Below are 230000 nucleotides of genomic sequence, written 5' to 3'. Positions count from 1 at the left end.
AATTACCCAGAAACCAGCGCACCGTCTCCCAGCACCGATTCTAAGAGAGGAGGCCGTCTCTAACGGCTTCCTCTGAGCTTCAGGTACTTTCCTGCACGGACCTGAGCAGGGCTCTCACACTGACACTCCTTGCAGAGCTTTTCAAGAGCGATGTTGTTTACCCATGGTTGAGGTTGGTCGGAGGTGGGGACTGAATATGTCTCCGTCTCGGAATAACTGTCAGTGAGTCCAGGACTAGAACACCATGGATCCTAACCCACGGGCTAACCTGAGAGGCAGCTGGGCAGCCTGCTTCACAAGCAAGAGTTACCATTGCAAATCCAGGCAATGAGATTACAGGTAACATTACATGCTCTGAGAGGCATAAAATGCTATCACAATGCAAGGTCTCGGGGCAAGGCAACCACTATCAAGACAGAAAAGTTAAAAAGGAAAATCACCACAGCCTTTATGCACGGATCTGGGAGTGAAGTGTGGTTTCTTCGCCCATTTAAATCCATACCTTTAAGCACAAATGCAAACTATACACTGTACATGACAAGAAATCCAAACACAGTGGACACTCCACTGTTGAGTAAAAACAGAGCCAATCTCCCCACTGAAGCCTGTGCATCCAGACCACTCAGGGGGTGGGTTTGCCTGAGATGGCAAACCTTGAACCCGTGGGCTCAGGAGCCACTGACTCTCCGTGCTGTGGCCCACCCAGCCTCATTTGCCTAAGTGGCTACCAACTGACTATTCGGCCACAGACCTCTGTCTTTACGGCAGCTTCTGTCTGAGAAAAATGAATTATGGTCAATGGCAACTGCAGTGGCTTCACCACAAAAAAGGAATTTTTTAATAGCCTATCTCCTTAAAAAGTGATATTTTACAATTGACTTTCATACTTCAAATTTAACAAACTGTATTCATATTCTGCTCCACTGAAAGGATCAGAGCCACTACAATTTATTTCCACACAAGTGAAGATGAGGAAAACAGCCGGCCTTTCTTTTTTTTTTTTTTTTTTTTTGGTTCTTTTTTTCGGAGCTGGGGACCGAACCCAGGGCCTGAGCTTCCTAGGCAAGCGCTCTACCACTGAGCTAAATCCCCAACCCCACAGCCGGCCTTTCTAAGGCCGCAGGCTGCATAGAGCCACAACTATAAATCTTTACGCAGTTCCACACTGTCGCATCCACAGCTATGAGGAAACAGAGCAGGCCCACCACGAAGCTGTTAGGTCAGGGCCTGTCAGAATCGGAGAAAATCTCAGTACATCTCGCCGGCCTCCTTCCTCTGAAATGTCATAGGGGCAAGCACCGTGGCATTCTGCCGCATTCAGAGCCACTGCTGCTAACTACAGCCACTATGCTGTGGTCAGACAACTGCTGTTCCAACCTCAACTCTATAGTGCTCAGATGACTGCTGTTTTCAGATGCTTTCATCAGGCCCTGACATTTCAACCTTTGAGGAACAAGGTAAAAATGGGTAAAACTTCAACACTATCTGTGCATAACAGAGAAAAAGCCTCTCTTCACCCAGAGGCATGGCTTGGGGGTAAGTGCTTTCCTGGAACGTGTAAGATCTGAAGTTTGATTCTCAATTCTGCACAAGTTTCTCTGTCTCACAACAAATACAATCAAGTAATAAGTCAGTGAGCCACCTGCATGGGAGAGCAACACACAGCACAACCTGCTCAGGGCCTGGCTGACAAGCCAAGCTGTGATTTGCACACGAGGGGCGGGGGTGCTCATCCCAGAGAGAACTCCCTAGCCTGAGGCTACTTAGCCTGGAAACGTCTCTTTCTACCATTCTGTCCTCCAGCCTTAGTCCTAGAAAGCAGAACACACTGCTGCCTCTGCGTGCTGCCTCAAGGGTTCTTTTCTCTGTCTCAGTTAGGGTTTCTACTGCGGTGATGAAAATCCATGACCAAGATGCAATTTGGGAAGGAAAGAAAGGGTTGACTCGGCCTACACTTCCACATCACAGTCCACCACTAAAGCAAGTCAGGGCAGGCACTCACACAGGACAGGAGCCTGAGGCAGAGCTAAGGCAGAGCTGACGCAGAGGCCATGGAGGGCGCTGCTTCTTCAGTCTGCTTTCTTTTTCTGTTTGTTTTTTGAGACAGGATTTCTCTTTGTGGCCCTGGACATCCTGCAACTCACACTGTAGACTGGGCAGGCCACGAACATAGAGTGCCTGCCTCTCCTTCCCAAAGGCGTGCAACCACCATCAATCACTGCCTGGGTACAGCCTGTGTTCGTACAGCACCCAGGACCAGCAGCCCAGTGGTGGGTGGCATCCCCCACAATGAGCTGGGTCCTCTCCCATCTATCACATGATGCACCAGAGATTTGCCCAATCTGCTGGGGACATTTTCTCAATTGAGTTCTCTCTTTTAAATGACTCTATCTGGTGTTGACATAAGACCCTACTCAACCTGCCTCCCCAGGGCTTGAACTTGTTAAACTACGGTCTCAGAGAGCCACCCACTCCAGAAGACCAGCATCTTTCCTGTTCCCACCCTCACCAGTTACCTCTGGCTCATCTCGCCAGTCCACATTCAGCTCCTGATCGAAGCCCTGCAGTGTCAGGCCCAAACCACGTCGACCTTTCTGATTGGAGGTCTCCACGATGTCCTTCCGACCCTGGCTGTACTTACCCAACCCCTCGCCTTCCCTGAAGCCCATTTTGGCCTGAAAAAAAGAACAAAGCAGAATTAATTCAGTCTCCGTCACAGGCCACACATGGTGATAAACCCTGAGATATATCGATGACTGAGGCCTAGGGTCTGCCTGCCCGTTAGCCTAAGGAGGGTAAGAAACATACCTAACTCACTGTGGGCCAGTGTCTGTTCTGCAGAGTCTGGGGCAACCCCGGGGTTAGATAAATCACTGTAGTGCTGTATTTAAAAGCACCAAGAATACTTAATGAATCTCACTGGACGTTTGCAGCCATTTTGTCTGATTAAGTCAACAGGAGATCCTGAGCAGAGCTCACAGAGAACCTAACTTAGCACACAGCAGCGTCAAACTGTAGCTTCTCTCTTACCCTTTGCCCAGGCCTGTGGCACTCAGGCTAGGACAGTGCAGGCTCAGAGGAATCCAGTCAGTTAGGAGAGTAACTTGAAAGTTCACTTCATATAAAACAGAGTGATGACACGTTAAGGTCCTGGCACAGAAATGCCTTTTTAATGGCATTTTAAAGGCATACATATGTACACACTAGACAAAGGTAAGACCTCAATAACCAGGGACCCAAATCCCTTGAGTCTTACCCAACTGAGGAACTCCAATGCTGAGCACTAACCCCTCCTGGGGGAGGGGTCTCCATTCTGTTTGAAAGTTGCCATTGAAGCTTAGGCAGGAACGGGCAGACTCTGTAGCAGTCACAACCCTTTTCCAGGATCTGTCACAAGCTTTCCCATATTCTACCTACCCAAAGCTTACAGGCTTCAGGTTAGAACCCTGACCTATGACTTCAGCAGAGCCCGCCTCGTTCTTAATCTGATCCGACAAAATTACAGGAGCCAACCATGACACTGGTGAAGCTGGACAGAGCGAACGTGGACATCTCTAAACGCTTCACAGACACTGCATTTTATGGAGGAAAGTGAGTGGGTACGAGAGCTGAAAAAGAGAGTTGGGCCTTACATGGAAAGAGACCGGGCTGCCTGCTTTTCAGCATCTCAGAATCAAAAGGCATGAAGCCCTTTCCTTTGAGAGTATTCACTAGAGCAAAGGCAGCATGAAGCCTCCCCAATGCTGCCACACACCCACGTCTGGGGAAGCATATCTACACATCCTTAGGATGGTCATGGAGTAGTGAGGGCATTGAACTGCGGTCCAGTTCTGCAGGACAGCACATACTGGTACTTTTCATGGGATGATTCCAACATGACAGACAGACATGTTATTGAAGGAGACTGCTCTTTCTCTACTAAATTTCAACAGCCAAACACTGAGTGGTGGTGGTACACACCTTCAATCTCAGCATTTAGGAGGCAGAGGCAGGCAGATCTTTGTAAGTTTGAGGCCAGCCTGGACTAAAGAGTGAGCTAGTTCCAGGATAGCCAGGGCTATACAGAGAAACCTTGTCTTGAAAAATCAAAATAGATAAACAAACAGCCAGAAAGAGAAAAAATATTCACAACCTAGCTTGGGCCAACTTGTGCCCCACCCTAAACCCCAACACAAGTACACCCTGGCCCTCTTTCTCTCCCTCCTCTGGTCAGGTCTAGAAATCCATTCCAAGCAATGGCCTACCATAAGCTTCTGGGAAACACTGTTATACATGGAATAGCGAGAAGATGTTCCCTCCACAAGGGAGTCTGCTTTGAAGGCATCTTTGAAACCATCAGAGCAGGGCTGCTTCCCCTCTGTCTCACTGTCAGATCCGCTGAGGCTTGTAGTAGATGCTGGGAACGAAAAGGGCAAGCATTAGACAGGTCTGGATCACAGGACTGCCTCATACACCCACACTCCACTCACTCTGCCTATGTCTAGCATGGGTCCTGCACTCAATGGAGGTCACACAGTGATGTCTCTACTCTGGCCAGCTGTATACTCGGAGGTCACCAATGTGCCTAATGGCATGAACCAGGCCCCAGAGCAGGAATGCACACATGACCATTTCCTTACCTCACTTCCAGTCCTAGCTATTATCAAACTGAGATGATAAAACCAGCCTCAAGAGGCTGCTTAAAAACTAAATGACACGAAAGAAAGCACGCAATCACTGTAATGTATACAGGGATGGTGCTGGTATTTTCCAGTAATTAACATCTACTTTTCTTTTTTTAAAGATTTATTTATTATATATGAGTACACTGTAGCTGTCTTCAGACACACCAGAAGAGGGCATCTGATCCCATTACAGATGGTTGTGAGCCACCATGTGGTTGCTGGGATTTGAACTCAGGACCTCTGGTAGAAAAGCCAGGGCTCTTAACCACTGAGCCATCTCTCCAGTCCAACATCTATTTCTTTTAAAAACTATCTTTTTGCTTTTATCCCACTTATCCATCTGTCTGTCTGGGTAAGTTCCTGGAGAGTGACTGTGCAGAGTCAGAGAGAAGCCTGTGCGAGTCGGTTCACTCTTTCCACTGAGTAGGTCAGAAGCACCTTTTCCTGCTGAGCCATCTTTTCCAGCCCAAATTCCTCAAATCTGATTGCTTAACCTCCTAGTTAGTTCTCTCTGCATTCAGTCCCTCAAACTTAGACAAGAGTCTTCTCTGAAGCTGACTACAGGAAGAGAAAAAGAGGAAAGAGAAAGGGATGAGGAGACATGTAGAAAGGCAGTTTTGGAAGAAGAGGGAAGGCGGGCTAGGGATGAAGGTGACTCCCACAGGACCCTGGCTGCGCAGACAGCAGAGGAGACAGGGAACGCTTCCTCTCAATGCTCTCCAGATCGGGCGCCCCCTTGGGTGCGTACATACCCTCTGTCATGTGCCTGATAACCCTATTTACCTGAGGGCTACTCCATCCAAAGCAGTTTCTAGCCAGTTCTACTGTGACAGACACTATGGCCAAGACTACCTGCCTAGGATGGGACCACCCAGCTGTGCTGAGTCCTCCTGCATTAACCATTAGTCAAGAAAATGACTGGGCTGGGGATTTAGCTCAGTGGTAGAGCGCTTGCCTAGAAAGCGCAAGGCCCTGGGTTCAGTCCCCAGCTCCGGAAAAAAAGAACCAAAAAAAAAAAAAAAAAAAAAAATGACCCAGGCCAATGTGACAGAGGCGCTTTCTCAGCTGGGGTCTTTCTCTACATCACCCTAGCTCGTCACAACTTAGCTAGCACAACTGAGCACTTGTCAGTTTGACACACGACATATCACCACTCAACTTGTCTTTGTTTTCTCATCGTCCCTAAAATGTAGTGTAAATATTAATATCACAATAGAAAACATAATACAACTTTAAAACTTTCAAAGTCGGGCTGGGGATTTAGCTCAGTGGTAGAGCGCTTACCTAGGAAGCGCAAGGCCCTGGGTTCGGTCCTCAGCTCCGAAAAAAAGAACCAAAAAAAAGAAAAAAAGAACCAAAAAAAAAAAAAAAACTTTCAAAGTCTTAAAAAATTTTAACATTTTAAATATTCAGTCCCGGGGCTGGAGAGATGGCTCAGAGGTTAAGAGCACTGACTACTCTCCCAGAGGTCCTGAGTTCAAATCCCAGCAACCACATGGTGGCTCACAACCACCTGTTATGGGATCTGATGCCCTCTTCTGGTGTGTCTGAAGACAGCTACAGTGTACTCACACAAAATAAATAAAAAAAATAATTTCAATTCGGGCCCAGCACGGTGGCACACACCTCTGATCCCAGCACTCAGGAAGCAGAGGCAGGCAGATCTCTGTGAGTCTGAGGCCAGCTACAGAGCTGGTTCCAGGACAGTCAGGGCTACAAGGCTACACAGAGAAAACCTGTCCCCCCACCTTTACTGCCTGGGACCCGCTCATGATCCTCTGGGTTCCAAAGGTCTAGACGTCTAGCTCTATCTCTCCAGCTGTCATTCACAGCACACACAGCATGTCTCAGAGGCCCGGGAGCAGAGCGGCTGCTGACCTTGGTGGTCATTCCATCATACTGCTGTATCCAGTGGCCGCTCCTGGCCTCTCACAGTGCCAAGCCTCTGCTGCTCTCTATGACCCCTTCATGCCTTTAAAACCAGGACCAGGGGCTGGAGAGGTGGCTCAGTGGTCAAGGGCATTGACTGCTCTTCCAGAGGACCCAGGTTCAAATCCCAGCAACCACATGGCAGCTTGCAGGCAAAATACCAATACACATAAAATGGAAAAACAACAATAACAAGAAAACAGGATCACATGGGAGAAAACTTATACATTATCAAAGCCAAGATGAACTGTAGCCTCAGCCACAGCCTTTGTGTGCTCACCCTGAGGAAATAACTCCCAGAAGATTTTCCCTCGGTGATGCTGGTCTCCTGCTAATCCCAGATGGTTCTCAGCTCCAATTACTCAGCGTCAACTGTCCCAAGTAAAGCACTTTGGCTCTAGCGGGGCTCACCCCTTCTTCTTCATAGCTGATTATCAGTCACATCTGACACAACCACAGACTCTTAATTCAAATTCCATAAAACTATCCAATTCCTCAGAGTTTCTAAGGAACTCTCCATCTTCTCTCTGGAGCTTCTGAGGCCGGGTCTCCGGCATCGGCACTGCTCTCAGCATCATCCTCCAAGATCTCACAACAGCTCAGTGAGCTCTCAACACGAAGTAGTGTTTCCTGCCCTATGTTCCCAAGGCCTTCCACAATCCCCCCCCAAGACAACATGGCCAGGTCAGTTACAGCAACACCCGGAGATCCCGGTACCAAGTTCTGGTCTAGTCTGCTTTTCTGCTGCCGTGATACAGTCACCAAAAGCAGCTCGGGCAGATCTCTGAGTTTGAGGCCAGCCAGGGCTACAGAGAAACCCTTTCTTGAAAGAAAAAACGAAACGCACTGCACGTGTGAGCACACGTGCCCATACGAGCGCAGGGCTCTCAGAGGGCAGAGGAGGAGCGAGCCTGAGCAATGTCTCCTGCCCTCAGCTTCTCGTATCTTTCAGAGTATAAGAACCACACAGATATATTACTACTTATCAAAATACAAGCCATGTTAAATTAGCCTAGCAATGTGGCATAACTGCCTTTAGGAAAAATGAAAGTTGCTGGGCCAAAGCTGGTACAGTGGCATGCGCCGTGATCCTGACATCCTGGAGGCTAAGGCTGAGCCCAAGCTGCATAAGGAGAGCCTGTCTCCCTGGGAGGCTGGGGGAGGGGAGACTGGTGCTGTGGGAAGTCCGAAAACAAACGCCCCATTACACAGCTCTGTACTGAACCAAGGGGGTCACTGCTCAGGCTACAACTGAAGCTTACTTACATCATGATTCTCAAGCTTACCAATGTCACCCGTCTGCGGCTGAGACTCATACCTGCATCTTCCCCACTATGCCTTCCTGGCTCTCCTGTCCACTGAGCCCAGTACTAAGTCACCCCACCATCAGCAGAGCACCCACTATGGGAGTTAAAGCCACTTACTTGCCACATGCTATACAAGGGTCAGAATTACTCATACAGAGCAGGAACTCTGTCACAGCCAACGCTGTATTCCCAACACTCAGGGTGAGGCTTCATTTAGTAGAAATGACTTAAATCAGCCGGCTACTGTCTTTTCTGAGGCACTACTAAGTATATGTGTGATGGTTTGCATATGCTTGGCCCAGATGTGGCACTATTAGGAGGTGTGGCCTTGTTGGAGTAGGTGTGTCACTGTGGGTGTGGGCTTTAAGACCCTCATCCTAGCCACCTGGAAGCCAGTCTTCTCCTAGCAGCCTTCAGGTGAAGATGTAGAACTCTCAGCTCCTCCTGCACCATGCCTGCCTGGATGCTGCCATGTTCCCACCTTGATGATAACGGACTGAACCCTGAACCTGTAAGCCAGCTCCAATTAACTGTTGTCCTCAGAGAGTTGCCTTGGCTACGGTGCCTGTGCACAGCAGTGACACCCTAAGACAATATGCCTCAAGTTATTTCCTGGTACAAGAAGTCTCAGGTGTTCAAATCTCAAAAGACAAGGACAGGACACACTGTACAAGAACGTGGCCTTCCTCCAGCCATGTCTAACCCCAATTTCACCACCACAAGTCTAAAATAAGACAGATACATCAGAGGCCCATAAGACGGCTCAGCAAGTGAGGTGTTTGCCATGGAGCCTGAGGGCCCGAGTTCTAACACTACAGCCCCAGCAGGAGGGGAGGATCGTAGTCCACTAACTGTCCTTTGCCCTCCACATGCCATTAGCCAAGTCTCCAACTGACACACCACCACACAACAAAAAACAAATAATTGTAAAAGGTAATTATGAAGAAATTTAATTTAAAAACTAGGCCACCAGGTAGGGGTCCATGTCTTTAATCCCAGCACTCAGGAGGCAGAGGTAGGTGGGTCTCTTGAGTTCGAGGCCAGCCTGGTCTACAGATCAAGTTCCAGGACAGCCGGGACTACACAGAGAAACCCTGTCTCGAGAAGGGGAACCCTAGAGGAAATGAGAGACATTAGAATTCACAATGCTGATCTTGTTCACTGTATCAGACAACTGGGGCTGCTAATACAGCATGGTGTTATCACGCTGCTCACTACGTACAAGGGCCTCGATTGGATCCTTAGTGCTTACTTAAAAACAAAATATTGTGGGGCTGGGGATTTAGCTCAGTGGTAGAGCGCTTACCTAGGAAGCGCAAGGCCCTGGGTTCGGTCCCCAGCTCCGAAAAAAAGAACCAAAAAAAAAAAAATATTGCTTACTTAGATCAGACAACGCTTTTGTTTCAGAACCTGTTCTATGAGAGATCTAAAGAATATTAACATTTTGCAAAAGAAAGAAAAGGCCAGAGATGGAGAGATGGCTCAGCGGTTAAGAGAACTGACTGCTCTTCCAGAGGTCCTGAGTTCAATTCCCAGCAACCACATGGTGGCTCACAGCCATCTGTAATGGGATCTGATGTCCTCTTCTGCTGTGTCTGAAGACAGCAACAAACATAAAGCAAACAGACAAATCTTTAAAAAAAGAAAGAAAAGGCCAGTAAATTCACGGACCAAAAAAAAATAAAAAATAAAAAAACCCACAACATTCACAGTGCATTCAAAATATAATATACTCAAGACTGTGTTTCTATACCAACCCCATAATAAGGAGAAATTCTGGTGTAAGAGTCATGAAATCTGCCCTTTCCTACTAAGATGGCTGCCTAATTTTCTTTTCTTTTTTTTTTTTAATAAATCTTTTTTTTTAATTTCATTTATTTATTATATATGAGTACATTGTAGCTGTCTTCAGACACACCAGAAGAGGGCATCAGATCTCATTACAGATGGTTGTGAGCCACCATGTGGTTGCTGGGATTTGAACTCAGGACCTCGGGAAGAACAGTCGGTGCTCTTAACCACTGAGCCATCTCTCCAGCCCCTAATTTTTTTTTTTTTTAAGATTTATTTATTTATTTTGTATATGAGTACACTGTAGCTGTCTTCAGACACACCAGAAGAGGGCATCGGATTCCATTATGGGTGGCTGTGAGCCACCATGTGGTTGCTGGGATTTGAACTCAGGACCTCTGGAAGAGCAGTCAGTGCTCTTAACCACCTCTCCAGCCCCCTAATTTTCTTAATAAGGAAGTATCTCGCTTATCTCTACCAATGTAGCACAAGTCACAGTGGCAGAGAGTGCTACTCAGGAGGAGAAAGGGCCAGAACATTAACAATAAGTAACCATGGAAACAGAGAGAGGTGATAGTTATTTTCCATTTTATACTGTCCTGCAAAAATCAGGGTGAAAAAGCCCACAGGACTCTAAGGATTACCATGCTGAGCTCTGAGAAGAGATCGGCTCCTTTCCAGAGGACTCATCATGAGGCAGCTCCGAGAGCGAGCAAGGCCTCCTGAGAGGTGAGAGGTTCTAGGCTCCCTGGGCTGCAATCCATCACCGCCGTAGCCGTATGGATGAGGGAGCTCCACGGCAGAGCACCCAATGCTCAGGAGTGCTGCTGCAGCAACCGGCAAGTTCTCCTCCCAGCTGCCCGCCCTCCTCTACCGGGCACTGCTCGCTACTGACAGCTGGCTGGGGAACGTGCCCCATGGCACTACTGCGAAGTCGCCTGCTATGGAGCATTAGAATCTGCAATGTTGACGCAGCTCTTAATCCTTTACTAGCCTTGTGGACATGCTCAGGCCTGTGCTGAACTTTAGAAGCCTAGATAGAACCCTGTGTCCTCTGTCCAGCTCAAGCGAGGCCTCCAGCTATTAGCTTCCTGAGGACCTAACGGCGACAGTGTTGTGGCACACACACTGCCAGATGGGCAGGCCCTAGCCACCCTTAGTTCACGAAGGCAAAGTCGTGTTTTCTTTTCCTTTCATAACATTTTTGGGCAAAATAATGATGGGAAAAGTCAAATTTGGGTGGGAAACTTACTAGGCACAGAGCTCCTGCATGAGACTGGCCCAGAGATCTTTGCACTGCACGCCTCCTGCCATGCTCTAACTATGGCACGGACATCACATCAGACTCAGAGAGGACACTGGCAGCTGAGAGTCCTGCAATTCCTTGTGAGACAAGGATCTGAAAAGGGTGATAAGCCTCATGTCCCCTTACTCATGTACATAAAGCCAGCTCCTCGCCTGACATGACTTAGGGGAACGAATGTCCAAAGACTGCAGCAGCTACTACTTAAACTGTGATCCCCTGGCCTCCGGGGCTACTCTTTTCAGAGGAGTCAGAGAACTGTCACGGCTGCAGGAGAACTGAAGGGCAGGCTTTGTTTCCTAAGACCAGCAAGACTGTAGTGAACACCGAGAGAATTTAGTAATGAGGCTCTACATTAGCAGGGCTAATAAGGCCAGTCTATTAAAACCACTAGTTTCATTAAGAACTTGCCAAAGCTGGGTGACAAACCTTTTTACATCCCAAGGAGCATGCCTTCTGAGATCTACGAGAAAGCCCCAAGCATTACTTAGGATTTTCATCTAGGATTTCTGCCTTACCTGATAGAAAGCATTCCTAAGTCATTTTAAAGGCTGACTTTATAATAGGTTCCCAGCTATTGGCAAAATCATGTACATGCTGTAGAACAGTAGGAGTGCCTGCCAAAGTTAAAAATTAAAGTGATACCGCAGGACAGCGCTCCCACCAATCCTGGCCAGGTGAGCAGCACGCACATCCAGAATAAATTATGAATTTTAATAAAACATCACATCGTACCTAACAACTGCTGGGGAATACACTCATTCTTGCTTAAAGATGTCATTTCTCTTTCAAGCCAAACAAACAGTAACTCATTAGAGCAATTGAAACAGATACCGAAGGGAGTTTTTGATTAAGGTCATGAATCTGGACTGACAGGAAAGCAATGGTGTCTCAGGGCAAAAGCCTATTTAGGGAAGAATTAGACCTGGTGAGGGAGCTTTGCAGATTCTGAACCAACCTGCTCCAAAAGGATCGTGAGCCACACTGCAACACACAGCTACAAAGAAAGGGAAACTGTCCTAGGACCTAGACCAATTTTCCTGTAAGAAACAACTAACGAGAGGAAAATGCCCTCAGCTACCTCTTTTTACTTCAAAAAGACTATTTGACTACAAGCTCCTGCGAGTTTATTTCTATGTGAAAATGCTTTAAAACTCCCCCGAGAGAGCATGATGCCAAGGTGCCCACAATTAACATCTCTCTCCTTTTCCCTGGATGAATGCCAAGCTGCTGGCCGGCAATGCATCTACCTACCGTGTGAATGACATCAAACAAACTGATGGGACAGTTCTGCCAACGAACCATCACCTCAACCGGCCACAGGGGGAGACACAGGACCAGACTGGAAGTCACTACTGCTCTTCTATTTCCTGATTGTCTCCAGAGGGCATTTCTCAGTCATCTAGCTGAACAGTGTGTGAGGTAGGGCAGCCGGGCAAGTGGAAACTCTGCTGCAGTTCAACAGCGTGAAGAAGAAAGCTGCAAGTGCCGCGCGGGAGACAGAGCTTCTGACAAGATGGCAAACTTGTCTGAGCACACTGTCACACACAGGACACACCTAAGAGGACGCAGCCGACAAGATGGAGGAGGGGTGGGCAAAGAAAGACATGAAGCATTTTAAGATTCTTAGGAGGTTGACACTGTGACCTTTTCTCAATCCTGTCCAATAATTATATAGTAAGCATTTTCTCCACTGCGGTCACGGAAGAGTGAGCAGGGCCGCTGAGTAGTCAGGCCGACTCTTGTCCTGTTTTCATGTCCCTGTGAGGCTGCCTTCTTCCTATGGTAAATTAACCTGCAAATATGTACCTCTAAGGGTTTGCCTCTGCCTCTGATTCATTTCAGCAACTGAAAGAAACCACCTGTTCTATTGTCAGACACATGAGGAACTGGCCAGCTCCAAGTCGCCACTCCTTACACACGACAGCCACAGCCAATCCTAACTGAGTCATGAAGCTACTTCCAGAAAAGGCTAAAGCTATTTTATAAAATTAACGGATTGTGCTAGGATGGTAATCCCACTTCACAGTCACAGTTTTGTTTTGTTTTGTTTTTTTCTTCTTTTCGGAGCTGGGGACTGAACCCAGGGCCTTGCGGTTGCTAGGCAAGCGCTCTACCGCTGAGCTAAATCCCCAACCCCCACAGTCACAGTTTTAAGTTTAAACTGTCAGCTGGGTACAACACCTTTACCAGCATTTGCAAGGTAGAGGCAAGCAGATCTCTGCAAGTTCAAGGCCAGCCTAGGCTATACAGAGAAACCCTGTTTTCTTTTTTTTTTTCTTTTTTTTCGGAGCTGGGGACCGAACTTGCCTTGCGCTTGCTAGGCAAGTGCTCTACCACTGAGCTAAATCCCCAACCCCAGAAACCCTGTTTTGAAAAAAGAAAAAAAACAAAAAATGAGAAGTTTAAAATGTCAAACAGACTAGTTTCCTAAAAGGAGCCTTACCATCCTCACCCGGGACCTATTCTCTCGTCTTTTCAAAAATGTCACCAGCAGGATATGTCCAAAGATCCACATAGCACGAGGCACTTACTCCCAGACGCACTCACTCTTGCCCCTCACAGGCCTCTCTCCACAACCAAGAGGACCTATGTACCAGCATGGTTTTCCTTTCCCTTTCCATTTAGTGACCCTGGTCACGTACAGACTTTCTCTTCTACCCTGAAATCCAGTCAGAGTTTTTACGACAGTTTTTGGACAGGTCCCACTACCAGTTCAGGCTTGTCTCAGGCTCAAGTGATCTCTGCGGCGTCAACCTCCCACCCAGCCAGGAACCAGGCATACATGACGGTGCTCAACACCACTGAGAACTTAAAGGCAGCCATACCTCTACACAAGGTCACTGTCTCTGTCCATCCTAGACCACAGCTCCACCAAAACTGCCTGTCAGGCTTTCTCCACCTATCCTCACTGGATCAGCTAACGTGTAACTTGTCCTCCCGTGAGTCTACCACTAGTAAGTGAACTTCACTTCCTAATACCCACAAAGGAAGCACCCCATCCTTTTAGTCAACAACCTGTTACAAAGTTTCATTCCAGTTTACTGCTGACCTCCAGGGCATGCAAAGTGCTAGTGAGCTAGTGTACAGAGTTGAAAACAGCATCCTCCTCCAAATTCCTGTCACTATAAACCAGGGAAGAATTTTATTTGGAAACATAGTCTTTGCAGATATAATCAAGTTCAAACATGATAACACTAAAGAGGCATAAGTCCTAATCCAATGACTGACATCCTAATAGGAAAATGTTATCACAGATACAGGAAAGCAGCAGCAGAAACCAGAGGCAAACCAGAGGCGTGCAGTACCAAGGACAGTCATCGAGCCACCAGACATTACGGAAGCAAGAGGGGAAAGGGAGTCCTTCCCAAGAGCCTGTACAGAGAGCATGCAGCCCTGCTCACAACCTGGCTGAGAGCACTAGTCTCCAGATGTGTGAGAGAATAGTGTTCTACTGTACGCAGCGCAGGGTGACAGAGCTCGTTCCAAAGAGCAGCTCTCAGAAATGAATGGAAACTGAGTACAGTGGTGTATGTGTTTAATGCCAGCACTCAGGAGGCCAAAGCACGTGGATCTCTGTGAGTTCCAGGACAACCAGAGACACATAGTGAGACCCGTCCCAAAACAAACAACAAACGAAAGAAAGAAGGAAGAAAGGAAAAAGGAAGGATGGATAGAAGGGAGGGAGGGAGTGAGGGAGGAAGGAAGGAAGGAAGGAAGGAAGGAAGGAAGGAAGGAAGGAAAAAGGCAGGATGGATAGAAGGAAGGAAAAAGAGAGGATGGATAGAAAGAAGGGAGGGAGGAAGGAAAGTAGGAAGGAAGGAAAGAAAGAAGAGAGGGAGGGAAGAAGGAAAAAGGATGGATAGAAGGAAGGAAGGGAGGAAGAAAGGAAAAAGGAAGGATGGATAGAAGGAAGGAAGGAGGGAGGGAGGAAGGAAAGAAAGAAGAAAGGGAGGGAGGAAGGAAGGAGGGAGGAAAGAAGAAAGGGAGGGAGGAATAGAGCTGGTTTGTCAGAGTTAATGTGAACGGAGTACTCCTAACTGTCTGGTATATAGGGTGAATTCCGAAACTGTGAATGTCCACAATGGTCAAACAGGAAAAGCGAAGCTTCTTTCCACCGAATCTTTGAGCTGGAGATAAACAGCAAGCAGCACAGACACTCCACCATAGCTGGGTATTTCTGATTACAACCGCTGAAGGAACTGAGAAAACCGTATGCAAGGACCTGAGTCAGACCAGGCAGCTGCAACCCATCTCTCCAGAGATGCTCCCAATTATTAATAGCTGTTAAAAACACAGCATTCAATGCTCGACACTTCTACCTGATTTAAGGCGGTGAGAAGGTCACCTGCTGAAGGACCAGGAACAGATCAAAGGCACTTCTGGATCCACCCCACCTTTTAAAATTTAAAACAAGTTTCCCTACTCTTAGTGGGAGAACAGCAGCAGAATGGAAGAGTCTAGATAGCTTCCATCCTTCTGTCACAGTTTTCTAATTTTGCCCAAGGGGCAGTGAACTACATTCCGCTCAATCCAAGCACTAAGGATTCAAACAACCTGATGGCCAGTAGCCTCAGACAGGCCAGTGTACCTTTTGCCGCATGACTGACAGAGGAGAGAGGTTCATCATCAGATGTGGAGCTGAGGTGCCGGGCAAGCTCCCCAATTCGCTTCTGTTTCTTGAGGGGGGCAGTGCACTCTGGGTCAGTTCTCCTCTTCATTGTTACTGCAACCATAAATCCCGTCAGTCAGCTCTTGAGTTAGAACTACTGGGAATGAGGCAAGGACCCCAAGTGACCACTGCACACATCTCCGAGTGCTAACACTTGAGCGGGCTCTTCCTCCCAGAGAGGCCCAGGAAGGAGGCTAGCCAAGCTCTGTTTTTCAGTAACAATAGTTAGTTTCCCTAGGAAACAAGTCGATCTCAGAATCAGAGACCTCGGTGCTATTGGTATCAGATATCAAATGTTACATTAACTCAGAAAGACACGGGGGTGGAGGGGCATGGGGGAGTGAGTACTTGTTACTCTATAACTTTTGAGACAGTACTGGTTATTTATAATAATGTATACTGAAAGCAAATTATGAACCCTACTAAGTGACAGCTACCAGTATTTCCAAGGACCATCAGAGAAGGATTGTTTCCCATCATTTTCTTGCCAGAACAATTAAGATATTATTATATATGACAAAAATGGTGGGATCTGGCTTGTTTCCTGACTTGAAATAGGAAAGAACAGTGTAAGGCAGGGAAGTACTAGTTGAGTGGCAACCAAGAGGGATGAGAGAATCAATGGATAGCTGCAGTAGTGAGATACAACGGCTTTTTTTCCCCTTTAAAAATATTCTTTGACATCAATTTTTAAGAATACAAATACAGTAAGGAGTGGAGCGCTGAGTATGTTTGGCATCTGCCTCTGTCTTAACACTCCGGAGTCTGAGGAAATCTGTAGAGAACCTGGAGCAAAATACCAAGGGCTTGAGGAGTGGATCTCTCAGGGAGCCCTGCCCTGTACATGCAAGATCCTGGGTTCCAGCCCAGCTCTGCACAGGGGAAAAAATGGAAGAATGGGGAGCAAGCTTCCCATGATGGCCAGGAGCTGGTTTCTGAGAAACAAAACAGAAAGGATGGGGAGCTGGAGACGTGTATATGTCTGAAATTCAATTTCCAGCACCCACACTGGACAACCCACAATTGCCTATAACTCTAGTTCCAGGGAAACAGACACCTCCGGCCTATGCAGGAACCTGCATGCCTACTCAAAATAGTCAAAATACTTTTCATAGGAGAAAAACATCTGAATTTTACTTTGTAATGATATGGGGCATCCTTTTTTTTTTCAAAATATTTATAAGTGGATGGGATGAAGTAATTACAAAATCTTCAGGAAAAGCAGTATATTCGGAGAAAAAGGAAAGAGAAAAGTTTGGAGGTACGCTGATATCTTTGGGGAATAGGGACATAGGGATACAAGAATGGACTTCCCTGGCGCTTGAGTCAGACATATGGTGGGGTTTTAAGACCATGTTTTCACCGTGAATTGACTACTCAATGCTGTCATATGAAAATCAAAGACAGTTCAACTTGTTTCAAAATAACTTGGAGAGGGGAGAATAAGCATCAGCAGTCGAGGCAAGAAAGTAATAGAACTTGAAGGGTTAATAGCGATCCCTCCCCCAGAAATCTAGCAAAATGCTGGATCACGTTTCTGTACTAACAGCCCAAGGATGAACCAGTGGACCCAATGTACAATCATCCCAATTTCTTAAGTGACACTGGCAGCGCCTGTCAGAGGAAAACAGGAAGGCCAGGGGACTGATCCAAGAGAAAGCAAGGCTCCACAGAGCCTCATTTTCACTTGATATCATAGATCTCCCGAAAAGGCCCCCAGGCGAGCCTGATAAGCTCACCGCTGAGGCTTCGCCTGGCCACAGCACGTTAAAAGGATCTCCTTTAATTCTTAAGTCGTCCCGCGGTGTGGGTGTGTGTGTAGGGGGATCACTGGGAACTCAGTATGGTCTCCGATGGGTGTGTGTTGGGGGTGGGGTGGAGGGGAATCACTGGGAACTCAGTATGGTCTAAGATGGGGCAGGTGCGAGTACAGGAAACAGCTTTGTAGAGGGCAAGGCGGCAGATACGAACGTCCCCCTCCACCACAGCGCCTTCGATTGGGGCCTCGCAGGGAATCCAAGCCAATCCTCTCATTTCCTCGGCAAGGGGAAGGCCAAAGGGCTATCGAGTGACCTACAATGGCAGACGCGCTGTGACCAGGCACTTCCAAGCGCGGCTACCCGTATGCAGAGGGGAAAGAAGGGAACGCCATCTCCCCGGCTGAGCTTCTCGTTTGGAAATCTCAGGTGTTGAGACTGTGTGAGCAGCGACCAGCAGCAGCGGCAACCTCGGCTCGGAGAGGTTGCTGGGGAGAGGAGAGGGGAGCAGGAGCGGAGAGTGGCTACCAGAAGGCGGGCAGAGTGGCCGCCACCGGGGAAGGATGCTGTGCCCGCGCGCCCGCCCGCTCGCACCCCCCGGGCCGCGCGCCGGCACTCACACTGAGGGCATGGGGCGAACTGCCGGCGAGCGGAAACGAGGGATCAGGCCGCCACTGTCCAGTGTCGCCGCTGGCCTTGTAACCTCCTCCTCTCTCACTTTCGTTTCCTCGCAGGGCCGGCTGGCTACGCGGTCGCGCTCGGATCCCGCCCTGCGGGCGGCGCCGCTTGATAACGTCACGAGCCGTCAGCCCCGCCCCCTCTGGGTTCAAGCTCGGCCCCTGGGAACTGCCCAGGTCACACAGCGCTCAGGACTCGAGGCGCTTGCGCGGAAGGGCGACCTCGAAAGAATGGGGGGTGTGGCGGGGGATGGGGCGGGGGAGCCATTCCGAAAGTAACCCGTGTCTACTCCCGCTCCAAGGAGGAGAAATCAATACTCCACTTCAGTTTATTCATCTTGTTATGGCGTACCTGAAGAGGAAAAACTCCCAAGATGTCTTAATAAATCATATGGAGTCTTTATTATTTATTACCACCAGCTGGACTGTCTCAGGCAAGAGTAGCGGGAAGCACCCTCGGACCTCCAGTTTGTTCGGTATTTTAAAGACAAGGACCACAACTGTGATGCATACAGAAAGACAGTTCCAGACATGTACAGCAAACAAGCATTGCTTTTTTTTTTTTTTTTTTTTTTTTTTAAGAAACAGAGAGACCGCAATGAAATGGTCAGGCAGTAAACCTTTAGCCTCAGAATCTCAGTCACATGCTATAGGAATTTATGGCTGGTATAAGTAACCAGAGACCAGTTTTTTCCCAAGATAGTTTTAGCAATTTAAGTGTTCTTAGGAGCTGAGTGGTGGTGACGTTGGTGGTGGTGGTGGTGGCGGAGGCAGCGTTCGCCTTTAATGCCAGCACTCAGAAAGCAGAGACAGGCAGATCTCTGTGAGTTCGAGGCCAGCCTGGTCTACATTGCTAGTTCCAGGGCAGCCAGGGCTACATCGTGAGACTCTGATTTGGAAACCAAAAAAAAAAAAAAAAAAAAAAAACAGTATTCCTAGGAAGGATTTCACAGCATGGTATAACAGTAGCTCACTACAGTCTCATTGTTATAATATAGATTTTTTTTTCTTTTCTTTTTTTCAGAGCTGGGGACCGAACCCAGGGCCTTGCGCTTGCTAGGCAAGCGCTCTACCACTGAGCTAAATCCTCAACCCCTATAATATAGATTTAAGAACACAGTCAGAGACACAAGTAAGCTGGCCAAGGTCTGTTCCTGTTCCATAGGGCACATTTAACAAGGACAGTGGACTAGGCATGGCTCAGTGTCAAGACGGTTTGCCCGGTACACACCAGGTCCTAGGTTCGATTCCCAATGCCTCCGACAAAAAGAAGTAATGCCATCTGTGGCATTTGACCACATGGACTAATTCCTCTTCGCACTTCCAGACGAATATAACCTTGCTGGACATTCTCAGCTGCGTCTGTCTCTTAAAACCCCAAGAATTGGGGCTGGGGATTTAGCTCAGTGGTAGAGTGCTTACCTAGGAAGCGCAAGGCCCTGGGTTCGGTCCCCAGCTCCGGAAAAAAAAAAAAGAACCAAAAAAAAAAAAAAAAAAAACCCAAGAATTCAAATGTCAACATATGTTCTCCCACAATGCTGCTTTTTAAAAAAGGATTTTATTTTTATGTGTATGCGTGTCCTGCGTGCACATATACATGTGTGCCACATGCATGGTACTCATGTGTGTCAGAAGACAGCATCAGGGGCTGGAGAGATGGCTCAGTGGTTAAGAGCACCGACTGCTCTTCCAGAGGTCCTGAGTTCAATTCCCAGCAACCACATGGTGGCTCACAACCATCCGTAATGGGATCTGATGTCCCCTTCTGGTGTGTCTGAAGACAGCTACAGTGTACTCATATACAAAATAAATAAATAAATCTTAAAAAAAAAAAAAAAAAAAAAGAAGACAGCATCAGATCCCCTGGAACTGGAATTAAAGATAGTCGTGGGTGCTGTACTGAACCCAGGTCTGGAAGAGCGTTAAGTGCTCTTTTTTTTTTTTTTTTTTTTTTTGGTTCTTTTTTTTCGGAGCTGGGGACCGAACCCAGGGCCTTGCGCTTCCTAGGTAAGCGCTCTACCACTGAGCTAAATCCCCAGCCCCACGTTAAGTGCTCTTAACCCCTGAACGACCTCGCCAGCCCTTTCCCAGGTGACTGGCACTGTATGATTTATCTGTTTATTCAAGTCCGGAGATCTAATGAGTTTATCTTTTCTTCATTTCCCTGAAGCCAGCTATTCATTCGAGACTTGAGTTCAAGTTTACCTTCTACTTGTCTGGTAAACATCCCCTATCACACTTCTCCTTCTCCCTCCCACTCCTCCTCTCCCTCTCTCCTTCCTTCTCCCTCTTTCCCCCCCTCCTGCCAAGGCTTTTGCAGTAATTTCCAAATCATGATGCCTGTCTCCCGGCACCTCTGTTTGGAACTAAAGTGTTGTGGGTTTTTTATTGTTGATTTGGTTGTATTAACATGAGTGATCCTCTAGCAACCCATCAGTGATTCGAACCTGCCATTGACTTCCCACTGCTCTTAGGATGACAGCGATGTCTTCTAGGAGGTCTCAAAGACCTCCAGCCTTGCCCTACCAGCCCCTCACTTCTCACCCTCCCGGTCCGTCTTTCTCAAATACAGTGTCCCGAAGGATTCCTCTCCCTGCTTTCTCTCAATGGTCCATCCTTTCCCTGGAAGATGCTAATGTCTGTTTACCCCTCAGGTTTGAGTGTAGTGGTGGTATTAAAATCTGCATTTTAGACATGTGAAAATAGCTTAGTCGGGATCCCCACTATTCCCAAGGCTGCCCCAGACAACCAGAACCCAGTGACATCACTCACTTAAGATAACCAGACAGTCCTAGAACCCCATGACTGATGGACACTGGATGGTACGCAAGCAGCCACTGAGAGCAGTGCTCTGCTCTGCACGTCTGGAGAGACAACACCATGATCTGCCCCGTGGCTGAAGAGTCTCCCTAAGGATTCTCACCCTCAAATCAGAGACTTCCGTTACAGACTAGACCTGACCCTCAGCTAGGACATGTTCAACAGGTGAGCAGCCTTGGGGAGATAATCTTGGAACCAGAGTTAGGAATTTAGAGCGTAAACCTTGTGTGATGACCCTCCTCATAGTAAAATAGAATTCTTGTTATATATGTGTATCTATTCCACGTCCTTATATTCTCATTTGAAACACTGAGCTTGCCACTCCCTCCTCTGGAAACCTTTCCGGAGCTCACAAGAGTAATTACCATCACCCTCGGTTTGGAAAACTGGCAGGCACCGCCTCCCGCCTCCCACCGCACCCATGTAAAAAGAGTCTCAGGTTATGAGGCTTGGCAGCAAAACCTTTAGATTCTAAGCCCCTGAAGAATCTTAAACTATATAAAGTCACTGTCAGCGGAGAGACAGAAAATGTAAAAAATAAGTGACTGAGAAATTAATCAATTGGAAAACACGGTATAACTGCTGGGTGGGGCAGCGGCGGATCTCTGAGTTTGAGTCTAGCCTGTTTCTACACAGTTGAATTCCAAGCCAACCAGGGATACCCTGTCTCAAAAACCAAGAGAGGAAGGAAGGGAGGAAGCGGGGAGTGAGAGAGGAAGTGGGGGAGGCAGGATCAAAGACTATTTCACAAGATGGGCTCAATAGCATAACGGTAGGAGAGTCAGTCACAAAACTTGAAGACTCTAGAAGAGTGAGGAATTAAATTTAACAAAGTCTGGGCAATAAAAGTCTCTAGCTGGGTGGTGGTGGCTTACAACTCTAATCCCAGCTCTTGGGAAACAGGCAGACCTCTCATGGGGTACACTGAGAACCCCTGTCTCGAAAAACCATGAGAGAGAGAGACAGAGACAGACACACACACAAAGACAGAGAGAGACAGACACAAAGTGACTAAGAGACAGAGGCAGACAGAGAGAGAGAGAGAGAGAGAGAGAGAGAGAGAGAGAGAGAGAGAGAGAGAGAGAAAGAGAGAGAAGGTTCTATAGTGAGACAGTGTTCCAGGCTGAAGATGTTTCCATCAACAGCAGGAGAGCTGTACCAGTCACCTGACAGTCAAGAACTGGAACGCTAGATTCATCATTCGTCCTGTATCCAAACTTTACACTGGCTTGTTTTGAAACCTCCAGGCTGTGATTGGCTGAAATTCAGTTTCTTGGTTACTTTGGCAGGTTTCATTACATTTCTTTACACATCAAGATAGTTTACAATTCAATATGCACGGAGCAGACCTAGGCCAGATATGATGACCCAAATACAAAGTCAAGTTGAGGGTCAATTTGATTAAGTTTAATGGTATCCAAGTTCAACCACGTGGGGGTGGGGGTGGGCTAGAGTCTCAGAAAACAAAACCAGAAGATTTAACAGAGTCACAGAAGAAAAAGAGAAAGAAAAAAAAATTGATGCAGAAAAAAATATTTTTAACTCAGGGTCTTGTCCTTGGGTTGCTGCAAGTCTAAGGCAGCGCTGTGCTACTGTAGTGGCTATTCCTGGCTCTCATTTTGACTATAAATGGAATGAAAGATAATCCAGAATTGGAGGGCTCACCTTTGAGCCTGATCTTGAGGCTGGGAGATAAAAGTTTCTGACCTGGATCTTCGTATGGAGATCTTGAGGCAAAGTGGCTATGAATCCCGTGAGCTTAAGGCAAGGAGAGGTCTGAGTTCAAGGTCACCTGGGACAAAGCAAGACCCAGACCCAGGCTAGGTGGTACACACCTTTAATCTGGGGCTCTGCTGGAGATTTACATAAGGACATTGGAAGAAGGAAGAGTCTCTCTCTCTCTCTCTCTCTCTCTCTCTCTCTCTCTCTCTCTCTCTCTCTTTGACTGCCTCTTGGGACTGAGCCACCGACTTCCATTCACAGCTGCTGCTAGAGATTTACATAAGCACATTGGGAGAAGAAAGATTCTCTCTTCTCTGCCTGCCTGCCTGCCTGCCTGCCTGCCTGCCTGCCTGCCTGCCTGCCTGCCTGCCTGCCTGCCTTGTGGGACTGAGCCACTCCTAGGTCCTTGGACTTCCATTCATAGCTGCTGCTGACCATTGTTGGGGAGTTGGACTACAGATTGTAAGTCATCAACCAATTCCTTTACTATATAGAGACTACCCATAAGTTCTGTGACTCTAGAGAACCCTGACTAAGATAGCTACACATTGACATATTAAGTTCCAGGCTAGCCTAGGCTACAAAATGAAAATCTGCCTAAAGAGAGAGGAGTGGCACACGCCCTTAATCCCAGAACTCTGAGGGCAGAGGTGAAAGAATCTGTGAATTCAAGGCCAGTCTGGTCAACATCTTAAATTCAAGGTCAGCCAGAGTTACATTATGAGACAATAATAAATTTTATTATATCATTTAATAATTTTATTATATTCATTATATTTATCAAATATGTTATGTTATGTTATTTACTATTTTGTTATATTATTTAATAATTAATAATAATTTAATAATTAATCATTTTAAACCATAAATACTCCAACTAGGTAAACATACCGTGGGTTGTTTTTCTTACTTTCATGGTGGCTCACAACCATCTGTAGTGGGATCCGATAGATGCCTTCTCATGCTCATGAAGACAGCGACAGTGTACTCATATACATAAAATAAATAAATAATTCTTTAAATATTTTTTTATTTAAAAGGAAATGTTTAGTCATCTGAGCACACAGCTGTAATCCACATACTTGCGAGGCAGAAGAAGAAGGATGGAGATTTCAAACAAGTCCCATCAGCAAATTTCAGACCACCCTAGGCTACATGAAACCCTGCTGAACAAAAAGCTGGTTCTTTGACAAGATCAGTAAATTTGCTACATTTCTCTCCAGATTATCAGACAGCAACAAAAGGTTACAAGTTACCAATAACAGGATGAAACAGGGGGCATCTTACAGATGTTAAATAGTAACGCAAATGTTAAGACTTTCATAAAGACATTCTGCGAGCCTCTATCCACCAACCGATTTGGGCCAATTCCTTAACAGCTACAAATTCCTGGAATTTACCCAAGACAAAATACAGAAGTGACTAGTCCTGTAACTACTAAAGAAATTGCATTCATAGTGGTTTTCTTCTTAAGCAGCCTTTAAAAGCTTGAAGTCCAAATGATGCTTTAGTTTCATTTCTGTGGCTGAGATAAAACAACCTAGCAACAAAAGAACTTAGGGGAGAAAGGGCTCACTTTAGCTACAATGGTTGCAATCCTTCATCAAAAGGAAGTCAAGGCATCAGGAACAGCTGACCACATCACACCCATTGTCAGGAGCAGGGAGAAATGTATCTAGGCAAGCATACTTGTAATGCTCAGCTTGCCCTGCACACTTAACAGCCCAGGACCACCAGCCTAGAGAATGGTGCCACCCACAGTGGGCTGGGTCTTCCCACATCAATGAACTATCAAGACAATCCCTCAAAGTCATATGCATAGTTTACATAAAGCTCAAGAGCAACCCAAGGGACTCTTGATGCCAGGGCAGTGGTTGGTTCTGAGGCAAAGAAAAATGTACTGACCACAAGCTTGAGCAGACCCGGAAACTGGGAACATGTTCTATATTGATTGATGTGGTGATGGCGGAAGTAGATTCACAGTCAAAAGTCACTCAACTGTTATTCCCTGAAGACTGGTGATTCTACTCCTGTAACTTTACCTCAGCAAAACAAAGTTAACACGTACGTGAGTGAAAACAGTGAGCAGGCTGTGGCTGGGACCGGTGAGAGGGCTCAGTCTTGCAACCCCGAGTTCGACTCCCAGGAACCCAGGGGACGGAAAGGCAGAACTGACTTCTCCAAGTTGTCCTCTGGCCTCCACATGTGAATGGTGACTTGTGTACATGTGCACAGAAAATAAGAAATTTTAATTGTAAGGTTATTTTTGGCATGCGTGTTTTGTGGACTTCAATATTTTTTTTAAAGATTATGTTATGGGTATTTTTGACTGAATGCATGTCTGTGTACCTTGTGCTTGAGTGGTATCCATGGAGACCAGAAGAATGCACGGGATCTGCAAAAGCAGCCACTATTATGGTGCCAGCTTTTCAGCCCATTTATTTATTAATTATTTTATTTTATTTTATTTTATCTTGAGACAGGGTCTCACTATGTAGCTTTGGCTGTCCTAGAACTCTCTGTAGACCAGGCTGACCTTGAACTTAGAGATCCACCTGCCTCTGCCTTTCCGAGTGCTGGGATCAAAGGTGTATACTACCACGACCTAGTAATGTATTTAATTTTTAAAATGTCCTATATTTATTTATGTTTGTTTGTGTGTGCATATGTGTGCATGTGTGTGCCTAAGTATGGCCACATGTGAGCACAGGTGATCACAATGGCCAGAAGGAAATGTCAGGCCCACTGAAGGTGAAGTCACAGGCAGTTGTGAGCAGCCCAACACGGGTGGCAGAGGACCAAACTTTAGTGCTCTAAGAGTGGCAAGTGTCCTTAACAACTGGGCCACCTCTCTAAGCCTGACATTTAATTTTTTTTTTAAAGATTTATTTATTTATTATGAGTACACTGTAGCTGTCTTCAGACACACCAGAAGAGGGCATCAGATCTAATCACAGATGGTTGTGAGCCACCATGTGGTTGCTGGGAATTGAACTCAGGACCTCTGGAAGAGCAGTCAGTGCTCTTAACCGCTGAGCCATCTCTCCAGCCCCCTGACATTTAATTTTTAATTTGTTTCAGTGGTCACAAATGGGGAGATTTTCATGGCTAAGGCTAAAAATTAGAAATTTAAACTTCCAGGTTTTTCTTTGTTTAAATCAAAGCAAGAATAATCTGCTCTGAAGAAATACAATAGTTCTCCAGGATTTTCTGTAGGTCAGTTGTATTTCTTTTCTCTGAAGATTAAGAATTCACCATCCCTTCAGTCAATATCTTTAAGAATTTTGAATCACTTTATGTAATGTAAGAAAGAAATGGATTGTGTAACTATGACTCAACTTAGTGGAAACAGCTTTGAAAGAATTCTGAAGTATTCCAGAATTTTCTTTTCAAAGAAAATAACCAGAATTGTACATTAAAAAGGCATGTCCTCCAGCTTCTTCCGTATCGACCACTTGGCCGAGAATGTTCTAATATTTTTTTAGTAGCATCTATAATCCTGACTTCCTAACCCCAAATTGAAAGGTTAGACTCATTCTTGTGGTTAAAAGAATCTTCCAGGCAAGCCACTACATCAATAAAATTCCTTTTTAATAATATCGGTGGAGTGAGTTTTCTTTTTTTCCCCCCCATTCTTTTTTATTTCAGTTAAAGTAAATATTTCTGCCTTTAGCTCAGAAAAACACTTCAAGACATATTTTCATGATGGGCAGCTGCAGACTTCTGCGAGGTATAAAAGCAATTCGTGTTTTCGTCTAGCATCTTTCAAAAAACTGTTTAAATGTGTTTGCTTGACTCAGGAACCCGCTTTGCTCGTGACATTTAAGGCTGTTGACAAAACTTCTTTTACAGGCTTGTAAGAAGAACCTTTGTGGTGCACGTCCATGAAGATATATATATATATATATATATATATATATATATATATATATACATATATGTGAATAAATTTTATATATAAAGATAATAATGCCAACGTGTAGGCAGCTTTCATTAAATCAGCCTGGCTGGATACATTGCCATCCCCTCTGTGCACAGTGCACAGTGGCAAGGGTTCATCTCCAAAATTTATTTGGCAGAGGGGGGAAAAATTCCTTTTTACTCTTTCCAAAATGTTCAAAGCCTTCGTAGTTTGCAAAAGGATGCATAACACAGGAATTCTTTGATGGCTTTAGTGTGCACACAAGAAAGGAGAGAGCTGACTACATGAGATGTCTGTTGGACGCACGGCTTACTGAGATATCCTTTCAAGTTGGGGAGAAGTGACATGCACATTCAGTTTGGCTGGTATCACACTTCAATTAAAATTAATTTGTGTGTATGTGTGCGCACACACACACACACACACACACACACACACACACACACACACCTCTGCCCATTCCCCTCTCCCCCCACCTCTCTCTCTCTCTCTCTCTCTCTCTCTCTCTCTCTCTCTCTCTCTCTCTCTCTCTCTCTCGGTTTCTCTCTGTAGCCCTGGCTGCCCTGAAATCTGCTATATAGACCAGGTTGGTCTCAAACACAGAAATCTGCCCACCTCTGCCTCCAGAGTGCTGGGATAAATGGCTTCAGGTTTCACTAAACCTGGCTGGGAAGCTTTTCTCTCAAGTCAAAACTAAAAATGAAACAGTATAAAGCATGATTTTTATCATTCTTCTTTTCATTGATTTTTTTATTTAAATTGAAGTAATAAAAAACAAAACAAAATAAAAGTCCACCAAAAAAAAAAAAAAACCAAAAAACCAAAACAAAACAAAAAAAAAAACAAAACTAAGCCTTAAATCCTGGGATTCAGGAGACAAAGGAAGGTAGATCTCAGTGAGTTTGAGGACAGCCTGATCTACATAGAGTTCAAGCTCGGGGCTTGAGACATTGTCTCAAAAAAGCAAAACAAGGGCTGGTTAGATACTCAGTAGTTAGGAACACTGGCTGCTCTTCCAGAGGTCCTGAGTTCAAATCCCAGCAACCACATGGTGGCTCACAACCATCTGTAATGAGATCTGATGCCCCCTTCTGGTGCCTGAAGACAGTGACAGTGTACTCATATACATAAAATAAATAAGTAAATAAATCCTTTAAAAATTGTTTTCCATTTTGAAATTATTTCAGTTAAGAGAAAAGGTTAAGAATAATACAAATTATTGCCACAAACATACCATTTCATTGTTATTGTTTTGTTTTGTTTAACAGGGTTTCACTATGTGGGCCTGGTGGCCTAGAACTCACTCTGTCCATCAGGCTGGCCTTGAACTCACAGAGATTTACCTGCTTCTGCTTCCCAAGTGCTAGGCTTAAAGGGATGTGCCACCATGCCTCATTACCCTTTTCTTTTTACACATAGTCATACCAATCTCTTATTGTTTTCTGTATTATTATATGTTCCTTTTTCTAAGTGAGCATATATATTATTTTTATAAATAATTTGAGATTGTGGGCAAAATGCCTTTTTATGCCAAAACACTAGTTTTTATATCATAAAAATAAGGATAGTCTGCTACTTACCCTTGATTATTAAAATAAGCAAGTTAAGATTATTAATATGACCCAGTAATCCATAAACCTTATTTATGCCTTACCGGTTGTCTCATAATGTCCTTTGAAGAAAATAATCTCTTTCCCCCAGTCCTGGGACCAATCCACATGTGATACCTAATACAAATAGGTCTTAAAACTAAAACTAAAACTAAAACTAAAACTAAAACTAAAACTAAAAGAAAATGGCTGCACAGGATAGCCTAGAGCAAAGAACTGAGACAAGACTGGACCAGACTGTATGTACTAGAAATGAATCCTGAGTATATTAAGTAAAGAGATATTCTATCATCAAAAGGATTAAAATAATGTAGAGGAGAGAGAAGGCGAGGGGGAGGGGAGAGGAGAGAAGGAGGAAGGGGAAGAGGAGGGGGAGGGGGAGAAAGGAAAAGACAAAGAAAAAAGAAAGAGAAAGGGCTCAGCAGCTATGCAGGCGGGGACAATCCTCCAAACCAAATAGACTAGATCTGAAGTCACCACCTCTGGCACCAGGGCACCTGCATCAAAGTTTGAATGGCAAACATCCTTGACCGTGGGCAATGCCATGAATATCATAGCTATGGATGTCTCTAGAAACTAGACAATCAGCCCTCATCCTCACCTAACCCTGAGCCTGGTGGTGGTGTGTACCAATTTCCTCCTATATAATACTGGCCAGTTGACAGTCCATCCTTAAGGAAGCTCCTTAAACACAGGAAGTTGACACAAAGGCCTCAGGAAGTCCCTGAAACTGAGCAGATTCAATAGTTCCACCTGGCCTTTCCCCTAACCATTACATATTCGTGGACAAGACCAACTGCCCAAGAGGCTCAGACCAACTAAGATACCTGGAAAGTACAGTCTCTAACCTGTTGATCTGCCTCTAAGTTACGAAGTTTGCTCCAGGTTCCAGCTTTCATGATTTGTCACCATGCTAGGGTGGGCTTTGAGTAATTTCTGCTCCTATAAGTAACCTCTTACCCACATTTCTGTAATTAGTCCTGATACAATCATTGATTCACCAAATTGGATTTTGGTCTCTTAAGTAAGCATTTGTTCACACACACACCCTCCAGCCCTCCACAGCCCCCCAGGAACTGTCACACAACAGCTGGCCCTGGCTTCTGTGTATCACAAGTTTCCACTGCATAGCTTGAGGGAGGCTAGATAAAAGATCATTATCAGGTATACTGCTCTAGCTGTGAGACCTGCTGGGGAAGTACCCCGCTTCTTAGTGTTGTGGGATGAAGGTAGTCTTTGCTCCATAGAGGACGAGACAAACATAAAATGTTTAGGATTTCCAGAAAGAACAAAAACATGTTGGATAGTTTCTGGACCTCGTTCTCATGCAGAGAGCCCACACTCATCCCAGCCATAGAGCTGGGAAAAGGCCAGTGAGTGCTAAGGTGGTGGTTCCTACACCTCTTGGCCAAGTGTGAGTAAGGGGTGGATGCAGTGTGGCCTGCAGGCCTCATCCGCCTGGATTCTGAGAAATGTAAAGAAATAATCTACGCTGTAAGTTAGTTCTGCAGGAAGCCTGTGGGATGATCAGACCTCTGAGACTTGCCTTTGATCTATGAACCCTGTGTTAGAATGCCTTGTCATCCTACCATTACCATAACAAATTGAAGGGTTTGTGCACCCTGGAGTTTTTAGGAATTCAGTAATTAGCGCCTTTAATCCCAGCACTCAGGAGGTAGAGGCAGGTGGATCTCATGTGAGTTTGAGGTCAGTCTGGTCTACAGAGGAACTCTGGACTGGAAAAACCAAATAAAGAATCCAGTAACTATGGAGGAGTGGCTTACTGCTCTTACAGAAGATCTAGGCTCCGTCCCAGCACCCACATGGCAGTTAACCACCGCCCGTAACTCCAGTTCCAGGGGCTCGGACCCTCTTCTGACCTCGGGCTCCTGCAAGTAGGTGGTATATATAAACTTGTCATGTGTGCACAGTTTAACTGTGACTGGATTGGACTTATCGGAAGGCCATTGTATAAAAACAACAGCAAACAAAAGACCAGTTTTGGGTGGAAACTGGGCTGAACTTTGTGGAGACTCCTTGAGCTCAGGTTAGCCCATCGTGGAGGGGATGGCCTGCAGGTTCTGTCAACAGTGAAACTACAATATCTGAGCGTTTGCTGAGCGTCTGCCAGAAGCCTGGCCTGTTGCTACACTACAGTTAATGGCCCGAATAAGACGGTTCATTATTTCTCATCCCCCAAGGCCATCCCTTCCTCAGAGAAGCCACCCACTCCTACTGCAACTCCCACTTGCAAAATAAATAAAAAGAAAACTCAGCCACATCAGGTTTTTTTTTTTTTTCTCTGAATGAAGCTTAACAGTGTTCAGAACAAGGCCTTGCTTGGCCTGCTGTTGTCAATGGCAACATCCCACTCAGATCGGGCCCCACATCTCCTCTAACACGAGTAATAGACACGAGGGAGTCCCAGGGTCTTCTCTTCTTCCTGGGTTCTTATTAGATGAAGACCACAGTGGAAGTCAGCGACCCTCTTAGTTTCTGTGTCAAATGCTAATCTTGGCATCCATCAGAGGCCTTCTAGAATGGATGTCATCTAAGCACAGCTGGGGCTCCCTGTCCTCTGGCTGATGGGGGATGGACGGTCTCCTTGCACAGTAAGGTTATGAAAGGAAACGGGCAGTTGGCTCGAGCTGCCCAGTCTAAGCACTCCCGTGGTTACCGTGACTCCTGAGTCTTGGGGACTGCACTTAAGTGATTGATGGTCACACACAGAGAAAAGGGTGAAGAGAAATGCTCCATAACAGGGGCTTCCAATCAGAAACACAGACGATAGACTTCCAGCATCCAGCCCATGGAGGGAAATGTCTCATGCCGCAACAATCTGCGGGATGAGGCAAGGGTAGGGTGAGCCTTTTCGAGACTCCTGTAACCAGGTGGCTAGGGGGCACCTGCCACTCACTGCAAAGCCCCTCAGAGAGAGCTGGCTGCATTCCTCTGCTTACTTCACTGGGATTTTGAGCACCTCCCCTGGTGTGGTTTAACTTGAGGAAGACTGAACAGCAGCTGGCTCTGCTGCCCCATGTTCGTGCTACAGGGTGGAAGAGCTAGCCTGTCTCTTTGTAGGGAAGAGAGATGTTTGGCATCTCGAAGCTCAGAGGGAAACACATGGAAGTCAGGGTTAATCTTTGTGTCTTTTAAAAACAGAATATTCTGCTGGGCATAGTGGCACACACCTTTGATCACAGCACTCGGGAGGCAGCGGCAGGAGGATCTCCTGTGAGTTCAAGGTTAGCCTGGTCTACGTGGTGAGTTCCAGGACAGCCAGGGCTACACACGGAGACCCGATTTCAAGAAATAAACCAAAATACAACAAGCCAACCAAACCAAACCGTGTGCACACACACATGGATCAGGCTGGCTGGGCTCTTTCTGAGGGAGGTTTCGCCTGCTGTGAACCCAGAAACTTAACAGATTATTATGAACAGTGCTTAGCTAGTTTGGTCAGCTGGTCTCCAATGGGAGGTTAGCAGAAGGCCTCAGTCTCAGCTGCCATTTCCCAAGCTCGCCAGGGGGAAAACACTGCCATTCCCATGAGCCTCAGGATTTTGGGATCCCTGACAGGGCCGTGCTCCTATCCACAGCACACATGCCCTCTGGGCTTCCTCTGCTCACAATGGTTCTCTTCTTCAACTGGGGCACGCTGAAGGGATGTGGTGTTCAGACAAAGCATTGCGGTGAATGGCCAACCTATGAGACTGGTTGGTGGCCTCTGTAGATGGGATTCCAGCTCCAGCCTGTTGGCGGATAGTTTTGTACACTGTATTCAGATGTTGATTTCTTTTTTTTTTTTTTTTTTTTTGGTTCTTTTTTTCGGAGCTGGGGACCAAACCCAGGGCCTTGTGCTTCCTAGGTAAGCGCTCTACCACTGAGCTAAATCCCCAGCCCTCAGATGTTGATTTCTATGCCCACACCTCCGTTGGCACTGCAGAAGCTGGCAGGCTAGACGTTGGCATGCTTGTGCATCTCTGGTCTCAATGTTATGTGAAAATCAGTTTTCTATCACCTCTGATTGGTTAATAAAGGGCTCATCAGACAGTAACTGAGCAGGAGACAAGAGAATAGGGCAGGACTTCCAACCCCAGTCTAGGTGGGGCTGAGAAAGAAAGCAGAGAGGAGAGGAGAGGCCACATGGATGGACCAGGAGGATTTGCCATCTGGACTGAGGAAGTCGGACGTCTGAAACTGAGAAGAAACCAGGCATGTGCCTGAACTCAGGAGAAATGGGAAAGTTAAGTGAGAGTTAGGGAACCAGCCCAGTGTATGGCCTAAGCATTTATTCGTAAATGAGCCTCCGAATCTGTATTTGGGAACTGGGGTGCAGGTGGACAAGCCTGTGATTACACAGCCAAGGTGTTGAAGGATCTTTCCTCTGAGGATACATGCAAAGGTGTTAACAGGTTTGAGAGAGGGAGGTTTGGGGTTGGAGAGAGGGCTCAGTGGTTCACAGCACTCTGTTTCTTCATGACCCGGTCATTATTTTCACACATGGCAACACACGATCGCCCATAAACTCCAGTTCCAGGGCATCTGGCAACCTCTTTTGGCTTCTGTGGGGTCCTGCATATACATGACTACATATACACACTCGGGCACATGCACACACCCACAAAAATACTTTGACAAAAAGTCTGAGGCAACCTGGATTTCTATCAGTCACAGAGAGGAGCTGGGTCTGGTGGTACACCTCATAAAATACATCTGTGCTCTCGAAAGAGAATTACCATGTGCAAACTTTTAAAAGGCAAACTGCAGAGGCTGATTGCTCAGTGGTTAGAGCACTGCTGCTCTTGCAGAAGACCTGGCTTCAGGTCCCAGGAGCCACGTGGCAGCTCACAATCGTCTGTAACTCCAGTTCTAGAGGATCCACAGGCTTCTGTGGGTGCACTACAAAGAGAAGGGTTGCAATCAGAGCTCGGTCCACCAAATGGTTGCCATGCAAGCTTGAAGACCTGAGTCCCATCCCTAGAAATCAATCCCTTTCTTGCACGTTGGTGCATAGCTGAAGTCCTAGCACTTGAGAGGCAGAGGCGAGAAGACCTCTGGGATTCACTGGCAGCCAGGCCTATTTAGGAAGCTCCAGGCTAATGAGACCCTATCTCAAAAAACAGTGTGGAGGTTGGGGAGGGGGAGGGAAGGAAGGTAGGAGTGGGCCAACCCTTTAATCTCTCTGAATTCAAGGCTAGCCAGGGCTACATAGTTGTTTCCAGAACAGCCAGTGTGGAGAAACCTTGTCTCAAAACAAATAAAAAAACAGAACAAGGCGGGCAACTGGAACAACTTAGGTTGACCCTTTAACATTGCTCCCATGTGTAAGCTCTGAGCAGAGGGGTCCAGGCCGCTGTGTGATGTCACAGTTTTGTGTCACCACTACATGAACAGGATGCCCCTTGCTCTCACTACAGTTAACACTGGTGACACCCAAACTGGCACAGTTGTAACCCCAGCACCCAGGAGGGAAAGGTGGGAGGACACAAAGGGCAAGGTCTCCCTCAGTTACACAGTTGGGGATCATGTAGCCTGGGCTACACGAAATGGTGTGGTAGAGACTTGCAAAGAGCCAGCTACATCACAACGTGTGGGACAAGATGGCAGGCAAAAAAATAGCTTTTAAATAAAGAAGAGTGGGGTGTTGGGTGCTCATTAAATCATTGCTTTTGCATGAGACTGGGCAGGCGAAAGGAAAAACTCCCCGGAATGAAAACAGGGTACCAAGAGCCCACCGGGTGCGGCCGTGTTGAGCTCTCGCTGAGGCCTGCTGGCAGTCTGTCAGGTACACTCACTCTCCTGACCGCAGGCTGAGAGCTGCCGCTGTTTACCTGGGGACTGTCAGGGAGCGGGAGGCAAAGGAAGGAAAATACACTGAAGCCCAGCTGAGCAACTGGCGGGTTTTATATATTTATTTCCAAGAAATGACATCTTGTTTTCATTAAAAGGTAAACCAGACTCTCAAAATGCAGGCCACCTTCCATGCAGCCATAGGGCGCACCCAAGTGTCCAAGGCGATGTCAACAGGGTGCATGAGGTATCAAAAACAATCAACAAATGAAGAAACACAGAACTCAACTCATTTAACACGTAGTGAGGCAGTCACTCCAAGTGGGTGTCCCAGCAGCACTGTAGACGGTGATGTCAGCAGCAGGGCCAGCAGACAGAAGGCCAGTGACACAGACTTCCTAAGTCTCTGCAGCACACGGCTTCCGATGATGTCCAGAGCAGCCAAAGGGAATCCTCTAGAACGCGCCAAGCTGCCATCCTCCTAGTCTCTCACATGTCCTTGGAGCATGACCTTCATAACAGTCTCTTTGCTTTAAAAAGAAAGACAGATATGTGAAGGAGGAGCCTGTGTTTCACCCCCTCACATTCCTGTCCACCTTGGTCCTGGTGGAGGCTGGGTTGTGGGCTGATGGTATTGCCCCAGCAGCAAGAGGATCCCACTTGAGCCAGTGGGCAAGTCTTCGCTCTGAAGCAGGGCAGGCTCGGGAGTCACCGTCCCCCGCATTAGGCCGTGCACCGTCTACACTTACACGTGAGCTGACCTATATTCAAGGCCATCCCACGGCCCTTAATTGAACACTGGTTCTCCTGACTGTCTAGGGACGGAAGAGGGTGACGGCACTTGGGGAGGCTGATCTTCTCAGCAGGGAAAGCTCTCCTTCGTGCTTCCGAGCAGATGGCAGCTTCTGCTGACACGGCAAAGACCTCTCACCATAGGTCACTGCGTCAGGGACAGCCCTTGTACCTCTGTGCACAAGGCAGCTTCTGCAATCTCAAGGGCTGCAGACTCAAAGAAGTCTGAGGTGTGGGTGCTTTCTGGGCCATGAGTTCATACTGTCCACGGAGCCCCAGAGCCGACCACCACAAGACAGCCCATTCTCCGACAGTTCCCGAGATGCTACTGTCTTACTGCGGACGGAAGCACGCACTCCCATGGGTGGGTCAGTCTGCAGGGAGACAGGTCTGTGCGTGGGAGACAGTGGAGGCCGTCAACCTTAGGTGTCTCTCCTCAGCTGTCCACCTGGTTCTCTGAGACAGTCCTTCTCTCACCACAGCCTGAGGCCCACTGAGGAGGCTCCCAGCAAGCCTCAAGGACACCCCTGTCTCCACCACCCCAACGCTGGGATATTAAGCGCCACCAGGCCCAGTATCTTGAATGGCTCTGGGAGTCACACTTGGGTCCACACTTGTGAGCACTTTGTCATCCCCCAGCCTTCTTGTTATCTCAAAATGTATTTTGAGTTATTGATTAAGGATGAAGAGAGAAACAAACTAGAGGACAACTCGTATTTTAACAATGAGGAAAAGAACAAAGAAACACAGAAAGGGAAGGGGAGCAACAATGAGGAAACCAGAACAAAGTGTCTAGTAACGTCTGTTAACCCTTACGCAGCAATAGTTTTGCAAAGCATAAATTTTTTTAAAAAATCAAAAACTTACAGCTGGGCATGGTGGCACTAGGGAAGGCTGAAGCAGGTGGATCTCCTGAGTTTGAGCTTAGCATGGTCCGTACAGCAGACCCTACCTCAACGGACAGACAATCCAGGGTGGTGCTACACAGTCCTGGAATCTTGACAGCTACTAACCCTCCAGGCAACCCCTTCGAGGCTGGCTTCCAAGAAAGGAGGTGGGCAACATCAGAGCCTTCCAGGGAGCAGACAGAGCTGTTCCGAGTCCCAGGCCCCTGCCATTTCTCTACCTTCCTCTTAGCTAATGGAGGCAGCTGACGGTCTCAGGCACACAATGCCTTCTCCCCACACACACCCATCAGGAGCTTCTTCGATTTAGTGCTACAACAGCAAGGGGACTGTCGGGAGAGCGCAGTCTGTGGGAGCCAGAGCTAAGAAAAAAACAGTTGAACTCCAGATCTTTTGGTTTCCTCTGCTGTCACCTCCCCTCACCTCCCGTCCAGTGCTGGGCGAGGACCCCGCCCTCCGGCTGTCTCCAATCCCTGCTTCTCTTGTTTCCAAACTCAGGGGAGTTGAGCACAGTGCCTCAAGCCTAAGATACCAACACTGGGGAGGCCCAGAGGGAGGACAGCTGTGATGTTCAGGCTGCCTACAGAGTGAGATTCTCAAACCCATCCCACAACCACCACAAACCCAGGAGGAAAAGGGAGGAGGAGGAACTGCTGAGAAAACAGTGTGAACACACTTGCTAACTAGTTAATTTAAGGGGAGCAGAAGAAATGGGGGTGGGGGGTCTGACAGAAGGAATGGCCCTCCCCTTACCATCTCCTGACAGGGAGTTTCAAACCTTCTCCCTCAGAAGGTGCTGCTACACTATTACACAGCCACAATGACCCCTGGTACAAACGTCTCATTTGACTATGTTGTTTATGGGGAGAGATGGCTCAATGGTCTTCAGACACACACGAGAAGAGGGCATCGGATCCCATTACAGATGGTTGTGTGTGGGATGATACAGGTGAGGCAGGTACAAGACAGAATGAGGACTGTCACTGGACGAGAAGGAAGGATGGGCGAGAGAAAAGATTGAGGGAAGAGGAGGAGACTGGAACGGAAAGGAAGGGAGACTGGAGGAGACAGCAAGTGAAGATGTGGAGAGAACATGGAGGCGGACGTTAAGATTTCACGCTGTACCTTTACAGGTTGTTATGAATGTTCTTAAGGGATGGATGTGTACTGGGCTTTGTATGTTTAGGTGGGCAATTATATCTTATCAATTGGATCAGAGGTTATTGTGTAAGAGCACAGGACGTCTATCTGCACGAGAACCAACCAAACGCTTGCCAGTTTCCAGAGCCTGTGTCCTTTGTTTATTCCATTTGTTTTATTTATGTGCATGGGTGTTTTATGCTATGTGCACTCTTGGTGCCTGAAGCAGGCAAAAGGTGTCAGATCCCTCTGGACTGGAGGTAAGGCAGTTGTGGGTGCTGGGGATTGAACACGGGTCTCTGGAAGAGCAGAAAGAGCTCTTGAGCACTGACCCCTCTCTTCAATCCCAGATCCTAAGCTCTTTTTTAAAATTCCCATTCACTAAGGAATAAACCAGCTTTCAAACAGCACTAGAACACCCAGAACGCTGGCATTTCAATTTAAAATGTTCCTAACCCCATGCTGCAGCCCACAAAGCCGCTGACGGCTCTGGCACATCTTCCCCTGAATCGAGTCTCAGAGCCTCCTGTGCCGAGGGAAACCCTGAGAGCTGCAGAGAACAGAGCTGGCTGCCAGACGGCTGTGAGCAGTGTACACAACAGGGAGCTGTTTTCTGAACAGCCGCTCCTCCTGCCAGAGAGGCCCAGGAGTAGCCTATTCAGCCTCTGCAGAGAAGGGAGGGGGACTGGGATCCTTAGTCTATGCAGGTGACTCTCCATTAGAGGACAGAGGTGGACTTGGGACCTGGGCTCCCCAGGCATCAGCTGTGATGGATGAAGAAGATCGGCACGCGCTGGGCGAAGGGCCTCTCATAGGCGTCCCCGTCTGACCCAGGCAACACACTTCAGCTCAAATCATAACCTGATCCTTGTCTAATCTGGCTCTCAGGACAACAAAAGCAAGGCCCCTCGTCCACTGGCAGGTCTGGCTGTTCTGCAAGTCATGTGCCATGTGACTCGGTTTGGAAAACAAGCATCCAGAAAGCCACAGGCTTGGCTTAAACATGGCTTCCTCCACAGGATGCCCTCTCATCTCCACCTGCCCAGACCAGCAAAGGGTCCTTCCTCTGAGGCTGCACAGCACCTCCCACTCCCGGGGCTGTGTGACGTTCCTATGGGAGTACAAGGAGCAGATAGATGGAGGGCACTGGGGTTCTGCCAGACCCAAGCGCAGAGGGGAAACTTGTGTCGGAGACTCTAAACCGAGCACCAAGTAACAAGCACGCACTTCCTTTCAAGGGTCAGATCACACTCCTGGACAGGAACTGGCTAAGCACACTGCCTGCTCCGCGCCCACACCACCCGGTCCTGTGTGAGCCTGCTGCCTGCCCCGCTTCACATTGCGGCTGCGTATGAATCAGCAACAGACCCGGCCCTGTGGAAAAGCCGATACCTGTAGGAGGGCTGGGAGGCAAGAAAGCCACGAACGGGACAGCATCTCTCAGCTCAGGAGTACAACCAGGCCACTACCCTGTGGCACGTGCCGGCATCATGGACAGCAGCTGAGTTAATTACCAATTCCCAGAAGGCAGGGGCAGAGCGGGACAGCCACGGGCACCCTGTCTTTTGTGCAGTGGCTCTCTATGCCAGCCCTGCCAACCCAGCAGCTTCCTTGTTTTGTGCTGAGTCTTCTGCTGCAGCATGAAGGGGCGGCTTTCTGCAGCCCTGAACACAGCAAGCCCCACGCGTGACATCACCACTTAAACCAGTGGCCCTCAGCCCGTGGGTCACCACCCTCAAAGACCATCAGAAACACATTTACATTGCGATTCATAACAGTAGCAAACATAGAGATGGTTATGAAGTAGTAACAAAATAATTTTACGGCTGGAGGTCACCACAACAAGAGGGACTATTTTAAAGGGTTGCAGCATTAGGGATGCTGAGAACCACTGACTTAAAGATCAGCGACTCTCGCCATCCCTTCCCCAATGTCTTTACCTCAAGTTCCCTGATGGGGGGAGAAAGGGGGGAGGGGGAGAGGGAGAGGGGGAGGGGGAGAGGGAGGGGAGAGGGGGGGAGAGAGAGAGAGAGAGAGAGAGAGAGAGAGAGAAAGTGTGTGTGGTGTGTGTGTGTGTGTGTGTGTGTGTGTGTGTGTGTGTGAGGGAATAGTGCTAGGGACTGATATTAGTCAAGTACCTTACAGAGCAGTCCCTTACAGAGCAGCCAATGAATGCATTTGCTTCCCTAGGCGAACGTCCCGGGCACACCGCCTGCCATCGCTAGCTGCCTTCAGCAGCAGCACCACCTGGTGTGCAGACAGCAAACCGACGACTGTTCTGGTCCCAGCTTCCCACTGCCCTCCATTCTTCCTTTTTTTTTTCTTCCCCTTCTTCTTTTTTTCGGAGCTGGGGACCGAACCCAGGGCCTTGCGCTTCCTAGGCAAGCGCTCTGCCACTGAGCTAAATCCCCAACCCCAATTCCCTTCTTCCTAAGCGGGCTATCTGAACTCCGTATACTCCCATTTCCCCTGCCTGTACTTCATTCAACAACTATTCACTAAACTCCAATCTCCAACCTCGCCCCGTAAGAATACCTGAGGTAGTTAAATACAAACATCCCTGTTAGGGAGCAGGCGTTGTCAAAGCTCCTCACCTCTTCGTTCCCTAATGAGGACGCTTCTCCTCTCCTTCACGTCTGAGCTCAGGCGTTCCACCATCTTACTGATGCAGTTGTCCAGAACCAGCGAGTTGGTTCTGGACTCAATGTCCTTCCGACAGATGGGACACTCCACTTTCCGCTTCATCCACTCACTGATGCAGAAGGAGCAGAAACTGTGGGCACAGTTCAGGGTGACAGCCTGCAATGTGAAAGGGACATTCTGACTTTCTCAAAGCACAACAGAGCATGAAGGCCCCCAGGGAAGCTCACCGCACCCCACCTCACAAAGGCGCTCTGCCCTGGGTCGGGAGGCTCGCCACCTGCTTCCGTCTCCCTGTCCCGCCTCCCCTAAGAGCAACGCTAAATCTCTCCACAGACCAGAGACTAAGCAGGAAACAAAGACCTATAGCCAGAGTGACTCCAGTCAGCTGGCCTTCCCTCAGGAGGCTGACACACCCAACGCGCATCTGACTTCCCGAAGGTAAACAAACAAACCCTCCCGCTATTCAACTGCAAAAGCGGAACACTCTTAGCATAAGATGAACTGGTTACAAATGGTAGGAAATTTATGGTTGGGGATTTAGCTCAGTGGTAGAGCGCTTGCCTAGCAAGCTCAAGGCCCTGGGTTCAGTCCCCAGCTCCGAAAAAAAGAACCAAAAACAAAAACAAAAAACAGCTGGTATAATAATATGGCAAAGTAACAATAGGAGACAGGTGTTTGCTTTTCAAAAGGACCCTCAAAGCCATGAAATATATTCATTCTGGCGCCCGATGCCCACAGTGACCACCATCAATGGCATTCACTACCCTGCTCCAAGGCCAAACTACAAGTTCACACGCAGCACAGTGCCCGTCCGGGGTAGCACAGTGCCCGTCCGGGGCAGCACAGTGCCCGTCCGGGGTAGCACAGTGCGTCCGGGGTAAGGGAGCAGCAGTGGGCAGGTCCGTTCCAGTACTTCAAACCCTAATGCAAGTCAACGTCTAAGAAGGAAACAGCACAGTGAAGACTGCATGACGTAGTAATAAGTAGCAGCTCTCTCGTCTCTTCAGAATGACCCCCCCCACCCCACCCCCGTGCTAGAGGCTGGTGCACTGCGGTGGGTGGGGGTGGGGGTGGGGGTGGGGGGACGTGGGTGAGCCACCGCTCGTACTTAACTCGATGAAGTACTCTGAGCAGATGATGCACTGGAGCTCGTTCTCCAGCACGTCGTTCATGTGGCTGAGAACTTCCTCCTTCTGTGCTTGGACCTTGTCCTTTTCTTCCTGCAAAGACACAAGACCGCCTGTCACGGGAAACCACCAGAATGCGGGACAGGCCGGGAGCAAGGTTAGCCGAGCACGGCAGTCTCGGCACCTGTGCAAGAATGAAACTCTCCCTGTGGGTCGCCCTTGCCCAAGAGCCGCCTCCTCACAGCTCACCAGCAGTGTGACAGCGTCAGGATGAAGTCCTGAGGTGCTAGGAGGGTGGGCAGACAGGACTAGCAGCCTAGAACAAAGGCTGCATGAACTGGTTCTTCTCTTCCCCCGTGAAGACATAGTGGGAAATATCATCTATGAACCAAAATCATGTCCTTGCCAGACTCCATCCACATCTGCCAGTACCTTCAGGACTCCCAGCCTGCAGAGCTTTGAAAGATACATTCTGGGGCTCACCAGCTACCTGGTTTATCGTACTTGAGCTGCAGCAGCCCGGGTGAACTAAAACCCCACCTTCTCCGTGTCTGCTCCCTATGTGATTTTTGTTCCTTTTCCCAAACAGCCAGGGTGGGTCACAACCTGAGTGATAAAAACTTTCCCTCGAAACTATAATTTCAGGGGCTGGGGATTTAGCTCAGTGGTAGAGCGCTTACCTAGGAAGCGCAAGGCCCTGGGTTCGGTCCCCAGCTCCGAAAAAAAAAAAGAACAAAAAAAAAAAAAAAAAAAAAAAAGAACAAAAAAAAAAAAGAAACTATAATTTCACAGGACAAGAGATAAAGAGCACTCCGGGGGCAGGGGCCTGAGTGTGTAGTTAGTAGCTGTCTTTGAGGACAGAAGAATAAATACTTATCCTGTGATCCCGAGGCTTGGCTGGAAAGAAGTCCTCTTGGGCTCCAACCCTCCAATGTTTGCTTCTGTTCCCGTCTATCCCCGAGGTCAGAGCACCTTGGGACTTACTGTTGGGAAGGACCCTAGCTATGCTCTTTTAAGATGAAAATTGGTGGGGTTGGGGATTTAGCTCAGTGGTAGAGCGCTTGCCTAGCAAGCGGAAGGCCATGGGTTCGGTCCCCAGCTCCGAAAAAAAAAAAAAAAAAAAAAAAGAAAATTGGTTATGTCCTCAACCCCCAAAAGGAAGCAACGGAAGTCCAAGAGAGGGAGGAAAAGCCACTCTGGGCAGTGGGATCATTTTGTCTTCTTCTTTTCTAATCAAAGCAGACCCTTAAGTCACGTAGGGAAGAAGATCCAGACTACAGTCATGTTCTCAGACTGTTTTCTTTTTTCTTTAGATTTACTTCTGTTTTATGTATATGGGTGTTTTGTCTACAAGCATGACTGTGTACACGTACATGCACTGGTGGAGGTTGGATCCCCAGATTTCCTGAAAGCAGAGTTATAGATAGCTGTGAGCCACCATGTGTGGTGCTGGGACTTGAGTCTCTGGGAAAGCAACAAGTATTCTTAACCACTGAGCCATCTCTCCAGCCCACCATAAAACATTTAAGTTCCTTAGTTTTAAAATATGTGTTAAAGCAAAATGATAGCAACTTGGGAGTTGGAAACAGGATTAAGAGTTTGAAATGGGGGGCTGGGGATTTAGCTCAGTGGTAGAGCGCTTACCTAGGAAGCGCAAGGCCCCGGGTTCGGTCCCCAGCTCCGGAAAAAAAAGAACCAAAAAAAAAAAAAAAAAAAAAAAAAGAGTTTGAAATGGGGCTGAAATGGGTCCAGGCCTCTTTCCCAGCATTTAGCTTCTCAACAAGGAAGAAGATGGACGCTGCCTCACAGTGAGCATGTTATGGGGTGAGTAACTTAATAGATTAGCTCCCTGAGGTAAGGAACAACTTTCTGTTTTTGCCACAGCAACTGCGCCCTCTAGAGAATGCCAAGCAGAGCCGCACGCACTGAGTTTAAGCCTCTGTCCTCCGTCCCATACCTTGGTCCGCTCCAATTCTTTGTTCTTGGCTTGAATGATTTTCTCAAAGTCCTTCTTGCTGCGATCTAGTTCTTCCATTAGAGCGCGATGCTACAGAAACAGCAGGTAAGCCATTAGGACAAGCAGTGCAACCACTCTGTCAGCCACACACCTTCGCTTCCTCCCTCTGCTCAGCGACTTTGGTTTAGGGACCAGTGAGGACAATTTCAAACACAGCCTTCTCTCATCCAGGATGGACAAGTCAGGACAGGAGAGAGAGGGGAGCAGATCTGTCAGGCCTTCGGGGCCAGCCCGGCCAGCATCGTCTACAGCTGCCACGCCCAAGTGCCACCAGCTCTGTCACTGTGACTCTAGGTTCTACCAGTCTGAACAAGAACATCTTCCGAGGGATCAGCCACGGCTGTTCAAGCATGACGACACGTCAGACTGATGCATGACGGTGGCATGACTTCATGACTAAGCCTTCGATGCGTGTTAGAGCAGGCGCGGTGACGGGGCTACAAGGGAGCAGAAAACCCCAGGCCTCCCCCGCAGCGGGGCAAAGCCTGACTCTCTGGCCACTTTCAAAACCTCTGCGCATTAGTTTAAAAACACTCAGGAGGCCAGTGCGCTGGCTCACCGGGAAAGGCGTTTGCTGTGCAGCCTGCAGACCTGAGTTTGACTTCTGGGGTCCACATGGAGGACGGAACCCACTCCCAAAAGCTCCCTTCACACACACTGTGGTCCACAAGCGCACATGGTCACACACAATGATTTTATTTACTGAGTGTGTGTGAGTATGAGGCACATGTGTCCACGTGCCCTGGGAGGCACAAGATGGTGTCCAGTCTCCTGAAGCTGGAATTAAAGGGGCTGTGAGCCGTCTAAGAGTGTTCCAGCCCCACGTGAACGCTTGTGTACACACACACACACACACACACACACACACACACACGTGTGCGCGCACGCACAGTAAAATAAGCATATATTTAAACACTCAAATGGGAACAATGCCTACCCTTTCACGCTATCAAGTAGATAAGCTCAAAAAATAAAATCCAAATACAATTTTCACCTAATTATTTCCGAAGCCATTTATACATCTGCCCACAAGAAAATCTAGGCAGGTTCCCTCTCACATAACTGTTAGTACGGCTAAGGCTGAGGCACAGGTCTGTAATAAACAAATGGAAATAACGCTGAACAAATTGCACGCCAGCTGCTCACTGTGCTGGGTGAGGCTGTACCCACCTCACTGACTGACACAATCACTGTGCTGGGTGAGGCTGTACCCACCTCACTGACTGATCACAATCACTGTGCTGGGTGAGGCTGTACCCACCTCACTGACTGACATAATCACTGTGCTGGGTGAGGCTGTACCCACCTCACTGACTGATCACAATCACTGTGCTGGGTGAGGCTGTACCCACCTCACTGACTGACATAATCACTGTGCTGGGTGAGGCTGTACCCACCTCACTGACTGACACAATCACTGTGCTGGGTGAGGCTGTACCCACCTCACTGACTGACACAATCACTGTGCTGGGTGAGGCTGTACCCACCTCACTGACTGATCACAATCACTGTGCTCAGTGAGGCTGTACCCACCTTGCCGACTGATCACAATCAAAGCTCAGAGATGAAGCAAGCGTTTGCTGCTGTTTTTTGAGACAGGGTCTCATGATGCAGACCAGGCTGGCCTTAAACTCGAGATGTACCTGCCTCTGCCTCCCGAGTGCGGAGGTTAAAGGTGTGTGCTGCATCTCCAGCTGAGGCAAGTTTTAAAGGTATAAGGAGCACCTAAGAGGCAGTAAAGAAGCCCCAGGAGTCAATGGAATAAATCCCAGGCGGTCCGTCTGCTGCAGGACTTCATGCCACAGGCAGGACTGTTTAAACGGGTGCTTTTAGACAAGAACACTCTTGGATGGTTTCTGGATGCCACAGTGTAGGAAGGATGAGGTACAAAGGTTCTTACGGGCCCCCTGGCCCAGGCGTAGCTAACCTCTGCCCGCCGCTGCCCTCGCTATTCTGAAGTAGAGCCCCTATCCCGAGATCGTCTCCAGGCTGCTCTGTCATCACCAGGGCGCCTTCTGCTTGATGGAGACATACGCTTCCACGCCTGAGATCTGGTGCGTATCTGTGAGGCTCCAAATCTCCAGCCGGATGGTGTGAGCATCTGGCACCTGTTCTGTTTGCAGACTGGAGACAACACAGAGGAGTGGGCTAAGAGGCAGAGGCAGCTAGTGGCCATGTGGTGCTTGGCTGTTCCCCACTCACAACTACCACAGCCGCGGGAAGTGGGAGAGATTACGTTACCTCCTGCAGAGCCTGCAGCAGCTGTTGCTTCAGATCACACTCTCCTTGCTCTTTCTCCAAACCCTGAAAAGCCAAAACGAAGTGGATGGAAGGTTTTTGCAGTCAAGGGGGAAAGAGAACAAAACCCTAGGAGCAGTCATGACAAGAACTCGGGGCAGGAAGCGGGCACGAAGACCCGGGTTTACTTCAAGCTGCATGCCCTCCTCAGGACAGGGCTTCAGGCCGCACGCGGAGCGGCTCTGAAACACCACAGAGCAGTAGTCAGAATTTCTTTTATTGCCACATACTCAAATGGATGGAGTCTGAGAACTGAGGCACAAACATCTACGCTCAAATACATCCCCAAGGCCGGCCCCACAATGCTTCCGTCTTGTCCCTCTGCATGGACCTCCCTCTCCAAGGCACTCTCTGCCCTTTCTGCCCGCAGCCAGCAGACCAGCGCTCAACTATGGCCAGCTTCTTCCCTGCAGTTTGTGCTCTTGCTGCCTTAGGGATTACCTACAGGGTGGGGGATTTCCACTCACTTGTAATTAATGTGCCAACCATTCTTCCAATGTGTTGATAGGGGCATATCTTGTTTCTACAAGATAAATTACTTAATGATTTTTAAAAATTGGGCATTTCAATACCAAGCAGAATTCCAAACACGATGTCAGGCCAGGCTATCGTGAGGGCCAATGCAGCTAACACACAGCTTTCGGCACGCTGCTCAACAAGGCACTTCGGCCTTTAACCTTCTGCCCCAGAAAAGACTTTGCAGCTGTCTCTTCAGCACAGAATCGCCACAGATACTAATCACAGGAATACCCTCATCTCTGAACACACTGTCCTTTAAAGAGAATTCTGCTCAGTGAAGGTGTGATACCCCAAACAGCAGATACCACCCTCTGCTAACTTACAGCGGTCTGGGCTTGACAAGGGGAGCAGAAGCTATGTACACCCACCATGCGCGCCCTCCTGAGGCACTGCTGTAATCCATGGCTTTTGCTAGCCCTACGAGCTCAAGGAGATAGCAGAGGTGAGAAAGAAAAGGATAAACTCTTCAGAAACAAGCCAACACCACTACAGGCTGTTCCTTGCCCAGAGAGACTCAAGCAAGATAAAAAACCACCTCTGCACTTCAGCTGTGACTGGCCCTTTTTGGTTTTAAGTCAACAATAGGGAATTCTTGACATTCGCCATTACCTGAACAGCTGGGGTGGGAATGGCATGGTTCCTGCCCTGGGGAACTGACATTTTAAGCAGGAACAGATCAGCCCCTGCCTGAAGCTTTATGCAAGAGCTTGTCACCTAAGCGAATGGTCTGGAGTTGAGAACACATTTGCTCCAACATCTGTACCTCTCAGATACTTCTTTTAACTTCTGGTGGAGGATAGTGGCTTATCATTCCGCCAGTTGTGTGCCTCCCCATGGCATTCTGGTTGATCAAGACAGGAACAAAACCACTCTGTGCTGCCAGCCCCCACCCCCGAAATGAGCTAATCACACAGACAACCCACTGTTGTGTACACAAAGGCAGGGCACCTAGCTGACCTGCACCTGCTCGGAAAGCAAAGAGCAGAGAAGCCTTGAGGACATGGTTTGCTGCATCCTAACCTTTACCCAACCTCTCCCTGACTTGACCTCGGATCTGAAGCCCGTTTCCAAGCAGAGACCAGTTGTCTCCAGGCTGGCTGCTGCCGTCACCTTGCTCAACTGGGTACCCTGCCTGGCTTCTGACCTCACCAGTATGCTGAAACCCCAACCCTTCCCACCTCCTCCATTTCAGTTTCCCATTCTGTGTACTGTGCTTAGTTATTAGCACTGAGTCCCTGCTCCAGAGACAACTCTAGGCAGGAGCCCACTAAGCGCCTGCCCACCTGAGGCCCCGCCCACCTGAGGCCCCGCCCCCGCCTCTGTGGTACCTGGAGGTGCTGCTCCTCCTCCTGGAACGTCTTCTCCAGCTGCTCCACTCTTGCCTGCTGCTGAGCCTGCTCTGCGTACAGCTGGGACTGTAGGTCTCGCAGCTCCTTCTCCATCCTCACGACTTTCTTTGAGCTCCCCTTCCGGGCCTGCCTCTTGACGTTCAGGACAGCAATCTGCTTTTCTTGCATCTGGGTTTTCAGCTTGAGCATCCTGGACATGGTCATCTTAAACAGTTCTAAGCTGCTCTGAGATGCTGATGGGCTGCAGGCCTTCTGCTTCTTAGGATAGAGTTCGAGGACCTTAGGAAGAGTAGAGCAAGCATGAGGCCCCGCGGTCCTCTCACTCGCCTCAAGAGACGCCAAGGTAGGGCACAAACATCCCAAGGGCTGACTTGCCGCTTCACCTTTGCCGTGTAACTTCTCTGGCTCAGCGGGTTTACTGGAGCCTTTAGCCAGTGGGCACCTGAGATCTGAGGGGCCCTCGGCTGGAAGACTCTCTACCCCATCCGAACTGAACTTCCTCTTAGTTCTCAAGCCTTTATGTTTTTCCGTTGTGTGGTCATTCTTGGGGGCAAGGCAGGGAGCCAGACTCTCCCGGTCTTCTTCGATAACTTCGTATTCGTACTCCGCATGCTCCTTGCTTTCCAGAGGCACTCCGAGCTGGATGTGGTCTCCCTTACGGATGCAGTAACCCTGTAACGGCGCCAGACGCTCTCTGTTCAGCCAAACACCATTCAGACTCTGGGGAGAAAGACGGAAAAACAAAATAAGCTCATGATTTTCCCCCTCTTAACGGAATTTCTCTCTTGCTGCTACAAAACCTTCTGCCTTTTCAGAAGGAAAGCCCTTGAGGACAGACAGAGATGAAAGGTTCATAAAGCACCATCTTTGGAAAGAGCATTGTACGCACAGTGCTCTGGCTTTCTACCTATATGTCACATTCATAACTCCACAGAGAACCGCCCGTCTAACAGGCAAAAACCTCCCTCCTAAAGCACGGCAGCGCACTGAACGACGCTCAGACCCAATCACTCCCATTGACCTAAACTCTGGGCAATGAGTCAAGCTGGAGAAAGCGCTCCTAGGAGGGAAGCATTACCACAGCGAGCCCTAGCCAGGCTTGGGCAGGAGTCACCCAGGCTCTGCACCTCCCTCTCAGGGTACAAAGGCTATGGGGACAATGCCAATGCTCTGTCCTGGGGTGGGGTGGGGGGTGGGGACGGACTCAGGAACACCAGCGGCTGTGTACATGAGGCATAGTGGGCGAGCAGAGCCAGAGCTCCTACTGGAGCTCTCAGGCCAACACTTGGGGGTGTTCGCCGCATACGTTAGCAATGTCTCTTCTCTGTGTACTTTGTCTATAAAATGAGGAAGTCTGGTATCTACCCCACACTGCAATGCTTAGCACAGCACTCCAAAACCATAAATCTTTGCCCCCGAACTTCTTGTTTTAGTGAAATTACATTGTTAGGAGCATGGATCAGGAGGGGTTGAGCTCTGGGGTAAAAGCACACTAAGACCTGGCTCAAACCCCAACACTGGAGTCTTGCATTAGACTGCCTGCATTTCCAATGTGTCTATCATCTGAGAGCCGATGACACCCGGTAGACTTCCTGCTTGTTTTCTGGGTTGGTACAGTGGTTTGAATAGGAAAGGCCCCCATAGACTCATCATGTGTTTGAATGCTTGGCTATAGAGAGTGACACTATTAGGAGGTGTAGCCTTGTTGGGGGAAGTGTCACTGAGGAGGCAGGCTTTGAGCTCTCTTACACTCAAGCTACATTCAGTGTGACACAGACTCTCCCTGCTACCTGCGGATCAAGATGTAGATAGAACTCTAGGCTCCTCCGGCACCATGCCTGCCTGCCTGCCGCCATGCTCCCCACTAAGCCTGAAACTATAAACCAGCCCTAATCAGGTGTTTTCTTTTATAAGAGTTGCTGTGGTCATGGTGTCTCTTCATACAATAGAAACTCCAAGTAAGACAGCAGGTAAAGACACCAAGGACAAGTTAGATATAAAAGAGCTTTCAGCATATTTTTGGGGACAAAAGTATGGAATCCTATGGCATAGCAAAGTGTCCCATGTGGAAGTGGGTTAGCTAAATGGAGGTGACAAGTCCTAAAATAGACTTCAGAGCTAACAAAGGGCTCTTAACTTTGGAGGAGAGGCCAGAGATTAAACTCACTGCTGAAATGAGACAAAGGCTGACACTTACACTGTAGTTTTTAGGTTAGAAATCTGTTAAAAGTATCAATCAATATTCTAAATGTCTTTAACAAAGCACAGTATGCAATGTAGATGGATAACTCATAAATGTACATTTAGATGAAAAATCACAAAGTCAACCACCTCAGCGCTATCTACAATGTGGCTTTAAAAGCACATCACGGGCTAGAGAGATGGCTCAGTGGTTAAGAATGCTGACTATTCTTCCAGAGGTCCTGAGTTCAATTCCCAGCAACCATATGGTGGCTCACAACCATCTGTAATGGGATCTGATGCCCTCCTCTGGTGTGTCTGAAGACAGTTACAGTGTACTCATATACAGGAAATAAATAAATCTTTTTAAATAAATAAATAAATAAATAAATAAATAAATAAATAAAAGCACATCACAGCATCCAAGGAACCTGTCTCTCCTTCCCTCACAAGGAGACTAGTATGCTGGCATAATGGCTTCACCTAGTTCTAAACACCATATAAGTCATACCCCCTTCTGTGGTCAGTTGCGCACACATGTGTATGAGGCCAGAGCAGCACTGGGTGTTTTCCTCAGGTGCTCTTTGCTTTGTATGTATGTATGTATGTTTTGTGTATATGTATGTCTGTGTACCACGTGTATACCTGGTGCCCATGGAGGTCAGAAGAGAGCATCAGACACCCTAAACCCAGAGCTGTGGACAGTGGTGAGCCACCATGTGCATGCTGGGAATTGTGTCCTCTGCAAGAGCAGTAGGCGCTCTTAACCAGAGTCATCTCTGCAGTACCACTCCCCCTTACTATTTTTATTTTGCTGTTTGCTTTTGTTTTCCAGGACAGGGTTTCTCTGTGTAGCCCTAGCTGTTCTGGAACTCACTCTGTAGACAAGGCTGGACTCAAACTCACAGATCTTCCTGTCTCTGCTTCCTGAGTCCTGGGACTAAAGGTGTTTGCCTCTGAGGCCCCCAACCCCCGCTTTGTTTTTTGTTTGTTTGTTTGTTTGTTTGTTTTGTTTTGTTTTTTTGAGACAGGATCTCACTGTGTAGTTCTGGCTGGCCTGAAAATTGCTTTGTAGACCAGGCTAGCCCAAAATTCACAAAGACCTGCCTGCTTCTACGTCCCCAGTGCCAGAATCAGCATGTACCACCACACCTGGCTACCTCATTTTTAAAAGATTTTATTTATTTAAACTGTGCATGTGTGTGCATTTGGGTGCAAATGCCCACAGAGGTTCCTCGGTGCTGGGATTACAGGCGGTTGTGAAGGGCCTGAGAGGGGTGCTGGGCACTGAACTCAGGCCTTCTGAGATGAAGAGCAAGGTCTCCCACTGCTGGAGCTCAGCAATCAGGCTGACTGACAGACAGTGAGTTCTGGAACTCCATCTCTCCCCAGCTCCCCAGCTCCCCTGCCCCACCCCCCAGCTCTGGGACTGCAGGCAAATATTAGCCAGCTGCAGAGACTTTTCAGTCAATGTTATGATTCTAAGACTTCCCCATGATCAGCACAGTAGGGTGCCCTGCAGAAACATTTATACATTCTACGTGGGTGGGCATCACAAATGTTAGAAACCGCTACACACACACACACACACACACACACACACACCCCAGATGAGTCACAGACAGTCACAATACTTGTGCCTACTGACCTTCCCTGTGAAGGAGAAAGTGTCCCTGTCCCTCATCCTAGCCAGTACTCAGCATCACCCGTCTTTCCTTTTAGAATTCGTGATGGATTCCCTTGTGGTTTTGATTTGAATTTCCCTGAGCACCAATTTAAGCAACTCAAGGGTAGTGAGAATTCAGTATGCTCTTTGTGATGTCCCCATCTTTTCATTCATTTTAGAAACTGGGTTCTGTCTGTCTTCTGGGAAAGCCTGACTTGGAATTCTATGCACACAAGCTGACGTCATCAGCTATGTGGATATAGAGCCGTCACTTCCACCTCGAGCTCATCTTTTTCTTAACGGCGTCTTTTGAAGGACAGAAATCCTTAATTTTATCATACTATATCAAATATTAAGCCCCTGCCCCTGGTATGAGACAGGGAGGGTGTCACAGCTGCTGCTCTAGGGATTCTTCCCTGCCTCCCGTTCTGGGGTCGGAGCACAGAGATAGCACAGGGGACAGCTCATGGCTTTAATCTGGTCCTGGGGAGACAAACCCAGCTCTTCCTGCTGAGTGCTTGTGTGCCAGGGGCTTTACCTCCTGAGCATGGCCTCGGCCTATATCCAAATCCTTCAGAAGTGTGCCAGGGCTGGAGAGGTAGCTCAGTTCGTACACTGCGGCTCTGGCAGAGGACCCAGGTTCAAGTCCCAACACCCGTAAGGTGGCTCCCAAGCATCTGTAATTGCAATTTGTGGGACTCTGCTTCCCTCTTCTGGCTCCCACAGGCACTGCCGGCATGTACTGCATATGGCACCCGTGCATGTAAAACATGCATGTCTGATAAAGGCTAAAGGAGCAATCGGAGTCAGGGCCACGGCTGCTGGCGATGCTAGCGGACAGAGCTGGACTATCCAGCCAGGGAGACTTCGCCTCTGACAACTCACAGGGCCAGACTCGACCACACAAAGGTAGACCCAACAAGCAGATCAACCTGTACTAACCTGGTCTACAGAACAAGACACCCCACCCCCATCTTTAAAACAGCCCCCTATCCCATGACCATTTCCATTATCCCCTGGGCACTTGTACGTTTGCACTTTAGGGGCTTCCTAGTTCCAGGGCGCTGTAAATGTCCAACCAAACCAGCAGCTTAGAGGTTTATCTAAAGGGAACTGAAGAGATGGCTCAGCAGTTCTCGGCACAATGCTTGCCCCCTTTCCAGAGAACCCTGGGCCCTCTGGGAATTTCCAACCCCCACGTGGGACATCTCACAACTGTCTGTAACCCCAGCTCAGGAGAACCGAACCTGTCTTCTAGCCTCAGGCACCTGTCTACAAATGTGCATACAAGACACACAGAAATAGTACAATAAAAAGATCTTTTATTCATAGTAAAATATTTCTGAGAAAAGGTGCATGCCTTTAGCCCCAGCACTTGAGAGGCAGAGGCAGCAGATCGCTGTGAGTTAGAGGCCAGCCTGGTCTACAGAGCTAGTTCCAGGACAGCCAGGGCTACACGGAGAAACCCTGTCTTGGAAACTTTTAAATCTATAATAGGTCTGGAGATGGCTCAGTGGTTAAGAGCATCACATGCATCCTGTCAGTTCCCAGAACCCAGAGTGGCCCACGACTTCAACTCCACCTCAGAGGGATCCGGCAACAGTATCCTGGGCTGGCACATGCACTCACATTCACACACCGCCCCTCCCCCCAAAGCACACATACAGTAAAATAATATACAATTTTTAGAAATAAACACAACTCAACAGAAGCCATTAGGCTCGAGTGAGCTCTTGTACCTTATTGTCCATAATCGTCCATTGTCCCTCAGGATTCTGCTTCAGAACGCAGTGGTTTCGAGAAATCATCAGAGGGCACACCTTTGAGATCAGCTGGTACGTGACACTGAATCCCCGTCCTATGGTCACCTGGAAGACAAGGGCAACTTAGGACATTCAGTCACTCTGCTAACAGGGGAGGTTCCTTACAGTCTTACCAACCAGCGGCAAACACGAGTCCTGACTTACGAAACCAGACACCTGTGGACCCTAAACTGTTCATCTGCTGTCCTCTCCCCCTCTTCCTCCTCCCTCTCCTCCTCCTCCACCTCCCTGCCACAGGGAGCCACCACAAAGACCAAAGCAAGACGTTGTGATAAGAGAACACTTAAGAGTTAACAGTAACCAAAAGGGGAGGAAAAAAAGCCAGCCAGCACATCTTTAGTCCCAGCACTGGGGAGGCAGAGGCAGCAGAGGCAGGCAGAGGCAGGCGATCTCTGTGAGTTCAAGGCCAGCCTGATCTACAGAGTGAGTTCCAGGACAGTCAGGGCTACACAGAGAAACCCTGTCTCAAATACCAAACATAAACAACAAGAAGAGTTAACCATGGAGGGCTGTGACACAGCTCAGTAGTTAAGCGCATTGGCTGCTCTTCCCCAAGACCAGGTTTATTTTCCCAACAGCCACAAGGTGGCTTGGAACCATCCGTAATTCTAGCTACAGCAGATCTGACGCCCTCCTCTGCCCATACCCCCACCCCAGGTACGTGTGTGTATAACACACATGCAGTCAAAACAATCACAGCCATAAAATAATTAAAAAATAAAAACAAAAAAGAGCCAATATAAACACTCAGGCTCGTACAACCCTGACAGGTCATTTATTTCTACCATCAATGACAAGGGAGACACACTGCCATCGACTCATCTTGAGCACTGCCTTTATGCATATGCCAGGCCTTGGGGTTTTCTCAGTAAACTGTTTTCAGTTGACCCTGGTTCTGCCCTAGGTTCACCAGGAACTCTCCAATCCCCTTCTACAGCTGTGAAGCGTCTCCCGGGTCACCGTTCTCCCCCTGTACTCCCAGGGTCTGAGTTCGAGTGTATCTTCTCAAGAGGACTCCTGGTTTACTGTATAGCTGTTGTGCTTAGAGAAACAAACGTAAGTTCTTAGGGGTGTTGGAAAGCAGCGACACAGCTCGAAGTCAAAGGGTGGGTTACAAGCGGGAGGCTTATGCTCTGCTGGAGATGGCCTTCCAGACTGCCCTCTCCATGTTCTGCTCGCTCTCCTGCTTCTACGAGGCCAAGTCATGGATCAGCTTCCCAGTTCTAGGCATGGTTACCTGCACATGTGTGGCACCAGCTGTCACGGCGCTCTAGTACATTGCCAAGTTATCCTTGGCCAGAGAAACAACATTTTTTTTTAAAATTTTTAAATGTTATTGCCCTTATTATATGTGCATTGGTGTTTTGCCTGCATGTGTGCGTATGTGAGAGTGTCAGATCTTGGAGTTACAGTTGTAAGCTGCCACGTGGGTGCTAGAATTCCAACCCCAGTCTCTGAAGAGCACTGCCCTTAAGCACTGAGCCATCCATCTCTCCTGCCCCATGACTACAGTTCTTGATCCTCCTCTCCAAGGTTATCATGGTGTGTCTCTTTCCGTACGTGACTAGCTGGCAGATGTGCATTCAAATGCAGGACCTGAAGCTGCCTTCGTTCCCTGTCATCTTGTTAGTTCAGCCTGTCACAGACATAATGCTCCTTCTAGCTTTAGATTCCCGTGAAACGGACATGGCACTTGACGCTGTACCTTCAGTCAAGGCATATGAAACATAAAGTCAGTGTGGATTGGAGCGGTGCTCAGTGGGTAAGAGCTCATAACTCCATGCCCTCTTCTGGCCCCTGCAGGCACCTGTACACACATGGGGTACGCACTCTGCAAAGTCTAGTTTGTAGTCTACAACTAAATCCCTTGAGCCCTGGGCCTGCGCTTACCCACGAGAACAGTTGGAGTTTCTGTAGAAGACAGAAACAAAGCTCAGATTCCACCTATCAAACTTCCTGGTGCACTTGTCCAATCACAGCTACGTGAGGGAAGGAAATGAGGCTCTTCTGAGACCCAGGCCTTAGTTTCTTAGTTGTTTTCTGTGCTTATGTGATCTTTTGACAGAGCTACGGTGACTGTAGCAGAAAACAGCCAAGGTTACGGTTTTCTCCTCTCCTATTTCCGAACACTCTCTGTAGACCATGATGGCCTGGAACACAGAGATTCTCCTGCCTCTGCCTCCTGAGTGCTGGGATTAAAGGCGTGCACGGTCTGTGGTTTTCTACAACATGCATTCATTCCTCCTTTTGTAAATCGTTCAGAAGCGTATCTTCGAGCTCCTTAAAGACCAGTGACAGCGCGGGCCTAGTTTACTAGTTGCTTGTAACTAACCTGACCATCAAGTTAGACCTCAGCTGAGAACACAGAAGCCACCTTTGATTGTGAGTCCTTCATTCCCACACCCTAACTGTACCTAATCCTATCCTGCGGTCATTTCTGCCCTGGGAATCTTCACTGCCACCTCCAGTCCACCTAGTCCTGGGCTTTCAGCTCCTTTCTGAGTCTTTCTCTTCCCACAGTAGCTACAGAGCGGATAGAGAAAAGGTCAGATCACCTCTCGTCTTCAAACCCCACTTAACCTAAAGCTATCCACACTCCAGTCGACCGAGGGCCTTTTCATATACACTGGGCTCTGCTTAAAATGCTTTCCTCAGAACCGTAAACTCCTCTTCCCAGACTCACCCGCTCAGGGCCCACACTAATTACACTCACCTACAAGTGGTGAGACACAGTTCACGAAGTTCACGTTACCAGCATACACTTAGCACAGCCCTAAAGTCCCTCCTACCTGTCCATCCTGCCCTCACTGCTTCCTAGAGTGCACATCTCATCCCCACTGCTTTCTGACCCACTACACAGCAGATACTTGACAACACAGGGGTGTTGCCTGAACCCTGTGTGGTAGGTGTGCCCAGAACCCTAGCAGTAGGAAGTGGGGATGGGAGAGGACGCCCGCCTGCCTATAGGATAGGCCCAGATTCCAAAACGGGCGATATTTGAGTGTTGTTTTATGTCAGAAGTTGGAAACTGGGGGGGCAGACCCCGAGATAGCTCAGTGGGTAAAGGCACTTGCTACCAACCCTGACAGCCTGAGTTCAACATCTTGGCCCACTCGGTAGGAGAGAACGGACAGACTCGTTGTCCTCTGACCTTACACATACACTGCAGCATGCAGATAACTACCCTCATACATATCATACATACACACATACACACACACACATACATACATACACACACACACACACACACATACATACATACACATTTTTTTCACATGAAGACTGCCCAGGTCCAAGGACTAGCATGGCGATGCGGTGTCTAGGGATCGTCTGCCATCCCGTCCGTGTTCACCAACAATTCCCGTCTCTGGTAACTGTTTTATAGGAAGCATTCCATATCCATTTGACGCGATGGGAGACAGCCTGACTGCCATCAGGGAGAGAAGCACCTTGCTCTGAAATGGACTTAGAATCCAGAGAGGGGAAATGTCCTTGTCCTCCCTCCGCTTCGCTGTCCTGGGCTTCACAATGGTTCCACGTCAGCACCGCTCCCCATGACAGCTGCTCCACCTCCAGTCCTTTAGACGCCCTTGTTTTCTCAACCACTTTCACCAGCCCGATCCTCCTGTGCAGGGCTCTGATGCTGAGAGAACCAGTACACTCTCGGGAGCTATCCCACCCCTTTCCCTTTCCAGCTCACTCAGGGTAGAGTCAAGGGAACCAAACACAAGAGAAGCAAGCGGGCGGCGGAAGGCGATGTTCCCTGCAGGCCTGCAAGGGGCTCACCTGTGATCAACACCCCCCCACCCCCCGGTCATTTGTACTTAGACAAAACTATCCCGATTGGTTCAGGAAGCTTAAAGGCAGATAATTTGCTCCTGTGTGATACGGAGATCTCTAGTGTTTTTAGATTTTTATCTGCACAGTGAAGCTCTGAGGGAAACTGGAAAGGCAGGAACTAACCGGCTTTAGCTGTTAGGATTGGCCGATGCCAGGCGCACCTCTCAGAACCTTCCGCAAACCCACCTGTACCAGCACCTGAGAGCCACAGTCAGAGCTCATCCAGGGTTTGACTCCGACTCCACACGCTCTGCAGACTACGCTCCACATGCTGCCAACAACCGGACTTTGCAAGTCACTGGGCGGGCTTCCCTTACACACAGGCCGCCAAGGTGAGTCAATCCTAGATTCAGCTTTCTCCTGGTTTGTCTGGGCCTTGCCCCATAGATGTAATTCCACACAGATCGGTGACACTGCGTAGACACGCCCAGTAGTGTTTGTGCCCTGTTACTCTGAGTCTGAGGAGCAGTTCGGGAGTAATGGATTAGCCCAAGGGACGGAGTCTCAGAGACTAAGTCAGTACTTAATGGATCAAGTTCCCCTACAGGTTTGTGAGGGACTAGTAAATGCTCACGGATCAGATTAAGTAATAAAGATGAAAAGAAAAAGAAAAAACCTCATATGTAAAAAAAATAAGCAGCCCTCTGATGCCTAACTTAAAGCAGGACCTGCTCTAGAATATTCCTAAATAACCCAAGACCCTGGCCAACCCAGATGGTCTCAGGCTCCTTCGCTGTGAAAATACTTTTTCCCTGGTTCAAGTCACAAATCCCTATGTTTGTCTCTCAACTGAGAATTATACAGCTTATCAGAAATTCTAACCTTACCAATTCACTGAATGTAACTTAGATGATCTCTTAGGGTTACTATTCTTGCCAAGGAAACACCATAACCAAAAAAGCAAGTTGGGGAGGAAAGAGTTTATTCAGCTTACAGTTCTGAATTGAAGAACATCATCAAAGGAACTTAGGGCAGGAACCTGGAGACAGGAGCTGATGCAGAGGCCATGGAGGGTGCTGTTTACTGGTTTTCTCAGCCTGCTTTCTTATAGAACCCAGGACCACCAGCCCAGGGATGGCACCACCACTATCCATCATTAATTAAAATGCCTTACAGACAGATCTTATGGGGGCATTTTCTCAATTAAGTTTCCCTCGTTTCAGATGACTCTAATTTCCGTGCCAACTTGACATAAGACCAGTCAGCACACAGGACCAAACATTCAGTACTGCACCCCAAGGGTTTCTACATTGCAAGCTCGTCCCTGACCCAGTTCCCTTTCCAGAACTGATTACAAGGACGCAGTCCGCCCCAGCACCTCCCTCCCGCCTATAAACTGTGCCTCCCCTTTTGGCCTTTGTTTTTAATTTTGCATGTATGGAGCTGAAGATACATTTGGTAGAGTGCCTGCCTTCCAAGTACGAGACCCTGGGTTCGGGATACAGCACCAGCCCCTAAAGTTTGCATTATCAAATATTGTGAGCAGTTTCTGGAGAGAAGGCTAACCCACTTCGGGACTCTGGGAATGCAACCGTGGTCCACGCCGGCTCGCCAATTACCCTCGGAGATGGAGTGGAAGACTTTATTTATTTACATATTTTACATTACAGTTCGAGGGTTTTAAGCAAGCTACCCTTAAACTCGCGATCGCACTTAAAATCAACTCCGAGAGTCTACGCAGTCCATCTTCAGACTCCCTGGGCAGGCTCCCCATCCTTTGGAGTCAGTGGGGACGCCTCTGCCTCAGTTTCCCCGTCTCAGCTGGGTCACCGCAAGACTCTAAGAGACCCTTAACGGGGACCGTGCCTGTTCTCGACCCCATCCTTCTCCTCGCTGGCAGGCCCGCGTCCGTTACAGCGGCTCCCGCACGGGCCCCGCTCCCGCGCAGCCGCCCTCCAGCCCCGACCTCAAGCCGCGGCCTCGCCTGGCCTCGCGGCCGGGTCCCTCCAAGCCCTGAGGTGGCCTGGAGCCCGCTGAGGCCTCGGCGCCTCCGGGCAGGCCGGATCGGATGTGCGCGGCGCCGCTCCTCAGCCTTCCCGCTCCCGTAGCCTGCCAGGCCGCTCGCTCTCACCTCACTCCCAGCCTCCAGCTGTAGCCACTCGCGGTCCATCCCCAGCCGCCGCAAGCACCAGCTCCGGCGGGCCGCGAGCTGCCCCGAGACCAAGGGGTCGGGCTCGCCCATAGCCCGCTCGGCACCGGGGCAACTTTCAGTAACCAGCCAAACTCCAGCCTGGGCTCCGATCGCTTCCGAGGCGCCTCTCGCGCACCATACCTAAACACCAGACAGAAGCAATCGCCCGGAGATCGGTGGCGCGGCGAGCGCGGGCCCGCCCCTGGGCTAGGAAGGCAGGCATTGCGCGTGCGCAGCGGGAGGGCGACGGCGGCGGAGGGCGGGGAGAGCGCAGGTATTGAGTCCGAAAGGGCGGGCTTAAAGTCTTCTGCTGACCTACCTCAGCCAGGGCCTCCGAGTGAGGTTGTGTCTCCCAACCCCCAAAACCGTAAAATGTAAATCATAGGGCTTGGAGGATGGCTCAACGAGTAAAGTTGCTTGTTGCCAAGCGTCGAGTCAAGAGTCCGATGCTCAGGCTTCACCTACGTGGTGGCAGGGGGAAACTGACTCTTCAAATTGGCCTCTTGACCTCCACATGCGCGCCTAGCGGGTTTGTGTGCCCACACGAATAAACACCTAAATTATAAAATCGTAGTAAATGACAAGAGGCACTGTCTTTCCTTGGGTTTGTGAATATAATGACTTTCCCAATATCTTCCTCCCCCGAGCTCTCCAAAGCTATTACTACCCCAGAAGCTGCATCAATGAACTGGAACCTCTGATTTCCACCCCACCACCCCCTTTTTTCTTTGGCAGGGTGTGATGGAGGACGAGGAATTCAAGGGCATCCACCGCTATGCAATGAGTTAAGAGGCCAGCCTGGGATATGAGACCGTGTCACCAAAGCAAAAATTGCTTCATAACTACATTTTGATGGTGGCCATAACTATTTTATTTGATTTATAAAACTCTGATCATTTTAAAGTTGATTTGGTCTAGTTACTATTTAGCCTCTCTCTCTCTCTCTCTCTCTCTCTCTCTCTCTCTCTCTCTCTCTCTCTCTCTCTCTCCATGACCTCATTTTGTTAATGAATTTTAAAAAATTATACCAGGCAAATCTGTAGAGATGGATCACATTACCTGGGGCTCATGGGGGGGGGGGGTAGAGAATGAATGGGAATGGCCTTGAAGGGGCTGGGGAGAGGATACTCTCCCTCATCTCTCCACCCAGGAGTTTGGTTGTTGTTGTTTAATGTCTGCATTATAGGTGTTTTGCCTGCGTGTATGCCTCTGAGCCAAGTGCATGCCTGATGCCTGCAGAAGAAGCCAGTAGAGATTGTTGGATCCCCCTAGAACTGGAGTTCTGGGGTCCTGAGCCACCATGTGCGTTCTGGGAACCAAACCCATGTCCCCTGGAAGAGCAGCTCATCTTAATCGATGTGCCATTTCTCATGCCTGCCGTTTTTTTGTTTGTTTGTTTGTTTTGTTTTTTTCTTTCTTTTATCTCTGTGAAAGTACGGAGGTGGTTTGTGTGTGACCAGCTCCCTGGACTTGAGAGTGGACTGGAGGCTACTGTAGCACAGTGAGGCAATACAGACTACAGAACCCGGCTTCGTGAGTTCCAATCCCAAGCCTACTATTTACTATAGGTGCTGAGGAAGCTATTTGACTGCCCCACGCCTTAGTTTCCCAACTTGTAAGATGAAAACTGTAGCTAACATTTGCTACTTTGTGGGTTCTTTCTTCCACCCTTCACACCCATTCAACTCCCTAACACCAGATAGGAGAGAAAAGGAAGGAGACCGAAAGGAAGAGGGACGATACTATTGTTAAGACACTTCCTGTTGATTAGGGGCATTGAGTTTGATCTTTGCCATCAGGATAGATTTCTTCTTTCTTTTCTTTTCTTTCCTTCCTTCCTTCCTTCCTTCCTTCATTCTCCTTTGCGCACAACTACTTAACAAACCAAGACCAATAGCAACTAACCAAAAACCCACCCTGTCTCTCCACCCTCTGAAAAGTCCCCAGAATCCCAAATGTCACATAATCACAGAGACTCTCTGCCAATGGGAAAAAAAATCACACCCCTGCTAGGGCATGAAGCAAATCACAGTCAGCTGCTGTGGACGTCCTGGAGCAGCCCCATATCCCACACCTGGGACTAAAACAAAAACATATTCTTATCATATTTCTGTTCTGTTTTGTTTTTTTTTTTTCTTTTTTTTTCGGAGCTGGGGACCGAACCCAGGGCCTTGCGCTTGCTAGGCAAGCGCTCTACCACTGAGCTAAATCCCCAACCCCAATTCCAGGGTTTTGAAGGAGGAGCTGTGTACTTGTCTATTTTTTTTTAAAGATTTATTTATTTATTATATATAAGTACACTGTAGCTGTCTTCAGACACACCAGAAGAGGGCATCAGATCTCATCATAGATGGTTGTGAGCCACCATGCGGTTACTGGGATTTGAACTCAGGACCTCTGGAAGAGCAGTCAGTGCTCTTAGCCGCTGAGCCATCTCTCCAGCCCCATCTATGACATTTCTACCCTCTGTTACACAAGAGACATAAAAAATAAGGTTTTTCTCTCTTTAAGCTGTGTAATATTATAAAGACATTCCTTAAGCTTTAGACTTTTTAATCTATAAGCTGCATCCGAGCAAGACATGTCTTTGAAAAACCCAAACCAAGCCGTTCCCTTTTGCGAGCAGGGGTGGGTCACTGGGTTGCAGCTCCCGCTAATGATGTGAATCGGGTTTCCCTGCATGGGGCTCGGGGGAGGCGAGACAGAGGCTTTTTCTTGAAAGACCGAGCTGGGCAAAAAAGGAGTCTTGATGTGTGTGTCTGAGTCCTGCCTTCTCTGTTCTCTTCTCTTGCTTCACACGCCAGCTTTACAAGGGAAGCCTGCATTTACCTATCCTAGAGCTAGGGGGAGGGAGGAGGCAGGCAGACACCTGAGGTTTGTGGAAACTGCAGGGTGACTTCAGGGTGATATCCTCCTCCCTCTCCCAGGATGAGTCAACCTGTGCGTGTCTGGTGGGAGCAGGGAGCTAGGACTGAGGGCTCTCCATTCTGGTTGGATCTACCTTTAATCTGACTCCTTTATCTTCTATGCCTCTGCACCCGGCCTCTAAATAGAAGATTCAAGCTGAAACATGAGAAATGCAATCTGACATTCCTTTCAGTGGTGCCCCCTGCCAGCCTAGGGTCAGCTGCAATCGAATGGGAAACACTAGACCCCCTGCTAATGCCTGCTAGCGCCGCTATTCCTCTACCTAAACTCTGCTAAGCTGGACACTCCCATTCCACCCAAACTGGAAGCCTGGAGTGGGAGATTTCTAACAGCCAAGCTCGCCCACGGGGTCGTGTTTCCGACGAGCTTGAAAATGAACAGGAGGCGGAACACAGAGATGAACTCACTCACAATTACTGTTGAGAAAAGCACAAATAGAAGTGATGGAAAGCCGGCCCCGAGACGGCACAAAGGAGTGACTGTCACTTATGAGGAAAAGGAAGGAGGAGCTCTCCACAGTCTGTGAGCTGCCCCCTCTCAGCACTCTTACTCTGTGCTGACACCCTGCAAAGACACCGACTGAACTAATTGCTCTGTCTACACTGTCTCCAGTGCTCTTACTCTGAGGTGAGGATCAGTGCTTCTCTGGCGAAGGGAAGGAAGCCTTTGGTTTCAAAAGGGAACTGTTTTATTGACTGACTGACAGACCAAGATCAGAGTCTCATGTAACTCAGGCTTGCCTTCGATTTCCATACGTAGCTGAGGATAGCCTTCCACCTCTGACCCTCCACCCTCCTCCTCTAAGTGCTAGGGTTACAAGTGTGCACGGCCCCCTCTGGTTTATACAGTGCTGGGGTTCAACACCCAGCGCTTCTTGCATGAGCCTTGGGAAGGAAAATGTCTTAGAAAACCAGAGGTGTGTGCGCGTTTGCACGCGTGTGAGTGTGGAATCTGCTTCAGACAACTTGTGTATTCAATGCTGCTCCATGTAAACAGAGCCGTATGATATTTCTGACTCCTTGCACTGAGCTCATCTTGTAAGGACTCATAATGAATCAAGTATCTTCCATGCTGGAGGTAATTGTAATCAATAATTAGGCTGGATATTTTAAAACGAACTCCGTTCAGTATATAACTATGCCGTTCCTTTTCTGGCTGGTGCCTGGCCAAGACATCCATCAGCTTGTCAAGGGTCAGCTTCAAGTTCAAATCTTTACTGCACGTTGGATTTTACTAAGAAGGGTTGGGGTGGGGGTAGGGGTCAGTGAGAACCCAAAGTCGGTGATGGCGGCCTTGTTTCCCTCCCCTTCAGTGCGAGCTTGGAGCTGTTTATTTCGCAGGTGATACAGTTATCAGTGTCAATGTCAAATGCAGGCATGACATGATTTAATAGCTGGATTAGATCATCCTGAGCTGGGGCTATCTGGAGACTGCAGAAGTCACTTTGGGTGTAGCTCCCTTGTAAGGTTTTTATATGGTACACGCAAAACCTTAGGTTTGATCCCTGGTATTGAGATGTGTGTGTGGGGGGGACGGGTAGAGATGAGGAAGGGGAAAAGAAAATAGGGGAGAAGGGAGAGGAAGGGAAGGAAAAGGGAGGGGGAAAGGAAGGGAGGGAGGGAAGGAGAGAGGGAGGGAAAAAGGGAAGGAGGGAGGGAGGAAAAGAGGGAAGGAAGGAGGGAAGGAAGGAGAGAGAGAGGGAAAGAAGAAGAGAGGGAGGGAAAGAGGGAAGGAAGGAGAGAGGGAGGGAAGGAGAGAGAGAGGGAAAGAGGGAAGGAGGGAAGGAGAGAGGGAGAGAAAGAGAGAAGAGGGAGGGAAGGAGAGAGGGAAGGAAAGGGAGGGAGGAGAGAGGGAGGGAGAGAGAGAGGGAGGGAAGGAGAGAGAGGGAAGGAGGGAATAAGGGGAGGGAGGGAAGGAAAGAGAGGGAAGGAAGGAGGGAAGAAGGGAAGGAGAGGGAGGGAGGGAGGGAGGGAGGGAGGGAGGGAGGGAGGGAGGGAGGGAGGAGGGAAGAACAGAGGATGGGAGGAAAGGGAAGGAAGAATGAGTTACAGTTATGGCTATCTCAAGGAAAGACAGAGACTGGAGAGTGGCCTGGCAACTCCTGCCCAAGGATGGGAGAAAGGAGAGAGGCTGGTACCGGCTCAGGGCAGACAACATGCAGACCTCAGCAGGTTCCAGAGCCTTCAGCCTTCAAGGCCAAGGGTCCCAGAGTCCAGGGCTGCTGCTATCCCAATGCCTGAGACCCACAGGGACTATAACATAAGAGGGGATTCTCAGAGACCTACAAAGGCACCAGATCCCCTGGAGCTAAAACTGCAAGCAATCGTGAGCCGAATCCAGGCCTTCTGTAAGGTCAGGGAGCTCCTGTAACCCTCCAGCCCCACTCTCTTGTCCGAGTCAAAGATATTGGGAAGAGATTTCATTCTCTCCATAAACGAAGACTAGAGATTTTTCAATTACACACCCGTTTAGAAATCTGTTATTCCGAATCACTGGATCACTTGGTTAAATTGTATCAAGCAGAGAAAATGCCCATTTTTTTTTTTTAATAAAAGTTAAGCTCTAAATTTAATTTTGAGGTCAATTGGATCTTGAGGTTACATTATCTTCGTGTGGTTCTGATAAAGTCTTCTTTGTGAACATTCTTTTTGTTGTTGTATTTGAGTGTTTTTCTGTTTGGCCTTTTTTGTTTTGTTTTTGTGACAGAGACAGTGTCTCTCTATAGCTGTGGCCGTCCTGGAACTCAGTAGACCAGGCGGGTGGAGCTCAGAGGTCCACTGCTGTCCAGCACAAATATTCCTATTGAACCCTAATACTTGGGGTTGTTTTTTGTCCTCCACTGTGGCAGACCCTCGGCAGATGGCTGCCTCAAGAAGGCTAATCCTCCAACCTCCCTGTAACTTGGGTGTGAGCTATCATAGACTCTATTCTGCCTCCTGAGCTGTAGGGGGTAATAGTGTGGGGCAGCTTTCTGGAAGTTTCCTTAAGACATACAACTGGTGGGCTGGAGAGATGGCTCAGGGATGAAGAGTGCTCATTGCTCCTCTGCTGGACCCAAGTCCACTTCCCAACACCCGTACCAGACAGCTCCAGGGGATCGGATGCCCTCTTTTGGCCTCAGAGGGCACTTACATGTACGGCAGACACAGACACACACATAAAAATGAGTAAAAACATTTTTTTCTTTTCTTTTTTTCAGAGCTGGGGACCGAACCCAGGGCCTTGCGCTTGCTAAGCAAGCACTCTACCACTGAGCTAAATCCCCAACCCCCCCCCCAAAAAAAAAACATTTTTTAATTACAAAAAAAATTTAAAAACTATGATCAATCACCAAAAGGTCCTACTGAAGGCAGGTTGCCAGTGGTCAACGGTGTGGGGAATGTCAGTTCCACACACACCTTCGCTCCCTGTGGTGGCTGGAGACACTAACCAGGCAAACTGGGGGAAGAGCCCGCATGGTTCCTGACCCTGCTGCTGTCCTTGGCTCTGGGCTAGTTTCCTTTATGAACAATGGGTGCATGCCTGTAACTTCAGCATTTGAGAAGCTGAGGAGGAGGAGGAGGGGGAGAGGGAGGAGGGAGAGGGGGAAGGGGGAGGGGGAGGGGGAAGGGAGAGGAGGAGGAGGGGGGAGGGGAGGAGGGGGGAGGGGGAGGAGGAGGATCAGGTGCTCCAAGCTATCCTCAGCTACTTAGTGGGTCTGGGGCCAGGCTGGGTTACAGAAGACCCTGTCTTTCATTCAGAACTGAGCAATGAAGGTTTTACTTTAGGGACTAACCAGGTCTGACTCTGAATAGCTTTTGGGATTCAGTGGGTTCAGGTGGTAGGGCTTATAGGCTCACCCGACTCTCCTGAGCTTTTCCTCTAGCAAGAAGTCTAAGTTCACCCTCTTACCTCCTTTGTCACCGTGTGGTCATGTGAGACCAGGAGCTCTGCGGAATAGCAGCTGAGGAAGCAGGGTACTTCACTCCGCACACAGTCTTCTGCCTGGTGTAGGGACTTGGCCTCTGTTCGTGTCCCCTGCGAATGCTGCTGTCCTATACAAGGCTTGACTCATTTTTTTCTTAAGATTTTATTTATGTATGCATGTTTCTCTAAGAATGTATGTTACATGAGTCTGTCTGTCTGTGAATATAGGCTAAACGAGTCTGTCTGTCTGTGAATATATGCTACACGAGTCTGTCTGTCTATGGATGTGGGTGCTGGGAAGTACAGTAGGCACTCAACCACTGAGCTATTTCTCTAGCCCTTGACAACCCCCCCCATACTTACAAGTACCAGCAAACAAACAAACAAGAAAACGAAACCAGGAAACAAAAAGCCACTTCACGGCAGGCTCCATGAACTCAAAACAGAAGCTCATGATGGAGGAGGAAACACCATTTATTTACAGTCCATTCACTTTATCCACAATTTCCCATACAAACATAAAACTAAAAAAATAAAACCACCACTTGGGAACACAAGTCTGTCTTTACTCAGTCTGCTGGAGGGGGGGTCTCGAGTCCTCGCCTGTGAAAGAGGAGGCTACTGAGGCACAGGGGGCAGGTGGGGGATGGGAAGAACGCCTGAGAAACAGCCTGGCTGAGGGAGCTAACTCACAGGGGTGAGGTGTGGCCTGAGGTGGAGTGACACAGGAAGTGAACTTCGGGGTGTCACCCTGGAAACACTGCCTGGCACCCCAGGGGACGATGGCTCCTGGCTTCCATCCTCCCCCTCCTCCACCACCAAACATGGAAACTCTGGCCCGGGGCCTCCATCTCCTGAGCTGCGGGGTGTGATGGTGGTAGTAGGGGACACTTAATGCCACTTTCCAGGAAGAGCTCCCGGCCTTGGGGACATACAGGGACCCCTTCTCTTGGCACCGACTTGTCAGCCAGCTCTGTCACAGTGCTGACTTACATTGAGAAGATCAAGGCTGGGGCCACAAAACCTGAGGGAGGCCTCTGACTCGTCCTTCCTGGGGTGGGGAGAGGGGTGAGGAAAGCGGAGCTCTGCAACGGATGACAGAGCAGATCTTCCTCAGAGGCCAGCGGAGGGGTGGGGAGTAAGGGAAGAGAAAGAAGGCGGAGACACTGACTGATGACCATCTGCTGGCCACACCCTCCAGCCACCTCTACCTGGCCCCACCCCTCCCTTAAGCCACCTGTGCTAAAGGCCTAGCTTGCTTTCACTTGTCAACGCACGCTATAAATATAAAATCATATCTGCTGCAAAGAGGACATAGATTTGTACACCTTTACCCATATACATAATGACACAATTTATACATAATATCTTGGAGGGCTTCGCCCTGGAAAAATGGTTCAAAAAGGTGGTTAAAACGGAACAAAACAACCCCCTTTCTCCCTCCCCTGCTGTGGTCCCTTGAGAGGGACCATCAGACGCTTGGTCCTTGGGGTCCTTCCCAACCGGTTCTGATGGGTTAGTCTGGACACAAATTCAGACATGTGACAAAATGCTGATGGGCTTGTACACACACACTAGCACACTCACAAACAGTCATGTGCACGCACGCACATGCACACATATACATACCCACACTCACATATACACAAACACACACACACACACACACACACACACACACACACACACACACACACACACACACACGGGAACAGATAACCAATGAGGAAAGGACAAACGTACTTCCCAGCCCTTGAGTGCAGGCCTCTCCTCAGGATGATGAACGCGGCTCTCCTCTGCCTGAGGAGGAAGGGCTCACTCACTGGGTCACTGGCTCAGCTGGGACAGGAGGAGGAGGAGAAGTGAGGGGAAAAAGGCAGAGCAGGGAGTGTTCTGAAAACGAAGTGTCTCTGACCAGTGACCAGATCAATCTGAGTCACAGAAGCAACAGCACAGAGCCTAACACCCTATGCCTTGGGCATATTAGAAAATGTGTGTTTTCCTTGTTTAAAAAAAGAAAGTAAAAGAAAACATCACCAGCTGGTTCCTGGGCAGAGCTGGCAGGTGAGGATGGACAATGGGGGGCAGACCCAGGGCCTCCCCTTCTTTTGTCCAGTGTCTTCCAGGGAAAGAGAACTCTCCCTTTCCCTCTGCCCTCTCCCAGAGCCCGGCCCATCCACACGGCACAGAATACTGACAGTGGTCCCAGATAGACATCCCGAGACAAAGTGACGGATGCTGGGAAGTTAAGACCTGGGTGGTGGTGGTGGTGGTGGCTGCGGTGGGGGGGCGAGCTTTGTACAGCAGGAGTGGTTCCTGGCCGGGGTCCACGGCTTGCACGGTGGCCACAGTGATGAAATTGCCATCAGAGATGGGGGCAGTCTGGGTCCCCAGGAGAGACAGCACCTATCGGCGGTAGTGGTTGGGGGCGTCCGCAAACATGTACTTGAGTCTGTAGGCCTCAGCCAGCAGCAGCCCGATCTCCTCGTTGCCCCAGTGGATCGTAGGCAGGTTCTGCAGCAGCATGAGGAGGCCCTGCAAGGCAAGGAAGGCCTTTCATCCCTGCAGTCTGTGGCTGGGGAGGTACCTCCTCCAGGACCATGCAAGCCCCGAAGTCCAGCCTTCGGCCTCCTAAGAATCATGTAGCCCTGGGCCCCTTGTTTAGTTCAGGAAGTCTGAAACCCTCACAGAGAGATCTCTGAGACACTAACTCGGCCTCTTCACATGCTGGGAGCCGAGGATGAAGACGGTACAGAGAGGAAGTCACCACCTGCTTCCGGCCGCCCAGGCCCGCTCTTGCAGCACTGTCATTCTGTCCCTATGTCTGCTTCTCAGCTGTACTTTGTTGTTTTGTTTCCTTATATTTCTTTCTTTCATTCATTCATTCATTCATTCATTCATTTTGCTTTTTCAGAGTTGGGATATTTGTTCTTATCTTTTTAATTGTAAAAAGATTCATCCTGGGGGCTGGAGAGATGACTCAGGGGTTAGGGGCACTGACTGCTCTTCCAGAGGTCCTGAGTTCAAATCCCAGCAACCACATGGTGGCTCACAACCATCTGTAATGGGATCTGATGCCCTCTTCTCGTGTGTCTGAAGACAGCTACAGTGGACTCACATTCACAAAAAGATCTGTCCTGGGGCTAGCGGGAGAGCTCAGCTGGTAAAGTGCTCCGGTGAGGAGCAGGAGTCCCAGGACTGCAGGAGTTGGAGACAGGATAATTCCTGGGCCTTGCTGGCCAACCAGCCTCACCGATATGGTGAACCCCTTCTCAGTGGAAGAGCCTGCCTCAAGAGACAAGGTGGGCTGGAGACGTGCTCAGAGACCCTGGCTACTCTCCCAGATCTGGGTTCCAGTCCACTACCCACAGAAGGAGAGGCTTAAAACCATACAACTCCAGTTCCTGGGATCCAACGCCCTCTCCTGGCCTCCAACAGGTTCCAGGCACACACGTGGTGCAAGACAGACATGCAGGCAAAACACTCATACACATAACATAATAAATTTTTAAAGAGTAAAGCCAGGGGTTGGGGATTTAGCTCAGTGGTAGAGCGCTTGCCTAGGAAGCGCAAGGCCCTGGGTTCGGTCCCCAGCTCCGAAAAAAAGAAAAAGAAAAAAAAAAAAAAAGAAAGAAAAAAAAAAGAAAAAAGAGTAAAGCCAAGTGTGGTAGTGCATGCCTTTAATCCCTTCCCGCCCCCAGGTGGATCTCTGTGAGTTCAAGGTCAGCCTGGTCTACAGAGGGAGTTCCAGGCCAGCCAAGCCTTCATGAAGAGACACCCACCACGCTGTAACCTTCTTTGGCTTTGCTTGTTCTCCGTGGGATGTGTGCTTGTGCGTAGACTGTGGAGGTCAGAGGGCACCCTTCAGGACTAGGTTCTCTCCTTCTACCATGTGGACACCGGAGTTTGAACTCAGGCTGTCAGGCTTACCTTTACCTGCTGCTCTCTTCCACACCCCTTCTTACTGGAAAATTCTAGTATTTCTATAATGATTCTATGCTTTTGTGCAACCTGTAAACAAAACCAACCAACAAGAGTGGCCCAGCTCGAAAGTAGGACACATTTTCTGCGATGGGAGCCATTCTGACCTCTAACTCTAGCTTTAGTAGATGCTTTCCAGGCACTTCTGAATAAATTCTATCCCTAGTCTAGCACCCCTTCCTTTTCCCTCCTCTCTCATGGAAAGAGTATTGGCTGTGAAGAGCCGCTCTGCCACCTGGTGGCAGAGACTGGAACTGCAGCTCTCCACCCCTGCCGGTTCCCTGTCTGAAAAAGTGGGAACCAGTCTTCAGATAAAGATGCAGAAACGGAATGACCATGGCCAAGGGGCAGAGGCGCTAGTCACAAGTCAGGTGTGCTTAGCCAGGGGGATGGAGAGACACTGCCAGAATGACACTGAAGATTGTCTACAAAACGGTTCCTAAAGCAGAGTTCGGAGTCAGGTGAACCCGCACAGGGTGAGCCTGTCTGTAGGACAAGCACTAGGGGAAGCCCCATGTCCTTTTAGTGAAGAACGCCAGGGGCCCGGGCTGCAGAACAGGGCCAGGCTTAGGCACGATGGGACCCGATCATCTCCAAGGAAAGGAAACCAAGCGGGCGGAGAGGGAACTGCTGCCACAGATGAGGGAGGCCCCTGGACATCACAGGCACTGGGCACACACGTGGCACACACATATGTGCTGGCAAGACACATACATAAAAATAAGCCAAACAAAAAACTTAAAAATACTAAATCTCGCTGGGTGGTGGCTCCTCACGCCTTTAATCCCAGTACTCAGGAGGTCTCTGCAGGTGGATCTCTGAGTTTGAGGCCAGCCTGGTCTACAGAGTGTGTTCCAGGATAGCCCTGTCCTGCACAGAGAAACCCTGTTTCAAACAACAGCGACGACAACAACAACAACATTTCTGAGGAAGGAATTAACAGCAAATGGATTTAAAATCGTATCTGATTAACTCAGACATCGTGTGCAGATTCACTCGCACTGTTCAGTGTTCTCTGTGGACGTCAGGTGGACCCGGCTGTGTCGCAAACCTTCTGACCAGGTAAGCACATCGTAATGAGAGCATCCACCCCACAAGGGCCAAGTGTGGTCTTTCATATCCACCCTGTCTGTGACTTCCTGAGTCAAAGAGCCCAATGGTTCTGCCCAGTGCACTTGGGGATCTCCTGGGGGCTTCTGGATCCCTTAGTGGCTGCTTCCGTTTACAGCCTGGAGCATCGGCCTTTCTCATGAGCATCCTCTGATCCCAGGGCTCCCTAACCTGTCAGAGCAGGGTTCAAACTGGCCCCTCACCAAGAGTCTACATAGGACCTGCACTTAGGCAACGGTCCACAATGGCATCCTTGAGTCGAGGACGGATTTGTTTGCACCGCTCTGTGGCTGAGGCCTAAGATACTCGTGGCCTTGCACTGTCTCACTTTAAGAACTCTGACCAGGGGGTTGGGGATTTAGCTCAGTGGTAGAGCGCTTGCCTAGGAAGCACAAGGCCCTGGGTTCGGTCCCCAGCTCCGAAAAAAAGAACCAAAAAAAAAAAAAAAAAAAAAAAAAAAAAGAACTCTGACCAGCCCAAGCCTGCCGGTACACACCCACACTTCTGCACTCTGCGAGTTTTGGGGGTGGGAGGTGGAAGGAGGATAAAAAGTTCAGGGTCATCCTCAGCTACATGGTCGGTTCGAGGCCAGCCTGGGCTACATGAGACCCTATCTATAAATAGATAACAAAGCCTTGACTCTTTCTCCTCTAAGAGCGACACTATAGAGAGCATCTCCAAAACTCTTGTGTAGGGCAGAACCGAAAGCTTTCCCAAGACACAGAAACCCCACTGCCTCTCCTATTCATCTCTTTTATGCATTGAAGAGACCGTGATCCCTAGCCTTGGGCGCCATGCCCCTGCTCCTCCAGATCAGCAAAGAGCAGCTAGAGTTTCCCGCAGCAGAGCGACCAGCCTTTGCCTGGGTGCAGGTGAAGACAGAGCTAAGAGCTGCTCAGGCGGTGGGGGGGCCATCTGTCGCCTGCCGTGGTCTGGCAAAGCTAGCACACTTCTGGATTTCTGGATTTTGAAGATGTTTCCCCCGTCCCAGTAGCTGGTGCATCACTGCCCACAGGAGGGTTGCCAGTTTCCCAGGGGCACAGAATTCAGGGCTTCCCGTTTGATATCAACTACCTTTGGGAAGTCTTCCCCCAATCCCGCCTCCATGGCCTGCCTCGATGGTGCACTCTGCCAAAGGGTCAGGACCAGAAGCCGTGGCTGCCTGCAGGGTTGGCCTTGTCTGCTGTTCCAGGGTTAGTCCTGGCTCAGGAGAACTGAAATCCACCTTAATGCTGTGAGCTTGGTGCTTAACAGTGGAGTCTGACTCCCTGTTGGGTTGGGACCAAAAGTTGATGCCCCTTCCATTCCCAGAGAGTGAGCAGTGCAGGCCAGGGCTGAGACGCAGAGCCAGACTTTAGGACCAAGGCTGCTGACATGGGGGGAAGGGGCAAAAACTCACCTCTTAGATAAACCCAAGGTCTCCCCACAACCCAGCTCCTAGGGTAGTACACTTTCCTCACAAGGGAGGCCTAATTCCCAGCACTACAATAAGCGTTGTGGACATTTCAGCCCTCACGGGTTCTTGCATAATCCCTCCCCGAGAGTCCCACTTGCTTATCTGCTTCCTCTAGGACCTGAACTTGCAGCCAGTGGGTTTCCCAGGCCTCCAGCTGCCCACTCAGATGCCCTGCACTCCCAGGGCTCAGGTCTGGCAAACCAGGCCCCACCTGCTTTTGCAAACGGCGTCTTACTACTGAGCCGTCTCCCCTACCCCTAATCCAAGGCTTCTAAGTTCATGTGTTTAGTCCACCCTGTCTCCTAGAAGCTGGACCACAGCACGAACCTTTGTACATTTATCTGTACAGTCATCTCCGTTTGTGGGCATAAAGCTCTTCCTCTTCTGTAGCCCAGGCTGGCCTCAAACTTGCAACATAGCTAAAGGTATACTTGAACCCCTAACCTCTCCCTCAAACTTCCCTGAAAGCTGGGATTACAGTGTATAGCACACCCGGCTGACATTTCAAATTCAGAATTCTCAGCACCAAAGCCCTGGTCTCCCTACACACCTGCCCCTCAGCCTCTATCCAGGGGTCATTCTGGTCCATCTCTCTCTGTCACAGTCCATCATAGAATCCCAGACCATAGGTACAAAAGACCCCAAACATGGCCACGCACACCTCTGCTATCACTGCCCATGCCCAAGCCCCTCGGAGAAGCAGAGTAGTCTTTAAGAGTATATCCACTCGGGGCTGGGGATTTAGCTCAGTGGTAGAGCGCTTACCTAGGAAGCGCAAGGCCCTGGGTTCGGTCCCCAGCTCCGAAAAAAAAAAAAAAAAAAAAAAAAAAAAGAGTATATCCACTCCATGCCTAAGGCCTGCCGGGAACGACCATGGTGCTCACAGCCACTTCCTGCCTCTGCCTTAGCTGGCTCTGCTCTTCCACTGCTGCCTGCTTCACAACCCCTCAGCCGGGCTGACTTAAAGCCTCTGGGCCAGTCATCCCCTCTGCCCTAGAAGCCACGTGGCCTGCTCCATGACCCTCCTCAGGCCTTTGGTGAGCTCATCCTGACTGCTTCGGGTGAAGCTGCAGCCTCCCCTCCCGCAGAGGTTGCTGGGCCTTGCGCAGTGTGTACTTATCCCCAGCGTCTCTGTAGGCCCCTGCGCCTTTGTCTACTGCCTGTCTTCCCTCAGCACGGGGGCTGTGTGAGAACGGCCCTCTGCCTGTTTCACTTCCCAGGATGTCCTAGGCCTCCATGGTGACTCACAGAGCAGGCTGCAATCAACACCTGTCAGTGAGTGAATGAGGGATCTGCACAGCCACTCTGCAGCCACTCTGCAGCCCTTCCTGCACAAAGACCCTTCCCACTGGGAAGACCCTAGGGCCCAGGCGAGCGTCCGCAGCCGCACCTCTGCCCACTTACCTGAAAGTCTTCCTCATCCAAAATCTCCTTCCTCCACTTGATCAAGAAGGCGGCGCACACGTAGAGATGGAAGTGCGAGAAGCCTTCTGGCTCAGACTGAGAAAGAAAAGAAGAGTCAGGCAGGCCTCCGAGCCCCCACTGTGAGCCTCTCCCTTCCCAGCTACCTGCACGGTGGAAAGCCTGGCTAAAACCCCTTATGTGACAGAGATGGGCTTATGAGACTTCCAAAGGCCTCAGCAGACACAGGATGAAGGTGGGCAGAGAGGCTGCACAGGGTGTCGGGCCCAGCAGGGCTGGCTGAAAGGCAGGGGCCCCTCCATACCTGGTAGGTATCCCACAGGCGGATGGTGCAGCGCAGGGGAAGCTCCCGCATCAGCAGGTTGTTCATCCACCGGAAGGCAAACTGCAGGTACTCCACCTCATACCTCCTGAAGTGACTGTGTACCTGCTCTGAAAGTGGCACCAGGTCAGGAGCCACCAGCACGGCCAGGAGCGGGCTCTGTTTCTTACCAGCCCCTCCCCGGTGGGCTGACCTTGGATCCCAACATCTCAGTCCTGCTTGTGGCTGAGGTCAGCACGTGGTGCACGGCGTGGTGCATGGCACGCCATCATCCACCAAGCCATTCCCAGGTGCCCGCTGTCATCCGGGGGCTGCACTGGCCATGAAGACATGAGGTAAACTTGGCTGCGGAGCCTAATTACTCTACAGGGCAAGGCCAGGAACCCTGGAGGCCACCTTGGCCAGCTCCCTTCAGCATCCCTGACAGGTGGCCAGCAGAGGTGGCTTCTTTCTTGTAGGAGGGGACTCACCAGGAGATTATTCTGCAAATTCGGTTGAAACTAGCTGCCACCTGCCACTTGGCTCCTGCCCTGTGTAGCGTCCTGAGCCAGTTGGCCTGGCCTGGTCCCCTATCCTGCATGAGGGCTTGGAGACTAAGGCTCGATGGGTTTTTGTTCCTGATGCTTTAAGATGCATTTGTACTGAATGACATGTAGGCGTGTGTCTGCGTGTGGGCGTGTGCACAAGAGTATCAGAGGCATCAGAGTCCCAGGAGTTACAGACAGCTGTGAGCCACGCCATGTGGGCGCTCAGAACTGAACGTGGGTCCTCTGGAAGAGCAGCAAGGGGCTTGTGACCCACGAGCCACCACTCCAGCCCCGCTGATGGCACGGTTTTAAATCACCATCTTCTCATTTATAAAATGGGACAATCAGAGGCCAGCAAGACGGCTCAATGAGTAAAGGCATCGGCCACCAAGCCTGATGACCTGACCCCTGGAACCCATCTGACTGAAAGAGGTAATGGACTCCTGGGTGTTGTCCTGACTCCCCCTTCCACGTGGTGGCGTGTGTGTACCCCTCCCCAATAACTTTTTTCCTTTCGAGTTTTATTGAGGATAACCCCTCACACTTCAGAGGACTCTGGGGAGGAAAACTGAGAAAGCCGATCTGTAAAATAGTGTCTGACGGCTCAGTCCAGGGCTTCAAGAGGAGCAATGGTTGCTTAGGGGCTGGAATCTAAGGCCTGGGGGCTGTGAACAGCTGTGGGGTTGTTGCTGTTGTATGGTCTTTGTAATGAGAAAGTGCATAAGGTACAAGAGTGTGCTGCACATCTATATAGTGTGGGGGGGTGTGTGAGGGGTGTGTGTGTGTGTGTGTGTGGTGTGTGAGGGGTGTTTGTATGTGTGTGTGTGTGAGGGGTGTGTGTGTGTGTGTGGTGTGTGAGGGGTGTTTGTATGTGTGTGTGTGTGTGTGTGGTGTGAGGGTGTGTGTATGTGTGTGTGGTGTATGTGTGTGTGGTGTGTGGTGTGTGTGTGTGTGTGTGGTGTGTATGTGTGTGTGGTGTGTGTGTGGTATGAGAGGTGTGTGTGTGTGGTGTGAGGGTGTGTGTATGTGTGTGTGGTGTATGTGTGTGTGGTGTGTGTGTGTGTGGTGTGTATGTGTGTGTGGTGTGTGTGTATGTGTGGTGTGAGGAGTGTGTGTATGTGGTATGAGGGTGTGTGCATGTGTGTGTGTGGTATGTGTGTGTATGTGTGTGTATGTGTGTGTGGTGTGTGTGTGTGTGGTGTGAGGAGTGTGTGTGTGTGTGGTGTGTGTATATGTGTGTGTGTGGTGTGTGTGTGTGGTGTGTGTGTATGTGTGTGGTGTGTGTGCGTGTGTGTGTGTGTGTCTGTGTGTGGTGTGTGTGTGGTGTGAGGGTGTGTGTATGTGTGTGTGTGTATGTGTATGTGGTGTGTGTGTGGTGTGTGTGTGTATGTGTATGTGGTGTGTGTGTGTATGTGTATGTGTGTGTGTGGTGTGAGGGGTGTGTATATGTGTGTGTGTGTGGTGTGAGGTATATGTGTGTGGTGTGTGTGTGGTGTGAGGGGTGTGTGTGTGGTGTGTGTGTGTGTGGTGTGAGGTGTGTGTGTGGTGTGTGTGTGTGTGGTGTGAGAGGTGTGTGTGTGTGGTGTGAGGGTGTGTGTATGTGTGTGTGTGGTGTGTATGTGTGGTGTGGTATGTGTGTGTGTGTATGTGTGTGTGGTGTGTGTGTGTGGTGTGAGGAGTGTGTGTGTGTGTGTGTGTTGTGTGTGTGGTGTGAGGGGTGTGTGTGTGGTGTGAGGGTGTATGTTTGTGTGTGTGTGGTGCGTGTGTGGTGTGTGTGTGTGTGTGGTGTGTGTGTGGTGCGAGGGGTGTGTGTGTGTGTGTGTGTGTGTGTGTGTGTGCGTGTGTGTGTAGTCTTGTGGAGGTCAGAGGACAGCTTGCAGTAGTCCGTGTGCTCTGTCTACCATGATGATCAGGTTGGCAGGCTTGGGAGGAAGCATCCTAGCCCAATGTATCAGCTCCACAGCCCAGTGTACACATTTTTTAAAAACCCCACTATTTTTAATCTTCATGCCTTTATTTACCTAGGCCAGAAAAAGAAAAGGGAGGTAGACAGCAGAAGAAACCACTGTCTGTGCCATCTGGAATCCACCTGATGACCAGCCCTGGGGGCCGTTGAGTTCCCCAAGAGGACAGCATGCACCCTATACAAGGCTCAGGGGAATGACAGCCCAGTATGGCGCTGGCGGCTGGGCAGAGTGTAAGGCCCAGAGGGAGAACGATCCATTTACCACGCACAGAACTACTGTGAGGGGCACGTGAGGGAGAGCACCAAGGCCCTAGGTCGTGGAAAGATGAGGGAGCCAAGACAAACCAAGGATGTTCCCACGACCAAGAGAACCTGGGAAAGTGAGAGACCCAACTGTGCAGGGGAAGGAGGGATGGGACAGGAAGTCCCACAGCAGAGGGGGGAGGACACCAATGTTTGGTGCAGTCTTGAAGGCACTCACTGGCCTACAGGATCTCTGGTCACAGGGCCCCTGCTAGGTCCACACTGCAGGGAAGATTAACTCCCAACCTCCTCTGTCCGTCTCTCTGGCCACAGTGTCCTTGTCACTAGGGCTTTCTTTTTTTTTTTTTTTTTTTGGTTCTTTTTTTCGGAGCTGGGGACCGAACCCAGGGCCTTGCGCTTCCTAGGTAAGCGCTCTACCACTGAGCTAAATCCCCAGCCCCATCACTAGGGCTTTCTAAGGTCTTCCTAGGGCCTGACCAGAGCTGGGACGCTCCACTCCTGTAAGCACCAGCTCTCCCCAGATCTCTGCCTCCCAGGGAGCCCCCCCAGGTCCCAGAGGGGTGTTCAAAGTCCCACTAGGGTGTCAGCCAGACTCGGGAGCCTGTGTCAAGCCAGGGATCAGTATGTTACTACATGACGGGCAAGGTCAACTCACAAACTGGATACAAAAGGCAATGAAGGGGAAGTCACTGGCAGCTCTGGAACAGAAGGGCACGGCCAGAACACTGCTGGGAAACCCTCACAGGATGATGGTTTGAAAACACAACAAGCAAGAGAATGTAAGTCCTTCTGGGAGGAAGGTGTCGAGAGCAAATGGCTGGACCTGGGCTGCGGACTGGGAAGGGGAGGGGAGTGACTGGGGCAGAGCTGTCGGGGAACTGAGAGCTTGGTGACAGAATGAGGTAGACAGACCTGGAGGGAGCTCACAGCCTTCCTGCTGAGCCGTGAAGATAGCATTGCCAAGGCAGCATCACTACAAGGACAGGCTGGGGAGGGAGCAGGGAGGACCAAGTGTCACAGCTTAGGTGGGGACCGCACTGGGCTACTGCTGGAGGAGTTCTGTCCTCTTGACCTACCATCGATCCGGCTGACGAGCTCTTCCAGCGCTTTGACCTTCTTCTGGATCCCTGGTTGTGCAAACGTGTAATTATCCTGCGAAGGACACAGAGCCTGGGGTGAGCAGTGTCCAAACCAGCCACAGCTAAATAGAGCTCAGAGAGACTTAGGCTACTCTGTCGTTACTGCTGGTGAGTGTGTGTGTGCGAGTGTGTGTATGTGTGTGTATGTGTGTGTACGAGTATGTGTGTGTGTATGTGTGTGCGCGAGTATATATGTGTGCATATGTATGTGTGTATATATGTGTGCGTATACGCGCATGCATGCATGCATGTGTGTGTGTGCGCGAGTATGTGTATGTGTGTATGTGTGTGTACGAGTATGTGTGTATATGTGTATGTGTGTGCGCGAGTATGTGTGTGTGCATATGTATGTGTGTATATATGTGTATCTGTGTGTGTGTGTGTGTGCGCGCGTGCATGCATGCACGTGTGTGTGTTACACAGACCAGGGAGATGTCAGGTATCATTCCTCACACACAGTTCACCTTGCTTCTTGAGACCCTGGCATCTCCTCAGTGCCATCCCCACCGTCCCTGAAGCATATTTAAAAGTATGCCGGGGGCTAGAGAGGTGGCACAGTGGTCAAGAGTGCGTATGCTCCTCCAGAGGACCCCCCTATGGTTCCTAGTGGCTCGAAACTACCCGAGACTCCAGACCCCAGTGATCCACGAACAGCTGCACGCATGTGCATACACCCGCACACGGGGTTAAAAATAACATAAACGGGTTGGAGAGATTAACAGTGGTTAAGAGCACTGGCTGCTTTTCCAAGAGGACCTGAGTTCAATTCCCAGCAGCCACATAGTGGCTCACAACTGTCTGTAACTCTGGTTTCAGGGGACTCAATACCTTCACATAAACTGATACACATGCAGGCAAAACACCAATGTCCATAAAATAAAAATAAGTAAAATATCTAAAATACGTGTGTGTGTGTGTGTGTGTGTGTGTGTGTGGTAGAAACATATTTTCAAAGTTCACCAATGCTAACAGCCAGTAACTGTGTTTGGAAACAAAGGATTCCTAGAACGGCAGCATGTGGCGAAAGGCTGGAGGAGCCTGCGCTGGGCTTGACCCCCAGGATCTGGGTACACAGCAGCGGGGAGGGGTCCTCTCTGATGACTGCTAGAGCACTGTGGCATGAAGCTAATAGACAGGCAGGGGAGCTCTGGCGGGGGTGGGGTGGGGGGTCCCCTCACACGGAAGGACAGTAGGGAGTAACTGAGCCCGGCCAGAGGGTGGGCGGCTCACCTGGATCCCATCCAGGAGCTTGCTCATGCACCAGAAGCTGTCGGCCTCAATGCTCCGCAGCATGTCCTGAGACAGGTTGGTCACGTCGAAGTTCTCCACATCCTCTTCTGCAAAACAGAAGATGAGGAAAATCCAGAGGCCTGGTCTAAAAACGGAGAGAGGGGCGTAGGGACCCCCGCCTGCCGTGGGGTTCTTCAGGCCCGAGAGGAACACGGGGGCAAGCCTGCTCTTCTGTTTGAGTGTCTCAGAACTCCCAGGGATCTCAGAGCACCGACTGGGCTGTTTCTCGCTCCAGCACAGTGTACCTCAGTTTCCTTGGCGTTCATTATTAGATTTTTTTAAAAAAAGACTTAGGACATCTGATCAATAAGCTATAATATACCCAGCACAACCCAGGAACAGCCTAGAGAAATTCTGGTTACAGACGCTCGGTGAGCTGTCTACACATTCACAGGAACCTGGGTCAGAGCCCCCTGCTCTGCAGAAGGGTGGACTCCCTGAGCGTTGGCGTCAGACTTGGTGCATGGATGGAGGAAGGTGAGTCAAGTGCGTGGGTGCCTCTGGGACTTAATTCCATCGTGCTGGTATTTCCTACTTCTAGAGGACGCTCACACACGCACGCGTGCGCGCGCGCGCACACACACACACACACACACACGCGCGCGCGCACACCGTTGTGTTGACAAATGCTCTCGTGAAACACCCTCATTTTTCTATCACCATCTTGGAGGCTCTGTAAGACCATACATATATCCACAGCACACAGAAGGACACCAGGAGTTACCAAGTGTCCATTAAGCTTGAGCACAGGGCCTCTTACAGAGAGGAACACTAACTTAGAAGTGAGTGTGTGTGAGTGTGTGTGTGTGTGTGTTGCCATAGCATGTGTGTGGTCAGAGGACAACTTGTGGAAGCCAGTTCTCTCCTAACATGTAGATCCTCTTGGACTCGAATCCTCAGTCTCACTTGGCAGCAGCCACCTTTACCCACTTGCCCGCCTCACCTGCCCAGGAACTGTTTTATGAACATTAAGGGCTATTTAGAGACAGACAAGAGACAGAGAGACAGAGGCTGCGGAAGACCATGAGTACTGGGTCAGAAAAACTAGGCTGTGAAGAATCAACAGCCGGGGTTCACATATACAAAATAATAACCTCCCCGCCTCGCTCACAGTAGGCACACAGATTACTGTAGATGAGGCTTATCGGGACCGATAAGGTTTTAGAACGATGCAGAAGGCACACCAAAGCTTCAAGGGAAAGGAGCAAGGAGGAGTAGTATTCCCGCAGACGCTCAATATCCACGAGTGCCTCCACGAACGGGGGCAGGAACAAAACACACACAGGGGGAATGAAGGGTTTAAGGTTTGCTGTACTTTTAAAAGCTGTCACAGGGGGCATAATTTTTATAGCGTTCCCTTTTTTTGTTGGGAGGTGGGGCACACTGACTGCAGTTGCCTTTTATCGCCGAAGAATGAGGACTCTGTAAAGTAATAGTAACCTTGCAGAAATGGAGAACTCTGGTGCCACATAAAAATCCAATTGGGAGATCACATTTAAAAAAAAACTTCCAAGAAATATGATTTCTCTCGCTTAGGAATCATGCAGTGCTTTTGGGGTGGCCATATACATCATTTAAACTAAGCCAGGCCCTAAGACTCCATTCAGAGATCTCTTATTGCATTGGGTTACATCTCTAGGCTCTTCCCAGGCTGATGTGCCCACCCCCAGCTCAGTCCTGCACAGGCAGCCTTCAAAGTTACAGTCGCAAATACTGTCCTACGGGACTAATACTGGCCTGCCGAACTGATCCCTCCTGAGTAGCCTCCGCCAATCCCACGCATTTCCCAGAGGGAAACGCAGAGCTCCGTAGTTTTTTGTTTTTGTTTTTTTTTTAATTTTTTACCTTTATTCTATTAAATTTTTAATTTATCTTTTTATTTAGATTTTATTTGATATGTATGAGTGTTTCGCTTGTATGTCTATATGTTCACAATGAGTGTGCCTAGTGGCCACAGTAGCCAGAAGGAGGCATGGAGTCCTTTAGAACTTGAGTTACGGAGGACCGTGAGCCACTGTGTGGGTGTTGGGAATTGAACCCAGGTCCTCTGCAAGAGGACAATGCAAAGCGACTGCTCCACATGGCTGAGCCATCTCTCTAGCCTTCGTTCACCCTTATTCTGTGGGCATTTTGCCCACACGTACATCTGTGCAGGCACCACATGGATTCCCTGGGACTGGAGTTACAGATGGCTGTACACTGCCACGTGGGGGCTGAGAACTGATTCTGAAGGAGCAGCCGGTGTGTGCGGTGTGTGCGCCATCTCGGCAGGGCGGTTTTCCTCTCCAGCGGTGCACACGTGTGGGGAGATACACGTGGCAGGCAGGGAAGGTTCTCCCCTTCCACCCTGCCGAGGTGGGGATCTCTTAGTCCTGCCTTGTTGCATATCCCAGGTTGGATGGCCAGCAAGCATCTGGTAGACTCTGCCTACTTTCCCCTCCCACAGAAGGCGACCTGGGGTTGTAGACGCTTGCTGCTGGGCACGGCCTTTGATGTGGGTCTGAGTGTCCACACTCACTCGGGAGGCGGACCCTGCTCAGTCATATTGCAGGCCAATACTTCTTTAAAGTTTAATGGTTTTTAGTATGTTTATTATTAGTTTGTGATACTGTTTTGCTACTCAGTCAAACCTACTACAATCCTCCTGCCTCTGCCTCCCAAGAGCTGGGATTACAGATGTGTGCCAGCCTTCTAATAAACCTTGGGGTTTTTTTCAACCTAAGCACGTAGCGTTCCAGAACTCTATACGCAGGACTGGCAACTTACTGATCAGACAACCAAGAGAAAGTGTTCCTGAGGACGGTGGGCCAGAACTGTCCTTCTAGACCCTATAGCCTGTGCTGCCTCCTGGCTGTGCCTCTCACTGGCTCTGTCTCTCTGGGTGACCACCACCAGGACAGTGTCAGGGCAACATGAGACATGTCAGCAACCGTGCTGATGGGGAACACGTACCCTGTGGCTCTGGGCTGGGACTCTTACAACATTACGTAAGAAGTGAATATGCTCCTGTCTTGTTTGGGCCACAATGTTTGCTCTCTATTGTTTGAAACCAGATCGATTCTGCGGGGATAAACCTTCCATGTCCAAGTATATACCTTAAAAGTCAAATTTTAAAGATTTTTTTAAAGATTTTTTAAATTTTTTTTATTTATCTAATGTATATTACAGATGGTTGTGAGCCACCATGTGGTTGCTGGGATTTGAACTCAGAACCTCTGGAAGAGCAATCAGTGCTCTTAACCACTGAGCCATCTCTCCAGCCCAAAAGTCAAATTTTAAAGGTTTTTGTTCTATTTTATCTTAGTGCACGTGTGTATGTGTGTAAGTGTGTGCGTGTGAGTGTGTGTGCGTGTGCACGTGTGTTTGTCACAGTGCTCATGTGGAGGTCAGAGGACAACTTGTGGGAGTTGGTTCTCTCCCTCTATCCTATGGACCCTGGGAATTGAACTCCCGTCATAATGCTTGGTAGCAAGCTCCTTCACCTACGGAGAGCCATCTCTTCAGCCCTGATGGCCAGTTTTCTGCCCTTAGCTCTTGGTTCTAATAAGAAAAATCACGTTTAACTATGAGGAGTCAGGAGCTGAGCCAGGATCAACGGGACTACAAAGGAACCATATCTGGGAGCCTCAAGTTGGGGAGCTATGATCAGTCATGGACCTCTGGCATTCACGGATGGCAGGCTAGCTCACTGCACTTCCTGGGCGTGGGGGGTGGGATAGCTCACTGCACTTCCTGGGGGTGAGGGGTGGGATAGCTCACTGCACCTCCTGGGGTTTGAGGAGTGGGATAGCTCACTGCACTTCCTAGGGCTGGGGCATGCATAACTCTTCCTCTGCCTGCTGGGAGGATAGGGTTCACACACTCCTCAACTGAGCTGAGCACACGGGCAAAAACCAGCAGAGAGGGAGGCGCGGGCTCTGAAGGGCTTCATTCACATAAACAATCTGCTCAGAAGGATCATTAACCGTCCACTTGAGGAAACTCCACACATAATTGAAGCTCAACGGGGAGAGCATGCCAGCCCCTCTGTCCCAGGCGAGGGCCTCATCTTTGGTTGTCATGACGAGTGTGTGGCTGCCAGGACTGACTGCTGGGAGTGAGTTTAAGGGTTTTTTATGGCTATTTTAAGAGGCGATGCATCCAAAAGGGAGAAACCAAAAAGCTCTTTATGAAAACAAAATTGCCCACTCTGGGCTCGAGGAGAACATGGCTATTGATTAGCTGATAAAATACACTGGGCTCTGGCTCCACTCAGCAGCTGACTTTGCTCAGAACCCCAGAACAATCAGTGGAACAGGAGCCTCGAACAGTCTGGAAGCTCTGAAGAGAACTAGCTCACTGGCCCAGGCACTTCCCAGGGGCCCTGAGAGGTCCCAGGACAGTCCCAGCTTCTGTGATCTGACAGGACTCAACACTCCAAGCCCTCGGTGGTGATGAGGCCTCAGGCCTTCCCAGGGCCTCCCATGGTCGTTCCCCTCCCGTTCTGCCCTGAAATTACACTCATAAGAATCCCTTGCACAGGCCGAGCATGGTGGCACACACTTTTAATCACAGGCAGGTGAATCTCAGTGAGTTTGGGGCCAGCATTGTGGTCTACACTGCAAGTTCCAGAACAGCCAAGGCTACAGAGTGAGACCCTGTCTGAAGAAAAAAAAAAGAAAGAAAGAAAGAAAGAAAGAAAAGAAAGAATCCCTTGCCTAGTATTTCCAGCTGGGGAGCTGGCGAGAAGGTTTAGCACCCGCAGTGCAAGCATGAGTGCTGGAGTTTGGACCCCAGCAGACACAAGAAAGTCAGACCCTCAACAGTGGACATCTCTAACACCGGCACTGGCTGGTGGAGACTGGATGTCTGAAGCTCATTGGTTGGCCAGTCTAGCTGAATTGTTGAGCTTCAGGTCCACTAACTGACCCTGTCTCAAAGCAACCCCTGACCCACCTCCTCCCAAAGAAATCAGAAGCCACCGGAATCAGCCAATGCTGATGTCTGTCCTCTATGCGTATATGCACTAACGCCTGCACACATGTACAAATACTATACACACAGGTACATACACTATACACACATGTACATCTACTATATACACATGTACATCTACTATACACATATGTACATCTACTATACACATGTACATCTACTATACACATATGTACATCTACTACACACATGTACATACACTATATGCACATGTACATCTACTACATACTCATGTACATACACTATACGCACATGTACATCTACTATACACATGTACATCTACTACACACATGTACATCTACTATACACATGTACATCTACACACATGTACATCTACTATATACACGTGTACATCTACTATACACATATGTATATCTATTACACACATGTACATACCCTATACACACATGTACATCTACTATACACATGTACATCTACACACATGTACATACACTATACGCACATGTGTAACTACTATATACTCATGTACATATACTATACACATGTACATCTACTACACACATGTGCATCTACTACACACATGTACAAATACTATACACACATATACATACACTATACACACATGTATATCTACTACACACACATGTACGTCTACTATATACACATGTACATATACTACACATATGTACATCTACTACACACATGTACACCTACTATATACATATGGACATCTACTATACACACATATACAAATACTATACGCACATGTACATCTACTATACACACATGTACAAATACTATACACACGTGTACATCTGCTGTACACATATGTACAACTACAATACACACATGTACATCTACTATACACACATGTACAAATACTATTCACACATGTACAAATACTATACACAACTAAGAAAAAAACAAATAACCATATATTTAAAGAAAACAAGTTTTGTTTTGTTTTGTTTTGAGACAGAGTCTCACTATGTTGCCCAAGTTGGCTTTGACCTGAACTCAAATAATCCAGCTGCCTCAGTCCTCTGAGGAATGAAGACTACAGTTCTGCACTGCTGGCTTCCTGGGCCCAGTTCCAGGTGGTTGGAGGGCCATACAAACACTCCTGGACTTAGTCACCTGACAATCTCATGCCAGAACTTGCTGACAACAGGCAAGATCATGAGGGCACAAACCTTTCAGCACATACAGAAAAGGTAGAGAGACCACATGGCTAAGTCAGGAAGCCAGGGCCTGCCAATCAGAGTGCTGACTCTTAGCTCAGAAAGACACAAGAGGTCTGCGGGGTAGCAGTGTGGGACAGCTTAGGCATATAGGAATGAAAACATAGCCTGGTGCACTTACATTCAGAAACCTATGCTTGGGCTGGAGACATGGCTCAGCAGTTGAGAGCTGCTCTTGCAGAGGTCCAGAGTTTACACACGCACACCAATACTGAGTGAGTAAGAGCGCATGCTGCTCTTGCAGGGGTCACACAGGGCAGCTCACAAGTGTCTGGAGCTCCAGCTCTAGGGGATCCACTCCTCTAGGCTCCACAGGTAACTACACTCATGTGCACGGGCGTACACACACACACACACACACACACACACACACACACACACGAAAATATGTCTAAAAAATGCCAACAACCCTCCAAGTCTTCTCGACTACCCTGAGGGTCTATTGCTACCATGTAGCTAAGATCACTATGAGGTCAGCCTTTGCGCACTAGATAGAGGACCCTTGATCATGGGATTCAGGGTACATAACCTAAGGCTTCTTTGTTTTTCTTTTCTTTCTTTCTTTCTTTCTTTCTTTCTTTCTTTCTTTTTTTTTTTGTTTTTTTGTTTTTGTTTTTTGTTTTTTTTTTTTTTCAAGGCTTCTCTGTGTAGCCCTGGCTATCCTAGAACACGCTTTGTAGCCCAGGCTGGCCTCAAAGTTCCGTCTGTATGCATCACCACTGCCCAGCCCTTCTAAGGCTTTCTAAAGACTGCCACAGAGACGGTGGTGCTTACCGCTCAGGGAGGAGGATCAATCTCCTATACTGTGACTCACACCTGCCACTGGAGCACTCACCCCCTCAGTGTCAGGAAACCCTGCAGTGGGCTCTCCAGGGGGCACTCACATAAATGATGCCACTCAGCTCAGTCCTGCAGCTGTCTTTAAGCAGCGGGTGATGGGGGGCCTCACACGTTCCCTGCCTGCCTGTCACACCTGAGGCTGCCACTTAAAGGACAAGCTCAGTCCCAAGCGGGCGCTTGTCAGAAAGAAGCCCGAGCTCAGGCAGACGAATCGGTGTGGAGCAGGGCCTTGAGGTCCGTGAATCACTGTCGCTTCTGCAGTGTTTGGACAGAACAGACCTGGGGACCCCTCTGTTAGCTCCCTGCCGCCTTACGTCTGGGACCGTCTGCTCCTAGGACCAGCCTGCACTGTCTCTTTGGTCTCTTTGCGGTTAGTTCCACATGGCTGGTCAGCAGTGACCTCCCGGACTCCTCAGAATTAGTCCACTGAACGGAAGCTCCCGAAGCAGCAGTGAACCTGGCCCGCCTGCTCCCACACCCTCCTGCGCACCCCTCTCTAAGCTATTTTGACAGGGATGATGTAGCTCAGGAGGGTGTGGGTCACACTGCTTCCGTACTTCTGAGGAGAAGCCCGATCTTGAGCTGCAAGAATGGGGACTGCACGTTCTTCCACAATGTTTAGAAGCCATCTCAAAAGAGTGTTGTAAAATCCAGGAGACCATGGAAGCTGTCTTAACACTGGAGAAGAACCAGGTCCTCTCAGATCTTCATTCGCTGGGCTCTGTCCAAACCAACCCTCATCTCTTCTTAGAAACCACTTCCTGGATGGGGAGGTGAAGCTCATCACAACAGGCAACCGCTCGCCCAATGTCCACAGGCTGCCCAGTCGGGCCAACAAGCACACACTGACACGCCCCACCCACCTCAGCACTTCCTCTAACAAGTCCCTCTTAGCATGTCTAGGTTGTCTCCTGGCCTTCTAAGGAGCCCCCTGCTTTGCTCTGCACCAGCTGCCTCAGGACCCCTGCACCAGCCGCCTCAGGACCTTTCACAACAGCTTTGTAACGACCTTGGGTTGCTTCCAAGACTTGGACCAAATTAAAAATGAAGCTTTTTAAAATGGCAAGCAAGCAAAAAATAGCTCAGTGTACATGGGGCCCCTTGAAAGGCAGGGAAGGCGAGGTCATAAGGGCTTCTGAGGGGCTGGGGATGCTCCGAGTGCTCCTGTGGGGCTGGGTGTGTATAGGCCCGAGTGACAGGTAGATGCATCCACGTGTGTAAAAGAACTCAACATAAGGTTAAAGAAGCAAACAGGAGGGCCAGCGAGACGGCTCAGCCTGTACAGGCATTTGATGTGTGTGTAGGCCTGGGGAGCTCAGCTTGACCCCCAGACACTTGTAAAGGGTTAGAAAAAAGACCTATCCATTTGGCCTGTCTCTCTGTCTCTGTCTCTCTCACACACACTAAAAATAGAGGCAGCCCAGGATCGTGTCCTGAGGCAACACCGAGCTGGCCATTATGGAGGGTCCTCCAGTTCCATCTCTGGTCTCCATACCAGCCAGCCAGGGCTGGGCAGGATGCTGAGGCCGAGTCAGAGAGGAAACAGAGGTCACACTTCCTCAGAACTGGCCACACGAGGGAGCATCGCCCACACTGAGGGTAGGGTGTGGTGGTGGTGAGAGCAGCATCCCTAGCACAGGAGGAGGTGGAGCCAGCACAACAAATCCTCTTCTTCAGGGCCCTGCTCTACACAAAACCTACGTCCTGCCAGGCACGGTGGTGCCTTTAGCCTCAGCATCTGTCAGGCACAGGGAAGTGGACCTTTGAGTTCCGGTCCAGCCTTGTCTACATAGTGAGTTCTGGGACAGCCAAAGTACACAGTGAGACCATGTTTCAAAAGATTTGAAAAACTCAACAACAACAACAACAACAACAACATCAACAACAGCAACATCAACAACAACAACATCAACAACACCGTCTTCTTGGGCCAGTGAGATGGTAGAGCAGCAGGCAAAGGTGCCGGACGCCAAACCCAAAGGCCTGAGTTCAATCCCAGGCATACAGAGGAAGATAACAGAGCTGCCCTCTGCTTGCTACATATGCACAAACCCTATCTACCGTCCACAGAGCAGCCTCTTTCTCATTTGTTCTCAGTACAGAATTTGCTGTGTTTGGAAGGCATAGCTCAGGGCTGGAGCCCAGCACTGTCGGAAGCGGCAACTAACAGGGTAAGGCCTTTTCTCACGGAGTGCATCTTCTCCACGGGGAGAGCACGCTGTGAGCAAGCGGGGCGCATCCCGAGGACCACCCCACCACATCCCTTCTGCCTCGGCACCATGAAACGCTGTAGCAGGCAGACCGTGCTCTTCGCCAAGCTCTTCACCACGGTCTTCACAGAGACAGTGGTGTCGCGCAGTCTGGACTCAGGAGCCATCAAAATAACTTTACTTACAAAGCACCCAGCCATCTGGACTCTGAACGTACCTAGCCGTGAGTATCTGTCATCACAACGCAAACCAGACTATGCCAACACTCTGAAAAAACTAATAAGTACTTTCCCACCCCTTTCAATTTAGCATCTGTTCCTCCCAACAATATACATAAATACATATGGTTTTTCACCCGAGGCCAGTTTTATTAGCATCTAAGAGAAAGACAAGAGAGGCAGACTGCCAGTCCCAGTAACTTCCAGGAGAAAGGGGGAGAGGAGGAGAGGCTATTCTGCTTGTGGTGGAGTCTGACAAGCAGCCACACGTGGCAAGAGGAGAGGGGGCTTCAGAGGAGTGGAGAAGCCCACCCACCAGGCTTTCCAAAGCTGTGAGGAGGGCTTTGCTGCAGGTAAAATGTCCACACAGAGGGGTTGGGGATTTAGCTCAGTGGTAGAGCGCTTGCCTAGGAAGCGCAAGGCCCTGGGTTCGGTCCCCAGCTCTGAAAAAAAAAAAAATGTCCACACAGCAAATTGCACTGACACACAGCTCTGACATGCGTCCCCACATCTGTGGTTGACAGCAGTAAGGCTTGGGCGGCAAGGAAGGGAGGGGCACTTCCTCCTCCCCCCTCCCGGGTCAGGAGAGCTCCCTCATCTACTCCCGGGTGGACGACACAAGGGGCCGGGGCCCGGGCCCGACCTCCAGGGCTGCAGACAGGCTTTGCTCACTTTGGGCTCTGTGTGAACGCAATCTTCAACGCACACTTTTCCCCGCAGCTGCCACGTGGCTGCACGCACCAGTAACGGCTCCACTTATGGCTGAGTACTGCCCCACGGTGTGAGTAGCTATAGGGCTGGGGAAGTGGCTTCCAGCTTTTATCTGTGAATGTTTGTGTTCTGTCCTGTTGGGGTCGTGAGTTTTAAATGTCTGAGAGTGCAAGGCAGGGTGTTTTGCCTGCTTTTTTCCAGGTCCCCTCCCCAGTCCCTCAGCTTACATCTCCAGACTTCAGAGATGACCTGACACTGGGCACAACACCAGAGGAGGGATGCACCGCCCCCCAGTGGCCATGCCTGGCACGGCTCCACGAGCTTCCAAGCATCCTGTGCCCGAACCGTGGGATAGGGGTCTCATTCTTCTATGTATGTGTGGACGCCACTACGAAGGCATGGGAGGAAGGGAGACCCTCCAGATAGTCTCTGCCTCAGCTGGTGGACGGAGGGGCAAACAGTAGTAAGTGACGTCACTGCTGGAGAAAGTGACTCGGTTACAGTACAGCTGAGTTCCAGGAAGGCATGATGGGATGGCATGCCTGGGGCTCAGGAGGGCGTCCAAGAGAGAGAGGCTTCTCAGGAAGGAGTCGCTCAGGGGATAGGAGACAGGGCACAATGGGCTTTAGGTTCCAAGAGCCCTGAGATAGCTCCTCAGGAAGGGTACCTGCCACCGAGCACGACAATATGAATTTGATTCTTGGAACCGTGTAGTACAAAGAGATAACTGCCTCCTGCATGCTGTCCTCTGCCCCATACCACACACACACATTCACATTCACACATACACACATAAACACACACCATACACACTCACTCACACACACAAACACACCACACACACTCACACACAAACACACCACACACACTCACACATTCACACACAGAAACACACCACACACACACCACACACACACACATACCACACTCACACATTCACTCACACACACAAACACACCACACACACTCACACACAAACACACCACACACACACACAAACACACCACACTCACACATTCACTCACACACACAAACACACCACACACACACAAACACACCACACTCACACATTCACTCACACACACAAACACACCACACACACACAAACACCACACACACACACAAACACACCACACTCACACATTCACTCACACACACAAACACCACACACACACAAACACACCACACACACACACTCACACCACACTCACACATTCACACACACACTCACACACTCACACATTCACACACACACACTCACACATTCACACACACCACACACACATTCACACACACCACACACACACTCACTCACACACACACATAAACACACACCACACACACACACATACACTCACACACACAAACACACCACACACACAAACACACCACACACACACTCACACATTCACACACACACATTCACACACACACACCACACACACACACACACACACACACACACACAAAATAGAGAAGAAGACACATGCCTTCTGGCCGTTCCTCCACCATGCGGGCTGGAGCGCGGATACAGTGAGCCAAGTCGGCCTGGTCCCTGAGAGGGGAGCACTGCTGAGGATGGCAGCACCAGACAGACCAGTCTGGGAGCCCTGGTGTCTGAGAATGGCAGCTTTTGAGCCACAGACTACATATCTGTGGGAGACAGAGCTCCTCTGCCTTACTCAGAGCACTGTCACCTGTGGAGAGGCTAATCCTCATTATCCCTGCATATCCAGGGAGTGATGGCCCCACGGAAGGAAGGGGCAGGAGGCGGGGGTCTGGGAGGGACTCTGGAGAGTTGCAGTGTTACCATGCCTAAAGTGAAGTGCCCAATGGAGTCCCGCTGCCCTGCTTCACGTGGAGGAAAAGAAGTGAAGTTACTGGGTAACTTTATTTTGCTAGAAAGAAACTGCTTCTATAGGTAGGCCATGTTGGCTGGCAAGGTAGCTTAGTAGGTAGAGAGCTCTTGGTGCTGACCCTGACAACGTAAGTTCGATCCCCAGATGGCAGAAGGAGAGAACTGACTCCCATAAGTTATCCTCTGACCTCCACACTCTTGTGGTTTGCACACACAGACTTAGAAAATAAATAATTAAAAGTGTAAATAGTAGGATGTGTCTGAAACCTGCTTCCACGTGACTGTATGCACACCCTGAGCTGATGTGTCCTTACTCCGTTCAGGGTTAGACTGTGCAGGGCCAAAAACTCCTGGAATGAGTCTAGGGCACCCCACAGCCTCGGGGGTGACCCTCCAGGACTGTACCCTGGGCCTGGCTCAGCTGGCTTATCTTCGAAGAACCCCATCTCACAGAAGCAGCTGGCTTCCTCAGTAGAGACACAGCTTGGACCCAGGCTGGCTGTGGACATTTTTCTTACCAACTCCAAAAGATCCACTACTGAGTTTGCTGTTTTCAACTCTTGAGCAGTAAATGTGACAGGACACGGAGCAAGCTTGGGTTATGAAAGCTAGAGAGGGCCAGTGACATGGCTCAGTAGTAAAAGTGACTGCCACCAAGCCTGGTGACCTGAGTTCAAATCCTGAGACACACAGAGTAGGAGAAAACAAGTCTCACTAGTGTCCTAATACACATACACACACACGTACATACGCACATGTGTGCACACACACATGCTAAAGAAAAAGTAAAGAATGTGTGAAGTTTATATGTTGTGTTGAAATAATCTGTCTGTTACCTGGAATAGAAATTTTAAATCTCGGGGTTGGGGATTTAGCTCAGTGGTAGAGCGCTTGCCTAGGAAGCGCAAGGCCCTGGGTTCGATCCCCAGCTCCGAAAAAAAGAACCAAAAAAAAAAATTTTTAAATCTCAATTCCTGACATATGAGGAAATGAACTACTAATAATGTGTGTGTGTGTGCGCGTGCGTGCATGTGTGTGCATGTGTATGTGTATGTGTGTGTGCATGTGCGTGTGTGTGCATGTGCGTGTGTGTATGTGTGTATGTGTGTGTAAGTGTGTGTGTATGTGTGTGCGCGCGCGTGTGTATGTGTATATGTGTGCGTGCACGTGTGTATGTGTATACGTGTGTATGCACGTGTGTATGTGTGTGTATGTGTGTGTGCGCATGTGTGTGTATGTGTGTTTATGTACGTGCGTGTGTGTGTGTTCTTTCAGAGACCCAGCACCCACATCATGGCTCACAACCATCTATAACTCCAGTCCCAGGAGATCCTCTACCCTGTTCTGGGCTGCACGGGTACTAGGCACACGCATGTTACACTGATACACACATGTGGGCAAGGCAAAGGCTTATATACAGAAAATAATTAAAGACATTTTTGGAAAAAAGGGAGATTTCTACGTAAAGCAGAAGATAAACAGCTGGGCAGTCAGAGGGCTCCGCGGTTAAGAACACTCACTGCTCTGCAGAGGGCCAGGGTCATTACCCCAGCTGAGGAGCAGACGGAACTCTGCCCCCTTTCTGGCCTTTGAGGGCACCTGTATTCACATGGTACACACGCTGATACGCAGTGCACACACACACGCATAGTCAGTTTGAAATGTTTTGAAAAGGAAGAATTGAGGCCCCAGAGCTGTACTGCCTGCTCGGACATGGAGGACCCTGCGGCCAGCGCTTTAGACAGCCAAGGACCAGGAGCTGAGCCCAGCATCATCCAGTCACGTGAAGAGTGAAGGCACTTCGCTCAGACCTGCCTTCGGGGTTGGAAAACTCTTTAAGCCTCCGCTCACCCTTGGATCTTGCAGCCTGAGGTGGTGGAGACATCTGCCTTACAGAGCTGCTGGCCCTGAAAGCCAGGCAACGATTGGTAAAGAGCTTTAATCCGGGTGTGGCTGGGGTTCTAGGCTCCTTCCAATGTTCTTCTCTGTCGGTTTGGGAGTTTTTACTTGTGTGTGTTTCATCTTTAGAGACAGGTTTTCATTATGTGGTTCAGGCTAGAACTAACAATCCTCCTGCCTCATACGGGATTGTAAATACGTGCCCGATGCTGACTCTTCACATTGGATTCCCACACAAGCCTCTGCGCACGTGACAATAGGAACCGCACTGACCACAGGTGAGTTACCCTGTGACCCTCGAAGCACAGTGACTGAGAAAACCCCCCAAGGAAAACCAGACTCCTTGGCTCCTTTAAGACTCTGCTTGCCTGAACTGCAGGCAGAGGCTGGACCGTGGGGAAGCCCCAGCCACTCTCAAAGGTCACTCTCAACAATGTCAAGAGTTTAGCAGGGTCAGAAGAGTGGGAACAGACCAGGGTCCCAGCCAATCTGCTGGTGTCCTCTGCATGCCCACACCTACTCATGAGATCCTGCACGGATGCCGGTATGAACTTCAGATGCCTGCGTCACACACGGGCACTGGACCTGAGTGAGACATGTTTGGAGAATCCTAAAAAAATCCAGTCAAACCATCAAGCTTTCTGCCCGTGGCAGAACAGAAGTGTGCTCGTGTGGCTGTTCTAGGAAGCAGCTCTTTGATCATCTCGAGAGATGAACTCCGGGCTTCCTCAGCTGCCCAGACAGTTCCGGGTAGAGCAAAAGGACTGCCTGCCTCTTTTTAGCAAGACACTGCCACCCGTGGTAGGGAAACACGCAGGCAGACAGTGCACAGGAAGGGGACGGCATGCTCAGTGTGGCACGAGAGCTTCTTACCCACGTATTCCGAGAGGAAGACGACAAAGAACGGAGTGACCAGGTCATTAATTCCCTGGACATACCCACTGGCAGGGTGTCGGATGGCCCAAATAAAGAGAATTCGTTCAAAGATCTAGGAAGACGAGAAGGAGAGGGGGTATGTGTGTTAATCTCGGGGTACATTTCTTCCTCCACTTACCCACTTTACCACTTACCTTGGGATTAGGGGAAAGTTTTAGGAAAATTCGAAAGTGCTGTGGGACAAAGGAAGAGAGACAGGCAGAGAGCTCAGAACACAGGAGCCGCTCTGCTCAGCGGTCCTTGCCCTCTATCATTTTGCCATCTAATGACCATGACATCAAGACAGGAAACAGATGGGTGATGGGGATTACGAACTCAGTCACTTCTGTCTTTTTCTAAATCTTCCTTGGTCAGTACAGGCCTTAGAGAGGGATGGCCTAGTGGCGAGATCCCAGCACCCACACTGTGGCCCACAACTGTCTGCAACTCCAGGGAATCCCACGCCCTCTTCTGACCTCCAAGGGCAGCAGACAGGCACATGGTGCACATAAATGCATTCAGGGAAACTACTCATTCATTTAAAATAAAAATCTACAAAAAAAAAAAATCAAGATTTTCTGTTTCAGTCTGATTAGGATTGGTGACAATCTATTCTTGTAGGAAGTCCCTTCGTGCATCAGGGTACAACTGCACATCTTGTGGGGACAGTCTGGGGAGACACATCAGCAGCTAAAGACACTCACCACTAAGCCTGACAGTCTGAGCTTGATCCCCAGACCCATACGGTCAAGAAGAGTCCTGACAGACAACCTGTCCTGGGCTCCACACATACGCACAGCACGCGCATGGCCCCTCAGAAGAAACAAATGCAATAAACAAAGTAAAACGACACCGGCCTGCACGCTTCTACAGTCAGGGGTTGGGACAGAGAAATCAATCAGCCCAGGCCCCCATGACAGAGCCTTGGATGGTTCCTGAACAGAGTCCTGCCCCTTCCCATTTGGCGGTTGAACCTCTGCTGTCACTGGGTCTTCTGAACTCTCCCTTCATCTTCTCTCAACCCAAAGACATGCTCGCTGGCTCTGTCCTGGTGGACATGACCTCCAGCTGTGGAACTTCTGGAGAATGATGTCTCTGTGACACACAGAGGGGCAGAGATGACAGGGAAACCGACAGATAAGCCAAGGTATCAGATGGTCTCCACAGCACACCCACCCAGCCGGCCCTGAAGACAAGGGCCTCCAAGGAGAATGAGAGGAAGGAAATGCTAGACAGAGTTTGAGATGGCTATCTAGGGTAGGGACGATGGCTGTCTGTTAGCCCCTCTCGGAGAGTTTGGCAGGGACAGCTAGGAAACACCCTCAAGTGAGCTGGCCTCCATGCTTCCAACAGAGCTGCCGTGGGTTCCCTGAGGTTGGAGGAGGGGTGGTGTCTGTGTTTTACTAAAGGCGCTGAACAGAGTCCTCTTCTGCTAAATGACCTCTTTCTTCCTCAGAAGTGTAGCCTGAGGCTAGACCTAGTGTGTTCTGGAGGAAAATCACAAGAATTCCCAAGGCTACCGCTGCTTCTCATCTGTTACTTGGTGTGAAACACTTGCCTATGCACAAGGCCCTGGGGTCGATCCCATGACTCAAAAAACAAAGCCACTGTCTCCAGATTGGTCTCTCAGGAGGACTCACAAGGGTACCCACTTCCCCAGAATCTCGGCCCCGGTGACTGCCTTTTACGGGGCAGACTGCACAGAAGCTGGCCGTGCACTGCTCAGAGAGCGGAGAGGGGCAGTGCCTCTTCAGCAGGGATGAGTAAGGCAGACGCACACTCGGGCTAGAAAGGTGCCAGCCATGCACAAAATAAAGACGAGCCTGCCTGCCAGGGAGAGCACAGGCACTGCACTGGGGAAGTCTGTGACAACCGCCCTGTGGGGACAACAGGGTAAACCTGACGGGTTCCCACGCCGGACTCCCCACTACAGGCAAGGCTCCACACTCGTCAGACCTGCAAGCCATTCAGTGTTGGGTGGTGGTGGTTTGGACCTCTGCAAGCTTTGCAGTATTGGGGTGCTGGTGGGTTAGTCCTCTGCAAGCTTTGCAGTATTAGGGTGCTGGTGAGTTAGTCCTCTGCAAGCCTTGCAGTATTGGGGTGCTGGTGGGTTAGTCCTCTGTGCATCCATTTGCTTAAAACAACAACAGCCCAGTACACACGGGTGATGTGGGCAAAACTGAAGAGAATAAAATATGTCACATCTCTGTGCCCAGGCTCCACTAGCCAGAGATGCCTGATGAGGGTGCAGGAGGGTGCGGGAGGCTAGGGTGCAGGAGAAGGAAGTCAAGGGGCTGAGCACAGAGGTGGAGGGAGGAGGAGGAGGCGGGGCTGACAGCAGAAGCGGAATGGCAGTAGGGAAAGGAATTCGAGCTTTTTCTCATGCTGCCTCCTAGGGGGAGGAAGATGATGCTGTCACCAACACAATCTTCCTTTTGGTGTTACAAGTTGTGAGAGACCCCAGCAGGGGACATGTATTGGTAAAGGCTCTATGGACACATTCTCCTACTGTCCCTCTCTGTTACAGACAGAGCTGAAAGACTTTCGAAAGCACTGACATTCCACATCACGGCTGCAGCAGAACTCCTCAGGAAGCTGCTGGTCTCACGAGCGAGCGTCCCCCTCTCAAGTCAAGCTAACGGTCCCACTGGGGCCTTCCACGTGTGTCATTAGCTTGAGGTCTTACAACATCACTACCAGTGTCACTCCTGGACTTAGTTCCAAAAGGATTGAAAACAGGGTCTACAGCGTATTCAGACACAACCATGCTCACTACAGCATAATCCCACAGCCTAGAGAGACAAGCAACCCGCCTGTCCAGTTTCCATTTGGTGGAGAATTAGCAATGACAATGGAAGGTTTATAAAATCAAGGCGAGGGGGTGGCTCAGCTGGTAAAGGTGCCTATTTGACAAGACTGATGACCAGGACCCACACAGTGGAAGGAGAAAGCCAATTCCTGTTGGAGATCCTCTCACCACACACACCATGCCATGCCCTCCACAATATAAATATATCAATGTGATAAAAACATCTTGGGGGCTGGAGAGATGGCTCAGCGGTTAGAGCACTGACTGCTCTTCCAGAGGTCCTGAGTTCAATTCCCAGCAACCACATGGTGGCTCACAACCATCTGTAATGGGATCCAGTTCTTCTGATGTGTCTGAAGACAGCTATAGTGTAGTCATATGAAATAAATATTTAAAAAAAAAAAACAACTTAATGAAGGGACTTCTGACACTGTGAATTAAGTCAGACACCAAATGACAAATACTGTATAAGCTTCCTTATCTGAGGTATTTAGAGCGGTCATGGCCACAGGCAAAAAGTAGAAAGGTGGTGGCAGGAAAGGGGGTTGTTATTTATGGGCACTAAATTTAAGTGTGGGAAAAGGAAAGTTTCTGGAAACAGAGGTGGTGCTCACAGAACACTCAAATGCATGTAAGCCACTCAGCCAGGAACTAGTAAGCAGCCACTGTTCATAAGACCAGGAAGAAGAGTAGGGCAAACTCATGCTACGGATATTTTATCACAATTAGAAAAACAAGTCACCACCCCCGCTGTGAAAAAGCAGAACGAGCCCAGGGACAGGAGTTTGACCAAAGGATTCTTTCTGCTCGAGCCTCAGGCAAAGCACTACTTGGTACCCAGTCTTGTTATAAAGGGTGGAGGACAAGGCGTGAGGAAATGCCCTGTCCCAAAATGCCACGTGTGGACACGGGGTACCAAGCAGGTGCCACTGGGCAGGAGGAGGATGGGACACTGAGGAACCCACCCACTCACCTCCTGGACGAGCGGCTGCTGGAACAAGGGAATGAGAGGGTTCGTCCTTGGAATGTCAATGTGAATCTGAAAAACAGAAACCACGGCCCAGATTTAAGGCAGGTGTCTAAGGCAGCACACTCAGAAACACTTAGAACACAGCTTAGCTTTAGAGGGACAGACAGACAGAATATGCACAAAGCCCAGCTAGACCCACCCAGGAAGAGTATGAGCCCAGGTTAGCCACTGCTCACAGAGGAAACACCCCCAAATAAGCCGCTTAGTCAGCCAGACAGGTGTCTCCCCAGAGGACACTCTCCTCCTGCTATGGGGCGGCCAGGAGACATTTCTGCAGGCAGTGAGTGCTGAATGGGCTCTGAAGCAGCCACAGGCATGCACTGATGCTAAAGTCCAGAGGGACCCGACCATTGACAAACTTCCTGCCTTTCCTGTGGGGTCCCATGGTCTTTAGTCCTCAGAGGACGGCCTGTGGCCAAACAGCAACACTACCAGGGAGCGTGTTAGATGTGTGGGCCTCACCTCAAGACCTGCACCTATTGGTAATCCAAGGCATGGGTGGGCATGTGTGTGTGTGTGTGTGTGTGTGTGTGTGTGTGTGTGTGTGTGTGTGTATGCATGCATGCAGTGTGTACATGTTTGTACACATGTGTATGTATATGTGTGCATATCTGTGCATGTGTGTACATCCATGTACACATGTGTATGTGTGTATCTGTGTGTATACATGTATGTACACTTGCATATGTGTGGGTGATTTGTGCACACATGAAACATGAGAAGCAACACCACTGACTACTGCTAAAAACCACACCTTTCCAAGGGCACTGGAAGCACCTGTAAGCCCAGCAGTCAGGAGACTGAGGCGAGTTCAAATCAGCCTGAGCTACGAGACTTCCGATCTAAACGACAGAGTAAAACCCTGTCCCAGGAGGGAGAAAATAAAATGAATCAGGAGCTGGCTCAGCAGCTAAGAGGACAGGCTGTTCCTCCTGGGGACCTGAGTTTGGTCTCACATCATAGCTCACAACAGTCTCTACTCCAGTTCCAAGGATCCAGTACCCCTTGGGTCCCTCAACTCCCACATACACACAGACACAGGCACATGCACACACTCACACACATACATGCACACTCACACGCCCACCCGCATGAACACACATGCACACACACGTCCACCTGCACACATGCATGCACATGCACACTCACTCACTCACTCCTGACCACGCACACACACACTCACACACCTGCACACACGCACATCCAGGGTAAGTTCTATTTTTTAATTGCAAAGTCAAAGCCACTGGATAAGAAGAGGGAGGGGCCGCAAAACACACAGGACGTCCGTCTCTCCCCTCCCTGCACAAGAGGCTCCAGGAGCACAGCTCCCTGACGTCACACCTGTCTGTAGGTGTCCTGGTGGTGCTCTTCATTCCGAGAGTCATAATACTGCTCAATGAAGCCAAAGTACTCCTCCCGCTTCCGCTGCAGGGTCAGCTTGCGCCGCTCGGTGTTTGCCGGGAGATAGCCCTAAAGGCGACAGAGCCTGTCAGAGGGTGAGTTCTCACTTCAGCCTGAACGGTGACTTGGAAACCATCCCAGCACAGAACAGGAAGGCCAAGAGGACCAAGCAGGTGTTCTTGGGTTCAGCCCCCGCCCCGCCCCTTGCACTCGACCTCTTCTGGATAGCAGAAGAAGCAAGCCAGCTCTCCCAGCCTGCACACTGCTTTGGTCCCACGCCCAGGGCTGACACCACTGAGCAGTAACTACATACAAGTCAGCAGTAGGGAGCTGGACCCGAGTCACAGCCTCCCAGGGAATTACAGGATCTGGAAACTCCTGAGACACTTCCTGGTACAGATCACACATTTTCTCCCCGTGTAACACTGGGAGCCATCAGCTCAGCAAGCTGAGGGAGTCTGGGCCTTGGCAGTCGAGAGACCGGCACAGAACTCTGGCAGCCTGAACAGCCATTCTTCTTCCTAAACCTCCTGTCCCTTTTCGGCTTGCCTAATGCATTCTGAGCACATCTGAATTTACTAGGAGTGGCCGAGGCACCAACTGCACGGCTGTAAGACCAGGGCCAGGGGACAGTGACAACACGTGTGCCCTTCCTCTCAAAGGCTTTTACGTAGTGTTCTCCTTAGTGGGTGGCTGGAGAATTGGCACGGTGATGTGGGGAGGGGGTTACTGTTTGATCTGGGGTACGCACCCAGCACCTGGCCCTGGGCCTCTGAAAACCCTTACTGGGTGAATGGGCAGAGCTCAGAGGCCCAGAGGGAAGCGCCCCAAAGCAGGAGCTCTACAATGCTGAGTGTGGGAGAGAAAGAGCAGCTTCTGAGAGGCCCACGGACTGAGTCTTCGCATGAAGCTGGGAGACGGATTTCCAAACGCTGTCAGGAGTGTTGATGATGCCTGCTCAAAGCCAGTGCTGGGACCCTCCTGTCCTGCTAGATCCCTCCCCACAGTTAAGAAAGTGACACTGTGACCATGGGAGCCAGCTCCTGGCCTTCTCCACACATAGCCGTGGAATACACTCACCTGTGGGTGCGAGAACAAACTCTCAAGGACGTGTCCTTTGGACACAGCCCCACAGCTGTGCCAGGCAGCACTAGAGGAGTCTATGGCATCAGACCAACCTTGGCAGGCAGAGGGCTGTCTGAGGCCCACACATCTCCTCATGATGGTTGGAACTCACCGACAGCAGTCTCCAGGTCACTGGTCGAACTTCCCTGGGAACGCCTGGCCAGCTCCACTTCCTCAGTTCATCTACAAACATAGACAGCCTCACTGAACCAGGTCCTTCTGCAAGGGCCTGAAACCAACCTTGGCCAGGTGCCTCCTACCACCAAATACACTCACCACCACCACCATTGATAAGACAAGCCAAGAAAGGCTCCATGCCACAGCCTCCAGCGGCAGGGTGCCCAGGGCACCTACAGCAGCCTTTGGCTCAGAGAAGCTGTGGGTGTATGTGGGGGAACCATAGAGCTGTCCTGGTCTAGCTGCCTAGAGAGGTATGCGTCATAGGTTTTTCATGTTGGAGTCCGAGACTCCTGGGGCACCATGTGCTGTCCAGTTCCTGAGAAACCGAGGCATTCCCTCGGGCAGGGCAGCACTCAGGCCGCCTGCGCTCCTCTGCACTCCCTACAAGTCAGCGAGGCATACGCAAGTTTGACAGGACAATTGGTCTTAGACATTAATCTTGTGTGTCCTGTATACCTGGCAAACGTCACTGTATCCTGGCGACCACCGCTGTATTCTGGTTCTGATAAACATATAAAACCGTCTGATTTGCTCCCAATAAACTTGTTACAGCTCAGTCTTGCTGTGTTCCCTCCAACCTGACCTGGTCAAGATCCCTTTCTCAGAGGCCCCGCCAGGTAACCTGGGCCCAGTAAGTAAACGCTGGTGCATGCAGGCGTGGACTTCTGTGAGAACTCCTGGAGGCAGCAGACAGCGCTGGCACGGGCGCCCCACGGTCTGCAGGCCCCATTCACTCTAGTCCCTAATGTCCGACAACAGGCTTCTGACTAAACTCTGTGCATCGCTGCTCTGGCACCTGACTAGGACAAGCAAAAGAAGGAAGCCGGTAGATATGTCCGACCTCTGAGAACCAGTCACCACAGTGCCTAACTCTGCCCAGGGCCCTGGGGAACGCACCTAAGTCAGTGTTGTGGCTTGAAAGCAGCTGGCGGAACTTTTCGAGGCGGGTTTTCTCCCGGACTGTCATTGGAGGGGCCCCAGAAGCATTCTGGTCTGAGATCCGGGCGACGAGGGGGATGATGGGCCGGAGAGGGAGAGACTGTTGTTTGTGGAGTGTGTTCCTCAGGCACGTGTCACCTGAAGGGATTTGAAAAGGAGAAAGACCTACATAGGAAGGTCGCCGTCAGATGCCCCAGGTCTGCGCAGACTGTGCAGTGCTTTCTCCGGGGCGGGACCTGAGCCTGTGGCACTCCTGAGGCTGGAGCTGAGAAACAGTGAGACAATGAGGTCCGCAGGGCTCTGCTTCCAAACAGAGGGACTGCACCTGTACCACAGAGGGCAACTGTGGCCAGCTGACCCCAGATGTCGCTGTGACTTCTAAGAATGTACGTGGTAACACCAAGGGAGACGAAACTTTCTATCCTACCCTGGATCTTAAGCTGCCTTAACCTGGTGAGTGCGGTAGCCACAGAGCTAAAGCAGAGTGTGGAGGGCTAGGCCGTGACAGCTAAAGCAGAGTGTGGAGGGCTAGGCCGTGGCCCTGTGTACAACCCTCTGGCTAGGCACATGGCTGCCCTCACAGCCAGGCTCAACCTTGGCCTGCACTTGGCCCACAGGAGCCCTTCAAGGTGTATAGGAAGCTCTGGCCTCAGGCAACCCCGTGCCAAGTAGCCAGCTCCTCTGCTCCATGTTCCTCACACAAATGAAGCAGCTTTGAATTCTGCTGCTACCACCAAAGCAGGGGAAGCTGGACTCTGTTCCACTGTAGATGGTCTAACTCAGCTGGTGCCTGCCACCTAGAGGGGGCCGTGCCCGCCATTTCAGCATGAGCTCCCATGATCCCTTACGACACCTGCTAAAAGTTTTAGTGACTTTACAGAAGAACAAAGTCAGCCTAGGAACTTGAGAAACTGGGGCGGTGGAGGGGGGCCTCCAGGCTGTCTGACTCCAGCGCCCTTCAGAATGAGCTGCCACAAAGAAAACTGTTTCAGGGACTGCCCTGCTAGGGCTGGGTCATGTTCCTCAATACCTAAAATGAATATATTCCACAGGCCAGCACTGCAGAAGCTTGCGACAGCCGCCATAAGGCACCTGACTGGGATGCCTACGGTGACAAGTGGGGCTGAGAAAATGCAGAATGCATGCAATAAACTTAGGCAGATGGGCATCTCCGGCATCAGCTGTTTACAGGCAGATGTGCAGAAGGAACCTCCACAGGGGGACACGTGGGGGGCCTGGCTGCACAGGGCAGCCTGCAGGGATCGAGGCAGGGGCCTTCCTGACATTGAGAACCTCATCCATAGCTTAGGCCACCTGGCCAATCAGTGCTGAATGCCTGTCTGAGACTGGCACTGTGGGTTCAAGCTGGGCCCGTCTCAGTAGACACACAGGGGGGAATCTCAGTGAAGACTCCACGGCCAAACTGCATGGCCTTGTGTGAGGTCTGAGGCTGTTGAAGAAACTTAGGGAAGCTGAGGTAGGATCCTCTGAGGCTCTGACATCCTCTGTCCTTTATGCCCATGGCCTGTGAGCTTATTAACTGTAGCTAGGATGAGGGAGGGCACTTCCCTGCCCAGGTCGGAGTGGCCGGTTTATTTGTAAAGCAACACTAGTGGGTCCTTAAAAATGTACACAGAAAGTGCCCAGACATCTAAAGTCACCATCTCCCTCAGCAGGAACTGAGGCCAGCTTCCCAAATTAGAAAAACAAAACAAAACCTGCAGGGCTGCAGGGCGGGCTGATGTCAGGGGCTCTGACCTGGTCCCTCAGTACACGCTGTTTGCATCACAGAAATGGGAAAAGGGCCTCCTGAGGTGGGCGGCCACTCCCCAGGGCTGAGGAGGCGGACTATTTGTGAATTCATTCCCTGGCACCTTTAAACACATCTAGTATTTGTAAACCTGCCCAGGCCTAGAGCAACGGGAAATGTGTGGCTGCCACTGCAGGGAAAGGGACAAGGGGGAGAGTGTTGGCGAAGGCCATAGGGAAGGGCGGGGACAGCCAGTGTGCTGGCGTCAGACCTTTGGCTGAGTGTTTTTGTTTTTGTGCATCCTCCTGCCATAGAAGATCTGGGCAGGAGGGAACTCTTCTCTGTAGCCGAGCTCCACTGAGAGGATACAGAAGGGCAGGATGGACTCACTGGAATTTCGGGACAGCTGGGCGTCACTGCTGGACTTTATGACCTTGTAGTTGGCAGGGACGTCCGATGTTGTCGACTGCGACCGTTCCGGTTTCACCCTCAGCTTGCTGTGGTTTTCCAGGACTTGGGCTGCAGTGGCCAAAGCCACTTTCGAGTTCAGGGTTTGGAGAGACGGTGAGGAAAGGTCCTCTTCCTCATCATCGCCAATGTCCCAAGCGTCACTGGTATTCCGGGCAAACTCGTGGAAACTGGAGGCCTTCTTGTTCTTCAGAGGAACTGAGTTGACTTTCGACCGTTCTTTGATGAAGCTTCAAGAGAGGGGACGGCACTGCTGAGCAGGGTGACATGCCTGACCACCTTCATTAGCATTTGGCATACAGTATCATAACTCACAACCACCAACACACCCGTCCATCTTCAGAGAACGCCACCCCCAGCCGCTGCTCTCGAGGAGCAGACAGAGGAGCAGAGAGCCGGGCTTATCGGGCTTATCGGCTCCCACGCACTCTCTTACTTCCTGGCACTCTTGAACTCAGGTGAAACCACCTGACCAGTTTGAGCTAAGGGAAGTGAGGGAGCCACACCATGCTGACAGCTGCCCCATGGCCCATCCTGCTCACCGTGACCTGCAAGGTTCCAGGCTCAGGGCTTCCCTCTGCCTGAGTCACTGAGCGACTAGGTGGACCACAGCTTGCCTTCCATTTGCCTGCCCTCCTCCATGTTGGACACACATAAGCAAGAACCAAGCCTTAACCGTAGACTACTGAGGTGTCAAGGTTGATCCGCTAGGCCAGTGGGAGCCAGAGTAGCCATCAGAGTAGAATGTTAGGTACTGTTGGGCGCTGGGTGACGTTAACTGTCCATGCATATGGCACTGAGTCTCAAAATGAAAAGCCCCCTCTTGGGCTGGAGAGGTGGCTCAGTGGTTAGGGGCACTGAATGCTCTTCCAGAGGTCCTGAGTTCAATTCCCAGCAACCACATGGGGGCTCACAACCATCTGTAAAGAGATCCGATGCCCTCTTCTGGTGTGTCTGAAGACAGCAACAGTGTACTTATATATAATAAATGAATAAATCTTTAAAAAAAAAAAAAGAAAAAAGAAAAGCCCCCTCTTTTTAACTCTGCCAGCCGAGAGAAAAAAAGTCTGAGCTTGGTGATTCTCTCCCAGACTTCACAGAGAGAAGCAGCCACCTGAGAGTCTACAGTATACAATACGTGGAACTGGACCACAAAGGGGTAAAAACATCACTAAAACCCTCCCTCCACTTATCTCCCTGGCAGCAAGGCAAGGCTGCAGTGGACAGCAGAGCAGGCTGTGCCTAAAGGGCCCCCATTTCTAAGGCCTTCTACCCAGAGGATCCAACACTTCTGACCTCCTTAGACACCTATACTTATGAGCACATAACACCATATATGACCGACAGACGGACACACACACGCACACACACAGACACACAAAATTTAAAAAACAAATAATACATCCTTGGGTCTATCGAGATGGCTGGGTGGTGAGAGCACTGGCTGCCCTTGAGGGTTCAGTTCCCAGCACCCACACAGTGGCTCCCGAGCCTCTGTAACTCCAGTTCAGGGCTCTGTTGCCCTCTCTGGCCTCCCTAGCCACCAAGCACAAAAAATATGGTGTGCACATGTATTCATGTAGGAGGCAAACACTCATACACGGAAAAATAAATCTTCAGGGCTGGAGAGATGGCTCAGTGGTTAAGAACACTGACTGCTCTTCCAGAGGTCCTGAGTTCAAATCCCAGCAACCACATGGTGGCTCACAACCATCTGTAATGGGATCCGATGCCCTCTTCTGGTGTGTCTGAAGACAGCGACAGTGTACTCACATGCATAAAATAAATAAATAAACATTAAAAAAAAATCTTCAGAAAATGGATCGAAAAAACAAAGTCCAGAAGGCAGTAAAAATCTTCAAGAAACACACTAAGGGACACATTTGCCTAAGACTCAGCGAAGGACACTTTGACAAGGAGTGGCCACCGGTTATGCTGCTTGGAACAGGAGAGCTGCCGAGTGTGATCCGACACCATCACCCTGCTTCACCTCGATGCTGCTCTGCTTCCAGAACTGCTTTGGCTCTGTTTTGACATGAGATTCGTACATATCGAGGGCAACACTCAGAATTACATTAGAAAAGGTCTGGCAATGGTTAATTGAGGTAAAGCGAGTAGGAAATTTAGAGACATTCAAGCAAACCGTATCTCTCCCAACCCCGCCCAGGCTTCACTGTGCTGTAACCCGGAGGTGGGACCTGCCACGCAGCCTCGGTTCCGACAATCCATTTAGGAGTCTGCCACGCCAGCAAGTGGCTGACGGGGCTGCCCAGCAATAACACGAGTTTTATCTGAGCTATAAAAATCATGGCAGGCAATGCTGCCACTAATAGTAATAATTTAGCAAATTGGAGTCGGTATTCATGGACAGGAGATGACTTAGCGTCCTCCTGCAGTTTAGATAATTAAGGGCCAGCTGTGGAAGCTTCTACTATGATGGAGATTAAGCACACGGTAATTAATGATGGTCTGGAGCTGAGCAGAGAAAGCAATCAAAGCTCCAAACAAAGGTAGTAAAACAAGGGCGATAAATGTTTTACGGCAACAACCTGGGATTGTAAAACGGTCTGCTGCTGCACTCACGCCGCCCCATGATCGAGATCATTAATACCAAGACAGGGCAGACGTGAGAAGGGGAAGCCATGAATTAGAGCTAATGCATTCGTATCTGTGAAGCCGACTGACGGTGTGACTCTATGGAGAGAGCAGGGAAGGTGTCCTGGGTTTTACACTTTAACACGTGAAACATTAAAACAAAGCTATTCAGAAGTTTGCTGCTCAGTCTGTGCCGTGGCCATACTCCTGAGGATCTGCCCTCGGTACAGAACCAGGGGACACTTGATGTAGGCACAGTAAGGGGAAGGAACTGAGCGTAAGTGTACCCACTGCACACACAATGTGTGCACGGGGGATTTCCATGTTGACTACATGACTCTCGGTCAATTATAGAACTAGCCGGACGGGCTCTTCCAGCATCTGTCCCCGGGCGATGGGATGCTTTTTTTTTTTTTTTTTTTTTGGTTCTTTTTTTCGGAGCTGGGGACCGAACCCAGGGCCTTGCGCTTCCTAGGCAAGCGCTCTACCACTGAGCTAAATCCCCAACCCCAGATGGGATGCTTTTCTACAGCAACACCGGGCTGCGATGCGTAACCTGATAAGACCCTGCTGTCAGGCCACTGAGTGGACGCGTCTAGTCTCCCGCCGTCATTCACCACAGCTTCAGGGATCTCACAGCACGTCACGTTCAGAAGGAAGCAGGTAAAAGTGCTAAAAGCACCTCCTATATAGAATTCACTCATTTCATTCATACTGTCTGTCTATCTGTCTGTCTGTCTGTCTAATTAAAAAAGAGCTCCCATGGGGCTGGAGAGATGGATGGCTTGACTAAGAGTAATCAGTGCTCTTGCAGACAACCGCAGTTCACCATGTCTGACAGTCACCACTGCCTATAGCGTCAAAGATCCAGGGGATCCAGTGCCCTCTTCCTCCCTATGTGGGTGCCCACACACACTTGTGAACATTTACACATGTGTACAAATGTGCACACGCGCGCACACACACACACACACACACACACACACACACACACAATTAAAAATAGCCAGCTTCACTACATAAGGAGACCCTGTCTCAGTAACAGTTCCTTCATGGACCGGAGAGGTGACTCAGAGGTCAAGAACACTTGCTAGGCCTGGTGATGGTGGCGCACGCCTTTAATCAGAGAGGCAAGTTAGATCACTCTGAGTTTGAGGCCAGCCTGGTCTACAGAGCTAATTCCAGGACAGTCAGGGCTGCACAGAGAAACCCTGTTTTGAAAAAAACAAAGCAAACATAAAAACCAAAACACACTTGATTTTGTAGAGGAACGGAGTTTAGTGCCCAGCACTCACATGGTGGCTCACAATTACCCGCAACTCCGGTTCCAGGGCATCTGATGCCCTCGTATGCACCTACATGATGCATACAGTGCATATACATTACTCAGGCAAACATACATACATGCATATACACATATATACATACTTACTTACATACATATATACAAACAAACATACATACAAAATCAATTTTTTAAAAACTGCCCCTTTGGCCAGGCAGAGTGATACGTGTCTTTAAAATCCCAGCACTCGGGGTTGGGGATTTAGCTCAGTGGTAGAGCGCTTGCCTAGCAAGCGCAAGGCCCTGGGTTCGGTCCCCAGCTCCGAAAAAGAGAAAAAAGAAAAAAAAAAAAAAATCCCAGCACTCAGAAGGCAGAGGGAGGTAGGTCTCTGAGTTTGAAGCCAGCCTGGTCTACACAGTGAGAATCTTCACAGTGAGATGATTGCTCCTGGCTCACCTGGGCAGAGAGGCAGATAGAAAGGCCAGGGAGGAGACCGTCACTCAGCAAACTGGAGGGGCGGGTGAGTGACGGGAGAAGGTCTTGACTTACTTTTTGGTGAGCCGAGGGTCCAGAGGAGGGTGCTGGGCTCCATACACGGGCTGAATGCTGAAAGTAGGGAGACACAGGTTCAGTGAGGGCTGATGGGCCACTGTGGGCCTGGTGAGACACAGAGCTATGGGACTTGGAGAAGTAGCCTGCTTCCAGGGATGGCACCCCATCATTCCAAAGACAGTAGCCTACCCTTCAAGACAGCCCTTGAGGATCTCGGTGAGTTCCAGGTCAGTCTGGTCTACATAGAGAGTTCTAGGCCTGCCAGAGCTACACCAAGAAACCCTGTCTCAAAAATAAAAAAAAGAAGAAGGGAGGGACGGAGGGAAGGGAGAGAGGAAAAGAGGGAGGGAGGGAGGAAGGGAGGGAGGGAGGAAGGAAGGTCGGTCTCTTTATGTTCATGGGTGTTTGTTTGCCTGCATCTATGTCTATGAACTGCTTCTGTACCTGGTGCCCAAGGCAGCAGAAATGGGCACCAGATCCTCTGGAGTTTCATTCACAGACAGTTATGAACTGCTGTGTGGATGCTGGGAGCTGCTGGACCATCTGTCTAGCCCCTTCCCCCCCAAATATCTACCCTAAGGAAAATACAAAGGATGTGTGTATCAGGAGGCAAACCTAAACCACTCAGATCAGGATGGTTCTTCTGAGTCTTGAAGGAGAAGTCAACCCCTCAATGTCCCTCTCTAAGGACAAACTGTAACCTATTAACTGCACAGGCCTTAGCAGTGACACTGGGGAATGGGCCTGAGTAACAACGTGAATCATGTGTAAGTAACAGAGAGAACACTGTGTCTGTCTGTCTGGGCGGTCCAGTACTTGGGAGCCAGAGGCAGGTGGATCTTTGCGAACTTGACCCCAGCCGGTGCTACATTGTGAGTTCAAGGCTAGTCTAGGCTACACACTGAGTCCCTGTCCCAAAACAAGAAATGGCTAGTTGAGAGGGAGTGGCCCTCTGTGATGGGAAAGGGGTGGGAACAAACAAGACACAGGGGCTTCTGGGAAATGAAGTTTTACTATCCATCAAGCCATAACACATTCTGTGGTATGATACGTCACAATAAAAATGACCTGAGGTTGTCAAGGGGGCTCAGGTACTTGCTGACATCTACATATGTGCCATGACATGCACATACCCACACATACACATATACACAATAAATAAATATAATCCAAAAGGAGTTACAGACACAATCACTAGAATACATAAAATTTCCAAGTTATCAGATTGCAATAAATGTAGGCACAGTCTAGTCCATATTGTAAATTTTTTTACTCTTTATTTAGTTAGTTAGTTTTGTTTTTCGAGACAGGGTTTCTCTGTGTAGCCCTGGCTGTCTTGGAACTCACTCTGTAGATCAGGCTAGCCTCAGACTCCTGCCTCTGACTCCTGAGTGCTGGGATTAAAGGTGTGTGCCACCACCATAGCCTCGAGAGAAATTATTTGAAAGAAAGAAAGAAAGAGAAAGAGAGAGAAAGAGAGGGAGGGAGGGAGAGGGAGAGAGAGGTAGGGGAGAGGGGGAGGGGGAGAGAGAGAGAGAGAGAGAGAGAGAGAGAGAGAGAGAGAGAGAGAGAGAGAAGAAAAAACCAGAGACCAACTGAACTGGAAAGAAACCAATCTTTTTTTTTTTTTTTTTGGTTCTTTTTTTTTTTTTTTCCAGAGCTGGGGACCGAACCCAGGGCCTTGCGCTTCCTAGGCAAGCGCTCTACCACTGAGCTAAATCCCCAACCCCGAAAGAAACCAATCTTTACCAGCAGGAGCTAGTTAAATAAATAAATAAATCCCGAGCATCCTGAAGGAAGAGACCATTCTGCCCCACGGACATGAGGTAAGTACCAGCTAAACTGCCCAAGGTGCCGTGTTAGTCAGTGCTCTCTAGAGCAACAGGACTTAGAGAATGAATCTATGTATAAAGAAAGGGATCTATTAGAATGGCTGACAGGCCACGGTCCGGCTAGCTCCACCATGGCCATCTACCAACGGAAGGTCCAAGAATCCAGTGGTGGTTCAGTCCGAGAGGCTGGATGTCTCGGCTGGTCGTCAGTAGGCACCAGAATCATAAGGAAGTAGGCTCTAACGCCAGTGAAGGAATGGACATGCCGGAGAGACGTGGCTTCCACGCCAGCAGAAGGTGTGGCCCAGAGCAGAGGTGGGTCTTCCCTAATTCTCAACAGAGGAATCTCAATGGCTGAGAAACACTTAACGAAATAAATGTTCAGCACCCTTGGTCATCAGGGAAATGTAAATCAAAACTATCGTGAGATTCCACCTGTCATAAGGGCTAAGATCAGTAACACAAGTGACAGCGGCCAGGATGTGGAGCAACGGGAAACACTCCTCCATCGCTGGTGGGAGTTCCAACGTGCACAGCCATGGGGAAATCAGTGTGGCGGCTCCTCAGAAACCTGTGAGTAGATTTACCTCAAGACCCAGCTACGCCTCTCTTGGGCGTCCTACCACAAGGACACTCACAGAAGCTTCATTCACAATGGCCGAAAACTGAAAATAACCAGATGTCCCTCAACTGACGAATGGGTAAAAACACTGGAATATTTATACAGTGGATTATTACGCAGCTGTTACAGAAGAATGGTATGCAGAAATGTGCAGGTGAACAGACAAAACAACTAGAAAAAAAATTATCCTGAGGAAGGCAACCAGACCCAGAATGACAAACATGGTGCCTACTGACTCATCAGTGGGTATTGGCTGTCAGGGATAATCAATCACCCTACAATCCAGACCCAGGGAGGCTAAGTGACAAGGAGGGGCCCAAGGGGAGATACAATAGATTTGATGGTGGATTGGGGTAAGAATAGGAAGGATCAGGTTGAGGAGGGAGAGATGGGGGTGAGAGCTCGGGGAGAGATGCCTCACTAGAGGGGCATTTAGGGGCATTTAGGGGGTGATGTGGAAACTTCCTGGAACCTATGAGGAGGACCCTAGTGAGGACTCCTAGTGACGGAGGATTCGGATCCTGAACTGGTGATCTTCAGTTCCCTGCTGAGGCTCCCACACCTGTCCTGCCGGCAAGATATCCTAGGGCTATGGTGGCTCAGAGCTTGAGAGAGTAGCCAACATGAGGCCCAAGCCACAGGCGGGAGCCTCTGCCTGGATGGCCAGGAACTAAGCTGGATGGCGGAGAGACCCATGGCAGAACCAACCGTGACGGAGTCACTAATATTCTGCTGTTCCCCGATCAGTGTCCACTCAGACACCCAGATAGGCTTCTTCCAGCAGGCGAGGGGAGCAGATGCTAACACTCACGCCCAAACCTTAGCAGGAGCGCACGGAACCCTTTGTAAGAGGTGAGGGAAGGATTGTGGGAGCTGGAGGATCAAGGACACCAGGAGAACATGGCCACAGAATCAACTAAGCAGGGCTCGTAGGGAATCACAGAGACTGAAGTGACAATCATGGAGCCTGCGTGGGTCTCTCCCTGCTAGGTCATCTGCATTCGCACTGTGGTTGTTAGCTTGGGACATTTGTGGGACTCCTAACAGTGGGGGAGGGGTGTCTCTGACTCTTGCCTGCTCTCGGGACCCTTTTCCTCCACTGGGTTACGTCATCCAGCCTTGATTCGAGGGTCTGTGCCCGGTCTCGTTGCATCTTGTTATGCTGGGTTCGCTTAACATCACTGGGAGGCCTGCTCTTCTCTGAAGGGAAATGGAGGAGCAGGGGATAGGGGGAGGGAAGATGAGGAGTAGTGGGAAGAGTGGAGGGAGGGGAGGCTACAGTCGGGATGTATTGTACAAGAGAAGAATACATTTTTTAAAAAAGTGAGTCTTCCTACTTCAAAAGATTAAGGAAAAAAAAAAGTCAGCAAGGTGGTGGTGACACACACCTTTAATCCCAGTGCTCAGGAGGCAGAGGCAGGTGGATTGTTTGAATTTGAGGCCAGCCTGGTCTACAGAGTGAGTTCCAGGACAGCCAGGGCTACACAGAGAAATTCTATCTGGAAAAAAAAGAAAGGAAGGAAGGAAGGGAGAGAGGGAGAGAGGGAAGGAGGGAGGGAGGGAGGGAGGGAGAGAGGGAAGGAGGGAGGGAGAGAGGGAAGGAGGGAGGGAGGGAGGGAGGGAGGGAGGGAGGGAGGGAGGGAGGAAGGAAGGAAGGAAGGAAGGAAGGAAGGAAGGAAGGAAGGAAGGAAGGAGAGACAGTAGGGCTATCAGTTCCTCACAGCTGTGCCCAGCCATTTGGGGTTTAGTTCACCCAGACGTAGTCAAGTTGACAACCAGGAATGGCATCACAGATGCACAACTTTAAGCATAATGACATCAGTTATTTTTGCAAAAGTACTAAAAGTGAAAGGTGTTCACGTTTGTATCTTATAATTGGGGTGGGGGGCAGGAAGAGAGCTTTGGTGAAAGGCTGCAGAGTGGACCCAGCCTCAGGGAGAGCACTTGCTCCCCCTGCAAACGAGTCCCTCTCTGATTCAGCGGCATCTACAAGCAGCACCTTAATATGGTACAAACTCACAGTCTGAAAGGGCTGGGAGGCGCAGCACAGCTCCTGGCGGTGAGGAGCAGCCTGTGGGGTGGGTCACACACACAAGAAAACAGCACACACTGCCAAGACACCCTGACTTGCTTCCTCCCTCCCACGTTTATAGTTTAATCCTCACCCAGTGTTTAGAAAACAGAATAGGATTGAGTGTGTGTGTGTGTGTGTGTGTGTGTGTGTGTGTGTCTGCATCCATGTGGGCACATATCCACCACGTACATGTGTGCCCTCAGAGGCCAGAAGAGGGCATAAGATCATAAGATACTCTGGACTGGACTTACAGATAGATCGCCTCATGGGTGCTGGGAACTGAACTCAGGACCTCTGGAAGAGCAGTCTTAACCACTGAGCCATCTCTCCAGTCCCCAAGCTCACTGACATTTTTGTTTTTTATGATAGAGGAAATCCTCAAGATGCTTCCCAAAAAGAATCCAGGCCAGTCGGTCATTTCCACAGGATATCATTTTTATTTTTTAGAGAAGCATATAAGATATTAGAGATCATTATGGCATTTTCAAACTTGTTTGACATTCATTCTAGAGGTCAGAGGAAATCTCCTCACGTGTGAGTCTGAGTTCTGGATTTTTTCTGCTCTAGAAATATCGACTCCCTAGCCTCTCTGGAAGACAGCTGATTTGTGCCACAGAGCACTATACAAGTGCGAACTCCAAAAGGCTAGTGATGGGTTCCTTTCCTTTCCTAGGCCAAGGACAAGGAAAGGAAAAATCCAAGAGGTACCAGAGCACAAGGAAAGCCTAGTGCACAGAGAGAAGAAGGAACTTACACAAAAACAAAAATTAAAACACAACATGGAGACCCAGAGACCACAGTTTGCATTTTAACATTTGCAGAACCTCCCAGGTTCAAGCCTTGAAATCTCAAGTTTCATTTAAGATAAACGCTACAAGGCAGAAGATCCCACTGGGCCGGTTAGAAAGTTAGGTCTTCACGTCCTCTCTGAGAAAAGGCATACCAAACCGTAAGGGCCAGAAGCCATCGACTACCAGGGAGGAGGCTCGTCCGCTCCCAGGAGACGATTTTTCAAAGAGGCTGGCTAATGTGCTGGCAAAGCCAGAAAGGCTCTGATAAATGACGGTCCACAGCAGCAGAGGCATCGGGGCCTAAATTGAATTTGTTAGCGTGTTCTTGAACTAGACTATGATGTATCTGAACCAGGGACACTTTGTATAATAAATCAGTTTGTTGAACCTCAATGAAGACAGGTGGGAAGTTATAAAAGGAAGAGAAACCAAGATTATCACAGGGGCCTGACGAAGACAGACTGCAGAGCGGGAGAGCAAAGGTGCCCATTTGCTGACTTGACAATTCACCTAGGAGGGCCTGGAGAGCTGGCCCAGTGGTTAAGGGTGCTGGCTGCTCGTCTAGAAAATAAGGGTTCAATTCCCAGCACCCACATGGTAGCTCAAAACTCCATTTCCAGAAGACCGGACAATCTTTTCTGCCCCAGATATATGCACACAAAATAATTCAAAAAATTTTAAATAATTCATCTATGAGCCCGTGCCAGCCAGGCCCCTTGAGAACCACACACTCAGTGCTGGGACAAGCTGGTTGCCACTCTACCCTGTTGGTGGCTGGGTACACATCTGCGATTCTAGAACTAAGCAGGCTGAGGCTAGCCTTGGCTATGTAGAGTACACCAGGCCAGCCTAGACTACAGTATAAGATTCTACTTAATTGCTTGAAGTGTAAAAGCATCTTCAGGCAGAAAGGAAAGTGTAAGGAAAAGATAGTACACACCCACGGGTGACGGGTGACAGGCCTGCTCGCTAACACTCCACATTTCCAGCCCCAGAAGATGTAAATCATTAGGGAGACCCTGACTGATGTCTGTCACGGTCCTTCCCTAGCAGCCAGCTATGCCCCACGGTACAGGGACCCTCTGTCCATTTCCACACTTCTCTCGTTTCTTTTCTTTGTGATTCTTGTGCACTGTGTGTAAGTGCAGACACCATGGCGTATAGCTGGAGGTCAGAGGACAACTTTCAGGAATCACTCCTCCCACCGTGGGTTCTAGGGATCAAATCCAGGTTGTCAGGGCTGTGGGAGCAAGTCTCTTAGCTACTGAGCACACTCACTAGCCCTAATTAATGTCTATGGGTCTCCCTCTTCCTCTTCCTCCCCTTCTACCTCCTCTTCCCCTCCTCCCCCACTTCTTCCTCCTCCTCTTCTGCCCTCCCCCTCCTCCCTTCCCCTCTTCTTCATCTTGTGATGCTGGAGAGACCCAGGACTTCAGCTCCCAGAGGCAGGCATGCTGACACTGAGCTCCAGGCCCAGCCCAGCAGGATCAGTCCACACCTGGCTGTTTCCACCCAGCTCCACGTCTACTTTATCTGATCACAAACATGACATATGCTTAGTGGAAGAACCGGAAAGCCAGCCGTTTGTTCTCCTCAGCTGGGGGAGCACCAACACGGGGCAGATATCAGCTTCTAGGGAGCTGTGGCCTCTGTGGCTTCCTCGTGGCGTGTCAACAGGCAGCACGCACCAGCGGGCACTTACCAGCCTGAGTGGGTAAAGTGAGAACTCCACAGGCCTGCTCTCTGCGTCAGCTGCCTCCTCTCTGGTACCTGAAAACTGCAGACTTACATGCGCCCAGAGAACACGCATGCTCTGTCTGGATGGACAACATGTAGCCAAGGGGCTAGCCTCTGCTGCATTAGAGAAGGCAAACCCACAAAAAGTGCTGCCAGAGGTTTCTTACCCAGTTGCGACACTGGGGAAGCCTTGGTGGGAAAGACCCAGCAGACACGGAAGCTGAGCAAACACCAGAATAGAACGGCCCATTTTAAATGCCAAGAACTTGGCAATGGGACTCCATTCACACTGCTGCTCCGTGCAGTCTTCCAGGCTTCAAGGTTGGCTGTTTCGGCAATAATTCAGTAGCTTCTGTAGTCACTTACTTTACCAGCAAAAACATTTCCAAGTCAAGAATGGGATATAATAGACCTGCCTGTGCAAACACCGGCCACTGCACTGGTCTACTATCAGATTCCTAAAAGCTATGACAAACGACCAAAGGACAGGGAGAGACCTTGGTTAAAAGTACATGGGTGACCATGTACTTCAGGAACCGGCCATTTTTCTCAACTTTTTCTTTTCTCTCCCTCACCCACCAATAGGGGGCAGAACCCAGTGCGGGCCAGACTGCTCCATCCCAAGTGTCTCACCAACAATGTTTTATTCTCATCTCATGTTGTCCCGTGTCCAGACTGTTCTTGAACCCCTGATCCTCCTGCTCCCCTGCACAAATTCTAAGATTCTAGAGAGTGGGGGCCAGCACCTCAGCTTCTTTTAATACTAATAACCTCAACCTTAATATTAACCATGACTCCCTTTGGTTTGGTTTGGTTGTTCGTGTGATACTCCTGGAGCATAGGGTTCTCTACAATTCCACATGAGGCTAAGGCTGTGCCTGAGTTTCTGACCGTCCTCCCTCGCCCTCACAGTGCCATGATTACAACCGTGCACCACTGCCATCCCGCTTGGCTTTATGTGGTGCTGGGAACTGGACCCAGCACTTCTTCGTGCGTACTACCCAAGTACTCTACCAACTGGGCCGTATCCCCAGCCCTCCTTGACTTTAATGGCATACATTTGGGAGCTGCAGAGATGGCTCTGTTCGTAAGAATACGGGCTGTTCTTCCAGAAGACCAGGACCCAAATCCCAGCATCCAGACGCTCACAACTGTCTGTGACTCCAGATCCAGAGGCTCCAGTGCCCTCTCTGTCCTCCAAGGCACTGCACGCACATGCTGCACAGACACTTGTGCATGCAAAACTCCCAAACACAGAAAATAAAGACAATAACATCTCAGAAAAAAATTACTAGCAAAACAAGAGAAAGCCTAGCAGGAGGCCTAGAAACAAGAGTGAGGGAGGGCAGGGGTTGGGGATTTAGCTCAGTGGTAGAGCGCTTGCCTAGCAACTGCAAGGCCCTGGGTCGGTCCCCAGCTCCGGGGGGCGGGGAGGAGTGAGGGGGGCAAGCAGCTCACACTGCCCTGGTCTCTCCTATGCCCTTCGTGACGTGTATCCACACTCTGTAGACTGCAGAAGCACCGGGAGGCAGGGCACTGGGGCAGGGAGTCCCAAAGTACGCTCTGTGACCCGGGAAAGCCATCTTCCCGCCTGACCTCACTTTTCTTATCCACAGGGAGGGGTCTGAGCCTCGAGTTCTAGTGCTTGGCAACTTTGCCACACTCAGCTGCTCACCCGGGCCAGTGATTTGCTACTTTCAAAAGGACAGCACAGGAGAGCCCACCTTCTGTACCAGCCCTCAAGTCTGCTCCCGAGAGCCAAATATGCCTGGTCCACGTGTACATGTGATGCTTACTCACAAGGCCTACTCAGTCTAAGCCTCTCACTCCATAAGTAAGGAAATCAAGTATGGCAGAGCTCAGTGTTCTGTTGGAAAACCTGGGTTAATTTTTATTACTCTGGTCCTGGGATCTTCAGGCTCGGTGGTAGGTGCCTTTGTCCACTAGCCTCTTCACTTGACTGCCTCTCTAAGGATCAGTCCTTGCGAGTGACCCCTCCTCCCTCTCCCTACTCCCCACAGTCAAGGATCTGCAAAGTCTCAAGGATCTGCACTCGACCGTTCTTTCCTCCTCTCTGTCACGGCTCAGCCCTCTCTGCCTTGCTCACTGTGAATACAGGGACCACCTAACTTGCCTCCCATGCCTGTCCCTGCAAAACTTGGGGGTAGCGCTTCGAGGTCTGGCTGCGTATGGCGCAGCTGCGAAAGGTATTTGTCCCAGCGTCTAGCCACTTCCTGACACTTAAATGGATAGAGCCAGGGTTGGGAGGGAGTGGGGTGTGAACGTCCTATAGCCACTGAAGACACTGGACCAAGTCACCAACCACTACGTTGGCTAGAATGGATTTCCCTGGTGCTGGGACTAACCCTTGACCTCAAGGTCTCAGATGAGTGCTCTACCACTGAGCTACGCCCTGACTACCCTTTTAGTTTTTTAGTTTTGGTTCGGTTTGGTTTTTGAGGCAGGTCACCTGGTTGGAGAGTGTCAGAACTGGGATTTTAACCCGGGCAATCAGGTTACTGAGTCTGCATTCTGCACATAGGTCCATTTTGTAACAGTGACGCATGCTGCCTATCTGCCTACACATCAATACGGTACCTATGCTGGGTGTGCTGGCATAGACCTTTAATCCCAACGTCCAGGGGCAGAGGCAGACGGATCTCTGTGATGTTTATTGTTGTTTTGTGTTTTAAGTCAGGGTTTCTCCATGTGCCTCTGGCTGTCCTGAAACTCGCACAGATGGCTCGCTATGAAGTTTGTTTGTTTGTTTGTTTGTTTGTTTTAAGATAGGGTTTCTTTGTGTAGCCTTGGCTGTCCTAAAACTCACTCTGTAGACAAGGCTGGTCTCAAACTCACAGAGATCTGTCTGCCTCTGCCTCTGCCTCTCTGCCTCTCTGCCTCTCTGCCTCGGCCTCCACCTCCCGAGGGCTGGGATTAAAAGTGCACTCCACCTTTTTGGATCTCAGTGAATTTAAGGCCATCCTGATCTACACAATGAGGCTAACAAGAGCATATAATAAGACACTGTCTAAAAAATAAATATTTTTCAGAAAGGTCTTGAAATCAAGGGTGGGAAAAGTGGCTCAGTGGTTAGGGGCACTGGCTGTTCTTGTCGAGGACCTGGGTTCAGTTCTCAGCAGCCATGTTTGCTCTCAGTCATCTTCGAGCAAGGGATACACTGCCCTCTTCTGACTTCTGCAGGCCCTGACACACGTGATCCACTTACATAAATGCAGACCAACAAAAATTTGGTGGGGAGGGGATGATGATGGCTCCAAGGTTAGGCACGCCCATCACTCTTGAGGAGTACCCAAAAGTTTGGTTCCCAGCACCCACATAACAGCTTACAACCATTCATGATTCCAGTTCCAGGGGCATCCAAATCGCTTTGATTCAACTCTGCCACCAACGCCAGGTGTGCATGTGGTATACATACATGAAGGCAAAACGCTTGAACATTTAAAATAAAAATATGCTGGTCTGGTGGCGCACACCTTTGATCCCAGCCACGGGAGGCAGAAGCAGGTGGATCTCTCTGAGTTTGAGACCAGCCTGGTCTATACGGTGAGTTCTAGGAAAGCTAAGGAAACTTAGTAAGACCCTATCTCAAAAAAACAAACAAAACAAAACAAACAAACAAACAAACAAAAAAACAAAAACAAAAAAACCAACCTGCAGGACAGTGCTGATGCATGCCTTTAATCTCAGCACTAGGGAGGCAGAGACAAGTCAATCTCTATGAGTTCAAGGCCGGGGTTGGGGATTTAGCCCAGTGGTAGAGCAAGCGCAAGGCCCTGGGTTCGGACCCCAGCTCCGAAAAATAAAAAAATAGAAAAGAGTTCAAGGCCAGCCTTGGTCTACATAGTTGAGTTCCTGGACAACCAGGGCTATATAGTGACAAAAAAACAAAATTTAAAGAATGCTTTGGGTTTTTATTCTTTTAAAGGTTTATTTATTCATGTATTTCTATGTCTATGAGTGCTCTATCTGCATGTACACCTGCATGACTGAAGAGGGCATCAGATCCCATTACGGAACTACTACTGGCTGCTGGGAATTGAACTCAGGACCTCTGGAAGAGCAGCCAGTGCTCTTAACAGCTGAGCCATCTCTCTGGCCCACTTTGGGTTTTGTTTTGTTTTTTGTTTTTTTTGTTGTTGTTGTTGTTGTTGTTTTTTGGAATGTAGGCTGTAGGCTCGAACAAAATTTCTACTCCAGCTGTCACTAAGGTCTCTCCATCCTGATCAAAGAAACTGAAAGTAACCAGCTACAATTTACACTTTTCTCACCTTTCAAACTGCAAAGAAGAGAAAAGTAACTTTCTTTCTACACTTCTGAGGACCTGGCACTAGCTAGTTCATCGGCTGAATCACGAGGAAACGCCTCTTCCACAGACTGGGAAGAGTTCAGATGTAAAAGTTCTGTTCTGGAACCAAAATGCCTTCTATGGGAACGAACAGCAGCTTTTCCCAACAGCCCTGAGCTCTGGGGCTCTCTGACGAGCGTGTACAGGGGATAACACTCCCCTGGCCAGGCAAGGTATGGATCGTGGTTTATGGATCATGGCAACATTTTTATGCCTCCATAATAAAAAAGACAAATAACTAGTCCTGGGAGCTGAGAAACATCCTTTTAAATGTTTGCTTGCTCTAATAACGAGGGGGTAATTAATAATGACTATTTATGGAGCAAGTACTGTGTAGCAAATAAACGCTGTCCTAGGTTCTTTACAATGGGTTCTATACAAATAGGGCATTCCCGTTAGCCTTCGGATGATTCTGAGGGAAGAGATTTTATTCCCCTATGAAGGAAACTGAAGCTGAGGTAGACTGCGACTCCTGCAGGTAAGAGGATCTGAACGACGATGATGATAAAAGTAAAATAATAACAACAATGATAAATCATGATGACCCGGACTCCAAAATTCTCGCCGCCAAGGCTCCACGTTTCAAAATGAAAAGAGGAAGCCAGAGCTTTGGAGAAACTGAAGAGTCCACCTACTCCAGCAAAAGTAATGCTTTTGGGCCGTCAAGACAGCTCAGCAGATAAAGATGCTTCCCCCTAAGCCTGATGACCTGAGTTCAATCCCTGAGATCCGCATGGTGGAAGGAGAGAACTGACTCTTGTAAATTGTCCTCCTCTGACCTCCACTTGAACACTGTGACATGCACAAGTGCACACCCTTGGAGACACACACACACACACACACACACACACACACACACTAATTAAACAGATAAATAAATGTAATTATTTAAAGTAGTACTTTTTAAAAAGTTGACTTCCCATAGGCCAGTAGAAGAAATAAAGGAAACAAAAGACCATTAGTGCACCACATCTGGCCGTCCAAAGGCACAAAGATCGCCCATCTCCCACTGCCCTCACCCCTGCTTCCTGACGTAACCAGTTTTTCCCCCCACCGATTATTATCTCAGGATATCAAACTGTCATGATCCCTCTGTAGCAAACTCCCAGAGAAGAGCAGTCAGCGCGACTGGAGAGCTCGCTCAAGCAGGAAGGAAAAAGAAATCAGTGGCAGGAAGCGGAGCTTATCTAAAAACACGGTGTCACTGTTCAATGTGTGAACACCGTTAACCCCCACAGCACTTCAAACCAAAGCTACCCTTGCCTCCCCTGGTATTATATTAATACGAGTTGCTAAAACCTGGTCCCTAAACTTTCTCCACGTGTCTAATGACAGCTCAGAAAAGTTACACAGCCAAGGTTGACTCTCGGTTCTCTTTCACTTAAAGAGAGGGGGCTGTGTGCAGCTCAGTGGTAGAGCGTCCTCAATAGTGTGGAGAGAGATGGAGAGAAGGAAAGAGGGAGAAAGAAGAGAGGGAGGAAGAAGGGGAGGAGAGAGAGGGGGGAGAGAAAGGAGGAGGGTAAGAGATCGAGGTCACAAGTCAAAGGAGTACACCTGAACAAAAAGACTTACAGGCAAATCACTAAGGAAAGATAACACTTGAGGGCCATGATCAGACACAAATTCTAACACCAAGCAGCCTGTGACTGGCAGAAATCTTAAACCCAGTAGTGAAAACACATAGGGCTTTCACTTTTCAGGACACCACCCAAAACAAACTGAGCCAGTAATCCAAAGGCTGACTGACAGACAGACAATTGTTCAGAATGTCAACATACACCAAGAAGAGAAAGAAACACTAAGAAAATAAGTCAGTCACTCAGGAGGCCTGCTCTCCAACAAAACTGAGGATTCAGAGAATTTAATGCATCTACACTAAAAGCACATCACTTCTCAGGGATTGCGCAAGTGATTAGAAAATGTCAGAAGTAACTTACTCTCCACCCTGTGGCCACCCTGTAATAATTTCTAATGAGAAAGGACCAACTCAAGACAAAGTAAGGTCAGGCTTGAGAATTCCCCCTCACTTTCCCTTGCTCATACCCTGCAGGCCTGCCCCATCAGAACCCCTGGGGAGTACAAAAAGAAAACAGGAAGGTGATGGACTGGGACCCAAGGCCATGGGGCCATCCACCCTCATGCAGGCAGCCACCCATGCTGTTGGAGACCCCTGAGTAGTTCGGTACAAAGTCGAAAGCGGTCTGCAGGTGGCCCTCCAAGGCCAGACTGACAATGTCAACTCGCCCAACTCCTCTGCCCCTCACACCGGGCTCCCTGACACCTCCAAGCTGAGGTTCCCCGCCCCCAGACCCTAGACTGCACCCCACACCCAAGCTGGCCAGGCTCCTCTGATTGACAGCTGCTCTAGCCTGGGCTACCCCGACACCAGCCCTCCGGCCTCGGGGGCGCCCCAAGACGGCGGGATTCAGAGATCAAGATCTGGAAGGCTTTGGGTCCAATCCCCACTCCCCTCAGCGTCCTGGACTCACCTCCCCGGCAGCTTGGCGCTCCTCTTCCAGAACTGCTTGCTGTTCTCGGCGGCCATCGCTCTGGCCCGGGGGAAGGCCTGGTCAGTGGGTCACGGGGGCGCCCCGCGACAGGCCCCCGGGACCCCGCAATCTGAGGGCCAGCCCAGGCCGCTTCCCCGCCGCCGGTCACCCGCTCCCAGCTCCTGGGGGCGCCATCTTGGATGTGGGCACTCCCCCCGCCCAGCGCCGTTGCCATTGGTGGGCTGTGCAGGCCGGTGAGCGGATGGACCAATAAGGATCCGGGATCCTGCCGGCCGCTGAAGCCCCGCGGCAACGTCATGGGCTGGGCACACAGGTGGGCCGGGAAGGCGGGGCTTAGATGGGCAGGAAGGCGGGGCTGAAAGTTCCTACTCCCCGGAGGCAGAGAACCAGGTAAAAAAAAAAAAAAAAAAAAAAAAAAAGGAAAGAAAAGAAAATAGAAAAGAAAAAAAGAAAAAGACCTGCTGGGAATGGGAAGAAGGAGATGGGACTGTTGCCTTTGATGGGCTGAGGTTCTGGGGTTTTCCTGGAGGGGAGAGGGAAGGAGAAACCATAACATTTATATACATTAGTCTTAAGTAAGGTCTCATGTAATTATGGAGACCATTTTTGAGACCTCAATGGCACCCAGGGTGGTTAGCCCCCTCCTTGTTCCCTTAGGATCCCAATTTCTTAGACGATAGCTCCGGCCAGACCCCAGGGCGGGGAACTATTGTATGAATAGCAGTTGATTGATCAGAGTTTCCCTCTCTTCCGCTAACTGAACTTCGTGATGTAATCCCTCCTTCGGGTCTTACTCTTTCTGCTTGTGAGGATCGAGGTACTGAGAAGTCGTACTTAGGAAATACTGTTTTACCCTCCAAGTACCGTTTTTCTCTAAGGGTTGTTGGACATCTCCATGGCAACGATCAGGAAGATGGAGAATCTACCCCAATAGCCTCAACCCCTTTATTAACCGGTTATAAATCTTCCGTCTACAGATTAATTTTTCAATCTAATTTCGACTCGAAATGAGATCTGGTTTTAGCATGTTGTCTCCTTTGGGTGTCATGTTAATGACTACCTCTCTTTTTGGAGTGTGTCCTGGGACGACACTTCGAGGGAAGATGGAGATTTTCTACCCACCCCAAAAAATTTTTGTTCAGACAAGGAACTGTAGATGTGTGCAGGTTGCCCCCCCCAATCCATCTCTGTACTAACACCCTGTTTTCTAAATATTAAAAAAATATTACATTTATTTGTGCGTGCGTGCATGCGTGTGGGCGTGCGTGTGTGTGTGTGTGTGTGTGTGTGTGTGTGTGTGTGTGTGTGTGTGTAAGTGTGGAGGGCAGAGGACAACTTGCAGTTTTCCGTTTTCCCACCATTTAGGTCGGAAGAAATCAAACTCAGGTCCTCAGGCTTGGCAGCAAGCCCCTATACCCACTGAGCCATCTTGCTGGCCCAACATATTGGAGGATTCTCAAGGCTCCTTCTTTTCCCACTAAAAGAAAGACCTGCGGGGTTGGGGATTTAGCTCAGTGGTAGAGCGCTTGCCTAGCGAGTGCAAGGCCCTGGGTTCGGTCCCCAGCTCCGGAAAAAAAAAAAAAAAAAAAAAAAAAAAGACCTGCTTCTATATGTCCTCTGGTGACATCTTTCTACATAGATATTACTCCCAGTTTTCAGGCTTCTTTTGCTTGCTAATTTTAAAATAGGACTGTGAGCCTGGTGGGGGTTAAAAGCATGTGCTGCTCTTGCAGAGGACCTGAGTTCAGTTCCCAAGTACCACAGCAGGTAGCGACTCACAATGGCCTGTAACTCCAGGTCCAAGGGATCAGACACCCTCTTTTGGCTTCTGTGGACATTGCATACATGTGGTTAACACACACACACACACACACACACACACACACACACACACACGATAGAGTTGTATGCCCATTGTTCTTTTATAGACTTGTATCTTTTTTTCCCCTTTAAAGATTTACTATACACACTGTCTTCAGACACACCAGAAGAGGGTACCGGATCCCATCACAGATGGTTGTGAGCCACCATGTGGTTGCTGGGATTTGAACTCAGGACCTCTGGAAGAGCAGTTGGTGCCCCTAACCACCGAGCCATCTCTCCAGCCCCCAGAGTGCTCTCTGTTAAGGCTAGCATCAAGATTGTCTTCTCCTAGGTCAGCCTTGCAGGTGGCTGTGTGAAGACCGACCTGTGCTTTGCGACTTTACTTCCACAGTTTTAGAAGTGTAGTAAGGCACACTCATCGCCCTCGCCGTCTTTCCCCACGGCTGTAGTAAAATACTCAGCAGAAGCCGCTGAAGGGAGCAAGGGCTTGGCTCACAGTTCCAGGCTGCAGTCAGCGTGGAGGGGTAAATCACAGGTTGGGAGCTTGAGGTCGCTGGTCACCTCCTCCCTTTTATACAATCCAGGTCCCCCCATTGATGGTTGATGGTTTCAGCCACCCCATTGTTAGCATTGACCTTCATTAACCCACTTGAGGTAACCCTTCCCCACAGGAATGGCCTGTCGCCCAGGAGGTGCTAAGTCTCATCCAGTTGATGTTTGGGATCAGCCATCATCACACTCCCTGATTTTGTCATTATTGCTTTGAGGAAGGGGGTCACATATCCTAGACAGGCCTCGAGCTCCTGACCCTTCTGCCCCACTCCCCCCTTGCCAAGCGCTGGGACCACAGGCTAGCACTCTGGCTCTGGGCTGAGATGCTCCCTGTGGACTTGACATTTTCACTACCTGGGAAGGAGAAGATAATCTATGTACCCTGAAGGGTCTCCAAGAATCCCTTCATAAAACTCATGTAGGAAATGTTAGATGATGCTGGTTCCCCAAGGGCTGAGTTTAACATTGCTCTGCTCAGAATCCGCCAGCCCTCCAGGCTCCCCGCCCAGTTCTTCGCAGTTCTCTACCCAAGGTTTCTTCCCAAAAAATAAAAAAACCCGGTCACCTGGCGATAATATTTTAAATCATGGGCTGGGAGAGATGGCTCAGTGGTTAAGAGCACTTACTGCTCTTCCAGAGGACCTGAGTTCAAATCCCAGCAACCACATGGTGGCTCAAAACCATCTGTAATGGGATCTGATGCCCTCTTCTGGTGTGTCTGAAGACAGCTACAGTGTACTTATATATAATAAATGAATAAACATATTTTAAAAATATTTTAAATCATATGTGATAGGGGAGCCCAAAATATTAACCCCCTCCTCCCCACCTTCACCACAGCCATCCTAATGTGGACCAATTGCACCCCTTTTATCTTATTGATTTATTTGGAGATGGAGTTTCCACTACGTAGTGCGGGCCAGCCTGAGACCCACTATCTAGCCCAGGCTAGCCTCAGACTCACAGAGATCTACCTGACACTGCTTCCCAAGTGCCGGGATAAAAGATATGCACTGCAATGCCTGGCCAATGGTTTTACTGAAGACTGGATCCTGGGCCTTTCGTGGAGCAGGCAGGAGCTCTCCCAGCACCTCCCTGTGCCCTGTGGTGGACTTTTATTCTGCCATGCTGAATCTTAGGCCCTTAGTATTCTGTTCTTCCCACAGAAGCCAAGGGGCCTTTTCTTTTTTTCTCTCTCTCTCTTTTCTTTTTTCTTTTTTTCGGAGCTGGGTACCGAACCCAGGGCCTTGTGCTTGCTAGGCAAGCGCTCTACCATTGAGCTAAATCCCCAACCCCTCCAAGGGGCCTTTTCAAATGTAACCTTTTCCCTTTGCTCAAACCTTGCAAGGGCTCCCAGCACACTTGGCAAAAAACCCTAACTTCTGAGCCACAAGACTGCACACACATTAAAAAAAAAAAAAAAAAAAAAAAAAAAACTTTAAAAGGGGGTTGGGGATTTAGCTCAGTGGTAGAGCGCTTGCCTAGCAGGAGCAAGGCCCTAGCAAGGCCCTGGGTTCGGTCCCCAGCTCCGAAAAAAAAAAAAAAAAAAAAAAAAAGATTGCACACACATGTACAAGAGATAGGGGCAAAAGGACCAGAAGTTCAAGACCAGTCTGGGATACATGACACTCGTGTGTGTGTGTGTGTGTGTGTGTGTGTGTGTGTGTGTTGTGAATGTTGGGTATGTGTGATTATGTATGTGGTATGTGTGTGTGATTGAATGTGTGTGATTGTGTGTGTTGTGTGTGTGTTGTATGTTCGATTATATAGTATGTGATTGTGTGTGTGACTGACTGTATGTTGTGTATGTGTGGTCATATGTGTAGTCTATATGTGATTCTGTGGTGTGTGTGTTTACATGTGGTGTGGGTATGTACTGTATGATGTGTGTGTGGTATCTGTGGTGTGTGTTGTATGTATATGTGGTGTGTATGACTGTGATTGTGTGTTATGTGTGTGATTGTGTGATTGTGTGCTATACATGTGGTTGTGTGCTGTGTGTGATTGTGTATGTGATTGTATGTTGTGTGTGTTGTGTATGGTGTGTTGTATATGTGTGGTTGTGTGTGGTGTGTGTATATGGTGTGTGTGTATGGATGTGTGGTGTGTGTGGTGTGTGCGTATGTGTTGTATGGATGTGTGTTGTATGCATGTGTGGTGTGTGTGACTGTATGTGTGATTGTGTGTTACCTGTGTGCTGGTGTGGTATGTGTGATTGTGTGCTATGTGTGGATTGTGTGTGTGATTATATGTTGTATATGGTGTATAGTGTATGTGCGATTATGTGTGTGTTGTATGCATGTGTGGTATGTATGTATATGTTGTACATGCGTGTGTACTGTATGTATGTGTGGTGTTTGTGTGTTTTATGTGTGTGTGCTGTATGCATATGTGGTGTGTGTGTATTGTATGCATGTGTGGAATGTATTTCGTGTGTGTGTGTGTGTGTGTGTGTGTGTGTGTGTGTGTGTGTGTGTGTGTTTCTCTTCTCTCACCGTGTAGGTCCTGGGAACCTAACTCAGGCCATCATTGCCCTCAGCCTATTGAGCCAACTCACCAGGCCCAGATCCATACCTCTTAGACACTCGGGGGGTTTTGGCTCCTCTCACTCTCTCTCCAGCCTCATCTGACCCTGCCTAGCTCTGCTCTTCCAAGCCCAGTCTGGTCTTCTGCTGACTCTTGAACACGCTAGGCATGTCCCCACGACAGGATGTCCGTTGTAACTATGTCCTCTGCTTGGAATTCTCTCCCCCCAGATTCCCTCGTGACTTTCGACATCCCCACGCTCCCTCATCCCGGTTGGCCCTCCCTAACCGTTGCCCATCTGAGGTGTCGGTTCCACCACGTGATCTTCTCTCCCGCGCTCTTCCACAGGCTGAGGTATATACTTGTCTGTGACCCATCTCTACCCCTGGAAATGTGAACTTCACTAAGCGTTGTATTGTAGCCTGCTGTGTGTGTGACATCTCAGAGCTGGGCACTGTTCGAGTGCTTGCCCAATACTCACTGGGTGAGAGAATTGGTGTCTTTAGATTCATGTTGTTTTGCACATTTGAAAAAGCATGTTATGTGTACGTGTGTACGTGTGAGTGCCGCCATGTATATATATGCAATTGTGTGTGTGTGTGTGTGTGTGTGTGTGTGTCACCACATATATGTGTACACAACATGCAGGCCTGGTGCCCATGGAGCCCAGAGGTGTCAGAGTCCCCTGGAACCAGAGCTAGTCACAGGTAGTCATGAACCTCTGACGTGGATGCTGGGAACTGAACCTGGGTCCTCCAGGAGAGCAGCAAGTGCTCTCAGTCGCCGGGCAGTCTCTCCAGGCCCAGGTTTGCACATTGTTGATTGGGAATGGTTGTGTCCTTACCCACAGAGGGATGTTATCTCCCATACTAAAGATTTAGAAGCTTGCATGACCTCTTGGTTGAAAAGGTCTTCATCTTGCTAAAACAGCGCCTTCCTCAAAGCCTTTTGCAGCTTCAGCGGAATGAATGGGTTGTGGGTGGGGGAGCGGTGGGGGGATGGGAGAGGGGTGGGGAAGGGGAGGGGGAGGGGAGGGGGAGGGGCAAGGGAGGGGTGGTTCCCTGCCTAGCCAGGGCACCAGCAACTCTGTCTAAGAGGGGTGATAGTGACCTGCAAGATGCTGCAGTGGGTGAAAGGTGGAGGAAGCAAAGAGTCAGGAGCTCAGGGTTATGTTTGGCTACACAGAGGTTCAAGGCCAGCCTGGGCTACATAAGATGACCCTCTCCCCAAAAAGGGGAGGAAATAAAAACAGTGTGAGGTTTAAACCTGAGAAAGCAAGTACACGGATCATAGTACATAGCTTGTAACTTGAATTATGTTTTGCTATTAGAGAGTACCAACCTGGGGCTGGTAATACGGCTCAGTGGGCAAAGGCACTTGCTGCCAAGTCAGGTGAATGAGTTGGAGCCCTAGAGCCCACGTGGCAGAAGAGGAAAAGCAACCCTGAAAGTTGTCCTGTGCATGCACACACAGACACACACACAGAGAGAGACACACAGAGACACACACACATACACACATACACACATACATACCCACACAGAGATATACACATACACACACAGAGAGATACACACATACACACAGACACAAACACAGAGAGAAAGACACACACAGAGACACACACAGAGAGAGACACACAGACACACACACACAGAGACACACACACACACAGAGACACACATACACACACAGAGAGAGACACACAGACACACACACAGAGAGACACACACACACACAGAGACACACATACACACACAGACACACACACACACAGAGACATACACAGAGACACACACAGAGACACACACAGAGACACACACATACATACCCACACAGAGATATACACATACACACACAGACACGCACACACAGAGAGAGACACACAGACACACACACAGAGACACACACAGAGAGAGACACACACACAGAGAGAGACACACACAGAGAGAGACACACACACACAGAGAGACACACATACATACACAGAGACACACATACACACACATACATACCCACAGAGAGATATACACATACACAGAGACACACATACACACACAGAGACACACACATATACACACACAGACACATACACACAGACACAAACACAGAAAGACACACACAGTGGCACACAAGGACATATACACACACGGAGACACACACACACACACATACCCACATAGAGATATACACATACACACAGAGAGAGATACACACATATACAGAGACACACATACACAGAGACACACACACACACATACATACCCACACAGAGATATACACATACACACAGAGAGAGATACACACATATACAGAGACACACATACACAGAGACACACACACACACATACATACCCACACAGAGACGCACACACACACACACAGACACATACACAAAGACACAAACACAGAGACACACACACAGAGACTCACACATACACACACATAGACAGACACACACAGACAGACACACAGACACAAACATACAGATACACACAGACACAGAGACACACAAAGACACACACAGACACATACACACACTCACTGAGACACAGAGAGAAACAAATACATCACACACAGAAACTCACACAGACACACACAAATAAGTTTATTAGTTCTTTTAATTTTATGACAGTTTTGCCCGCGCCTGAGGAGGCCAGAAGACATTGGAGATGACCCGAGTCCTATACCCACCAGCTACCGGACAGTGCCAGCCTTCTCCAACTCCAGTTCCAGGGATCCAACAGGCAGGGCTGGAAATCTTTCCTATGAAGGGCTGTAGGAGGGGCTGGGAAGATTATTCAAGTCTATAAATCACTTACCTTAAAAGCTTGAGAGTCCGACCCCCAGAACCCATGTAAACTTACTGGGCCAGCAAACTTGCTCTCCCAGCTTTGGGGAGGCAGAAAGAAGACACTGCCTGAGGCTTGCTGGCCAGCACTCATTCTAACCCAACGGATGAGTTCCCGGTCGATGAAAGAGCCTGTCACAGAAGAAAAGCAGATGGTTACTGGTTCCAAGGATGACACTCAAGGCTGTCCTCCTGCCTCCAACCACCTGTGCTCACACGGGCTTACGTTAGTTCTTTTAAAGGGGTAAATTGGGTCGGTAAAGATGGCTGAGTGGATAAAGATACCGTTTTTTTTTTTGTTTTTTTTTTTTTTTCTATTCTTTTTTTCGGAGCTGGGGACCGAACTCAGGGCCTTGCGCTTGCTAGGCAAACGCTCTACCACTGAGCTAAATTCCCAACCCCCCCCCCCTTTTTTTAAGGTTTATTTATTTGTTATATACAAGTACACTGTAGCTGTCTTCAGACACACCAGAAGAGAGCATCAGATCTCATTACAGATGGTTGTGAGCCACCATGTGGTTGCTGGGATTTGAACTCAGTACCTCTGGAAGAGCAGTCAGTGCTCTTAACCTCTGAGCCATCTCTCCAGCCCCACTTACCACCGTTCTTGATGACTGGAGTTCAGTCCCTGAGATCCACACAGTGGAAGGAGTGATGCACTTTAACCTCCCAACACGCACACTCAAAGAAGTAATGAGTCTCTTGGGGGCAGGTGTCCAGACTGGGCGTCTCTGTGTAGCCCTGGCTATCCTGGAACTTGCTCTGTAGACCAGGCTGGTCTTGGAACTCTGCCTGCCTCTGCCTCCCAAATGCCGGGATTAGAGGCGTACGCCACCACGGCTTGGTAGTAATTAGGTCTTTTAAAGGGTGAGCTTATGAACCAGCCAGCCCCTGATGGACTGCCCTGCATCTGAAAGCTGCCTAGCCCATCCATAGGTAAAATAGCAAGGCTGTACCCCATTAGAGAGTTATTCATCGTAAACACCAAAGTCGGAACGTCGTGACGTTCTCACGCATCACAAAAAACACTCTCTCGGTCTCCCCCCGTTTTAAAACGTAAAAGCCATGTTCAGCTCACTGGCCTTACATAGCAGATTCCTCCTCCCACAGCAGATGGCTGCCTGTCCCAGGCAGGACATAGGGACACAGCCGATGACAAAGAGACTGAGAGCCAGCTATGGCACCTTCATCCCTCACCCACCTTGCTCTCCCTTCCACACAGGAGACCTCCATCCTGAGCTAGAGTCTCCACACACGTTGCAGACTATTACATATGTGTGTGAAACAACAACACGTTTCTTGTGTTTTGAAACTTTATAAATAGCATCACACGGTACATATGCTGCGACACCTGGCTCCCTTCCCTCCACATTCTGGTAATACACAGGGTTCAATTCCTCATACGGCACATACGGCCATGTGTAGTGCGCTCTCTTTATTACCAATAGTTTTTCTTTTGAGCAACACTGGTCTGCAAGTTTTGTTCTTTTTTTATGCCTCTTCTTTTTTTTTTTTTCTTCCTTCCTTCCTTTCTTTGGGACAGGGTTTCTATCTGTAACTCTGGCTGTCCAAGAACTCACTCTGTAGACCAGGCTGGCCTCAAACCCACAGAGATCCACCTGCCTCTGCCTCCCGAGTGCTGGGATTAAAGGTGTGTGCCACAACTGTCCAGACACTTGCCTTCTTTCTTTCTTCCTTCCTTTCTAAAATATTTATTTATTTTATTTATATAAGTACACTGCCGCTGTCCTCAGACACACCAGAAGAGGGCATCAGATCCCATTACAGATGGTTGTGAGCCACACTATGTGGGTGCTGGGATTTGAACTCAGGACCTCTGGAAGAACAGTCCATGCTCTTAACCACTGAGCCATCTCTCCAGCCCTGGTTCTTTGTTTAAAATAAAATAAAAATTTCAGGCGGTGGCACACACCTTTAATCCCAGCACTTGAGAAACAGAAGCAGGTAGAAAAGCTAGAGGGACTCCCCATTTCCCTCCGCTCCCCTCCCCTCTCCTCTCCCTCCCCATCCCTCTTCCCACTTTGCCATCCTCCTCCTCTTCCTCCTTCCCCTACTCAGGATTATTCTGTTGGACCTAGTTTACTATTAAATATTAAAATACCGGTGCTGGGTTTCTACCCCACTTAGGTAGCTGAGTTCCAGGAAGGAAGACAGGCTCAAAACCTTTGTATTCACAATAAGCCTTAAGGAGCCCCATAGCTGGACAGCTCCCACCCTCCATACTGTTAAAATCTACTCTCCCATCCATAACCCCAAATTATCACTTACTATTGGGCAGCCCCCAGGGCCACGTTTTTATGGCTCAGCTAACCCATGGTGGCTTCTCCTTCTTCCTCTCCTGCACCTTCTTCTGGTTTTTTTTTTAATATTTTATTTATTTATTATATATGAGTACACTGTAGCTGTCTTCAGACACACCAGAAGAGGGCATCAGATCTCATTACAGATGGTTGTGAGCCACCATGTGGTTGCTGGGATTTGAACTCAGGACCTTTCGAAGAGCAGTCAGTGCTCTTAACCACTAACCCATCTCTCCAGCCCCCACCTTCTTCTGTTATTCCATGTCCCCTCCTTCCTCCTCCTCCCCTCCTCGAGGGTCCTCTCTCCAGGCCTGCGAAACCTCAACCCCATCTCTGTCTCTTCCCAACTACTGACTGTTGGCATCTTTATGCACCAATCACAACTAACCAGAGGCAGGATTACTCAGTGTCTGAAGTGCGGACTCTCTCATCTTTGGGGTAACCCGGCTTGGGGGGATGGAGGGGCAAATTGGCATTAAATACAGGCAGCGTTAGGCCAATCCACTACAACCTATGGCACAAGCCCTTCTATGCATAAAGACTCTCCCAGGCTCTGAAAACTGAGGGCCTACCCCTACTACTGCAGCCACACAGACTCCTTTCTCCCCAGTGCTAGAGGCTGAAGCTATAGTCTCCTGCACGTGTGCCGGGAGAGCATTTACAGATGAGGTCCACGGCCAGCTCCAGCCACTCTTCATTGTTCCATATGAACCAAGTCAGGGGTGAGTGTCGAGGGCCTGTCCATAAAGTGTTGCTGCTCCACGTTTTGAGCCAGCCGGGTGCAGAGCCGACAGAATTAAAAAAAAAAAAAAAAAAAAAAAAAAAAAAAAAAAAAAAAAAAGCTGTTCTGGTGAGGAGAGGGATAGCCCCCAGGATCTGGTGCCAAAAGACTCTCTCAGTGTAACTACAGAGTCACATGATCCTCTTCAGCTTGGTGACCCAGCCCCATGGCGCGCCATTGGCTAGCACCTCGGTCGCGGGCAGCCTCAATGGCCTCAATTCATCCGTGGGAGACCTTCTCTTTCTGGCTCCGGGATCACCTTCACAGTTGCTTTTGTCGGTGGGAATTTTGTGACCAGTACGGAAACATGACCTAAAAAGGCGCTAGTGTGATTGGGCTTGCTCTCACCCACTGCCGCGAGAGCCTGCCTAGGCTAACCTGCTATTCGATAAAGAGGATGTGGAGCTGGGCCACGCCCCTACGAGGGAGCCCAGCCGGGGCCACGCTAGGTCAGCCAAGAGGCAGTTGAGCCTCAGATGTCTGAATGAGCTCAACCAAAATCAACAGAGCTTCCGGGCCAACCCGCAACCCACTCCAGACGTTAGTTGAGTTCAGCTGCGATCAGCCCAGTTCATGCAGCCTCAAGATAAGCTGATCTCCACAGATGGATGAATGAAAGACAGCGTCGTACTAAACGCTGAGGCTCGCCGCTGATCCGAGGACGTTGTGCTAGGCCATTTTAAAATATATTTTTTTCTGTCTTTTTAGCATCATGTATTTCCCTTTTATTGAAAAGAGAGAGTTTTGGGTTGGGGATTTAGCTCAGCGGTAGAGCGCTTGCCTAGCAAGCGCAAGGCCCTGGGTTCAATCCCCAGCTCCAAAAAAAAAAAAAAAGAAAAGGAAAAAAAGAAAGAAAAGAGAAAGTTTTCTCTCACATAATATACTGATTATGGTTTCTACTCCTCTCAGTTCCTACCCACCTCCCCTCCCGTCTGTATCCACTCCATTTCTCTCTTTAGAAAACAAACAGGCTTCTAATGGATTATGTCTCAGTTAAGGTTTTACTGCTGTGAACAGACATTATGACCAAGGCAACTCTTATAAGGACAACATTTAGTTGGGACTGGCTTACAGGGTCAGAGGTTCAGTCCCTTATCATCAAGGGGGGATCCTGCAGCATCCAGGCAGGCATGGTGCAGGAGGAGCTGAGAGTTCTACATCCCCATCTGAAGGCTGCTAGGGGAAGACTGGCTTCCAGGCAGCTAGGATGAGGGTCTTAAAGCCCACGCCCACAGGGACACACCCACTCTAGCAAGGACACACCCACTCCAACAAGGCCACACCTCCTAACAGTGCCATTCCCTGATCCAAGCATATGCAAACCATCACAGCCAACAATTCAATTCGATGTAACCCAATCTCGGGACTAGAAGCTTCATTTGATAACAAGAGTTGGCCAGCTGGAGCTCTGTCTTCCCCCATTATTAGATGATTTCAGTGAGATCTCCTTCATATCCGTATATACTCCAGGATGCCTCTGTGGTGTTGGATTTCTGCCATAGAAAAATTTAATCCAGGGGCTGGGGATTTAGCTCAGTGGTAGAGCGCTTACCTAGGAAGCACAAGGCCCTGGGTTCGGTCCCCAGCTCCGAAAAAAAGAACCAAAAAAAAAAAAAAAAAAAAAAAAGAAAAATTTAATCCAGGTTGGGGATTTAGCTCAGTGGTAGAGCACTTGCCTAGCAAATGCAAGGCCCTGGGTTCGGTCCCCAGCTCCGGAAAAAAAAAAAAAAGAAAGAAAAATTTAATCCCTATCCATGCATGGTTCCTGCCCCACCTTTAACCATTTAGTTCCCAGATAAAAGACACCCACTACCCTTATATTTACAATAAGCCTTAATCGGCACAAGAGCCGGGGCAGGTATCTACCCTCCATGTCATTATGTCTACTTCCCAGCCATTAATCCCATTAGATAATTTGCCGTGTTTCATCTGGGCTGCTCTTAACTCCAGTTAGCCAGCCCACATGGTTATTATTTCATGACTCACCCAACCCATGGCAGCTTTCTCCTCTCCCCTCTTCTTCTCTCCATCTCCTCTGACCCCCAAGCCGGAGAACCCTAAACCCCCACCCATGTCTCTCCTGCCCAGCCATCGGCTGTCAGCATCTTTATTCACCAAGCAGAGATAAGCTGGGGTAAGATCCCATGGTGTCACTTGGGTCTACACGCGGACTCTCTAGGGCAACCAGGTCTTGGGGGCCCAAATTCAGCATCACAATCCAGCAACAGACCAAACCTCAACAGATTTCCATACTGCCCCTCAAATGGCCCTTAACTTTAGCAGTCTTTCCATGTATTTCCTCCTCCTTCCCTACCGTTCCCTGCTTGATCCTTCCACCCAGCCATAACTATCTATTCTACCTTCCTTTCCGACCCCCTCCCCCAGTCCCTTACTCTACAACTAACCTCTGTGCTTCTACGAGATGTAGCCTGGTTTGACAGCAAATATCCGCGTATAACCAAATACATACCATATTTCTCTTTCTGGTTCCGGGATAACTCTCTCAGGATGATGTTTCTTTCTAGTGTCAACCATTTACCTACAAACCTCATAATTCCATTTATTTAATAGCTCAGTAATAACACTCCATACACCGCATTTTAAAAAAAAAAAAAAACCCATCCTTCTGTCCAGGGACATCTGGGATGTTTCCAATTTCTGGCTATAATGAAGAGAGCGGCTATAAACATGTCTGAGCACGTGTCTCTGTGGTAGGACGGAGTGTCCTTTGGTTACATGCCCAGTGGATCTTGGGGTAGATCTATTCCCATCTTCCTGAGGAACCACCATGCTGACTTCCACAGTGGGCGCCAGCATTCCTACCAGCAGTGGAGCAAGTTCCCCTTGCTACCCACCCTCTCCAGCACTAGCCGTCACTTGCGTAATTGACCTTAGCCACTCTGACAGCTGAAAGACAGAAGTCTCAAAACGTAGTTTTAATTTCCACTTCCCTGAGGGCAAAGGACGTCGAACATTTATTCTAATGCTTCTCAGCCATTTGAGATTCCTCCTTTGAGAATTCTCTGGAATTTAGATGCGGACCTCAATTTTTTTATGGGGTTGTTTTCTTGATATCTGACAGTTTGTTAAGTGCCTTATAGATTCTAGATATCAGCCCTCCATTGGACGGGTAGTTGGTATATTTTAGAATTCTGTAGGCTGCTGCTTTGTCTGAATGGCCGTGTCCTTTGCCATATGGAGGCCTCAGAGTTTCATGAGGTCCCATTTGTGAATTGCTGGTCTTAGAGCCTGTGTCAATGGTGTGCTCTGTTCAGAAAGTCTTTTCCTGGGCCCAATGAGCTCAGGGCTATTCCCAATTTTCTCTTCTATCAAGTTCAGTGTATTTGATTTTATGCTGAGGTCTTTGGTCCATTTGGAGTTTTGTGCACGGTGAGAAGCATGGTCTATTTGGATTCTTCTCCATGGGGCTGTCCGGCTTGCCCAGCACCATTTGTTAAAGACGCTGTCTTGTTTCCCAGAGTGTCTCTGGCTTTTTCTTTTAAACTATCAGGCGTCCACAGGGGTGTGGCTTTATGCTTTATTCTCCAGTTTGCTTCTGTTGATCAACATGTCTGGTTTTGTGCTAATATATTATTGTAGCTCTATAGTTTGGATTGGAATTGGGAATGGTGACATCCCCTGAAGTTCTTTTATCATTCAGGATTGATTTACCTATCCTGACTTTTTTTTTTTTTTTCATTTCCATATGAAGCTGTAAACTGTCCTTTCACGATCTGTGAAAGAGTGTGTTGAAAATTTGATAGGGTTTGCCTTAGCTCTGTAGATTGCTTTTGATAGATGTCCTTTTTTTTTTTTTTTTACTTTCCATATCCCGATATATTCTTCGATTTCTTCCTTCGATGTCATAAAGTTTCTACCATACAAGTCTTCCGCTTGCTTGGTTAGAGTTACCCCAAGGTATTTTATACTCTTTGAGGCTACGTGAAAGGCGCTGTTTCCCTGATTTCTTTCTCCGTCCCTCGTGTGTGAGAAGGCTACTGATTTGTGTGTGTTAATTTTGTATCCAGCTGAACCTCTGACCCTGGAAGCCAGCCCCAGTTAAATGTCGTCCTTATCAGAGTTGCCTTGGTCATGGTGTCTGTTCACAGCAGGAAAACCCTAACTGAGACACCTTCCGAAACAACCTTCATTGTGTCCCCTAAGTTTGAGTATGTTGTGTGTTTGTTTCCATTCAATTCTAGAAAGCCTTTACTTTCTCTATTTGTCTTGGCCCATTTTTTTTTCATTCAGTAGAGAGCTGTTCAGTTTTCACGAATCTATCCGTTTAAACTCTTTTAACATTCTTTTTTTTTTTTTTTTTTGGTTCTTTTTTTCGGAGCTGGGGACCGAACCCAGGGCCTTGTGCTTCCTAGGTAAGCGCTCTACCACTGAGCTAAATCCCCAGCCCCCATTTAAACTCTTTTAAAGATTTTTATTTATTTTATGTTTATGAGTACACTGTACTCAGACACACTAGAAGAGGGCATGGGATCCCATTACAGATGGTTGTGAGCCACCATGTGGTTGCTGGGAATTGAACTCAGGACCCCTGGAAGAGCAGTCAGTGCCCTTAACCACTGAGCCATCTCTCCAGCCCTATTTTGTCAGATATTTAAAGGACTCCACCAGCTTGCTTCTTAGATCCATTTGCTTGAATTATTGGGCTTTTTTTTTTTTTTATCCTTTTGTTTCTGTGTATTGGAAATTGAGACCTCTGGTGTTGAGGGATATTACCTTAGTGTTCTACTGCTATGAGAAGATACCATGTCCATTTCTTATAAAAGAGAGAATTTAATTGGGAGCTTGTTTACCTTCAACGGTTTAGCCCATTGTCATCATGGCGACACACAGACCAACATGGTGCCAGAAAGGTAGCCGAGAGCTCTACATCCAGAGAAGCAGGCAGCAGGAAGAGAGAGAGACTGGGTCTGGCTTGAGCATTTGAAACCCCAAAGCCCACTCCAGTGACAAACCTCCTATTTCCTGCTAAGCATCACCACTGCCTAGTAACTGAGCGCTCAAACATATGAACCTATGGGATGAACCCTACTCAAACCGCACAGACAGGCATCAGTGAGCAGTGTTTGCCGATTCCTGATATTTTGTTTATGAGGTGGAGGTGGTGGTGGTGGTGGTGTGTGTGTGTGCTATGTGTGTGTGTGTGGTGTGTGTGTGTACATGCGTGTGCTGTGTGTGTGTACGTGCGCGTGCTGTGTGTGTATGTGGTATATGTGTGGTGTGTATGTGTATGTGTGTATATGTGTGTGCTATATGTGCTGTATATATGCTATGTTGTGTAGTGTGTGGTATGTGTGTGCTCTGTGTGTATGTATGGTGTGTGGTATGTATGTGTGGTGTGTTTGTGTGTATTTGTGTGCTGCGTGTAGTGAGTTTGTGTATATACATGTGTATGTCTGTGAGTGTGTATGTGTGTGTGTGTGTGTGGTATTCGTGTGTTTGTGTGCTGCGTGTGTGCTATGTTGTGTGGTATGTGGTATGTGTGTGCTCTTTGTGTGTGTATGTGTGGTGTATAGTATGTATGTGTGATGTATGTTTGTGTGTGTGGTGTGTGTATGAGTTTGTGTATATACATGTGTGGGGTGTGTGTGTGTGTGTGTGTGTGTGTGTGTGTGTGTGTGCTTCCCCTCTCTTGATTTGCTGGTCTGGGATTTATCCCTGTGTTCTCATGGCTGTAGCCGACCTCTTCAGGTTGGGGGTTTCCTTCTAGTCCCTTCTGTAGGGTTTGACTTGTAGATAAATATTGCCTAAATTTGGTTTTATCACGAAATGTCCCTTTTCCATCTATTGTGATGAAAAGTTCTGCTGGGTATAGGAGTCTAGGCTGGCATCTGTGGACTCTTAGAGTCTGCAGCACATCCGTGCAGACCCTTCTCGTTTTTAAAGTCAGTCTCCACTGAGAGGTTGGTGTAGAGCTGGGGATAGGGGTGCATGCCTCTAGTCCCAGCACTCCAGAGACAGACACTGGTGAATGTCTGTGAGTTCGAGGCCAGCCTTGTCTACAAGGACAGTCAGGGCTATTACACAGAAAAACCCTGTCTCGAAAAGAAAAGAGAGAGCGAGTGAGAGAAAGAGAGAAGTTGGATGTAATCCTATAGGTCTGCCTTCAATGCTACTTGGTATTTTTCCCTTGTGGCTTTTAATATTTTCTTTGTTCTGTACATTACATGCTGAGGGGACTTGATTTTGGTCCAGCCTACTTGGTGTTCTGATAGCTGCTTCTACCTTAAAAGGCAACCTCCTCCTGTAGGATGGGGAAATTTTCTTCTATGATTTTGTTGAAAATATTTTCTGTGCTTTTGTCCTGCGTTTTTCTCCTTCCTCCATTCCCATCATTCTTAGACTTGGTTTTCTCAACGCATCCCAGGTTTCCCAGATGTTTTGTGCCTAATTTTTCCTTTTTTTTTTTATGATTTAACATTTTCTTTGGCCGAAGCGCCCATTTCTTCTGTCATGTCTCCAATGCCTGAGATTCTCTCTCCCATCTCTTGTATTCTGTGGGTGAGGCTTGCCTCTGAGGTTCCTGTTTGAATTCCTCAATTTTTTTTCATTTCCAGATTTCCCTCAGTTTGGTTTTTTGTTTGTTTGTTTATTGATTCGAATTCCACATTCAGGCCTTGAACTGTTTTATGCGTTTCCTTCCACTGTGTTTTCATAGACTTCTTTTTTTTTTTTTTAAGATTTTATGGGGTTGGGGATTTAGCTCAGTGGTAGAGCGCTTGCCTAGGAAGCGTAAGGCCCTGGGTTCGGTCCCCAGCTCCGAAAAAAAAAAAAAAGAGAGAGAGAGAGAGAAAGATTTTATTTATTTATTTTATGTACAGCATTCTGCCTGCATATGTGACTGCAGGCCAGAAGAGGGCACCAGATCTCATTACAGATGGTTGTGAGCCAACATGTGGTTGCTGGGAATTGAACTCAGGACCTCTGGAAGAACAGTCAGTGCTCTTTTTTTTTTTTTTTTCTTTTCTTTTCTTTTTTTTCCGGAGCTGGGGACCGAACCCAGGGCCTTGTGCTTGCTAGGTAAGCGCTCTACCGCTGAGCTAAATCCCCAACCTCCTGCAGTCAGTGCTCTTAACCACTGAGCCATCTCTCCAGCCCTTTCATAGACTTCCTAAAAGGATTGATTCACTTCCTCCTCCAGCATCCGTCACATTCATGAAGGCCATTTTAAGGTCTTTCTCTTGTGTTTCAGTTGCATAGGCTGAGCCTGCTGTGGTAGGGCTGCTAGTCTCTCGTGGCAACCTTGCCCTGACTGCGTTTTCATGCTGATATCTAGACATCTGAGTTTGGGAAGACTGTGATTCTGGCGCTGATATCCCATCTTGTCTTTGTTGGGCCGGTGTTTTGTTCCTCAGATTGTTTCCTCTCTGGTGTGGTGGCTGTTCGTTGCCTGGTAGGAAATTCTTCTGGGATCCCAATAGGTGTGCCTACTAGGAGTTCCAGAAAATGTGTTTCCAGGTGTTAATCACTGACACATAAGAATGCAGATGGGCCAGTGGGTGTCCCGAGGAGGTCCACAGGAGGGAGAGAAGCAGGGTGTTCCACTAGAATCTGACTAGTCCTTTGGGCATGGGGGGCAGAGAGCGGGGAGGGGCAGGTGGTCTGCAACAGGACTGAGGATTAGCCTGGGGGATTAGATTTGCAAGAGAGGAAGGAGAAATGAAGAACTTCAGACTCCCTGCTTCCTTCGGTTGCTGGAGCGGCCAGACTTAATTTACTTTTTAATTATGCATATGTGTGTGCGTGGATATGTGAACGTGTGTAAGTTCCCCCCAAGTCCAGAAGACGATGCTGGGTCTCCTAGAGCTGGACTTATAAGCGGCCGTGAGCTGCCTTCATGAATTCTGAGAAACTAAGCTAGGGTCCTCTGCAAGAACTGTAAATGCTCTGAACCACTGAGCCATCTCCAGGACCAGCTATGGAAGACTTTAGAATGCTTACAAGGGGGGCTGGGGATTTAGCTCAGTGGTAGAGCGCTTACCTAGGAAGCGCAAGGCCCTGGGTTCGGTCCCCAGCTCCAAAAAAAAAAAAAAAAAAAAAAAAAAAAAAGAATGCTTACAAGGCAGAGCCTTCGAGGCTGCTTTATCCTTCCAGCGATAGGAAATCCATTTAACCCTTTCCTGTGGGAGCTTAAAACAAGGCAGGGGGCAGGGCTGGAGAGATGGCTCAGCGGTTAAGAGCACTGACTGCTCTTCCAGAGGTCCCAAGTTCAATTCCCAGCAACCACATGGTGGCTCACAACCATCTGTAGTGAGATCTGATGCTCTCTCTTTTTTTTTTTTTTTTTTTGGTTCTTTTTTTCGGAGCTGGGGACCGAACCCAGGGCCTTGCGCTTCCTAGGTAAGCGCTCTACCACTGAGCTAAATCCCCAGCCCCCTGATGCTCTCTTCTGGTGTGTCTGAAGACAGCTACAGTGTACTTATATATTAAAATAAGTGTTTTTGGGTTGGGGATTTAGCTCAGCGGTAGAGCGCTTACCTAGGAAGCGCAAGGCCCTGGGTTCGGTCCCCAGTTCCGAAAAAAAGAACCAAAAAAAAAAATAAATAAATAAATAAATAAATAAATAAATAAATAAATAAGTGTTTTTTAAAAATATATTTAAAAAACAGTGGGGGGTCTGCTCTGTGAAACCCTCAGGGGTCTCCATCTCTTTTCTCTGCTGCTCTATCTGTAGAAGCCAGGGTCTGTGATGGTTCAAGTGGCCCTAGCAGGCCCATAAACACCTCTGAGCCGACTGGATGACAAAGAGGAACCATGTATGGTCACCTTGGTTTCTTCTCTTCTGGGTCCTTTCTTACAAATTGACAGCATCAAGCCAGGCACATTGGCTCCATGCCTATTGACCCCAGCACTGGAGGAAGAGGCAGGAGGATCAGGAGTCCAAAGTCATAATGGATTCAAGGCAAGCCAAGGCTACATGAGCCAAGCAAGATGGCTGAAGGTCTGAGTTCAATTCCTAGGACCCTTATAAAGGTGGAAGGAGAAAGCCTATTCCCAAAAGTTGTCCTCCGACCTCCACAAACACACTGTGGCATGCTCACACCCATACACCTAACACTGGCATGCACACAAAATGAGTAAAAATATCATTTAAAAAACATTGGGAGCAACCAGGCTACCAATTTCCAAGCTGGGCGGTGGCGCACGCCTTTTATCTGAGCAGAGGCAAGCAGAACTCTCTGAGTTGGAGGCCAGAGAGGTCTACAGAGTAAATTCCAGGACAGCAAGGGCTACACAGAGAAAACCCTATCTCGAAAACCCTTCCTCTGTTACTCTGAAAAACAAAACAAAACAAAAAAACAACAACAAAATAAATCAAAAAACCCTGGTAGCATAGCCATCTGCCCCAAGTGATACTTAATGTAAACTTTATTCTGGCCAACTGTGTGGATACATAAGGCTTCATAATTGCCATGTCTGTGGAAGGCACAGTCACTAAGGTAGTGAAGGTCCTACCTGACATCATAAACCTCCACATTCAAGGAAAATTGGTCATAAGTGGAACAAACTCCATATTCCTCATCAAGAGACCTCCTTGCTGGTGGAATAAGGCAGCTGGGTTCTTAGTCCTGGCATAAATATTTGTCTATGGCAGTTATGGTGATACCGTGCCTGAGGTGCCCATGTGTCCAGTTCTGAGCATTGAACAGCGAGAGGAAGGCTGCTGAAGGCTCTTGGAGAAGTTTAACTTCCTGTGGAAGAATTGAGCGCAGAGGAGAGCTTCCGGGGCACTCCTGATTGGCCCGCTGGTGAGGGGCAAGTTGGCAGACAGCCGGCGACCACAGAAAGGAAGCTAACGTGGGACCCTGACACCGTGCAGGAGATCTGAAAGACCCAGAGGAAAGAGCCACGTAGAGAAAAGACCTTTGAGAAATAAAAGATTATACACGCAGGAAGGAATGTGTAGAGTCACCCCTGGGGCGACGAATGGAGTCTGACGTCGTCGTCCAGGACTGTGTGCGCAACCCTGTGGTTTATTGTCTGCATTCGCTCATCCCCAGTGGGGACTGCTTTCCCTGCTTGTCAGCTGACTCACTGTCGAAGTATGACAGGCTGGTTCTCTTTCAGTGTTGGAGAGGATCCGGCTTTTGTTTTGGAAAATCTGATCTCTTGAGCAAGAGTTTGGCCTGGAAGAACAATGGAAGAAGGGAAAACCCTGGCTTCCCTACAGTATCTGGGACTTCTCTCCTGCTGGGAAAATGGAGAGGTAGCAGGTTGTGGCCCCTGGAGAGTGCCCCCCCACCCCACACACACACCCTGCTGGATTGGATGCTGGCTATTTGGCTGAGAAGTAAGCTCAAAGCCTCAGCCTTTAATCAACCTATAAGAAGTGAGACCACCGGGCTGGAGAGATGGTTCAGCGATTAAGAGCACTGACTGCTCTTCCAGAGGTCCTGAGTTCAATTCCCAGCAACCACATGGTGGCTCACAGCCATCTGTAATGAGATCTGATGCCCTCTTCTGGTGTGTCTGAAGACAGCTACAGTGTACTTACATGTAAATAACTAAATAAATATTTAAAAAAAAAAAAAAAAGAAGTGAGACCACCGGGCTGGAGAGATGGCTCAATGGTAAGAGCATTTGCTGCTCACAACTGCCTGTAACTCCAGTTCCTCAGGATCCGACTGGCGCCCTCTGCTGGCTACCGTGGGTACTGCATGCACCTGGCGCTCAACCACATAAAATTTAAAAGAAGAAGAAGAAAAAAAAAAAAAAAAAAAAAAGACAAGGCTGTTTCTCTGCTGGTACCGAGCAGTTACTCTCGGTAAAGCCTGCAGCCATGGCATAGGAGACTCAGGCAGCCCTTAAAACGGGCCGGAAGAAGAGAGCTGGTGAGTAAAAGGCCCCTCCCCCAAGGACAGTGTTCAGGTGGCAGCCGCTCCAGACCTTTACTCTGACTTTAGGAGGGGCCCTGAGGCAGAGGAGGCAGCTAAGACACCCCTAGCCTCCTGTCTCAGAAACCCAAGACACCTAGGAAGGGGACCAGCGTGGATGTCCATCAGCTGATGGATGAATGGGGAAGAGACGGAAGTTACAGACTGTGGGATCTACTCAGCTGTGAAATAATATGAAATCGCGACATTTGCCGGGACACAGATGAAGCTGGAAACCCCTCGTAGGAAGTAGAATAAACCAGGCTCAAAGGACAAATAGGACCTACGTTCTCTCACATGTGGATCCTAGACTTTAATTCCCGTGGAGGGCAGGGCCGGGGGAGATGGATCATGAAACTAGAAAATAGACTAAGGGGGACATGAGGTCTTGAGGGAGGAGGGAGAGGAAGAAAGAGAGTAATGGATGTCACAGTGAAGAGATAAGGCTGTGATGGGGGGGGGCAAGAGTGGGAGGGGCCAGGCAGAGGTGGGGAGGAAGAGCAGAATAAAGCCTTAATGGAGCTTTGTAAGCTAACATTAGGGTAGCGGGGGCCCAGTAAAACGTGTCTTGAGCCTTGTGTGCTTACAGTTGCCTTGAGCCCAGCTCTCTAGACAGAAGCAGGCAGATCTCTGTGAGTTCCAGGCCAGCCCGGTCTCAAACGAAAGGAAAACAGAAAACAGAAGTTTTAAGGTCTGAGGGAGATAGTCCAGAGCTTAAATTCCTTGCCTTGTGTCTCAATGACTGTTCCATTGCGATGAGAAGACACCATGACCAAGTCAACTTATAAAAGAAAGCTTTTAACTTGGGAGCTCGCAGTTTCAGAGGGTGAGTGAATGACCATCAAGGCAGGAAGCACGGCTGCAGGCAGGCAAGCAGGCAAGCAGGCATGGCGCTGGAGTAGCAGCTGGGAGCTTACATCTTATCCACAAGCAGCAGTGAGAGAGGGAGGAAGGGACAGACGGACAGGCAGACAGACAGACAGACAGACAGAGACAGAGAGAGACGGGGTTGGGGATGAACCTGGCATGAACTTTTGAAACCTCAAAACCCACCCCCAGTGACACACCTACTCCAACAAGACCACACCCCCTAATCCTTCCCAAACAATTCCACCAACTGAGGACCAAGCATTCAAACATATGAGCCTATCACGCAAAGCACCTTTGTAAGCATGATGACCTGAGTATCGAAGCACTTGCGGCGAGATAAGCAGATTCAGGCCAGCCTGATCTATACAGTGAGCTTCAGGCCAGCCAGAGCTATATAACAAGACCCTGCCTCAGAAAAAACAAACAAACAAAAACCAAACAAATAAAGCAGTTTTGGGCCAACTGTGATGGCCACTCTTCTTTAATCCCAGCACTCAGGAAGCAGAGGCAGGCCAAGTCTGCATAGAGATCTGATGCCCTCTTCTGGAATTCTTGGGTACTGCACACACACACACACACACACACACACACACACACACACACATGCTCCCATACACATACACACATGTACACATACACACATATGCACACACACACTCTCACATACACATATACACACACTTACACACACATTAAATAATGAAAAAAGTGAGAAAAAGTAAAACGTAAGGATTGTAATGCCCATGTCCTCCTGCATCCACTGTCAGGCAGAGAGGGTCGTGGCAGAGTGCCCAGTGGATTTCCACATGTGTCTCGTCCCCTGCAACTATGTCCATGGGCGTCCTCGCTTTGAGGCAATGTCTGGGAAGGCAAATGTTTCCCCTGGATCCAGGTCTCTGGTCATCCTGAACACAGCCAGACTCTTAGCAAAGCGGGAAATAGGCACGGGAAAGACTCTAACTGGTATTGCTGTGCTCAGAGCCTAGCAAACAGTAGTTAACATGCAGAGTCTCCCGTTGGCATAAAGACAGAAGAGCCCTGAGCTGGTCCGTGCCCCCTGCGTGCACAACCTTTCTGAGTCTCCCAAACATATTTGCTCATTTAACCCTGGCGGTGACTCTGCAAGGTCTTCTATTAATGGGTTTTTTCCACTGGTCATTCTTCTTTTCATTTTGTGCTAATGAGTGTGTGCACCGTGTGCCACGACAGTCTCGTAGGAAGTGTCAGAGGGCAATTTCCAAGTCACTCCTTCCCCTTCTGCCCTGTGGGGGTCCTAGGCATCAGACTAAGAGTCAGACCTACTGTAGTGTGTTTCTGTAGAGATGAGATTTTGACAACAATGTAACACTCACATTATGTAACTATGTACCAAGTCCTTCCTCCTTTTATACTTAAGAACAGAAAAGGGCATCAGATCCCATTACAGATGGTCGTGAGCCACCACGTGGTTACTGGGAATTGAACTCAGGACCTCTGGAAGAGCAGTCAGTGCTCTTAACCACTGAGCCATCTCTCCAGCCCTCCCTTTACATCCTTAATTATTATTAAGTGTATATATGTTAGTAATTATTATTATGTGTATGAGGGCACATGTGCCAGGGCACGTGTGTGGAGATCAGAGGACAGCTTTGTGGAGTATAGTCCGGGGTTTGAACTCAGGTTGTCAGGCTTGGCAGCAAGCTCCTCAACCCACCAAGCTTCCCCCCAAGCCCACTCTTTCCTGAAGAACTCCTACATTATTTTTTTAGACAGGTTTTCCTATCAGTCAAACTGCCTTTGAACTCGCTCACTCCAGAGCCAACGATGACCTTGAGTTCCTCATCCTCCTGCCGCTACACGCCAGAGTACTGGATTTACAAGTGTGTACCATGGTTTTTTATGGTGCAGGGGCTAAGACCTAGGGTTTCACATGTACAAAGCAAATGCTGTATCCAATGAGCAGGTCCCCAGCTCCTCCCCCGTTGTCTACTTACTAACTGTTCACACAGTCACATTGTGTTTTCTAAGAGTTCTGTAAGCAATCCTCCCAATTCTATTGGTGGTGTGAGGTCTAACCCCTTCTACAAAGCAGTGGCAGGGCGGGGGCAGTGGCTGTCGGTTATTAACATCAGGCACTCAGAGAGAGACAGACCAATAGAGACACAGAGACAGAGCCTTCAGTCTCAGCAAGGCGGAAGAAGCCAGGGGAAGCCAGGGCGGGTCATTGTGAGTTTTACTTTGCCACGATGGTTCTTGTTTCTTTGGGCAGTTTGGCAAATTTGGGTTTGGATCCTGAGCACTCAGCTAAGAAGTATTCCCCACAGGTTGACAAAAACCTGCCCCCAACAGGAAAATGGAAACACCTTCTGCCCTTCCCAGTCTATGGCGCATCGCGTGGGGTCGGCTTCTGAGGAGCAGGCTGGAATTGTTAGTATGGGACTTCTGAAGCCAGGCATAGAAAACATGGGGCAGGCTGGAGAGATGGCTCAGTGGTTAAGAGCACTGACTGTTCTTCCAGAGGTCCCAAGTTCAAATCTCAAATCCCAGCAACCACATGGTGGCTTGCAACTAACTATAATGGGATCTGATGCCCTCTTCTGGTGCATCTGAACCAAAGACAGCTACAGTGTACTCATCTATAATAAATAAATACATCTTTAAAAAAAAGGGGGGGGGGGCTGGAGAGATGGCTCAGAGGTTAAGAGCACTGACTGCTCTTCCAGAGGTCCTGAGTTCAAATCCCAGCAACCACATGGTGGCTCGCAACCATCTGTAATGAGATCTGATGCCCACTTCTGGTGTGTCTGAAGACAGCTACAGTGTACTTATATACAATAAATAAATAAATCTTATTTAAAAAAAAAAAAAAAAAAGACTGGGCAAACCCATCTCTCTCGGCTTGCCCTTAGCCTAAGGAGAGAGAGTGTCAGGTGTCTTCCTCTATGACTCATATTTTGTCATACTCCTTTGAAACATGTTCTCTTCCTGAACTCGAAGCTCTGTTTCTCCTAGTCCAGTAAACTCCAGGATCTGTCTCCATTCCCCCCACCAATGACCTGGGTGACAGAAGCACAGGCCACTGCAGGAGTTTCACAGTGGGCCCTGAACTCAGGTCCTCTGCAAGCTCTTTACCCACGAGGAGTCACCCAGGCCTCCTCCCCACCCCTACCCCAGTCCAACACCTTTGGTCGGCTAAAGCTGCCATTTCCCCTCTCCACTCTGCTTCTGAGGGGGGCGGAGCCGGGGTGGCGGAGAGCCTGGCATTTCCTGCGCGGACAGGAACTGAATCCCCGTGGGGTTGTTTGTTTCCGCAGGAGGCGTTGGCATGAAGAATCAGAGCTGGTGTGGGTTGACGGCCAAGATGGGCACAGTGCTGTCGGGCGTCTTCTCCGTCATGGCGACCCACATGCACCTCATCTTTGAAAGGAAGCATCTCGGGAACGGCAACTGCACGGATAACGTCCATTCTCAGGGCATCAATATACTGAGTCACTTCTTCATCTGCTGGAGCTTCAAAATCGTCCTCACGCTGTCCCTCATCACCATGCTAGTCAGCTGCTTCCTCCTGTACTCCGTGTACGCCCAGATTTACGAGGGCCTGATGAGTTACACCGTCTGGATCATCATATACGAGACCGTCAACCTGGCTGTCCAGACCCTGACTGACGAGTTCAGCGTGGCCCTGGTCAGAGCCATGCGATGGTTCGGCTGGGTATCCCGGGCCTCCCTACACTGCTTCTGGCTATATTTCGTCGTCACCCACGCCCAAATCATCTACCAGAGCAAAAAACAGGGCAACATAATCACCTACCATAGGCGTATCTCTTTGGGAAGCGGAGAGACTCCAAGGCGGAAATCAAAGATTATAAACTTTATCCCCCATTACAGTGACTAATTGGTGACCATTTTCCATCCCTGGAAATTCTCGGGGTAGTCCTAGTCCCCCACATACATCTTTCCTTTTTGGGGGGAGGATTGCCTTTGGTATGCTGTATCCTCTTTAGCCTCGACCCCCTACCTAGCCATGTCTGCTATTACAGACCTGACAAGTAAAACAATAAAAAGAAAAAAAGAAAACGTCCTTTAGTTTCTCTCTTGAGTGTCACCACCAACCCACATACGTAGTTTGTCAAGAGATGGCCTAGAAAAGGCCAGAGAGAGCTCTGCAGTAAAGGGCCCTTGCTCCCTGAACCCACACAGCAGTTTACAACTGTCCGTGACTCCAGGTCTTGGGGATCCAGTGCCCTCTTGAGGACTTCGCGGGCACTGCACACATAGGACGCACACACATGCATACAGGCTTTCAGCCACTGCCTCAGACACCGTTCCATTGCTCTGAAGAGACACCATGACCAAAGCAATGCTCACAAAAAAAAAAAAAAAATGCATCTAATTGGGGGTTTGCTTACATCTACATCATAACAGGGAGTACGGGAGTATTGAACATACAGATGGGAGCTCTATATCCTAACCCGACGGCAGCAGGAAGAGAAAGAAGCTGGGCTTAGCATGGGCTTTTTTTTTTTTTTTTTTTTTTAAATATATGAGCACACTGTCGCTGTCTTCAGACACACCAGAAGAGGGTATCAGCTCTCATTACAGGTGGTTGTGAGCCACCATGTGGTTGCTGGGATTTGAACTCAGGACCTCTGGGAAGAGCAGTCAGTGCTCTTAATCACTGAGCCATCTCTCCAGCCCTAGCATGGGCTTTTGAAATCTCAAAGTCAACCCCCAAAGACACATTTCCTCCAACAAAGCCACGCCCCCTAATCCTCCTAATTCTTCCAAACAGTTTCACTTCCTGGTGACTAAACACTTCAACTATATAAGCCATCCTTATTCAACCACCACACAATATAAAAGAAAAATAAATCTTTTTAAAAAAAGTGTCCAGCCAGGGAGAAGGAGGGTGGCCTTTTAACCTAGCACACAGTAGGCAGAAGCAGGTAGACCTCTGACTTCAAACCAGCCTGGTCTAGAGAGCAAGTTCAGGGATAGCCAGGGCTACACGGAGACACCGTTTCTTAAAAAACAAAAACAAAAGTATCAAAGGTATTTTACTAATCAAAAGGAATCTGTTACACTTGTTGCTATGCCTCTTGCTACACTATACACTGTGGATGTTCAATAGTTAAATGGTTGCTAGGAAGCAGGAGGGCCTGAATCCAGCCCTACATGGTGCAAAGAGAGAACAGGCTCCCATCAATTTGTCCTCCGACTTTCTGCCCCCAACAGATATGCACACGCGCATGCGTGCATTAAAAGATGAAGGACATCTAGACAAATGGTTTGTTGGTTCACAATGCTTGCCACTCTTTCAGAGGACCAGAGTTTGAGTCTCAGTGCCAGCACCCACCTCAGCAACCTCACAACTGCCTGCATCTCCAGTTCATTCCTGTGGGCGCTACAAGCATGTGTGCATATATACACACAGAGACACACATGCACACAGATGTTGTGGTTTGCCCTGGAGTTATCTGTATTTTGATGCTAATTTCACTGCCCCAAAGGACAGCTGCCTAGTCACATACTCAGGAATCAGGTGACTTTACCAGAACCATCTCCCAACTGAATTTGTAAAGTACAGGTGAGGGGCAGGTACAGGATAGAAGGAGGCCTGTCATTGGAGGAGAAGGAAGGATGGGCGGGAGAGAAGTTTGAAGGAGGAGGAGGAGACTGGAACGGAAAGGAGGAGACAGGAGTCAATGTTCTTCAGGGGTGGATGGTACCGCGCTTTGCATGTTTAAGTGAGCAATTATATCTTATCAGTTGGATCTAAGATTATTGTGTTGGGTGTTCTTTTATTCGGGGGTTTGAGTGTAGGAAAGTGTGCGGCGGCTGGAGACACTGGGCTGCCGCGGTGAAGTTGGGATGTGTTTCCACCAAGATGTCTAGCAGATATCTTGGGGCACCGAGGTGCAGACCTAGCGAGGTAAAAGACAACAATACTTTTTTTATTTTTTATATTTTTACAACAACACACAGATAAAATTAATTTTTGTCTGGACACAGGGTTTCATCATGCAGCCTTGGCTGGCCTGGAACTAACTCACTATGTAGACCAGGTTAGCCTCAAACTCAAGGAGATCCCCCCTGCCTCTGCCTCCTTAGTGCTGGGATAAAAGGTGTGTGCCATTACACTGTGCCAAAAGCCAAAAAAAAAAAAAAAAAAATTTTTTTTTAAACACAAATCTGAGACAGGTGTGACAGTTGTCTTTGGTTGATTCAAGGCCAAGGGTACAGGCGGTAAAAGGATTTACTAGATTCTAGGACAGTGACAGAGAATGTATTGAAGTAGGCTATAAAAGGCCCAACAGGCATGTCCCCAGAGAGGGGTTCGCCCTGCTGGGAAGAGAAGTAAGCTTTTCTGTATGGTCGGCCTGGGTGGGGTGTTTACCTGCGTGACTCTGCCCACGTTTCACTGCTTTGCCAAGGTATAAACTTTTACAACGTGTCTGGCTGCATGGGCATGATGTCATGAGTCACTATGGTTAAGACTGTAAACCTGGGCCTGTTTCTTTCTTTTTTTTTTTTTTTTTTTTGGGAGCTGGGGACCGAACCCAGGGCCTTGCGCTTCCTAGGTAAGTGCTCTACCACTGAGCTAAATCCCCAGCCCCCTAGGCCTGTTTCTTAAGGTAGGAAATTCCTCCACACAAGTCTTCCAGCGACTCTTGATTTTGTTTGTTTTTTTCAGACAGGGTTTCTCTACGTAGCCCCCGGCTGTCCTGGAACTCACTCTGTGGACCAGGCTGGCCTCGAACTCAGACATCCGCCCGCCTCTGGGTATTGGGATTAAAGGCGTGTGCTACCACTGCTCAGGATCCTAGTGCCTCTTAAAGGCCCCAACGACCCTCCATACCATCACAATGATAAATTTAGCCTGAGTTTTAGAAGGGGCAAGCATGCAGACACAATACGGTCAGGGTTTCTATGACGAAACACCATGACCAAAGCAAGCTGGGGAGGAAAGGGTTTTGTCAGCTTACACTTCCACATTGCTGTTCATCACCCAAGGAAGTCAGGAGAGGAACTCAAGCAGGGCAGAAACCTAGACCCTGGAGCTGATGCAGAGGCCATGGAGGGTGCTGCTTGCTGCCTTGCTCCTCATGGCTTGCTCAGCCTGCTTCGTTTTTTTTTTTTTTTTTTTTGGTTCTTTTTTTTGGAGCTGGGGACCGAACCCAGGGCCTTGCGCTTCCTAGGCAAGCGCTCTACCACTGAGCTAAATCCCCAGCCCCTAGCCTGCTTTGTTATAGAACCCAGGACCACCAGCCCAGGGGATGACACCACCCACAATGGGCTGGGCCCTCCCCCATCGATAACTAATTAAGAAAATGCCCTACACGTTTGCCTACAGCTCAATCTTTTTTTTTTTAAAGATTTATTTATTTGTTATATATAAGTACACTGCAGCTGTCTTCAGACACACCAGAAGAGGGCATCAGATCTCTTTACAGATGGTTGTGAACCACCATGTGGTTGCTGGGAATTGAACTCAGGACCTCTGGAAGAGCAGTCAGTGCTCTTAACCACTGAGCCATCTCTCCAGCGCCCTACAGCGCAATCTTACAGAAGGCATTTTCTCAACTGAGGCCCTTTCCTCTCCAGTGACTCTAGCCTGTGTTGAATTCACATAAAACCAGCCACCACACGTGTGTGTACATACAAGCCATAGAATCGACTGGAAATTTGGGGGTGGGAGTGGGGCAGCACCAAGGATTAAACCTAGTGCCCCATACACACTAGGCAAGCCTTATCTCACTGGGTGGGTTCGCAGTAAAAATTTCATCTTCATGATGTTGACTTCTGAGCCAGAAGAACGGGATTCTCTCTGGAAGTTTTCAATTACATCAGGTCTTGTGTGCCTTTATATCAGAGTGTCTGTGTGTGTATGTGTGTGTGTGTGTGTGCATGTCTAGTCTACGTGAGTTTGTGTGCATGTATGCACGTGTGCATGTGTGTGCACATGCATGTGTATATGTGTACACATGTGTGCGTGTGTCGTGTGCTTGTGTGTGCATGTGTGCATGAGTGCACATGCATGTGTAGTCTGCATGAGTTTGTGCATGTGTGTATGTGTACACGTCTGTGCATGTGTATGGTGTGTGAGTTCGTGTGTGTGTGCCTGTGCATTTGTGTGCATGTGTATGGTGTGTGTGTGTGTGTGTGTGTGTGTGTGTGTGTGTGTTGTGTATATCAGAAACTGAATGAAGACTGAGGAGTCCCCCATTGAGATTGGTTAATTCTCTGGGCTACCATGGGCCAAACCTAGGGAAAACTCACACACTGTATGCATGTCCCCTGACCCAACCAGGGAGATGACCCGGAGCTCTTCAGATGCTGCCAATCCTATCAGGGGTAATTGAAAGATCCCCTCAGTCCATCTGATTTCTTCTTTGCTAGTTACTGACTTTGCCTGTCTGCTAGCCATCAGTGACTTGGCCAGGGTCACAGCCCACTGAGTTTGCAGGTGTCTGTTAGCGGTCCCTGTCCTCACTTTTTATCTACAGGATACATCAGTAGCTTTTTAGCATGGCAGAAAGTTAACTCCATCTCGGTCTTTCTTGCTTATCTCATAGCTCCTTGTCTAAGGAGTTGCTTATATTAGAAGCCATATTTAGTTAAGAACCCAACTGTTGCCGGGTGGTGGTAGGCACACGCCTTTAATCCCAGAACTGGGGAGGCAGGGGTAGGTAGATCTCTGAAGAGTTAAAGGCTAGCCTGATCTACAGAGCCAGTTTGAGGACATCCAAGGCTACACAGAGAAACCCTGTCTGGGAAAAAAAAAAACAAAAAACAAAAAAAAAAAAAAACCCAAAAGATATTGTTAGCTCTTTAAGAGCATATGCTATGCAGTGCCCAAAGAGACCAGAAGGGGGCGTTGGGTCCCCTAGGGCTGCAGTTATGAACCATCCAATGGGAAGATTGAATTCAAAACAAGTCCTTGGTAAGAGCAGCAGGCACTCTTAAATGATTAGCAATCTCTACAGGCCCTCCCTCCCTCTTCCCCCCTCCTTCCTTTCTTCCCTCCCTCCCTCTTCCCCCACTTCCTTTCCTTCCTCCCTCCCCCTCTTTTCTTTCCTTTCTCCCTTCTCCCTCCCTCCTCCCTCTCTTCCTCCTCCCTCCCTCTCTCCCTCTCTCTCTCCTTTCTCTTCCTCCCTCCCTCTCTCCCTCTCTCTCTCCTTTCTCTTCCTCCCTCCCTCTCTCCCTCTCTCTCTCCTCTCTCTTCCTCCCTCCCTCTCTCCCTCTCTCTCCTTTCTCTTCCTCCCTCCCTCTCTCCCTCTCTCTCTCCTCTCTCTTCCTCCCTCCCTCTCTCCCTCTCTCTCCTCTCTCTTCCTCCCTCCCTCTCTCCCTCTCTCTCCTTTCTCTTCCTCCCTCCCTCTCTCCCTCTCTCTCCTTTCTCTTCCTCCCTCCCTCTCTCCCTCTCTCTCCTCTCTCTTCCTCCCTCCCTCTCTCCCTCTCTCTCTCCTTTCTCTTCCTCCCTCCCTCTCTCCCTCTCTCTCCTCTCTCTTCCTCCTTCCCTCTCTCCCTCTCTCTCTCCTTTCTCTTCCTCCCTCCCTCTCTCCCTCTCTCTCCTCTCTCTTCCTCCCTCCCTCTCTCCCTCTCTCTCTCCTTTCTCTTCCTCCCTCCCTCTCTCCCTCTCTCTCTCCTTTCTCTTCCTCCCTCTCTCTCCCTCTCTCTCCTCTCTCTTCCTCCCTCCCTCTCTCCCTCTCTCTCCTCTCTCTTCTTCCCTCCCTCTCTCCCTCTCTCTCTCCTTTCTCTTCCTCCCTCCCTCTCTCCCTCTCTCTCTCCTTTCTCTTCCTCCCTCCCTCTCTTCCTCTTGTTGTTTGTCTTTGATTGGCATGCAGTCATTGCTCAGAATCATGGGCTCACTGGAAACATCTCATTCCAGTGTATCATCTCCCCTCGGGGAGATGGCTCAGTGGTGCAGAACACTTGTCACGCAATCATGAGGATCAGAGTTTGTATCGCAGCTAACGTGACAAGCCAGCCGTCCCCTCAAACACAAACAGCCCTAGCCTCTCTGGGGCTGTTGGAGACAGGAGCATCCCTGGGGCTTTCTGCCCTCCGAAAATGTGGATTCTGTCTCAAAGGAAAAGCTAGAGAGTAGCAGAGGGAGAAACTGGATGGCCCCTTCTGGCCTCCATGTGTAAGTGAACAGGTGCATGGCAAAAGACACAGGAGAGAGAGGGACAGACAGACAGACAGACAGACAGACAGACAGACACAGAGTTGGGGCAAATGAGGAAGAGGACTGAGGTGATGGCTCAGTGGTTAAGAACACAAACTGATCTTCCAGAGGACCAGAGTTCATAGCACCCACATGCAGACACACACATACACATAATTATAAATAAAAGATAAACAACATAAGAAAGAACGACTTGGGGCTGGAAAGATGTCTCCCTGATTAAGAGCACTGGCTGTTCTTCCACAGGACCCAGGTTCGATTCCCAGCACCCACATGGCAGCTCAATCTCTCTGTAACTCCACTTAAAGGGTATCTGACACCCTCGCAGACATACATGCAGGCAAAACACATATAATGCACACAAAAATTTAAAAAAAAAATGGGGGCTGGAGAGATGGCTCAGCGGTTAGAGCACTGACTGCTCTTCCAGAGGTCCTGAGTTCAATTCCCAGAAACCACAGGGTGGCCATCTATAAAGGGAGCCGATGCCCTCTCCTGGCATGCAGGTGTACATTCAGACAGAGCATTCAGGCCAATAGATGGTTGGCTGACTGGTTCTTCTAGAAGATCAGGGTACACTGCCCAGCACCAACATGGCAGCTCACAACTCCAGTTTCTGGGGATCTGACACCCTCCAACATGCAGTCAAAACCACTAAAGAACATAAAACAGGCAAATTATGCATATAAAAAAGTTGTGACTAGAATAATTGTTCAGTGAAGTGAATACCAGGCTCCCTTCTAGGGACTAACAGGGTCTCCTGTATCCCAGACCAGACTCCAACTTGCCTACAGAATGCCTACAGAACGACCTCCCCGAGTCTATCTGGTAGGTGCCGATTACCAGTGTGTGCTGCCACACCAGGTGCGTGCAGTGCTGGGGGCGGAGCCTACGCCCCCTAATCCTTCCCGAACAGTTCCACTGACTAGGGACCAACTCTTCAAACATATGAGCCTATGGGGGCCATTCTCATTGACACTGTCACCTATGGCCTTCCTGGCACGTCAGTGCAACAGGCTCTGTGGTTGCAAGAATGGACACCATTTCCAGTTAACTCTCTCTGCCTCCTGCTTGTGGATCCGCGGGTGAGCTCTGGCAGATGTGCGCCCTGACAGGGTGGTCCAGGACTCACCCTCTAATACCGTAAGCCCCAAAGAAACTCCCCCCAGTTATGTGACTTTGGTCACAGGGTCTGAGCCCAGCAGTAGAAAAGTTACAAGTCACATGATCGTGCGTGCCAGGAACCCAACTTGTCTCCTGGGCAAGCCACGTGTTCTACCGATGAGCCCCTGTTATGGGGGCGGGAGTGTTGTTTTGAGACAGGGTCTTCTGTAAGCCAGGCTGGGAATGACCTTGAACTCCCGATCTTCCTGTCTCCACAGAACCATTCATCACCCTACAGCGACCACGGGGACTGAGACAGAGTTGGAAGCTACTCAACTCCCCCAGGCCAGTGGTATTTCTGTGTCTCAACAACGCGGTTCGAGCTCCTCAGGTTAGATCGTGGCTCAGGCCCTTGGGCCACGCCCTCTCCACGTGATTTGGGGTCTTGGTCTTGGCACTTGCTCTGCCTCTTCTCGCGCTCATCCCAGCTTTTCTCCCTCAGGACCTACCCTGGTGAGTCCGTTCTAAAATGAACTCCAGGATGATAGCCACCATGGCTGGCATCTTCTCCGTCCTGAATACTATCCAGTTCTTCATCTTTGAGCTGAACCAGATGACGCACATCGGCTTCGAAGATAAGTACAGCATCTACCTGGACACAGAGTCCGAGGTGACGTCCTGGGTCGTGGTCTACAGGCATAATATCAGCACGGGGCTGTCCATCACCACCATCACGGTCAGCTGCTTCCTCCTCTTCTGCCTGGACAAGAACATGTTCATCGGGCTGCTGGTCTACACCATCTGGATCACTGTCTACGAGCTGCTCAGTTTCACCATGGTCCTGCTCATCCACGGCACCATCAAGGAGCAGTTCAAGGACCTGAGCCAACTGTACCTGCTCTTGCAAATCTCCCGCATGCTCTTGCACTTCGCCTCCCTGCCCTTCGTGGTGAAGCACGGCTACACGCTCTACAGGGACCCCAAGATCATGAGCATAGCCGGCCGCCGCAAGCGCTCCTCCATCAGCACCGTGGACTCGTGGCCACCTGTCGGGCTGGGTTCGTTGTACCGCAAAACAAACTGAACCAGGATTGGGATGGCACCCACCGGGGGGTCTGCTCAAACGCCTAGTTTTTTCAGGAGGGGTTGAGTTATGTGCAGTGTAGCCTGTTATAGGATTGGTTACCTAATAATATATGTTACCTTTGCGTTGACTATTTTGCTGGTGCCTATTTTTTAACTCTTTTTTTTTAAAAAAAAAAAAAGATGTATTTATTCATTTATGGACACTGTAGCTGTCTCACACCAGAAGAGGGCATCGGATTCCATTACAGACGGTCGTGAGCCACCAAGTGGTTGCTGGGATTTGAACTCAGGACCTCTAGAAGAGCAGTCACTGCTCTTAACCACTGAACCCTCTCTCCAGCCCTATCTTCCTTGTTTTTTTTATTTACGTATATGCAGCTGTGTCTGCATTGGGGTATACATCTGCAAGAACAGGTCCCTTCCTCCCACCCCCAGGAAGCCAGAGACCTCAAATCCCCTGGAGTTGGAGCTAAGACAGTTGTGAACTGCCCAACATGGGTGCTGGGAACCAACACTGGGTCTCTGGGTCTCCGGAAGAGCAGTTTCCTCTCTTAACCGCTAGCCCGCCCTCTCCCCTCTACTGTCCCTTCAGTTTGAACGTTATGCGTTATGTGGATGTGCACATTCGTGCACTCGAGTGCAGACCCACGGGGGCCGTGTGTGTGGAGGTTGGTCCTCCACTCCCACCTGTTTGAGGCGGGCTCTTTGTGGCAGCTGCATCACCGGGTGAGCTGGCCTATGGCTTCCAGGATTCTCCCGTCTCTGCCCCGCCACCTCCGTCTTGCTGGAAGATAGCTGGGATTACAGCTGCTATTACAGATGCAAGCCACGAGCTACAGGCCTGGCTTCCACATGGGTCCTGTGGACCCAAACTCGGGTCTTCGAGCTTTTGAGGCAAGCCCTTCACCTACTGCGCCATTTCTCAGGCCTTGTCTTTGCCTTTTATCCCAGGTTGGCCCCCACTCTTCCTTTTTTTTTTTTTTTTTTTTTTTCGGAGCTGGGGACTGAACCCAGGGCCTTGCGCTTGCTAGGCAAGCGCTCTACCACTGAGCCAAATCCTCAACCCCTAGCCCCCACTCTTCATTAGCTGAGAATGACCCAGGATTTCTGATCCTCCTGCCTCTGCCACTGGAGTGCTGGGAATAGAGAAATTCACAACAAACATCAAATCCAGTTATGAGGTGCAGGGAATCAAATGTAGGGTTTTTTCCTTTATTTCGTTTCTTCCCCACCCCTCTCTTTTGGTTCTTGGAGACAGGGTTTGAGTTTCTCTGTGTAGCCCTGGCTGTCTCTGTAGACCAGGCTGGCCTCAAACTCACGGAGATCCGCCTGCCTCTGCCTCCCAAGTGCTAGGATTCAAGGCTCAGACTTAAGGTTTGATTCATGCTGAAAAGCAATCAACTTAGTATACCTCTAGCCCAAAGGGCTATTTATAAACAAACAAATAAACAAATATTGGTTGAACTGGGACCTCACTGTGGAGTACCAGCTAGCCTGAAACTCACTATGTAGATCAGACTGGCTCCGGAACTTACAAAGATCCACCTACTTCTGCCTCCTGAGAGCCGGGACTGAAGGTGTGTGCCACCTCACCCTGCTTGAAAGAACCATTTTTTGTTTTGTTTTTTTGTTTTGTTTGTTTGCTTCCTAGGCAAGCGCTCTACCACTGAGCTAAATCCCCAACCCCCATTTTTGTTTTTTTAATCATGTGTCCATGTGTGCATGCAAGTGTGGGTTTGTGCACAGCAGTCCAGGTTCCCAGGAGTCCAGGAAGGCCAGAAGAAGCTGTCGGAATTCCTGGAGCTGAGTCCAAGGTGGTTGTGAACCACCAGAGTTGGGTGCAGGGAACCAAACTCAAATTTTCTGCAAGAACAGCGGGTGCTCTTGGCCACTGAGCCGTCTCTCCAGGCACCAGAGGAAACAGACATGGCCGGGTCACATAATGAAAGCAGGACTTCGGTCACTGGTTGAGCCCCTGAAGAAGGGGCAGTATGTCCTTTCCAGTACCTTCCATACACTTATTTATTTAATCTATGTAAGCACTCTGTTGCTGTCTTCAGACACACCAGAAGAGGGCATCGGATCCCATTACAGATGGTTGTGAGCCACCATGTGGTTGCTGGGATTTGAACTCAGGACCTGTGGAAGAGCAGTCAGTCAGTGCTCTAACCACTGAGCCATCTCTCCACCCTTCCACACTTAACTCCTAGCATGCAATGCAGCAGCCTCAATGCAGAGTGGGAGAGTAGGATTCCGTTCCTAAATTATGCCCTTATATCCTACCTAGCATCTTTAAAACCTTGTCTCAAAAAAACTACCTAAATTCTGCTGACACACAGGCAAGGTGGTGGTGTAGGACTGGAAACAGCTTTTGGTGATTGGAGGTAGGGGTATCAGGAGTTCAAGCTCATCCGCATCTGTCGTTCATGTTTCGGTCTAGCCTGGGCTGCTTGAGGCCATATGCTGTGTGGGGGAAAAAAAGTTTGAAGCCAGGTACGGTAGGGTTCACTTTCTGTCTCAGCACTTGGGAGGCTGAGGAAGACCAATGTCCGTGCTACCTTGTCTACAGGAAGGATTTTAGTCTACATATAAGACCCTGTCTCGAAAACTAAAATAAAACTTTTCGAGTGAAGGAGTCACGAGGCGAGGGTCGGGGTGGGGGCGGGAGCGTGGGGACCAGCCGCTCATGGCAGATGTCCGAGAGTACTCCTCTTTATCCACTCAGGATGGTCTCTCTTACATTGACTCGGGGTTTGCTATTTTCTGTCTAAGCTGCTAGCCTGAAAAATCCTCAGAAATCCTCCTACCCCAGTACCGGGATTCTAGGCGCACACCACTCTCTAGGCTGGGTTCTGAGATCACATGGGTTCACATGCTTGGACAGATCTTACCCACCGAGCCATTCTCCCGGAACCACATTCCTCCCGACCCTGAACATTCTGGCTACCTTGGACTCACAGAACCCAGAACAGCTAAACAGTCTACCAATTCTTTTTTTTCCAACAAGCTGCGAGCAATTCGTTTGGACCGGGGGCAGTTCTTCAAATGACCACTAGGTGGCAGTCTGTGACAAATTTCCAGTTCGCACTGTTGCTCACCAAAACAAGAGTCTCCAAGCAGTATTGAAACCCACAACAGGATCTAATCCCTACTCTGGTGTCCTCAGCCCAGTCACAGCAGAAGCGAGGAGGCTGGGAACCAGAAATAAACTCAACTAAGAGATACGGGCCAGGCCTGGTGTAGCGGGTCACTCTACCAGAAGGGAAGGAGACAGCCCCGTCCTAAAGCTGTCTGCTGACATGTACACACACACACACACACACACACACACACACACACACACACACACAGTAATTATAAGAATAAATACCTATTCTTAGCTCTTTAAAGAGACACTAGAAGGTACTTGGTGTAGGAAGCTCAGAGATGCCCCTGCCTTCTGCCTTCTTTTGTTTTGTTTTGTTTTGTTTTGTTTTGTTTTGTTTTGTTTTTTCAAAGACAGGGTTTCCCTGTGTAGCCCTGGCTATCCTGGAACTCACTTTGTAAACCAAGCTGGCCTCGAACTCACAGACATTCACCTGCCTTGGCCTCCCTAGGTCTGGGACTGAAGGCATATGTTTCCCATTTTCTATTCTCCACTCTCTATGACCTTCTGGGGAAGCCCTCACACCTCCACTGAGGCTGCTTCTATTAGGGCGGCCCCTCCCTAGCCTCACCCCAGTGCAGCCTGTGTCGGGTGGCTACCCCTCTCTGGCCAACAGGTGTCTCTCTTGCCTAACAGACTCCAACCTCACAGGCTCCTGCTTCTACCCTTCTGGAAGGCCTTTCCTCCCTTGGCTCCAAACCCCAGGGCTCAATTGCACCCTCCCCTGGGCTTCCCTCTGCACTGATGAACCCCCTCCCGCACTACTCCGGTTTTGAGCTCTCTGAAATCCAGTCTGTTGATGTAACTGCTTCCACTGACAAGCTAGGCCCACCTGTCACGTAGCTCAGCCAGAGCAGGTCAGTCCATATGCCCTGTGAGCAAACAGCCCAGCGAAGAGATAAGGCCTTGCTTACAAGGTGAGGGTCAGAGGAGAGAATCGATACCCACAAGTTGCCCTCTGACCTCCGCCCTCTCACGGTGGTGGATGGACAGCCCGCATCCGCACATGCGCGCACATGAATAAATGAGTGTAATTTTAAATTTTGACATAAAGCCTATTCAAGATGTTTATCGTTGGGGAGGGGTATAGTGGCACAGGCCTTTAATTCTAGGGTTCAAGCCAAAAAGGGAGCCCAGCCAGGGCTACCTAGAAAGCCAGTCCTGAAACAAACAAACACAATTGCTCATTCCAGGGGATCCGATGCTACTGCCTTCTGGCTTTTGAGGACCCCTGTACTCAGGGACACATACCCACATTTGGACATACACATAATTTAAAAATGAAATAAGTTGCTGGACAGCAACTTATTTTTCAGGTTTTTTCTTTTTTCTTTTTTGTTTGTTTTTTTTTGTTTTGTTTTGTTTTGTTTTGTTTCTTTTTTTTCGGAGCTAGGGACCGAACCCAGGGCCTTGCGCTTCCTAGGTAAGCGCTCTACCACTGAGCTAAATCCCCAGCCCCTCTAACTTATTTTTAATTCACTTTTAATCTTAGCACTTGGGAGGCAGAAGCAGGCAGATCTCTGAGTTGGAGGCCAGCCTGGTCTACAGAGCGAGTTTCAGGACAGCCAGGGCTACACAGAGAAACCCTGTTTCCACAATCTATCATCAATCAATCAATCAATCAATCAATCAGTCTTGACTAGATGTGGCGACACCTGCCTCTAATCCCAAGGCTCTGGAAGCAGATCCAGGGCCTCTTTGCAGTCAAAGCCTGACTGTACAACCCTGTCTTAAAAAAAATTATATACACACACACACACACACATATATGTATATGTACATATACACATACACATACACATACACACATACACATACACATATACACACACACACACACACACACACACACACACACACACACACACATATATATATATATATACTCTTCACAAGCCTGCCTTCCCTATATAATCCAGCCAGTTTTGGATACTTAGCTTTTTTTGTCTACCCTTTGCTTCTCTGTCTCTCCCCTCTCCCCTCCTCCCAGGGCCAGGCTCAAGGTCTTGTTCACTCTGGACTCTCCCTGGTTATGTTCTCCCTCACATCTAATAAACCTCCTTCCTCCACCATACCTAAAAACACTCATGTCGGGCTGGAGAGATGGGTCAGCGGTTAAGAGCCCCGACTGCTCTTCCCAAGGTCCTGAGTTCAAGTCCCAGCAACCACATGATGGCTCACAACCATCTGTAATGGGATCCGATGCCCTCTTCTGGTGTCTGAGGACAGCGACAGTGGACTTATATAGAATAAATGAATTTTAAAAAAAAGGTGTATGCTACCATCACCTGGTACTTCTTTAAAAAAAAAAAAAAGAACACTCATGTCTTCCTTATTTATTATTTATCACTCACTAATGCCCCAGACAGCATCCCCCCAAGTAGCTGGATCCTACCAATAACCTGAGAGGACCTAGGAGGTACTTCCTCCCAGAGTCTGGCCAGAGACTGGACCTCAGGTGAGAGGGCCTGGGTTCTCACTGGAACTAGGTAGGACACTAACCACAAATGGTCTTAACCTCTGACCTCAGGGGGGGGTCATTCCCTCCCTCACCAAGAGCTGATGCCAGGAGTTCAGAGGTCCCTGGGCTAAGTGGAGCGCTGGCTGTCCTGTTCCTGCTAGTTCTGATGTGACATCACCTCCAAACCAAGGTCATAACAATGACAGACAGTTGCCTAATCTGTCTCTCTTTTTCTCTTTTTCAGGAACTTGAAGAGAGCTCAGGTAGACTGGCACCCTTGACCCCTGACTGCTGGATGTGACAGTGCCCTGTGGGTGACCTTTTGACTCCGGCTAGCCAAACCTCCACCCTTACTCCGTGCACGCGAAAGGCCCACACTTCCTACAAAGAGCAGTGAAGTTGGTTTACCATGTACAGACCACAAGCTACCTCGGTTTCCCTCCGATCGCCTTTCCCTACACCTCAAACCACCACCGCTGCTCTGTTTCATAAATCCTCCAAACGCTAGAAACAAATAAACAAATAAATCCTAGACGGCTGAACGGTGGTCCTGCCCACCTTTAATCCCAAGACTTGGGAGGCAGAGGCAGGTGGATCTCTGTGAGTTTGAGGCCAGCCTGGTCTTCAGAGTGAGTTCCAGGACAGCCAGGGCTACACAAGAGAAACCTGGTTCTTGGGGGAAACGAAGTTTTAGGCTACCCTGGGACACATGAGACACTGTCTCCAAACAAGAGGCCAGGCATGGTGCCTGTCAGATCCTTTTTTTTTTTTTTTTGGTTCTTTTTTTTTTTTTTCGGAGCTGGGGACCGAACCCAGGGCCTTGCGCTTCCTAGGTAAGTGCTCTACCACTGAGCTAAATCCCCAGTCCCCCTGTCAGATCCTTTAATCCTAGCTCGAGGATGAAGAGAGATCTCAGTGAATCCATTGCCTGGTCTACAGAGCGAGTTCCAGGCCAGCCGGTCAGGGCTGCACAGTAAGACCCTGTCTCAAAACCCAAAACAACGAAGCCCCTTTAAGTGTCTTGGCAGAGGCTTGTCTGTGGAGTGCTTAGGGTGCATTGGGAGAACCAGTCAGGACCTACATCCTCAATAGCCAGAGCCAGGCAGAGTGATGAGGAGGGTGGGGCCGGGGTAGAGGCAGGGGGCTGGTGAGGGATCCAGATCTAACACGGATGGACAGAATTCATTAAGAGGAAGGCTACAGGCTGGGAGAGAACCCAGAGATGCTGGGGTGGGTTGGGCTTATAGGAAACAGGAGGGCAGAAGGGCCTTGTGAGAGGTTGGCTACAGGCTGGGAGTGGAACCAGCTTATAAGAAACAGGAGTGCAGGGGTTGGGGATTTAGCTCAGTGGTAGAGCGCTTGCCTAGGAAGCGCAAGGCCCTGGGTTCGATCCCCAGCTCTGGGGAAAAAAGAAAAAAAAAAAAAAAGAAAAGAAAAGAAACAGGCGTGCAAAGGGAGCTTGTTTCATGGCCACAGGACACTTCGAAGCTGTTTTAGAACATGCTCTCTTAACCGTGGAGCCCCATTCTGTCCGCAGCGATCAGCGAGGCAGCAAGTTTCCAAAGAGAGTTCGTGCGCAGGCTGGGAAGTGGCGTGGTGTGCAAGAGTGCTTGTTGCACAAGCATGACAACCCGTGTGCAAGCCCACAGTGCTCACTTAAAAAAGCCAGGTTAAAAAAATCACCCGTGGGGCTGGGGATTTAGCTCAGTGGTAGAGCGCTTACCTAGGAAGCGCAAGGCCCTGGGTTCGGTCCCCAGCTCCGGAAAAAAAAGAACCAAAAAACAAAAAAAAAAAAAAAAAAAAATCACCCGTAAACCCCGTGTAGAAGGTAAAGGTAGAGCCTGGAGGATTGCTGGGACCTCCTTGATCAAAGACTAGCACGAGATTCAGAGAGACCCCGTCTCAAGGGAATGAGGTCATAGGTAACAGCAAGCCATCTGACTTCCTCCTCTGACCTTCAGGCACACATGCTCGAAACATACATGTATACTAGGGGCTTCCAGCTGTGAAAATAAGGGGTTCCAGCTTGAATCCCCCTCCTCCTCAGTCATAGTGTTTAATGACTGGGCAGTGGTGGCACACTCCTTTAATCCCAGCACTTGAGAGGCAGAGGCAAGCAAATCTCTTAGTTTGAGGCTAGCCTGGTCTACAGAGGGAGTTTCAGAGGACAGCCAGAGCTACACAGAGAAACCCTGTTGCAAAATAAACAAACAAACAGCGAAACAAAATAAAACTTGAGATGGCTCAGTGGTTAAGAGCACTGGTTGCTCTTTGAGAGGACCTGGGTTCAATTCCTAGCCACCGGTGGCTCATAATCATCTATAATGAGATCTGATGCCCTCTACTGTGTATGCAACAAAACCCCCCAAAGAATAGCATTTAAAGAAAGAGGGTTGTTTAAAGTGTGGGGGAAAGCCAGGCCAAGGGTGGTATACCCCCTTAATCCCAGCACTCAAGAGGCAGAGCGGTGGATCTCTGTGAGACTGGGCTAGCCTGGTCTACATGGACAGTCCCAGGACAGCCAGGGATATATAGACAGATACTCTCTCACAAAAAGAGAGGCAGGGTGGAGGGAGCGAGGGAGGAAGGAAGGTGAATAGAAAGGAGGTGACCAAGAGTCTGTGCCAAGCCTGCTGCCTGGCTATCTGACTTGGATAGCCAGGGACCCACGAGGTGAACCCCCAGGGTCCTGAATGTCAGGAAAGAGCTGACTCCCCCACATCCCCTCCGTGTCATGCTCAAACACACACCCTGCATCTTGAAGTGTCAATTTTTAAATCCTGGGGAGGCAGCGAATTATTTTCCAAGACAGGGTTTTCTTTGACTGGCCTGAAACTCACCCTGTAAACCAGGCTGGCCTTGAACTCACAGATCCGCCTGCCTCTGCCTCCCGGGCGCTGAGATTAAAGGTGTGCAGGATCACCGCCCAGCTATAAATTACTCTTGAAAGTCATTAGTAGCAATTCTATCCCTACATGGTCCAGAAATACGCGCGCGCGCGCACACACACACACACACACACACACACACACACACACACACACACCTATCCCACTTGCCCTCAGGCCTGGGCAGTTACCAGGGATCAAACTCAGGACCCTAGGTGTGCTAGCAAATGTTAAACTGTACCCCAGCCCTTGCAGATTTTCCCCAAAGCACATGGTCCTGGACTAAGTAGGAATAGTTACTTCCCTGTCCTCTGCCCAGGACACGGGAACACCATATTTATTTCCTGGATGTTTTCCCCGACACCTAGGACAACGCCTAGCCCATTGCAGGTGCTCCATAAATACTTGTGGAGTGAATACACACAGACCCTCTGCTGAACAGAAGTCACCTGTTCAGGACCGTTTCCCTAACCGACAGGAAGGACGGCGTTGTTTTGTTTGTGTCGGTTTGTTTTTTTTTTTTAATTTGCTTTTTGTTTTGGTGACTCGGTCTTTCTTTTTCCGAGACAGGGTTTCTCTGTGTAACTTTGGCTGTCCAGGAATCCCCCTGCCTCTGCCTCCTGAGTGCTCGGCCGGATTAAAGGTGTGAGCTGCCTGAAATGTAGCCCAGGCTGGCCTTGAACTTCCTCTGTAGCCCATGCTGGCCTCAAACTCAAGATCCTCCTGAGTGGGCTGGAGAGATGGCTCAGTGGTTAGAGCACTGACTGCTCTTCCAAAAGTCCTGAGTTCAAGTCCCAGCAACCACATGGTGGCTCACAACCATCTGTAATGGGATCTGATGTCCTCTTCTGGTGTGTCTGAAGACAGCTACAGTGTACTCACATGCACAAAATAAATAAATCTTAAAAAAGCATGCATCAAAAAAAAAATCCTCCTGAGTATTAAGAAGAAAGGTCTGTGCCAGCATACCCAGCAAGAAGCTAACTTCCTCTTCTGTATCCCCATCCCCCAACACCCCCCTGCCCCTCTTTTATTGAGTTGGAATCTCAGACAGTCAGGACTGGCCTTAAACTCTTGACTGCGGCTGAGGGTGATCTTTAACTTGTGATTAGACACCTGCCCCACCCACAGTGCCTGATTTATGAGGTGATGGGGGCAAAACTTGGGTTTTACCCAAGTCAAGTGGGCACCCCTTTCTTCCCTCATCCCCTTCTGAAATCCTTGAGGAAGACTGACTATGGTTGCTGCTAGTGGAAGACTGGTCACAAAAAAATCACATCTCAGCCTTCTTAGTCTCCTACTGACTTCCGGGTCCTCCCCTTGCTCCAGTTCGACTGAGACTAGAGAGAGACACCACCTTACCTCCAGCTCTTTTTTGTTTTTCAGTAAACTGTCGCTGTCCTCAGACACCAGAAGAGGGCATCAGATCCCATTACAGATGGTTGTGAGCCACCAGGTGGGTGCTGGGATTTGAACTCAGGACCTCTGGAAGAGCAGTCAGTGCTCTTAACCACTGAGCCATCTCTCCAGGCCAGGACAAATGTTCCTAAGAAGGGAAACACTGAAAACTGTCAAAGACCCTGGGACCTACGCCCTGTTTTTTATTTATCTCTTTTTTTCTTCCTTTTTTTTTTTTTTTTTTGGTTCTTTTTTTCGGAGCTGGGGACCGAACCCAGGGCCTTGCGCTTCCTAGGCAAGCGCTCTACCACTGAGCTAAATCCCCAACCACTTTAAGATTTATTTATTTTATGTATATGAGTGTTCTATCTGCATATCCACCTACACTCCAGAAGAGAGGACATTAGATCACATAAATGTTATGAGCTACCATATGGTTGCTGGGATTTGAACTCAGGACCTCTGGAAGAGCAGTCAGTGCTCTTAACCACTGAGCCATCTCTCCAGCCCCTTTTCTTCCTTTTTTACTAAAACAAGATCGAGGACAGCCCAGGCTGTTCTTGAACTCCCTAGTAGGCAAATAAGGCCTGGAATGTCTGATCTCCTCACCTCTTCCTCCTAAGTGTGGGGATTACACACGGCCCCACGGTGCCTGGTCTATGCAGAATGCTCCCATTTTTAACCCAGGCCTTGGGGCAGGCTAAGCAAGCACTCACCCAGCTCGGCCACACCCCCCAGGCAGCCTTGCTTTTCTTCACAGTTGAGTACTAGGTGGTAGACCTTAGACAGGAGCTGGGACATGTCCTGGGGAATAAGTCACAGTTCACATTTCCTCGAGCTTCCGGCCCATTGAGGAGCCAGGCCACTTGGTCTTCTTGGATCTAGTATGACAAGTGCTGGAGGAAGTTCTAAGGGGCTCAGGGGTGGTACCGGACCATTAAAGGGTGGAGAGTAAGTCAGTCTTCCTAGGGATCAGTGTCTCTACGTTCCAGAAGAGTGTGTAAGCTAAGCCCTTGGCAGAGAGGCTTGGAATTCCACCTCCTTGGAAGGCTGAGGCAGGAAAGTTACGGTGCATGGTTGGCTTTAGGGGGAAAAAAAAAAGCTCGGGGCTGGAGAGATGGCTCAGCGGTTAGAGCACTGACTGCTCTTCCAGAGGTCCTGAGTTCAGTTCCCAGCAACCACATGGTGGCTCACAACCATCTGTAATGGAGTCTGGTGCTCTCTTCTGGTGTGTCTGAAGACATCAATGGAGTACTCATACATAAATAAATCAATCTTTAAAAGAAAAGAAAAAAAAAGAAAGAAAAGAAAAGGGCTCCTACTTTCCCTGGGATGGAGGGATAGCTCAGCAGTAAAGAGCACTTATATAGAGGATCCAGGTTCCGTTCCCAGCACCCAATACCTTCTTCTGACCTCCTCAGGCCCCTGCCATGCATAATTTACAGATGGGGGAGGGGCAGGGGAGGGAGTTGTCTCAAACTTTAAAAGGTTAAGAAAAAAAAAAAAAAGACGGTGTAGCTCAGTGGTAGCACTTGCCCTGCATCAATCACCAACGTTAAAAAAAAAAAAACAAAAACAAAGACAAGGGGTCTCAGGCACTTGAATCCCGCTTCCGCCATCTTTCCAGCTTCAGTGGGGCAGGCGCGGAGACTTCTAGAAGGATCACCGCGATGGCAGCGCAGGGAAGAGCGGCAGGTCCAATTCAAGCTCATCCTGGTGGGCCATGGTGGCACCGGGAAGACGACGTTCGTAAAGTGCCACTTGACAAGTGACTTTGAGAAGAAGTATGTAGCCACCTTGGACGTGGAGGTGCACGCGCTTGCCTTCCATACGCACAGAGGACCCATCAAGTTCAGTGTGGGACACAGGCAGCCAGGAGGAGTTCGAGGCCTGCGCGATGGCTACTACGTCCAAGCCCAGTGTGCCATTATAATGTTTGACGTCTAGAGTTACTCACAAGAACTGAGCGAACTGGGGTAGAGATGCGTGTGTGGAAACATCCCCATTGTGTTGTGTGGCAACAAAGTGGATATTAAAGACAGGAAAGTGAAGGCAAAATCTATTGCCTTCCACCGAAAAAAGAATCTTCAGTGCTATGACATTTCTGGCAAAGGTACCTACATCTTTGAAAAGCCTTTCCTCTGGCTTGCCGGAAAGCTCATTGGAGGTCCTGACTTGGAATTCCTTGCCATGCCTGCTCTGGCCCCCCATGAGGTGGTCACAGACCCAGCTTCGGCAGCACAGTACGAGCATGATTTAATGATTTAGAGGGTATTCAGACGACTACTCTCCCGGATGAGGATGATGGGCTTCGGAGTGAAGGTGGCAGTTAAACATACCTTCATTTTTTATTTTTTTACTTTTGGACTTGCGTATTTAGCTGTTTGGGACAGAGTTGTTTCCTTCCTGAATTTCAAAGCTAAGACTGCTGCAGTCCCATCCCAGTATTCAGTGGTGAAATTTTTTTTTAGAATCTTTTTTTTTTTTTTTTTTTTTTTTCCTTTTTTTCTTTTTTTTTCCGGAGCTGGGGACCGAACCCAGGGCCTTGCGCTCGCTAGGCAAGCGCTCTACCGCTGAGCTAAATCCCCAACCCCCGAAATTTTTTTTTTTTTTTGGTTTTTTTTTTTTTTTTTTTTTTCGGAGCTGGGGACCGAACCCAGGGCCTTGCGCTTCCTAGGCAAGTGCTCTACCACTGAGCTAAATCCCCAACCCCGAAATCTTTTTTGTTACTGTCTTTCCCACTCTTTTCGTTTAGAATCAGAATAAAGTTGTACTTCAAATAATCTAAGGGGGAAAAAAAGAGGTTAATGGGGTGGGAGTGGGGGTGTGAAGGGAGGGAAGGTGGGAAACTATCGAGGTGAAGTTGCAGGGGGCAGGGGCGGGGTGAGGGGGTCAGTGAGCATGTCTAGAGGAAGCTAGTGGTCAAACTTCCCCAGAGAGAAGGCAGTCTACTGTTTTTCCCACAGCCTCGGTTCTTAGGTGTCCACCCTCTAAGTAGCCTTTAAAGCCTCACTCCCATCCAGTGACAGCCACTTGTGATGTCTTTTCTGGTGTGTCCCACAGAGGCGAGCCACGCCCTCTCAGCATTTATTTGCCCTGGGCATTAAGGATCCCAGCTCTCTGGCTCTGGAGTTCCAGGCCTAGTGAGCCCCCCCCCCCCCCCGTGTGAGAATTAAGAGCAGAACTCAGATCCCCTGGAAGAAGAACAGGAAAAGTGCTTTTAACCACTGAGCACATCTCTGCAGACCCCCCCCCCAAAAAAAGGAATTTTAAAGAAAATAAAGGCTCTCTTTCAGATACACTGAAAGTAACGATAAAACAGAGCTCAGCGACAGTCATCAGAGCACCGTACAGCTGTTTTTGAAGGTCTCTCAGCTCCTGGGCATCCTTGGCGGTTGAGCCTCCGGTCACCTGCTACCCAGACCTCAGTCCAGAGCCTTCCCATTCAGCCTCTCCGTTTTCTGGTCTGATCCGCAGTATTAACGTTAATATTTGTTACCCTTCTTCAATACACAGCCTGGGTCTCCTCCTCGACAAAACTACATCGCCAAGCCCCACCCACACCTTTTTCTTTTTTTAATTAATTTATTTATCGCCCCCCCCCCCAGCTCGGGACCGAACCCAGGGCCTTGCGCTCGCTAGGCAAGCGCTCTACCGCTGAGCTAAATCCCCAACCCCCACCCATACCTTCTTATTCACTCATCAAAAATGTCTCTGCTCCTCGAGGAAGCACACACCTGTGAGCCTAGCGCTTGACAGCGCTGCAGCAGGAGAATCGCTACAAGTTTAAGGCTAGCCAGGAGTTACATAGTGAGTTTCAGCTCAGATTTGGCTACAGTGAAACTCTGTCTCAAACCAAACAAATGTATATTTAACCTTGCCCCATACCAGGCAGCATGCTCAGTCCTCAGACAAAAGTAAAGAAACAGGTAGTAGTTTTGACCCCAAATCAACCTCCAGCCACTAACACAAAATCAAGGGGGCTAGCCAGCTGGATGCTCGACAGTTAAGAGCACTTGTTACTCTTGAGAGGACGGAGATTCATTCCCCAGTGCCCACATGGCAGCTCACAACCATCCTTAACTCTCTTTTCTGACATGCTGTACATACGTATGCACAGGCAAAACAGTCCGACACCCAAAATAAATATAAAGAAAGGGAAAACCAGAAGGCATTGGAGAGGTGGGTCAACGGTTTGCTGCTCTTCCAGAGGACCCAAGTTCAATTCCCAGGACCCACAGGAGCTGGTAAACAATCTCCTTTAATTCCAGCTCTGATCTGATGCCCTCTCCTGGTCTTTGTGGTCACGGCTCTCAATCTCAACCACACACACACACACACACACACACACACACACACACACACACACACACGAACAAACGCTCTCATGCCCGTGTGTGTATGTGTATTACAAAGTGTACATCTTTGGGTATTTCTAGAACACAGCTCTGTGTGGCTCAACGGAGAGGAAACAGTTTCCAGAAGATCTCACCTCAATGATGCCTTCTCTTCTTTTTTTTTTTTTTGGTTCTTTTTTTCAGAGCTGGGGACTGAACCCAGGGCCTTGCGCTTCCTAGGTAAGCGCTCTACCACTGAGCTAAATCCCCAGCCCCGATGCCTTCTCTTCTTAATCACAGCTGATTCTTTAGCCCCAAACCGACCAGTATCCATCCATGGTGCCAGCAAAGCAAAAGTCTTAACTTTAGTGGTTCTGGTACTTTATTAATCACAGCTGTGTCTTCAACTCTAGTTAACAAGAACTGCGGTTCTTCATACAAAAAGTGGAGTCTTTGCTTCCTTTGAAAGGTCAGAAGCCATGCCCTTACCTTCTGCTCTTCTTCTTCTTTTTTTTTTTTTTTTTCCTTTTTTTTTTTCGGAGCTGGGGACCCAACCCAGGGCCTTGCGCTTGCTAGGCAAGCGCTCTACCACTGAGCTAAATCCCCAACCCCACCTTCTGCTCTTCTTATAACATTCTTATCTTCCAAACTCCTATAGAACCGTTCACTGAGTTCTCAACACTCAACAGCTTCTACAATCCTTTCCAAAGTCTTTCTACCCCACAGAAAAAAAAAAAAAAAAAAAAAAAAAGCTGGTTAGGTCTGTCACAACAATACTCTACTATCCTGGTACCAACTTTTCTTAGGGTGTCTATTGCTTCAATGAAACACCATGACCGAAAGCAACTTGGGGAGGAAAGGGTTTATTTCACTCACGGTTCCTATAACAGTTCATCATCAACAGCAGTGAGGGCAGGAACTGAAGCAGGATGACACCCTAGAAACAGGAGCTGATGCAGAGGCCACAGAGGAGCACTGCTTACTGGCTTGCTCCCAATGGCTTGCTTGGCCTTCTTATAGAAGTTAGGACCACCAGCCCTGGGATAGAACCACCCACAATGAGCTGGGCCCTCCCCCATCGGTCACTAATTAAGCAAATGCCCCACAAGCTTGCCTCTAGCCTGATCTTATGGAAACATTAGTGGAGGCTCCCTCTTCTCAGGAGACTCTAGCTGTGTCAAGTTGACAGAAGACAGTTAGGTATGGCCCTGTGCAACCTTGAATCCCATCAGTGGGAATGCCAAGGTAAGGGATCCCTCCCTGTTTGAGTCCAGCCTGGTTTACATAGCAAGTTTCACATCATCCAGGGATACCTTGACTCAGAGAGACAGAGACAGAGACAGAGACAAAGACAGAGAGAGAGAGAGAGAGAGAGAGAGAGAGAGAGAGAGAGAGAGAGGTGCCAGCCAGACAACTCAAAGAAATAAAGGCACTAGGCATTTACCACCAAGAATTGCATCCTTGGGGACCAAAATGATAAAAAGAAATGGCTCCCACTCCTCTGATCTACAGCCCTCCCTCCCCCAAATAGAACAATAATATTGAAATAAAGAACACGGAACATGTGGTAGAGCGCTTGCCTAGCAAGTGTAAGGCCCTGGGTTCAGTCCCCAGCTCCAAAAAAAAAAAAAAAAAAGAACACAGAACATGACAGGTTGGAGAGATGGCTCAGAGGTTTAGAGCACTGACTGCTCTTCCCGAGGTCCTGAGTTCAAGTACCTGCAACTATATGGAGGCTCACGACCATCTGTAATAGGATCTGATGCCCTCTTTTGGTGTCTGTGAAGACAGCTGCAATGTTCTTATATATAACAAATAAATCTTAATAAAAAAAAAAAGCCAAGGAGTTGTAAGCAAAAGTGTTGTTAGTGAATATCAAAGAAAGATTCATATCAAAGAAACTTTGGTCTGCATTTCCCCCCAAAGGGAAATGAGGGATGAGGGAAGAGAGACCAGGTGGATCATGTGATGGTTCCCTTGGATACCGCAGATATCTAAGCCTGCACCGCGTAGCACCATCTGGCTATGCCCTTTAGCAACAAGGTCTCGTGTAGCCCAGGCTGTCCTGGACCTCACCGAGGGCTGTAGCCTGAACGTCCTGCCTCCACCTCCCAAGGTACAAGGCTTACAGGCATGTCCGCCACCGCCCCCAACCATCGGTTTGCTTTGTAAAAGGCTTGTCACGCTTCGACAGAAACACACACACACACACACACACAAAATAAACCCAAAAAACTTCTCGCTTTTAGTTTGTGACTTTGAAAAGATGCGTGGCGTGTAAATTTATCTCCGTCATAGCGTGGTCGCAGCGTCGTCCCCTCCGCCCCCTGATGACACACACATCTCTCTAATTTTACACTACAGTCAGAAAGATAGCAAATTAAGCCAATTCTCATTTATTTATATCAATCCATGGGGAGAATGTACGCGCTAACATGAATAATCTAACCGGAAAGGAGACTTCCGTGGTATATTTGGCTCAGGGACGTGTTTTCATTGATGGGGAAAAGGAAAAGAAATGAACTTTTTTTTTTTTTTTTTTTTTTTTTTTAGTCATTTCACCCAGGGGTAATTTTTTTTTTTTTCCGGAGCTGGGGACGGAACCTAGGGCCTTTCGCTCGCTAGGCAAGCGCTCTACAGCTGAGATAAATCCCCAACCCCCACCCAGGGGTAATTTATACACATAAGACACTGCATGCATTTTACACTGCACGCATTTTAAGCGTTCACTCAGTGGGATGTGTTTTTGACAGCCGTTCACGGCCGGGTAAACATTACTAAACTCAGAAAAAAAAAAAAAAAAAACAGGTCCATGCCCCTTCCCCTGAAGTTCCTGGAGTCTCCTGACTCCATTAGCTTTAGGTCACCAACAAGGTAACTTTCTGTCACTGTGGTTCGAGCTAGCTCGTTCTAAATTCTCCTTTCAATATAAGCTGCGCCTCGTTTGTACCAATGACCATTGACTAGGTGACACAGACTTTACACACTCGTGACCGTTTCTCTTTCATGGATGAGAAAAAAAAAAAAAAAAACCCAAACTCACACATTAAACATCTGCCAAGGTGGGGTTGGGGATTTAGCTCAGCGGTAGAGCGCTTGCCTAGCAAGCGCAAGGCCCTGGGTTCGGTCCCCAGCTCTGAAAAAAAAAAAAAAAAAAAAAAAATCTGCCAAGTTCAGAGTTGGCATGGAATTCAACTGTGACAATGTGTCTCCAAGTCAGGTAAGGGTCCCTTACACATCACACTGCTATTGCCCCTGATTTTATGTGGGCCCTCCAGGTTCCAGGGAGTTGGATTAAAGGGGTATTTTATATACAATGGTAAAACTTTGGAAAATACAGAAGTAATTGTTTATTCCCACCTTATGGCCATGGGTGGGCTGGCAACAACGTGACTCAGGTGACAGGAGGGCTTACCTAGCATCACAGTGAGCCTTGGGTTCTGTCCCCCGCACTATTTGTGGCCAGGCTGATCTACAGAGTGTAGATAGGGCTCTAGTGTAGACATCCAGGGCTACATAGAGAAACCGTGTATCCAAAAAAAAAAAAAAAAAAAAAAAAAAAAGGCTGCCTCAGAGGACGAGGACGATGTCAGGAGAAATAGTCTAGGGGCTAAGATATAGAGTAATCTTACAGAAGGTCCCAGTTTGGTTCCCACCATTCAGATCTGACAGCCCACAACTGCCTGTAACTCCAGTTCCTGAGGATCCAATGTCCTCTTCTGGCTTCTTCGAGCACTTGTCCCCAACCGTGGGCACACCCACGCACAGACACACAAGTAATTAAAAACTGAAAATAAACCTTAAGGCCGCAACATCAAAGTAAAGGAATGTAAAGGCATTTATTTCAAGGTAAAGAAAAAGCTGCACGGGGGCTGGGGATTTAGCTCAGTGGTAGAGCGCTTACCTAGGAAGCGCAAGGCCCTGGGTTCGGTCCCCAGCTCTGAAAAAAAGAACCAAAAAAAAAAAAAAAGAAAAGAAAAGAAAAAGCTGCACGTGGCATTTAGGACAGCAGGTCATATCTGGGGGCCTCGGGGCAGAAACTAAGGAAACGATCTGGTCACATAGACAGGTGGACGTGACTGTTACTGTTTTGCCTGGAGTCCAGGGTGGCCTTTAATCATGCTGAAGATGACCTTGAACATTGGTCCTCCTGCTTCTACCTCCCCAGCACAGGGATTACAAACCCTACCCAGGGCTTTGCGCATGCTTGGTAAGCATTCTACCCACTGAGCTACATCACCAGTTTGGCTCCTGAGCTTGGTGTTGGACTCACCAACCAATAGGATACAGTTCAACAACAGCCGGTTGTATCCCGGACCTAAGGTCACCAAAAATTCTGCTCATCGGACGTCCTATTACAGTAAATAAAAATACTAAGGTCCTCTCAGCTCGGCCTGGATTCTGCTTCGTTTCTACTTCCTCACACAGCCACCGGAGGGGTCACTGCAACCTTGCTGTTGGCAATCGGGGTTAGTAGCACAAGGCCACTGCGGAAAGGAACTGGGGGGGAGGGGAGGGGGCAGGGCGAGGCCATATCTGTTCCAACACTGCTCTCGATAGGTCCTTGTGGTGAGGGTTTCCAAGAACCAGCGGAGCAGTTAAAGGAGCTGAGCAACACTTACGAGAAACGCGCCCGGCCCCACCCCACCCCCACCCCTTGGCCCCTTTCTCCCCCACTTTGCGGTCTCCAGCCCTTCCTCCCTTCCAGGACACACAGGTGCAGGGTATGTCTGTTTCCACAGAGCAGGGTTCCTTCCCCAGCTCGGCTCTGACCTCCATGGCCTGGAGCCCAAAGGGGCCCTGAGATGACCCACCACTCAAACGCCTAGTTGTCCGGAATACAACACGGGTTCGGTCCCCACCACCAAGAGGGAAAAAAAATGTCCGTCTAACAGAGAAGCAACGGGCATGGCTAATCTGAATCCACGTTCTAAAATTCCTACCTAACCATGTCCTGTTATGTCATTTTTTTGTTTGTTTTGTTCTCTCTCTCTCTCTCTCTCTCTCTCTCTCTCTCTCTCTCTCTCTGAGATGATCTCAGGTAGCTCAGGCTGGCCTTGAACTGGATAAGCTATAGAGCTATAGATAGCCCTGAACTCCCATCCCCCTGCCTGCACGAACTTCTCAAATGTCACAGTACACATCAGGAGGTCAGAGGACAAGTTAGATGAAAAAGTTGGCTCTCTACTACCAGCTCAGATCACCAGGTTTGACAGTGAGAGCCATTAACTCGCCATTGCTGAGCTATCTCAGAACCTCCGAAATACTATTACTATTCATCACACTTTGGAACGTGAAAATCCCCGGGCCAGGCACTGGGCCACGAGTACCAGGAGGCTAGAGCGAGAGGATCAGAAGTTCAAGGTCACCCTCTGCTACATAGTAAGGTGTTGGAGGCCAGTCCCTAAGGTCAGTCCTAAAGGTGAGAGGGAGGGAGGGAGGAAGGGAGAGCTGTTACGGGAATGAGAGGATGAGAGAGACAGGTGGGGTATGCATAACCAAAATACATCAGCTGCAGGTATGAAAATGTCAAACGGGGGGGGGTGGGGTGGAGAGTTGGCTCAAAGGTTAAGAGCACTGGCCGCTATTCTAGAAAACCCGAGTTCAATTCCTAGAACCCACACGATAGCTCACAACTGTCTATAACTCCAGTCCCAAGGGTTTCCGATGTCCTCTTCTGACAGCTGCCCCGGGTACCAGGTGCACACAGGAATCACGGATAAATGTAGAGAAGGCACCCCGGGCACATAAAATAAAATGGAAAAAAAATTAATGTCAAAATGGAGCCCACCCCTCTTGGAGCAGAATTAGCGTTTAGTCGAATACTTTAAGGGTAGTCAGATGTCACGGAGGGTAAGGTGTTTGTTGCCAAGGCCTGATTGCCTTGATAACTTGGGTTTGGTTCCTGGAATCCACGTGGGGGAAAGGACAGAACGAACTCTGGTAAGTGGTCCTCTGACCTCTCCACAGCACCATAGCATCAGAGACCATCCCCCATCTCCTGCCCCCTGTACAGTAAGCACAGCTCCATCCATAATGTCACGCTACGTTGTGCAGCGCTAAAAGCAAACCAACCATCAGTGACATAAACGGCTCTGCCTCCCCCTCTTGGATGGGCAGTAATGCCAAGATAGTTGGGCCTGACCCCCTCCCCAGATCACAGCCCCCTTCTTACTCCTTAGAAGTGACAACCACAATCCTGACACCCACGCCCACGCTGGGGACCTGCCTGGTACTGTCTTTAACTTGCAAGTCTGCGTCCATACACAGGAGGGGTTTGCATGTGCAAACTCCCAACAATGTATAACCATTCTTTCTAATGACCAAACCAAGAGCAGGCTCTTTTTTTTTTTTTTTCTTTTCTTTTTTCTTTTTTTTTTTCTTTTTTTTTTCTTTTTTTTTTTTCTTTTTTTTTCTTTTTTTTCTGGAGCTGAGGACCAAACCCAGGGCCTTGCGATTTCTAGGCAAGCGCTCTACTACTGAGCTAAATCCCCAACCCCCTTAAGAGCAGGCTCTTGAATACACTGGCTCCTCGTTGGTCTCAACAATAAAACCAGGTCACAGGAAATGAGAGGTAATGGTAGAATTTGAACTCAAGGCTGATGCCTAGTGGATCTGTTGTTCCTAAACCATCCTAACAAGAGACCAGCTAGGACTTTTCCCCTTCTCAAAAAATGCCTGATCTCAGCTCAACATACTTATCATGGCAGGGTTCGAGTCTATCCTAGAATGTGTGAGATGCTGTTTCAAAAAATATATATAAAATAAAAAAATAAATCAAGCACGGTGTGGTGGGCATATACCTTTAAGCCTAGCTCTTGGGGAGGCAGAGGCAGGTAGATCTCTGAGTTTGAGGCCAACCGGGTTTACATAAAGAGGTTCAGGCTAGCCAGGGGCTGCTACAGAGTGAGACCTTGTCTCAAAATCAAAAATACAAACGAACGAAACCAAAACAAACAAAACCAAAAAGCGTCTCTACAACCTCTGGCCTCTTCTACTTAGCAAGGACCTACTACTTTCTGCAGACACACTGTCTGGCCCCCAGCAATTTCGACAACCATGGAAAGGGTCCCCAACTCATCTCAAGGGCAAGAAGGGCAAGGATCTACCGGATTTCATTAGAAGTTTCTAGTAACTTTCAGTTGTTCACTTGCAACTTTACTGGAAAGGTTCCAAAGTGTGCCTAGACACCCAGAGCTGCCTGGCAGTGTGTATACAGGAAGGAGGAGGGGACAGAGGGGTAGGAAAAAGGGGAACTTCAGAAAAATCAGCCCCCAAGAGCTGAGAAATCCTTCCTTCCTTTCTGCACCCAGCCACATGGAGGCTGTGCTGGGGGCTTGGGACCTAGTCCAAGACAAGGTGGTAGAGATCTCTCAATGAAGGGAGGGAGGGCGCTGCGGCCTGAATCCTCCACAGCTGCAAGAGGCCAAGTTCCTAAGAGATTATGGCAAGAGAAAAGCAAGAGGTCAAGATGGCCCCGCAGGAGGTAAGAATGTCAGAACTGTTACAAAGCGCAGAACGGAACAAGAAGGCAGTGTTGACAGCTCCCGGCAAGCCTGAGATCCTAGATCCAGGGAGATCAGGAGTTCAAGGCTATCCTGGGCTATCTAAACAGTTTGAGGTCAAGCCTAGGCTACAGGAGACCTTGCCTCCAAAAAGAAAACCTTTCTTTTTAGTCCATGGATCAGCAGGGGTTCAACTCTTTTTTTTTTTTTCCAGAGCTGAGGACTGAACCCAGGGCCTTGTGCTTGCTAGGCAAGCGCTCTACCACTGAGCTAAATCCCCAACCCCAGGGGTTCAACTCTTAGGACACACTCAGACCAAACAGATGAGGCACTCTGTTTGGGGCGTCCCATCTTCCAGTATAACCCGACACACAAAATAAACACTGGTGTAAGAAACCAAGGGCTAAATATGCTTGGGGGAAACAGTTCGCTCAGTCCCAGTAAACTGTCCATCCAACAAGCTGCAGGGGAAAACCATACATCATGCCAAGTATTTCCACATAGTCGATATCGATGCTCCCTAAAGGTGAATGGACCTGGACCAAGCCCTAATCCAGCATGGCGGCCACATTTATGATTCCAAGGCTCAGACAAGGAGGTAGCTGTGAGTCCAAGGCTTGCCTGGACTACAAAGTCAGAACCTGGGACAAACTCTTTAGTAAAGTACATTTATCAGAGTGACATACATTCAGCACATTTCCTAAATGTTTCTTTTGTGTACGTATGCATGCTAAGTGCGACTGTCAGATCCCCTGACAGTTGTCCTATGGGTGCTGGGAACCAATCTTAGGTCTCCCACAAGAACAGCAAATGTTTTCTTCCTTTCTTTTTCTTTCTTTCTTTCTTTCCTTCCTTCTTTCTTTCTTTCTTTTATTGGATTTTTTTAATTTACATTTCAGATATTATCCCCTTTCCAGGTTTCCCCTCCGGCAACTCCCTATCCCATCCCCTGCCCCCCCCCCCCCCGTTCCCCTAATTTTTTTTTTTTTAAGATTTATTTATTTATTGTATATAAGTATACTGTCACTGTCTTCAGACACACCAGAAGAGGGCATCAGATCTCATTACAGATGGTTGTGAGCCACCATGTGGTTGCTGGGATTTGAACTCAGGACCTCTGGAAGAGCAGTCAGTGTTCTTAACCACTGAGCCATCTCTCCAGCCCCAAATGTTTTCTTTTTAATGGGTGTTTTACCTGTGTATTTATATGCATGCAATGCTTAGAGCCCTTGGAAGCCAGAAGAGGGCCCTGGACCCTCTGGAACTGGACTAACAGATAGTTGTGAGCCACCATGTGGGTGCTGAAGTTGAACTCAGGTTCTCTGGAACTCTTACCTGCTGAGCCATTCTCCACCTCCCCTACCCATCCCCATCCCTTTTCATTGAGATAGGATAGCCCAGGCTTACCCTTGAATTCACAGGAATCCATTTGGCCCAGTCTACCAGAGTGCTTGTCCTTCTAGCTGACTAGACCGGTCTCTCATGTATCCCAGGCTGACCTTGAACTCCTGATTCTCATCCTTTCAGCTCCCAAACCCTGGGATTATAGGATGACACCACTCTGCTAAAATGCTACAGCCTCTGGCTCCCAAATCTTTTCCAGTGGAGCTGTGGTAGGCTGCACCAGCCTTTAATCCCAGTACTTGGGAGGCAAAGGCAGGCCAGCCTGGTCTACACATAGCAAGTTCCAAGGCTACCCAGTAAAGCCTTGCCTCAAACAAACAAACGAAAAACCACAACCGCCTAGCTCCTGGTGATACACACCTCTAATCCTAGTATTCGCTGAGCAGGGCAGGCAGGTTCGAGTTCAAGGACAGCCTGGCCTACAGCTGCAGTTACATCTAGGGCTGGAGAAGAATCCTGCTTTGAAATACTGAAACTCAAACCAAACTCCAAAAGTACTGCCTTTGGACAATCCCAACATTGGGCAACAGTACTCATTGCCAGCTGGTGACACCATGCCAGGTCAGAAAAAAATTAGTCCCAGCCAAGTCTTGTCCACACATTCCTGATGCTACAATTTGGCTGCACCTGCTTCGAGGTAACAAGCCCTAAACCTTTTTTTTTTTTTGGAGCTGGGGACCGAACCCAGGGCCTTGCGCTTGCTAGGCAAGCACTCTACCACTGAGCTAAATCCCCAACCCCTAAACTTTTGTTGAAGGGAATTGGTTATAATGTGTGTGTGTGTGTGTGTGTGTAACACACGGATGGATGGACAGACAGACACAGTTGGGGACACACTTGTTAGAGAGTGGGCAGGGAAGGCCTGGGTCCTTCTATCCAGCCCTGGTTTGCTCAGAGAGCCTCATACTTCTATGCCCCAGTAGGAAATCAGATCTGGTCTGAAAAGAGCCCAGCCCACCTGGCTCTGTACCAAGCACACATCTTTTGTATGAATGAAGAGGAAAAAACTCCAAAGTTAAGACAAAAGGTTTTTTTATTCAAAAAATGCCAAGTATAAAAAAAAAAAATAAGATCTCTTTTATTCCCCTGTACAGTATCTCTCAGAGAAAAACCAGCGGGCTACACGCTGCTCAAAGCACAACCCCAGAGAGGATCCGGAAGGCACACCACACCGGAACTGCCTTTCTGTCTTAGGTACACAGTCAGCAGAGCCTAGAGCCACTCCAGCAAGTAGGCAAGGGGCTCCCCACAGAAGGGAGCTATAGCAGCTGTCCCACCGGAGCCCCAACACCCCAAGCAAGCCTTGCAGCCCTCCCCAAAAAGGTCCCCAAGTCAGGAGGAGGGAAGAGAAAAAAAAAGACAGAACATGATAATAAAACCCTGGGGGGGGGGGGACAACAGTCAGTGGAAGCTTGGAACAGGAAGGTAACCAAATAAATAAATAAATAAATACATTAAAACATCGGACTTCCAGGCTCGAAGGCGCCATCTTTCAAAAAAAAAAAAAAAAAGAACAAGCAAAACAAAGAAACCAAAAAAAGAAAAAACAAAACAAAAAAAAAACCAACCCAAACTAACCCCTCCCCCCACAACACATAAAATAACTTAAAGGCTTTTTTTTTCCTTTAAAACGGTTATCTACAATCCTTTCGCAGGCTACCATGCCGGACTATACACACATTTACAGCTTGTCTGGTTGTTGCATTGGTTGTGCGGGTTTCTGTGTGAGGTCTTGGCTTTGAAACGGTTTTTTAAAGTCGAAACCAAAAAGGAAGACCCAGTTCACTTGGGAATTTTACTAAAGGAGGCAGAAAAAAAGAGGGCAGGTGGCTCAGCAGTTGGCCCTGTAGCCTCTCCCATGGCACCTTTTGTAGGAAGGGGGGGAGGTGGGAAGAGGGAGGGAGAAGGAAGCAAACCCAGGCAGAATTTGAGAAGCAGCAGGTTAAGAGGTAAGTTCAAGTATTTCTCCCAGCACAGACAAGAGTCCCCACAGAAGGCACTCGGAGGAGTTGGAAGAGGTGACAGGGACTTAAATATGGTGCTAGTTTTTAATCCCACCCCCCAAATGTTTTTCCCCTACCCTGGCCCATCTTGGTGACCCACAGTCTCCATGGTGACTAAAGTTCCATGACAGGGCTCTGACCCACTCCCACCTCCCCCCCCAACACCCGGGATTCTGCGGAGCCCAGCCACACTGGACGCCACTGAGTCTGTGAGGGGCAAAGCGGGGTCCAGGACGAGTGAACTAGTCTCTTCTCCTTGAGGGAGGTTGCTCCAGGGACCCCGGAGCCTGGAATGAGTTGTCATTTCTGTCCCTGCATCGTAGAGCAGGGTCCTGTTGGAGGCCAGCAGACAAGCTCTCTCTTCCCTGGAGGGTCTGACAGAATGGCTGCTATTTGCTGGGTGATGGTGACAGGCTGTGCAGATGAATCTCGGCGGTGGCCTGGGGCAGGAGAACATCCTGCATCCACGGATGGTTCTGGATTTCTTCAAAGGAGGGCCGGTCCGATGGTCTCAGGGACAGGCACCATCTAATAAGATGTTGACATTCTGCAGAAGGCAGAGCAGACGGGAGGTTAAAAGATGACTCAACTTGTTTTTGTAATGCAAAAGTCTTCTTCCCCAGACCCACAAGTCTGGGTTTTTTTTTTTTTTTTAAAGAGGCGAGTACTTTTTATACCTAACGCTGTCGGGTGGGAAAAAACTTAACACGAAAGCCTCCAGCAGTCTTTCAGTTAAAAAAACGTGCCTCCCCTCTTAAACCTGTGGTTTCAGACTTCAATAGCCGGCCTTTCCCACGACACCCACTCACCAGAAATAGGAAGGATGACAAGGGTTTTGATGAGCCATCACTGAGCAAGATGAGGTGATTCAATTCTTATGCTTACCGACCTACACTGACACTACCCAGAATGAGGTCACCGGGACCACAGTACTTAAGAGAGTTGTTGCCTTAAGGGGAGAAGGCTTCAATAGACCTTGATTTTTTTTTTAAACTTCCGTTTAGATACCAGGTCTCTGCTAATACTTAAAACTTTACAGGGTCTTGGAGTTGGGGCCGGATGTATATAAAACTTATTCCAGGAGTTGGGGATTTAGCTTAGTGGTAGAGCGCTTGCCTAGGAAGTGCAAGGCCCTGGGTTCGGTCCCCAGCTCCGGGGGGAAAAAAAAAAAACCAAAAACAAAAACAAAAAAAACTTATTCCAATTTGAGATGAAATAAAAAATGAAAGAAAAAAAAAAAGGCCTGGATGGGATTCCGAGGCCAAAAGGAGTAACTCTAACCCCAGTAGTTCGGGGCTCAAAGGCAGGTTAAACCCCTACTCTCCCCATAAGAAAATAAAACTAAGAAGGTGGGTAGGAATAGCACCCCCATACTCTCTTGCAATCCCCAAACCAGCCTTTCAAATATACCAACCCTAAAAATGGAAGGGAGAGCTGGGGGAGGCAAGGGAAGTTACCTGAAGAGACCCTTTGCCTAAAGTACACTTGGCCCTTGACGATCTCTTCGTCGTGCTCAAATGGAATATCTCCGCAGACCATGTCATAGAGCAGGATCCCCAGGGACCAAACAGCAGCCGACCTGCCGTGGTAGCGATGGTAGCGAATCCACTCTGGAGGACTGTACACTCGGGTTCCTACCAGCAGAGGGAATAGAAAGAAGCCGGCATTAGCAAAAATAAACAAAGCAAACGGTCGGAGCCCAGAGCCCTTCTTTAAAGATTTTTTTCCTCGGGACAGAGTTTCTCTGTGTAGCCTTGACTGTCCTGGGACTCACTCTGTAGGCCAGGCTGCCCTGGAGATCTGCCTACCTCTCCCAGTGCTGAGATTAAAGGCATGAACCACCACCACCACCACCACCACCAGGCTTTAAAATACTTCTTAAAGGCAGTGCCTGGCTTGGATTGGGCAGCACATGCCTTGAATCCCAGGTCTCAGAAGGCAAGACTTTGAACTTTAAAACAATCATACACATTATTTACACTACATCTCTGCCTCTTTGGTCCAGACAAGTGATATGGTACCTATCCAGGAACCCAAACCCTAAACCCAAATCCTTTACACACTGGCCCAAAAGACAGAGGCAGCGAAAAGCTGAATCGTGGAGGCCCTAATCACTCAGCGGGATAACCTTGAACTACAACGACTCCAAAGACTTTGCCAGATTAGTCTCATCTAGAACGGGCCACTTAAGGACCCTTATACACAACACTGAAGTCAGGGTGTGCTTTGGAAACTCTCCTCTGGGTTTTTTTTTTTTTTTTTTTTGGTTCTTTTTTTCGGAGCTGGGGACCGAACCCAGGGCCTTGCGCTTCCTAGGCAAGCGCTCTACCACTGAGCTAAATCCCCAACCCCTCTCCTCTGGGTTTTAGGCCCCGGACACCTACACTCTTTCCTCCCCAAACTGGAAAGGTACGATTGCAGGGCTGGTTTCAGACCACGTGATTCCTGTTTACAAACTTTGGGTAGTAAAAAAAAAAAAGGCGCTAACCTCAAGGTGCCCAACAGGGGGCAGTAAAGGCTTGCCCAGGGGAGGAAAACACAGGGGAGGACTCAGCCAGCCATTAACTGTTAAATACAAAAAATGCAGCCCAGCCCAGCATCCTCCAAAGAAATTCAAACCACAAGCCAGAGTCACAAGTTTTGAAAGGACGTAGTTTGTTGGGGTGAGCCGCTCAGATCATGACCCACCCTCGTGCTTTGATCTACTATTCCCTCCCCTCCTTTTCTGAAAGAACGCGATCCAAGCCCCTCCCTAGGATAGATAGGTTTTCAGCCTCCCTGAGGAGACACCCAACTAATTTTCAAACCAGCAACAGATCTAATTTCACAACATTCGTCCCAGGCCTCGTCACCCCACAATACCCCCGAGTGGAGTGAACCGCGGCTCTTAGTCCTTTGCCCTCAAAAACAAAACAAAACAAAACCCGGCAGTTCTACGAACTACCTTAAAACTCCCACACAAAAACAAAACTACAAACAAACAAAAAGAACCCGGCACTAAAGTCTCCCGCCACCACCGGCTCCACCTCCTACTGGCGAGAAAAGTGGGTCATACTTTAGAAATCTGGGCTACAGCCGGATTGCCCACGACCTCTTATTCACGGGGAAAGCATGGAATTTACTAAATTCCTACCAAAAAGAAAAACAAGCAAACAGCAGCAGCAGCAACAACAACAAAAAAACCAATCACGCCAGAAATGCTTGTTGCAGGTTTTCAACCAGCTTGAAATCCCCGGCTGTGCTATGCCGGGAAGCTCGCCTCTGCCCCACCCCTGCCAGCTCTGAGCCAGGCGGCCCAATGACCTTTACAAAGGGCCGGAGCCGAGGCCGCCGGAGGCTTCCAAGCCGGCACCTTGGGCAGAGCTCCCTCCCCGGGGCCTGGCTCACCGTCAAAGTCCGTGTAGACTGTGTCCTTGAGCAGCGCCCCCGACCCGAAGTCGATGAGTTTGAGTTCGCCGCGGTTCAGGTCGATTAAGATGTTCTCGTCCTTGATGTCGCGGTGGAGAACCCCGCAGTTGTGGCAATGCCGCACGGCCTCCAGCACCTGCCAGAAGAAGCTCCGGGCCAGCTCCTCCTGGAGGGCTCCTCGCTCGGTGATGAAGTCGAAGAGGTCTTGCACGGGTTCGGGCCTCTCCAGGATCAGCACGAAACTATCGGGCCTCTCGAACCAGTCCAGAAGTCTAATGACGCCCGAGAAGCCCGAGCTCACCTTCTTCAGCAGGACCACTTCCATGGGCACTCGGGTGCCGTTGGGCTGCAAGGGTGAGTGAGGGCGAGGGTTAGCGCGCCGGTTCCGGCACGCCCGTCACCACCCACCCACCCGGGCGAGGGTCTCGGGCTCTGGCTCACTCACCAGTTCCCCCCAGTCGGAAATCCGGTCCTTCTCCACGTGCTTGATGGCCACCTGGAGGAAAAGACAGACCCCCCGAGTCTCCATCAGACCCTCCAGCTCAAAGCATCCCTCCGCGCGCCCTCCCCAAGGCGGGGTTGCCCACTCACCGGCAAGTTGTCGGCGACGCGGATGCCCGAGTAGACCGAGCCGAAGCCACCGCTGCCCAACAGCGGGCCCACCTGGTACTGCGACTCCAGGGGCTCCTTCTCTTTGCCTGGGAGAGAGGCACGGGACACTAAGCGCGCGCGGCCCACGCGGGGGTCCCCCCCAACGACCCGCGCGCCCGGGGTGGGGTGGGGACACTCACCCGGCGCCAGCTTGTTGGCGTGCAGGTCGTTGCAAGGCGCTGCGCGCAGGTGGGCCAGGGAGTTGATCTTGGACAGGAGCATCCCCACCTCCAGGGTGTCGGTGCGGCGCCGGTGCCGGGACGAGCAGCAGCGGCGGCGGAGCGAGCTGGGGCTGAGCCGACGGCCCGGACTCAGACTGCGGGTGGTGTTGCGGCTCGGGCTGCGGCTGGCGCGCAAGGCCGAGGGCGAGTCGGAGGACGACTGAGGGCGCTGGCGGGGCTGGCGGCAGGAGGGCTCGCCGGCCGGGTCAGGCAGTGCGGAAGGCGGCGGGGCGAGAGGCGCCGCGGGACCCAGGGCTGCTGCTGACTGTGACTGCTGCTGCTGCTGCTGCTGCTGCTGCTGCTGCTGCTGCTGCTGCTGCTACTGCTGATCCCGCCGCCGGCGCTGCCGACTCCCCTCCAGCCTCCTCCGCCGCCACGGCCGCTGCTGCAGACGCCCGGCTCGCCCCGCCGCCAGGAGTAAAGGGGCGGAGCGCGCCGCTGGGGAGGGCGCGCGCGGCGGGCGGGGACGGGGCGGGGCCTCTCCGGGAGGCCGAGGTGGGGAGCCGGGCTGGCGCGGCGGCGGAGGGCGGAGAGGGGGCGGGGAGGCGGCGGGACCAGGGCCGCTCCCCTCCGCTCCGCCCCCTCGCAGCTACACCCCTCGGCCTCGGCCCCGCCCCCGGGCGAGGCTGCAGCCAACCATAAGCGGCCTGATCTGCATAAGGCGTTGCGGGCCCCGCCCGGGCCCCGCCCCGCGCCTCGCGGTCAGAATGGTCGCTAACGCCGCCACGACGTGGCGGGAAGGAAAAGGCGCCAAAACGGAGGGGGAGGGGCGCTGGGCGTGCAGGGAGGCGGGGAGCTGGGTGGCGCGCGCGGCCGGGGGAGGAAGGATGGGGAGGGGCGTATCGATTCAAACCCAAACAATAACAAAGCCATCAAAGGCCGCCCGAGGCCAGCTCCGCCGGCTCTGCGTTTCCCGGAGATTTGGGGTGTGGTGGGGGGTCGAGGGTTGGAGCTGGAGCGTAGCAAGTTGTGAGGAATGGAAGGGCGTTGGTGTGGCCGGCGCGGAGGCCATGAGCAGGGGGACCGCGTGTGTGTGGATGCCGACCAGGGTGGTCCTCTGGTGTGACTCAGCCGGGAGACCTCCAAGGCTGCTGGGGTGGGTTGACGATGCACTGTGGGCTAGATCCCGGGGGTGGCGATTGTGTTTCGGGGGGCGAAGGGCTGTGCAAGACGTGAGTCACCGGCGTTTGCACACCGAGGGAGTCACAGGCCTGCGAGGGGAGTTGGGGGGGGGGGAACCTGGGCTGCGAGGAGCGGGTGACAAAAGATTCTCAATTTAGAAAACGAAAAAGAAAATCATAAGATACCAGAAGGTTCTGATCCCCTCAGAAAGGATCCGGGTCCGAGCGCCTGGGAGAGAGAAAATCACGACACAAATGTTAGCTCTCTCCTGCCAGATGCTGCCTCAGCCCCTTCCGAGAGGGCGGGAGGAGCAGGAAAATTCCTGATCGCGGGCGAGGGTGGGAGGGTGCCGCTGGGTTTAATCAGAGGTTGCTCCTGTAGTCACCTTCTTTCTCATCAGCTTGGTATTAGCAGTCAGGCGATACCAGCTATTCTTGGCCCGGGACCGGAGCCTTGTCTCAAAGGAAAGGCCCCACGTGCACGTGGAAATACCGCGTCTTTTGTCCTTTTAAACTTCAGGGAGAGTTGATAACGACGTGTGAAATTGGGAGACTCTCATTCTGTGTAACCTATACACTGAGATGCTAGTGGCAGGGAGTCATTGAAAGCCAGCTACACCCCATTTTCGTTATTTTTGCTTTTTTTTGGGAGGGGGGCGGTCCGAGAGATCTTGAAAGGAGCAGACTGTCGAGCCTGTTACAAAGCCTGTTACAGATGTAGTCATTAACGTGTTTAAAGGCTTCCTTTACAAGTTTTCCGTGGTGCTTATAAAGATACCCAGAGACTCCGTAACAAAACATTACATATTTCCCTTTTGTTTTTGTTCTGTGGCCCAGCTCATTCATTTCTGATGACGAAAGGAGAAAAACCCAGGGGAACAAGAGTTACTTCCTTTTTTGCAGATAGGAAAATGAATCGTAAGTGGGATGACACAGGGTCATACGACAGGCTGGGGAATGACCCAAATTCTGCTCCTGAGGGTTCAGAGCTTTCCTTTAAACTCCTGTGACACTGGCATTGAACAGGGCATCAGAAAACAGGTATGCCTAGAATTGGGCCCAGCATTCTGGTCCAGGCCAGCCTTGTCTACATAGAGAAAAATCTGTCTATAAATAAATTACTTTAAAAACACCAGTGTACCTCCAGTCCCATCAGGTCCTCAGCTCTGTCTAAACAAGACTATTTCCACTTGTTTTCAATCTCCCAGCACATTCCGGGCTTTGTGACTCTGAAAACCAAGTCCACCTGTCCAAAGGGCCCTGTCCTCTTCTCGGAATGTGTTTGATGTTGGGAAATAAATCCAGAGTCCTACACGTGCACCCTGCCCCTGAGCTACGCGCCAGGCGCCAGACCTCTCTCCTCTTATCCAGAGCCCTGCGTTCTGAACGAGGAACACGTCGTATTTGCACATTGTTGCTGGACAAACTCCCAAGTCTTCATTCACTGTCCCTCCTCCACCCATCTGACAGTCATGTGGGGTTATTACAAAGGAAAAAAAAATCTTTCTGGTCAGAGGATGCTGTTTAGTGGGTAGAGTATTTGCTTGCCAGACATAAAATCCTGGGTTCGATTCCCAGCAATACGTGAATGGTACCTTGGGCATTGCCCCTGATCCCAGGACAAAGGAGGCAGAGGCAGAAGGATCAAAAGTTCAAAGTCAGTCGGAGACGCAAAAGATCTTGTCTTCAAACAACAAAAAACTACCTGTACATACACTATCTCTTCATTTATTTATCCCACCTACCCACTTCGTTTTCCTTTTCCTAATTAATATACAATCTCACCGCGCATTCCAAAGACGGGACAGTTCTCAAATTCGTGGGTCTCTTGGCTTCCTGCCTTCCCACTTGCCTACACGGCAAGCGGGACCAGCTTCTATCCAACAGTTACTGATGGAAGAGAGTATGACCCAAGGTAAGGATCACGCTTAAAATCAATTCGTGTGAACCTGGTAGAGTGGGTCATACTTGTAATTCCGGTACTCGGAAGTACTAAGACAGGAGGATTGCCGGGCTGAGCTGAGTAGTGAAGTCAGACGGTGGCGTAACTGAGACCCTGTCTCAAAAAGAAAAGTGTTGGGGTTGGGGATTTAGCTCAGTGGTAGAGTGCTTGCCTAGCAAGCTCAAGGCCCTGGGTTCGGTCCCCAGCTCCAAAAAAAAAGAAAAGAAAAAAAAAGAAAAGTGTTATGGCCGAGAATGTATGTGGCCCAGTGATCAAGTAGTCATCTTGCAACCCTGGGGTTCATGCCCCCAACAGGGAAAACAAACCAACAAAAGACAAACAGAAAACCCAGGATATTTATGTGGGCTTGGGAAAAAATAAGGTCAAAGGTGAGGAAAGAGTAAAGCAAGAGATCCCACTGAGGAAACTTTCGATTCATAGAACTACTGGGTGGTTATGAAAGCGGCCAAGTTACTTAGCCTTTCTTCCTAAGGTGCAGATAGCTTCACCTACCTCCTCGCTGGGAGAAGCAAAGCCTGCGTGCCTAACCTCAGACCCAGCACAAAGCCACTCCTAGCTATGACACTGTAACAGTGGCCATGGTGATGGCCATTATGATGGCCAGCACCTTGCAAAGAGAGCGTTGGCCTGTCCTTTTATTGCAATCCCACTGCACAGGGCAGGGAGGGATGGGTGCACATCGAAGTGGGCGTGTGGAGGTCAGAGGACAGTTCTCGGGAGCTGATGCTGGAAGGTTCTTATACCTGGAAGGGTCCAAAGGTAAACATGCTGGGTAAGGAAACTGAGAGGTGCGAAAAGGTGCTGCCAAGCAGAGTTTGATCCCCAGGAACCATAAATCCCCAAGTGGTCCCGACTCTCTCTCTCTCCTCTCCTTCTCTCTTGTTCCCTCATTCTCCCACCCCATTCTCTCATTCTCTTTCTCTCAATCAATCAATCAATCAATGGGGGTGAAGAGATGGTGGCTCAGCTGTTACTAGTCCTTACTGCTCTTGCAGAGGACCTGAGTTCAGTTCCCAGAACCCAAGTCTAGTGACTCACAAACCCCTGTAACTCCAGCTCCCGTGGGATTGATCCTATGTCCTGTTCTGGACCCTTCAGTCACCTGCCCTCTCGTGAACCTGTACACATACACACACACGCACACACACACACACCCTCACGCACGCACAGACATGCATACCTACACATACACATAATTTAAAATAAAAATATATATATATATTTTAAAAAACTGTGTGTGTGTGTGGGGGAATCCAAACAGATAGTGTATCACTCACTACTAGCTGGGTGTGGTGACACTCCCGTGTAATCCCAGCACTCTGAGCTGAGGATTGACCAATGGTGTGCTCCAGGTCAGCCTGGACTACACAATCAACTGGGGGTGGGGGTGGGGGGGCATGGAGGGGACAAAAAGACTCTAAGGAAGAGTTGGGAAAATTACCCTAATGGTTAAATAACGAATGGTCTGGGGAAGACAAAAGCCGTACTTGTGCCGGCAGAGCTGGGTAAAGAGTAGTACTGTTATCGCTAAATTGAACACTGATCAAAATGTCAAAGGTTGTCCAGCAATGCCTGTAATCGCTGAGGTGTAGGAGGAAGTCTGAAGCGATAGCCAGACCAAAAACATGCCTTTTCTTTCTGAGACAGGGTTTCTCAGTGTCATGTTGGCTATCCTGGAACTCACTCAGTAGACCAGGCTGGCCTCGAACTCAGAGACCTGCCTGCCTCTGCTTCCCAAATGCTCAAAAGAAAGACTTGCTCCTCCTCAGAAGCCAGGTACCCCACTGGTTTTAAAGTACTTTTGTTTTGCAATGCCAGGGGATCTTATGCAGGGCCTTGGATTAGGAAAGGTTTACATAGCAACCACTGAGCTCAGGGGAACCAGCCTGCTGGGCTTTTGTCTTTTTCTTGTGAAGATTTTTTCAACTAACCCAGTAGACAGCAATTAGTGTCTGTATGCTTTTATTTCTCTCTCACAAAGTAATTATCCAGGGTTGGGGATTTAGCTCAGTGGTAGAGCGCTTGCCTAGGAAGCGCAAGGCCCTGGGTTCGGTCCCCAGCTCCGGAAAAAAAAAAGAAAAGAAAGAAAAAAAAAAAAAGAGTCTCACAAAGTAATTATCCTAGGCTGGCTGCCCTTTAATCCCAGCCCTTGGGAGGCAGAGGCAGGTGGATCTCTCGGATTTCAAGGATTTCAAGGCCAGCCTGGAAGTATGACAGAGTAAGTTCCATGCCAGAGAGGATGGTAGAGTGAGAACATGCCTCAAGAATAAATAGCTACAATTAACTGAAATAAATTTTCTGGGGCTTAGAGAAACGTCTCAGCGGTTAAAAAAACACAGGCAGCTCTTGCCGAGGGCTCATGCCTTGCTCCTGGCATCCACAGGATGATTCACTGTAATTACCCAGGACTTGAAAGGTGTAGGCAGGAGGATCGAGAGTTCAAGACCATCAGCTGGGGGGCTGGGGATTTAGCTCAGTGGTAGAGCGCTTACCTAGGAAGCGCAAGGCCCTGGGTTCGGTCCCCAGCTCCGAAAAAAAGAACCAAAAAAAAAAAAAAAAAAAAAAAAAAGACCATCAGCTGGGACTATATGAGCCCCTGTATCAAAAAAAAAAAAAAAAAAAAAAAAAAAAGATGGGGCGGAGCTGGAGAGACAGCTCCACTTCTCTCAGAGGACCTGGGTTCAATTCCCAGCACCCACAATGTAGTTTGTACCTACATGTAACTCCACTTTTAGGGGATCCAATACCCTCTCCTGGTTTCCGAGGTGACGTGTGTAAGTGAACTCGCATACACATAACTAACAGGACACAGTAGCACATGTTTTATGCTTAGCATCCCTGAGGAGTCAGAGGCAGGCAGATCTCTATGAATTCCTGGTTTGGGGGAAGTCCTGGTCCCCAGAGCAAGTAAATGAAAGAAAACAAAATCACTAAATCTCCTAAAAAGAAAGGTGAGGATGGGGGCCCTAGGTCAGTTGTTAGAGCCCTAGCAGGTTTCAAGACCTGGGTTTGATCCCAAGTACTCGGAACCTGGAAGTGGTGGGCCAGCAGGATGACTCAGCAGAGGGACTTGGAGGTTAAGGTGGAGAATTTAAGGGCAGCGTGAGCTACAAAACGAATTCCAGGGCAGCCAGGAGTTGTTACATAGAGAAACTCTGTCTCAAAACACCAAACAGACAACAAAAAGCCATTCTATGCTTACCTTTGGACTCTATTATGAAGGTTCAAAGAAAGTGGAGAGGTCTAAGGAAGGCTACATGTGGATGTGGATCTTATTTCAGCTTTGTTTTTTGCTTTGTTTTGAGACAGGGTCCCATCGGGTAGATCTGCCTGGCCTTGAACTTCCACAAATTCACCACCACACCCACATTTTATTTTTAAAAAAAATAGATCTTGGGGTTGGGGATTTAGCTCAGCGGTAGAGCGCTTGCCTAGGGAGCGCAAGGCCCTGGGTTCGGTCCCCAGCTCCGAAAAAAGAAAAAGAAATAGATCTTAAATTGTGGATATGTAAAAGATAGAAAGGAATGGTTAAAACCAGGAGGGATGCAGGCATGGTAGCACACACCTTTAATCACACCACTCAGGAGGCAGAGGCAAGCAGATGTCTGTGAGTTCGAGGTCAGCCTCGCTCACATAATGAGTCCAGGACAGCCACAGTCATGGAGGGCTATGTAGAGAGACCCTGTCTCAAGTCAACAGACAAACAGAAGATGCTTTGGGTTATAGTGTGTGTGTGTGTGTGTGTGTGTGTGTGTGTGTGTGTGTGTGTACACTTTAATAGAATTGCCTTCAAAGGCCAGAAGAGGGCACTTTATTTCCTGGAGCTAGAGTTTGCTGGTCGTGAACCTTTGGATGAGTGCCAAGAATCAACCTCTGTTCTTGAAGAGAGTAGTGTGTGCTCTTTTATATTCCCCTAAAGATTTATTTATTTCATGTATGTGAGTACACTGTTAATGTCTTCAGTCACATCAGATCCCATTACAGATGGTTGTGAGCCACCATGTGGTTGCTGGGAATTGAACTCAGGACCTCTGGAAGAGTAGCCAGTGTTCTTAACCGCTAAGCCATTTCTCCAACCCCCTTTGCTTTTTTTGGTAATTAAAGAAAAAAAATTTTTAAGTAGCTGGTAGTGGCATATGTCTTTAATCTCAGCACTTGGGAGAGAGAGATCAATTTCTGTGAGTTCCAGACCAGTCTGGTTTACAGAGTGCCAGGACAGCCAGGACTACAAAAAGAAACACTGTCTTTAAAAAAGATAGACAGGGGCTGGGGATTTAGCTCAGTGGTAGAGCGCTTGCCTAGGAAGCGCAAGGCCCTGGGTTCGGTCCCCAGCTCCGAAAAAAAGAACCAAAAAAAAAAAAAAAATAGACAGACAGACAGACATACAGACACAGACCGTGAACATTGGGTCTGGGTTGAGTTCCCAGAAGCAATACAATAAGCTCACAAAATCACCTGTAACCTTACTTCTAGGGGAATCCGAAATCATCTTTTTCTGGCTTCCAGGTGGTTCATGCACACACCACGTCGGCTATAAACTCAGAGTTACCCACGAGCACGAATGCTAACCCTTTAACAATAAGTCGGCACGGGGTTGGGGATTTAGCTCAGTGGTAGAGCGCTTGCCTAGGAAGCGCAAGGCCCTGGGTTCGGTTCCCAGCTGCGAAAAAAAAGAACCAAAAAAAAAAATAAGTCGGCACGTGGAATGTGTGTCCTATGTGTGACGGAGCCAGAGAACAACTTGCAGGAATCAGTTCTTTCCTTCCACACGCTGAGTCCGGGAATAGAACTCGGTTCTCCAGACCTGACAGCGAGCCCCGTACCTGGTGAGCCGTCTCACCTGCTCTTAACCATTTTGCATTTTACCTTTGTTTTGATGTCCCTTACAGTAGTGAGGACTGCGTGAACCTGGGCCCTCCGGCATGCTCCGCAACTGCTCTGTTGCTGAACTGCATCCCCTGAAATTCTTTCACTCTAGGAGACAGGGACTCGCGAAGCTGCCCAGGCTGTCCTTGAACTCAATCGGTAGATACACTTGTGATCCTCCTGCCTCAACCCTCTGACTGGGATTGTGGTGCTGTGCTTGCAGGTTTTTGAGGTTTTTGTTTGCTTGCTTCTTTGTTTTTTTTTGGAGCTGGGGACCGAACCCAGGGCCTTGCACTTCCTAGGTAAGCGCTCTACCACTGAGCTAAATCCCCAGCCCCTGCTTCTTTGTTTTTAAGTGTCATGGTTTGAATATGCTTAGCCCAAGGAGTGGCATTATTTTGGGGATGTGGCCTTGTCAGAGTGGGTGTGGCCTTGTCAGAGTGGGTGTGGCCTTGTTGGAGGAGGTGTGTCACTGTGGGCGTGGGCTTTAAGACCCTCATCCTTGTTGCCTGGAAGCCAGTCTTCTCCTAGCAGCCTTCAGAGGAAGATGTAGAACTCTCAGCTCCTCCTGCACCATGCCTGCCTGGATGCTGCCATGTTCCCGCCTTGATGATGATGGACTGAACCTCTGAACCTGTAAGGCAGCCCCGACTAAATGTTGTCCTTGTAAGAGTTGCCTTGGTCATGGTGTCTGTTCACAGCAGTAAAACCCTAACTAAGGCAATAAGACGGTACCTTGCTGCATAGCTCAGGCTGATACAGACCTCGTGGTCCTCCAGGCTCAAGCTCTGAAGTACAACTGTAGCTGTCTTGCTTCCTCTTCTATCTATACTGGTTGCTATTGTTTCTGTTGGTTTGGTTCTGGTTATTTGTTTCCTCTGAGACTGGAGCTGAAGTTCAGTTGTGAGCCACCGTGTGGTCGCCGAGAATCAAACCTGGGTCCTCTGGAAGAGCAGTCAGTGCTCTTAACCACCGAGCCATCTCCCCGACCCCAATCTTCCTTTTTGTTACTAAATGTGGACTTAGACCGGAGTCCTGGACTTGTTCCACTTTTGAGATGGGATTCGAAGCCTTCAGACTTCAGGTGTCATCCACCTGCCTCTGCCCGCTGAGCGTCCCGAGATTACAGACCTCAGCAATGCACGCCAGGTGCCCGGAAGTGAGAGTGACCAAGTGTCTGAATACCAAGCTGGCTGATCCCAGGAACTTAGCGAGTTGCGCTGCCCACACGCTGATATCACCTTGCCTTGTCTAGGCGTCCAACGGTGCCCCTTTACAAAGGAGCCACTTGAGTGGGGCACGGTGGCAGGTGACACATGCTTGTGATCCCAGCTGTCACCGAGGCTGAAGCAGGAGGAACAGTGGGAGGGGAGTTGTGGGGCAGCCTGACCCAGACAATAAAGACCAAAAGAGACACCCGCTCACTAGGTGAGGAGGTCAATCTATATGGGTCAGAGTCACACCTGAAATCATCCTTCTGAGTGGGAGCTGAGCTGGCAAACCGCCGGTCCTGAGTTCATCCTGTCTCTTTCAAGAAGAGGCCACCTGATCTTCCTCCTCTCTGGTTCCCCCCCCCCCCCCTGATCACTTCAGCCACTTGTTTTAAAACCCGAAACGATTATTTGTAGTGGTCACGTGACACCATCTGAGCCACCCCATCTGTAAGGACAGTCAGCGTAGTGACAGTAGCTACGTGACAGAGCGCTTGCCTGGCAGGCTTACGGCTCTGGGTTTCACACCCAGCACCTTAATCAACCAATCAGTCAGTCAGTCAATCAAATTAGGACTGGAGATGTGGCTTACTGATAAAAGCATGTGTCTCATATGTAGTGGGTCCTGGGTTCAACTTCTAGGCACCGGGGGTTGGGGGAAGATAAGATTATTTATAATAGTTAATGATAGTTCTTTTTTTTAAAGGTCTATTTATTCATTTTATTTATATGAGTCCACTGTTGCCGTCTTCAGACACACCAGAAGAGAGCATGAGATCCCATTACAGATGGCTGTGAGCCACCATGTGGTTGCTGGGAATTGAACTCAGGACCTCTGGGAGAGCAGTCAGTGCTCTTAACCGCTGAGCCATCTCTCCAGCCCGATAGTTCTTTTTCTATTGCTGTGATAAGACACCCTGACAATGGTAATTTACAGAAGGAAGGGTTTATCCGGGCTTACAGTTGCTTAGGATTAGAGTCTGTGATGTTGGAGTTCAGGCAGTAGGTAGGAACAGCTGAGGGATTCTGTGAATCTTCAGGAGTCCAAAGCCCACCTCCGGTGACACACCCTCCCAATATAATCATCAACAGCCAATCAATTTCAAAGGCCTGAGACTATGGGCACATTTACTGTTTTTCTTTTGTTCATGGAAACACGGTTTCTCTGTGTAGCCTTGTCTGTCCTGAAACTGGCTCTGTAGACCAGGCTGGCCTCATGCTCACAAAACTCCACTTGCCTCTACCTCTCAACTACTCGGATTAAAGGTGTGCCCTACCACCCAGCCCACATTTGCTATTTAAACGGTCACATTATTCAAGCCAGATATGGGATGCCCACGTCTGTCTGTCATTCCAGGATGCTGACCCTAGAGGATCTTGATGTTGAGGCCAGTCTGGAAAACAGGTCTCAAAAAATAAAAATAGGGGCCGGGGGAGATGACTCAGTTGGCAAAGGGGTGTCGAAGCCAGAATGGGAGCCTGAGTTCTGTTCCCCAAGTATTCACGTAAAAGCTGGGTGTAGGCTTTAGAGGCTTATAATTCCAGCACTGAGGTGTGTGTGTGTGTGTGTGTGTGTGTGTGTGTGTGTGTGTGTGTGTGATGAAAAAATGAGAGAGAAGATAACTCCTATCAACCTCTGACCTCCACATGTAGGTGCATGCATACCTGTTTCACACATCGGCACATGTATTTAAGTATGAATAACCAATCAGTAGTAAATAGGAAAAAAAAAAAAAACAGAGTATCACTATAGGTGACACACACCTATTAGCAGCTATTTGGAAGGCTGAGGCAGGTCCAAGGCATGACTTCATGTATGTAGGCCCATGTGGGCAGCACAGATGCTCTCCTCTCTCTACAGTCTATGCATAAAGGTCAAAGGATAGCTTGCAGAAGGTGGATTCTCTCCTTCTACCATATAGGTCCTGGGGACTGGGCTCAGGTCGCCAGGGGTGGTGTCAGGGACTTTTATCCGCTGAACTATGTTGCCAGCTCTTAAAAAAGAATCAAATCCCAATCTGAGGTGACACACACCAGGTAACGTGGTTGTTCCTTGCCTCTCCCTCTGTCCTGATACATCACAATGAAAAGACAGATGGCTGTTTGCTTTTCCACAACACAGACTCCATACCTACCTCGTTGGTGCAAAAAAAACACCGCTGCTAATCAGTCTCATAAAATTACAAACGGCAAAGCAGAGGTGGCCAGGCTGCCTCTAACCTGGTACTTGGAAGAATGAAAAAGGATGTGCGGCCACATTGACACACTATCACCAAAAAAGAAAAGAAAAAAGAAGTAAACTAAAACAAGCAGATTTCAGGGCTGGGTGAGAGATCTCGCCTAGTTCACTTCCTGCCTCCGAAAATGTTTTGATGCAGATTTTGTCATCTTCAAGAAGGAACTTGCAGGGCTGGAGAGATGGCTCAGTGGTTAAGAGCACTGACTGCTCTTCCAGAGGTCCTGAGTTCAATTCCCAGCAACCCCATGGTGGCTCACAACCATCTGTAATGGGATCTGATGCCCTCCTCTGGTGTGTCTGAAGACAGCAACTTATATTTAATAAATAAATCTTTAAAAAAAAAAAAAAAAAAAAAAAAAAGAAGGAACTTGCCCCAAAAGTGACGACTCTCCCTTTTGATCCCAGCACTCAGGAGGCAGAGGCAGGTGGATCTCTCTGAGTTCAATGGCAGCCTGCTCTACAAACCAGAGAGAGAGAGAGAGAGAGAGGCGTTTAGATTGATTTCCAGATTCCAGGCTGGGGGATTTATCTCTGTGGCAGAGACCTCTTGCATAACAGTTCCGAGGCCCTGGATTCTTTTCCCAATACTAAAAATAAATCACTATGAGTACGTGGATAAAAAGATTGCCAGTTTCCTAAGGCAAAGGCCTAGAGAAGTAGGCGTGAGATGTGATCTAATAATACTTACACCAGGCAAGCGTGATCCCGGGTGGAGGGAGAATGATCAGGAGTCACGATTGTCTCTGGCTACACAGGGAGGTCAACCACAGCCTGAGCGACACGGGACCCTGTCTTACCACGCCAACAAACACACCAAATAAGACCTAACTTTTCGGAGGGTGAGCCGTTGAGACAGGGCTCCCCTTAATTCTTGGCTGGCCTGGGAGTCACTGTGTAGACCAACCAGGCTGAGCTCAAAGCCAGCGGCTGCATGCAGCCCTCCTGCCTTACCCTCCCCTGTCATTGTCGTTGGATTACAGGTATACACATGGCTGTGTCCAGCTGCTATCTAATATTAGCTGTGCGTTAATTAATCCTTTTCCGAGGCACATATGCCGCATACATATTCATGTAGATCCATATGGCACGTATGTGCAGATTTTTCTCTAATTCTCTTAATTGCTAGCATATCTAGAAAATGACATAACTTGCCCAAGGACCACAGGTGAATTAGACGCAAGCCATCATTTATTCCCGGGGTGTCGCTGTCTGTTAGAGAGCACATTCGGATCATCGACAGCGAAGGGGCCCATTCAAGAGACTCAGGAAGTGAGATAACAGACAGAAAGACACTATTGTGCCCCGCACATGATAGGCTCTGGGAGCTATGCTGTAGCCTATTCCCACCCATGCTTTCAGGAAGATGTGTGTGGATGCGCGCATGGGCACGCATACACGCACACACGTGCACGTGCACACACCCAGGCGCGTGCGTGTGTGAGACATACACACACACACACACACACACACACACACACACACACACACACACACATTCTGCTGTGTAGATGACTGGCAGCACCAAGTCACAGAGACACAGGTGACTTGTCAAAGTTATATGGCCCTGATGCTGTAACCAGATTGGTTGCTGGCACGGGCTGCTTCAGTGCCCACTGAGACGCCACCGGTAGGAAGGGCGAGCTCTATTTGCCAAGGGGTAAGTGAATAATGGAGGCAGTGTAGCCACTTTCTGGTAACCTGTTTACAGGACGGGGCACTATGATAACCAAAACTTTTTTCTGGGGAATTTTCAGGTGCGTGGGGACTTTCCAGTCCTCTCTTCAGCACAGTCTTTCTCTGCTCTGCGCACCTGCCTGCTTCGCCCCCAGTCACAGGGTCCACTAGGGGAAGGTTCTGTGGTTCTCCAGAGCCCCCGCCACCTGGAACCGTCAGAAATGCAAATTTGGGGGCCATTCCAGACCCACAGGATCAGAAACTGAGAGGGACAGAGAGGGGTCAACCATCTGCTTGGGGTGTGTGTGTGTGTGTGTGTGTGTGTGTGTGTGTGGTTTTTTGCATTTTATTTGTTTGGACTTTTGCCTTTTGATACATGGCTTGAATTACATAACTCAGCCAGACTGGCATTCAGTTTACAATCGTCCTGCCTCAGCCTCCTAAACACTGGGGTCGCCTGCTTGTGTTACTCCTTCAAATAGATTCTTAAGTGCATTTATCTTTTGGGTGTGCACTCTCTCTCCTGTGTGCAAAACTGTTCCTTTGGGGGTGGGGTGCATTTGAGACAGGGTCTCACTAGGTATCTCTAGCTGTTTCTGCAACCCACTACTATGAGGACCAGGCTGGACTCGAACTCACAGAGCTCCTGCCTGCCTGGGATTAAAGGTGTGCGGCAAGCTAAGAGTTTCCTTGACAACTTTTCCACAAGCTGAGGATGGGGCATCTCAAAGTCAAGGTAACACATTGAGACTCTGCCTCAAGACTCACATAAAAGAGGGAGGAAGGGCTGGGGGGATGCCTCAGTGGTTAAGAGCGCTTGCCGCTCTTCCAGAGGACCCAGGTTCTAGTCCCAGCAACCACCTGGTGGCTTTCATCTTTAATTCCAATTCCGGGGAATCTAATGTCCTTCTCTGGCCTCCAAGGATACCTAAACAAACAACACGCATACACACACACTTTTTTTTTTTTTAAGTTTTAAATCTGCGTCATAGCAAATGTTGTTAATCCCAGCCCTGAGGAGGCAGAAGCAGGAAGAGATCTCTCCTGATTTCAAGGTCAGCAAGGACAACATAGTGAATTATAGGCCAGCCATGGCTACACAGTAAGACCCTATCTCAAAATAAATTATGAGTTTTTCTTTTTTTTTTTCTTTTTTTTAAATTTGGTGTCTTTGAAATAGGGTTTCTCTGCATAGCCCTGGCTGTCTTAGAACTCGCTCTGTCAACCAGGCTAGTCTTGAACTCAGAGATCCACCTGCCTCTGCTTCTGAATGCTGGGATGGACGATGTGTAGCACCATGGCCCACCCAGTTGAAAACGCCGTTCTCTTTTTTTAAACGGGAGAATGTTCTATACTCAAAGGTAGATTACCTGCTCAAGCATTTGCAAAGCCTTGAGTGGGGGAAACACAACAAAAACAAAACCCAAACCTGACTCTGATCCAGGCCCCGTCAAGGATCTGACAGGACAAGGCCCTTTTGAGATGACTCGGGCTAAGTCACAGTTGACTGTCGGGCCCCTGAGCGGTCGCTGCTCCAGGCTTCCCATGGGCTCTGGTTTTACGTCCATCCTGACTCAGCCATTTGGAGGTTGAGCAAGCTGAACATCTCTGAAGACTCAGTTTCCTTGCCTGTAATTTGAGGCTAATAATAGCTCCCTCCCTCCTAGACACAATTCTGTAATTGCCAAGTACATAACAGGCACCCGGGACATGGCGACGTAGCCTGGTAATTAACCTGTTCGCCGTGGCACCCTCAAGTGAGGTTTTGGCTGTCACGCTTACACCTGTTCAGAACGTGTAGGACACTGTGGTGTCTATTTACATGTATTTTATTTTTGTTTGTATGTTTTGAGACAGGGTCTCACTATAACCCTGGAACTCACTATGTAGCCCAGGCTAGCCTTGACTTAGAGACAGAAACCCTCCTGCCTCTGTCTCCCGAGTGCTGAGATTAAAGACCTCACAGGTCACCAGGGCCGACTCGAATCCTCTTGGAAATTATATGCCCCCCCTCCACCCCCTTAACCCTGACTCCTTCCATCTGGACTGGTCTTGTGATCAGTCAGAAGGTAACTTAGGGGGCTGGGGATTTAGCTCAGTGGTAGAGCGCTTGCCTAGGAAGCGCAAGGCCCTGGGTTCGGTCCCCAGCTCCGAAAAAAAAAACCAAAAAAAAAAAAAAAAAAAAAGAAGGTAACTTAGAGTCCTCTTCATGGTCCCTCCCCTGAGTGGCTGTCACCCCAGACTTCTGACCCCGGAGGATCAGTTCCCTAATTAAAAGGAACTGTCTCCCGGGCACTTTGACCTGTCTGGTGAGGTCTGGCGAGTTCCTTTGGCTGCAAGAAGCATTGTTGAGAACGAGCTAGCATGACTCTCTGGCTACACTTGGGAAACAACTGTCTTTCCGAATCACCTTGCAAACCATGGCAAGAGATACATTTAGGGCAAGTGCCAAGGCCCTCAATGGGGGAAGATATTTTTAAGCAGGGGGATTTCCTCAAACCCATCAAATGACACCATGTAGACAGCTGCCTGTCCCACATGACCTGGCAACTTCCCAGGCCTGCAGTTAGCTATACCTCGGGATGATGTAGGAATCAGGTCTGCCTTTTCCCAACAGGGCTCAGAGCAGGGAATATGCCATTTATTTGAGTGAGTACAAGGCATCCAACTAGAGCCTCGTGGGTCAGGGGTTTATAGGGGACACCCTCTGCCTAAAATTATAAGTGACCTCTGAAAACAAAGCATTAAAAGTTTTGGGGACAGGGGTTGGGGATTTAGCTCAGCGGTAGAGCACTTGCCTAGCAAGCGCAAGGCCCCGGGTTCGGTCCTCAGCTCCGGGGGTGGGGGTGGGGTGGGGGGTGGGTTAGGGACTCAGCTAGGCATGGTGGTCCAGGCATGGCAGTACACGCCTTTAATCACAAGACTCAAGGCAGAGGCAGCGGACCTCTGAGAGTTCCAGACCAGTCTGGTCTTCATAGTGAGTTTCTGGGACAGTGCAGGATACTTAGTATCCTCTGTCAAGAACAAACAAACAAAAACCCCTCAGTTCTTCACACGTCTATTGCAGACACTTTACCAATTTAAAACCGAGTTTGTGTTAGCAGTCTGGCCTTTAACTCAGAGATACGCCTGCCCCTGTCCGCCTCCTGAGTGCTGGTTTTAAAGGTGTGCACCACCACCAGGCTCTTTGCTTGCTTGCTTGCCTGCTGACTTTCCGATTTTATTTTTTGAGACAGGTTTTGTTTTTTTTTTTTAATTTTTTTCTTTTTTTTTTTAATTATTTATTTTATTTATATGAGTACATTGTAGCTGTCTTCAGACACACCAGAAGAGGGCATCAGATATCATTACAGATGGTTGTGAGCCACCATGTGGTTGCTGGGAATTGAACTCAGGACCTCTGGAAGAGCAGACAGTGCTCCTACCGCTGAGCCATCTCTCCAGCCCAATTTTTTTCTTTTTAATAAAAGAAAAAGCCTAAAGCAAAAAGAATTGCAATCAGTCTTAATTGTCCTAAGCGAAGACAAGGGACTTCAAAGGGCACTGGAGATATCGCATGTGCACCTTAAAGCTCACAAAACAGAGAGGGGTTGGGGATTTAGCTCAGTGGTAGAGCGCTTGCCTAGCAAGCGAAAGGCCCTGGGTTCGGTCCCCAGCTCCGGTGGGCGGGGGGGGGGGGGGAAATAAAAAAGAAAAGAAACAGAGAAGTCAAGCATCGAAGGGGCATAAACTCACATTCCAGGGGTATCAGGGTAGGAATTCCCCAGTGCAGCCAAAAGAGAAGGAAAGACTCAAAGCTGTCCCGATAATTATTTGGGGCAGGGGGATATAGGTCAGTTGGTAGAATACTGTCTAGTATGTGTGAAGCCAGTGAAGCCCTCATTCCAACCGCAGTACCATGTAAGCTGGGTGTGGTGGCACACGTCTGTCACGCAGCACTCTGAAGGTGGAGGCAGGAGGATCAGGGGTTCAAGGTCATCTTCAGCTATATAACAAGTTTGAGGCCGACCTGGGCTATACTAAACCCAGAGACAAAATGGGAGACAGGGTTGCAATTGCCAGGATGAACACCATGACCAAAACGTGGGGAAGAAAGGGTTTATTAGGCTTACACTTCCACATCCCTGTTCATCAAAGGCAGTCAGGACAGGAACTCACACAGGGCAGGAACCTGGAGGCAGGAGCTGATGCAGAGGCCATGGAGGGATGCTGCTTACTGCTAATTTCCTGGCTTGGTCTGCTTTATTACAGAACCCAGGACCACCAGTCCAGGGAACGGCACCACCCACAATGGACTGGGCCCTCCCCTATCAATCACTAATTAAGAAAATGTCTTATAGCTGGATCTTACGGAGTTTTCTCAGTTGGGGTTCCTACAGTCAAATGACTAAACTATGTCACGTTAACATAAAACTAGCTTACACAGCCGACCCCTTGCTGACTGGACAAACATATCACTGTTTTTTGTTTGTTTGTTTTTTGTTTGTTTGTTTTTTTTGGAGCTGGGGACCGAACCCAGGGCCTTGCGCTGAACCCAGGGCCTTGCGCTCGCTAGGCAAGCGCTCTACCGCTGAGCTAAATCCTCAACCCCGGGAGGGGACTTTAATGCAAGGAATCATGGCCATATGCCCAAGCCAAACAAAGCTTGCCTCTCCTGACTTTCCTCCTCTGGGACGTTTTTCTTCCCCCTAAGGATCTGAGCCTGCCACCTGCACTCGGGGCTTTGAGGACCTTCTGGCTCCATTCCCTCTTTTCTTCTTGTTCCCCCCCCCCCCCCCCCCCCGGAGCTGGGGACCGAACCCAGGGCCTTGCGCTTCCTAGGCAAGCGCTCTACTACTGAGCTAAATCCCCAACCCCTTGCCTTCTACTTTTCTACTTCTTTACTCTCTTTCCTCCACTCTTCTCTCTGCCTTTCTCTGCCCCTGCTACCGTTTTAACTCCCCTCCCCATGCCCTGAATAAACATTATTTTATACTAAAAAAAACAAACATTTTCTTTCCTGTTTATCCCCAAGATCACACATTAATATCAACATTACAACATAAACATACAGTCTATAATTTCCCAAAATCAATATCTATCTCTGTTTCTCTGTCTCTCTGTCTCTCTGTCTCTCTGTCTCTCTCTCTCTGTCTCTCTCTCTCTCTCTCTGTCTCTCTCTCTCTGTCTCTCTCTCTCTGTCTCTCTGTCTCTCTGTCTCTCTCTCTCTCTCTCTCTCTCTCTCTCTCTCTCTGTGATTTTTCTGAGACAAGATTTCTCTATTTCTCTGTGTAGTAGCCCTGGCTGTCCTGAACTCACTTTGTAGACCAGGTTAGCTTTGAACTCACAGAGATCCATCTACTTCTGCCTCTGGAGTGCTAGGATCAAAGGCATGGACCACCACTGCCTGGCTCATAGCTGAATCTTTAGCTCTGGTTGACCAAAACCAGAGATTCTTAATTCAAAATATACAATGGCCCCAATAGATTCATGAAGTGTCTCTCAAACTCCTCCCTGGAACTTTCCGGGCCTCTCCACTTCTCAACACTCAAGCCCCCACAGAACAGCTCACCAAGCTTTGAACACTCGATAGCGTTCCTCATCCCCAAACCCAAAGTCCTTCTACAATCCTCCCCCAAGACAATAAGGTCAGACTGTCACCACAACACCCAACCCCTGGTACCAATTTCTGTCTAAGCTAAGGTTACCATTGCTCGGATGAGAGAAGAGATTTTCTGCTTAAAACTATGAAAGCCACAAAACGAAACAAATAACAAACAAACACACACACACACACACACACACACACACACACTAAAATGAACAAAACAGCGCAAACCTAGTTTGTAAGAGTAAGGGGCCTGACAGGATGAATTAAAAGACATCCTCCCTGGGGTTGGGGATTTAGCTCAGCGGTAGAGCGCTTGCCTAGTGAGCACAAGGCCCTGGGTTCCGTCCCCAGCTCCGAAAAAAAGAAAAAAGAAAAAAAAAAAAAAAAAAGACATCCTCCCTTTAATCTCAGGACTTTAGAGGCATAGGCAGGTGGATTCCCTGTGAATTCCAGGCCAGCCTGGTCTACACAATGAGTTCCAGGCTAGCCATGAAAACATTGACTCATCAAGAACAACATCATTATTGGGGGCTGGAGAGGTGGCTCAGTGGTTAGAGCACTGACTGCTCTTCCAGAGGCCCTCAGTTCAATTCCCAGCAACCACATGGTGGCTCACAACCATCTGTAATGGGATCCGATGCGCTCTTCTGGTGTGTCTGAAGACAGCTACAGGGTACTCACACATAAAATAAATAAATCTTTTTTTAAAAAAAATCATTATGAAAGCTAATTTCTCTGTCAACACCCCCAGCAGAGCCCCCAAGCCCCACAATCTCTATGATATTCTAAAGGAAAGCGCATAGATCCTACAGAAACCAGTTCCCACTCAGCATTCTAGGCCAGTGAGTTTCTGCGCATGGCACCACAGCGCGCAGAAACTGGTACCAAATAGTGGCCCAGCAGTGGGAAGAGCGCGAGACCCAGGGATCCCGCGGGAAACCGAGTTCAGTCTTGAAATCACACCACCTCAGCTTTCTTTGGGCTGTCTGTTCCAAAGAAGGATGGATGGAGTTCTGCATGGAGTTGTCTGGGCTCTTCATTATCTATCCGTTTGGTGTGCTTTGGCGTTCTCCTAATACGGGTGGGACACAAAGCCAGCTAGACAAAACACGAACCAGACCTGTTCCACGGAACTCTGAAGTCAGTTTTCCTTGGCTTTGCTTTGGCCACTTTAAAAAAAAAAAGATTGCTTCGCGGGCCCCACTGGTCTCTGAACTTTTCCCTTTTCTAGTAAAAGTCCAAATTCCAGCTGGAGTCCCGACCCACAGACAGCATCCTTCTTCAGAAGCCGCTGTCCCCCACGCTTTGCTGAGTTCCAGAGATAAGATAAATAATTTACCAAATGTAGGTTTCTGGCTATTCACTCTGCTCGCCTTTAGAGCACAGAGCTCCAGCCCCAGGGGAGTTTGATTTGTTCAGATGCAATCCATCTGCTTTTTTTTTCCTGGGAGTCCCCCCCCCCTTGGGGTGTAGGGAGGGGGTTGGGGTTGCCTGGAAAATCCTGGGAGCTCCCAGCATCCCACACATATTTTGGGGATGAGCTGCCTCGATCTTACGGGTTTTACTGGAAATTCTGGAGAATGCTATTTCATTACTTAAAAAAAAAAAAAAAAAAAAAAGCCATACAGCTGCTGAGGCTCTTCCCCTCCCCCCACACCGTGCCTCCACCCTGTAAAGCGAGTGCAAGAAAAATCCTGTGATGCACCACATCTTAATCCCGACACTTGGGAATCTGAGGCAGGAGGATTGCTTTTAGTTCAAGGTTAGTCTGGGCTGCAGAGTGAGACTTTAAAGTCTTACCAGCCAGGAACAACAGCAACGTACCACACACAGAGATAGACGGCATGTACCGTTCCCCCAAAACTTCTGCAGAATAAGCTATCGGAAGGGTAATTTCAATGTTACACAATCCGTTTATCCTAAATTCCTGGGGGAACACTATTAAGAGTCATTTCAGGGAATTTCAGAGAAGAGATTACAGAGTTTCTCCAAAAACCAAGCAACGTTTAAGGAAAACGGGACGTGTGCATTCCCTGCAAGACCTACGCACTTCTCAACCAGTTCCTGGAGTAAGGTGAAGGAGGGACAGAGGCTTCCACCTGGAGCTACCCCGAGGCTTTTCCTCCATAGCCCAAGCCTTCAGTAGCGCTTCATACAGAAAACACAAAACTAGCGGGATGCTGAGGATCCAGCGAGTCAAATGAGGGAGCAGAGGAGAAAAAAACAAACAGCCGTGTACCGGAAACTGAACCTTTTCTTTTTCTTTCCTTTTTTCTCCCCCTCTTGGTGTTTCTGAGACAGGGTTTCTTTTTTTGTTTTTTTTGTTTTTTTGTTTTTTTTTTTTTTCGGAGACTGGGGACCGAACCCAGGGCCTTGGGCTTCCTAGGTAAGCGCTCTACCACTGAGCTAAATCCCCAGCCCCGAGACAGGGTTTCTTTGTGCAGCCTTGACTATCCTGGAACTAGCCTTTTCACAAGGTTGGCCTGAAACTCCCAGGGATCAGCCTGCCTCTGCCTCCTTCCTGCTGGCAGTAAAAAGCTCGCCCGGGCAGACGCTGCCTTTGCTGCTGCCTCCGCTGCAGCGTTGCCCCCTTTTTGTTTGTTTAACGCTGGTCCTTAAGTAGCTGGCTCCTGCTGGCCTGGAACTCCCTGCTACTCTCGCACCACCTCCACCTCTTAAATCTAAGATTTAACTCTCTTAGGTCGACCTGATGAACAACATACTCTGCCGGTTTATTTTTTGTTTTTGTTTTTTACATTTCTGAATGGTTCACTGCTTTATCGTTTTATCTTGGATAGACTTTCCAATATCCCAAGGCAGCCTGGAATTTTTGCTGCAGCGGATAATGTCCTTAAATTCCTGATTCCCCCAAAGGTTGGGCTGTCCGTTAAAGGCGATATCCCAGACTTTTGTCTTCTCTCTCTCTTTTTTTCTTTTTAATGTATTTATCCATGTAAATGTGTATGTGCACGTGTGTGTTTGGAGGTCACAGAACAGCTTGTGAGAGTCCATTCTTTCCTACAGGTATGTCCTAGGATCAAACCTAAGGTCAGGCTTGGGCTTTACCTCTGAGCCATCTCCCTTGGCAGCTGTTTTTGAAGTGGAAGCTTCAACGAAATCCAGGTGTTTTTTTTTTTTTTTTTGTTTTTTTTTGTTTTTGTTTTTTGTTTTTTTTTTTACTGGTGTGTATTGACCTGCTGACCCGAAAAGGAAACTGGTGTAGCCATGTGGCTCAATTGCCTAGCCTGGGCTACAAGAGCTTCTGTCTCAAAATATACAAACAAAAGACAAGGCAGGGGTTGCCGCCCCCCCACCCCAACCCCCAGACAGAGGCAGTCAAATAACTGACTCGGGGCCAGCCTGGTCTATGTACTCAGTTCCAGGCTAGCCAGAATTACTTACTGAGACTTTCCTCCAAAAAAAAAAAAAAAAAAAAGTTAAGAAATAAATAAAAGGGGATAAAGAAACAGGTTCACTGTGCATGTTAGACAGAGGTGAGATGAGGACAAGAGGGATTCCTCGTGCTCCACAGCTCTGGATCTGAAGCAATTAAGAGTGAAAGGTGTATTAAAAAAAAAAACAAACAAACCTGCCACCTCTTCTCTGGGAGATTAACCTACTTTCTTCTCTCCCCTCCATCACTGAGTGTCAACGCTGCGGTAGCTCGCAGCCTCCCAGGGCTCTGGCAGCATCTGCGATGCAAGTTGGGGCCTCTCGGGGACACACAGAAGCCATTACCTATTTCTCTTCCTCCCTCCCCTCAGCAGATTAAAAGACAAAACAAAAGTCTTCCGTAGCTTAGCCAGGTTCTCCCTGAACGTAAGAATTGGTTACGCTCGCTCGTCTGGGATGGGGAAGGCAGAGAAGAACCCAGACACCAACTCTGGGAGCTCAGGCCCAGCGCTCGCTCGCCCAGGTCTGCCTTTAGCCTGGATCTGGAAGGTTTCGGGTTGCTCCTCCCCGCCCGCGTGGTTTTGGTTGGTTGGATGGCTGAATGAAACACAACCTTGCCTACAGACATCAAAGCCTGTCTCCAGCCACAGCAAGCACGGCCTCCAGCCTTTCGTCTCTCCTGTTCTTTCCAATTTAGCCGAGGCTGCCTTGCATGATAATGAGGCCTAATTATCCCTTTATCCCTTGATTGAGGTGCTGAGTTTTTGAGACAGAGGAGTTCTCGGCTGGGCTCCCCTCGCCCTCCCTCTGATCCTTTGAGCACACCCCTTGCCTGAGATTCAGACTGACATTTTTAGCCAGGTCCACCGGGGCAGCTCTCACATTCCAGCCACGACTGCGAGGGGACGGCGCGTACGGGATGCTCCGAATACCACGGGCGTTTAAAGGGATTTATTACTAGGTTGAAAGAGTAAAACAAAGCACAGGAGTCGATTATCCACATTCCCCGGCGTGATGATGTGGTTTCTTACCTCTCTCCACACACAGGCACTTGTAAAATGTTGATAGCCAAGCCTGATACCTCATGCCTGAGACGCCAGCTCTCAGGAGGCCTCAGGCGAGTTCGAGGACAGCTTGCTCTACATGGTGAGTTCCAGGCCAGCCAAGGCTATATAATGGGACCCTTCCTCAAAAATAAAGTGTAGCAACCCCAGAAGGAAGGGGCTGTTAACCAGTTGCGGGGGAGGGCGGTTCTTTCATTGTTTCGTTTGGTGAGCTGTGTTAACCTGACTCCATTACCCTCACCGGAACAGAAATCACAGGCGTGAATTTGCGCAGCATTTTGTCCTCCAGTACTGGGGAATCCTACCCGGAACACCCCCCCCCCCATACTCTAGGCATCTCGATTTTCCATTGAGTCACGACTCCTCGCCCAGAATTCACATTTTCTCAGTTTGCTTATCTGGAAGCTGTTGAGCTGAAAACGTTTTTTTAGGATGTGCTGTCCTTTGAACCTCAACAAGGATGAGATTGTGGGTGTGAAGCACCAAACCATGCAAGAAGGTCCTTTGATGTATTTTAATATAATTTGTTTTACATTATGTTGTTGTTATTGTTATTGTTATTATTATTTTATTATTATTGAGTCTGGACATAGGTATGTCACATCAAGAAAGTTAGAGGTCAGGGGTTGGGGATTTAGCTCAGCGGTAGAGCGCTTGCCTAGGAAGCACAAGGCCCTGGGTTCGGTCCCCAGCTCCGAAAAAAAGAAAAGAAAAAAAAAAAAAAAAGAAAGTTAGAGGTCAGAGGACAACTTTTGGGGACCAGTTTTTTCCTTTTTTTTTTTTTTTAATGTTTGTTTACTTAATGTATATGAGTGTGATGTTACTGACACACCAGAAGAGGGCATCGGATCCCATTACAGATGGTTGTGAGCCACCTTATGGTTGCTGGGAATTGAACTCAGGACCTCTGGAAGAGCAGTCTGTGCTCTTAACCACTGAGCCATCTCTCCAGCCCCCCAGTTTTCTCCTTCTACTGTGGGTTCCAGGGATCAAACTCTGGTCACCAGGTTTTCAAAGGTAGTCCTTTTGGGTTTTTTTTTTTGTTGTTGTTTTGTTTTGTTTTTGAGACAAGGTTTCTCTGTGTAGCCCTGGCTGTCCCGGGACTCCCTGTGTAGATCAGGCTGGCCTTGAACTCAGAGATCCACCTGCTTCTTCTGCCTTCCGAGTGTCAGGATTAAAGGTATGTGCTACCACAACCCAGTTTAAGGTGACTTGTTTTACCCAGTGAGCAATCTCTCCAGCCTAGGAAGACCTTGGACCACTGATCCTCCTGTCTTTGGGTCCCACTTGTTGGGCCTTTCATGCCCCGCTAGTTGTTTTTAAAAAAGACTTATTTACTTACTTACTCTGTGTGTGTGTGTGTGTGTGTGTGTGTGTGTGTGTGTGTGTGTGTGTGTGGTGTGTAGCTGGGGGTTGAACCCAGGGCTTTGGGCATGCGCTGGGTCAACCACATTATACCCCTAGCCTAGATGGATGAGTTATTTTTGAGTCTGGTTTGCAGTGTTAGACTCTGAAGAGGCAGAAGGAAGACAAACATTTGTTCGAGAACAAAAACTTCTTGGAACTCGACGAGACCGGAGGATTTCTGCGCCACAACAGAGAACCTTCCAGATACAAGGTCTAGACTGCAGCATCTAGGAGACTGCGAGCGGCCTGCTGTGTGTAGGGGCGGGGCGGTTAGATCTGCGTGTACAAGTAGTTCTCCAGCTCACACAAATCACCCCGGCAATGTGGCTTTGCTGACATACCTTATCATTTCTTTAAAAACATTTTTATTTAAATTTATTTGTGTGTTGTGTTATGTAGTGTAGTGTATGCTTACATACCATGCCGCAGAGGTAGAGCTCTGAGGACAAATTTTGTTAATCTGTTGTTTCCTTCTACCTTGTGGGTTCTGGGGAATTGAACACAGGTTGCCAGGTTTGGCGACAAGCACCTTTACTCACTAACCCATCCTGCCGGCCCACGGCTTTGTTATTTCCTTATCCTGCTTGCTACATACTCTAGGTCTGGCCCCTTGGATTCTTCTTGAATTCCACACGACTTCTTGGACAACGTGAGGAGGGCTGTTGAATGCAGGACCTTCTGTACTAACAGGGGCCTGCATTTTTATAGTGGGTTTTTTTTTTTTGTTTGTTTGTTTTTTTGTCAACTGCTGAGGGATTGAGCAAGGAAGTTAATTATCCCAAATAGAAAAACAAAACAAGGGGTTGGGGATTTAGCTCAGTGGTAGAGTGCTTGCCTAGCAAGCGCAAGGCCCTGGGTTCGGTCCCCAGCTCCGAAAAAAAGAAAAAAAAGAAAAAGAAAAACAAAACAAAAACCAAAACACAACAATATGGATTAGCAATCTATTACATAGACTCCGTAATATCGGGACAGAGGAGCCAGCCCGCCTTGAAACAGGAAATCCTGCTTCACACAAAGCCGGAAATGCCAGGAACTGATTATTCGGAGCCGGTACAGATTCAAAACAGCTTTCTGGCCCTCCTGGAAGGACCGCGGAGGCAGTTAATCACCCTCGGAGAAAAGGAATTCTTGGAGGGAGGAGGGGCTACTTCCTAACCTTAGAGGGTTGAGGTCGAAGGATGCCCCCTGCTCTGTTTGCCTGTCTGTGACAAAACTTCAGACAGGGGCCAGGAGAACTGGCCTCTGGGGGGGGGGGGGGTGCGGTAATCACCAACCTCCAGGTAGCTGAAACTCAAGAAATTTACCAAGGAAAAATAGAGAGGGGAAAAGAAAGAAAAGAAAGAAAGACAAAACAAACAAACAAACAAACAAAACCAAAACAAAACAAAAAAAGAAAGAAAGACATTGTCAGGGGGCTGGGAATTTTGCCATTGAAACATGGCAGAGGTCAGTTCTCTCCTACCACGTGGGTCGTAGGGAATCGAACCCGAGTCCTCAAGGTAGGTGTCGATCGCCGTTGCTCTATGAGCCATCTCTACGGATCCAGTAAGCCAGTTTAAAATATATATTAAAATATATATGTATTTATTTTACCCTATGTTTATGAACAGTTTGCCTACATGAATTCCTTTGTACCACGTGTACCTGCTGATGGGTCCCCTAGGACGGGGCTCATGGATGGTTGTGAGACAATATATGGGCGCTGAGGTCCTCTGCAAGAGCGACACGTGTTTGTTTGGGGTTTTTTTTTTTTTTTGGTTTTTTTTTTTTAACCAATGAGCCCCTTCTCCAGCCCTTAAGCCAGTGTTTGATCTGGCCTGGAAACACCTCTTAGAGTGTCCCAAGGTTGGAACACCATGATCTGTTCCCAGGGACAGACAGTGTCTCTTTGAATCCTCACGTGAGACATTACTATCTTATCTCCAGATTCAAAGACACATATTTTCTCTGATCCCTTTTATCTGGAAGGGCTGAAGAGGAGACGGGGTGAATGGCTGTGAGAATCTCTTTACGGAGTAGTCCTGGTCTGAGTGAAGGGTTTGAATGCTTTTCTTAAAATCAAGCGTCCCCGGGAAACGTTCGTTTTTGCTTGGGCCTTGGCGACGGTGAGGAGTGAGGGTGTAGAGAGAGCTCTGGGGAGGTGGGGCGGGTTGGGGAGGGGGCCTCGGTTGAGCGTGGGCTCTTTCAGTAATCTCCTTTGTGAATGGGACTGGGGGAGAAGGGGGGTAGAGGCGCACATGCTTGGAATTCCGTCATCTGGGTGGGCTTCTTCTCTCTAAACTTGCAGGATGTGGGAAACGGAAGATGAAGGAGGCTGGATTTCCAGCCTCTCGGGTTACAGTGTGTAAAATGCGGAGAGAAAGAAGCCCGGGGTGCGAGAGGGGGGCGGGGAAGCCCTCCTGAGAGGGGCCCCGGGAAACCCAGTTTGAGTACTGGCTGGGGAGAGTGAGAAGAGAGAGCTGCGGGCGTGTGGATCACGTTTCAAATCACATCAGGGCTGTGGAATTTCCTCTCTTGGGGAGGGGGGAGGGTGCCGTGAAGATGCAGTTGCTTTAAGGTTACTTGGTGATGGGTAGTGGCCTATGGACGCCCGTTTGAGGGTCTTTACTAAGGGGATTGGTGTTGACAAACCAAGCTGTCCTGGAGGGGGTGCTTGGGCCTTCTTCTGGCCGGGTGGTTAGCTACAGCCCGTGACCCGAGAGCCGTAGCCATGTATGGATTGTATTTGCGCCTGACCTCTGTGGTATGCAGAGAGCGAGCGAGCGAACGCACGCAGGGGCCGAGAAGGGAAACTGCGGGAATGGGAGGTTTCGGTCGGGGGTGGGGAGTTAACAGGGAAGGCGGGAGAGGCTGCAGCGTGGGTGTGGGATTCCAGGCCTGCTTTGTGTTTCGGGTGTCGCTGGGGCGTCCTGTCCCTGAACGATCTGTTTCTCTTCTACCTTAACGGTGCGCCACTGACTCCAGACCGCCTGCTTCTAGCCTATGGCCTGGCTTCTTCACAGATGAGGAGTTTTGAAAATGCATTACTCCTTTTTCTGAGAGCACCTCGTTCCCCACTCCTCCAGCACTGGCACCAGCACCCTAAAAATGCCATCCTTCCTACGGGTTTGACATACTATCTCCCCAGTAAAAGGAGGAGCTGGGACCCAGGGTGAAATCCTGACCCAGCAAAGGACATAGCCTGAGGCAGAAAGATCACGAATCCAAGGTCAGCTAGGGTGACATGCTTAAGATCCCATCTCAAAATACCAAACCAAACAACCAGAAAAACTGAGCTGACATAAAATGTAGGAAACGAGAAGGAGGTGACACCAGGTAACAGGTCTCAGGCAGCCTCTTCTGGCTTCAGACTGGCATGGCTTGGAGTCCCCGTCTTGTCCTCTAAAAGTGCAGCTCGACAAAAAGGGATTATTTCTCTGAGATTGGGCTACGTGTAGCCCAGGCTACCCTCAAACTATGTAGGTAAGGATTACCTAAAGCTGGCGATCAACTTGCCTCTACCTCCCAGTGTAATTTAAGAGTGCAGGTGCTCAATACCCCCGTGGCCCGCCGCGTGCCTGACAGGTACAGAGCGCACGCATCCACGAAGGGCTTCCCACTTACGAAGGCAAAGCACTATACCAGCTGAGCTACAATCCCCGGTGCAGGAAGGAAAATTTATTAAGCCTTCACTCCTTCCATAATTGGACAATGTATTGTCTTGATGCTCTGACGGGCAGGAAGTAATTTAGGTAGTATATAAACCGCGTCATACCACGCAGGGCAAAAATATTGCTTGTTTTCGGGGGGAAAAATTAGAATATCATAAAGAGCACCTGTCACGGACTAGCTGGCTCTTCCTTTAATCTTTTTTTTTTTTTTTTTCTCTTTCGTCTCCTGTTTCAAAAAAGATGTTCAGGCTTCTCGGAGTATCAGGGTCATCCTTTTCAGACACCCATTAGTGCTGTCCCCCAGTCGGAGGAGAGATTCAGTTAATAAACATTTCTGCTTGATGAAGTCTAGCAATCTGTTAGAAGTGCCTTCGAACAGCCGGAGCAGACAGCCCACCCTTACAGCTGCAGACCGCACGTGCACCGCACGTGCACACACATTTCCCCTCCTCTCGCTCTCTCCCAACCCTGCCGCTGCCCATAGCTTTGCATGTATATTATATACATTTCTTTTCTTTTTTTTAAATTTTTTTTTTTTTGGTTCTTTTTTTTGGAGCTGGGGACCGAACCCAGGGCCTTGCGCTTCCTAGGCAAGCTCTCTACCACTGAGCTAAATCCCCAACCCCTTTTAAAAAATTTTTAAAAAATATTTATTAAGGCCCTGGGTTCGGTCCCCAGCTCCAAAAAAAAAAAAAAAAAAAAAAAAAGAAAAAAAATATTTATTTATTTATTATATATAAGTACACTGTATCCGTCTTCAGACCACACCAGAAGAGGACATCTGATCTCATTACAGATGGTTGTGAGCCACTGTCTGGTTGCTGGGATTTGAACTCAGGACCTCTGGAAGAGCAGTCAGTGCTCTTAACCACTGAGCCATCTCTCCAGCCCAACTTTTTTATCACTTTTTTTTTTTTTCCCGGAGCTGGGGACCGAACCCAGGGCCTTGTGGTTGCTAGGCAAGCGCTCTACCGCTGAGCTAAATCCCCAACCCCAACTTTTATATTTTTAAAAGCTATTTATTTAGGGGACTGGAGATGCTCGGTGGTTAAAAGCACTTGTTGCTCCTATTGAGGACTCGAGTTCAATTCCCAGCAACCACACAGTTGCTTACAAACATCCGTAACTCCAGTTCCTGGATATAACACTCTCTTCTGACCTCCTCAAGCACCAGGCACACACACAGGTACACACACATATATACACTCATACACATAAAGTATATTTTTTAAAAAATTTGTTGGGGCTGGGGATTTAGCTCAGTGGTAGAGCGCTTACCTAGGAAGCGCAAGGCCCTGGGTTCGGTCCCCAGCTCCGAAAAAAAGAACCAAAAAAAAAAAAAAAAATTTGTTTTTATTTCATGTGCATTGGTGTCTTGCCTGCATGCGTGTCTGTGTGAGGGTGTTGGATCCTCTGGACCTGGAGTTACAGACAGTGGTAGTGCTATGTGGGTGCTGGAATGAGCCCAGGTCCTCTGGAAGGGCAGCCAGTACTCGTAACTGCTGAGCCATCTCTCCAGCCCCCAAGTAAATATTTTCTTAAAGCTACTTTTAAAAATTAATACTGTGCATGTACGCATTTTTGGGTGTGCATTTGAAGGTCAGAGGACAATTTCCTGGAGTCAGTTTTCTCTTTCCACTTTTTTTTACATGGGTCAGGGGCATAGAACCCAAGTCTCCAGACTTACAGGGCAAACCCCTCTGCCCACTGCATCACGTCTCTGCCCCGCCCCCCTTTGAGGCCAGTTCTCTTTGCAGCCCTAGGTGGCTATGTCATTGAGGCTGACCTTGAACTCCAGATCCTCCTGCCCTCTGTTAAGTGCTGAGATTATGGGTGTGTCCCTATCCCCAGGGTGACTTTTAAAGGAGACCCATTAAACCAGGGAAAGGCACCCTATCTGAACTAGTCCTTCTGGAATCTCTGTGGTTTCCTAAGAACGGGGAAGCTTAGGGAGCCAGAATGCTATTTTCTGTGTGCAGAAGTAAAATAACTCAGCCATAGATTTCTATTCCTGGTCGAAATGAAAATTAGTTTTTGAGAGTCCTGTAGCTGCTCAGTCTGTAGTGTGTCCTACTGTTGACCCTGGTGGCCAAGAGCCCGAGGATTCAAATGTTAAAATTAGAATTGGCTTTGAGGACTGGCTCTATTTACTAGCCGGGCAGATTGTTTTTATTTACCTAACACTTAATACAGCGTTCGCTGTGAGCCAAGCACTGTTGTAAGCATTTTTCAAATATTTGCTGGGCTAGTCTTCAGACTAGCGATGCTATTATATAAGACTGCCGTAAAGCTGGGCTATTCTCTTCATCTGAGTATGAGGCACTCAAGACTGGGGGTGCGGGGCGGTTGCGGTAGCATCCATCGACCTAGACCTGTGAGTTTTAGCTGTCGGCCACAGCACACCCAGAGCAAAATAGATGATACAGCCATTTTGCTACGAAGGCCTCGCTCCCGGGGTAAAGGGAGGCTACAAGGGAGACCATCTTCAAGGAAGCAAGAAAGACCCCGCTCCTTCCGGCACAGTGGGTTCAGGAAATCCCAGGAAAGGGAGAATTCGCTCCCACTGGCTTCCTCGCCTATTGAGTCTCTAGAAGCTCCTTGTTATTCAGTTCACAGCCCCTGTCCTGTGCCGTTTCCGTTTCCTTGAACAGCAGGCATCTAGACATGATGCTGGTCCCCACAGCTCCTCATCTCATTACTCATTCTGTTTACGGCGAAGCCTCACCCTCCAGACTGCCCTGATTTCCCAAGCCAGGAATTTGGCTGCCCTTGTTGACTGTGATTCAGATTTTCGCCTCAGCAACACTGCGACCAGGCCCTCCTGTGTACACACTCCTCCGGACACCCTGGGGACCCTGTCGGGAGTAAGGCAGATTTCTGTGAAACACGTCTCAGGACAGAGGGTTCGGCTCGGACGGGGATGGGATTGGGGGGAGGGGTTGAGGAAGGTACAGCGGGGGCGGGCTCCGTAGGTATTGGAGTTGGAAGGACTTGAAGGTAGTGCCTGGAGAAATGATTAGGGAGACCCACGATATAAGGGACAGCAGAAAACTCACATCCCATGGTCTCAGCAGTGCCCACACCAAGCACCTAAGGAGCTGGTGCCTTAAGAGGCAGGAATAGGGTTCTTACGCGATGCAAGAGGGTGGGGCCCACCACCTCATTATCAAGTGGCAGCTTGACAGATGTCTAGAGTATTTGGCCTATTTATGTCCAATCTCCAGATACCCCTCTCACTCGAAATCATTCATTTACTTTTGTATTTACTTGAGACGGGGCGGTGGGGGGGGGTGTCCTTCGAAACTCAGGGTGGCTGAGAACTCACCAAGTAGCCGAGAGTGACTTTTTTTTTTTAAACTTTCTAAGAAATTTACATTTACTGTGCACTCCGTTTGTGTCGAGCAGCACCTACAGCGGTCAGAAGCACAACTCTCGGGAGTTGTAACCTCGAACCATGTGGGTCCCGTGGGTACAGGGATCAAACCCCGATCCTCAGGCCGAACCGCAAGCTCCTTTGCTTGCTAAACCATCTCTTGAACCTTCTGCCTCTACTTCCTAATTGCTGAGAATCCAAGCACCCATTACTCCCCTGGGCTCCAAGCTGGTACTTACAGACCGCTCACTGCCTCGCAGGTTCTCTCTGTATCAATGTTTCCCATTGGGCACCCGGGAAGGAGCATATTATAAACTTTGGATTCGATTCCTACGTGACTCAGGTGGCCTTGAGGTCCAGATCAGCCTCCTATACTCCCATTTGTGTTCTTTCTTTCCTTCCCAGGTTACAAAGGAGTCAGCAAACAAAGCAAAAACATGACAAAAACCAATCAGAGCCAGGCGGGCTCTGACTGAAGGCAGTGGAATTCCAAGCTTCGGTTTGCACAGCCTGGACTCATTAAACTTGAAAAGAACCTGCTTGCGATTTGGTTTTCCCCTGAAGTGATCGTAGGAAGGGTTAGGATAGGGATGGGGGTTCTCTTCAGATTCCTGCTGGTTAGTGTCTGTGTGTGTGTGTGTGTGTGTGTGTGTGTGTGTGTGTGTGTGTGTGTAGAGCGCTGGAGTGACCCAGTGCTGTGGCGACCATTCTAGAAGTGTTCATACCTCCCAGTCTTGCTGGGAGGGACAGCCCACTGAGCTGCAAGCAGCAGCACCAAGGGCCTTCCCTTCCCCTTCCAGATCTTTAGCTACCTCAGATGAGCTGGCAGCAAGCTGTGTGACATCAAGGAGACATTTTCTTCTTGGTGAGCTCAGTGCCTCCATCTCAAAATTCCTCAGTCACAAGACAGAAGGCTAGGCACACACTTGTGGCAGCAGCAGGTGATCCGAGCTTGTTCCAAGCCCTCCATAGGCTGTGTAATCCCTGGGATTCCGGAGGCTGACTGCCTGGATGGCCTTGTAAGGTGCTGCGGCTGGCCTTCATTATCCCAGAGAGCTGACAGCTCCTGGACGGCCTGCCCAGATGGAACGGGTCCCATTGGATGGCTCCCGGGAGTCACCAGCTTCCCCTAGCAGTTTCTCCTGTTTGTCTTTAGTTGTGGGTCTTTCCATTCCTGGGTTTGAAGTTACATGAGCAAGTCTAGTGCGTTGGGGCTTGCCTGTCATCTGACCACCAGAGAGACTAAAGCAAGAGAGTTGCTAAGATTTTGAGGCCAGCCTAGGGCTGCGTAGTGAACTCCCCAAAGTGTGACTCAAAATGAAATAAAAGGAATCCCTGTTGGGGGTCACCAGGGGGCAGGGAAGAAACAAAATTTCAAAATAGGATACAATTACTAGATCAAAGTTATCCAAAGATACTTTTCCTTGATTTTTTTTTTTTTTTAATTTATGTCTGGGCATCACGTTCCTGCTCATGGGGTCATAAAACAGCACTGGAACACCTGAAAGTGAAATTACAGACGGTTCTAAGCCCCCATGTGGGTGCTAGAAACTGAACCTGGATCCTCGACGAGAACAGTCAGTTCTCTTAACTGCTGAGCCATCTCTCTCCAGCCTTCTGCCCAATCCAGTGGCCTTTGATCCCAGCATTTGGGAGGCAGAGACAGAAGCTCTCTGTAAGTTTAAGGCCGGTTAGGTCTACACAGTTAAGTTCCGGGACTGCCAGGGCTACAGAGAGAGTGCTTTGCAAAAAACAAACAGATTCCGATACAATCTAATCAATAGATTTGTTCTTTTGTTTACACTGGAGAATTGACAGTTGGAAAGTGTAGAAAGACTTAAGCCATTACGTTTCTACTAGAGCAGTAACCCTTCTGTCCACACCACCCACATTCAAACACCACACACAACAGGATGCATTCAGAACTGAGGGTTTCAGGCAGGGCTGGTCATGGTGGGTGGGATAGCCTCAGAACTAGGCTGCCTCTGGGTCCTTCGAAACATGGATGAATAGCACCAGGAGGACCTGGGGTTCCTTAGTGTGCTTTTGAACTAAGTTTTGATAGCTGTGCCTTCATATACCTTTCACTGTGGCTGGTTTTTTGATCACACACACACACACACACACACACACAAACACTCTTCCCTTGATTCAGTTCTAAAACCCCACATGGTAACCTGACTCATGATTTAAGAAGCTAGTTCCAGGGCTGGGGAGATGACTCAGGTTAAGAGGATTGGTCACTCTTCCAGAGATCCTGGATTCCATTCCCAGCACCCACATGACAATTTACATACATTCTTCTGTAATTCCAACCCTGGGGATGCCACACCTTCTGAGGGCACCCGACAAGCATGCATTGCACAGACATATATGCAGGCATAATACCCCTGTGCATAAAATGAATAAATAAAAATAAGCTTTAAAAAAAAACTGAGAGGGTTGGGGATTTAGCTCAGTGGTAGAGCCCTGGGTTCGGCCCCCAGCTCCGGAAAAAAACAAAACAAAACAAAACAAACAAACAAAAACTGAGAGGGGGCTGGAAAGGTGGCTCAGTGGTTAAGAGCACTGGCTGTTTCTACCAGAGGACCTGAGTTCAAATCCCAGCACCCCCATGGCAGTTTTACAACTGTCTGTAACTCCATTTCCAGGGGACCTGACATCCTCACACATAAATACATGTAGGCAAAATACCAGTGCACATAAAATAAAAATAAATGAAAAAAAAATCAGGCATATGACTTTGATCCCAGCACTCTGGAGGCAGGCGCAGGTGGATCTGGAGTTCAAGGCCAGCCTGATCTACATAGGAAGTCCCATGCCTATTCCAAGGCCACAGATTAGATACCCTTGAACTTGACCCTTGTCTCACAGTAAGTATTGGGAGTGGAGGTTTATTATAAGCAGAACCAGGATGGCTGCGTCTTTCACAACTACAAGCAAAATCTCAAAGTGGTCAGTTAGGGCTGTGTTCCAATGAGTTCCCCGGTTAGCCGAAGTGGCTTGGCGCCCACCCATCGGTAGTCATCGCTGAGAGGCTGGGCAGTGTGCATCTCAGAGCACTTGGACGAGGTCCTACAAACTCACATCTGGAGTTCGGGCACTAAAATATCTTTTGGCTACCACTGTGAGTCCTGCTCCTTCTTGTCACTGCCAGCTGGCTAGCAGGTGACAGAAGGTAGAGCTGGGACAACAGCTGAAAGCGAAGAATTAATACCGTGTGTCTTTAGCATCCAGAGACCTGCCAGGAGCTGGGATTCCTCTTGAGCAGGTGCCACCCAGGGGCAGAGGGCCATGTGACTAGGAAGGTGGGACTTGGGAGGTAGCCATCTAGGAGCCCTCAGGGACAAAGGCCATCTAAAAAATTTTTTTTTTCTTTTTTCTTTTTTTTCCGGAGCTGGGGACTGAACCCAGGGCCTTGCGCTTGCTAGGCAAGCGCTCTACCACTGAGCTAAATCCCCAAACCCCCATCTAAAATTTTTATTTCGTGTGTCTGTGTGTGCGTGCATGCTTGTGAGGATCAAAGGTCCTCATCTGGTATGTTCCTCAACCACTAAGGATTTCATCTAGAGACCTACCAGCTCCAGGGCCCCTTGAGTGTCCATCTCCCCAGATCTGAGATTTCTCTCTCCCTCCCCCTCTCCTTCTCCCCCTCCCCCTCCCCTCCCCCTCTCTGAGACAGAATCTTACTAGCTGTCCTGGAACTCACCATGTAGACCAGGCTAGACTCAAACTCACAGGGACCCACCTGTCTCAGCTCCTGAGCACTGAGCGATGGAAAGGCCATGTCTTCAACCCCAGCACTCTAGAGGAGAAGACAAGATGGGGAGATTGCTAAAATTAAGGCCACCCAGAACTACAGATTGGATCCTGTAGCAAAACAAACAAAACAGGTCCATAACCCCAGCCACCTGGGATCTGAGACCAGCCTGGGCTATCTAAGACCTTGTCCCACCAAAACCCCCATATAAATAAGTAAATAAATAAACTCTATTTAAAAAAAATATCTGCCGGGCATAATGAATTAGTCTCAGTCCTCGGAAGGCAGAGTCAGGAGGATCTATCTCTAAGTTCAAGGCTAGCATGGTCTTCAAAAGGGAGAGCCAGGGGCTGGAGAGATGGCTCAGTGGTTAGAGCACTGACTGCTCTTCCAGAGGTCCTGAGTTCAAATCCCAGTATCTACATGGTGGCTCACAACCATCTGTAATGAGATCTGATGCCCTCTTCTGGTGTGTCTGAAGACAGCTACAGTGTACTTATATGTAATAAATAAATAAATCTTAAAAAAAAAATGGGAAAGGCTACACAGAGAGACTCTGTCTCAAAGAATAACAATGAATCCAAGGGGTTGGGGATTTACCTCAGTGGTAGAGCGCTTGCCTAGCAAGTGAAAGGCCCTGGGTTCAGTCCCCAGCTCTGGAAAAAAAAAGAAAAAAGAGAGAGGAAAAAAAAAAAAAAAACAATGAATCCAAAATTACCTATAGCTCATTGGTTTTTCAATTTTATTTGTTTTTCTTTTATTGGATACTTTTTAATTTACATTTCAAATGTTATCCCCTTTCCCAGTTTCCCCTCCAGAACTACCCCCCCCTTGCAATCCCATCCTCCCTCCCCCTATAATTTTGGTTTTCGAGTATTAGTTTGTGATAAGTTATTTCTCTGCTGGGGAAATGAGCCAAATCAAGCCAGATTAGAGTATAAACAGAAACACAGGTTTATTTGGGAACCCACTCTCGGGTGGGCAAGTTCACTGGTTCCAAGGGAGGAGTCTAGGGAAGGACCCAAGGAAGCTATGGGAGGGAGACAAAGTGGAGAGAGGAGAAAGAGAGAAAGCATTCAGAGAGAGAGAGAGAGAGAGAGAGAGAGAGAGAGAGAGAGAGAGAGAGAGAGAGAGGAAGAAGAAGGAGGAGGAGGAGGAGGAGGAGGAGGGAGGAAGAGACCAAAGTGCCTGGGACTGAGGGATGCTGGGAGAACCTAGAGACCAAGTGTGCTTTGGTATAGAAAATACACAACACAGCCTCTCATCTGAGTCTGAAACCAAGCAGTTTATCCCCATGCACCCCCACATGTATCTTTTAAACACAAACCCTTTTCTTAAAAGATTTACTACTCTAAAGACATATTGTCTGTGCACACAGGGGTGAGGTGAGAGGACAGATAACCCCAGAAGTGGAGTTGTGGATAGTTGGGAAACACCAGATTGATGTGGGTGCTGGGAATTCTCCAGACCCATTTATTATTAATTTTTTGTTCTGCTTTTTTTTTTTTAAGATTTATTTATTTATTTTGTATATGAGTACACTGTAGCTGTCTTCTGACACACCAGAAGAGGGCATCGGATTCCATTACAGATGGTTGTGAGCCACCATGTGGTTGCTGGGATTTGAACTCAGGACCTCTGGAAGAGCAGTCGGTGCTCTTAACCACTGAGCCATCCCTCCAGCCCTTTGTTCTGCTTTTAAAGAGAGGGTCGGGATTGGGGATTTAGCTCAGCGGTAGAGCACTTGCCTAGTAAGCGCAAGGCCCTGGGTTCGGTCCCCAGCTCCGGAAAAAAAGAAAAAAGAAAAAAAAAAAAACTGAAGAGAGAGTCTTCCTACTCTGTTTTGGTTTTTTTTTTTTTTTTTTTTTTTTTTTTGGTTCTTTTTTTCCGGAGCTGGGGACCGAACCCAGGGCCTTGCGCTTCCTAGGTAAGCGCTCTACCACTGAGCTAAATCCCCAGCCCCTCTGTTTTGGTTTTTTCTTTCTGCACACCACACACCCCCTGGCCCCCAACCATCTATCTCTGTGTAGTCCAGGCTGGCCTGGAATTTAAGAGATCTGCCTGTCTCTGCCTCCTCCTCCTCTCGAGTGCTGGGATTAAAGACTTATGTCAGTATGCCTGGTCTATTTTTATTGTTTTATATCATGTGTTGGTGTGGGGAGGTACCCGTGGAAGTCAGAGTCTAGGGATGCACTGGATCTGGAGTGACTGGAGACTGTGAGCGGCCCAACTGGTGGGTGCTGGGAAACGGCCTCAGGTCCTCCCCAGAAGTAGTGTCCTCTGAACCACTTGACACAGGATCGCCTACAACCCCTTCTCAGTCCTCTAGTCTCCCAAGGGCTTAGTCTGTAGCGAGCTATCACATCCAGTATGAAATCACCTGTTGGAGTCCCCAGATGTCATTTATCACCTGAACCCAGAGAAACGTCGGTAGCTCGTTTGCCCTTGAGTCAAAAGCGCAGCCGTTCGGTGACCCGGAGGAGAATCCAAACTTGGCGAAAGGCCTCTCTGTGTCTCTTTCAGGCCACAGACTAAAAAAAGCAGCCGCCCACCCCGCAGCCCGCCCACCCCCTCCACCCCCGACTAATGAACTATATCTAATAGCCTCTCTTGCTAGAGTTCTTTGAGGAGGAGGCGGTGCTTAGTTTTGACCTCATTATCCACGCATTTTCCCCCCCAAACCCCTCTGGGGCAGGTACATTCCTTGCATTCCTGCCTTCAGGAGCTGCTGGGACGTTGTTAACCCCGGGCGAGCATGGGAAAATGCGGCCGACTGCCTCTGAGAGTCCTCGGGGAGCAGGCACGAGATAACGAGAGGTGACGGGGTCAGCATGGAAGCCCCTTTCATCTATTCAGCCTGCTTCCAACTCGGACAAAAGGCTCTGTCCAGGGGTGCCAGTACCCCTTGGTTTTATTTGATGCTTTGGCCCTGGAAGGGGGCTGGGAGGCCTGGTCGTGTCTGGATATTGTTTTGGGGGAGCGAATGTCTCGCTCCCAGGACGCCCTGGACCCCTGGGGGAATGCTAAGTGGAAGGCCGGGACAAGCGCAAAAGAGACCACCCAGCTCCAGGGAGGAGGGTGTGGAGGGCCTGAAAGGAAGCAGCCGCCAAACAGAGTTCACCATTTAGACAGTCAGATTAAGGGCGAGGCTGGGAGGCCGCGGGGGAACCAGACGAGCTTTTGCCGCCAAAGTGAGAAAGTGGGAGTGGCTGGGAGGAGGCCTGGGCACTGGGAGAGCCTACTCCTCCTCCAGCTTGCCTCTTATCTAGTACTAAGGTGCTTTTTTCCACTCCTAGAAGGGTGTCCCCCAAGTGCTGCTGGCATCCTGGGGGAAGGGGAGGGAAAGTGTGTTGTGGGAGTTAGGGGGTGGGAGGGGCGGGTGGGGTTATCACTTCTGTGCTTTCTCCAAGTTTCTTCAGTCATTGTGCCTTGTCAGAATAGAATTCCCCACTAAAAGTCAAAGGAGAGAAGGCTCCTACCTGGACGTAACTTAGGTGGAAGCAGGGGGATGGCGAGTTGGAGGCCGGCTGAACTATACTGGCGGATTCCGTCTCTAAAACAACAAAAAGTAGAACAAGACAAAACAAAACTAAACAAAATACAAACAAAAGATTTTAAAGTCAAAAGGCATTGGGTGGCCCATGCCTTTAAATCACAGCACTCTGAAGGCAGAGGCAGGCAGATTTCGGTGAGTTCGAAGCCAGCCTGGTCTAGAGAGTGTATGTATTCAAGGACATCTAGGGATATTCAAAGAAACGCCGTCTCAAAAGCAGTATCGACAAAAACAGAAACAAACTTTGAAAGCTGAGCTGGGGGTGGTGGCCAGTCACTCAACACTCAGATGGGGAGGCTGAGTTAGGCCAACTGAGAGGAGAGGAACTATTTGCGATGGATACTGAGGCTGCAGGATAGAGTTCCCTAGGTCACAGGGAAGTCCCTTGGACCACTCTGTACTTTGATCTCCAGCTAGAAGGACCTAGCCCCAAAAGACGTGTATGCACCATGGTACATATATGACAACCCAAAAGTAAATGTGTGATGCTGGGACTGGAGAGATGACTCAGCAGTGAGGCAGGTTCCAGAGGACACAGGTTCGATTCCCAGCACCCACAGTGGCACACAGCCATCTTTAACTCCCTTTCCAGGTGACCCAGTGCCCTCATCTGACCTCCACAGGCACCAGGCACACTCATGATACACAGTCATTCAATCTAAACATATGCATAAAAATAAATCAATTACTATTTAAAAACAGTACATGTAGGGGCTGAAGGGATGGATGGCTCAGTGGTTAAGGGCATGTGCCATGTGATCAGGCACATCCACGGACAGCCAAAAGTGACTGCAACAATCAGGCATCTTTATAGCCAGCTTTCCAGGGCACCTGAGAAAAGACACTTCCATCACTAGCTGTTACCCCTGTCCTGTGTCCTCTTCCCCAAGCATCACAGCCCCAGTTACAGTCGAGGCTCCGTTGCCCAAATATCTTCTTTACTTTCTCTCACAGAGGCTGCCTCTGTGCCCCTCCCCTTAAAAAACTCCCATGTGAGACCTGTCACATGGTGTGATTTTTGTGGGGACCTGCCGCCTAGGCCCATCACTGCCCTTCCAGAAGACCTGAGTTCGATTCCCCGAACCTGCATTAAATGATTCACAAACACCTGTAACTAGTTCCAAAGGATAACACACTCTTGAGGCCTCCATGGGTACCTGTATTCATGAGTACAACCCCACTCAACACACACAAACACATTCTTACACTTACACGTTCACACACACACTCATATTCACACTTACGCACATAATCACACACGTGCACACACTAACATTCGCAGTGACACACACATTCCTTTACACACTCACGCACACATTCACAGTGACACACTCCTTTACACACTCACGCACACATTCACACAAGCATGCACACACTGACACATTCACACACGTACACACTCATGCATACATACACTAACACATTCCCACGCCTTCATCCTCACACTCACACACACATTCACACCTGTGCATATATTCACACACATGTTCACACCAACACATTCGGACACATTTACACACTCACGCACACATTCACACACGTATATACACTCGTGAATACACTAGCACCCACAGGTTCTCACACACCCGCGCACACTCACATACACTAATACATACACACACACATTCTCACACATACACTCACGCATACACTTACGCATACTCACACATATACACACAGACTTAAAATGAGAAAATAAATATTAAGTGAACAAAAGCAATGTACAGATGCTTGAAGTCATCCGGGCATCCACGCTGTGGTCCCTTCAACATCCCTCCCATTTCCTGTAGGATACTGAATCCTAGGAAGGATGAGAGAGAACCTAGGCTCAACCAGCTCCCAGATGGTACATCCTGGGCTTGTTAGAAAAGAGTCCAGGGTCACAAAACAGACCAGTGCTCCAGCTGAAGTGTCTGGACATTGTCCGGACCCTCGGTCGAGAGGATGCACGCACTGAGAGCGAACGCAGACAGGAAGTGCATTTAGTTTTAAACTCCGGTATTGACTATGTCCTTTCCCAATTGGCTGGGATCTGACCCCACAGAGTTATCCGATTGGTTGGTCTGAAAAGAATTGGCTCACTAGAAACAAAAGATGTCCCTAGTGTGGGGGTTGGGAGTGGGGCAGAGGCAGGTGGATCTCTGAGTTCAAGGCCAGCCTGATCTACAGAGTGAGTTCCTGGACAGCCAGGGCTACACAGAAAAACCCTGTCTCCAAAATAGAAAAAGAAAGGAAGGGAGAAGGAGCAAAGGAGGAGAGGGAGCCCTGATATGAGAGAAAAGATCACTGGCTCCAGGCTGTCAAATTTTTGGAATGCCTCAGAGTGCCTTTCCTGATGGGGGAGGGGGTGGGGGGTTGGGGGGGGGTTGGTTAGAACATTTCACAAAACTCTTTCAAAGTGTATAAGATAAAAAGATTTCAACTCCTAAACACAAGTTTTATAATACTTTATAGGAAAGAATCATACCCAATATTTTTCAGAGTCAAACTGAGGCAGGAGCCAGTCATTCCGAATACAAGACAAAGACCCTGACCCGACAGCAGCAGTACACTGGCATCAGAGCGGCGGGAACTGAATTCCAGTCCTCTACAAGGGGAGTGCGTGATCTTACCTGCGCAGACCTCTTTTTTTTTTTTTTTTTTCCCCCGGAGCTGGGGACCGAACCCAGGGCCTTGTGCTTGCTAGGCAAGTGCTCTACCACTGAGCTAAATCCCCCAACCCCTTTGCGCAGACCTCTTAAAATAAACCAAGACACGGGGTTTACTGTAGCCTACACTGGTTTAAAACTTACCAGATTTCCTCTTACCCCGTTTCCCAACTGATAGGATTGTGGGCAAAAGCCACCACACCCAGCTGAGGAAGTTTGTTTTTATTTTTCTTTTTTCATTTTTTTTTAAAAGATGGGTAAGACTGAGAATTATTTATTTATGTGCAGAAGAGCCGATGACTCTGCAAAGTGGAAGGCAAGCGGTCTGAGTGGGGGTGGGGTGGAGATGGCGGACAAGAGAGGAAGGTGTTTGCCTTAGATAGGAGCTGGGTACTTATCCCAGAGTGCAGGAGAGAAAGCAGAGTTTGGACAAATTTACACATCCCCATGAGTCATGGCCCCCTAGCCCGCTTAGGCAGTTTCAAGCTGGACTCTTGTGTCTCCCACTGTGCCCTCTGGTTGAAGATAAGCCGGAGAGCAGGGTCTTGGGAGAGATAGACCTTTCTGGAGAGGCAGGGTGAGCTAGAGAGAGACCTTTCTTCATTGCCAGGGAGAGCTCTGAGCAGCCTGAAGAGGAAGATGGAGAAATGTGTGTGCCTTTCAGAATGGAATCAACAAGGGGCTAGGGGATTAGTTGGAAAGTCTGCATAGGCAGAGACTCCTGTAGCCCAGGCTAGCCTCAAATTGGCTATGTATCCAAAGATGGCTTAGCCTCAGTTTTTTGTTCTGCTTTTTTTTTTTTTTCTTTTTTCTTTTTTTCGGAGCTGGGGACCGAACCCAGGGCCTTGTGCTTGCTAGGCAAGCACTCTACCGCTGAGCTAAATCCCCAACCCCTTTGTTCTGCCTTTTTACCTAGGTCCCTCAAAACACAGAGACCCGTCTACCTCTACCTCTAGGTTACCAGGACTAGAGTCGTGCACCGCCACACCCAGTGATCTAATTCTAAGGATTTGTTTTCATTATTTTTTTTAAAAGATTCATTTATATTTATTATATAAGCACACTGGAGCTGTCTTCAGACACACCAGAAAAGGGCATCGGACTTCATCACAGATGGTTGTGAGCCACCATGTGGTTGCTGGTATTTGTACTCAGGACCTCTGGGAGAGCAGGCAGTGCTCTAACCACTGAGCCATCTCTCCAGACCCGTTCTCATTGTTTTTAAGTGATGTGTATGCACGCATGCGCCCACAGATCAGAGGCCATCTGACTGCCTTAGAGCTAGAGGTACAGGTGACTGTGACCCTGCCGACATGGTGGTCTGGGAACGGAACTGAGGTCCTCTGCTGGAGTGGTCCATGCTCTTAGTTGCCGAGTCAGCGCTCCGGCCTCTGTGGCTCTGCGTCTTGGTGCTAGGGTCACAGATGCTCCACCACACCGGGTTTATGCAGTTGCTGGAACTGAGCCCAGGTTAAGTCCTTCACCAACTGAACTAGTCCTTATCTCTGGTGTGTGTGTGTGTGTGTGTGTGTGTGTGTGTGTGTGTGTGTGTGTTGGAGAGGGAGGTGGTGAGACAGGTATTGTATAGCCAAAGCTGTCCTTGAACTCCTGACGTCCCTGTTATGTCCTCCTAGTGCCTGAGATCACAACCACGCATTTTATTTTTACTTTGTTTTGCCTCTGTGGTTGTCATTGTTTTGTTTTGTTTTGTTTTAGATTTTTCACACTGTAGCCCAGATTGGCCTAGAACTCAAATATGTAGCCTGAGTTTGCCTGAAACTCATAGCAATCCTCCTGCCTCAATCTCCTAAGTGTGGGGTTACAGGTGGGAAGCCACCACTCAGAGCAGATTCATTGAAGACTTCTGATGTCTTTAAGGGTGTCCCAAGGTTGTACACTGACAAATTGGCTGGAGAGAAAACTCAGTAAGAGAACAGTTGAAATCCCCAAACGCAAGAAGCCTTGGGGGTTGATGGATCCCAGGGGTTAACGGCCATTAAGCCTTTCCTTTTCTTTTTATTCAATTATGGTGCATGAGTACGAGTGCACATGGGTACTTGTGTAGGTCAGAAAACAATTTCTGAGAGTTGGGTCTCTCTCTCCACCCTGGTGGGGGTCTGGGATTAGAGTTCGAGGCTATAGTTGTATTTCTTTTTGTTTCCCTTCATGGGTTGAGGATTGGACCTATGGGCTCTTCCTGCTTGCCAGGCAGATGTTTACCATTGAGCTACTCCCAACCCTGTCCAGGCACACCTCTCTCTCTCTCTCCCCCTCTCTCCCTCTCCCCCTCCCTCCCTCCCTCCCCTCCCTCCCCTCCCCCTTCCTCTATCCTCTCCCCTCCTATTTTGGTCTCACGTAGCTCAGGCTGGCCGTGAACTTGCTATGTAGTCAAGGATAGCCTTGAGCTTCTGATCCCCCTGCCTCTACTCTCAAATGCTCCTGAGATTGGCAGGGATGCACCCCTAGACCCAGTTTGTGGGGTCCTGA

The 230000-nt window shown here is 49.1% G+C and overlaps 6 protein-coding genes, 2 long non-coding RNA genes and 1 pseudogene across 18 annotated transcripts in view; 5 read left to right on the top strand and 4 right to left on the bottom strand.

The window, feature by feature from the left end:
* Positions 1–18215, bottom strand: part of Cmtr1 (cap methyltransferase 1) — a 60502-nt gene extending 42287 nt beyond the window's left edge. For 2 of the 4 annotated variants that reach the window (XM_039098717.2, XM_039098718.2), the window contains exons 1-4: positions 18044–18215; positions 15586–15720; positions 4245–4396; positions 2517–2675 (exon numbers count right to left, since the gene is read on the bottom strand). In XM_039098717.2, coding sequence (XP_038954645.1) covers positions 2517–2675; positions 4245–4396; positions 15586–15715 — 441 coding nt within the window. In that variant the 5' untranslated portion in view covers positions 15716–15720; positions 18044–18215. Of the gene's footprint in view, positions 1–2516; positions 2676–4244; positions 4397–15585; positions 15721–17743; positions 17876–18043 lie in introns of those variants that run through there. The other 2 variants (NM_001014031.1, XM_039098716.2) reach the window with 2 other exon arrangements.
* Positions 18216–34063: 15848 nt separating this feature from the next.
* Rnf8 (ring finger protein 8) lies at positions 34064–58611 on the bottom strand. 4 transcript variants are annotated; one of them, XM_063279229.1, is made up of 8 exons: positions 58342–58611; positions 52344–52472; positions 46737–47477; positions 44833–44895; positions 42532–42621; positions 40562–40667; positions 39399–39605; positions 34064–35149 (listed from the first exon to the last, which is right to left on the bottom strand). In XM_063279229.1, exons 1-8 carry the CDS (start codon positions 58450–58452, stop codon positions 35085–35087), a joined length of 1512 nt encoding a protein of 503 aa, XP_063135299.1. In that variant the 5' UTR covers positions 58453–58611; the 3' UTR covers positions 34064–35084. The 4 variants fall into 4 exon arrangements, with proteins under 4 accessions (XP_063135299.1, XP_063135300.1, NP_001020898.1 ...); XM_063279230.1 differs by having other exon boundaries at positions 34064–34497; NM_001025727.1 differs by having other exon boundaries at positions 34076–34497; positions 39399–39603; positions 40560–40667; positions 58342–58536.
* Positions 58612–65691: 7080 nt separating this feature from the next.
* On the bottom strand, positions 65692–121785 carry Tbc1d22b (TBC1 domain family, member 22B). Of its 2 annotated transcripts, NM_001025059.1 has the most exons (13): positions 121585–121675; positions 107671–107727; positions 103164–103471; positions 100982–101161; positions 100017–100087; positions 98720–98848; positions 97322–97387; positions 93498–93612; positions 78653–78759; positions 77360–77435; positions 73509–73636; positions 73187–73282; positions 65692–67770 (listed from the first exon to the last, which is right to left on the bottom strand). In NM_001025059.1, the coding sequence occupies exons 1-13, from the start codon at positions 121638–121640 to the stop codon at positions 67642–67644; spliced, it is 1518 nt and encodes a 505-aa protein (NP_001020230.1). In that variant the 5' UTR covers positions 121641–121675; the 3' UTR covers positions 65692–67641. The 2 variants fall into 2 exon arrangements, 1 of the variants encoding a protein (NP_001020230.1); XR_005497331.2 differs by lacking the exons at positions 65692–67770; positions 73187–73282; positions 73509–73636; positions 93498–93612 and having other exon boundaries at positions 121585–121785.
* An 87-nt stretch (positions 121786–121872) lies between these two features.
* Positions 121873–148278, top strand: Tmem217 (transmembrane protein 217). Of its 4 annotated transcripts, XM_039099298.2 has the most exons (4): positions 121873–121995; positions 126738–126861; positions 129143–129254; positions 147516–148278. In XM_039099298.2, the coding sequence occupies exons 1-4, from the start codon at positions 121943–121945 to the stop codon at positions 148094–148096; spliced, it is 870 nt and encodes a 289-aa protein (XP_038955226.1). In that variant the 5' UTR covers positions 121873–121942; the 3' UTR covers positions 148097–148278. The 4 variants fall into 4 exon arrangements, with proteins under 4 accessions (XP_038955226.1, XP_038955229.1, XP_038955227.1 ...); XM_039099299.2 differs by lacking the exon at positions 126738–126861 and having other exon boundaries at positions 121904–121995; XM_039099301.2 differs by lacking the exons at positions 126738–126861; positions 129143–129254 and having other exon boundaries at positions 121902–121995.
* Tmem217b (transmembrane protein 217B) lies at positions 126734–156708 on the top strand. Its single transcript, XM_039099302.2, has 3 exons — positions 126734–126861; positions 155773–155885; positions 155997–156708. Exon 3 carries the CDS (start codon positions 156024–156026, stop codon positions 156576–156578), a length of 555 nt encoding a protein of 184 aa, XP_038955230.1. The 5' UTR covers positions 126734–126861; positions 155773–155885; positions 155997–156023; the 3' UTR covers positions 156579–156708.
* Positions 156709–158791: 2083 nt separating this feature from the next.
* On the top strand, positions 158792–168892 carry Ran-ps5 (RAN, member RAS oncogene family, pseudogene 5; annotated as a pseudogene).
* A 12861-nt stretch (positions 168893–181753) lies between these two features.
* Pim1 (Pim-1 proto-oncogene, serine/threonine kinase) lies at positions 181754–186005 on the bottom strand. The gene is given in 6 exon segments (NM_017034.1): positions 181754–182268; positions 183179–183355; positions 185109–185475; positions 185575–185625; positions 185721–185827; positions 185921–186005. Coding segments are annotated over 6 exon segments (942 nt in total). The 5' UTR covers positions 186003–186005; the 3' UTR covers positions 181754–182110.
* Positions 186006–214916: 28911 nt separating this feature from the next.
* Positions 214917–218091, top strand: LOC134483870 (uncharacterized). The gene is made up of 2 exons (XR_010061025.1): positions 214917–217082; positions 217585–218091. It is a non-coding gene; the product is annotated as an uncharacterized LOC134483870 (long non-coding RNA).
* A 6658-nt stretch (positions 218092–224749) lies between these two features.
* Positions 224750–230000, top strand: part of LOC134483869 (uncharacterized) — a 14155-nt gene continuing 8904 nt past the window's right edge. The window contains exon 1 of the long non-coding RNA XR_010061024.1: positions 224750–230000. This exon is cut by the window's right edge and continues 1992 nt beyond it. This is a non-coding gene — a long non-coding RNA (uncharacterized LOC134483869).

This window comes from Rattus norvegicus, chromosome 20, assembly GCF_036323735.1.
Source record: "Rattus norvegicus strain BN/NHsdMcwi chromosome 20, GRCr8, whole genome shotgun sequence".
NCBI lineage: Eukaryota > Metazoa > Chordata > Mammalia > Rodentia > Muridae > Rattus > Rattus norvegicus.
Note: the sequence above shows the minus strand (reverse complement) of the source record. Positions and strands in the feature narration are given on the sequence as shown.

Bases quoted from the DNA above. Each gene is read 5' to 3' on its own strand.
- Rnf8 (XM_063279229.1), bottom strand. From the start codon at position 58,452: ATGGGCGAGCCCGACCCCTTGGTCTCGGGGCAGCTCGCGGCCCGCCGG. The intron at 44,896-46,736 runs GTACCACAGAGG...TTGGCTTTTCAG, and splicing joins AGGAGGAGCAGCACCTCCAG to GGTTTGGAGAAAGAGCAAGG. The intron at 40,668-42,531 runs GTATGGGACGGA...GTGTCTTTGCAG, and splicing joins AAGAATTGGAGCGGACCAAG to GAAGAAAAGGACAAGGTCCA.
- Tbc1d22b (NM_001025059.1), bottom strand. From the start codon at position 121,640: ATGGCCGCCGAGAACAGCAAGCAGTTCTGGAAGAGGAGCGCCAAGCTG. The intron at 98,849-100,016 runs GTGAGTTCCAAC...TGTCGCCTTTAG, and splicing joins TGACCTGGAGACTGCTGTCG to GGCTATCTCCCGGCAAACAC. The intron at 73,283-73,508 runs GTATGGAGGGGC...TTTCTTTCTCAG, and splicing joins GCCTGTGGGATACCTACCAG to TCTGAGCCAGAAGGCTTCTC.
- Tmem217 (XM_039099298.2), top strand. From the start codon at position 121,943: ATGGGCAGGAAGGCGGGGCTGAAAGTTCCTACTCCCCGGAGGCAGAGA. The intron at 126,862-129,142 runs GTATATACTTGT...ATTTTATGACAG, and splicing joins GCGCTCTTCCACAGGCTGAG to TTTTGCCCGCGCCTGAGGAG. The intron at 129,255-147,515 runs GCAGGGCTGGAA...TTGTTTCCGCAG, and splicing joins CAGTTCCAGGGATCCAACAG to GAGGCGTTGGCATGAAGAAT.
- Tmem217b (XM_039099302.2), top strand. From the start codon at position 156,024: ATGAACTCCAGGATGATAGCCACCATGGCTGGCATCTTCTCCGTCCTG.